Source organism: Phalacrocorax aristotelis, chromosome 1 (assembly GCF_949628215.1).
Source record: "Phalacrocorax aristotelis chromosome 1, bGulAri2.1, whole genome shotgun sequence".
NCBI classification, from domain to species: domain Eukaryota; kingdom Metazoa; phylum Chordata; class Aves; order Suliformes; family Phalacrocoracidae; genus Phalacrocorax; species Phalacrocorax aristotelis.
Window position 1 is genome coordinate 8,648,693 of NC_134276.1, and position 288,358 is coordinate 8,937,050.

Below are 288,358 nucleotides of genomic sequence, written 5' to 3' on the forward strand. Positions count from 1 at the left end.
GGTTTGATAGGAAGCAACTCAACACCTTGCTGTGTTTAATGCCTGTTGGGGTTTCTCCAGGCATCCCACAGACCCACTGCCTGCTTTTAGTTTCCTGGCTGAGGCAGGCTCTGGTGATGTGGAGCCCCATTCCTTTGGTCCAAGGGGAGAGCAGTCAGCCCCCCTCCATGAAAGGTGTATATATGTGTGAGCATGCATGGGGAAAAGTAGCATTCCTCCTCCAGAAAGAAAGGAATTACCTTCCCCTCCTGCTTGCAGCCTGCTGGGCTCTTCAGCTGCCCCTTAACATTTCACCATGTGCCAGAGAGGACGGGAGAGGAAGCGAACGATGTTATTTCCTTGCAAAGACCAGTCCCCCATTCTCAATCACCACGAAAGAGGCCACTAAAAAAGGCCAGGCCCTCCCAGGTCACGCAGAGGCTCCCACCTTTCCTCCTAACAGATGAAGTCAGTACTTGCTACGCAAACTAGACTAATAAATGTCAGGGCAGCGGGAGGTGAGTGCAATCAAGTGCGAGAGCCTGAGTTATAGCGGTAACCTGCTGAATTCCTGGGTCACAAAGTAATTTACAGAACAACCCTAATGTCATTCAATAATTATTCAGACAGCCCGGACGCCGGGGGGCACAGCCTCCTGCTGGGTGTATTATTAATACCATCAACAAGCAGCAGGATGTTGGTGTGAAGAAAAGAACCACAACACAAGCGTGTGAACCTAAGGAACAAATGGAAACTGGTATTAATAGGATATCATACTGCTCCCTAATGAGCAAAAGAAATCTATCTATCTTGTTCTAGCAAGTTGTTCAGCGAAATATGAGTGTGTCACCTTATGCTGACAGTGAAAACTGCTCGCAGCAGTTTGCAGCAGAAGGGGAGGAAGATCGGTGCGTCAGTGGCTGCCCATTGATATCTCCCAGCCTCTGTGATAGTCCCCATGGAGACTGAATGGGGCGGGAGGTGGTTTCCAAGCGCCCCAGAATAATTTAAATTAATATCCAGTGAACAATGTAAACCTTCTCTTTGACGTGGCGTGGGAATAAGCAGTCACAGCGCTCGAACTGGGTCAGCTGAAAAGGAAGGTAATGCCACAGCCCGGGATTTGATCAACAGAGTAAGCCAGGGGCTCGACCTCTGCTATCTCAGTCCCTCCCAACCTCCATCCTCCAAAACATCTAGAAATGGCAGAAAATTCCCTTTGGAAACTCCTTTTTGTGAATGGAGACTTCCTGGATGAAGAGGACATATATAAAACCTCAGAGCAGATATAGAGGACAAACACCTTCTGCGACGTGTACGGAGCCTGGCACATGGGTGCCAGGAGACACACGTGTCGCAGGGTAGTGTTGCCACAGCTGCAATTTTAAGCCATTTTACATCATCGCTTTGGGTTTTGTGGCCCTTCCTCACCCAACTGAAGCTCTGTGTGGGCTGAGGTTGCTGCAAAGGAGCAGTAAGGAATTCTGTGGGCAAAGCCTGAAGTGAATCAAGCCTGAAGTAACCTGTGAGTTGTTCCTCAGCTGGGAAGTGACAGCAGGGGGCTACTTACTGCGTTGCTTTGATCTGGTACACACCGCTAACAGACAGACAAGTAAAACCTCCCTGGTTTTGGCCCTTCCTCATGCAGAGGATCCCATTGTCTGTTTAAACATGGGGTTGAATGTTTCTCAAGGGCATTTAAAGGATCAGAGAAGGCTTCCCAGCCATTATCTCAGGGATAGATAGCAGATGTTGGTTTATAGCAGAAGAGGTTTTGCCTCGGAGCTGTTATGGTAATGTGGTAGTGGAGCCAGGCTCTTGCCTCAGGCATTAGCTGAGGCGATAGACCCATGTCCCCATTTGATCCACCATGTGCGTGGGAGACAGATCGCATCAGTGACTGGGAAGCGACTGTTGTGCCTGGGATCCCCTGCTCCGCATGGAGCCCTCCTGTAGCATCGCTCTGGCCACAGGCTGAGGTCGTTACAGGAGAAGCAGCATCAACACTTTGACTTGGGGCATGAGATGAACTCAGTGGCTCTCTTTGGTCCTTAAAAGTGTCCACACTTTTAAGTAAGTCTCCACAAAACTGTGCAGCAAAAAGAAGCTGGCCATGTGGAGCTGCCCAGTGGTAGGCACCGCCCTGGACCAGCGCACTGGTGGACCAGTTAATCCTCCACTGGGAGTGCCTGGCATGTGACGAGTGAACACGGGTGTACCTGCAGAGCTGTCTGGGTCCACGATCCAGCAAGGCACTTATGGCTGTAAGGAGACTCGCTGGCTCCAGTGTTGAACAAATTACAACTGTGTTACTGGATATGGGGCTGCCAGAGCACAGTCTGGAAGGCTGTGACCTCCCCAGTGGAGACGGAGCGGAGCAATGGCTGTGACCAGTTGTCACATTTCCTATAAGAAAACGAAGCGTGCAGGGTGGCTCCCCTTTCCCATCTGTCACAACTTTGGCCAATTCACTGCTTTTTCACAGCTCAGGTGGAATTTAGATGGCTGTTTAACTAAATTGGATTTAGAGCAGAGGTTCAGCAGCTGACAGATGTCCATCTGCCCGCGAGAGGTGCCCCTGAACCTGCAAAGCCACGGGAGCAGAGAGTCCCAGAAGTCCAGCAGGACTGTATTAATGTATTTAGGGGATACAGGGATAGACAGTCCTGAAACTGGATGGAAGTGCTCAAGGTCATGTTGGAGAGGGTTTTGAGCAACCTCATCTAGTTGAAGATGTCCCTGCTCACTGCAGGGGGTTGGGCTCGATGGCCTCTAAAGGTCCCTTCTACCCAAACCATTCCATGGTTCTGTGAAACACAGGCAGACGGGCTCTCCAGCTGCGGGATCTAGGATTGATAGGTGTGTCCTACACCCACACAGTGAGCCACCACAGCCTGAGGTTTGAGAAGAAGCTTGGCCATAGAAAATATTTCAATGGCCACAAAGGACTCCTCTTTACATGGCCCTTTTCAATGTTTGGCTAGTGCTCTTTTTCAATTTTGAGTTTTGCTTTACTTTTACACTCCCAGTGCCCAGCAGGCAGACAGGAGGGCCACAGAGCACCACAGGATCGGTGGCAGGAGGTACGGAGGACTCTGATGTTAGTTTTAGACTCCAGGCCCTTCCTCTTGTTCACAGTTTAGCAGTAAATTGCTAGTGACATCCACCCCCATCTAACCTCCCTTGTTGACTTCTCCCACACGTGCCACCACCAGAAATGATCGTAATTTTGTGCCTGTGCTTCTTTTCTTGGTGGGACCCATGAAGAAGGGGTGAGAGACGCGTTATTCTGATGTTATCACTGCCGATGCCTAAGAACAGGATCACCAAAATACTTCTGTTTTCCCTTTTGTGCTTATGCACGGATGTTGCTGCTGATATTCCCTGAATTCCCCTGAAGAATAAAGAGTGTTTTATCCGTATTCCCCAAGTGCCCAATACAAATGCAAATCAGCTCCGGGTGGTAAATGTTGGTTTGGTTTTTTTTCCTGGCTGCCCAGCATCACTTGGCCAGTCTTTTCTCGCTTGTTTCTTTTCCTCCCTTTCCTTTAGCTGGTGTGTCCGAAGCGAGGGCTCCAGAAGGGTCAGAGACCTGCTCAGTTCCCACACCTCTGTCCTCCTCCTCCTCCTCCTCCTCCTCTTGCCTGACTTTTTTAAAGCCTGTTTGTTTATTAACCCCTTGAGCAGAAAGAGCTGAAGGGCTAAAAATAAACCAGGACTCACTCAAAGTCCCTAAAATAATGGTTGAGTGGGCGACACCAGCCCCAGATGAGAACATCTGGGCACTTTATGTTCCTGCTTTGCTGCCACAGGGTTCATCTCTTGGATAACATCAAGTAGAGGATCATGGCTGCAGGGAGTCCAGCTCAGAGGGAGGAAGGTGACTCTGAACTTACTTTCCCATCACTTTAAATAGGTCAGTGCTTTTTAGGTAATGAAATACCTAAATGAGGAACTCCTAAATCCCCTGTGAGTGGGATTTGAATGAGTGGGATTTTAACCAGCCAGGCTGGTGAGAGTAACTGGCGCTCTAAACCCTTAGGCCAAAGCAGGGGTCTACTCGCTTAGAAAATTCATGCACTATTCTTTAAAAAGTACAGTCAGTAGACTAGGCTGCCAGGTTAAAGCTACGCCTGCCATTTCTTCTTCTGGAGTTGGCACATTTCCTTCCATGCCCAAATTTCAGACTGGCGCAGACTCTCTGTGCCCTCAGGGTCTTGACTTTTTTTTAAATAATTTATTTTTAATTGTATTTAAAGCTACAGTTGAACAGAGCTGCAGGTTATGTCAGTTGCACACAGTATTACTGCAAGAAGTTAAAAACAAGACATCAATATCAAAATTCAGCTCCAGTAATCCAGCAAAAGGCAGACTGCAGGTCCTGCAAGCCTGGGCTGAGCACCGCTGCCAGGCACAGCCGCCAGCTCGGTCAGGATCCATCCCTTCCTCCCATGGGTTTCAGATCAATGAAGCACTTAAATATACGCTTAACTTTGAGTGCATGAGCAGCTCCCGCTTACTGAAATGTCCTTGCAATGGCCTTAGTGGTTAGGATGTCCTTAAAGGCAAGCGAAGGCTGGCGAAGCCTGTGTGGGGCTGAGGGATGCCGCTTCCTTCCCCGCTTGGGTCCGCCAAGGTGCTCGAGGTCCCGTGAATCCGCTGAGCCCGTGGGCCTGGCTGCGCGTCGCGGTGTTTGGGCCCACGAGGTGCCCTGAGCTGTCTGCTGGGAGTGACCGAGTCTGGGTGGGAGTCATGTGGGGCCCGATCCGCCACCCGCGTTGCCTGGTTGCCATCTCCCATCTGCCCGGCGCTGACACTGGGCAGCTTGTGCTGCCCTGAATGCAGCAGCTGAGCTGGTTTCTAAAAAAAGACCTCAGAGTTTAAAAATTCATTTGTGTGTGTTTCCCTTTTTTTTTCCTCCCCCTTTTCATCTTCTTTCCTGCTGCTCTTCATTTAGCATGAAATAACCTTCCAGATCAATCCGGAAGAGATCATTTGAAACTGTTGCTGTTTTCCCATTGCTAATTGCTGGGTTGAAATCCCATTCGAATCGCCCTGAATATGCAGTCTGATGTTTCTAAGCTAAATGCCTACCAGGTATTTTACCCTGACAGGTTTTTATTTCCCTGAAAAAAAAAAAAAACCAGTCCTGGCTCGCTGGTTAGCTTTTAATGGGACAATAGCGTCTCCATAGTACGTCTTGTTTCCGAAGCTGAGCCATGTTTTGGCAGGAACCGCCCGCTGCCGAGTTTCACAGGGCCGGCGGGGTGGTTTGGTACTCGCAGACCCAGAAATGAAGCAGTTAATTGCCCTACTGGGAAGGAGGAAATTTCTTGTAAAAATCCAGAATCTGGCTGAACAATGTGGCCTTTTATTTTTCAGCCTTGGAATCAAGCCTGGCTGCCCTTGTAAACAAAGAAAGGAAAGAATCACTGAACCAACCCATCGCATAAAAACTGGCCATGTCTGTCTTTGAAGTTCCCTTTATGTTGTTTGGAAAACGTGGGATTATAGAGGGGTTTTTTTCTTTTTCTTTCTTTTTTTTTTTCTTTTTTTTTTAAGAAAAAGAGGGATGGGAGTTAAGGGAAACTTTTTCTTAAACAGAGCAGAAGTCATTAATTAAGTATCCCATTCATCCCCGAGGCACCGGCTCATCAATCAGATTTCTTATTAGCATTCTGATGACCTGCCTGACCCCCCGTCTCTGTACTGTCTGCATGACGACACGGAAACCCAGACCACACACCGAACGGAGGAGAATTATTCGACGCTTTTCCTTACTCGGGGGGGGGGACACTGAGCCGGGAGGAGGAATGATGACTGACGTCGTTGTTTTGGGTTGAGGCAAGTCAATAAGCGGCTCCTGGAGAAGCAGCCCTGAGAGCTTGGGAGGGTGTCGTAACCGATGACCAGGTGGGTTTGCTGATGCATGCACAGGCCTGCGCCGGGGCTGGGACCTACGGCTTGGTGCCATCCCAGGGTCTCCCTGTGCCCATTGTGGTCATGTTAGGCTCAAATCCAGAGTGAAGAACAGGATTTGAGCACAGTGACCATCATGCTCTTACCCTTGGGTAACCCCGCCTGGGAAACGATTGGCTCCTGAAAATGTGCCGGCAGCTTCAGGCCCCTAAGTAGCCTGTGTCCTCGAGGTGGGTAAGGGTCCCACGTTACCACTTCTCCCTCCGAGTTATTCCAGTTACAAGTAATTAGCTGATTGCATCTTTACACAACGGCTTTTGGCAAGTTTCTGCATTGGGGAAAAAAGAAAAAAGAGGATGGTGACAGCAGCAATTTATGAGCTGTGCACAACTTTTCTTGAAAGAAAGTCAAACTACAGCAGCCCCTTGCTTAGCATGGGAATTTGCACATGCACACACACATGCGCACGCACACACACGCTCATGCACAGCGCACGCAGCCAAGGATGACCCTGACCAACCCCGGGGAAGGCGGTGGCCAGCGGAGGGAGGCAGCAGTGGGAGATCACGAGCTGCTCTCCGCTGCGTTTGCAGCGGTGCTATGCAGAGCCACATGTCAGGGAGGAAGAAAGGCAGCGTGAATGATGTGCTTGTGCAACTGCCGTGGTGATAGGCCCAGGAATACGGTGCTGCTCTTAGGGCAGCTTGTTGCCAGGAGCTGGTTGAGATTTCCAAACCAGATTGCTTTTACCAAGTGTTATTCTCAAAATAAAATAATATGACTTTTTTTTTTTTTAAATGGGGAAGCTGTTTCCCTGGCAAGATAAATAATTATTTGTTTTACTATTTCCTACTTCTTAATTTTTCTCTCTTTTTCTCTTCCTTTTTCAAAAGCAAAAGTATAACACTGTGTGTGGTGAATAGAAAAAGAAAAACTGGAAGATGTGGATAAAACTGTACACATTTTCTGAAGTTTTGAGGGGGAGTGTGTGTAATTATTTTTTTAATGTGTTTCTTCTTTTTGATTTACTTTAGTTGGAAGGGGTTGTACCTGACCAAGCATGACCTATTCTCCTTTAAGTCCTACAGCCCTGCATAGTTACCGTCACAGCTCATCTCTGAATTTAGGCAATATTCCCTGAGTCACACCAGAAACTGGTAGGGATTAGGCACCTTTAGGGGTCTGAGCCTCAAGGTTTGGCCCAACAAGAAATGTCCCTGTGGGCAGGGAATTATATCTGATCTCCAGCTAAAATCCCAATGGAGAAAACGTCCTTGTCTTTAGGGCTCACCCTGAAGGCAGAGGGTTGCTGTCACAACTGAAGGGAACATCCTGGGCCCACAGGGACACCCATCAGTCATTGCTGATGGAGGAGGAGGTGGGAGGATGGAAGTGAGAGGGGGCAGCAGTTTGGTCTTTCATGTTAAATACCAAAGGCAGCTCGGGAGCAGACACCAGAACACAGGGCTTCCCTTCCCACGCAGGTGCCTTTGGCATGAAGCTGCAGGAACACTTCTGCTCTCAGTCCCAATGGATGCTGAATTATTGGACACAGTGCGAGGGGTGCAAGTCAACTTCTTCTACAGTGTGTCTTTAAATTAGCAATTTATTTTTCTTCTGCTGCATAGTGAAGCTAGGGGCACTTCATAGCATCATCTGAGATTTTACTCCATGAATTCTCTGCTATTGTAAAAGCCCAGACACCGATGTTGCAGGTCTCCCCTCCTCTCTTCCTGAGGCACGTTGCAGTTGTTGATCTGGTCTTTTGCTGGAGTTTATTTCCTATGGTCCAGCACGTGTAGTGGCATGAGACATGGATACTCTACAGACCTTCTGAACTGCATGTCTTCTACAGCAACTCCATGAGAGAGGCCAGAGGAGACCCTTGGGAAGAGCTGCAGGAATGGGGTGAGCACAGAGCACTGCTCCCCCTAGACTGTCCCCATCCGCCTCCAAATCATGGCTGGGGGACCCCTTACTGCATAGCTGGCTGGCCTCCATGACCCAGGTGGTGTCTTCTGGTCCTGTATAAGCCTGAACACACACCACCCAGGCAGCCCCGGTGGCCCCAAGTGCCCAGTTTTGGCTAATGTCATAGGGGAATAACCGACCCCTCCTTGGCCAGTGACTACGGACCGGGGCCAGCAGGATCAACCAGGGCAAGGATTAGGGCAAGCCAGAAATCAGACTGTTAGTCGAGGTGGCTGGAAACCAGCTCCCTGGCTACCAGCACAGACACGTCCTCCAGGTACTCACAAAGGGATCTGTGTATCCCAGGCACTTAAAAAAGGTCATATTTTTGCTTGGTGACGGGAAGAGCTGGGGTGCTTAGATGTGCAGCCCTTCCAGGTGTGCTGATGGTGCCTGACCCAGGGAGTCCTCACAAAGTCACCTCTGGTCTCAGCTCCCTTCCTCCCATAATCCAGAGGAGTCCTAAGGAAGTGTTTCCCCCTTGGGTTATTGCTGGACCTTTCTACATGGCCCTGCATGTCACGGGGCAGATCACAGACCGGGGGTATCAGACTGCGAGGCTCATCTCCACACCTCCATCACAGCAGATTATTGTGTATGTTGCGTCTGGGAAACACAGAAAGGAACTAAACCTATTACATATTGAAATGATAAAGGTGTAGTTTAGATATTGACTATTAAGTCTAGTTTTCAGGGCTCTTGTTAACCAAAGTAGCGCTTGCTCTAGTTCCTCCCTGAGGTATCTGCTATGGCTTGTGACTGTCAGTGGTCTTTGTGTGCTGTGCCATGCTATTCAATAGTCAGTGTATTTTGAATATAGCTCAGCTGAAATGTCAGATATTTCTCTGATGATGTAATTTCTTCCAACAGAGTGGCCTGGGAAGCAGCAAGTTAAAAAAAAAAAGGAGGGAAGAATGTGTCTCGGGTAGATACTGTCACAAGAGATCGGATGGGGAGAAAGTGGCTATATGTGGAAGACCTAGAAAACGCACAGAGTTTTGAGGAAAAAGGCTCAAATCCCTTCCGTTTCTCTCCAGTGCAGCAAATGAGGAGGTGAGTTTGACTGAGTGCAAGTTTGGCGGCTGCTGATCTGCTGCCGCACCATCTGACACTGCGATCAGATGTTGTTTGCAAAGCCTGAATAAATTAAATTCCATGTACACGGAATAAATTTAAACAGGATCTCTGGTGCCAGCAGCTCCTCTTATCGCTTTGTAGCCTGTTCGCATTCCCTGGCAGATAATCACCATGACTAACATTTATCTGACACAGCCAATTTTGCTACCAAAATCTGTTTTCTGACCTTAACTGACTATTCACAGAAATGACAGCCCCCCCCCCCCCAGTTGTTAGTATAAATGCTAACAAAGCTCTCCTAGGAAATCAATGAGTTTTTGGGAGACTTTATAAAGTCAAAATAAGATGCAATGAGTGCTCCAGAGAGCTGGATGGAGGGCTGAGTTCTTACTATTTCTTCATCTTAATATTTATGGTACTTTCCTTCACTTGATTTATTTCTTTTGCTGATGTGAGTTGCATCTTCAAATATAGAAAGACTTTGTGCAGTTGGATGGCCATGCTGGAGAAAGAGCTACCTGCCACACTCTTCATGCCAACTTGACTTCTCCTTTCTCTGCTCTATTTTCAAGAGGTCTGTTAGGTAGGAAAAGCTGGTAGAGCTTTTGGTAAAGCAGCTGGCAAAGCAGTTTGGTGATGAGGTGAAGGGCACTGGGGAATCGATCAGGGTTCAGATGAACCTGGCAATGTTGAAAAAGGAGAGGTTTAGCTTTGAGCAGCTCCTCAGGCTGTTCACCATGGGGCTGCACATGATGCTGGCTCCAGAGAGTGGCGGGAGCTGGGACTGAGACAGAAGAAAGAAGGACCAGGGCAGATGCACACACGTCTGCCTGTGGCTTGTTAGCAGATTTCTAATCCAACAGGGCTCCGCTGCCCAGACCAATACCCTTTACTGACCTGTGCTTCCACAGATCTCCACTCTTGGATGGGCACTATGAATCCCCAGTTTATTCTCTTAGGACACAGACTAGGCAGGAGGGCAAGAGCACTTGCTGGCTAGATAGAGGAACCTTTATCCACAACAAATTTTTCAAGCACTTGAGAGTTAACATATCTTTCTCAAGAAGTGAATTCTTAAAATGGATCTGCCCATCCCTTCCAGAAGTCTGTTGTTTGTTTTTTTCTTTGAGTTTTTCTGCCCTCTTTCTCCTTGTGATTCTTCCTCTATGAAGCCCATACCATCCCATGAACCCGTACCACACTTCTAAGGAAAAGCCACCTTTAAATAGTGCATCTGGGCTGTGTGTTCACTCTGCAGCAGTCCAGACCTAGTGGTCCTCACCTGAAGATCAGAGCTGAAGGCCCCAGACTGCAGAAGGATGGCTTAAAGATGGTCCCTTGCAAAAAAAAAAATTCACCAGACTTCCTCCAACCAGGTCTAAATAAACGGCCTCTGGGCAGAATGGAACGCACAATGTTTGTATTTCCATATCTTGCATGTCTGGCTGCTTATGAGGGGTTCCAGGCTCAGAACTGGCTCAAGCCACTGGCAAAAGTGCCCACCTTGTCTGTGTCTGAGGATGTAGCCTGAATTCTGTCACCCCTCAGGGTATCCCAGTGGTTTCTCTTCTTCCTCCTTGTGCTGCCACCAAAAGACTGAATTTTGCCTATATTGATGACTCTTCCCCACCCAAATTGAATGAGTTCTCCATATTACCATTCAGATCCTTCTTAACAATCCCTTCCACAGGCCCAAAAGAAATAGTTCAAACCCTACCCCAGAGAACTATTGCCCTTCCTCACCTTCATTTTCCTAGAGCATCCAGCCATATGAACAAGGCTTACCACGTCTGGCAACTATTTGTTGTAGCATCTGCACATTCTTGACACGAAGCCAATTAAAGATATTTTCAGATATTATTAAGCTTTTTAAGCCTAACAGGTGGGATTAGATGACTTGGAGAATTTGTAGAGAGATGCTCTGCATTTTGTCTTTCCAGTTTTGGTTCCAGTCTGGTCTAAACTTGTAATGAAGAGAAAAAGTTACTGGCTGGGAGTTTTCCCCCTCAAAAAGGAGTGTGGTGATCTCTGAGGGGCTAAAAAAGATTTTCAGGACATTTTGGGCAACTGTCCTGCACTGGTTTGAGACCTGTAGCTCCAAAGAAAGTTGGGCTGAATTGGCAGATGCCCTGAGCTTTTGAGGTGGGATTACTTTGATTAGGTTGATCATGGGAGGTCCCTTCAAGGTCAGTGGGAAAACAGGCAATCCCCAGGCAGGATCACTAAAATAAGGCTGAAAAGTTACACTGGAGCTGCCTGTTTCCCTCTGCCAACAAGAATCATAGAATCATTTAGGTTGGAAAAGACTGTTAAGATCATCAAGTCCAACCATTAACGTAGCACTGCCAAGTCCACCACTAAACCATGGCCCTAAGCACCACGTCTACACGTCTTTGACACACCTCCAGGGATGGTCACTTCCCTGGGCAGCCTCTTTCAATGCTTGACAACCCTTTTGGGGAAGAAAATTTGCCCAATATTCAATCTAAACCTCCCCTGGCACAATGTGAGGCCATTTCCTCTCGTTCTATCTCTTATTACCTGGGAGAAGAGACCAACACCCACCTTGCTACAACCTCCTTTCAGGTAGTTTTAGCTCAGCGATTGTGATGATAAGGTCAAGTGCTTATGGGTAGGGATGAGGGGGAAGGCCAACACGGCAGGTATCCTTCTGGGGGTCTGTGCCATGTCCACAGAAGAGGAGCTGTGGGTGAGATGCTCATGTGGGGTCCTCTTTGACGGCCAAGATCAGTGGCTTTTGGGTCTTTTTTAATTGCTTGTCAGTGTCTGTATTTGTCAGTCTGGTGGGCAGCATCTCATGGCCCTTTCTGAGGTCCTTACTGAGGTGAATTATGGCTGTGGGGATGGCTGTGCCCGGGTTCAGGCTGCAATAGCCAGGCTTCTCCTGCAGCTCCCCACGGAGGGAGCGCTGAGATGCACCACATGGGTCACCCAAGGGAGGGTGGGCAGCGTACAAACCCTTCATCCTCCAGCTGGGAACCCTTGGGGAGCACCAAAAAGAAGGCGAGAGTGTTAACACTGGTCGTGATCAAAATCCAAGCCCCCAAGAAGGACAGTACCAAAATCCACCTCGCACGAACCCAGCAGCCCCCAACACGCGTGGCGGGTCGGACATGCTAAGCAGGAGCGGCCGCATTCCCACCGCCGGGCGTGCAGCGATATGACGGCGTGCCAAAGGATCTTTAGGGGCTGGGGGGGGAATCCTGGCATAGAATTTAAAATGCGCTCTAACCTTTTCTGCAAACTGAAAGCAAGAAAAATGCTCATAAAACTACTCTTTGTGCACAGAAAAAAGTCCGTTTTTATACTGTTGCTAAGTTCCTTATTGTTTTCTGGCTGTTTTTTGTGTTTCTGTGGCAGCCTTTTCTGTGGGCCTCTTTCAGTGACTTAGCTATATTGGCCTGCAGATAATTAGATCAGTGCTATCATTTTCACTGTCCTTTTTCCTCTGGGGCTATTTGCATGATAATGGCAGTTTGTGCGACACTCTCTCCCTCGTCTCCCTCTCTTTTAACAAGACACCATTTCTAAACATGAAATAATTCAGGGAACAATCTGTGAGTGGCTCGGTTAAGAAAAGACTGAAAACATCTGGTTAAGAAAACATTTCTGGTAGCCAAAAATCCAACATTTTTGTTAGCTATAGCTTTTTTTTAAAAAAAAAAAGTCTTTTTACAAGACTTACAAATTTACAGTATTTTTAGTCTACACATAATTGCTGTATGCAAAGCTCCTAATCACAGTATGCTCCCACTCTGGGCATATATGTGTATATAATGATTTATTATGTGTTCATCCAGATAATTTATAGATAAGTAAGGTATTAGGATTTAAACTCTTAATGAATCCTATGAACATTTAAAAGGTAGCTGTGTGCCACAAAAATGGTTTTGAACCCTTCTTTCTGTGAACAAAGTCTTCCGTTCAGCAAGGTATGCCCAAATCTAAGCACGAGAGTAAACCCATTGAAATCCAGAGGCTGACTTGGGTGGCTGATGCTTGTGTTGTGCTGATTTAGGGCCTGGGGCTTTCCATGTGAGAGCGTATCGGGGCCAAGGGTGGGCTGAAGAGCGCTTGGTGCAGGAGCAGGGACTCCTGCCGTCCCCAGGCCCTGCAGGCTGGCGGCCGTCTCAGCCTGCAGACTGTGCTGCACAAACAAGAATGTTATTTTTGCTCTGTGAAAGGGGTCTTGGGACCAATTCCTGCTCCTGGTGAGATTAAACTCCCTGCAGACACCCCTCGGCAGGGGAGAAAATAAATCTAGGAGGGAATTAATGCGGAGCCCGGATTTCCCCATGGCAGCCTAGCAAGGGGCATTGGATGTCCCGCTCACAACATTTTTTTGACATGGATCTGTCAGATCTTCATGTCACCCTGTCAAAAGCATATTCCTGGTCCAGATCTTGGAGGCCTCCTCGGAGCAGCCCAGGCCTGCAGTGGATGCAGGTGAGACTGGGAACAGAAAATCCTATTTGTCTGTTCAGTTAAGCCCTTAAAAGGTGCTTGGATGAGGGTGTTTTGCTGAAGGAAATGCTCTTTCTAATGGGCCATTTTCAGCAGGCAAAACTGGTTGCACTTTTGATAGCATTTTCAACTAAAAATTCCACAATTGTCCTTTTTTTATGGAAAAAAAAAAAAGAAAAATCGTGGAAAGAAACAGAGTTTAACCATTTAAATACTGGGACACAGTTTTGACCGTATAAAGATAGTCTTGTGATGCATCTCATCGTTAATGGACCTCCCAACAATTTTAACACACCAGAAAAAAAGTTTCCTTTAGGTAAATACCCGGGCTCTGTTGTTGTCTGCCATGGGGCCACACAGCTCCCACCATTTCAGCATCTGAGCCCCAGCTCTGTCCCTGGGCTGACACAGACGAGGCAGTGCCAGAGCAGCTCCTCAGCCAGAGGCCACCTTTTCGCCAGTGTCATCACTGGCTGCACCAGGTTTATTTAAGAGACATAAAGGTTATGACAGTGTTGCTGTAGCTGTAGGTAGCTGAAGTCACCTCCATGCCAGGGGCTCTATGGCATGGATGAAGCATCAATTGAGAGCTACAAGGAGTGAGAGAGGGGGCTGAGCCCAGGCTGTGGGAGGGCTGGAAGGAAAAGCTGAGTTTAGCTCATAGCTACGTTGAGGGAAGATGCCACATGTCATATGAAGATTTTGGCATAGGGTTTCCTGGATCAGGAAAATTGGTTATTCGCAAATGGAGGGCAAAGAGACAGGGACTGGCTCACCAAAGTCATGGGAGTCACTGAGGCTCAGCAGTTCTGAACCTTAGGTCCATTAATTTGGGTTATTCATCACTCAGTGAAAGTCAGTGGAAATGGCTTTGCTGGAGGCTGGACACGGTCCTTATTTCAGAGGATAAATAATGAATGGGAAGACTCCTTTCTGACACACTGGTGCCAGGCTGAGTATGACCACGGACCGCACACCAAGCAGCACCCAGCTCTCCTATGCTCTCCCCCACGATGTGGGTGGCCGGACCTCTGAGAAACACCTCAGCGCCTTAGGTTTCAGTGACTGGTTTGAGATACATGAAGGCTACTTGGCAGCGGTAAGTAAATCCTCACTATTTGCATCAGGTAAGATTTGAGGAGCTCCTGACCTCCCCAAAACCATGCAGCACCTCATGTCAAAGCCTGTAGGAGCCATGAGATCAAATAAACTGGTTCCTGCCGAGCAAACAGAGATTAGTGGAAAGAGAGTGTGCAGCAAACAAGATGGTGCTCGACATTACTTGCTATTTATTTGCATTTCACATTTTATTTCCACACATCAGAGCATTTCCAAGCAGCACCCTGCATGACTAGTGAAAATAAAGGAATAAGTTTGATGTAAAAACCCACAAGTTTACCTGTAGAAACACCTGAGTGAAGATAAAACCCTGCAAATTTCAAGGAATACACAAGGAGAAAAAAAATATGAAAAATATTTCTCAATAAGATGAAAAGTAATTTCCTTTCTTATTCAAGTATCTGTAAATGCTTCCTCAAAGCATATTTCCACCCATAGCCAAGTGCCGGACTATGTGCAGAATTTAATGAAATGAAATTACAATTTCAGTGCCCAAAACTCTTTCCTGAGGAGGCAAGTGGTGGTTTTGCACAGCTCTTGTAGCAGTGACAGCCAGCCACCAGCAATACACCCAAGTTCTGCATTCAAGAAAGCAGCCCACAAAAGTTATCAAATGCATTATTTCTGCAGCCAAGTTCATGCTTTTGCAACTTCTGTGAGATTTTTCATCTACACCAGGACATTTTTAATCAAGTCATAAATAATTATGGAAAATTTAGGTGGAACACTGATACTGATTACAGCTAATACTTTTCCTGAATGCTCACGTTTTCAGAAAGCGTGAAAAAATACTAAACCTACTAAAGGCAATTTCAGTGAAGATCCGAGAACCTGCTGCCATCACCTTCAAAATTATATAGAAGATTAAAACAGAAGTTATAATACTATAAGGAAGATGAGTGTTTCTCTATCCAGGAAGTTTATATAATGAAAAACCATCTACCGTATCAAACAGTGAAAGCAACACAAAGTTTTTTAAGCTGGTTCTGAGGTTTGTTTTCGGATGATCTGCCCCAGGAATTAGACTTGGACATAGTCCCCACTGCATGCTACTTCTGATGTTGTTGTCCTTAAGCTTCCAGTCTACCTCCCCATAGATAGATTTCCTTCACAATATAACCTATGCAAAGTGCATAACACAGCTGTGGAACAATATTTATGACTGCTCAGATGAAGAACAAGATGGCTATGATGGAAGAGCTGATTTACCACTAAGCAACTCCAGTTTTATGCTGAAGTAACCCCACTGAAATAAGGAATTCCACTCTTATAAAACCATGGGGTGGGTCAGGCTCAGCTGAATGATGGACTTTCCTATTCACCCAGAAGATTGAATATAGTCCCGCTACGTGAGGCCATGTTTCAGCTGAGTCCTGCGCTCCTCACGCGGGTGAAAGAACCACTGCCTTATGAGCCACATGATCCCAGACCAGGGTGCTGAGGACTGGGCTGCGTAAATACCCGAGATTTCACAAAATACTGGCAAACGGGAAATAAAGTCCCTCCCTGATGAAGTTTCCAATGGAAACTTTGGATGTATGAAGCTGATTGGATGAGGGCCTGAAGTGACCCACTGTTTCTTTTCCAGTCTAAACCATATCTGGGGTTTGGGATTTTTTTGCTTTCTTAAAATAAGCATATAAAAAATCTCAAGTTAAATGTTTAAAGTGCACCTTGGAGAGGCTCAGCAATACTTTGCTGAAAGCCAGTAGTCTCCAGTGGCATCTCAGGGCTCAGCCCAGCCTGGGCAAGGACCAGGAGAGCCTTTACGGCATCTCCTGATGCAGTGATGATCCCCTAAACACAAACACTACAGCTTTGTGCTTTGTCCGTGCACAGCTCTTGCCAGTGTGATGCAGTGCTTCCAAGCACACGTCACCCACTCACCGGTGCCAGCAGAGCCACCAAAACCTGCTTTGCCCTTGCTTCTGGGGGGAGTATATCCCTGGGGAACATGAAATGCACCCGAGATTGAAAGAGGGGAAGGGAAACTGAGACAGCGGATCCAGAGGCTGCAAGAGGAAACAGCTTCATTTGCAGGGTGCCAACACTGCAGTCCTGAGCCCACTAATAATTTCATTTGAATAAAATAGCATGTCCAAGAAGCGAAGACTGTAATTGAAGGAACCGTGTATATGCACATGTAAGAACATGCATCATCTGTAGTGATTTAGGCAGGTGAGACCTGGGTCTATGTAAGCCACACAATCTTACATCTACACACACATACTAAATTTAGGTTAAGTGGCTTAAATTTGGCTTAAGTGGAATATGCCTCTCATCCCTCCTTCCGATTTTACTGACTATTTTATCATCAATTTTTCTTTCTGTATTAGTGGGGAAGCAAACTGGTATGTTTTAAAAATTTTCCTGCTGTGGTGACTATAAACTTCCTGAAGATTTTAGCCTGTTTGCAAGAGATTCAGTAAAATGAAGATTTTTTTTTTTTTAGGTCAACATTTTCTTCTGGCAGACTGAGCCTGAAGTGCACTTTATTTCCCTTTAATTTAACAGCTCCAGCAGCTTTTCCAGTTAAATCGACTGTTCATTATTGAGCCCATTTATGAAGGGCTGTGCAGTGCAGTTTAATGAATCCCTGGCACAAAGCTCCCTTTCAGCGTGGGGAAAGAATAGCAGCCTATTTAGGTCCTGTAGGGCTGTATGTCAAAGGCTGCCTATAATACTTGTCAGGGAAGGGCAGAAATTCCCACTGATATAAGAATGTGCAAGAAATCAACTTTCACAACCAACTCGCCGATTAAGACGCGATCAGGAAATGAGACTGTAGGTTCCGAGCGGTGACACCTGTTTGGGCAGCCAGATTTTCCCATAACTCGATAGCCATATGGGCCATACAACTGGCCAGGGAAAAAAAAACCAGTCCTCCCTCCTCTGTTGTAGAGTTTTTCTTACTTTCACGCTGCCTTCCCGATGCTGCGGTGAAAGGAAAACGGGTGGTGTGAATTGTGAGGGCTGGGCTCGGTGCGGGATTTTGTTTGCCTTCCCCAAGGGAAGGTTTTGCTAGTGATCATACAACAGTTTGGGTTGGAAGGGACCTTTAGAGGCCACCTACCTCAACCCCCTGCAGTGAGCAGGGACACCCACAGCTAGATCATGTTGCTCAGAGCCCCGGCCAGCCTCACCTGGAATGTTTCCAGGGATGGGGCATCTGCCACCTCTCTGGGCAACCTGGGCCAGCGTTTCACCACCATCATCATAAAAAATTTCTTCTTTATATCCAGTCTGAATCTACCTTCTTTTAGTGATGGGGCACAGCATGAGATGTTTCCTTTGGGCTGGATCCCGCTACCCGTCCCTGCCTTGCAGAGGATTTAACCCGGTGTTGGACACTGAGACAGGCAGCCCCGCAAGCCTCAAGAGGCTTTCTGCAGCCACCTCTGGTGAGGAGCTGCTCCACAAAAATGCCGGCACCGTAACGCGGTCCTCAGCGTGCAAGGCTTTCAGGTTCGTGAAAGGCGCTCTCTCCTTTTTGGCCCGCTCAGTCTGTAAGGATAACACATTGATCTTGTGAAGGGCTTGATCGTGCGGCTGCGAGCTCAGTCTGTGGCCGGTGTAAAGCATTAGTGAGCACGGTGTGCTCCTGCTCCCTTTGATTCACAGGGTGACCTTGCTGCGGTTCCCTCTAAAAATGCCAAATTTGACACCAAGGGCATGGTCTGAAGAGCCTTGGCTTAATCCCCAGAGCTGGTCAAGGTGCTGCTGCCTATAATAAGCAAGAAAATAAGCAAACCCAGATAGATTTCCTACACATAAGCGGGCAAGGAAATTGCAGTAAAGCCCCTGGAGCCCCTTAGTGAGCATGAAGACAGTCCTGCAGGATGGAGTTTGGGGTGCGGGAAGCGCTTCTGCAGCCACTTCACTCACCTCGGTCTGATGAGGGGAGAGAGTGGAGGGACCAGGTACCTGGTCCAAGCATTTGCCTGGGGCTGGGGTTACTTTGTGGATCTAATCCCAGCATTTCCTGGACATTAGACCTTGCCAGCGAGGTGAGCTGGATCGCTGGCGGGGCGTGAGAGCCACCCTGTGCGGGCTGAGCAGCATCACCCTGAGAGAGCACAGGCAGAAGACAAGCGTTGCCTCGTAGAGCTGCTGGGAAAGAGACTTTTTGTAGGAATAACCAAACCGCTATTTCCTTGAAAAAAAATTTTCTTTGCAAGTTGTTGACATCATGTGGCTTAGCAAATTTCCCTCCAGTCATTGCCCAACTTGGGGTAATCAGCTCTGCTTGAGAGAACACAGAGAATAAGCATGTTTAATGCAATTATGAAGGCTTTCTAAATCTCCAGATCTGGTTGAGAATATGTAAATTTGGCTGCTTAGCACATCTGAATGCAAACTTTCCTTTGCATGCCTGACAATTGTTTTAATACTCTCCAATTTTAGGAGGTAATAAAGTCTCCCGCTAAACCGTAGCTGAGCTCTCAAAGCTGTTTAATTGAATGAATTTGAATTCAGCCTTACAGAAGAGAAGCCAGGGCTTTCAGCTTTTTTTTTCTCTAGGCCACCAGATACTTAGCCGTTCTGCATATAATACCATCCAGACTCATTAACAACCCCCTTTAGCCAGACTACGAATCATAGAATCACAGAATCACTAAGGTTGGAAAAGACTTCTAGGATCATCAAGTCCAACCATCAACCCAACACCCCCAGGTCTCCTAAACCATGTCCCAAAGTGCCACACCTACATGTTTTTTGAACACCCCAAGGGACGGTGACTCCCCCACCTCTCTGGGCAGCCTGTTCCAATGCTTGACAACCCTTTTGGGGAAGAAACCTTGCCTAATATCCAATTTAAACCTCCCCTGACACAACTTGAGGCCATTTCATATTGTCCTATCACTAGTAACTTGGGAGAAGAGACCAACCCCCACCTCACTACAGCCTCCTTTCAGGTAGTTGTAGGGAGCGATAAGGTCTCCCCTCAGCCTCCTCTTCTCCAGGCTAAACAACCCCACTTCCCTCAGACACTCCTCATAAGACTTGTCCTCCAGACCCTTCACCAGCTTCGTTGCCCTTCTCTGGACACGCTCCAGCAACTCAATGTCCTTCTTGTCCTGAGGGGCCCAAAACTGAACACAGCACTCGAGGTGGGGCCTCACCAGTGCCGAGCACAGGGGCACCATCCCTGCCCGGCTCCTGCTGGCCACACCATTCCTGATACAAATATTCCTGATATATTCCTGATGAAATATTGCTGCCACAATGCTGAAGCAGATACTAACTTGAGGACAACTTAGTTGCTGCCCTGTTACAGAGTCATTTCATGTTGCCAGATAACAAATGGTCCCAAACTGGCTGCACATCCAGTCCAGCGACAGATCATGATCCCCATTTTCTAGACCTGTGTGCGGTTTGTAGTGGCGTCAAAGTGGATGCAAAACTATCCAGTGGAGTACACAGGGGTTATATACATTGGTCTTTACACTTTCCCATCAGCAAGGGAGCTTGGAGCAGGCTGCAAAGCTTGATGGGGTGTGACAGGACCTCAGGGTAAGAGCTCCAGTCAGTCAGTTGTCAGTTGTATTTAGGCAAAAAGGTTTCAGTCCACCTATATGTATGTGCTCATTCTGATACGCCGAGAGATACAGATTTCCCGTAGCCCTCTGCTTACCAGTGTCTTCTGCTTCAGTTACACAGTTGTGCTCAGGGCAACTCCCCAGGTAAGAGACTCTGGAGGCTCCAGCAGAGGCAGTTTTGCAAGGAGACCCAGTCCAGGTGTGCCGGCACCAGAGCCAAGGCTGTGCCTGGGGCCGCGAGGCTCTGCCTGCCGATGGGACCCTGCTCAGGCCGGCTCAGGTGCAGGTGAGAGACCAAGAAAATCAGCGTTTTTGTTTTGTAGAGGATTTTCAGCCTTTTTTTTCCTCTCATGAAACATGCCTCTTTCCTCCTCGCAATACTTGCTTTGCATTCAACAAGTGTTTGAAACCAGAGTGAGGTGGATTTGGCTGATTTTTCCTTTTTTTTTACCACTAAGGACAGCCTTAGGAGCCCGTTTCCCTTTTCTTCTGCAGAGTTTTGCTTTCTGTTTTTTCCTTCCCATACAAAACTGCTGCATTTCCAATGAATTGATGCAGACCAAGAAAACTCACTTTACTTCAGTCAAAATCAGATGCCTCTTTTTTTTTCATGTTTGGATGTAGAAAATCACTGAAAATAAATCGGGAGCTCAAAGGGTTGAGGTCGTTCTGCATCAGTGTATAAGTTTTCTAAAGGAAAAGCAACCAAATGCCTCTTTACTCCCAGAAGAGACAGGACAGTTCCTTCAGGAGCTGTCACCAGTACTTTTGGTAGCCGCTTCACCCATTTTTCTACCGCCCGTATGGGAGATTTGTACCACTGCTTCACTAAACCCGCACAAGTAAAACTCTTCCGTTTTAACTGAATGCAACCCAGTCATTTAAAATCTCTACTGGATCACAGCGCTGGATTTTCTCAGGACTTGACTGACCAGGAGAATACCAGATGCTGGGTAGCGTGCATAGCAATGAGCGTGGGAAAAAAAAAAACCTTCTGCAAATTAATTTAGGCTTTTGCATCCCGGTGGTGTCAGAGCAAGGGCGTGTCTCCGTGCCCTTGCACCTGGAGCCGTGCAGGTGACCCAGCCCCACCGGCTCCGACCACGAGTGGGGGAACACGCTTTGTGCCCGCCGCAGGAGCGGGACACAGTGCTGGGGGGGAGGGGGGGGGGGGCTGCACCCCAGAGATGGGAATCACACTGACAGGGCCCGGGGGGGGTGTGGACCCTGTCCAGAGCGGGTGTGGGCATCTGGTATGGGGATGTCGGTGTAGCTGGCTCTGGGTGTGGGTCCCTGTCCGGGGGTGTGTGACCCTCTCCCAGGGAGGGTGTCGGTCCCTGTCCCGGGGGGCTGTGGGTCCCTCTCCCGGGGGGTGTGACCCCGTGCCGGGGGGTGTGACCCTGTCCCGGGAGGTGTGGGTCCCCGTGCCGGGGGGTGTGACCCTGTCCCCGAGGGGGGTGGGTCCCTGTCCCGGCGGCGCTGCCCGTCCCGCCCCCCGCCCTGCCGGTGTCCCCGGCCGAGGGGTGGGTGCAGCCGGCCCGGCCCGGCCCCCGGGCGCCCGGCGGGGAGGCGGGGAGGGTCGGGGCCAGCCCCGCTCCTGAGCCCTCCTCCTACCCCGCTCGCCGCCTTTTCCCCGCCGCCGCCGCCCGCCCGGCGCAGCCCTGCGGAGCTCGGGGCGGCGGCGCCCCGCCGCCGGCCATGGCCGTGCCCGCCGCCCTGCTCAGCCCCCACCACCTCCTCTCCTTCTGCTTTCCCGCCGCCGGCGGCCTCCTGGGCTACGCGGACCTGGAGAAGGGCTACGAGGGGGGCGGCGGCGGCGGGGGCGACGCGGGGGACTTTAAAGAAGCCACCAGGGACCTGCTGAGCTTCATCGACTCGGCCTCCAGCAACATCAAGCTGGCGCTGGACAAGCCGGTGAAGTCCAAGCGGAAGGTGAACCATCGGAAGTACCTGCAGAAGCAGATCAAGCGCTGCACCGGCATCATCGCCGCCGCCGCCCCGCCGCCCGTCCCGCCGCCCCCTGCCGCCGCCCCGCCGCCCGCCGCCTGCCCCGCCAAGCCCCCGCCGCGCCGGGAGGCATCGCAGGCGGCCAGCAGCCTCCAGAGCAAGAGCCTGGCGGCCCTCTTCGGCTCCCTGCAGCCGGGCCGGGGGGCGGCGGGCGGCGGCGAGGCGGCGGCCGGGGGCGGCGGGGCGGCGGCGGGGGGCGGCGGCGGCGGCGGCGGCGCGGGGGGGAGCGGCCCGCGGAAGGTGCCGCTGCGCGACCGCAACCTGCCGCCCTCCTTCTTCACGGAGCCGGCGCTGCCCGCCGCCGCCCGCGGGCCGCCGCCGGGCGCCAAGGAGCCGGAGAAGGGCGGAGGGGGCGGCGCGGAGGCGGCCGAGTTCTTCGAGCTGCTGGGCCCCGAGTACGGCGCGCTGCTGCCCGAGCCCGCCGCCCCGCCGGACGCCTTCCCCGCCGCCCGCCTGCCCGCCGAGCTGGGCCTGGAGCACGGCCTGTACGAGGCGCCGCTGCCCGCCGCCCACCACCCGCTGCTGGGCGGGCTGCTCTACCCCGAGCCGCCCTGGGGCCCGGCCGGGCCCTGCAGCCCGCCTAAGAAGGCGCCGTCCGAGGCGCTGCGGCCGCTGTACGCCGGCGGCGGGGAGCCGGCCCCGGGCGGCGGCGGCGGCGGCGGCGAGGAGCCCGGCGGGGGGCAGCTGCCGGCGGGGTTCGCCCCCTTCTTCCCCGAGTGCCCGCTGCCCCCGCCGCAGCTGCCCTACGAGTACGGCGGCGGCTTCCACCGCGCCGCCTTCTCCGGGCTGTAGGGCAGCGCCGCCGGGCTCGGCGCCCGCCCGGCACGGCCGCCCGGCGGGGGGGACGCGGGGGAGCCCCTCGCGGGGCCGCCGCCGCTCGCGCGTGGGGCTGGGGCCCGCCTGCGCCCCCCACGCACCCACCCGAGACCGCGGCTCCCGCAGCGCTCGGCCCGGCGCTCTGCCACTCGCCTCCTCCTGCGGTTTGGGAGGCGCTGCAAATAAAATGTGAAATACTGGGTTCCTTCAGGTGTTTTTCTAGCGGCCGTGACCTCCCTCCCTTAGCCTTCCTTAGGGGTCAGGCTTTGCCTCGCTGTAGGCGGCTGCAGCTCGGTGGGCCTGACTCAGGCGATGCCGCGACGGGGGCCGCCCTCCTCGAAGGCAGCCGTGACCAACCTGTGAGCGATGGCAGTCGAGAAGTAAAACTTGGTCAGCTCTTGCACTGCTGTTAAAATTTCCCCCGCGCTTGCCTGCATCGCGAGCGCTGGCGGATGTTCGGCTGAGGACACAAAGGCGAGAAGGAGAAAAAGGAAAAAAAAAAAAAAAAAAAAAGCAAAATTAAAAATGCTGCTACCAAAACTTAGTGCCCTGAAATTTAACAATGTCTTGCAGGATCTTGCAAACAGCGATTTACACCGATATGTAAGTTAATTGACGGCATAAGTTCGGGACAAAAATGTACTGTAGCTGCTGCGGCGATGTGATTCCTACAGACGGTTGGATCTCTTCCAGGAATGTGTCAAAGCTCGGGAAGCAACGCGGCTCGGTCTCATTGTGTACAGGAGATTATTTGATAATCATTTAAGTTATGTAAAAGAGTCTATGATAGGTCTTATAAAAATAAAGCTACACAATAGATCCAAGACCTATGGTTGTTCCTGCTGTGGAAATGCGGCGTTCAAGGGGCTTTCACCGCGCCTCCACCCTCCGTAATGGTTTCTTGGCAGGAGTTAAGACGGGCAGTATTTTTTTGTCTTTTCTAAACCTTTTGAAATGCCGTATTTTATCCACAACGACCCGTGCTTGTTTTGCCTTCATTTGTACCGGCTGGTTCTTTAACTTACTAGAAAGAAGGAAATGATAATAAGCCACGGAGCCAAGGGATGAAAATTGTTACAGTTATGAAAACAGATCAAAATACTCGGGGGTTTCCTATTGAGATGGGAGTCTTAAACGGCAACCCCGCGGCCTGGCTCCCCGCCAGCCCCGAGTGGATTGTTTGTTTTTGAAACGGGATCCACATACGGATCAGCCTGAGGCTTTACCCGCCGTGGTGGGGAAAAATCCTTGTGCCTTCTGCCTTTTAAAAGCTAGCGTGAAAGGTAAAAGGGTTTTTTTTTCATTCATCAGCCGAGATGTAACTTCCCAGAGACTTGGGGTCAGGTTGTCGCGAGGGGTGAAGCGAGATCTTCTGGAAATAAACCACAAGATACCTTGTTTCAGAAACCAGCTTCATTTCGCTTTTAAACAGCAAGAGCTGTAAGTTACGCTGCCTCTTCCCTCCCCCAAAGCTGCCCAAGGTCTCCACAAGCTGCGCGGAAGGGAACCGCCATGGATGAATGTCCGCAGGGCTCCAGTGTGTCATAGCTGAGCGCCGTTGAGGGAACGCACTTCTCAAGTGTAATTTTGCGGTAGTTTGTTTAACTAAGCTTCACAAGAGTGTGTGCGGGGAACAGTGGGTGGCCGGGCCAGCCAAGATAGCTACAAATTAAGGTAATCTTGCCCCGCTGCTGGTTTCGATGACAGGACAGTGTCCTGCTCTTGTGAGCTCAACCCTGCCGCCTTCTCCTTGCCAAACCTCCCGGTGAAGAGAGCGTGAGTTTGCATTCGCAAGCAGCGCGCTGCCAGCTCCGAGCAGAGCTTGCGTAAACCTACATTTGAGATTATCTAGGCAAGACCGGCTGGGGGGTTATTTCGGTTGGGGAGGTGCTTTTTCTCTTTAGCAACTGCTTCAAACTTGAATTTGTGGCGCGTATTGACAGCTGCTTGGAGTATTTCAGCTTGATGGTGCAGCGCTAATATATATCTTATTGCCCAGGTTTCTCACCCGAGCCCTGTGCTTTCAGCAGGCTGAGCTAATGAAGGGGAGGCTGATAATGCAATGGTCTCTGCTAAGGAAAAATAACACCTTTTTTCACTTAAGTTTTCACTGAGCAATTTATTTATTTCACAAGCTCCATATGCAAATCTGTATTAACCAGGCACCTAATCCTGAAGACTTTACAGCCATCCTGTTTATCAGCTGTCTCGCAGACTTCGGTGAGATCTTGCTTGAAAAAAGCCTAAAAGAGGTCAGGAATAGGCTCTGGGGTGTGCTACGCAGACATTGCAAACCTGAGTCGTTTGGTTGCCCACAGGCCTCACCCTTCTATTCCAAGTAGCAGTGAAGTGCCACAAATCTGACCTCCCGGTGGTTTTCACTCGTTGGTTGCTCTGCTCCCTTGTGGGCGGTGAGCTGCGGTGCCCAGCAGTGTCATCAGCCTTCTTGGGTTAGATGTTGTCTCAAACCAGTGGGGGAAGTGGCTCTGTGGGTGTCAGCAGGGCTGGGCCGGTATAAAGATGTCACGGCAGCCCGCTCCAGGTGCTGCCAGGGTAGGAGGCTTCTTTGTGGGCTTGCGAGAGTTGGGGGCAGGCTCCAGGAGTCAGCCTGACTGGGCAGCAGCTACGGTTGTTTTTTCAGCTTAGCTTCTATTCTGCAATAGTGCCTTAAAAGGGGATTTTCAGTTCATAGGAGCTTACACTGAAAAAAAAAAAAGAAAGAAAAATGTAGTATAGGTATTCTCTGAAGTACTGCTGCATTTCTGCCAGAGGATGTATTTGAGGAGTACCTGGTATGGGAAGTCTGATAGGGCTGGAAAGGAGCTAACAATGGCTGGGGCGATCCCGGCGGCTTTTCCCACAGCACAGGCCAGACAAAGGACTTCTGTGCAACTCCTGAGGAGCGCTGGAGCTCCTCTCTGCGCTGCAGAGGAGGCGAGGGCACCGCGACCAGACCAGGGGTTGCCATCTAGCGGAGCTGCATCTTTTATCTTCTTTGTGCATGTGTGGCCTCTTTTTGTTGCGGTTGTTTCCCCCAGTTTGAATAGTGCAGGCACTGAAAATGTCACAGAAGAGTCTCACTTAGAAACACCCTTGGGAAATTGCTTTCTCCACTGAAACACTGAAAAGCATCTTCTTAAGCATCAATAAGAATAAAACCTTTTGTAATTGAGCAAGATATTTTGGGTTATCTGGTGCACTTTTACAAGGAGTCTGTCCCTGAGAACTAAAGCTGATCCTTTCTAGCTTTTCTGTCTTAAAAGGCGTGTGTCCCTTTGAAAGGAAGCAGGTTCTCTTTGGTTGGATCAAGGTCAGACTATCAAACTATTTTGTTTTACACAGCCTGCTCTGAGTTCCTCAGATATACTAAATTCCATTTTGTTGCCGGTGCATTTTACACATATTACCTACTTTACTGGAGATTTTGGTGGAAAAGCATACACATCTTCATAATTTTTTATATGCAGTCAAAGGTGATAAAGGGGAATAACAAGAACCCTTTGTTCTCTTTTAAAGTGGGGGAGTCTTACCTTCCCTTAATGGTGATTTACTGAAGAATAACAAAGGGTTCACCATGAATGGCATTACTGCGTCTCAATATTTTGTGACTTAAACAGTCTGGGTCTTTTCCAAAGCAGAAAGATTCCTTTATTTTCCTGGATGGGCTTTTGAAACAGGCTCGCTAACTATTTAATCACCTGAGCTTGGGACTGCTCTAATACAGCCTGACCGTCGATGATGAGTCAGCTTCGATGAGCTTACAGAGTTGTTCAAACAATGTTAGTAAAAAAGATGCAGAAGTTTATTGTAAACTCTTTTTGTTTTCTGACTTTTTGAATAAACTGCTTTTGGCAACTGCAAAAACTGAAGGTTGTTCTGCAGCCACTGGCAACAGGAGGAAAAAGGTGGTGGAGCAACTCCGCGGTGATGTGCAAGCCATTAAGATGGAAAAGTGAGAGTTCAAGCCTACAAACCTGACTATATGGAAAGAGAGTTGGGAATGCGTTCAGGATAGCTCTACGTCAACCAAGGAGGCTGCAGCCTGCCTTCTCTGCAATAAACTCATCTCTCCTTTTTAAGATTGGTAAACACTTGTTTAAAGTCCGATGGTTTTTGTAACACACCTGCATAGAATAGTAAAAGAAGAGTGTATTATAGTGACTCCCTCTCCCATAATCTGTGCGGGTAAAGATTGACAGATGATTGCTGAAAGGTGATGTTACGACAGGTGAGGGGAGAACTTCTATTTTCTGTGTTTTATAATATTTTTCGATACCTCACTCTAACCTTGATTGTCTGTGGCAACTCCCCTCCTTTAATGGCACAGAACTGCTTCACTAGACTGGAGGTTTTTAGCCTTTTATGCTTTTTGGAACATATCAAATGTGAATGTACTGTCAAGGGCTCATTTTTTGTGGTTATTTTGGTTGTAGTCCACAGACCCACAGTTGTCCAGACAACACAGACTCAGCATCACTGCATTGCTGTCCATCGGAAATACTTTTAATTGCTTGAATTGGCCAGTGTAGGATTTGAGGAATACGCAGCATTTCTCACATGAACCTTCATGTCTCCTTCTCTGAGATGGGGGAATCATGTCTTATTTATGAAATCTCTGTGACCCTCCCAGAGGCAGCTAAAAACTGCATGCTTTACCGTGTGCTTCCTCCAGGTATTCCCCGGCAATGTTGGGCATGCAAGCAAATGTGGATCGGTCCGTAAAAAGGGAGGGAGGACAGGATGCAAGCTTTGTAGCCACAGGCTCTGGTGCTCCTGTTAGTGCATGTTTTGTCTCTTAGGATATCTCCTGGTGGGCATTTTAGACTGCCTCAGTCTTAGCAGCTAGTTGTTATTCACTCTGCAGCCTCTGCTGAACAAGTTCTGGCAAAGCCTGCTGTGCCAGGTGAAGAGGTGACTGTCCCCATTTGCTACCCTGCCTCTTTGCCATAGGTGCCATCCCTTAGCAGTGGGGACTGGAGGGGAGTGTACCTGTGCCTCCGTTACTCCAGCCTGCGCTCAGTGCCTAAGTCCATCATCAAGGATGGTTTGAAGTGAACTGGGTGTCATACCGATTAGCCTGGGCACGGCTGGAGTTCAGCTCAGCTGTTTGAGCCACAGCTCAGCTAAGCAAATCTGCTTGCAGGCTGGGAGTGAGGTAAACCTGAGATGCTGGGTAACAACCGTATTACTTTACTAATAGCTATAGATAGGGACTACAGACTGCTTACAACTTCTTGAGTAGGAGCTGGGCACGATCATTACCGGTTTTTTTGTGTTCAGCTTTATAGAAGATACAGGCCTACCGCTTAAACCTCTGTGTGCCTCAACAGTGGTGAAAACTCAGTGAATGATTTTTAATTTGATGTTGCCAAGACACTCTTCAAGTGTAAAGAATCCTGCCTGATACAGGCTGCTGGACCAGGGGTGGTGGCCCAGGAGAGGGGTGGCCCAGATTTTGCCTCTTCTCATCTTCTTAATTGCAGACTGTGATACAGACTTTGCTACACTGCAAAGTAAAGAATGAGTTTATAGGGAGTGATTCCAACAACGCGTTTCAATGACATGTATCAGATGTAGCAGACGTGGCTCTTTCTGTAGGGAGTCCTCCAAACCTTGTGGTGAAGAGCTCAAGCCTGTGCGCAGTGTACTCGGGTCATGACTGAGGGTTCAGGCTGAGTCGATGCTCCAGGGTGGCCTTGAGAGCTATCCTGGACCCTCCCTTAGTATGGCACACATAATATGTCCTTCTCCTCCTGTGTCTCTTTGATGTGTTGAGCTCCTAAGCTAGCTGGAGTGCTTCTTTGGGTATTGAGGCTGAGCACGTGGAATGGTACTCTTCCCTTCCAACAGTTAAAAAAAGGGTTCATCCTGAACTTGTGAGATCTCTGGAAATCTCAGCAATTTCCTGAACCAATCTGCAGGAGTTACAGGTTAAGATACCGTTCCTTGTTCTGACTGCCGACTACATGAACACAACCTGGGTAACTGTGAGCTGAGCTGGACCCTGACAGATCTCTTGTTTGAATAATACCAGCCAGTGTTACAGTTCTGTCAACAAATCCCCTCCCAGTTCCAGCGGTCTTTTCCCTGTCAGTGGTTTGTCAGCTAGATTCATTAGGTCTGGAGTAAACAGCCCTGTTGTTCTCAATACACAAAAAAGCAGAGATCAGATAAGTAAAATTGGGTGTGAATTCTAAATAAAAGGGAAATTCCATCCTCCTACCACCATTTTTCATCAGCGGTAACTAATAAGGAATCGTTTTTTGCATAGTAACGCTTCACAGTAGAACTGGGCTTTAAAGATGAGCTATAATTGCTTCTGTGCACTCAAATAATTGAATATAAATCAATTACCACCATTTTAGGTATCTGAACAGCCAAGCTTGTTCTATGAAGAAACCCCTTTCTTTCCCGTTTAATAGCCAGACCTTTAGCTTCTTTGTTTATCCACATATCTGGGACAAATGATTCTAACTCAGTCATTAATTAGTGATTTTATCAAGATTTTCCTTTCAGGACTGAAAGGTCAGCACACCCTTGAAGTGCTAGCGAAACACACGTCTTCGATTTGCACATGGAGTCAAGGCTTGTGAGGAAGAAGCCTCAGGAAATGACCTAAAGGGTAGATGTTTAATTTGGGGTGGCTGCTTTTAAGAGCACACCTGGTGTGCTAAGCACTAACGTGATGACCAGATAGCATGAATTTTATCCAAAAGTCTGTGATTAATAGTTTTAATAGATTAGATGACCCTTCAGGGCTAGAGCCAGCTGACAGAAACACCAGGCACAAGGGCTGAAGTAAAAGTCGGTGACACTGTTGTAGGCGTTTACTACAGGCCACCTGATAATTTTTTGATGCAGGTGGTGGAGGAGCCAATGAGGCGAGATGTGCTGCTCAACCTTTTACTAACGAACAAGGAATGGCTGGTTGAGGATGTGAGGGTTGGGAGTAGTCTTGACTGCAGTGACCATGAGGTGGTGGAGTTCAGGATCCTGCGAGGTAGAAGCAGGGCAACAAGTAGGGCTACAACCTTGGACTTCAAGCGAGCCAACTTTGGCCTCTTCAGAGACCTGCTAGGAGGAATCCCATGGGTTAGGGCTCTGGAAGGCAGGGGGGTCCCAGAGAGCTGGACAATATTCAAGGATGACTTCTTCCAAGCTGTGCTGGTTTTGGCTGAGAAGCGGTTAATTCTCCTCCCTGTGGGGGGTTGGCTACCTTTCCAGCTTTCCGCTGGGAGGGGCGGGGCCATGGTGGGGGCGGCTGACCCCGACTGGCCAATGGCAGGTGCATTCCACACCACGTGACACCATGGCCAGTACATTAAGGGGGGACAGTTGCGGCTCGGGAGCGGCGTTGGGTCGGCGAGCGGCGAGCGGCTGCGGCATGTGCGGTTTGTTTCGGCGGTTCGTTCCCCCTCTCCCCTCCCTTCCCCCCTCCCCCAGGGCTTTGCGCCTCTCGTTGTTCTCCTTTACATTGCATTTCTGTTGTTGTTTCTTTTAATTTTAATTATTAAACTGTTCTTATCCCAACCCGCGAGCATTACCCTTCTGATTCTCTCCCCCATCTGCCGGTGGGGGAGTGAGCGAGCGGCTGTGTGGGGCTGAGCTGCCGCTAAACCACGACAGAAGCTCAAGGTTGGTGCATTGGTAGGAGGAAGAAGTCAAGAAAAGGAGCCAGTAGACCTGCATGGATGAGCAAAGAGCTTCTAGAGAAACAAAAATGAAAGAGGGAGGCTCACAGTATGTGGAAAAAGGGACTGGCCGCTTGGGAGGAATATAGGAATGTTGTCAGGGTATGCAGAGATGCTATGAGGAAGGCCAAGGCCCACTTGGATATCAAGGATATCAGGAAGGGTGTCTTCAAATACATCAGCAGTAAAAGGAACACTGGGGAAACTGGGCCCACTGCTGAATGAGGTAGGGGCCCCGGTCATGCAGGGTGCAGAGAAGGCAGACATACTGAATGCCTTCTTTGCTTCAGTCGCACTGCTAAGGCTGGTCCTCAGGCTTCTCAGCCCCCAGAGGAGAGAGCAAAAATCTGGAGAAAGGAGGACTTTCCTTTGGCTAAGGAGGATTGCGTCAGAGATCACCTATGCAAACTGGATTCTCACAAATCCATGGGCCCCGATGGGATGCACCCATGAGTGCTGAGGGAGCTGGCGGATGCTCTTGCGGAACCACTCTCCATCATCTTTGAAAGGTCGTGGAGGACAGGACTGGAGGAAAGCAAATGTCACTTCAATCTTCAAAAAGGGCAAGAAGGAGGACCCAGGAAACTACAGGCCAGTCAGCCTCACCTCTGTCCCCAGAAAGGTGATGGAGCAGTTCATCCTGGAGGTCATCTCCAGGCATGTAAAGGACAAGAAGGTTATCGGAAGTAGTCAACATGGATTCACCAAGGGAAAATTGTGCTTGACCAACCTGATAGCCTTCTATGATGGCGTGACTGGCTGGGTCAATGAAGGGAGAGCAGTGGATGTTGTCTGCCTTGTTCTCAGTAAGGCATTTGATGCTGTCTCCCATGACATCCTCACAGGCAAGTTAGGGAAGTGTGGGTTGGATGAGTAGACAGAGAGGTGGACACAGAACTGGCTCAGCAACAGAACTCGGAGGGTCGTGATCAATGGAGCAGGGTCTGGCTGGAGGCCCGTCACTAGTGGTGCTCCCCAGGGCTCTGTGCTGGGTCCAGTCCTGTTCAACAGATTCATCAATGACCTGGACGAAGGGATAGAGCGTAACCTCAGCCAGTTTGCTGATGATACCCAGCTGGGAGGAGCGGCTGATACACCAGGAGGCTGTGCTGCCATCCAGCGAGACCTGGACAGGCTGGAGAGCTGGGCCAAGGGGAACCTCATGAAATTCAACAAGAGCAAGTGCAAGGTCCTGCCCCTGGGGAGGAACAACCCCAGGCACCAGCACAGGCTGGGGGCTGAACTACTGGAAAGCGGCTCTGTTGAGAAGGACCTGGGAGTGCTGGGGGACAGCAAGGTGACCCTGAGCCAGCACTGGGCCCTTGTGGCCAAGAAGGCCAACAGTGTCCTGGGGTGCATTAAAAGGAGTGTGGCCAGCAGGTCGAGGGAGGTTATCCTCCCCCTCTACTCTGCCCTAGTGAGACCACATTTGGAGTGCTGTGTCCAGTTCCGGGCTCCCCTGGTCAAGAAAGACAGGGAACTACTGGAGAGATTCCAGCAGAGAGCTACGAAGATGATCAGGGGACTGGAGCATCTCCCTTATGAGGAAAGGCTGAGAGACCTGGGTTTGTTCAGCGTGGACAAGACAAGACTGAGGGGGGATTTCATCAGTACCTATAAATGTCTAAAGGGTGGGTGTCAGGACAATGGGACTAGGCTCTTTTCAGTGATGCCCAATGACAGGCCAAGGGACAATGGGCTTAAGCTGGAACACAGGAAGTTCCACCTCAATATGAGAAAAATCTTCTTCCCTGTGCGGGTGCCAGAGCAGTGGCACAGGCTGCCCAGGGAGGCTGTGGGGTCCCTTCCCTGGAGACATTCACACCCCGCCTGGACGCGTTCCTGTGCCCCCTGCTCTGGGTGTGCCTGCTCAAGCGGGGGGTGGGACGGGATGATCTCCAGAGGTCCCTTCCAACCCCTGCCATTCTGGGATTCTGGAATTTGGGAGAAGTCAGGCCAGAGGAATGTGGCCCTGGCCTTGATATAATTTATTTTTATTGTATTCAGTGTTCAGAGACCCTTTGGTTGTCAGGGCCACACACTGGCTTCTGCATGCTGGGGACTAGCCAGTACCATGGCCTGCGGCAGAGTGCCCTGAGCAATGTGCTGGCTTGGCTGATAGATGGGCCCTGCCAGGGAAGGAAGAGGGTATTTTACTATGGGACAAGTGCTACCTGAGCAATCCAGACCAGTTGGGATTATAAATAAGATCCAATTTTGTTAAACAAGAGGAGAGACGAGTGACTAAGCAAAGAAGTGAAGGGTTTTCTCTGGCAGAGGTAATGCAGGTATCAGTCAATCGCTGGTCTTAGCATCATGTTAGGATGCCGTGGTGATCCTTTCTGGGCTTGAAATAGATATTACTATTGCCATATTATTACTTGTATTGATATCTTTTTCTTGTATTTATGCTATTTTAATCACTGGATTCAAATAATCTCATTTTTCAAAGGAAGAGAAAAAGAACAACTTAGGAATAAAGGACTGTTCTGATGCTGAGAGAAAAAGGGGGAGCAAACAGAGGAATCCACAATGATAGGCTATAAATGTCCTTACTTTCAACTAGAAAACAAAACACAAGCAGACAACAGCTAATAGTCCCATAATATTCAGTTTGTGGTTTTCCTACACTGAGTAAATCTCTTTTACTAGTTAATATGTCTTGTAAGGAAGCAACACAGCAATTCATGCTTTCAGTAAGAAGTGCCTCTGCAGGAGGTTTTTCTTCTGCATGATCAGACAAGAAAAAAAATATACATTGGCACTGCCAAGTCCCCGGTAAAATGCGATGCACCACTGACAGGACTGTCTCAGCTAGGCGAAAGCTACGGACAGAAGTCCTCTACAGCCCTCAAGTGGTTCACTTTGAATCCTACACGTTGGGAATGCAAAGGAGGGCAAACGCTCCAAGACCTCTCTGGCCTTGGCCATGAGGACAGATGGGGAGCATTGCCAGGCTACGGGGGCAGGTCAGTGGGCAGCTTAGGAAGAAGAGAGCCTGGTGATCCTGGACAAAGAGCTGCTTGGGGCGGGATGGAGGGTCCGCCTCGCCTTCCTGGCAAACAGGAAAGGCCATTCAGGCAACTTTTTATGCCATGTTATTTCACACATTGGCTTCATCCTATACAACAACCTGTGGGATGGCGTGGGGGCTTGTTAAGCCATCTTCCTTTTGCAGTAATTCCAAATAAATACATTGCAAAAACCTTCTGTTTGAACTGTTCTCTTTATTGTTCCCTCAGCAGTGGGATTTCACCCTGGGCAGTGCTTTCCCCTCCTCTGCTCACAGCTTGACAGCTGCAAGAGGGCAGCGCTGACTCCCCCCGGCCTCTTCTCCCAGCTGCAGGACCTGGGGCACTGGCACCCTTCCGGCTGGTCCTACCGGGAGACCTTCTCAGAGGCGCTAGGGAGCGAAAAAGAATAGGTTCAAGGGTCAGGTACAGTGAGGGAGACCAAGAAACCCTGTCTGCCCCCTTCAGCCCCCACAGTCTTGGGTGTGTGCCTGGCCTGCGGGAGCCCTGACGGTCTCTGTGGAGACAGAACAGTCCATGTTCCTGTCCCAGCCCGTGGCGGGGAACCTACGCAGCACCGTGCTGGGGTGCTGTGCGAGGCCGGGGCAGAGACCTTTGGCTGAGCAGCTACAGAGACACAGAGCAAGGTCTCTGGCTGCAGGTGCTGGGTGGGAGGAAGCAGGGGCTATGGGTTTTGAGGAGCTGGAGCCCAGCACCTGATCCCCCTGGAGAATCCCTGAGTGTGGCGGTGCCAGCCAGAGATCTCACTGGAGTACCCACCACCCTCCCCCGCAGGGAGGGATGTCTGGTGGAGGGCTGCAGGAGCCAAAGCCTGCTGCTGCCGTGGAGTGGGGAGAGCCCAGGGCCCTGGTTGCCCAAGTGGCTGCTGGTAGTGGGAAGGAGCCCGCGGCAGGAGCACAGGAGCTCCTCTGCAGTCTCCCTTGGGATTTCCATAGCTCTGCTCTTGCTCCTGTCTTCCTACAGGGCTTCCTTTCTCTTATCCAGCAGCATCCTCACCAGGATGCCCTGCAAGGGAAGGGAGCTGCAGCAGCAGAGAACAATGCTCTCACTTGAGCTGCCAACCTGCCTGCCTCTGCCTGCTCCCAGCCCCCAGGTGCAGGGAGCACAGCCCCCTTCCACTTGGTATCCATGAGTTTTAGCCCATGGACTTCGGGCTGCAGGGGGACACCTGGCATCAGGTCTTCTTCCCCATCATTCCCTACCAGAAGCAGCTCTCTGGGGATAACTGGTCTGACTTCTAGAGACTGAGGCAAAGAAGGCATTTAGTACCTCAGCCATCTCCTTGTCCTTGGTGGCAATGTTCCCCACCACATCCAATAGAGGATGGAGATTCTCCTTGGCTCTCTTTTTGTTGTTAATGTAGTTGTAAAAACATTTTTTGTTATCCCTTACAGCAGTGGCCAGGTTGAGTTCTAGCTGGGCTTTTGCCTGTCTAATTTTGTCTCTGCATGACCTAGTAAGATCCCTGCACTCTTCCTGAGTTGCCTGCCCCTTCTTCCAAAAGTGGTAAACTCTCCCTTTTTTCCTGAGTCCCAGCAGAAGCTCCCTGTTCAGCCAGGCCAGTCGTTTTCCCCACTGGTTTCTCTTGCAGCACTTGGGGACAGCCCGATTCTGCGCCTGCAAGACTTTCTTCTTGAAGAAAGCCCAGCCTTCCTGGACCCCTTTGCCCTTCAGGACTGCCTCCAAGGGACTCTCCCAGCCAGTGCCCTGAACAGGCCAAAGCCTGCCCTGTGGAAGTCCATGGTAGTGGCTCTGCTGACCCCACTCCTTGCTTCACCAAGAATCTAGAACTCTGTCATTTCATGGTCGCTAAGCCCAAGATGGCCTCCGACTGCCACATCTCCCACCAGTCCTTCTCTGTTTGTGAACAGGAGGTCAAGTGAGGCACCTCCCCTGGTAGGCACATTTACCAGCTGTGGCAGGAAGTTATCTCCCACACACTACAGGAACCTCCTAGACTGTTTCTTCTCTGTTGAATTTCCAGCAGACAAGGGCTAGTGATTATGAGACTTCTGCCAGTCATTTGTAGAACACTTCATTTACCTCTTCATCCCGGTTGGGTGGTCTATAACAGACCCCCAGCAGGATATCTGCCATGTTGGCCTTCCCCCTCATCCCTACCCATAAGCACTTGACCTTATCATCACAATAGCTGAGCTAGAACTACCTGAAAGGAGGTTCTAGCAAGGTGGGTGTTGGTCTCTTCTCCCAAGGAATAAGCGATAGGACAAGAGCAAATGGCCTCAAGTTGCAGCAGGGGAGGTTTAGACTGAATATTTAGGCAAAATTTCTTCCCTGAAAGGGTTTCCAAGCACTGAAAGAGGCTGCCCAGGGAAGTGGTTGAGTCACCATCCCTGGATGTGTGTCAGGTGTGTAGCTGTGGAGCTTAGGGCAGTGGTTTAGTGGTGACTTGGCAGTGTTGGGTTAACAGTTGGACTTGATGGTCTTAAGGGTCTTCTCCAACCTCAATGATTCTATGATTCTGTGAAACTGGCTGGGAGCAGGAATGCCAGAGACAGAAGGACTCCCTGTAAGGGAATGAAGTTTCCCTTGTGATAAGATACAAAAGAGCCAAAGAGCGCCAGCATTGTCTTGCAGCAATCCCAGAATGCCAGTGCTCAGAGGCCACTTTTGATCAGCAGAGCTGGGCTGGGGGATGGACTCTAGGCGTCCCATGCAGACCTTCACAGGAGCGGTGCTGGTGCAAGTGTACATAAGGAATTGCCTCGTGATGCACCTTCCCAGACTCCGTGCAGAAATGCTTATGGCAGTAGGACCGAGCCCATTCCCCATGAGAAGCGGCAAGGGTAAACAGGACAGCAGGGGAGAAGACTATGACAAAAGGCTTGTGAGTTGAGATGAGGACAGGGAGATCACTCAGCAATTACCATCACAGGCAAAACAGACTCAGTTGGGGATATTGATTTAATTTATTGCCAATTAAAAAGAGAGTAGGGTAATAAGAAATAAGAACAAATCTAAAAGCACATTCTCCCCACCACTTCCTTCATCCTGGTCTCAGCTTCACTCCTGACTTTACCTTCTCCACTGTGAGTGGTGCAGGGACATGGGCAATGGGCATTACAATCCGTTCGCAACACTTCATCTCTCTTGCTCCTCCCTCCTCCCTCTTTTCCCTTGCTCCAGCATGGGGTCCCTCCCACAGGAGACAATCTTTCACAAACTTCTCCAATGTGGGTCCTTCCCACAGGCCACAGCTCTTCCTCCAGCGTGGGTCCTTTCCACAGGTGCAGTCCTTCAGAAATGGAATGCTCCAGCATGGGTCCCCTATGGGGCTCCAGGGGAATCTCTGCTCCAGTGCCTGGAGCACCTCCTCCTCCTTCTTCACTGACCTTGGTGTCTGCAGTGTTGTTCCTCTCACATATTCTCACTGTTCTCTCCAGCTGCTCTTGTACAGCAGTTTTTACCCCTTCTTAAATAATTTATCACAGAGGAGCCACCACCGTTGCTGGTGGGCCTGTGGCAGGTCCATGTTGGAGCTGGCTGGAACCGTCTCCACCTGACATGGGGGCAGCTTCTGGCCTCTTCCCATAGAAGCCACCCCTGCAGCCCCTCCACTACCAAAACCTTGTCACATAAACCATTACAGTGAGTACAGAGGTTTCTACCTCTTCCCCACTGTGTCCTGTGCCAAGCACCTCTTTGTCCAGGCTCGCCAGGCACTCTTCTTCCTGAACTATGTGTTGACCCCTCCCTGTAGCACGGCATTGCTCCCCCAGTTGCTTCTTTTGCCCAAGGCCAGAGAGATCTTGAAGCCTTAGGGAAAGGCTCTTTTTATTCAAGGAGAAGCCGTCTTTGTGGCAGGCACAGGAGAAGCACCAATGGCAGGACTTCTTCCCACACTAGATAGCTTTCTCTCTTGCCCTCTTCCCCAACAAGGACCCCCCCTTAGGAACCTATGCCAGCATTTTGGACCACCCAGCATTGTCTCATGGAAGTGGCAGGAGAGGAGGGATGGCCACCCCCGGGCGTCTGCCCTGAAGAGTGTCAGTGTTGGCCTCTGTCCCCAGAGGAAGGCCTGCATCTGAGCACCCTGGGCCTGAGGCCACAGCTGCGCAGCACAGCTCGGGGCTACCGCTCTGTGCCACGCACGGCTCTCCAGCAGCCGCGCCGGCTGCTGCACGCGTGGGTAACCTTGTGGTGAGCACAAGCTGAGGGGAAGACCACTCCTGTTGCGTGTCTGCAGACCGCTGCCAGCACGGGAGGGCAGCCTCTGCGGGATGTCAGGAGGACAGCAAGAGTCAGAGCCCAGATGGAGACCAATCTGAGATGGACAAAAGGGAGTCAGAAAGGCACCTTCTATGTGCCTGTGTCATTGGTGTTCATATTTCATGAACACTGAGGAGCAGCAGCAGAGAGCAGAAGAGGAGAGGTGTCTCTGGGCTGATTTCCAGGCTCACATGGAACAGTTTTAAAGGGAAAGGGCCCATGCATGGGAGGCACTTCTAGACATCTCCCACCCAAACCAGCCATTGCCTCCTCCAGGGGAGCTGGGGCTGAAGGTACCCAGGTCCCAGGAGTATCATTGCCCTCAGAGAGGCAGGCAGGGACTGCTGTCTCTCTGGCTGGCCTTGGCCCCACAAGGTATGACAGATATCAGACAAATCCGGAGGATAAAAAGAGGCCCCTCTGTGGCAAGGGCATGGCTTGACCCTCCCTCTCTTTGCTCCTCGCTTGTTTTTTCCCCAGGTGCTCTTCCAATTGTTCTGTTGAATTATGCCTCAGTGTCCTTTGACGTCTGTGCTCCCTTGGACATGGGAATGCAGTGATCCATTCAAGAGAACCTGCTTTTTCTGTCTTACAGCCTGGCAAAGAAGCAGGACGTAGACTTCATCTTCAAGGACATTGGCTGCCTGCGCTTCTGGAAGAACAAAATAAAAATGCGGCTTTCCACGGGCTTTGTTTGCATCCCGATGGCACGAGCCACCTGCTGAAATCTCCCCTCAGCGTGAGTGTCTGCCTCTGCCAGCGCTGCTATGGGTTCTTGGGAGGTGCCCTGAGAGGCCATTGGCACTGACTTCTCCTTGTGGGTCTGACTCATCTGCTGCTCAAGATGGCTGCCTCTTGCCCTTGCACAAAGCCAGACTGTCATTACCCGGGTGCAGGCGCTTGCTGTGCAGCTCCTGCTGCTAATAAAGAGGGGTTAACGCTGAGGGCAGGGAGCTCTGCCAGCGGGCAGCTTTCTGCCTTAACAGCCCAAAGGCTGGCTGCCTTGCTTGGCAACGGGATCCTCTCCTGGCAATGCTCTCACCTGCCTCTCCTGCAGGGGCCAGGGGCGATGGGTTCGGATGTATCAGGCTGAAAGAACGCCCTTTCCCAGACAGCCTCTGGCAATGTCATCATGTTTCTCAAGTGAGTATGTTTGCTTCCGCAGCCCCTGGCTGCTGATCACATCAGCAGCTTCTCTCAGCTCAGCTGGTAGCACCAGGCCTTGTCCACTGCTCGGAGGAGCTGGAGAAAGGCTTTGTCCACAGATCGGGTCCTGTTGTCTTCTGGTTTTCAGGGTTGGGCTCCATGTAGCACCTGGAAGAGCTGCTGGGGAAGGGCCTCCTCAGACATGCAAGGGGCAGGTGGAGGAAAAGAAGGGAGAAGCAAGGAGGAAGGAAGAGCCTAACAGAACACGTGGTGTGGGAGCTGGCTCCTAGGAGCGCCTCTTTGTCTGTAGGTTTTGCTTTATCTATTAATCTTTTACCTCAGCCCAGAGGTATTCCAACTTTACCCTTCTGGTTGTCTTCCCCATGCCACTGCCAAGGAGTGAGCAAGCTGATTTATGGTACTTAGCTGCCTACAGTCATTAACCAACAACAGACAGTAACAGCGATCAGTTCATGATATGGGGGGAGGGCCACGCGCTCTTGGGATCACTGCACGTGTGTCTGAGCCTGTTCAGCACCCTGGGCTGTTCCCGGAGTCCAATGAGAAATGGCTCAGACGCTTACAGGGAGAAGGGCCCAGCTATGGAAGGCATTTTCAGACTTCCCCCAAAGCAGCCGTTACCTCCAGGGGAGCTGGGGCTGAAGGTACCCAGGTCCCAGGAGTACCGTTGCCTCCAAAGAGCCAGGTAGGTGTGTCATGGTTTTGGCTGGGATAGAGTTAATTTTCTTCACCATAGCTGGCACAGTGCTGCGCTTTGGACTTAGTAGAATAATGTTGATTACACACCGATGTTTTAGTCGTTGCTGGGTAGTGTTTATATTAGTCAAGAACTTTTCCAGCTCCCCATGCTCTGCCAGGGGCACAAGAAGCCGGGAGGGGAGGGGGCACAGCCAGGACAGCTGATCCAAACTGGCCAAAGGGATATTCTGTATCATGTAACGTCATGCCCAGTATGTGAACTGGAGGGAGCTGGCCGGGGGACGCAGCAATTGCGGCTTAGGGACTGGGGGCATTGGCTGGTGGGTGGTGAGCGGTTGCATCACTTGTTGTTTGGGCTTTACCCCCCACCCCCCAGGTTTCACACCTCTCTTGCTCTTGTTATTTTCCTCTTCATTATGTTATTGTAGTTGTTATTATTGTTATTATTACTACTACTATTACTATTTTATTTTAATTATTAAACTGTTCTCATCTCAACCCATGAGTTCTCTTACTTTTGCTCTTCCAAATCTCTCCCCCATCCCACAGGGGTGGGGGCAGTGAGTGAGCGGCTGCGTGGTGCTCAGTTGCTGGCTGGGGTTAAACCACAACATTCCTTTTTGGTGCCCAATGTGGGGCACGAAGGGTTTGAGATAATAACAGATGCTGGTCATAGCATTGATTCATGTTCTCAATATTAGTTTATCCGATCTGTACCACACTCATGTTTTTGTAGTACATGTTAAAGATTGGTGTTGGTTTTTGTACTTTGCTGTGCTCTGCAGTGATTAGTGATGTTTTGCCTGGGAGATTTGTTATTCAAACACTGGCCTTGAGCTTCATCTTGTATTTGGGTTTTGTGTTGAGCACCATCATCCCACTGGGGTAGTATTTAGCAGGGCATGACAATTTTGCAGGGCTAGGGAAGGACTCCTTGGGTCTCTGTGACAGAGGGAGACCCCCCAGGAGAGCCTTTGGCTGCTGGCACAGCTTCCTTAGCAATGCCCAGCAGAAAATGCAGTGATGCAGTGGGCAGCTGTGTAGGTTTGGGGGTGACCTGGTCTCCAGCTTGGCTCCTCCCCGTGCATCCCTTGGCTCCTGTGCCCTTGGAGAGCAGCCTGGACTGCAGAGGGGAGGGAGTCTGTTGTCCCTGTGGGGCTGAGGGAGGTTTTGGGGTTTGCTTCCAAGTGGTTGGGGCACAGGACAGTGCCAGGCCATGTGGCCCATGCACCAGCTTGGGCTGGATGAGACTCCCCAAACTTGACTTTCGAAGCAGGAGTGGGTAGCGCTGCCCAAGTGCGCACCTCTCCCAGGGCAATGTGCATGCTTCCCACCACATCCAGAGTGCCACTGGCAAACTGTGGCTGTCGCGTGTGAGGGATGATCACGCTGCCACCATGGAAGTAGGGCTCCGAGGTTCCCGCAGGCACTCCCACTAGGAATGGGACTCTGTGGCCCAGGTAGCTTCTCAGCTGAGCTGAGAGCCGGACAGTACGTTAAGCAAGCAGCAGTAGGCAGTGCTGATCAACTGGGACGGGCTGCAGCCGTAGTCTGCCTCTCTCGGAGTACTGACTGCCCAGCTTGGACTCTGTTTTATTCCCCACTGATATGCTCCCATGGAAAAAAAGCAGCAGCAAGTAAAAAACTACTTGGATTCATTTACTTTTATCATTCTGCAAGCCTGGAGGTGCATTTATATCAGCAACGATATGAACCATGGGAACTGATGGAAAAAATGAGAAAACAGTTCTCACAAAAACTTATACATCTTGTGTTTGCATGGCTGCGGGGGGCCACCTGTAATCATCAATAACAAACGAATCGTAATCAGGACTGTAAATGAGCCGTTTCACGAAGGCTTCCTTGTCTGCTGGCTCAGGGTACCAAGAAGCAAGACCATGCTTGTAGGCCCAGTCAACAATCTGTAAAAAGATAAGCAAAATGAGCTGATGAAATAAAGTTGGCACATTGTGAAGTTGAAACAAACTGCAGTTTGGCCCTGGCTGTATTTTCCCTCTTTCCCCCCTCTCTCCCCTTAAAATTGTGTTCTCTTTTTGCTTTTTTTCTCTTTGTGCAATGCCCTGAGTCAGCTGCACTTCATTCCTTGAGTGAGGGAATGCAAGCTGCCTGCAATTACTGGCTGCTTAGAAATGCACACCCCACTGCCCTGGCAAAATGCTTGGAGTGTGCAATTAAAGGAGGAGAGCAGCCCTTTGACCACCTCCGCTCACCCCCTTACGCTCCTCAGCTATGCTGTGCATCCATCAGTAACGCCTCGCAGGCCAGTGTGACTCTCAGTGGGTGTCCCCTGAACAGGAATTACTGATTTGGTGTACACAGGCACCAAGCCCACAATTAGACAACAACCCCAGATCTGGAATAGTTCAGGTACTTAGGCCCCTATCAAATACAGGAGGAGAGGTTCTCAAATAGCAATTTGGAACCTAAAATCTTTCAGCAACTTGTGTCATGTTTGAATTTGACCCTAAATCTTATTTTTTGAAATGCTGAGCACTCACAGCTCCAAGCAATAAAGCAGAGCTTTGTGAGCTGTGTGGCACCCAGAATCAGGAGGTATTTTTCACATTTGGGATTTAATGATGGTAGAAATCAAACCAGCAATTCTGGGTGGAAGGATTCCTGAGAATTGTTGCTTTAGGCTGTAGAAAAAGTTGAATTTAAAAAAACACAAAGCAAGAATGATGCCAAGACAATTCCTGCCCTCCCTACCATAGAAAGTGGAAATAAATGAGTACTCACTTTCACAGCGATTTTGAGAGACACCTCTCTGATGCTGTCCAAGGGGGGATAGAGTCTTCCTTCTGCAAGATTCTGCTCTGTCACCTCGGCAGCAATAGACTAGAAAGGAGAGAAAGGTCATTTACAGACTCAAGCACATACCGCAGCCATGAGCTTTACACGACCCGTGGCTGAAACCTCAGCAGTGGTGGAGTTGGGACTAGTTCTCAATGGGTACAGCTGAACTCTTCAAAGTACACATGTGTATATGTTTTCATTACAGACTTAAAACTGGAGCCAGAATGATGGAAGTGCTATGCCAGGGCATCATGTGTGGAGAATGAGGGGAACTCTGTCATGGCTCCTACACCTGTGTAGGTGCGATGGAAACGAGCTTTCCCTGAGACCAGGAAAGGCTTTTTGCTGAGGTTGTACAATTTCCACTCAAGGCACTGCCCCAGGCCAGGTTCTTGAAAATACTTGAAGTAGGTGCTTGTGCCTCTTACAATATTTTTAAAAACATTAGTTAAATGCCAGTTGGAAACCTCTGCTGTGAGGAGGAAGATATCGTCAGAGATGTGCCGGACTCCGCAGGCGATGACTCCCAGTGCCACTCCTGGGAAGACGTAGGCATTGTTTCCTTGGCCAGGGAAGAAGGTCTGTCCATTGGGCAGGGTTACCTTTGAGAATGGACTTCCACTTGCAAATATTCCCCGTCCCTGATAAGAAAGAGGAAGAGGCATCCAAAATCAGAAGAGACACCTTACATCTCCACAGCTTGCCATGATCTGCGCTCAGGGGACTCTGTGACCAAGTGGGCAAATCTCCAGCCAGCCAGTGAGGTGTGTCTCCACCAGAGCCATCTCCAGCTGGTACTTCTGGAGAGCCTGATCCCCAGGGCCATGAGCAGGGCCACTGAGCACTGAGTAGGTGTTTGCCCTGCCCAACTGCAAGTGCCCTGAACTTGCTGAGAAGGAGCCTATCAACCATCTGTTGAGTGTGAGGAGGGACTCGTGTGGGATAAAGGTCTGGGTGCTGTGTGATTGCCCTAGCCAGCAGCAGGTGTCGGGGAGGCAAAGGGTAGAGTGAGACAAAGCCTCTTCTCTCACCCCAAGTCAATCCACATGACAACAACTCTTCAGTAACATTAGGCCCGAGTTGGTGATGAAACTGTTACACAGTTAGGGTGGGAAAACACAGGGGACAGTAACTTGGGAGGATGGGACACCTCAAACAGCTGCGCTTGAAGGAGGCAAGTGCTTTCTTTAGAGGATCACGAATTCAGGCTGGTAGGGACTGCCACTTGTCCGCCCACCATGCACCACTGTGGTTTCCTGGGCACAGTCATGGCCACAGCGTACCCGGAGCACCCAGCTTCCCTACGCTGAGCTCCAGTACCTCGGTGAGGCGGTAGCACTGCTCTGCCGTGCACTCTGCTTTACTTGTGGGGTTGCTCAGGGCAAACACGATGGGCCTCTCATTGAAGGCTGCCATGTCCTTCAAAATCTTCTCAGTGAAAGCTCCTGCAATGGCTGCGACACCTAAAACAACAACAGCAGAGTGAGACAGTGCTTTCCGACTGTCTGACTTCAGTGCATTGTGCTGATCCCTCTTGAATGGCTTTACCGGTAGATTAACTGTGAGAGGGAACAGGCTCCATGTCTGGAGATGCAGGTGGGAATGTTTCTCGTATTACAGTGGGATTAAAAACCTATCTCAGAATAAAGCCCTCTGCTGCTCTGGGCAGGGTGGGAGCTGGTGTTTGGGCTGGTCTAGCTGTGGCGCTCAGCATTTTGCCTCCCAGAGGCCTGCCCAAGGTGCCTGTTGTCATCCTCATCCTGCTCAGCCTGCCCGACCCATGCTCACTGCCGAGAGCCTGAAGGCAAATCCTGCCTCCTGCAGCACCTCCCTCTGCATCCCTGTCTTGCAGGGCTCCTACAGCTCCAAAAGAGATGAAGCCTGTGCCTCACAGTTGAAGGGGGAAGGGATGTGGAAAACTCAGCTGACAAAATTGGGGTAGAAAAAGCTCATTTCATTTTGACTGGGAGAACAGAAGGAGGCTCTGGAAGAAAGAGAGAAACTCTCCCAAGAACTGAATTGATGTGAAAAGGTCACGCTAATGGAGCTCCACCTATAATTGCCGTAGGCTTCACTTTCTGCACAACCTCTTCCAGCGTGTTCACACTGGGGTGGTCCTGGGCAAACATTTCTTTCTCATGGTTCAGGTGGCTCCTGCCCTGTGAGGAAAAAGAAGGAGTGAAACTTTGGTCTGTGGGCAAAAAGTAGAAGGATACCGTATTAACTTATCCGTTCATATCACCTCTTGGCCCTCTGCTGAAACCAGATTCCTCAGAGCGGGTCCTCAGCATCAGCCAGTCAGGCATTGAGCTGTTGGTGTAATGTCACATGGGGCTAGGCTCTGCTCCTCTCACCCTCCAAACACATTGGTTGTGTGGAGGATCTGGCTGCCAGGGCAGAGAAGTTGTACTCATAGCACAAGTCTCCTCAAGTCTAAGAAGGGACAAGGGCAGAGGCCCTAAGGATCCATGGAGCGAGAGCAGTGCTGGGCCAGGCTGGATCACCAAGCAGTGCGTGACGTTGCTGTTGTAATACCCCGTATGACCGATGTGCAAGACTTCCAGCAGCGCTTGACACAATGGCCGTGTGGAGATACAGTGCCACTGAGACATCAGTGTACCCTACCACTTTAGAGACCCAGTCTAAAGCATTGCCTTTAAGGTAGACAGTGCTGCTGGCACACTGTTGTCACCATGAGATCCAGCCCTCTGAGAGCAGGACCAGCTCTGCTGACACCAGTAAAACGCCAGGGCTGAGCAGGGTCCAAGGTATCTGCCTGCTTTGGTCTCTCTCTAGCTTTCAGGATGTGGTGGGGGAGTAGACCTCATCTCTGGAGACAAATTTACCTTCACAATCAGTCCCTTGGAGTCCACCATCCAAATTTTTTTGATGGCATCCTCTCGTGAAATTCCTTCCTTTTCCATGGCCATAAGGATGAGATGAGCTATGCCCATTGCAGCCTGGAACACATTATATGAACGTTTCATTGGGGTATCAACATCTTTTGGGGGGAAAGGTTTTAAATGAGAGATGTGTTAAGTCATCTGCCAGCACTGCACAAAACCATGAGGCTTTCTGCTCCACGATTTTAGCATTATCGGTGCTGCCATGAATAAAAAACCCCAATCATCCAGCAGAGCAGGCTGCCATGAGGCTGGAGCAGTGGAAGTGGTACCATGACAGGCAGAGGCTGTCTCCATCATTTAAACCAGCTGCTGCAGGGGAGGAAAAGGGGCAGACACTCAGCAAACATTGCTGACAATGCCAGTAGAGGAACTCAAAGCAGAGCAGGATTGCTGCATCGGAAGTACTGGCAAGGAAAGTCCTCTTCTCCCATTCCTGCCTGAGGAAGCAGCCCTGGACATGGTGTGTGTGTTAGTGGTCTGACAGCTGTGCCCAGCCCTCCTACCCAGGCAGGGACTAACAAGGCAGGATGGTCTCTGTGCCACAGCTCAGACATGTCTGTCAGGAGGAGTGGAAAAAGAGAAGCAGCAATCTTTGCTTCACAGAGGGATAGAAAAACAGTGAGTAGCAGACCTTGCCCAAAGCCCTACAGGTGGGCGAGAGCTGAGCCAGGACCTGGACCAACGTCTTTAGTCTAGGCTTTAGAAATTTTTTCTTCCCCCTTCTCTTTGAGCAAGGGACTTTACAGACTACCTGACTTCTGCCATGGGGGCAATATGACTGACTGCAAAAAGTGAAATTATGTTCTTACAGTTATTTTAGTCTGAGCGCTTTTGACTCTATTGCTAAAAAGGCTCTGGTTTACCCTGAGGACTCAAACCAGCCTCCTTAATGTTCCTGCAGCACCTTGCCTTATAAGGGACTTCCCTCAAGGTACTTAAAGCCCCACTGACACATGAGCAGCCTTGTAGCATCCAGGAAGTGTGCCCAGGACTCATGGGCCAAGAGGTCACTGAAAGATTGTTGGCAACATCTACACAGCAGCAAGATCCACCTGTGGGGCCGACTTCTGCCCAGTGACAGGGAACCTGCTTCTGTGCTTTGTTTTCATGAAGCCAAACCTTGCAGGAAGTTTCATGGTTGACGTTTCTTTCTTTAATTTTGAATTTAGATCATAGTTAGGAACAAACTCGAGAACATTCTTACCTCTCCAGCTCCCTGGAAAACAAATTTATGGTCAGAGAGCTTGTTCTTCGTGATCCTTAAAGCTGCAAAGATGCCCGCAACTGCAACAGACGCCGTGCCTAAAAAGAGAGAAACACCATGAGATGGTCATCCTGGCAAATGGATTGTCTACCCTACTGATATTCTGTTAGAAACCTTGGGATAGGAACAATTCTCTTAGATCCTGTCACTAAGGATCATAAAGGATCAGAGTGCCTTCCCTACTTTGAAATATTATTCCTCAGAAGATCCCCGCAAGGCAGGAGACCACCAATTTCCCTCAAAGACTCAAAGGGACACTGAGTCCCTGAATGACAGAAGTTAAAACCTAACTCCCAAGGGTTTAAGATGCATGTGACTTGTCAAAGGTCACATAAGACATTTGTAGCAGAGTGGTGGTCTGAACTTGGGCACCCTTGCCAAAATCCTTTGTGATCATGTAATTACCATCCTCTTCTCATTTACCTTCACAGCCCAGCAACATCTTCTCTTTTTTAATGCCCTGATATGCTGATACCCTGACTCACAGAATGGCAGGGGTTGGAAGGGCCCTCTGGAGATCATCCCGTCCCACCCCCTGCTTGAGCAGGCACACCCAGAGCAGGGGGCGCAGGAACGCGTCCAGGCGGGGTGTGAATGTCTCCAGGGAAGGGACCCCACAGCCTCCCTGGGCAGCCTGTGCCCCTGCTCTGGCACCCGCACAGCAAAGGAATTTCTTCTCATATTCAGGTGGAACTTCCTGTGTTCCAACTTGTGCCCGTTGCCCCTTGGCCTGTCATGGGGCACTGCTGAAAAGAGCCTAGTCCCATCGTCCTGACACCCACCCTTTAGATATTTGTAGATATTGATGAAATCCCCCCTCAGTCTTCTCTTCTCCAGGCTGAACAAACCCAAGTCAAAGCCATCAAGCCTGACTGCCAAGAATTAAGGTGTCATTGAGAACATGTCTTAGTCCCAGATTAGTGAGAAATAATCCAGTATATGGAGAGCACAGTTCTGCTGTTGCAGCCCCCACGATATGTACAGTTCTCCATCCATCATGGGAGGCAGATACCTGGACTGAATAATCCTGCCTTCCCCTCACATCAGTCACACCTGGGCAAGCTGGATACAAGTGCTGAAGGTGAGCTAGGAATGAAGGAGGCAGTTTTGTTTCTCAACATTTTAAAGGATGCCAGTTCAGATGTGCCCCCACCTCTGATGCTGTCCCTAACTCTAATGCTGGTGTCTCCATTCGCATCTTCAGAAGCTTTGTGAGAAATCAGGGAGGCCACAAGTAACAAGTGTTGTGTGGGTGGTCATGGGTGGAGCAGACAATAAACCCTTTTAGGCTAATAAACCTGATTCCACAAAATTTCCAGCATTTTCTATTTTCCTGCTCATTTAATCAGCCAGTGCATCAGGATTTCAATCAGTCAGTGCTTCAGTGAGACCCCCCTTGCAGGGTCCTTAGGGCCTGGGGTGCTGCGTGCGTCAGCGAACAGCCCAGTTGGGAAACGAGAGCAGATCATGAGCAAGGTGTGACCATGAGCAGTGAAACCAGCAGATGGTGCTGCCTCATCTGTCAAGGGCCAAGAAAATAAATTCAGCTTTACCTGCTCCTCTTCTTTAGTCCAAAAGCCACAGCTAAACTAGAAATCTACAGGTATATCACAGCATCGGGGAATGATTTACTCTCCCATTATTTCCATGCAAGCAGAAAACTTAGTGGGAGCAGTTACCCTGGCGGAGAAGTGACTTTTATTGACATGGCTTATTTTGCTTAGGGAACCTATATAAGCTACTCTGACAAAGAAAATCTTTACTGGCCAGACCAGAAGTGTTTATCAGCACCATTAGATCACCAACTTTTTGCTTTTAAAACTCAGATGAGTTTAGTTCTCCAAAAATGAATAATCAGGGCCACTTGAGAGTGATTCTGGTTTAGCAGAGGTGGCAGCAACCACAGTCCTGCAGCAAACGTTAGTGCCATGCTGCCCTTGCACAGGCACGCTGGTGCAGAATGGCAGCAGCATAATTTCTTACTCATGAAGGCACTGCAAGCACCTGTGTCTTAAACACAAAGTGGACTAGGCTAATGGTTGGTGGCTTCTGAAGCTTCTTACTTGCAAAGAATCACTTGAGATGCTTCAGCACTAAGGGTGAATTCCCTTCATTAGCTCAGAAGACAGTTTGTGTCAGTTTATTTCCAGACCCAGACCATCTGAGTTCAGTCAGTTTAAAAAGCAGTTGATGGGGAGGGAACCAGCCACTAAATGCTCTGCTGCTTTAGTATTAACATGTCAACTCAGACAACTGAAGGAGGCATATGAAGGATTTCCTCTTGCTTCTCCTGCACGAAACCTCTGCCTTTTAAAGCTGTATTTAGACTAATGCACTTACCTGGTGAAATGCTGTGCCATCAGACTGGAAAAATTACAGAGGAAGATAATGAATGTCCAAGGAATTCAAAGGAACACCAGATAATTGCCTAGTTTTCAGATTTTGCTTTTTGTGGGTGTCACATAGCTAACCCATGCTCATTCTCCGTACTTTGGCAAGCCTCTAATCAGCAGGACTGCTTGGCTCGCTGCCATGCCAGCTGCTAAGGATGGGACTCCTCTGAACAAACGTGATGGTCCTGTGCATGCTAAAACAGACACCTGAACTGGGTTAAGTGAAATGCACCCTAAAAATGTTACTATCGCCACAGTTTTTTAAAAGGGACAAGATAACTGGAATACATGTAAACACTCCTGCAGACATCTAAAGTTTGGAGGAAGGGATCGCACCCTGGCAGTCTGAACTGCAAAGAAGTGGGGAGAGACCGGGGTCCCACAGTTGTCAGCGATGCCAAGCTTGTGACAGCCAGCAGAACATGAACACCTATGTGTATGCTCATGCATGCTCACATGCTATCTCCCAGGGCTAGTTTGCACAGAAATCCCCAAACCCCCATGTGGGTGGGAGTGGGGAACTCAATAGAGGAAAAATTCCTAAAGTGGAACAACTACAGTACGACAGTGTGTCAGGTCACAGCATTAGCAGCAATAAATGCCTGGAAAGTATTTAAAAGAAAGAAATGTAACTGGAGAAACATCTTGTTTCTCTTGGTCCTGACCCAGGCAAAATTGCTTTATACCCTGTGATTGTCAAGAAGTCTGATGGGACAATTGCTGGTAGTGGCAAACCCATTTAAATGGAAAATGCTCATGGGACATTCAACAGAGGGACTCGAGGTCTTTTTAAAGGCGTTACTAGAGGAATTTGGGAAGCGGGGCGTACCGAAAGAAAGGGTGCATGGATTTAGTCTGCAGAGCAGTGTGCATTTTGCAGAGCAGAGACCTGTGGGACTGGGTGTGCCGTTACTCATCCCCCTGCACTTGTACTGCAGCTCTGACTAACAGCAGGGCTCTGTTCAGCTCTGCCGTTCCTAATCCTCCTCCTCTCACTCCAATGTGTTTCTAATCACTCCACGTCTCCCAGACTGCATCTCACCCCCATTACAGAAGGTACTCAAGTACCTTGGCCTCAGCTCAATATTTTTCTTTGGTAATTACAATTTCTGAGCATGGAACAATAGAGCATCTCTATGGAAGGGAGTTCACAGCTGGTTCATGTAAGGAATTGGCTAATCGTTGTGCTTCGGTTCCGAAAAGACCACAAAATGAGATGGAGCAGGGAGCCCCTCACCATGAGTTGTGGCAAGAAAAAAACAACCACCTTTCAACATGTTGGTCTATCAGTTTCCCAAAGAGTTTGAATGCTGCTATTACAGATAACTACTTCTTTAAATAATTAGCAAGAGGCAGCTTGGCTGGTCTGTATCTGAGGTGAGATATGGAGGGGGACAGAGAGAAGAAAGGAAAATGCTTGCAAATCATCCTGTCTGTCCAAGACTCAAAGTGAACGCTTAACATGATATTACAAAATAGCAAACAGACCTCAGGAGCATCTCTGCGGAGTCCAGAGTAACAGGACCAGCAAAAAAAAGAGGCATTTAAAACTCAGGTACACTCAGGAAAATGGCCATCCTTGGAGGATTTAATCTCTGACACTCAGGCACATTCAGAATATTGTAAAACATTATGGAAAACCCCTCTGAGGTTGATGTTCCGCTTGCACTAATGTAAGTGAGAACAAGCCCCAGTAGAGGGAGGTGGAGCTACGCTGGAGCAAAACCCGGGGGAAAGGATCTGCTCCGAAGCTTCAAGACATTGCACAGATGGAAAAGGCTGCAGCCCAGAGGCACCCATGCCTGGGGGCACCTTATCCTTCCTTCTGAGCAGGGAGAGTGGACACAGGGGTGAAGAGCTTCGCACATGGGGTTACAGGCAGTGCTGGCACGAGTATGACAGGGAAAGTTCTGCCCAGCACCGATGGCAAGGCTGTACCGAGTGTGACAGCACCCACTGGCTGAGCAGGGGACATGGGGGGAAGCGGGGACCCTGCAGATGCTTGGGGGCAGGAGTACCCCCATGCTGAGGGCTGGCACTGCCCTGTCACCTGGCCCAGGTGCTGGCTGAGCGGAGCAGAGCATCGCCACCATGCTGAATCCTTCTGATAGCAGCAGTGATGGGAGCACACAGCCACAGCACGGCCCGTTTCTTCATACAACGCCCATGTGGGTGATTCCCCCTCTCCACAGCACACTGGTGGAAGAGATGGCCAAATTCAGCCTGATCTTTTATTTTTCACCCTTGCCCCGCCTGCTTACACTTCACCCCATCAAAACCATGCTAAGATGAGGGCCCAGGGAACAGCAAACACCAGTTTAAGAGCTCCAGCAAAGGGCAGCCAAGAAAATATATCTAAATTTATGGATGCAGAGGAAGCATAGGGATTTTCCAAATCCTGGCTCACATTAACTCCCTGCAGCAGTTCCGCCTGTTACTGGAAAGCAGAGTGGAGCTTTTCCAGAACTACTCCAAATAAATAATCAAAAGTCAAATACAACAAAGCTGAAGCAAAAAGCTGCTGAAGTATTTGCAGCTCAAGGTCTTCACCTCAATGGCTGCGGGCTAGCGTTAGCCTTCCCCCAAAGTGCCTCTGTAAGACATTAAGAAAATAAACCTAGAAATGGTGCGGGGCAAGTCAACAAGAACAGCAGTAAAATGCAAAGCGTCAGCGCTCAGGGAAGGAACTTGCTCTCTTCGCTAACAGGTTTAGGGGCACTGGTGACCCAGAAGAGGCGGTGGTATGGTGAAGAGTTATCTGATGATGGAGACGTGGAGCTCATCTTAAAGTATATGCTTAACGTGGGTCACCTCTAGGTGCCTGCTTTTAATCGTTCCACTGTAAAGTGCTTGGACTACACAGTGCAGCACCTTAAGAACACGTCGCAGTGCTGGTCTGCAGCATTGTGTTCCCTCCTGCCTGCGCAGAGCCAGCCAGCACACGGGCTGTGCCAATGGGCAGACCAAAAGATGGGAAGATGGGAGAAACCCTTGTCCACAAAGGCAGAGGCTACCAGGCAGCTGCCAGCACTTCACAAGAAAGTATCTCCGTATCCATTGCAGCAGTGGAGACCCTGTGGATGCTATTTTAGACCAAGGAGCTAAACCAGTTCAGAGCGCAGCCCTGTTCTTCTGTTCATTTTGCCTCCTTACCCTGGACTTCGCTTAAAGTCACAGACAGCTTAGTACTGAGGTGGTGTGTGCTGTTCTTCACTGCAAAGGAGGGGTTTGCAATGGCATCCAGTGGAGAAGAGAAACAGCGAGCAAGAAAAGCAGGAGAAGAAAAGGGACCAGATGTTACAGTCCCAACCATGGCAGAAGATACAGGCCCTTTAGGGCCCTGCACCACTAAGCCCGTTCACACCCAGGAGTCCATACTGTTCTGACCTGCCTTGTTAAGCAGTCAATGTGTGATTTAAACACAAGTCTAGGAGCTGGCTCTTAAACAGTTAGTGTAGTAGCATCAAAGGAAAATGCAGAAGCTTCTTCTGCTGCAGGGCACAGTATCTCCAAGAGGGCCTGGCAATGGTGAACCCCTACAGGACTGAGAACATCTCCACATCTATCTTCGGGCCGGGTAAATCCCCACAGGGAAAGCATACTGCTCAGGAGCTGCCTAGCAGGACATAGCCTGCTTTGTTCTGCAGCGGGGTATCGTCCAGCGCTCCCTTCCTATTGTGCTTGTCCCCCTCCTTAGTTTCCTGTGATAATTACTGATGCATTTTCCACACCAGCTGAAACAACAAAGTAAGATACTGTACCATTTCAATCTGCTGCAACTGGTTAATGCTGAGCCAAAAACTAGCTTTGCCTGCTTCACACTGCACATGGAAACGTGCCTGAAAATTAGGCCACATTTGCACATGACTGATCTCTAACTTGCCCGAATGTTTGAAGCCACTCAGATGTGCAGCACTGGAGTCAGCCTGTTCCCAACCTCAGCTGAGGCCTGGGAGCAGTGTTCCTCCAGGCTCAGACACCACTTCCCGAAGTGTCCTGGAAAGGTTATGGAAGGTTATCTGCTAGGATAACGAGAAAAGGTGGTTGGTGGGTGAAGAGATATTTTGAAGCTCATCAGCAGTCACACATCCAACAACAAAGGGGAATCATTGCTCTAACACGTGGGAAAAGACGCAGAGAGGTTCTGCAAAAGTGATGACTCCAGTGCATTGCCTGTGGACTTCTTCAGTTGTGGAGGGACTATGGAAATGCAAAAGGCTCAGTGTTTTTAATGTGGCTATTGATATGGGGTTTCCTGATTTGAAGTGCCTCGAAGAAGTCTCATTTGCACGGCGTAGATGTTCAGCCTATTTTAGAAAACCTCTCTGTTCACAGTGTCTCAAAATGGATATGGATATATCTGAAACACTTCTCAAAAGAAGCTATCGATGTTACATGTACATCAGGCCTAGTTTTAGAAGACTACTAAAGATGTCCAGAGCCAGGAGACATTAGGCTTTATGCTTCTGTGCACTATTTTCTCTGCCCTGCTCATATGTGTGAAAGGCATTGGAATGACATGATAATTAATTAAATAACATGTTAGAGATTTCTTCATTTTTCTGCAACTCTGACTAAACTTCCAAAACAACTTCCACTGTTCAGTACTGAGTAAGCAATCTAAGCCTCAAGAATTGATGTTTGATATGTGAATATGGAGGTAGAACCAGGAGAATGAATTTTTCATAGAAAAAATAAGGTTGGAAGAGATGCCTGGAGGTCACCTCGCCCAGCATCTGCTTAAGGCAGGGCTATCTTCCAAATTAGATTAGCTTGCTTAGGGCCTTCTTGAAGGATAGAAGTCCCAATGCTCAGCCACTGTCGTGGTGAATAATGTTTTTGTTATGCCTGATCAGATTACTGAATAATGACACTGAAGGATCTCTGTTGGAGCATAAAGATTTGAGTTCAGCAAGCCAAGTGGTCCAACTCAATTCACAGGGTGATGGGTCTGATCCCACTTCTGCTTAGCCCAGGCACAAACTCCTGCTGATTCTTGTGGGTATTCAGTGCACATCTTTGAAGGCTGTGTTCGAATTAGACAGGCTCTTTACCACAAAGACAGCGAGGCATGTGCGCACAGAGCCTTAGGCCCATGCCGAGAACCTTAGGTGTGCAAATTTACAGGTTTTCTATGGGCTCCTGCGTATTTAGCAGGGGCTATTCAACAAAGTCCATGAGACCTGATGAGACCATCTGAGGATGCTGAGTTATGTGGCCAACGGCATTACAGAGTCTTTCTTTGAAAGGTTTTGGTAATCAGGGAGATTCCCAGTGCCTGAAAAAAGACAAATGTCGCACCCATCTTCAAGAAGCGCCGTAAGAAGGATCCAGGGCATTTTAGCTCAACCTAATCTCAATACTGGGGGATTACAAAGCAAATCTTCCTGGAAGGTATGTCTATGAACATGAAGGTGATTGAGAACCAGCATGGATTTCCCAAGGCAAATCATGCCTGACCAACCTGGCTGCCCCTGTGATGAGACAACTGGCTATGTGGACAAGGAGAGGGCAGTGGGTGTTGCTTTCTTTGACCTGCATGAGGCCTTTGAAACAATCTTCCAAAGCATCCTTGTAGCCAAACTGGAGAGATACAGACTTAACAAGTGGACTACCAGGTGGGTGAAAAAGTGGCTGGGCTGCTGGGCCTAAAGGCTTGTGATCAGTGGTACGAAGAGGCCAGTACTATTTACGTTCTGTTAACCACCTGGATGGTAAGAGAGAGTGCACCCCCAGCAAGTTCATGGATGATATAGTGATGGATGACTGTCACTCACAGGGATCTCAGCAGGCTGGAGAAATGGGCTCAGGGAAACCTCATGAAGGTCAACAAAGGCAAATACAAAATTCTGCACCTGGGAAGAAGGAATAAGTTCCTGCAACAGCACATGGTAGGGGCTGATGGCTGAAAAGCAGCTTTGCAGAAGAAGACTTGGGGGTAATGGTGGACAACAAGTTGAAGATGAGCCATCAATACGCCCTTGTGGCACAGAAGGCCAACAGACTGCTGGGCTGCGTCAACAGGCAGCAGGTCAAGGAAAGCAATAATTTCTTTCTATTTCAGCACTTTTGAGGTAATCTCTAGACTACATCTCCAGTTCGGGGCTCTCAGAACAAGGTATATATTGACAAACTGGAGGGAGTCCAGAGGAAGGCCATCAACATGACCAGGGTGTACAAGGAGGACTGAGAGACCTGGGTTTCATTAGTCTGGAGAAGGCTAAGAGGGCATCTGACTTCTGTCTACAACTACTTACTGAGTGTTTGTAAAGAAGCCAGATTCTTCTCAGAGAGGTGCACAGCAAAACAATGAGGGGCAATGAACACAAGCTGCATGTAGGGAAATTCCAATTAGATATCGGGGGATAAAATGCCCAAGGTAGATGAGAAACTTTGGAATAGGTAGCATAAAAAGGTTGCAAATATCCATCCTTGTAGATATTGAAAATTATTTGGCTGGACAAGACACTGAGAAACTTGATCTAATGTCTAAGTTGGATCTAACTTTGAAATCACATTTTATTTGAGTGAGGGCTGGGTGATGTTCAGAAGTCCCTTCCAAACTAACCTCTTCAATGATTTTATATATTTTCTTGTATGAAGCAGGAAGCCGGGGATGCCTGTCTCAGGGATTCACAAGACTTGACACCTTCGTAAGCCTTTTCAAATGCCTACTTTTTGTTTATCACTGTGCAGAGTTAAATGGAGCAAAATTACCTTAGGAAGAGAAAGAGCAGGATCTAAAGCATTCTCTTGTCCCCCACATTTCATATGTGCTTCATCGCCTGCCCTGGTACTTTACTGGGAAAAAGGAAGAAGTGACAATCAGTTTTCTCCCATAGAGCTGAAATTGAAGCTGTTGCCCCTTGCATGAACCCAGACAGAGCTGGGAAAGGACTGATGTCATCACCCCCATAGAGGAAGGAGAAGCACTCCCTTAATGGGGAGCTCCCACGCGCGGGCACTGTGAGCCAGCTCCTGCTAGCTCCCAGGGTAATGGCTTTCAGAATAAGAGCAATCACCTCATCCCAGTTTGTGGTACCTGGCAGGCATCCCACTCGGCATCAGCAGGCTGGCTCGAACTGGAAGGGGTCTGAGTCATTTTAATTCAGTGGGGTTAGGATGGATTTGGCAATATGGTAATTTGTGTAACAAAAAAATGTAGGCATTAATATTTTAAACTGCTTTCTGTTTGGGTAGGCCCTGGGGCAGCAAGAGGGAGGCCTAAGGGAGATTAAGTGGAGCAATTTATGCTTTCTTCCCACACCTCATCTGTGTGTATGTGTGCGTGTAGGCATACTGCATTCAGAGACCCATTAAACAATGGGCAATAGTTTAAATTAGTATAGCTCAGGCCTGATCTAACTTGCACTGTTTGTGACTAAAATGTGTTTTTAAATCAATATACTTAAAACAAAGCTGGCTCAGAAGCTGGGATAATTCTGGCTTCAGGAGGTCTGCTCCTGCCTGACTTGAGTAAAATGAATCAGGCCTGCTTAAACAAGGCTTTGTAAAATTCTCATTAACTATCTAAAACACAATTTGCATTGAAAACTCACACTTTTTTTTTATGTAGGCGAGTCATGAAACACCAGCATGTTAGAAAAGTGAGAGCCTGAGGCAAAACCAAAGAACAGGAGGCTGTAAATGAGAAAATGGCACTTCCTACCTTTCTTATACCATCTGGGGGTACAGAGGGGTACATTAGGGAGTAAATCAGACTACTCATCCCATTAATCTCTGACACGACTCCAGGCAGATCCAAGTTACTTCAGCTTCCCAAAGTTCTGAAAACTCATTCCTGACTACAACCCTAGCTTGTAATCCCCTTTTCTTGCTGACAGCTATATATAAAAGCCTGAAACAGTGGCTTGCTTCCCTCAGCTGGTGGCTTGTCTGTGCAACAGATCAGCTAGATGCTTTATTTGAGAATATACGGGAGTTTTACTAGTAAGAGGTAAAATCCTTCTGTTTTAACAGGTGGGGACTCTGGAGAATTTTCAGGGGACATGACATCTCCCATGTACCGTGACAGACATCTAACTGGGAAGAAGCAGACAAGGTCCATTTTATGGCAATACTGTTTTACAGCATCCTCCTGGATGTGGTTTGCCCCTCTGGGGGAGTAGTTTCCAGGAACTGTCTGAGGCATTCATCTATGACCTATGGCCAAAAAAAACCTATAAAAAATTACAGTCTCCTGCTTCCCACTCAGAATCTTCAGTTTTGTTTAATATCCTCTTTTTCTTCTCTCTGTCAATCAAAGAAACCATTCCAATTCACCAAGAAACCTTTCCAATTCACTCTAGTTCCCCCAAGAAAACCTACATCCAGGCCCACAGATCTGCCACATCACTTGGCCTCTTCTCCTTTTGACTGCTGGGTCCCCTTCCACTTACAGAGAGAGCAAAAAATCCAAAATAAATCTTTAGAACATTGGTTTCTTATTAGGGGCTTCATCTGTCCACCCCAGATGGACATCTCTTTTCTTCATCCCATCCCTTTTGGGCCTCTCACTACAAGAAGGACACTGAGGTGCTGGAGCGTGTCCAGAGAAGGGCAGCGGAGCTGGGGAAGGGTCTGGAGCACAAGTCTTATGAGGAGCGGTTGAGGGAAGTGGGGTTGTTTAGCCTGGAGAAGAGGAGGCTGAGGGGAGACCTTATCGCTCTCTACAACTACCTGAAAGGAGGCTGTAGTGAGGTGGGGGTTTGACTCTTCTCCCAAGTTACTAGTGATAGGATGGGAGGAAATGGCGTCAAGCTGCATCAGGGGAGGTTTAGATTGGATATTAGGCAAAATGTCTTCACTGAAAGAGTGGTCAGGCATTGAAGAGCCTGCCCAGAGAAGTGGTTGAGTCACCATTCCTGGAGGTGGTCAAGAAATGTGTAGACGTGGCACTTGAGGGCATGGTTTAGGAGGCCTGGTGGTCCAATGACTTGATGATCCTAGAGTTCTTTTCCAACCTTAATGATTCTATGGCTCTATGATCTCCAGAAAAGTTTGAGTTCTTGGTTCCTCTATTCAAGACTTCAATTTAAAAAATGTATCTATCTCCTGTGTTCTCTTTTTCTGTGCTCCTCTCTCTACTGGAAGCTTTTGTGGGTGGCAAGAACACCTAATGAGTCTTCTTGTACAGGAGTATCGATCTTACCTTCTCTGAAATGCCTTAAGCTCCTGTGATTCTAGAACCACAGAATCATGTATTTCTAAACCCTTTTCATAAAAGTGTCTTTGAACAGGACTGTGCATCTGTTCACACCAACCATATTCCCACAAGCCAAGGTCTTACTCCCTCTTGTGCCATGACAGATATAAACAAGCTGTTACGCACGCTGTCAAATATTGCTAGGTGGGTAGCAGATGCAGAAATAGTGCTGGAAAGTCTGCTCACAAAAGAACCAGCACTGTGTGAAAAATGACACTGGGGTTTCTTTCAGTCTCTTTCAAGTACTAGTGAGGATAAGTCCAGTCGACTGTAAATAATTAGATCAACAAACCCTGAAAATTTCTGCATATTGCGAGCAGGACTAGACAAAAGAAGAAAAGATGAAGGGACTCACAGGAGAAGAACTGGTTATTTGTAATCGCTTGGGAAGATCCTGTCCCTGTTGGGTGGGCAAACAACCCTTCCAATGGTTTAAAGCAAAGTCAGCACCAGACCAGGATGCCACCAATATGCAGCTTGCACCCCTCTGCACATTTGAGCAATTCTGCTGACTGCTGAGCCTCACAGGGCCTGGGAGATGTACTGGTTATAACCACAGCTTTGCTGCTATCATTTCTCTTCGGTGCCAGAAGAGTTATTCTAACCACTCTAGGGGAGAACATATCTGTTCTCAGATCACCCTGGAGTTAGCATCCATGGAGAGGAAAGAAGCTGGTCTACCTTTTCGTTTGTGCGTGTAATAAGAGGATAACAATAGAGGGACAGTGCCAGGATCAGCTAATGACCACCTGGCTCATGGAAACCGAAAGCCTTGCATGACTGTTATAACGTCATCATTGTTTTAGTTAACTTACAGAAAATTAATGGAACTCTCTAAATTACCTTAATAATCTAAAGCACATGATCCATTTTCTCCCTTGAACATAATTTCTGCAGTGAACAGCTAAATTCCTCAAAACAATGGAGACTCACTTTTCAATTTAGACTGCTGTGCTTTGGTTTATATTTTTAAATGCTTATGTGTAAACTCTAAACGTTATCACACATCTGAGTACTGTGTAATAAACAGTCTTGTGATCTTAATCACCTTTCCTCATGACAAGGTGAAGGTTAAATTTGCATTTTCCTAACAGTACTTACCTTGAATATCATCATTGAATGTACAGTATCTATTGCGGTATTTATTGAGGAGACGGAAAGCGTTAGCATTGGCAAAGTCTTCAAACTGGATCAGACAATTCATGCCATACCTGCAAGGTAAAGGGTAGTTAAAAATGGATAAAAATACTTCCACAACATAGGACAATATATACATCTTTTACCAGGGCAAGGTAGATAAAGCCTCTAGTGCAGAGATAAAATTGAACCTCAGTTGTACAAGGTTCAATAAGGCTCAGTGCCAGGTCCTACACTTCAGTCACAACAACCCCATGCAAGGCTACAGGCTTGGGGAGGAGTGGCTGGAAAGCTGCCTGCAGCAAAAGGACCTTGTGGTTGTTGGTAGACAGCTGGCTGAGCATGAGCCAGCCGTGTGCTCAGGCAGCCAAGGTGGCTGATGGCATCCTGGCTTGTATCAGGAATGGTGTGGCCAGCAGGAGCAGGGCAGGGATGGTGCCCCTGTACGTGGCACTGGTGAGGCCACACCTTGACTGCACTGTGTGCAGTTTTGGGCCCCTCAGGACAAGAAGGACATTGAGGTGTTGGAGCGTGTCCAGAGAAGGGCAGCGGAGCTGGGGAAGGGTCTGGAGCACAAGTCTTATGAGGAGCGGTTGAGGGAAGTGGGGTTGTTTAGCCTGGAGAAGAGGAGGCTGAGGGGAGACCTTATCGCTCTCTACAACTACCTGAAAGGAGGCTGTAGTGAGGTGGGGGTTGGTCTCTTCTCCCAAGTCACTAGTGATAGGATGGGAGGAAATGGTGTCAAGCTGCATCAGGGGAGGTTTAGATTGGATATTAGGCAAAATTTTTTTCCCTGAAAGAGTGGTCAGGCATTGAAGAGCCTGCCCAGAGAAGTGGTTGAGTCACCATCCCTGGAGGTATTTCAAAGACGTGTAGATGTGGTGCTTAGGGACATGATTTAGTGGTGGACTTGGCAGTGTTGGGTTGACAGTTGGACTTGATGGTCTTAAAGGTCTTTTCTGACCTAAATGATTCAATGATTCTATGATAAAAGATCATAGTATCATAAGCGAAATGCATCACAGTAACAGCAAACAGCAACACACCCTTCCTGAGGTCCATACACTCAGAAAGGTGGAGTCACCAAGAATAAATTGTATTTGTAATTCAAAGGGCTTCTTAATATATATACCTATAGCGCTATATATATATATATATTGATCTTTGGACTATTGGTATGATGAATTTCCATTGGCATATTTACCGATGAGCTTCTCAAAGTGAAGGAGATGTTCCTTCGCAACGGGTATTGCATCTGCGACGTTGCAATACAGCAAATCTGGCTGCAAAGGGAACACCAATCAAAGGGACACCACTAAGTGCCCACTTCAACTGTAGGTGACCAAGAGATAAGAAAAACCTGCTTGCAGGATCCCATGGACAGAGTGCTTCACTGTGTGATTTCATAGCCAGATTTGGTAACATGTTTCTCTCCACTGAGCTGCTTTGCAAACCAGCATGCAATGACAGCTAGTGACGCATAGAGTCAAAAGGCAGGAAATAATTGCCAACTTTCCGTAATTATCCAGTAATATCAGGGCATGTGTGCAGTTTCTAAAAATCGGGTAATATTCAGACTGCTCCATATCTATACACTTTCAGGAATTTGTATGACTCCAGGCTGCATTAAAGCTTTGCTAATAAAATCTACAAGGGCCATAAGTACTCTTTTCTCACACATAAATGTGATGGGGCAGTGGGAGAAGCTCAGGGAATGACTAATGCAACTATTGGCAAGCTCTGGGCTGCAGGCAGGTGAGAGAGCTCTAAATAGCTGCACTGTGTTAGAGGCCTGAGCCTCTCTGGGACTGTAAGCAGTGCAGAGGCAGCATCACCTTACATACCTCCCATTCAGACTTTCCTCCTCTGCCGTGAAATCTGAGGTAGGGGACGCCCTGCTTTAAACTAGAAATTGATACTGGATAAAATGTGCTCCATTTGAGAACCGTGGCTCCTGTCATGAAAAGCTCTTTTCATGGCACTTGCAATGAAGGGACTCAGGCTGTCCTGGGAAGGTCTCAAATTTATTATTATTATTATTTTCCATTTCAAGTATGTCTCTCGGCAAGGACACAATGGTAAGCACATGCATTGAGCTCCTTTATTTGTCGGTCATGAGAAACTCTTGCTTCATAAACATTCTGGTCTCAAAAAGGGAAAAGGGTTGGCTCTTACACTTGCTTCACATTCTCTGTGCTTGCTTTTAGAAAAGGACCACAATGATTTGAGAGCTGTGTATGACTCTTTTTAGATAAAAGCAGCTCAGATTCAACTCAATGCCTCACTTCAGTTAAGTCTCCCACTACCCTACTAAGCTTAATATTTGCAATATAATATTAATATTTCCAAAAATGTCAATGAAAAATTAGGTGCTTGGAGTCTTTGTTGAATCAGGGACACAGAGGCTGTGGCAGCTTTTCTGTGGGGTTTGCAATGCAGTGTCATCCCCAGAGGGACATGTCGTTGCTCCTGTCACCAAAGAATGGGGCATGTCCACATCACAGAGCTGTGTGCAGAGATCCATGACTGAAGGTACCAGAGCAGTGGCACAGGCTGCCCAGGGAGGCTGTGGAGTCCCTTCCCTGGAGACATTCAAACCCCACCTGGACGTGTTCCTGTGCCCCCTGCTCTGGGTGCTCCTGCTCAAGCAGGGGGTTGGATGGGATGATCTCCAGAGGGCCCTTCCAACCCCTGCCATTCTGTGATTCTGTGAGTACAGCACAGCTCCATGCCAGAACGTGGTGCTGTTTCCTTTCTCCTGGACGCCTTTTGGCTCTCTTCAGCTTCTCAGCTTGTGATGTTGGGAATGGATGTGGCAAACCTGCAAGGGATGACAAGGCACGGCGGGTGGTTTTCTTCCTGGCTAATGTGGAATCCAATGACTGAGGGCATCTGCAATTTATCTCGTGTGCAGTCTGGGGACCTTTCTACTACCTGGGCACCATCAGAGATGGACTACCGTGCCCAGTCCCTACTGTATGTGTTCCCCATATCTCTCCTGAAAGACAATAGAGTGCAGTGGCGTTAAAAATTACTTTCAAAATTAGTCTATATTTATTGTGTGCCATCTGATACTTTATAAACTTTATAAAGTATACTTACTCCCCTCTCTGCAATGTCAGAGTCTGTTGAGCCCTCTCTAGGTAGGTAGATGCAAGCATGACCGGTCATACTGGCCAGAAAGGCAGCAACTCTAGTCTTGTTTACTGTGTTGTGAGGAGCAACAAAAGAGCCCTGTAAAATATCCCTGCCGTAGCTGCACCACAACTCTCACCCTGGGTTAGGAGGTTTAGACATGGATTTTCCAGGGGACCAACAGGCTTTGAAATTCAGCAGGATCTAGATGCTCAGGTGGGGAGATTCCAGCTCGCCATACTTGAAGGGGAAAAAAAGCCCTAGAAAAGGGACTGGAAAACTGCTCCCATTTGTTTTGTGACTTTGAACAGGACAAATTCCTTCCTGCACCCTGTATGACAGGCCACGTTACACAGCTCAACAGCAACTGGTATCTATAGAACTTTTTCATTTCTTCTTGTAAGATACTCTTAAATTGTCCCCAGTGTGCTGCTAACTACAAGTTACACCAAGTATTTGAGGGACAGACTGCTTATGCACTTTAAGCCTCCCCACTGCAGATTCTGGCAGCTATCAAGGAGACATCCATTACCAAAATTTCTTCTGAAAATCTGAGCAACACTCTGAAAAGCAATAGACGAAGATTCCAAAGTCTCTTTCTCTCTCTAAAGTCTTGGAAGTAAAAATGAACATTGTGGATATCCAAAGAATTTGTGCAAATAAATACAAAAAGTGCCTGTGAAAACCAGTTTTCTAACAGATGATTCTCTTATCCATTGTTTGAATGTCTAAGAAAAACAAGGCTAAGAGGGAGATGACACACCATCCACAACAGCTGCTAACATCTCACAGCAAAGAATTAGCAAATCTTTAAGGAACTTCAGTTGCTATAGAAACTATTTCTCTAACACCAGTCTTATTATTTATTTGTATCACTGAGGAAGTAACATTACTGACTTGTTTAATAAAATCAGTGGTCTCAGCCAGCATTAACATATGCGTGACCAGCTCTCCACAGAGCATAAGGGTAGGTGGGTGGGTTTCCCTGACTACAGAGTCAAATTTGCAAGAGTATCCACCTGCATATTTTTTTTCCTCTTTTGAGCACAGAATTCTTTCCACACTTCACATTCCTGGTCTGCAGCATGGGACAGTGCACAGTTACTTCTGTTTTTGTCTTTGATCATTTTTTATTAAGCAGAGCACAAGGAGGGTACGGTGGCCCATAAACACCATTTCTCTTCCTGCCCCTCAGTATGACAGGACAGTGCTGGAATGCAAACTCTTTTCACTGAGCTATTTTTTGGAAGGTTGTTTTGTTTTTCTCTACAATATGTCCACTGAGTTTTTTGAAGTATAAACCACATTTTTGAGCCTACATGAGCCTTTGCATAATGTGAGAACTAAAGTTTTCATTAATAAAGACCACAGATGGGTCATGGCAAGACCCTAAGACCACATGCTTTAAAAGAAAGAATCAAATGTTTCAGACTCACTGTTAAAAGATGGGAATCTTGGGATGATGACCCTAGTCCTCAAGGACTACCCACCTTACTGGGGTTTTGAGAGGACTTTAAAGAACTTGTGCTGCTCAAAGTCACTGAGATTAAACACAAATTAGGCAGCTGACTTACTGAGCCACCTTGGAAATCCACCAGTTAATGCTTATTGCTCTTTCCTGACAGTACTTTGGTGGCTGTGTGCAATGCTCCATCTCAGCCCAAGGATAAACTTAGCAAGGAGTATGACCAAAACTACTGCTGGGGCCATTTGCAGAAATAACCTTGTGAGTATCAATATGATGAGTCAGTTCTACTGTCCTTCCTCCACAGCACAGTAACTCAAGGTCTGTGTAACCTGTTTCATCCCAGAAGAATTCAGAGTGCTCTACAAAGTAGCTGGGTAGCATCCAAAAGTAAAACAGCCAGCATGGGACTAGAGCACAGAAGTGCTTTAATATGCAACAATGCTAAAAAAATATCCAGCTTAGGAGAGAAGCTGGACAATGTCTGTTATTGCAAAGGGAAAGGGTGGTCAAAGAGCTGCTACTTGTACTGGAATTCATCCAATGAAATGCAGTGCAGACTAGGATTTCTTCCACTACCTTTACACATCTAGAAGTTGGCTGTGTAATGCTGAACTAGACAACTCTGGCTGCTTTCTCAGACAACAGAGGGAAAGAGGTACACCCAATAGCAACTTCTTTGGACTAGTCTAAATGGAAAATGAAAGTAGATAACATCTCTGGAGATGCCTCTTTCCCCACAGTCTGTGTGAGGAGTCTAAGATGACCAACTTAAATTTAGATGCCTAACAGACACCTAAATTAGGAAAGATAAACTAATGTTATCTAATTATCACAGCTTGTTAGGAAGATCGTAAATATACGTCATACACTCTAGGCCACTGGCTTATCACCCTTTCAACTGCAATGCTCTGCTGTCCTTCAAAGCCTGTAATTTCTTTGTTGAACTTCTCTATAGAAATTGCCCTGCTCCATTTTGTGCATGATATCCAAGTGGTCTCCTATCAGTTATATGGAAATACTTAAGGATTGACCAAAATCTTCTGGCCAGTCTCCCCACATAATAATGTTTTTAAAATCAAAACTGCATTTTGACAAAACTGATTTTGCAAAACTGTTGTGCTTCATTGGAAACATTGTAGTTTCAATCAAGAAACGAAAATCAATGGTTTCTTCTTGGAGGAATCATTTTTAGTGAGGTACACTTTTGTTTAACCAGCTAAGAAATTTTCCTCTATTTAACTTGTTAGACTTGTTACTTAAGTACAAGTCTACTTAACTTGTACACACCAAAGCACTTAGAACATGCTTACAGGTGCAGGATCCCTCTTTATAGAATAAGTGATTGTAAAGTGACTATTTGAACAAGGATTTCTGAAAATCCCCTCCAAGATATTTAAATGTCCTTAAATTTGTTGCTAGAATTGAGGGTGGCCCTGCAGAGAGATCTTGCAAACTGCTGTGGTAGGAAGAGGCTCCTGAGGTCAGTCTGCCTGGCTTGTTGCCAGTTCTCATAGATTCTTCCACGCTTCTGCTGACACATGTGACTCTTCTCCTAACTTTCAGCTCAGAGCCTGAAGGAGACTTTGAAGCCAAGAGCAGCAGGTCACAGCAGGACTGAATGTGTTCCAGTTCAGGAAAGGCATGGCCAGTGAAGGTTGGCTCCCTCCAGTAATCTCTTCCTGACTGTCAGTGACTCATCTTCTCTAGAGCATTCTATCATCTTCTTGGCATCTGGGACACCAGTAGTTAGACACGCAGGATTTAAATGCCTTTATCTAAAAGGAAAGCTCAAATGTAGACTATCAGGGTTTCAGACTGACAAGGTACATTGAAACAAAGCAAGTGCCAATCTCCAGTTTGGTTTCTTCCATTCCCCAGTTCCTTCCCCCACTTCTTGTTTTTTGACCTTCTGATTTTGGATTCAAAGCTGTTCCCATTCCTCTTGGGCACACTGAAGCGTGCATGTCTTGGGATCTTTGCATTCCTACATCTCCTTGTGGAACTGGAGCTTTCCCCTTAGCATTGAGTAAATCTTACATTTGCTGGCTGTGGAGAAGGATGCTTGGACAGTTCATTTCTGTACCTCTCTGACAGAGGTGGTTTTGAAAGGATTCAGACATGCTGTATAGGAATGGAGAGAGACTGTAACAACAAAGTCTTTTATGGTCACTAAATATTATCCAGGTTGATGTCTTAACACCAATGTCCCCTCAACCACCACAACACATACAGAGTTTCCAGCAAAAATGAGACCTTTTGGAGTTGCAAGCTGAACTCTGCTGTACTGGCTTGTTGTAAAGAGGGTTAATGTCAGGTGCAAACTGGTATCCTTTGCTGAAGGCCCAGGATACAAACTCTGTGTGGTTTTTTTTTCAGATAAAACACTGAATTGAATTTTGTCTCTAAAACCAGTTCTTCACTTCTGTCTTGTAACTCGTGCCTCTACAAGAGTCATTATTTAATACCATCGTCATGTCTCCTAGTTCACTGTTGACTGCCAGACCACCATCGGAGGATCCTGTTCTCTACCATCTCTGGAATCAATTTATCCATTTCATAGAGTTAGAAACAAAAAGATGTGCTTTGTCAGTTCTTCCTCATAAAAAAAAAATCACTAGTCTTTCATGGCAAAGATTACCTTGCTGTTTCATTAGTTTGCATATTTGGGAGTTTTGTGCCATAATTATGACCCAAAGTCTGGCTTTTTCTCCCATACATTGCAAAAACCTTCCTGTAAAAATAGCCTCACCAAGAAAAACTTTACAGGATGGTCCCATACAATCATTTTAGTCTGATCTCCAGACCTTGCCTAGAAAATTTTGCACAAACAGGATTTTTAATGAAATAATATACTGTTGATCAAAATAATGGTATGAGACTGTTGCCCTAATGCAGGATGACTCTAAGAGCTAAACATATAAAATAGTGCAAGTCTGTTGTAAAAATTACCAACCAAAACCCTTCATTAAGAAATTATTCTGTCTCCTGGAAAACAAACAAGTGTAGGATTCATGCTTTCTTTATTGCTGTACTGTTGTTCGGGTGCTATTACTATCACCTAGTGCTACACTGAATCTCTGGCTATGTTGACAGGAAAGATGCTGTTAATAAATCTTGTATCCCCTGTAGAAGATGATGATCATCTCTCTTGGATGAGCACAAACTCTGGAACAAAAAAGTGTGAATCCCAGAAGAGGGAGGCAGATGTTTTCCTGATGACATTGCTTTTTGCTTCTTATTCAAGAGATTTCTCAATTGCCTGAACAATCTCATTATGCAACTTGGTTCTTTCATCCTCATTTGTATGTACCTCTGAGTTCATCCAGCCTCATTATAAGCCACAAGGTCAGAGAGGTAAAAATTCATGAGGCAGCGTTTACCATTTGAGAAACATCTGACCAAAACTGCACAAGTCAGAACTTCAAGGGTGGCTTCAGGACCTGTGCAGTGCCTTTGCTGACCGGTATCACAAGGGTATTTTTGTTCACCATGAGCAAGGAATATAAAACATTCCTATATGTATGGAAAAAAAATATTTGTAAGGAGGTCCAGTTCCTTTATGGAAAGAATCACAGGCAGGAGGTTCGAATCCCTGTCTGAATTTAGCATTTTATAGCACTGCTTTCAGTCATTCATGATGTAAGGAGTCTGCTTTGATGCACTGCAACTCCTACTCACAGTCTCAGGTAAAACCAGGCAAAGAGCCCAGTTGTCCTTGTCCTTGAGACTTCCTCACTGCTGCTGGATACACCAGCAGCCAAACTTCTGATTTACAAGAAAAATGAAATTTTCAGTAAATTTCAGAAATGTTCAGAGCCCGTCATTAGAAAAAAATCATACTTGGCAAGTGATCAGCATTCAGGATCAGAAAACCAAAGTCCCCTCTTGCAAGTTAAATACTAGCACCTGAGTCTGGGAGTGTCCTGAGGCCATTCTTACTGTTAGATTGTTAACATGATCCTTGGCAGCCTTTTGGTCAGACCAGCAGTACTCTGCCCCACAATTCCTGGCCACAGTTTAGGGGTCAGTTTGGTTAGGCACCACCACAAGAGATTGGTTGCCTGTGCCTTTATAGCAGTAAGAGAGCTAAGCGGTATGGGTAAGGCTAAGCGGTACGGGTAAGGTTAAGCGGTATGGGTAAGGCTAAGCGGTACGGGTAAGGTTAAGCGGTATGGGTAAGGCTAAGCGGTACGGGTAAGGTTAAGCGGTACGGGTAAGGCTAAGCGGTACGGGTAAGGTTAAGCGGTACGGGTAAGGCTAAGTAGTATGGATATGAGCAGCAACCACAATGCCGTTTGGCCTTACGACCAGAAAACGGGCTCTGGCCTTTCTTGTTTACTAGTACAGATGTAGCTAGCAGTAGCTTAGAAGTGGGCAAAGCACTTCCCTCATTCCTCTGCAGCCAGGATCTCACATTGCCCCTGGAGAGGGTGAGGGCAGTGACATAAGAATCTGCATTTCCCTTGTGTGTGAAGGGGAATAAGCCCTGTGCCTCTGCAGTGTTATGGGGTCCTGCTGGAGTGTGCCTCAGGCAGGCAGAAACGGGGCCCAGGGCCATCTGGGGCATTCAGAGAGGGAAAAGACAAATGATTCCCATAAGGTCTTTGCAAACTGAGTTTTCACAAGTAAGAATGGAAGAAAACTAGACTGTTGTCCCATCTGACACCAATGTTGACTCAAGGCACAGAACAAGATAACACTTTCATCTACATTAGAATTAGAGAAAGAACCAGCATCTTAAACAAGCAAAACCTGCTACGAAGCTAAGAAGAGGCTTAGAGGGGAAAAGTACCTTTGTTCATCCCACCTAAAAAGGGCGTGAGGCCCAGGCTCATTCTTGTTACTGGGGACCCAGCTCCTTCACACCTCTGAATCAGCCGATAGTCCCTTAAGGGCAGCTCTGGTGTGCTTGTTGGGCTCTTTGCGATAGGCAGGTTACACAAAAGCATAAGGATGTCTCAGACGCCTAAGGATTTTCTACCGTCATTCATGTCTGGGAAATCTCACGTCAGGATTGCACTGACCGCATATTTGTATGTGTTTCTGGCCAAGAAGAGGAAACCCAGATAGGTAAAGAGACAACAGAGAGATGGGTTTACTACTAGGAGGCATGGTGCCAGGCAAGTGCAGTGTTGTTTGCAGGGAAAGCTAGCAACATTTGTTTTCTTACAGGCTGCAGGCAGATGTTACGCTTAACATCAGAAAAAGCCTTTAAATACTTCCACATAGCTAAGAGGAAGGATAGTTTTCCCTTAAAAACTGACAATGAAAACTAAAATTCTGGTAAATTAAAATATGAGTTGACTTTCCAGTTCTGAAACCACTGAAAAAACCCTTCAAAGCTTCATTCAGTACCATGATGTGATTTAATAGCACTATGTATATCACTCATGAAATAGTTTTACTAGTGTTAAAGGGAGAGATGAAGAGATAAGTTAGAAAACATGACTGTATCTGTTACTTTGTTTTGAAATGGAAATGTCATGGGCAAGGTTCATTGATCGTCAGGATAATCATAGCACATTGAAAGCTGGATCCAAGGATCCGCAATAGAAGTCATGACTGTTATGGCAGATGTAGCCGTTAGGTGGTCATCATGAGTGAGACAAAAGTGCAATTGCTTTTATGCTACAACTTTTGGTTTTGAGCCAACAGATGGGAGTTTTGCAAAAACTTGCAGCCTTTTATATTATAGCCAGTAAAAAATGTAGATCTCTAGGTCCTGGGTTTAGAAATCCCATGCCAAGGAGGTGCATCGTGAACCCAACAGGAACTGCTGCCTGCCTCACCATCTTCTTGGACTGCCAACTAGTTCTGACGTTGAGTAGGAGTCTCAGTGGGTTTCTGCCAACATAAACACAGCCACGGTGCTCCCAGGCATGGAGCCTGCTGCGGATTCAGTAAGTGCTAAATGAGAGTGACTCTTGAAGCAAAAAGATAGCAGGAAATTCCTGAATCTCGGATTACTGGAAGCTGGGGGTAAGCAAAGGATTGTTTGCTGCTTGTTCCTAGTCATATGCTGAGGCATCTGCTATGAGCTACTGTTACAGACAGGATATGAGGCAAGATCAAGCCAAGATTGATCACAAAGCTCTTGGGAAAAAGATCTTGAAAAATCATAGTCAACCTTCATTATAGTCTTTACAGCAGCAAAACTTCCTCACTCTCCCCAACCAACCAACCCTTTTGTGCTCTTAGTGCTCAGAAGTCATGAGATGCTGCGCTACATCTGCTGCTATGGCCATTCTGTGGTTTTATGCAAACTGATGTTGGGTGTGAGGAACAACTGCAGCTGGAGACACAAGGCTTCTTGGGAGCAGGGCATAAGTAGGAGATGCAGCTGTGCTAGTGCTGACCCTCAGATGTAGACTTTAGCTACCCTCTGATGGACAACAAAGAATGGAGCCTCAACACGTGCCTTCTACCCAAACATCTCCAGCTACATCTTTCTAAACCAGCTGTGGTAAATCTGGCTTAGCTGGAAAGCACAGATGGAAAGTCTAGGGCAGAGGGCTTTTTGATATCTGTAAATGTGTTATCCCAAAGGACTTGAGGGCAAGGTAATGAAAGTCCATTACCACAGAGATCCTGTAGCAGCACATCTGGATCTCAATCATTCCTCAGTAGCAGAAAATCAAGCTAATAAAACCTAAATATTGTTCTTAGACTTTAAATATTATCCAGTGGCTAAAAGCAGATTGTAGGAGCTGGCTGGCAAGCTCATCCACATCAAGCCAGGATAATGGACAGCCGGGGTGGCTCTTCCCATTACCATCACTGCTCTGGTGATGTTATGGCGGTGTTAGCCATATTACATGAGGGCTTTATGGAGGCCAGTGGTGCCTAGAGACTTTAGTCTTTCAGGATCAATTTGCCAAGTTAACTAGAGCATCTGAAGAAATAACACGGGGGCACCTGTACTGGTGATTTTCTTTCTGAAGGGTGCTGGTGAATTTGTGATCCACGGCCCTGGAGAACTGCTGAAACAGAGATGGCTTGTTTTTGAGCAGGCTCTGCTTATTGGAGAGCACATGTGACCTGCCTTGGTATGTTTGTGGGTAAAAGTGCTGCGAAGGAATTAGCAAAGAGAAATCAGGTATAAAACAGGCACAGGGAAAACAAACTCAGCAGAGCTACTTTCCTTCTTCCATTTTGAGAAACTGAGCACTTGATCTGATGTCATGTGTGCTCTGCCATATGGCACAGGCTGATAGAAAGCTTCTGTTTCCCTGATCACCCTATTAATAAGCACTGATGGGAGAAGAAAAGGGAGTGAAGTTATGACAGCTTAATGAGGCTTCTGTGACATGATTTGCTGGCGTGTGGAACTGCATCTTGTAGAGTCTCAGGCTGCTTGCTCAGCACCTGCTGGTAAGCGACTGAGGCCAGCATTTGAAATGGAGGCTGGAGCTTAGGGATAGGCCATCCATCAACACCTCTGGCCACATGAAGCCACCAAGCTGCACTGTTACTGTATGATGAAACTACAGAAGGAGTGAATGGAATAGGACGGATACAGAACTGGTCTCCAGTTTCTATACCAGTTTTGGAGAAAAGGAGGAGGAGGAAAAAAATTTCCAGTGGTAGTTTGCTTTGAAAGAGTCTGAGGATTAATGCATATTGTTACCGTGGATGCTAGGCTGAAGCTCTTCAGAGCCCAGAGAACATGCCCCAGCACAACCCATCTCCCATGGTGTTTTGATTTCAGCCTTAGTTTGCTCATATAGGCAAGTCTCAGATATTTTGTAGGTTATTCAGATTATGATCCTTGACACTTTAGGTGAATACTTATTCCAGCCTACAAAAATGTACTACTTCAGGAATAAGACTGACTTGCCCTTCGCCATGGTAACTGCAGAGAGGGAAAACTGAAGCACTGTATTTTCCCATACAAAGCATATTAGTCACTGTGAGAAAAGAGCAATTTGTCAGGCTGCTTCATTCAGTCATAGGGTAGGCTCAATGGGCTAAATTTTGCACATAGTTGCTTCCCAAGATGAGCAAAACGCATGGTTTGGAGCTCTTGTTAGAGAGCTCAGTCATTTCATGTGTTTTGGGTGAGAGAGTAATGAATGTAGGTTTGGCAGCAGGGAAATGCAGAAATTTATCCAGGTGTTTCAGAAAGGGTTTTTCTTTCTAAAATTGCTCAGAAGTCCCACTTTATTTCAAAATACTGTAAGTACTAACTCTGAAGCCTCTGATGCACTCGTTTCATTACTAAGTGGTTATTATGAGACCAGGAGCCCTTTCTGCTGACCGTATGGGTCTCCAGCTATAGAAATTTGACATCTGTTTGATATTATTACTCCATTAGAAGAGTTAATGTGGCTTTCTTGTGGGCTCTGACACATTTCACTTCAGTGACAAATGTCCCTTGAGTCAGCAGTGATTTGACAGGGTGGGAGGTACTCCTGTAGAGGAACTGACAAATGGCTTCCATGAGAAGTTGAAGTACCCTCAGGAAGTAGACAGAATTTCTACACAAACATCGAACTGAAAAGGAACCCTCCAAATTGCAAGAGATTTGTGGCAACCCGAAAGGTTCCTCCCCAAATAACTGAATTTGCATGTGACATTATAGACTTACATAAGAAATCACGGCAGACCAAAGTTCACAGCAGTTCGTACTCACAGGTTTCCTTACACGTGCAAGCAGCATATTCTTGACCTTCTGAATATTAGGTAATAGCTCCTTTCACTCAAGGATCTCCAAATACTTTATGGATGTGAATGGAGAAGTGTAAGGTGGAATTTCCCAGCCCCACTTTGCAGAGAACTTTTTGGGGTCTTACCGTGTTCAAGCAATTCATCCTGGCTAAAAGAAATAGAAAAGCCAGGACAGAGGCCCCAGGAACTTGATTCCCTCAACTTGGATGAAAGCATTAGACATGACATCACATCCTCACAAGATAAGAACTTATTGTTTTGTGGCTAAGTGTCTTCTCCTTCAGCGTGGAGATTAGCTCATGTAAACTAAACACAGGAAAATAACAGCCAATCCTTCCTCGCCAGCAGCAAGCACAGAAAAGGGAAGTTGTTTTTCTGGCCCTGTCGCTGACATCGCAGGAGCAGTGGGTACGATGAGCTTTGCATTTAACATCACAAGCATAAATCTCAGAGCCAAATTTATGATGGCTGAGACCATCACCTGGGTTCTCATTCCATTGTTCCCATTCTATCATTGACACCAACGCTGCAATACCCCATGGTCTCCTGTCCAGAAGGAAGTGGGATAGTTTCCTTGAAGGATTAGTTAGTTACTACAATCAAAACAAACAAAAACCCCACAAATCATCCCTGACAACTCTTAAATCTTTTCTACTTTTAGAGCCTCTTACAATTCCTAGTTGTGTTTTACCAGTTTTCTAGCCTCCAGGAATTTCTTTCCCACGAGTTTCTAACATAATACTGCACTGCAATCAACAGACATTTCAATCAAGTTTCTAATCAAATATAAAGAAGGACAAACCAGAGCACAAACACAAAATTCTCTTCTCTGCAATCTTCCCTAGGTACTTTTAATCCAACAGGCAGGTCAGTGTTATTGCGTTCAGATTCACAGATATAGGAGCTATAGCACTGATTGATAGCAAGTATCTTTACACAGTAAGTGGGCAACTGCAGCTGGGTGGGTTGAGGTACTGGCTGACCATCATGTGGGACGTGCCTACACCATGCTGCTGAACAGCAAAGGAGAGACTCCTGTCCTAACAGCAGCATTGCACAAGGCTGCACAGAGCCACCACGTCGACAGATGCTGAAATTCTCCATGACGCGCTCACCCCTCTCAAAACTTGGTTCATCAGCTGTGACTGAATGGTCCTCGGCATTTCAGCCCCTATTTCCTACATCCCTCCGCCCACAGCCAGCTGGGCAGTCAGACCTTATGTAAAGATACGCTTCTCAGGAGACGGCTAGGTGTTGCCATTAGGCACTGGACATGATGCCTCCTACTTCAAGGGAGACAAGGTGAACTGAGAGCTGATGACAACACACATACCACCCACTCCGATTTAGGGAGGAACACACACACACAGAGCTGGCTGGAGACACAGGAAGAGGGAAGATCAAACCTAGCTCCTTCAGCTGTGAAGAAAAGACCCTACAACATACAGAGAGGCAGCAGCCTGTTAATCAGGCACAGACTGTAGCTCTCCGCTGCTCCTGATCGATATCATCTGCTGCTTTAGGAAAGGCAGAAAAACCTGCTTAGGAGCTTGGGTCTTTCCAGATATTTTTTTCCATAACAGTTGCTCTCACATATTGTAACCTTTCCAGATAGTCATGGAGATTTTAATATATTTTCTTTTTTTTCAGGAAGAGGAACTCAATGCAGTGCAGGAGGTGCACATACAGTGCTGAGGTTGTGGTTCTGCTCTTCCCATATCAAACTCCCTGGTATATCAGAGACCCTTTACCCCAGCTAGTCAGTAAGAATGGAAATACACACTTGGTCTGTCCCACCATTAAAAAGACAATGCTTATAATCCTAGCCTTCTCACTCCGTAGACTTAAATGCCAGCAGGGAAGCTCCTATATTTAACAAAGACATAGACGGGCAGTCTGCAGGCTCACACAGACATCACTGTGTGGAGTAACATGCCATTTCCAGTTAGATTATTTCCTTCACAATTGTGAAAGCTGGAAACTTCCTTTACAAAATGTAAACAAACCAAAGTTTAGATTCTGCCGATGCTGAATGAGGCTCATAAATGCATGATGGAGGCCAGATACAGCCCACAGGGCATATGTTTGACACCTCTGGCCTATATGGACAGGAAATGGTTATAAATGGTCGGTCCCATTTCAGTTCTCTGAAGACAAATATTTTTGACACAGAGTGCTCAAGCACAAAAAGTCATTTGTAGACCACCCAGGACACTTGCATTTAAATTACCTTTCTTTGCTTGGACGATTAATTATACTAATGTTTATTTCACGAGTTGCAACATTTGTTCTTAAATGGAAGCAGGCAAGAGGAGCCATGTACGTAATCCCACTTACTTGTTGGTAACTGCCTGCATAAACTCATCAATCAGTTCGTCGTACTGTTTCCCACGAACCCTCTTGTGTTTCAGTCCAATATAGAGTGGATCACTCAGGAGAGCCTAGGACACAAAGCAATTCTGTTGACATCTTCTCTTCCATGGGTGAATGGAGCTATATTTATGTCCCAGCCTACCCAAAAATTTGTCTGTTGTGGTCATATTAATTTTACTTACTATGCAGTGAAGGACAGCTTACACAGCTCTTCCTGAGCAGAAAGTGTTCCCATAAGAAGCTATGGACTGTCTTTTTGCGTAAATAAAGTCGGAGGGATGCAGTGCTTGATTGCTGTAGGAAATGGAGCTCTGCATCCCCAGAACAGCTCTACCACGGCTCCTTGCCAAGGTGCCTCACTCCTAATGAATAAAACTGACCTTGTGTGGGGAGTGCTTACTGTTCAAGCAGTACTTAAGTTTGCACTGAGGTTACCAGGAAAGCTGTTGACCATAAACAGCACTTTGAGCAATGAAGATTGCCTGAAGTAACCTGAAATGGCATATGCCATATAGGTCTTTCAGTGCCAGCCCTGAGCTAACCAGAACCAGTGACGAGATGCCAGAATATTCCCAAACCCTGCACCTACTCACATGCATCTCCGGTTATCTGTAGGTGTCAAGGCAAGGTATTTGCATACAACAGATTAATTTATTTTCTGGCTCCTTTGGGAACAAAAAACCAGGCCATTCCTCCAACCAGCACAGCAGGTGTTAAGTCAGGACCCCTAAGCCACCTAAAAGGGACTGGGTCAGCATGGAAACAGCACAAACACAGGACGAACAGTGGCAGGAGACAGGTGGGCCAACACCTCTGTGGGTCACTGCAAAGCAACTCTACTTCCCTTCCAACTTTAGGAACTGAATCATCCAGATGAGAAGGGGATGAGCCATCACAGGTCTATTGTCCTGCAGCCATATGGGCCCTAAATATTGGCAGGTATGCTAAAATTAGATCTGTTTTTAAAGCCACAGCTGTTTTCCCTTAGAAGGAAAGATGAAAGAGGTTTTCCTCTGAGTTTGATACATTAACTCTTCAGGGCCATGAAACAGAAAGCATTACTTCACTGATTGCTCCTATAGTGCCATGTGCTCTGGGGCCACTTCATGGAGTATAAAGTTCTCCCATAGGCAAGCTGAGAAATGCCAAGCCCTAAAAAAACCCCATTTGCTGAAAGAGTATACAAAATATTATGGACTGTCAGAAAGGCAAGCTGTGAATTGATGCTAAAAATATAACTGCTATATTTACTCCATTCTACCTGAGGTGCCTGTTAGCAACACAGTCACCCTAGGCTCAACATATATTAATAGGCAGAGATGACCAGGGTGAATGCCTACAGGAGGTGTCTTATTTCTGCACTGATAAGAGTTTAGTCTTGGGGCAGGATGCTCATAGGATGTGCTTAGGGTTGGGTTAAGCTGGATTTATGCACATGAGAAATCCATTAAATAAATAAATAAACAGATTATTTATATTGTGAGGAAATATATAATTTGTAATGCTGGAAAACAGCAAGTTCTATATCTTAATCCCAGCTGTGGATATTGGCTTCACAGAGTTGTTCCTGGACACATAAGCTACACTTGATCTTAGGCAGAAATAAACTCCCCAGGACTGACTCTGGGAGTCCCTTTCTCTGACACCATTTGACCCTGGGAGACACCTAAAAATCATTGGTGCCACTTTGGTTTTAGTGTCCCCCTGGATGCTAAGATGCATGGTCGGAAGCTTCTCATGGGAAAGGAAGCACTTACGCCCAGGTCCCTCTGGAGGGGAGCTCCAGCTGGGGGGCTCAGAGCATGCTGACACTCGCTAGTGTGCAGACCAGCATGGAGGAGAAGGAAGAGATGAAGGAGCCAAAGTCAAGTACAATGCTCTATTGACTGGAAACTCCAACATGTGAGAGACTGAGATTTAATTCCTGCTTTAGCTTCAGAGGGTCTGAACTCAGAGGTTCCACTTTTCAGGAAAGACCGTGGATCAGGCCGAGATGAGCACACCCTATATTCCACAATTCCATGACAGCCCACTATGCTAAAGCGATAAAATAATCCTGGGACCAGAGACCAAAGAGATGACTTGGGAATCTTATCCCAGATGTCATCTGTGGCTACTGATTTTGCTTTCTTTTGTTCAAGTGTCCAGTGTGAGACACTTGGGTCTGGAGCAAGAGAGGTGCAGAAAATCTAGCTTTCCAGTGAGCATGGGCATGTCTGAAAATGTCAGCACTCATTCGTCTTCATACACAAACTTAAAGTTCTTATACCCCAGATTTGTTTTCTCTCAGAAAACGTGTTTGGTTTCCTTGGGGTCAAGTGAGGCATGAGTACATTTTACAAAAATGGGAAAACCTAGGCCATCACAAATAACTATAGGATATTCTTTTTAAAAAAGACATCCTCACAGATGTCCATTCTGGCATTGCTAAAATGTTGCGCTTCAGCCTTTCTGAGCCAGAATCGTAAGGCAAAAATCTGCAAACAGATGGAGTCCTCTTGTTTGGTTATCATGTGTAGTAAAGTGTGCAATCTGACAAAACACTGAAATTAATCATTCCCAAACCACCCACCAGGGATTCTCTATTTTCTGGAATACAGTCACCTCCACAAAGACATGAGTATCTGCCTGTTTTCCCATAATTACCAGAGGAAGAATAAGTTTGGGACTTCCTGTACAAAATCTTTCAATTCACCTTGCCATGCTGAAAGGTGGGGCAGACCCTTCAGCTCCAACTGGCAACACTCTCAGTCTTCTCACCAGGGGACCATGAGCCTCTTTAGTGTTTATTTCAGTTCCCCATCAAAGCAAAAGTTTCTCGATCATCAAACAGGAATGAAACCTGCCCACTTCCCTGCAGTTCTGGTCTAGCCATCATCTCATCTTGGATGTCTCTGGCTTTGCCTTCACGTTAGGGAACTGGCCTCAGTTAAGCATTCATCTCAATTCTTTCTCCCCGTCACATTTATGAAAAACTGTCTTACCTCGTTGTCTGTGCCAACGTCCAGCAGGACAGGGAGACACTGTTGTGGGTGAACTCCACCACAAGCTGTGTACAAAGCAAGCTTCCCCACTGGGATACCCATGCCATAACTTCCTAGATCTCCTAAACCGAGAATCCTCTCTCCATCTGTCACCACGATAGCCTAGGAGGATCAAAAGAGACCATTGTATGGTGTTGCCAAGGCTCTAGAAGCAAAACCAGCCCCATTGTCTTCACACCGATGCCATTTTGCAGTTGCGTTGTGCAATGCATATTTGCTCCTTCTACATGACGCCATGTTAATTAGCTGTTAGTGATAAAGGGCTGTTCATTTTGGGGAGCAGAGGCAATGTGGTTGATGGGTAGCTGCTCTCAGTGTGGGAAAGCAGCAGCTCTGCTTGCCAGCACTTTGATTCACTTGTGTAGCAGAGCCCAGCCAGTGTGGCTTTTTGTGCATCCTCAGCTGCATAACAAGAAGCATCACAAAAGAGATCTGGCCTTGATTTTTCCTCTTTTTCTGGAAAAAAGAGCTCTGTACAAAAGTGTTTGTGCTTATGAACTGCATCTGTGGAATTAACAAGCTGATGTCTTCTCACTTTTATAGAGTAGCTGTGGAGTAGCCACAATCAAATAATCAGAACAAAACTTATTTTAACTGGGTCCCTTTGTATCTGGTCCCCTATTGCAAGGCAGGTAGACAGAAGCCATCAGCGTGGGCAGCAGCACAGACTGCAGAGGGGCTCCCACACTACGTATTTAATATTAGACTTTTTTTCCCACCCAGCTGGGAGTTAAACAATTGCCATTTAACTCTTTGTGCAATTGGCCGTTTGCATTTCAGCAATACTGTAATGTGCTACCTCACCAAAATCCCTAATCCATAATTTTAGGTTTTTCTTATTGTATCATTTCTTTGTGACAAGAGCAGAAATAAAAGCCTACTTAGTATTGTCCAAATTAGAAGCCTAAAGTTGAGCTGTTCAGCCCATGCTGTGCATCACTGAGACCTCAGGAGGCAAATGACCAAGCAGATCTGACTAAACTTCCCAACTTTTAGGTTAACTACTCTGTTTGTTGGTTTTGTCCCCAGGGTCAGGCACTCTTTGGGGCAGTTCTTAAATCCAGTAAAACCAGGAATATACTGGAATCCAGTCTCACTGGGGGAGAAAAGTTGTAAATACAATAATAAACTTCAATTTTCAGCACTCGCCCAGCACGTCAGAGAACAGAGCGCTCACATCAAATGGTTTATCAGACTGCGGGGGACTCAAGTGCACAGTCTAGCTTGGATTTCAAAGGAGAAGACTGCAGAGAAGGTCTTTATTTGCTAATCTGCAGAGTTAAGGCTAAACTTAGGACATAGGACATACACATCTGTGTGCTTTAGTGAGAAATAAGAGAATGGGAGATTAGAAGCTCTCTCAATAGATGTACTTCCTTGGCGAGGGGGGGATAATAAAGATGCATTAGTTTATTGCTGCGATGGAGAAGCATTTTGTTATTTAGGAATGGAATAAACTTCTTACCGCACTTTCCTATTTCAGGAAGAATCATACTAATCTGTTTCAGCATCCTTTCTTATTCCACATATACTATATACACATCCCAAGGCTATTTTCTCCCTCAACCTAAACCACTGTTTGTAACGGCAGAGCAGAACTACATTACATTGCATAGTTCAGGAATAAGCCTCAGGAGAAACCACAGATACAGAGGACACATGCATCTATTCTGCCTTTTACATCTATTTTGCCCTCTAGTGATAAAAAAAACCCTCTGGTAGTTTGAAGCATGATATATTCCAGGACTGAAATGCACATAATGATAGTGACAACCAATATGGAATAAGGATTATTTTGAAATGGCCCTCCTACGTGTAGAGTATTTGTTGTTCTGCTGTTACCACTTTATTTTCACTAGGAGTTAGAATCCCTAAAATTGGTCCTTCAATGAAAAATCTATTAAAACAGAAGGACTATACACCTATCCTTAGGCTAGAGGTTGCACAATCCCCGACACAGAAATTCAGTAATGGCAGTGATACGCTTATCCATCTCAATTTTTGAACACTTTCCTATTTGTATTTCCTTCTGAGTCAATATGAAGGTTTGGCAATGGGAAAGTCTCTTTTTGGGTAGACTCCATCTGTTTCTGGGTATGCGCTCACTTCTTTACCACACCCAGAGGATGCAATTGGGACTGGAAGGCAGCACTGGGAATAGGGAAAGCAGCAAGCACATGCACTGCTACAGGTTTATCCTGAAACTGATGGAAATTATATGAAAAGGAGTTAAAATCCTAACTGTGCAGAGAATATTTTTTTTAATAATTAAGTTCTAATGAGTCAAAATATTTCTCGGAGCACTGATCCCCTTTCATCCAAACAAATAAGTGTTCTCAGGCAAGCCTAAAACCTTCTTGATAGCACTTGGATATCCATCAGAGAGAAAAAAATTCTTCAGCCTTAGATGTGCTGCACTCTATAGGTACCAAAGCTCCTCAAGGTAACACTGAAAAATACAGGAGGACAAAAAATACATCATAGAGACATTCATTGCTGTCTGTATCAGAGGGGGAAACTGGATTTGCATTTATTTGTGGCTCTTCAGATTTGAAAAACACCGAAAAAAAGATTTCAGTGGCTACCTGATATACAGGCACATTAAAGTAATGTTTTTAAACACTCACATTCATGTGATCAGAACTCAGCAAACAGGACATTAATCTCTGGCTGAGCAGGGTAGAGCCTTCTGACTGAACCACTGGTTTAACAATTAGGAACCTGTTTTCTGCTTCCAGCTGTGCTACAATTTTTCTTGATGACTCTAGTCAAGTCTTTGGCTAAAGGTTAGGCGCGCAGTTCAAGCCAATCATCTAACAGGTTCCTAAACTTTGACAGCTGATGGGGTGAGAGAGAAACCTCCGGAGTGCATCTCCTCCCCCCAGCAGCTGTTTTGGGAAGGGATGAAAGGGGTATTTCTCTTTGAAGATGCTCATCTCCCTCCTCACTGATCACTGCAGAAGTACTCAAAAGCTGAGATTAGGCACAGAGTCTTCAGGCAGCTGATGTTAACTGAGATGATTCTGGACCATTGGCTGTATCCAGTCAGCTGCTGTAGGTGGCTAGCCCAGTTTTGCAACGCCTAAGTAGGAGACATCTGGCCCAGGAGAGTGATCCAGAGCACTATGCTGATCTCCAAGCTGCCAAGGCAACGCAGAGAGGCAAGTGCTGCTGTCGGCATTCCCACTTCTCTGTATTGACTGTACGAGGTCAGCCTTTCTAGGATGAACTGACACTCTGCCTTGAGTGTGCCAACAGAAAATGAACAGCCTGTACAGCAGTAATCCTGATGGGGATCCAAGCTGCTGAGTGCACGTCTCAGGTTCAGCATCCTACAGAAGGAGGGAAGGAACTAAGGTAGGAAGGCCGGTCCAGTAGCTTGCAGGGCAGCACACTTGTCTAGGCATAGGAGATACGGTTTCTACAATACCCTCACTTTCAAGTGGTTTGAACCTACAGGTGTCATTCCCCGGGACGACATCCTACCACAACACTATCCTGGATGATTCTCTGCATTCTGCCTAATCTAGTTGGGCCATCATGCAGAAGAGAGTACAAGATTAAGGAACCAGAGAGAAAATTAGCAAGGGGAGGCACTGATGAGGACTATCGACAGTTTATCCAATGTTTCTTCATGGCAGGATTCATTAGCAACCCTGGAAGAGGCACAAAAAAACCCACACTCCCACATAAGTATGCCCAGAAATGGCTTCTTCTCACTCATTCTGCTTCCAGCACTCTGATTCTTTCAGAACAGCCCAGCTTCAGCATGAGGGGTGGAGGTGGGGCACATCGGAGCTTGTCTGAGGCTTTGCTAAGCTAAGCAGAGCACCCTTCCAGCTCTTCCAGGCAGAGGATGCAGGCCTATGATCCAGATTTCCCCTTTCCACAGTACATGCTGTTGCCACGAAGCCCTAAGGAGCCACAAAGCAAAAGGTGGGGCAGCATCTCCAGGTGTTTCTTCACTGTCTTTAATGGGACTTACTCTTGTTGGTGTTCAGCGCGTTCCAGGCCTTTTCAAAGAAACAGGCCCCTCCAGGGACTTAGGTGCAGTCCAGGTGCCTCCCTGATTACTTCAACATCTCAGGTGTACCAGTGCCTACCAGTTCAGGCATGGAGAAGTCTGTGTACAAACACACAGGGAACCCTGCGGTCCAAAACAGCGATACTGATGAAGTTAGCTGCCTTTGCAGTTTGGCAGACCTGGAAAGTAGATAGTCTGAATCTCTTCCAGGGACCACTGCCCTTCCTATGGTCCGTTCTGGGTGCCAGCAGGGGCTGTTTCAACAACAGTCTCTAATCTTTCTGTGCCAGTTTCCCCATCTGCAAAAACATCTCCATTACCCACAATGAGGTCTGCTCAGAGTCCCGAGTCAGAAACAAATGGAAATACTGAGATCTTTGGACAGAGCAAGGACAAAATACCTAGTCTGCATCTGTTCTCCATGGTTCCAAAGACAAGGTTATAGGAATATGATTACTTTTTTCTGAAAACATGTTAAATGCCTTTTTTTTTTTTTTTTTCTTAGAAATGGAAAACACTTGCAAGATTTTCTCAGCTGCCAAACCTTTGTTCCTAGAAGAAACATCTAACTGATAGGGGACAGACCGCTCTGTCAATAGCCAGGGAAATTCCCAGGCACATCTACTTGCAGACAGATGGAAGGAGGTGACTGGCAAGACCTGTCTTAAATGTTGACTTTATTTCATGCCAGGGACTTGCCCAGCCCCGAGCTCTAGTGAAAAACACTTCACAAGATCACTTTTTGGGTGGAGTGTCAGTAATAATTTCAGCTGCTGGATATCAAACGTTATTTGCAGAGTTGCCAGTGTTCTGGATGCTGCATGACTCACTGGATCTGGGAAGGAGCCCTATGAGCAAGTCAGTTACAGAGGTATCTTAAAGAGCTTTGGTAGATCTAACAAGTTGCAAGTTAGCCACAGAATTCTTCAACACACATCCTTTTATTGCCCAAGGTCCTCCTACCTTTGATAAAGATGTTCTTGACCACAAACACACATGACAGTCTCTGAAGTCCAGCCACTAGCCTGGAAATTCTTTGAGGAAGGGAATATTTCTTAGCTTGTCATTTTAAATAGGCAATTCTGTAAATAATGCTAAGCAGTTCCATTTAGTATCCCATTTTCTACCTAACACCCAGTAATTTCCCAGTCTGCACATGACATGTCACATACCTTAATATTTTCTTCAGGCCAAGAGTTCAGCATTGTTGCAATATGGCCTTTGTCATGGATGGTGATAAACAACCCCCTAAGAACAGAAAAAGAAGAGAAAGAAGCCTTGTCATAAAATTAATAGCTCCAAGATAAAAAAAAAAACAGGTGAAACTTGAAAATGCATGGAAATGAGCTATTGAGCACAAAACCAGTCTATTCACTGCCATGGAAATGAGACCTCAGGGGACTGCTAATAACAAGTTTAGCTCTCTTTTCAAACCCCCAAGGCTCAGGATCTTTAATGGCAACTTCAGTCAACAGCCACTGGTGCTGCACATTTCACCCTTGTGAAACATCTTTGATTCGGGGAGCAAACTCTGCTTTAGTGCAGAAGAGCTTTCTAGTTAAAATAATTCTGATAAATGCAGGGGAGGCTGATGGTTTTACCTTAAGTCTTGTTACACATTCTTTCCCGGAGAGCTTATTGCTGGCAGTTCAAGCGTGATCCTTCTCACCCAGCCACCAGTGTCAATGATGTGGATGGCTATTGCAGAGCCAGACATTTTTGGTCCCCTCTCTAGTCAACAGACCTCCAACTGGGTGCAATTAAATCAATATTTGCCATGGAATTTGCTTTGTTTAAGCCAAATCTGCCCTTGTAACACTGTTTTCCCCCTGAATATCTGAACTCAGCCATTTGCCAAATAAAAAACACCAAAAATTATGAGAAGTGAAACAGAAAATTAAATGTTTGGATGAAACCTCAGTATGAAGTACTTGCATGGACAATAGCCTACCTGATTGTACAAAGGCTAATCACTTCTCAACACAAAGGTCTTTAAGGTTTAAACAAAAATGCTTTCTTTTTAATAAAATTAAACTGGAAGACAGTATTCTTGAAACATGTTTTAGACCTGTGTCTTATTTTTCTCCTCTTTGCTGTCGTTACCAAAAATAGCATTCCTAGCAGGGATTCTTCCAATACCCAGGATAGTATTTTTCCCATTGACTGATCTCTGCTCAGATTTTTTGGGATTTTTTGAAGATCCTTCTAGGCAGCACTAACCGCAAAAACCCAACCTCCTCCATATCTGTCTCGGGGAAACTGCTTATGTTCTCACAGTGCTCTCTAATGAGCACAAATCAAGGGCTCTAACTCAATGACTCCTCCTGGCAGATGGAGGCACCCGTTTTCCTTGCCTTGTTATCTGCCCACAAAAGCAGGAGTTGTACTGGTGATTAGTATCAGCTGGAGCAATGGAGAAACGCATTTTTGCTGCTTACATCTCTCTACTGTTGCTCAGCCCCAGTAAATACAGATCAGCTCATGGTTTGGGGTTCTAATGTGGAATATTAGATAGAAAAAGTCTCATTTTTAGAGCAGGCTGAAAACAACCTCCACTGTAAGTCCATATGAGTGAAGAATAATCAAACATAAATGGGCTACTCTCCACAGCAAGGACTTCTCCCACAAGACTCTTCTAGGGTGGCAGATATCTTCCCACAGTTAACTGTGGGAATCTTAATGAAAAAGCCCTTTACTTTGAAAAGAAAAATAAAAGTGCTGACTTCAGCACTGATCAAGTTGCAATCACACAGAAAGATCAGAAATGCAAAAAAAAAAAAAAGGAAAGGAATGGTTCCTTTATTCTGCATAATTCTTTAAAACTGTGCCCAGTAACCAACGAACTAATCACATACACATGGCCTAACACAAAGGCAATATTCACAGATGTTAATCTTCATAAAAAAGGGGTACTGTACTGCTGCCATCTATGTTTAGAAAACAGTTATTAACCAGGAATTAAAAGCACAAAATAGTAACGTCATTGCAGATAATTCAAGTTACGACATGCTTTTAAAAATAATGTTATTGCTTTAATGCAACATTCTCCATACGTAATAAAGACACCTATTATTTAAGTGTCTAGCTGCGTGTCTCATACATTCATATCTCTTCAGTGCTGAAGGGAGTCTACCAGCTATTTAACCTTTGAAAGGCATCCAGTGCTCACAGGAGAAGCTGAAACCCAACTGTCTACCCACCATTGGCCCTGTGGCTTGGTGAATTGCTAGTTGTTTCATACGAAGTGGAGAGGGCAGATACCCACTGCCTCTGAAGAGCCCCTGACTCTGACCATTGTCTCAGGAGAGCAATGGGCTGGTTTCCAATCCCTGCTCCAGATCTGGCAGTAGAGTTCAGCCTGGCTCTTCCAAAATCTGCTCTCACCATGTTAACTGGGAGAAGGGCTCTCATGGCTATCACCACGGCATGTTTTGCCTGAGGAAGGACTGGCTTGGCATAGATAGCCAGTAGGTGACTGAAGAACCAAGCACGGAGAGGCGCTCCTCTCAGAATTTGCATTCCCTTCCTTAATATTATGTTTATTTGATGTTAAGCAGGCCCTCCCATCGAGTACGCTGACTTTCATGGATCATTTTCTGAAAACAAAATGGCTACGACACACATTTATTATCCCTTCAGGCCATGCCATTGACCAGATCCCTAGTCCTAGCTGCTTATCTCTGCTGTCATGTGCATGGAGCAATTCAGGTGAAAAATTGCTCCTCACTTTACTCCAGGCAAAATCAAATGGCTTTATTTAGACTAACAATTAACACAGTAATGCCATTACCAGCTTTGGAAGGGAAACCTTCAGAAGCAGAAATGGTGATCCACCTGGGGAAAGTGACCTGACACACTGACATAACCACATCGGGAAGTGGGCACATTTCTAAGCAAGCTTCATATTCCCCTAACACTGAATCCAAGACCGAAGGGCCCAGTTTCAATAAAACACAAAAGTTTCCAATGCCTGCAGCACGTTTCTGAACCTGGTCCAGGCATTGTCGACTCCATCAGGTGTTCAAGCAATCAGAAGAGGATCCTGGTAGTGGTGAGCTGGAAGTCCCTTTGCAGACCGAGTATGAAACGACCAACTCTGACAGGCAGTTCAGTGGATTCGCTGTGTTTTTAAGATGTAAAGGGAAACAGACACACGTCAGGCTTTTGACTCGGGGGTCACAAGTAAGTCATCATTTTGAATGGTCCCCAGGAGTGTTGTGCTCTCTCCTGTGATGATAACGGTTACCCACAGAGGTGAGCTGGCCAACTCACTTGTTGAAATAAGAAGCCTAAAATTGGCAGAGGGTTAATTTTCCCTAAATTCCCCTCTGCAAGGCAGGCAGAAGGAACAGACAAGCTCCGCAAACTGAACTCAGCAAAAGGTTTGCTGATGACTCAACAAAGAAGAGTAGCAGCTGGGTTTCTCTCAAGGGTACACAGCTTATAGGAGCAGCAACAGGAGCAAAAGCGCACTTGTGCCTTTGAGGACAGCAAGGCAGACCTCTGAATACCGAGAGTGACGGGCTGGTCTAAGTGGACCAGTAGTAAATAAGAATCATCCAAGCAGCAATAAAACCAAATAACTTGAACTTTCTGAGGAAAAGATGCAGCCTAAGCATTCTGAAGAGGGAATGCAACAGACGCTGCCTTTATCATCGTGCCTTCTCCACCTCTCTTGGGATTACATTTGATAAATTTCTTCAGGGAAACAAAAACATCATCCCCCTGGGACTCAGTAAAAATAATTCAATTAAACGAAGATGCTAAAAACCTAAGTCATCTTGATCAAGTCACGTAACATGGGCACTGCGTGGGGCGACACACATCCTGGTTTTCCAGACCAGAAGACTGACCTGTGCCGAGGACCCTGCTATTCTACACAGGCTTAGTCACTGTCTCTCTTTATCCCCCACAGAGAAGCAGCTATGCACACAGTTAGCTGGAAGCCAAACACACATGCATGGGTGTAAAAATACAAGAAATAAAGCTTAGTAAAAATTAACTGCCCCAGCAATGTCAAGCCAGAATGTACACACTCTACCACTATTTCTGGCTAAACAGTAACCTTCAGAGAGCTGTTGTTACTTTTGTGGGGGTAATTCAGAGTGGGGAGTGCTCCAACCTGCATTCATTAGGGATTCAGAGCTTCAGTCTCCTGTTCAGCCCATTAACATCACAGGTTTCACTACAGCTGCCTTTAGTTAAGGTGGAAGTCAGACTAGATTTTATTGTTCCACTGAGCACATCTGTAAGGTTCCAGGAAACTTCGAGGAGTGTTGTAACTTCTTAATTTGTCACTGAGACAGCATTTCTATCTGGATTTCAGCAAGTCAACTCCAGCTGCCCGAACTGGACTGCAGGATCCAGCAGACTGCAGATCACCATTGCAGAATCTGCCAAAGGGGCTGGATATGTTCACCTACACCACACAGGACCTTTTCTCATCCCTAAGCCAGGGACATTTTCTTTTCCTTTCTGATTTTGTTCTGGCTGAGTTCATGGAAATGCTGCAGGAGTTATAAAGCTGCACAGCTTACCGTCTGAGCCATAGGAAGGATCCTGCTGCAGTGCTCAGTACTGGTTAGATCTTGGCCATCCTGACAGCATTTTGAAAGAACCATAATGAAGACAATCCCAGAACTGCAAGGCTCATTTTAGAAAGAGTTCAGGATCAAGGGAGATAGGACATATCTGATGCCCAGAGGAAGCAATGCCAGACACTGGTAATGGCTTTTTAGAATAACATTCATTTCCATTAGACATTTGGGAAGGAACAAGTTTTAGTCTCAGGTATTAGGAAACCAAAATATTCTTTAATTCTTTCATTCAAGGAGCAGTTACTTCTTCAAAAAGGCAAAGTAGTGCTCCCCTTTCTGATCTTTGTGTTAGCAATGCTGCCTTGTGAGCAGTGTATGACAGAGCCAGGAGTGCTGTCTCTAAAGCACTATTGTTTATTTACAGAGAATGTGCAAAGCTTCATTTCCCAAAACTCAGAGGGGAGTGAAAAAGATTATGCAACTTCTTTCCTCACACCACCAAATCTCTCGTTGCTTCCCTTCTACCCAAAAGCCTCCCTCCCTTTCCCGATAGCTTTTCCTTGGCAATTACCAATGCTTCTGTGGCTGCGCTTGCAACCCTCCTGATGTTGTCTTGCCCCACTTTTCTAGCCTACTGCTGCCTCTGACATGCAATCAAGCAGAAATCCAATGCAATCAATGCCTTTGCTTTATCAGGCTCCTTGTGAAACCTCTTTGGCCAGTGCTGTGCTCCTCTTACAGTCTTGTTCTGTGCTGTGGTTTTGGGTAGCACTGGTACAACTTCCAGTGCCTGTTTACATCTATACAATTAATGGCCTCTTTACGCTTATCATATATGAATAACAGTCAGCAGTTATATTCATCGACTTTACCATCCTGGTCAAAATCCACAGAAAAGCAGAATAGACGATGGCGCTGGATCGCTGACTTGTATACTAGTGCAATGCAAAAGGACCCTACTGGTTGCTTCATGTGAATATTCCTTCCTAGCTGAGATAGGACCAAACACTCAACTGCAAATTCCACATGCTTTCTGCACAGCAATCAGTCCATCAATCTTGTTTATTGGATGTCAGAAAAAAAAACATCAGAGATGTCTTCTTTAATGGGCTACCGGTCTTTGCCTTATATAATTACTTGTTCCTGAGGAGAGGGACTGATGAGGGGAAGCAGATAAAAACGGTAGCTAAGGTCCGTGATTCTCCAGCTACACTCTGCTTGCTGTCCAACATGAGAGGGGTGCTTGCAAGGAGTCTGGCTCCTTGTGGGTGTGCTGCCGTACCAGCGTGCCATGAATTGCAAGACTAAACCATGAGTATGGCAACAAAACTCAGGCTTTTGTTTCATTTTCTTTCCACTTATTAAATTCTAGCCTGGGTGCTATGAGGGGAACTTGCTCCACAAGCGAGGAGAGGCTAAAGGCTACCGGGTGGGTTAGCATTAAGTAAATTAACACACTCACAATACTTGTATCAGACGGGCAGGCATCATGATTAGATGTTTTCATCTGGATAGGAAAGGCTTATTCTCAGAACAAGAATGCTCAGGACAAAGATTAAGCATCTCCACTTACAACCTGATGGTGATGAAATCCTGCCCACATAAAAGTCCTTGATTGTTTTGACTTAGTAGGGCCTGGACTTCCCTCAGAAGGGGTAGGAAATCCATGGGAAGCCATTGCTTAAAAAAAGCAACAAACAAAAGAGATGAGCCAGATCTTTGCCAATATCTGAGTCTGCACGAGGCTGCTGTTGAACAGCGTGAAAAAGTTGTGAGACAACGGTCAGGAGAGCCTACACTGAGATGTGAGGTTGCATGGGAAGGGGCTCTGGCAGGCACGGCACAAGGTGACCTGCAGTGACCACAGACATTGCCTTACACAAAGGCACGATGCTCTCAGAAAGCCTTGAGCAAGACTGTATAGAGTAACATTGAGGTTCACCTGCAAAAATTATCTTCACACTCAGGAAAGAAAAAGACAAGTTTCCTTGTCACAGGTGCTGACTGCTGCTGCACACTGCTCTGTGCTCTTTGGAGTTCGGTTGAATTATGGCCCAAGCCCAGATGATTGGTAGGTTTTTTGGCTGTCCAAGGCTGCAAAGGGGACACACGCAAGGGAGGGATCAGCTGGTGGCCTTGGCTTTTGTTGCATGCCAACCACAGAAAACTCACTGCTGTGCCAGAAGAACAGGCTGGAGGACACGCTCTGGATTAAAGGCCAGTCTGTGCTAGAGATGCAGTAAAATGTGGTTACAGTAGAGCCCTACATTTGGTTTTATTTATTTACACTTTCAAGACTCATACACAAAATTGATAGGTTGAGCAATATGAGCCTCTAGAGACATTTCCACCAGCTGCACCCCTATTGTTGACTTTTTTTCGTTCAAGTCTCTGCCAGAACAGGATAAGAGGCTTCAGAATAACAAAATAAACTTTGAATTTGCTTGGCTTTTTGAAGGAGTTTGAGATTATAAATGCCTGTGGGTTACAGGCTTTGGAGAGAAAGTATGTGCCAGCATGCACTGATTCGTCTAAATACAGTGCAATTAATCATCAAATTGGACAAAATCTCTGTGGTGATTCATCAGCTATCTTTGCAGATTTTTTTAATAATAAAAGACAAGGACTTTTTGTTGTTTTAGATAATTTCCTTTGTAAATTGTAGGATGCTGAACAGTACCCTGAGGTACTGATGAAAAAATAATAGAAACTAAGCACAATCAACTATTAATGAAATCTATACAGATTATAAATCTATACAGAGATTTATAAGGCAATATCCTATAATTTAAGTATGCTAAGAGATTTAATGTCAAATAGGGTGAATGACTGCATTAATGTTATAAATGTCCTTAAGGTTGTCATAATATATTTTAGGCAGGAAAACCAAAATTCATTGTGGGAGCCAGAAGACGCAGACTCCAAGGTACAATAACGAAAGATTCACTCTCCATGCCAACCGCCCAAACCCACACAGGGAGATCTCCATGACCCTAAGGGATGGCAAACAGCTAAGATGTAGGAAACTGCCAAAGATCAGGAACAGAGAGAATTCAATGAGCACATGCAAGTGATTGCTCCTAAATGCAGACAGCAATGCATACAGGCTTCAGTGGAAGCTGCCGCCCTCCCAGTTCTTTGGCATAGTCCAAATCCTGCCACAGCAGGAAGATTCAGACCAGAGCCCAGAGCAAAGCTTTCAGATCCATCTCCTTCTCTGCCAAGTTATTAACACCCAGCAGCATTTTTAGCAGGTTTTTTTTTTCCAGGAAAAGGGAGTTTATAAAATCACTCTGTGTCCTCTCATACATGCTAGTTCATTTCAAGCAAATTTATCAGAAAGGCAAAGGTCTCAAAGATGTTTGTTCCTACACCCTTTTATGGAAATCACTGTCGAGATAAAGGGAAAAGATAATGGGGTTCATGTCCCCACCACCCTGGGGAGGGGAACATAGACCTTCCTCTGGCAATTATTCTGACAGTTGGCCAAAAAGATAGTTTGCAGCTAGACATAATATGTGCTGCTTCACACCTAGTTCCTACTAAGCCCTCACTAGCCCAGGCCTAGCAAAACATTAGGGCCTTCCTGGGCTGCAGGACTAAGCAGAAGGCACAGAAAAGGAGGAAAAGGTTGACTATAGAGGAAACCAAATGAAAAAACGGGAATGGTTATGGGGTAGGATCAAAAATGCACAGGTAGGAAACCAGAGGAGACAGGAGCAGAGCAGCGAAAGCTGTGCCTGAAGCTCCCTAAAGAATCACAGAATCACAGAATGGCAGGGGTTGGAAGGGACCTCTGGAGATCATCCCGTCCCACCCCCTGCTTGAGCAGGCACACCCAGAGCAGGGGGCACAGGAGCGCGTCCAGGCGGGGTGTGAATGTCTCCAGGGAAGGGACCCCACAGCCTCCCTGGGCAGCCTGTGCCACTGCTCTGGCACCCGCACAGGAAAGAAGATTTTTCTTATATTGAGGTGGAACTTCCTGTGTTCCAGCTTAAGCCCATTGTCCCTTGGCCTGTCATTGGGCATTGCTGAAAAGAGCCTAGTCCCATTGTCCTGACACCCACCATGCAGATATTTATAAGCACTGATGAGATCCCCCCTCAGTCTTCTCTTGTCCGGGCTGAACGAACCCAGGTCTCTCAGCCTTTCCTCATAAGGGAGATGCTCCAGCCCCCTGATCATCTTGGTAGCTCCCTGCTGGACTTGCTCGAGCAGTTCCCTGTCCTTCTGAAACTGGGGAGCCCAGAACTGGACATAGCACTCCAAATGTGGTCTCACTAGGGCAGAGTAGAGGGGGAGGATAACCTCCCTCGACCTGCTGGCCACACTCCTTTTAATGCACCCCAGGACACTGTTGGCCTTCTTGGCCACAAGGGCCCAGTGCTGGCTCAGGGTCACCTTGCTGTCCCCCAGCACTCCCAGGTCCTTCTCAACAGAGCTGCTTTCCAGTAGTTCAGCCCCCAGCCTGTACTGGTGCCTGGGGTTGTTCCTCCCCAGGTGCAGGACCTTGCACTTGCTCTTGTTGAATTTCATGAGGTTCCCCTCGGCCCAGCTCTCCAGCCTGTCCAGGTCTCGCTGGATGGCAGCACAGCCTTGTGGTGTATCAGCCGCTCCTCCCAGCTGGGTATCATCAGCAAACTGGCTGAGGTTACGCTCTATCCCTTCGTCCAGGTCACTGATGAATATGTTGAACAGGACTGGACCCAGCACAGAGCCCTGGGGAGCACCACTAGTGACAGGCCTCTATCCAGGCTCTGTGCTGTTGATCACGACCCTCTGAGCTCTGCTGTTCAGCCAGTTCTCTGTTCTCCTCACTGTCCTCTCATCTAACCCCCCTTCATCTAACCTAAGAATAGGTGATGTAAGGGGAGGAGCACTAGCTGGTGTGGGTGGCTATAGTGGAGCTCAGGTGGATATGGAGAGGGGGTGAAAGGGATGTGGAAGGGTAGAGAAGTTATTACGAAGTGGATACGTTAGGGGAGAGTGAACAGAAATCAGGAGAAATCCTGGATTCGTTCGTTCTGCTAGTCAGGAAACAGCCTAAAGAATAAATAGTCCTTTCTTCCTCTCCAGGGGAGAGTCAATGGAGAAAAAGCAGCTGAGTAACTACCGCTATTGGTCATTATGCAGCAATGTGAAAATGCAGAGGGTTGGCATCAGCTCCCCAGTGAATCTCTGTACCCACAGTCTAGGATTAAGTGAGGAGGCAAACAGCCCCAGGTTGCTCTTGGCTTGTCATGAGCTGCTTGTCCCTACTGGATTCTCCAGGCTGTATTCTCTGGTTTAACCAGAGGACTGTCATGTCATATCATAATTCAGTGGTTAAATCCTGCTTGTATTCGAAAACCTCAGAAAGGAATTTTTCCAGTGTCCTTTTCAGCAGTGGTGTTTCACTAGTGGTGTTTAAGAGGACCTCTGAGAAGGTCTATGTAAGGATTGAGCCCCTGGAGCCAAGGGCTGGGTAAGAGCCAAGCAGGTCTGCAGCACGAGGTCTGACTCTTGCTTACCTTCAGCACCCAGAGCTCCCTTCTTGCTGATATTTAGGAAGGAGACGATGAAACCAGGCTGTTCATAACTACTCTGCCACCCATGTGTAAATTTACAGATGCACATGGGTAAAGATTCGGCTTTGAGGTGAGACATAAGGTCTCACTACCCAGGGGTTCTACCAACCAGCAAGTGTGGGCATATCCCAAATCCAGTATCCTTTGCTGCACTTAATCTTATCATGCTGAAGGGGATTGAAGCCCTCTGTTCAAAAACAACTTTAAGCGTAGGAAAATCTGACTCAGCCCTGATTTTTTTCTGCCTTTTTGGAGGCTCAGTCTTAAACCTGCCTATATGTTGGATCCTGGCAGTATCTCAATAATTGGAAGATTACAGGGTTGCAAAGTGAAACATGTTGAGATGGGCAATCAGTGCTGTTGCTCAGTGATGTTGACCAAGGAGCCCTTATCTGTTTTCACTGCTAAGCACATAATGTATTCTGTTTTACTTGATAGCCCAGAGGTTAAGGTGGGATCAAAAATCCCTGGGAAGTTAAATTACATCCTACCCTGATTGTATTTCCTTCCTGTGTGGTGCAAATTCTTCCAAGACCCATACCTTCACTTTTAAAGTGCACTGCAGGGAGCCTCAGGAATGAACGCAGAATTAGGATGAAGTTTAACAAAGAAAAGAGATATTATTTTGACAATACCAGAGCAATTACCTTTTAGATTAATTAAATCTAACCCGGCATACTCTGTCTTAGTGAATCCACCTAATAAGAAATTTTAACTTTTGTCATAAATTGCAGCAAATACAGAAAATACCAGCAGCTTTTACAGCAGGTCTTCCATAAACATGTACTGAATATGAGTGTGGCTTGCCTTGTCAAAATGTTTCAACAGTGTACCTGCACACAGACTTCTCCAAAAACAAAACCCGAAACACAGCAAAACGTAAGGAAGGTAAGAATTACAGTATGGAATTCCTCGCTCTGTGCTGACCCGTTGAGGAAGTCTTTGGCAAATGCAAAACAGCTCTTTATGCTGCTTATTAACTTCTCCTCCCTTTCAGAAATGGATGCCCTGTTATTAGAAGATAGGGTGCTAGCTTGCTAGCTCTGACACCGCTGTTATACAGCAACATGAGACAGCATCTCACAGTTCCCTCACAGTAACATATAAAAGTCAATATAAATTATATAGTGAAAATGTATCATTTATTAATATAAATATTCCAAAAACTAAACAGATAAAAAGGATGATTGTTCCTCATAAAAAATGTCCCCAGGTCACGATGAATAGTCCATGGGAGGCTGTCCCACAGCCCAATGGATATTGCTGTCCGAGGTTTTCATGATGGCCAGTGTTATTTCCCCTCCAATTTACATCCTGGTATTCAGTATTCAAAATAATTCTCCTCCCTCCTCCCTGTCTTTGGCATTTTTTGTTTAAGGTGGGGTTGTTCCGTGTGGCAGCAGCATAGATTTATGCCCGATTAAAGGAAAACATATCCTCTTGAATTTCCTTCACCAGGTCAACCTCTTTCTTTTGGTCAACTCCACCTCTTCCTTTGAGCTTCTCCTGGTAAACCAGGGAATTTCAACAGACTTAGATTTAAGTCACCTCTGCCAGCAGGGGAAAGCCTGACCTTCATAAATTAATATGAGACTTTATTGTTAGCTTCAGTGTGCCTGAGATTTTACCTCAAGCCAATGGAAGTTTCTCTTGGTTTTTAGAGCCACAGCACATACATTTTGCTCAGGAAAACTAAGGGTGAGAGAGAGAGAGAAGACTGGATATCTGGAGGGAGGAGCATTGGCTGTTTTGCTAATGAAAAAATTGATCTAAGTCCTTCTTCACTCCCATCACAATGTAGTAACTGTGGTACAGCCTCACACCACCAACAGTGCCCATCCGATTCCCCCAGTCTTCATGGTACCTCAGACAGTCTTCATGGTACCTCAGATAATGGCTGATACACCAGCTCTTCTCTCCATACACCCAGGAGCCAATCTGTGCTCCTCTCCTCATTTCCAGAACCACTTAACTGAAGGGGGAACAGAGAAGGGACAAGGATGGGGGTACAACATGCTGAAGAGACTTGTCTGAAAAAAGTGGGGTCAGCATGGAGGGAGTAGTGGGAACTCTTGAACCACTCTGTCACCTCTTGGCAGCAGTTTCCAGACAGGCTGAGCTGTTCTCAGCAGCCCTGGGCTCCCTCTGTGCTAATAGCTTCCTTCTCACCTACTCTTGCTATGGTCTTCTCCTCCTCATTCCATAACATGGCCCCACAACTGGGGCTAGATATAAGGAAGAAATTTTTTACAATGAGGGTGGTGAAACACTGCAACAGGTTGCCCAGAGAGGTGGTTGATGCCTCAGCCCTGGAAACATTCAAGGTCAGTTGAAGATGTCCCTGCTCATTGCAGAGGGATTGAACTGGGTGACCATTAAGGGTCCCTTCCAACCCAAATTATTCTATGACTATCTCCCACCTAAATTCCCTACCAACATCTTCAGGGCTTCCTGACTACACACTGTCCCCATGATGCTTTCCACATGATGCTTTCCACAGATCCCCCCCTTCAGTATGTTACAAGACCAGTCTGCTCGTGGTGATGTTATCTAAATGCCGATAATGAAACACATTCATCTTCTTTTACACTGCCTTCAGCTACTTCTGGAAGAAGGATGAACCAGGGTGGTGGCAGCAACAGAAGTTATGACAATCAGTGTTTTTGCAAGACGTAGAGATTGCCTAAAGGGGTTTCAAAGTATAATTTTTAGGAGAATGATCCAAAACCCAGTCTTCCCACTTGCTTTTGGTCTCCACCATTTTATAGAAGAGGGTTTGCAGACAATTCTGTGGTTAGGGAGAAGTCTGTGGGATTTAGACCTTTGTTCCAATTTCCATTTGGATTGGGCTTAAAGTGCCTAGAAATGGCAGGTGACTTTCTCTCCTGCTGCTCAGACTGCAAAACACCATTAAAAAAAAAGCCTCAGTAGAGCCAGATTTGTTGACAAGACAATTCTGTAGATTGACTGATGTTTCACTTTCTCATTTTTCATCAGAGACACGATAATTATTCTGTCAGACTCAATTTTCGCACCATCTGCATCCTGTTAGCTTTCATTCTCCAGGTTCAGTTTCACCCCAACATGTTCTGCATTGTTCTGCAATCAGTCCTCAAGGATATTTATGTCTCCAGAAAAGGAGAGTGAAGCAAGTTTTTCCTGTCCCCATAGCTTTCCCCCAATGGTGATGCACTAACCTGTTCTAGCCCTGCTCTCAGGGGATGCCAAAAGCTTTTGCAGAGCAGCTGACAACTTTACACTTTCTAATACCAGTGTGCTCATGAATTACCCAGTGCCTCGAGAGACTGTGGTCTTATGCCACTGTAATAAACTACCCCTCACTATCACAGAAGACAGAAAACCCCGATACCATGCTCTGAGATAAGTTCCCTTTCTGCTTTCTCTTTGTGAAAAAGTATAAAGTCTCTTTCCAAAGATACTGTCACAATGAAGAGATCCTCCAGCTTAAAAAATACCTTTTAAATAGCATTGCACATATTCTGTCCTGTGCTGCATAAAGGCCCCCATGACATTCATTAAGTACATTTTACATTGAAAAAAAAAAAGAAAAAGGAAAAAAGATCACGATACTACTATGCACTTGTCTTCATAGAGGACTTTGTATCTTCACTCTAATGCAAAAAGAACCCTCAATCACAGTTTCAAAGCTTTTAGGGCTGGTGGAAGCATTTCCTAAGATAACAGTGACTCTTTCTATTAACGAGATAAAAGAATGAAAATTCCTTCTTCCCTCTTTTAGTGCCTCAGAAAGTTGCAAGCCCTGCTCTGTTACAATTCATTCCTTCCCCCTACCAATTCCTGATGAGGATGAAGGATCCCCAGGCTTTGAAAAGCAAATGCTTCCAAGGCCCATGTTCCTTAGTACCTGTCCTTTGCCTGAAGCTACAAGTATGTAATCACTGGAAAATAAGCAAACCTGTCCTCCCCGTGCCTTCAGCAGCTTGCTCCTGCTTCTCACATCCCTTTCACCATGTCAGGACGACTCCTTTTGCAGTTAGCAGTGAACTGGCTATCTGGATTACCGCTAGCCTGGCCAAAAAAGGCTTGAATCTACCCACATTTATTCCTGAACCAGGTGCGTGGACATCTGTGCAGGCACAAGGGTGGTGGAAAGGAAGAGTGAATAACCAGGGATGGATCACAGGACACAGGCTGCAAAGCTGTGCATTTCAGCCATAGGATCTGAAGCTGTACAATTCTAAAAGAAATCTCCCTTAAGTCTGGGCCACCCTTGAGCATCAGGAATTACATCTATACATGGCCTTGTCACCTTAGGACACTATTTCCATCAATATACATTGGCCTTGACAATGCAAATATATCCAGGTCCCCTCACAATCGTTCCAGAACTTGTGAAGACAAATGTGGCAGCAGATTTTTTGTAACAAAAGTACAACAGCAAGGCCCTGAGCCACAAACTGTGGAGGAGCACAACCTGAGCAGCCCCTGAGAAGTGAACACATTTGCCTACCCTAGTCTTATTCTTGAATGTTTCCAGGGATGGGACCTCCATAACCTCTCTGCACAACCTGTTCCAGTGTTTCACCACCCACATTGTAAAAATTCTTTTCCTTATATCCAGTCTAAATCTACCCTGCTTTAGTTTAAAACCACCACCCCTTGTCCTGTCACAACAGGCCTTACTAGAAAGATTGTCCCCATCTTTCTTATAGTCCCCCTTTAAGCACTGGAAGGCCGCAATAAGGCTTCCCTGCAGCCTTCTCTTCTCCAGGCTGAACAGCCCCAGCTCTCCCAGCCTGGCCTCATAGGAGAGGTGCTCCAGCCCTCAGATTGTTTTTGTGGCCCTAATTCTCCTCCTGAGGTGCCTGCTACTGGCCACTGCTGCAGACAGGATCCGTGGCTAGGAAGACTCCTCTTTGGATAGTTGCTCTTCTCTTGTGCTTATTTAATGTTGTCTGATCATAAAAGAGAAGAGGTTTTGACAGGGTCCTTATCGTAAGTGTCACAGAGGTGAAACTGCTCGGTACTTCAACTTGTACTTCCAGATTATACAATAATTTCTATTTTTTTATCTTACAATACACAATATAAAATGACACTGTACTTTGGCTTCAAGATTTGAATGCTTATTGCATGACTTTTAATAAACGAATATTGGTAACTCAGCAGGGAGCTGTCTGGAAAACAAGATAGGAAAAATGTTATTCAACATAGATATCTTCCAGCAAAAAAAAACTTCAGAACTCTTAGGAGACAGTGCCACAATACCATTTTCAATAATTTGATGGTTCCACCTCTCTTGCAGCTGTTTTAAAAGCCTGAGTTTTCAGCACATAGGAAAAAGTCTGAGACCACAGGAAAAGAAAAGCCTGCTTGGAGAATTTAAAGTGACCCCTGAAGAGAAAGGCAGTAGGAGTTTGGGGAAGAGGCAGGAGCCTGCTGGGGCACAGGAGCTCTGCCTGGCCCACCAGCAGGAGGAGGGAGACTGTGGGCATCATAGATGAGCATGCCAAGAGTTGCATGTTTGCAAGCCTTTTTTTTCTCAGTAGCTCTTTTCTACTGGTAAACAGAGAAAACCTGTGTTGTAAGACTGCTGGTTGTGTAGCTTTTTTAAAGGAAAGAACAGCAGATGTCTGGCCCCATTTGGAGCCGATAAATCTGCTGGCAGAGAGGATGCTGGAGCCCTGACCTGGGAGGAGAGCTCTGGACGCCAGCCCCAAAGAAGTGCAGATAAAAAGCCCACCCTTAAGAATTTGTACATAGAGACCACGAAAGGTAAGAGAGGCATTGAGCCCTGCAATTATGACAACAGTATCTGGCAAACAAAACCTGCAGCCATGCGAACACTGATAAATGCATTCTGATGACAGAAGCCCTCCTGGACCTCGTAGGACTATTTTCAGATGCTCTTGTACAAGAGTTGCTTTGTAAGCAAGTTAATGGTGATTGAATCTTTCCAGGCTCAATCTTCAAATATAAAGCCAAGCACTAATGGGGCTGAGAAAGACCTCAGCACAGGGAAGAAGTTTATTGTGTCCGCAGGTCACTAGTTGCTGGTGCTGTGGCTGCAGAAAGACTACATAGTATTCTGTAGACTTCCCTCCTCGCCATAAGCTGTGCTATATGTGCACGTCCATCCATGCTGGAGGACAATGTGGTGTTTTAAAACCAAGATATCTCATCTCCCATGCCTGATCAACAGCGTTAAACGTGACAGTTTGTATGAAAAGTTAATTGGTGCAGCAAACATTCAAACCATGAATGAGAGCGAGGCGAGAGACTGTTGCCCAAAGAGTCAGGCTGGGAGGCGTGGCACTCCAGAGGACAGGTTTAGAAACACTTTGATCCACTGGAGAGATGACCCAAAGCCAACAGGGCAGAGTTCACAACAGGACACATAGCGAGGACAAATGCTAAGCACAATTATGGAGTGGCACATATCTGGTGGGGTAATTGTGTTAAAGAAAAGATTCAGAGGGAGAAGATGACAAAGGGAATCACAGCAGCCAGACCACTCAGATAATGCCACAAAAGGTGAGGGCACACTGGGACCTGCTAGCAAACGCAAAGAGTTAACTGCTCCAGGCCCCTCGGCGCTGTCAGTCCTCCACAGCAAAGCGGTGCTCACTCTTCTGTGGTTCATTTCAGAAGAAATGTAGCCAAACAGGAGACTCCAGAGTGGGACAGTCTGGACAGAACAGCAAGGACTACAGGCAAGAAAACCACCAGGCTGAAATGATCCCAGTTTTCTACCCTGAAAAGCCTACTGTAGAGAGGATGACATTGGCGAAGAATATTTAGGTTATATACTACGGAAAACCCACTTTCTACTTATATGAGAGTTAAGTACTGGAATGGGCCATGTAGGGCACCTTTATTGCAGGTTTAAAATAAAACATAATCAGTTAATGAACAGGATTATATGATAAGGCTTGTTGTTACAGCAGAGCAAAACTGAACGGCTTGGACATCCTCTCTAGTTCTAGGTGCTACTTTCTCACTAAAACAAATATATTTACATGGGCATCATTTTGTTTGAAAAACCTTCTGATACAAATACAATTAGGTTAGAGGAACCACCTTTCAGACTCAGTGTAGTTTAGGATAACAAACATGGGAAGAGCTAGAAATACAAACTTAGATCTTAACTCCTGAACTCCCCAAATCTGCAGGTCCCAATGATTTTAGCAGAAAATGCTAGCATCCGACCCTGAATTAAGTGTCTTTCAGGCCAGCTCCTGATGTACATAAAATCATTTAGGTTGGAAAAGACCCTTAAGATCCTCTAGTCTAACCGTTAACCCAACACTGCCAAGTCCACCACTAAACCATGTCCCTAAGTGCCACGTCTACACGTCTTTGAAATCCCTCCAAGGATGGTGACTCAACCACTTCCCTGGGCAGCCTCTTCCAATCCTTGACAACCCTTATATAGATAATATGCTCCAGGAGAGAGAATATATACTGCAAGCCAATACGAGTCAGATCTACAAAAAAATCCTTCTTATTTTAGTCTCATCACTTTACATGATATAATAGCTATTTTCTTTATGGAACAAAATGATTCTTCTGCTAAAACAACCTTGATTAAAACCAAATCTGAGGTAGGCTGAAATTCACTCTACGTCTTCAGAGAAACAAACTCCCCATCATAGGAAATTCAGTGCACTAAGGGCATGATAGTTTGCCCTTTCCTGCGGAAGCCACGGGCTGGAATCCAGAACCAAGCTCCAAGCCCAAGTTCAACAGCAAAACTGTCAGACTACGAGAGCAGATGTTTCTACCACACTGGTAAAATACTGTGTGTTTAGAAAACGAGAAGGGAGCGAGTTACAGGAAGGGAAATACTCCAACAGCAACAACTGCAGAGAGTCCATGATAGAGAAAGACACTCCTGCATTCCCGAGGATAACAACAGGGATGGAAAATAAAAGAGGCAAAGCTCCCAAATATTTTTTGAACTTCTTGCAAGGTAAAGGCAGACTGAAGGCAGAGATAGAGTGGCTGTGCAGCAGGAATTGCCTGCTGTGAGTCTTGATTAGCTGAGAACCAGCAATGTGCCCTTCCCTGCTGGACAGTGCTCGCAGCTCGACACCCAGGGACAGAGTCTGGGCTCTCTTATCTCGGCTACCTTTTCCCCTGCCTAGAAGAAGTGTCCTCTTCCTGTACAAAAAGCAATTCCTCCTCTGGTTTCTTCATACACAGTGAGGAGAAGGAGGGGATATGATCAAGGCTTGACTAGATGAATGACTTCGCCATAGCCCAGCAGATCCAGAAGCTGGGTATTAGGGAACAGGACACAATTACCTGGGATAAACACACCCCAAAAAGTAATCCTGAGGAGTAGCTCATGTGAAAGAATACAGTGGCTTTACTAGAAATTTTGATGACAAGCAGGATGCAAGCATATGCAAGATAACCTTATCCATAATATTCTTTATCTGTCTACACAGCCCTTACATCTTCGAGGTCTGCCTCAGGGTCCCCCCGTGACCTTGAGTTGGTCAGTATAACTTGCCTCAGTTTCCCCACCTATCACACTGCTCTCAGCTGAAACTGCAGTTAAACCTTATGCTTGTGAAATGCTCTTAAAATGGTTTATTCCATTCCTTTACTTTGCATATTCCTATAGCAAAAGCTAAAATATTTATCTGCCTACTGGTACATTTTGAGGACAAAAGAAAAAAAAAAAAGCTTGTAAAGAAAACAGAACCTTACCATTGAATTTTCAGGCTAGGACTAAAACGTATTTCAGAATGCTAATGAGTGCTTTATCTAAACATTATTCATTAAAAATTATGCAGAGCAGGGCCATCCAACATGGTACACAGTGTTTAATGTTGCATGAATTTACACAGTAACTGTTCTGAACAGCAAGGAGGGCACTGATGCAGAGCATCATCTCCTCAGAAAATGTTTCTTGTGGGGTCATGTGTGGACATGCATATAAAAGTTTGAAATCAGCACAATGTATCCAAAATCCAACAATTACTCAAACGCCAGGACTGCAGAAGGCACTCAGTGCTCCTGAGACAGCAGATGGGGAGGGGTGCAGCCATAAGTTCAGAGAACCGTTTGGAGCTGAGTTGCACAGACTGTACAGTACTGTTTGAGAACAAAACCACTCTGTTCACTGTTTATAGGAAGAAGGCAGAGCTGTTCTCGACTCCCCAGCTCATCATCAAATGTACACACACGAAGCTGCTTGCTGGTCCATCTTGCAATGAGGGATCCCATTTTAAATGTTTCGGGCCACCCACATAAAGATGGACTGTCGATACAAAAGAAACATTCACGTGAAATTTTAAAAAGGGGCAAGAACAGTCTTTTCACTCACCGTGGTCTCCTGAAAGCCAAACCATACTGCTGACAAGCGAGGCCAACCGTTGGGGTGTAAACGATGGGCATGAATCTCTCGATGTCGGAGGTCAGCACTCGATAAAAAAGCTTCTCGTTCCTGTCTTGTAATGTCATAAGAACAATATACCTTAAAAGTAAAATAAAATATAAATCGGTATTTATGGATATTGGCAGTTTCATAAAAAGCAGTAGCTGGCTCGCTCAGTACGTGCTCAGTTCTCCCAAGCCCTGACACTCCTCCGTGCTGCATCGCGAGCAGATACTTTGAGCAAAATTTCCCAGAGGACCTGAGCGGCTCCCCCATCCTCACCGACAGCTCATAAAGACTCGGTAGAGCTGGAAGTCAGACCCACGCGCGTACGCTGAGAATTTTGGAATTTGCATTAGAAGTAAATGCAATGGAAAGGGTCAAAAGTTGGCTTCAGGGCTACCTGGGACAGAGCAGGACATCATCTTTATTACCAAAGTCTGTAATGCAATCTATAAGATAAAATATGCATATATGCAAATACTGTTATGCATATTTCAAAGCATGGTCTTTCTTAAAATATTTCCACAAAACCTCTCTCTCCATTGTCCCACTTCCTCAATCATTTAATCACTAAACACAGGATAGTTAAATCCCATATTTGAAAAAAAAAAAATCCAAAAATATTAATTCAGAAAATTAAAATGTTAAATCAACTGAGTATTCTTAGTGTTGTCCAGACTTACACGTGCATCACTGGGTTTATATGACCACCTAGTGACTTCGAATATGTTACATTTGTCCTAAGATTTTTCTTTCTTGAAAATGCTTCATTGGCTAAGATTGAATTTGTCAGACTGAAGCCAGAAAAATGAAAAACTCAAAAAGTAAAGAGAGATTGCGCATGATTTTCTGTCTGAGAAACTTGTATGAACCTAATGATGAACTCCCTTTTGTGTTCAGCACCCAGCCTTGCAGCATGGCTTCAAAAAGGCATCACATGCTGCCCACAATATACAATTTGCAAGATTGACACGTGCATTTGTGACACAGAAAAAACAATGCAATGGAATTGCTCAGCAGGGGAAGGGTCCTGCTGCCTCAGTCCCCAGATCGATAACAGCTGAGGCAGACAGAGATGCAAACCCTACCGTCTGTTATGACAGGAGTCAAACACCATCTTCCATCCATAACCCTGATGAACAATACTGGACACAAAGCAAGCTCAGGAACAGAAAGATTAGTCATCACACGTCATTGCTTCTGCTTTTTATTTTTTTCTTACCAGTTGGCAGGTTCTTTCTGTTATTCCAGCCAGTATTTCAGTGAATGTATTAATGAGCATACAGACAGGTACATGGACTACACGTATTCACTCTACTCCAGTGCTCTGCAGCAGGGCCTGCCTTTTCATTGTGTACTTGTACCCAAAGTACAGTGAATTGCCAGGCTAATACCAGAGCTCTCCAGCAATGTGGAGGTAGAAAAAAGCAGTGCCACTGCTATTTTGGTACTGGGGCAGTATCTAACTGGGGCGACAGCACACTGGCCAGAATAAACACTCCTGGTGCTGGAGAGTACGGACAGGAGGAAAAAAATTACTCTGAAGGAAACCTGTGTGCCTTGAAGCAGGATCCTCAAGTCTTCCCAGGGGCTTTAAAGAACTGAAAATTAAAGGGAGAAGGAAATAAGATGGTGTTTACATACTTGTCTAGATCATTAGATTTGTTCTCGTAGTTTTTCATAACACGGAGGACTTGGACGTCTTGGCTCAAGAAGCAAGGAGGAAGGAGGCCATGAATTCCCAGCTGCAGCCTCTCTTCAAGTGTAAAAGCCATTCCCTGGGAAGAAAAGAGGAAGGCATGTTCAAATGGCATGATACACACTACTAGATAGGATATCTTCCTATATAGGAAGTCCTCCCTTAAAGGGGGACTATAGTAAAGATGGGGGCAATCTCTTTAGCAATGCCTATTGCAACAGGACAAGGGGTGATGGTTTTAAACTAGAGGAGGGTGGATTTAGACTGGATATAAGGAAAAATCTTTTTACTATGAGGGTGGTGAATCACTGGAATGGGTTGCCCAGAGATGTGTTGGGGGCCACATCCCTCGAAACACTCAAGGTCAGGTTGGACGGGGCTCTGAGCAACCTGATCTAGTTGAAGATCACAGGATCACAGAATCCCAGGTTGGAAGGGACCTCAGGGATCATCTAGTCCAACCTTTCTAGGAAGAGCATAGTCTAGACGAGATGGCCCAGCACCCTGTCCAGATGACTCTTGAAGGTGTCCAACGTGGCTGAATCAACCACTTCCCTGGGGAGATTATTCCAATGGGTGACTGTCCTCACTCTGAAAAATTTCCCTCTCGTGTCCAATTGGAATCTTCCCAAGAGCAATTTGTGTCCATCCCCCCATGTCCTCTCCATGGGACTCCTTGTAAAAAGGGAGTCTCCATCTTCTTTGTAGCTGCCCCTTAAGTACTGGTACACGGTGATGAGATCCCCTCTGAGCCTCCTTTTCTCAAGGCTGAACAAACCCAGCTCTCCTAGCCTATCCTTGCATGGCAGCTTCCCAGTCCTTTGGTCATCTTGGTGGCCCTTCTCTGGACCCCTTCCACCAGCCTGTCCACATCCTTTTTGTATAGCGGGGACCAGAACTGTACACAGTACTCCAGGTGTGGCCTGACAAGCGCTGAGTAGAGCGGGAAAATGACTTCTTTATCTCTGCTGGTGATGGCCTTTTTGATGCAACCCAGCATCCTGTTGGCCTTCTTGGCCACAGCAGGACACTGTTCGCTCATGTTGAGCTTCCTGTCCACCAGTGAGTGGAGTGGTCTTCCCTAACACTTCCAAAGATGTCCCTGCAGGGGGGTTGGACTAGATAGCCTCTAATTGTCCCTTCCAGCCTAAACCATTCTATGATTCTATGATTCTAAATCCAAGAGGAAAGCAAGGAAGAGCATGCAGCCCCCAAGGCCCTGAAGGCAGTCCTCAGCTGCAGGGAACGTGGGGCTCAGACCACCCAGACCCGACAGCTTCTGGATCAGCAGTGCCTCGTGCCAGCCAGGCTTTGATGATTCACACTCTTCTGCCATTTGAATTTGGTTGGTCTCTACAGTGTATAAAACCTTATAGTGCATACATCCTTAAGGGTTATTTACTTTATGCTCTTACATTACTTAATTAGCTCAGGCCTAGAAGTTTCAATGGCCTTCCTGATAGCCCAGCTCTCACAATCCTTTACGAACCATGTATCAGGTTTAGATGTGGATACCCGATAGTACACCCAACTCATCAAGTCATCACAGCATCAACTCATCAACTTCAGTTATCTTCTAGTTTTCCACCAGACACAATGTGTATTAATGGCATATTAGCAGCGCAGAAGACAGACTTGACATGTAGGATGCTTTCTCAGTGTCAAACCTTTTTTTTTATTCAAGGAGCACACAGAGTGGCACAAGTATTATTAAGCAGCTGACACTGGCCCACAGCTGAAGCTCAAATGCTAGCTTGGGTGTGATATCCCTGCCCTTACGGGGCAAATTTCATCCTTCCTAGGCAGAAGCCTGAGCATGTCCCGCTCCCATGCATGCAGGGGCTGATGCTCCAGACAGCCAGCAGCACCCTGCACTGGACTCAGCCCGATGAACAGCAACGGTAAATGCATTCTGCAGTCTGGGAAGAAGATTATAAAAGGTTTTAGTCCTTAATTAATGGGATTTCTGCTATGCTGATAGCAGATTAGACAGCAGGATGGAAGAAAACATTTTCAGAAGCGTGTAAGGAGCTTAAATCCTAATGAAAACTTCACCCATAACTAACCAACTGATTCATATCTTGATGAACAGCTGGCAGTAAAATATTCAAAATCAGTAATTATTGGACTACATCTATTCAAGCACACAGACAAATGCTTGAAAAAATCTTAATGAGCAGCTTTATGACTACATACCTGTTAAACTGCTATTTTCATCCACGGATTTAGTGTTTTTCTATGACAAATAACTGTTATTAATGTTGCACAAGAAAAAACTGAGGACATATCTTGATGTTTTGGCAGCCTTCCCTCACCTCCTGTTGCTTGTTCCTGTCCCCGTGCCATCCCAACGGTTGTGCCAGGACAAGCATGTGTGCAGTCACATGGTTAATCAGCGAGAGGAAGTACCTGGATTAAAAATAACCAGGTCATTTGAGCTCAGAGCAGCTCCCCTGGCTGAGGATACACCGTAGATGGCTCTGCAGACGCTGGCAAACCTGGGCACAGCCCCTGAGGACATACAGCCACGGGATCGGACCGCTGGAAGAGCCGCTCACTTGTAAGTGGCGCGGCTGCTGGTGAAAGTTTGTCAAACTGGCAGCGATACCAAGTAACCTGTGATGGGATAGAGGAAAGGACTGAAACTGATTCTCCTGTTTGCCAGATCCATGCTTCGTACCTAGCGTGACACCTCTTTTATTACTAAATTGTGCACTAGTGAAAATTTTTTTTAAAAAGTCTTCATATATTTCAGAAAAGTTATCCAGGACAACTGAGAAGAAAACAATCTTTATCCCACAAGCATTTTCATAGATTTTTTTCTGTTCTGTATCAGGATAGAGCCAAGTATTTCCCAAATCTTTGATACAAGAACACATCTAAGAGAAATCATTCCTCTTCCAGCCAGCAGACGAGGAGTCAGCAGTTGCCCGGGAGGCAGGAGGTCAAGATTTTGCTGTCAAACCCAGAAACACCACCAAGGTCTCTGCGGCTGTTGGTGAAGGTTGTACCAAGGACTTGGCTGGTTCTCCTGAAGTGCCTGACATTTCTGACCCAGATTTCCTTCCTGGACCCGAGAAGCCTTCCCCCAAATGAGTTTCACAGCAGAACTGCTATGTTTGTGCAAGATAAAGTTTGAGTTTTTGTGAGTTATCATTTCTGAATTTAAAAAAAAACCTGACACATTTTCATCAGAAAAATTGCAACCATCTGTATTCTCCGGACTGGAGACTTCTGAAATACTAGACCAAGATCAACACTGGACATCAGCTTGGGTCAGCATTTGGCTTACATGCTGACAATATTGTATCATGGCAGGGGAAATACAGCTACTGCAAATGTGAAAGTTTATCTGCAATGAATGAAAAAAAAGATACAATTTCAAATCATTTACTTCCTTCGACCTTTGAACATGGAGAATAGAAAAATGGAAGATGGAAGTATCTGGCACTAAATACTCCACTTGCTTGTCTAGAGAGAGTCACATCATGGGTTGGCTGATCAGGGTCCAAGACCTGAGCCCTGGAACAGAAATGAAGCTCAGCAAAAGAAAAGTAAACCACTGGTGGTTACTCTTCTAAAAGAGAAAGGGATAGAACAGGCAGAAATGCAGTATCCAAGGCATCACTGCCTCCAACCACTAAAAAACTTCTTGAGGAAAAAAGGCCTTTCAGTTATTTTCCACCCACTAAAATAGTGAAAAGTTGCAATATTTCATCAAATGATCACACACCCAACACAAGAAAAAATGTCTGTATTTCAGCTGATTTCTATTCAAAATAATACCACGATGTTTTACAGAAACATCAGTCTGCATGCCCACTAGTAAATCCCCTTTTTTTCCAGTGGGTTGGGCTCTGCCTGAATGACATCTCCTATGACCCAGCATGGCCAGGAGCATCTGGCTTCCCTTTAGCCAGGGCAGCGTGAGAGCTGTGATGGAATTTCAGCTGCCACAACGGTGAAGCACTTCTATTCGGGCACTTGCCCTTCAGTCCTGCTGGGCTTTTTTTCTCCCTTTGTGGGAGGAATTCACCAGGCTGAAAAGTGTTCAGCAGTGTGCTGGGAAATCTCTTGAAGTGGTATTGGGAATTAATGTAATAATTAATAAGATTGAATAGGGTCAATAGGGAGCGTGGGGTTGTAGAGCAGTTTGTCTGCATAACTTGGGCTGGGGGGAACATTCGTGCACACCTTGGGCACAACTCTGCTCGGTGCTTAACTTCTGTCTAGTTTTTATATCTGCACAGTGCCAGCAGTCTGGTCCCCGCCAGTGCCGACCTACTATTTCAAGACAGGACAAACTCAAAACTTTGAACTTGAATCTGAAGCATTTCGGAGATCTATGCACACGGATGCATGTTTTTTGGACTGTGAGAGCAAACTAAACTGTTTATTTCAACACAACCACAGTTGCGCTGTTAATGGTCCAAGGTAAGCATGGTCATACTAACATATGGCATCTCTAGCTCACCGCACTTTTGCACCCAAATGATCTATACCAGCATAAGCATCTTCACACTGGAGTGACTGCAACCACATGTGATGAGGAAGTCGCAGCCTTCACGAGTTAAATCTTAAAAATACTTCGAAGTACGGAGCTGGTCCATCATACAGCGGCTCTGTGGTAGGGTCGGGAGTGGAGCAGAAATTGCCTGCCCTAACTTTGAAGGCTGCTCTCTGAAGTTTCTCAGAAGGTCTAGGAGTAGGACCCCTGGGTGAAGTGGTTATATTCACTGAAACAGCACAGCGTGAAATGAATTTGGAAACACATTCTGCCCCAGATCAAAAGCTGGAATTCACTGAGGTATTGCTATGTTTAAGATTAAAGCTTTTAGGGTTGGATTTTTTTTTTTTTAAGACTGCCTGAAAGCCATATTGTACCACTCTTTTTCTGGTCTTGAAAGGTCTAATGATTAGATGGTGAGCCACAGCGCTGCAGAGCTAAAGCCAGGTGCTCCGATTCATTTTTAAATGTGTGGGAAATTAGTTGTCATGGAGAGGGCAAATGCTATGTCACTACTCAAAAACAAAGGCAAAAATATCAGCTGCCCACAAGGCTTCATGCTACGTAGGGGCCAAGCGATGGGTTTTGTGCTGAAAAAGGCTTGCTGCAAACAACCCCAAATGCTTCTGTTTTCTTATCACTGACAGCACCAAGGCTGCTATGTGGCAGCTCCCTCTTTGCAGCTCAAGCCCATAAAAGCCACTTACTTCAGAAACTGAAGGGCGAAGCCAATTCACAGATAACGAATAGTTTTATCACTGCCTGCACTCTCCAGCAGTGAGGAGGGGGGTGTTTCACTCAGGGATGAATACAAGCAGGAGGGATGCTAGCATGGCTTAGCCTTATAATTTGCTCATTATAGATCATACTTCTGTAGATGGGAACAAAGACACAAAATGGTAGCTCCTAGGGTACCAGAAAACTTTTGTTAAGGCAGTGGGGGTTTAATCAAGGGCTGAATGAGGCTTTACCTAGTGCAGAGCATGCAGAGTCCACTGCAGCTCAGACCATCTCTGGCTTCTCAGTATCTTTTTGGAGCAAAGTCTTCGCTTACTGCATCTTTCAATATCTCTGTGCTCTAGACAGTAGCTAGCAGCCACAGCACAGGGAGGGCTGTGGGCTGGCTTGGATGGCCAGACTGAGGGGGTTATGCAGTTTGTACGGTCCCAGACTGTTGTCCTCAGGGACTCAAACTGCGGTTCTCAAGCAGCCTTTGGGACCACAGTCCCTAACCCACGCAACTGAAAGCTGGCCTGGCAGTCTCTGAGCTGAGTAAACCAGGATCAGTGAACATCTCCCAACCCTTTGGAAACAGTCCCTGGAACAGGGAACTTCCTAGTCTGATAAAAGCAGAGTGCTCAAAGGGGACACAGGGGAAATACAGACACACAGGGATCATCACTGCAGGCTGCAAGAGCAGGCACAGCTAATCGGCTTCTCCTTTATGATTAGCATGTTAACAGCCATGCTAGGAAGTCCTAACAGTCAGGGAACTTCATAAGCTTATTCCGTACAGATTTTTCCTGTAATGTGTTTTCCATAGATATTTGCACCTGTCCAATTTTATAGCCAGGATGTACTTTGACTATCTGCTAGCAACAGTACCTCCCATAAGAGGTCAGTGCCAGAAGCTAAACTAATCCCTACTGAGACTGCATGCAGGGGCTGGGGAGCAGAGAGCAACAGTAGAAAACATCAATTTTCTACACTGTGAAAGATTTTTCTACAAAGGTCAGATCCTACTGTGGCCTCCTTGGCTCCGGCTGACTTGATAACCCTCTTCACAGTGCTCCTTCTCAGCTACTCATGCTTCTGTTGCCGGCATGGAAGAACTGCCACAGACGCTGTCCTGCACTGCATCCCACCCTGGGAAAGCTGTACTGAAAATATTATTTGCATAAAAAGAGGCACACTGGAGGGGTAATTCTTTATTTCTCATTTTACATATCTTGTAGCTTCTTATTACCTTTAATTTGTATGTGTGTATGCTTTTGAGCTTGGGAAAAACCCAAACCCAGGATGCTTTGGGTATGTGGAAGACATCGTTCAGCATGTCTTCTGTGAAACCTGGAAAGACTCCCCACTGTGCCTTCTCAGCAGTTATTGCTGGGCAAACCACTTTTTGACTGTGATTTACAAACTCTTCTCATAGTGCCTTTGCCTCTTTCTGGGTTCAAAGTCACTAGTTGAAAAAATTGCACACTCTTGGCCATCCCCTTTGTTACAAAGTGATATAATAAAGGATTTCTAATCCTTTCATATCATTGTTCCTTCCTCTCCCACAGAGCCTGGGAATGACGAAAATCCTCCAAGACAAAGATAATTAAGCAACTCAACTTCACATTTGTTTCAGTTCCTGGGGAACCATCTTTAATGAGGTCCACTAATTCAATTACAACATAAGTTGTCCCTACTATTAATGAGGTTTTACCAGTAACTGTTTTGTTTTGTGCAAGTAACTTCCTTTCACTGGATTAGAGGGACATATTTCCATTATTCTTCTCATTTTCACCTTGTCTTACACAGTGACTTTTGATTTACACCAACATAAGAGTAAGCAGAACTGGAATGTTACAAAGGCCCTGTGCCAGAATACTTACTGACCAGGGACCCGATCCTGCATAGTTTATGTCACAGAAGTAAATGCTTTCATGATGACGACATCCCTGATGGGCATGTGGTGGGCAAGATGTGACAGGGCAAGAAGGCAAGGCCAGAAGAAGCAAAACCATGCTGTTCCCACATGTTACACGAGGTTTACCTCAATAAATAAAACTCATAAGACAAATGTCTTCAGGGTTTTATTCATTAATCCTCAGGAAGAACCTCAGTGCTAAGCTCCTCAAGCCCTGTACTGTGATTTCAGACTGCAGGGGTACAGTTCTATACCAAATTCAGCAAAGAACTCATTACTATTTCTCACAGTTTGCCAGCCTCCAGGGCAGCAATTTTTCCTCCATATATATATATATATATATATATATATATATATATATATATATATATAAAAAGAAATCCATATGCTAGAAATTATATGTGTTTTGTGTGCAAACAAGATTCTGGTGCATTGAGAAAAACAGATTTTTAAAACTGAGCTAGACAAACTTCCCCAAAGAGCAGCTGGTTTGGCAGGCTGGTTTTGTGAAGGATCTATGAACTTTGTGGATGGTTAAAAATAGCATCATTGCTCTATTGATAGGAAAGGTGGAGATAGGCAGTTAACGCCAAGTAAGAGGAGACAAGATACAGCTGTTCTTTTAAGAAATTGAAATTTTGGGACAAATTCAATGCCTTGTTCCCACAAAAGTGATATTAAGATCCTCACAGAGTTCTAGCCAAGCTTAATGGGGATACTTCTTTGGCTTTAGTGAGAAATAGATTAGGCTGACACTTCTTTTGATTTTGACTAGATTCACAAGTGTCTTTACGTGCATGAAGTGTCTAAATACAAGCTTCAGGGTCTTTCAGTAAAGGAGAAGAGTCAAATCACTGCATGGGGAATAGGACTGCCATGTAAAGACTTGGTGTAATGGAGAAAAAAACCTGAGAAATCCTGAGAAATTATTAGGAGCAATAGAGCAGCACAGAGTCCCAAACAGGGTGGAACACATGGTGCATGCATACACACATACAGCAGAGCAAACGACTGTTCCTGCCCAGATGAGTTTAAAAACACAAAGCACTCACTGGTTGTCTCTTCATGTGTAGCAAAATACTTGGTAGAGAAGGGAGGCCTGATGAAGTAAGCAGTAATGAGGGCATTGGGTTTTGTGCTACAACCAAGTGCACGAGCAGATTCCTGAGGCAAACCCCAAATTCTCAGCCCTCTATCAAAACTATCCCACGAGATCTTGGCACACAGATCCCGGTGGATTAGCCCTCCTGACTCCCAAGAACATGAAGACACCCTGGTGTCTCCTCCTCTACATGATTCCCAGCCTCCCTGTGTAATCCCACATCTGTTTTTCACCTACCACTGTCACACCTTTTCATGACAATTAGTGAGTGAAATGAGGTAGTCCAGGACAGAAATGAGAAGGTCGTAGTCCACCTGGCTACCCAACTCAGCTGTGGGCGATGCTATTCTTTTGCCTCATGGGGAGAAGGAGCAAGGTAAAATCAGCTTCTGCAGAAGGCTTGCCAAGCACAAAACCCAGTATTTCTGTCAGAGTATGGCAGCTTCCGTGATGCTGCAGACACACATTTCTCCCAGTGTGATGTTTCTCCTAGGCAGGAAGAATTCAGCATAAATTACAACGCTTGCATTCCTAAGCCTATGAAAACCAGCCCTCATCTTCAATTCCGACAAGCAAATATGTCTGAGAAGAAAGATCAAGGCAATTTTAAGGTTTAAATGTGATCCAAAATGTTAAGAGAATACAGTTTTAAAAGCCAATTTTACAATGTCTGGAAACTTTTCCCATTGTACAGGCAGCTGCTCACAGGAATCATGGTTGCATATAATTTGGGTTTGGTGCTATAGAGAGCACTAAATTCCATTTGAGGTTCCAACAAATTACATAAAATGAGGCTCGTGTACTTAATTACTTGCACGCAAACTGTATCGTGCTGTAGGTTTGGAGGATGGGAGTCTCTCCGCAATTTGTATCTCATTTGCTCTTGCCGCTCCAGCAAATGAGGCTGCTCCAAATGTAGGTTGGAGCTGGATGGCTGCTGATGGCTATATTTGGTTGAACACCACTGAAAAGCACTGCCTAAGCCATAGAACTAGCTGTTTCACATGAAGATTGCTTGGATGGAAGCGTCATCTGAATGAAACCAAGAGTAGTTTTCTACTGACTTCACCAGAAGTGATTTCTCCACTGTATCATTCATATGTCCTTGCATGCTTCTTCTGCCAAAGCTCTGTAGAAAGGAACCATCAGAAGCAGCTTCTTGAGCAGTACCAGATACTGTCTGCTCATTCCCATCTAATCCAGGACAAGCAGGCTTGGCTTCTGAACCATAAATTTGGTAGCTGTTTAATGAGATGCAACATATGCATGCTTCAGAACACCACGGGCCATTTCAGATGCTTACAAAACATTCAGATACCCCCTCAGATAAAAGATTCTAGAGAAAGGCAATGCTTTCCTTTAAAAATTAGGAATATGAGAAATAAAGAAGGCTTTAAATAAGAAATCTGTCATCTCAGTAAAACAAATGCACTAGAAAAAACACCACTAAATTCTTCTCTGATTATACAACCACCACTGAAGAGAACCAACCATGCAGGTGAACACAGAGCATCCTGCAGGAAATCTGTGTGAGCCTCCATTTCCCGTTTGAGGAATTCACACTGCTTTTGTTTTTCTCTCACTGCTTCTCCAGTCCATCCGCACTGCAAGGTTGTTGATGGACTTCAACCCAGGCAGCTTATGCTGTGGCTCAGCAGAGAAGCTGTAGCTATTGTGATGTGTACGGGGCCATGGTACAGTCACCCACTGCTGTGCGCATCCGCATTGCAACACACCAGCTGAGAGACGTACAGCACTCTCAAGGGTGTTGGGCTTCCCTTTGGAAGGCAAAAGGAGATCTTCGTGCTGTCCTCATCTGGCAGCTCACCTGAGAGTTGAGCTGTGCTTTGCACCGTGATGATATTTTTCTTTCTGCTTCTCAGCCTTCCACAGACTCAGCCCTCCGATGGTCTTTTATTTTGCCTCTCAAGGCATTAAGCATCTTGCTTCCCTCTCTTGACTCCAGCATTTCTACAACTGTGTTTCACAAAACCCCTTTTAACACTGACAGGTACCTAAAGCTTCATGTATGCACACACACACACATATACACATATACATCTGTAGCACAAGTGCATGTCCTTTTCCAACCCAGCCTCCAGCCAGCCCTAAGACAACCTCTGTGCTGACCTCAGATGCTGCTGTTTCGCCAAGCACATGTTTTGCTTAAATGTTGAGATCAGTCATCCAACTGTCCAAACTACTTTTGGAATCACCGGGAGAATAGCTAGCCTACCACGACTACCCTCTGACCCGGCCCCTTGTCCTCCTCCTCGTCTAAATATTTTACTTCAAACTTTTTCTTCCTTTTTAACGCGGAGAGGAAAAAGGAAGATGCATGAAGTGTTCACATACGTGTGATCTGACCTTTCGTGTCTACAGCTCTCATCACCTTTGCGTGCGTTCTCCCTGCTATCTTGGTCTACTGTCAACTTGATTTGAGCTGCCTCTAAATTATACGCTGTTGAATGCACAGCTCTCAGCACGCTTGGCCCCGATACCGGAGCATCTGGACTGCAATTTGCACAATAACACAAATACAAAATGATACATCCTTTCTATCAAACTTCCCCCCCAGGACCTCTAAATATTCTTCCAATGATATAGTCCTTTTATTTTCCACTTTCTTTGCTCCTCAAACCTTCAGCTCTATTTTTTCCATATGGTGCGAGTAGAACTACATCCAAATATCCCAGGTGACAAAATACCACTAATTTCATACAAGTGCTTTAATTTTTATCACTTTCTCAAGACTGAGTTTAACTACTTCCAGTTTCAAAAGCACCCGCCGCACTAGAAAGATATTTACACTGGACTATAAATCAAATATCTAATAAAGTTCCTGAGATTTTTTCAAAAAAAGTTCAAAAATGAAAACTCCCATCCTCCTCTTCCAACTGTTTTTAATCAAGGACAGTATGAAACAAATTATCCAAGTTCAGAATGGAAAAAAAAAAAAAAGTACAATTACTCTGAGATTAAATTTAAAGATTAAAACTCTTTTGATTCCCTGAGCTGTTTGACAAACATTTCTATGGAACAGGAACTGCAGCAAGAGGTTATAAAATATTTATGTCAGTTTGCTGCAAGTGTGACCACATGTTGGTCAAGACAGCTGAACTGTTCATTATTAGTAGGAAGCTGTAAATCCTGCTTCTGGCAAACCTTGAAGTAAGTTTAGAAAAAAACCAGCTCTGTTCTTGATTCAATTAGATGCTATAACTTAAAATGCAAATAATATTGTTTTTGGCATGGCTGCTGCCTGTCCACCTCGGCACAATTACTCCAGCCTCTCCTAGCTTAGATGAGTATTGTCCGAGGCCAACGCAGCAGCTTCCTTCCTCCAACAGAACATCTATTCTTCTGTAACCAAAACAATTTGGCTTAATGATGCAAAGATGAAGCATGACTGCAGTAAGGGTAACAAACACAGTCCAGACTCCTTGGAAACACAAGCATTATCCCAAAATAATTTGCTACATGGATGATCAAGAGAAGGCAATGGCTAAAGCATTGATTTCACTCCTGCACCTCTGTTTGTTAAGAGACACCAGCTGGTGCATCAAACCTTCAAATCCACCATTCAAAGTTGAGTTTCAACTTGATTATACCTTTCAACCTAATAATAGAAGAGCATGGTGTAGTGTGGGAGCACTGGAGGCAGAGCCAGGCAATGTCATAGAATCATAGAACCATTAGGGTTGGAAAAGACCTCTAGGATCATCCAGTCCAACCATGTGTCCTAAAGTCTGCAAAGACTGGGGAGGTTAAAGTGATTTTCACTTATGACCTGCATGCAGGACAACAGGATAGCCACTGATTTTGTTTGCATCAAAACCAGCAGATGACGCTGGGCACATCTTTAGGAACAGACCCCTCAAACTGAGGTTTCAGTCCAGGGTTTTGATCCTCCTCTGCCTGGCACCACAGTCATGCAGCAACACCAGAGTAAAGGAAATGTAAAATGATTTTGAACTTGCTCAGTGTTTGAAATAACTGAAGCCCTGGCTATTCAGAGCTGAAAAGCTAGACGGAGACCTTATTGTGACCCTTCAAAATATAAAGGGTGCTTCTAAGAAAGATGGGAACAATCTTTTTAGTAAGGCCTGTTGTAATAGGACAAGGATTAACAGTTTTAAATTGAAAGAAGGTAGGTTTAGATTGAATATACAGAAGCCATTTTTCAGGTTGAGGGTGGTGAGACACTGGAAGAGATTGCCAGAGAATCTGTGGATGCCCTGTCATTGTTTGGTTTATTAAAGTAAGAAAACTCATGGGTTGAGATAAGAACAGTCTAATAATTAAAATAAAACATAAAATACTACTACTACTACTAATAATAATAACAACAACAACAATAATATAATGAAAAGGATAATAACGAGAGAGAGGGAGAGAGGTGAAACCTCGGTGGGGGGAAAAACAAAACAACAAGTGATACAACCACTCACCACCCACCGACCAACGCTGCTGATCCCCGAGCCCCAATCGTTGCGTCCCCCGGCCAACTCCCTCCAAGATAATATACTGGGCATGGCGTCACATGGTATGGAATATCCCTTTGGCCAGTTTGGGTCAGCTGTCCTGGCTGCGCCCCCTCCCCTCCCGGCCTCTTGTGCACTCAGCAGAGCATGGGAGGCTGGAAAAGTCCTTGACTAGTATAGGCACTGCTTAGGAACAAATAAAACATCAGTTCGTTATCAACACTATTCTCATACTAAGTCCAAAACACAGCACTGTACCAGCTACGGTGAAGAAAATTAACTCTGTCCCAGCTAAAACCATGACAGAAGTGTTCAAGGTCAGGTTGGATGAGGCTCTGAGCAACCTGATCTAGTGGAAGATGGCCCTGCCCATGGCTGGGGTTTAGACTAGAAGATCCTTTGGGTCCTTTCCAACCCAAACCATTCCATGAGTCTATATTCTGGGGAAAACAAGGCTACACTTTGGCATCAGTATGATTTTGTCAGTTCTTAATGGCTATATGATGTTTTATCAGACATAACTGCTTTCCTCCTGGGGCTGAAACTCGGATATAATAAGTTAGCACAACATCCATAAAATCTGAGTGAGGGAGCACTCACTCCTGAAGTAGTTGGGCCACCATTATGTTTGGTATTGAACTAAACCTAAAAAGTCACATTCTGCTTTATTATCCTTTACAATGAAAGCATAGTTGTCAGACTGCATGTCCATATGGCATGTCTTCTGTGTGTTTAAAAATGCTTTGTCTTCTCTTCCATCAGTACATAGAAGTGCTGACTTTGCCAGGCCAGTTGTTAACCAACATCATCTACTTTCTGGCTGTGTCTCTGCCTTGCTGCCCCACGACAGCATCCTTTCCCAACCCAGCAGAAGAGGTCAGCAGTTTTGACTGAGAGATCTATTACTGATGTTGATGAACTAAAGGATGCTCTCATGGGGAAGGCGTGAAGCTGAATGGCACCCCAGGGAGTTATTCAACAGTTATTTAAGGATGCGCATACAACTGCATCAACAGCCCCTTCAATAAAAACCATGCTCTGGACAAAGGTCCGGGATCCTGAAGATGGGATCCCAGTCACCATACCTGTCTAAACAAACTGACAGCTTTTTATGTTGGTCAAAAGAACCTAACAGCAATTTAAGAGCAGAGTGTTTTGCTATGGCCAGTTGCACCGGAGGCGAGTTGTACCAGAGCATAGGGTCTCCTGAAGTTGTTAATGCCACCATGTTTTACAACTTGAGTTACTCTATGATTCTATGATATTATAGACTTATGATTTTTTAAATAAATATAACTTCTGTAACAAAATAAATGTTGCATTATTAAGCTACATTTCTTGGAAGGAAAACTGATGCTTTTTAATTTACATAGAATCAACAGAGCCGAAGTCCAGTATCAGGTACCGTATGCAACAGATGCCAACGAAGTACACTCTTCCAAATATAAATCCTTTAATTTCTGCTACTCTGAAATATCTCATCTTAACATCTATGGATTTGAGTTTAGCTAGCAGGCACAGTATTTTTTCTCCATTTAGGCTAGCCACAAAGTTGGAAAACCAACTCATATTTGATAAAGGAGAACTTGTTTTCCTTCTCCATTCTTTTACCAAAGCAGAACCAAGAATCAAACCTACTTAATCAAAATTAAAATGAGATTTTCATTTACTTAATGAAAGCAGAGCCATGATTTCCAGGGGTATTTAGGTACTTGTAGATGCAGAAAGATATCTACTGGGACTATCAAAGATATATTAACAGGATAGGTCTCTAATGTGCATTGTGTTCAGATCCCAGAGTTTTAATGTATCATTGCCTAAATGCCTCCACAACTCTGATCAGAAAAATGACAAGAAACTACATATTTTTAGTGGATGTTAGTATTTTATTTATTTTAGAAATTTGATTTTGTAAATAAAATAAAATTATCCTAAGGGGACATGGCTACACACAAAAAAAGAAAAGCAAATATTTAAAATTGCTTTCAGAGGGAGATCCAATTTCTAGCCAAACAGTTCTAACATAAAATCAGAGTAAAAGCAACTGGAAAAGGAAAAAAGAGGAACACATGCGAATGGGTCTAGGCAAGCTACCTGACTGCTTGAGTAAAAACAAAGCTGTGGGGCTGCCTTCTGATAACAAGAACTTGCTTACAGACAAACACATGCATAAAGATTGTCAGCCAAGGAGAAAGAACCTTTAGGAAAACAAAGGAAAAATACAAAATCAGGTTCCCTGCTTGTTATAGGTCAGCCCGTCTCACCTCTGTGAGCCAGTGCTTCCCTCCAGATCATTTACTCCAGCTGGAAGCTGTTTCTGTACCACAGTGTTGTAACCAGTGAGTTGCTTCCACTACAGGGTTTTGCTTCGTTCAGAGGGCTACGTGAGTTTTCTAGATGTACAGTTTGTTGGACAACCAAGTTCCTCACCTTCTAATTTTGAGACCTCCTCTGCAATTTCCAAGGCTCAAAGCATCCCAGCATATGAAGAGGAAATGCATGGACTTGCCATTTATTGTTTTGTTAATAAGAGAGTCCAGAATCACTGATTAGGAGGTTAGTATCCCTAGCAGAAGTGCTTAAGATATAATGGCATTTTGGAAAATCCTCTACCAGCTGATTTCTTCTATTTAACCATGAACCAAAAAAAAAAGAAAAAACCCCCAAAATTTAAAAATAAATATGTAACACACCTTTCACACGGAGCCATGTAAATGTATTTTTTCTGCTGATTTTTTCTTTTTTTTTTGGTTTAGAGGAAGAGGAAATAATGAAGCGTGGGTATTAAACTGTACCATGGAGACAGACACACTCTGTTAGCGTGTTTTGTCAGTGACCATTTGATTACTTGGAGCTTTCTTTAGCGCCTGGAGCAGAGCCAGGTGGTGCCTACTGATGGCACCGAAAGCAGAGAAATGCAGTGGAGGTCAGTCACCAGAAGCGACCTTTCTGCTTCCGCTTTGCCAAGTTGCTTGATGAGGTGACTGATGGAAACAGCTTCTTTTCATGAGTTACAATGTGATTCTTTCAGGCTCTGTCTCTTCTCAGACACACTGCCAGTACCGTATACAAGCCAGTGCTGAGCTCTGCACTGAAGTCACCACAGAAATGACATGGCGAGCATTTCGTTGTCCTGAAATAAATTTTAGCTCAGTTATTATGGTGCCTCTGATTTAATAATTGGCTTTTGGGAGACACTCAAATGCTTCACATGGAATCTTTTCTTAGGGTCAAATCCTGTCCTTATTGTAGCCTATGGGAATTTTGCCATCGGACTTTAATGAGACAACAATTTGGCCATTAATCCATGAAAATTTGCTACTGTAGTTCACATTGCACTCCCATTTAGGACCCTGTTGTTCATTTCACTCTGAACTGGCTTGTTTTCACTTTCAAGAGACTTGCACAGACTAGAGGGTAATTCAGACGACAAATTCAGCAACAGCAGGCTTTAGCTGCATTAACTGTATGTCTGCTGGGTGGACACTGCCAAACCCAGCTGCAGAATCCTCCCCAACCTGCTAACAGTCACTATGCCAATGAAACCACTGAAGAAGTGTCTCCCCCCTCATTTCAACAAGAAGACAACAAAAGCCCAATAAACAAGGAGTTTCTATGGTGCACAGCCTGGGACTGTTAATGCCTTTCACTTCCAAGAGCAGGAGATGATTCTTTAGGTCAGGGAACACCAAGGGTCAAACTCTGCACAAGACGTACCTCGGGGCTGACATTAACGGGAGCGTAACTTAGGGCAGGCCTTCCAAATTGCCACTTGCACATCCTGGCTGACTTCTATAGGCTTCTATCTGTCATAGCATATTGCATTTTTGTAGTCTCGTTTGAGCTGTAGGTCACTGAAAATCTTCCAGTGAGATGCAAATTTAGAGACGTCCGTACATTGGTTGCTGTTACTTGCGTTCCTAACCACCCTTCACTGACATGCTTAGAAACAATTCACAGACTCCTGGGTTTCACAGGGTAAACGTCAGTGGTACAGAAAATACAGCAGATTTCAGAGGCGACCAAGGTCAGAGTAACTCCCACTAATCTTAAGAGTCTGTTAGCTGACTTTTCCTACCTTGGCAATTGCTCGTCGCTCTCTTTCACAGCTAATTCTAAGTTATACTCCTGGATTTCATTCCTACAACATTTTGCAGCACCTGGAGAAATACATTTATAAATACAATGACAGATTTCTCTGTGTGGAAGAGGGTTAAATAAGATAATATCCAGGTTTCTCTGTCTCTGGTTAATAAAACATGAACTTTCTCTCTTGTTGCTTCTTATCGACCCTGTTTAAGTGATCTGGCACGCTCTGAAAATGCACAACAAGGGCTCTATTATGTACACGCACTAGGTACAGCAGGTTTCACTGGACTGTAACTGATTTGTTTCAGATGAAGGGATGCTGTTAACCACCACTGTGAATATAATTGCTTAGTTGATTTCCACATTCTTGTCATTGTTGGCCTGGCTACTGCAAGAACAAGCTGGTGAGGAATTCCCTAATGCTGGTTAGAAAAAGAAAAAAAAAAAGGAAGCCTTCAGGTCAAACTAGGAGTTCATCGAGACATGCCCACACCAGAAGCAATACCAATACCCCTTTTCACCACTTCACTCCTTGTCTTTTTCTCCTTCTTTAGTCCAGAACCAACTCCAGGAGAAGAAACCCTCCCGGAGAAGAGGCAAAGGGACCTTCACAGATGGTCAAAATACCGAGGTGCCACCTCCGAGCAAGCTCTGGGGTGCACAATATCTGATTCCTTTTGTCACGCGTGGGGGGGGGGGCTCAGAGGCTTTAGCAGACTTTCAGTACAGGCTGTCACTCGCAGCCCATCTGTGCACAAAGCACAGCTCTGCTCCTGATGCTTTGCCTCTGCAGCATGTCCTGTGCTATTAAGTTTGCGGGAAAGCCCCCAAATTCCAGCTGAGATCAGAGCTGGCTGCTCCCACCACAGTGGAAAGAAAAGCCACAGTTAATTCACCACACGGGGGCTTGCCAGTTCTGGATTCAGTTTCCTCCCCTCACAGGCTCAGAGCAGAGTGTTCCCACCTTGGAGTCTGGTGGCACCTGCAGCCTCCAACAAAGATTGATGCCCACCCGTGACAGACACTATATATACACGGGGTATGAATATTCTGTTGAGGTTCTTGAGCAGCATAGCACTAAGAATGGAAATGCCACTGGAGAAGTCTGGTAGTCCATGGGAACGGGGTATCCAGGTGACCTCGGTGTGTCTCTACTGCCATTTCACACATGTTTCTAATCCAGATTCTTTGGGATTTTTTACTTGAGTGAGGGAAAAGGTTTTCCTTATTGTGTTCATCACTGCAGGTTTGGGTCTTCTTTCTGGTAATTTTTTCTCTCTTATGGAAAATTGCCCTGCACATCCTTCCTCCTCTGACTTCAGTTTTTTCCAGACAGAAATGAAGGCCTCCTGATTTTACAAAGGCTTTTGGACATGATTTTTTTCTTTATTTGACATGTAATGCCAAGTGTACACATAAGTCTTTAGATGCTGGTAGTCCTAGGCTTTCCTTCTTAGCTTTTAAATCATCTCCTTTGTCTTTATTACCTAAATCTAGGGTACACTGTGTTATTAACTTCTCAGAAGAACTCTCCTTTGAAAACAAGGAGGAAACACCATCACTTGTAACATTTGCACTTTTTACTTGTTTTAAGTAATTAATCAACATAAATTCTCCTTCTGAAAAAAAATCAGTGGTGAGACATAGCCCTTTATAGAAACAGCCTGGCAGCATTTAGTATAGACAACTACACTTAAGAGAATCACTTAACAGCAACGCAGACAAATAAGCTCGAGGCACTCCAGGTACTAGGAGAGGACTGTGAGTTGCAGACAGGCTGAAAGAATGGGAGCATATTTCTTTTCAATAAATGCTAAAGTTTTGCTCTGGGCTATGAACAAACCCTCAAAAAGAATCATATTAGAATAGCTCTTGTCACACACCACAGCCTTAGGGACCAAAGCACACTGTAAAAAAAAGAAAAAGGAGATCAAAACAAAGCAATGGAAAAAAGATAGGCTCTATCCCAGAGAGACAACTGGTGAAGAGAGGCAGGAGACAACAGAAAAGCAGTACTGATTAGCACGACAAGCTTCATCCCCAGCGCAAGCCTCACAGCACTCTCAGCATGCCCGTAGCCAAGTCGGTAAGTCAGCCCAAAAATATTTGTTATGTTAAAGTAATCCTTCCATGCAAGTCATTTTGCTCTAGGATGACATTCGTCTCAGAGGTAAAACACAGAGGATCTTTGGCTGAATTCGTATTGTGAGTGACACAGAGGAAAACCCCCTCACCATAGGACACCGGTTTATTGCCTATGGCTCCATTGAAATGTCTGCATAGAAAATCAGGCTGCTCCCAACGAGCTGCGTGACACCCAGCTGAGCACGCCATGCAAATCAGGAGCTCACAGTGCCAGCATTGGCAATAACCGGGCCTGGTGGGGAAAGATCCGGCTACGCAGGAAAATCATGCTATAGCACAACAGACAGCCAAGGAATGCTTCCTCAGAGGGACTATATATCTATTGAACAGTCACTATGGATCTATAAAGTAGAGCAGAAAAGAGAGCACGTTGTTCTTTGTGAGAGTGAGAAACACCAAGCAAGAGATGCTCCAAATTTCTGCCTTGCTTCACGTTATTGGGACGCATTACCAGCCATAGGAGGTATGTAATCAGCATAAATTACTTGATCATTAGCTACCTAATATGCAACAGTTGCCCTCAGAATTAATTGGGGGAACCAGGAACGGCAGAATGAAAGTAGACAATGACACCACATGAGATTTTTTCCTATGCCACTCAGTAGCAGCAGTAGACCGGCCTCAACTGCTTCTCCCAAAATTTTAACCAAAATTTTCCTGGGAACATGCGAAAGGAAAAAGGCTAGGAAAGCATAACGGTGTGATACCGTAATGGCGTGATGCCAATGATTCTCCCTACTAAGAACCCCAAAAGTAGCATTACACAGTTGGTGTAAACTGAGGAAAACCCTAAGGGGGAAGCTGCGGGGCTAAAGAGCTTGTGTTTCTTTGGTGGAGACGTGAGCATGTGCCCGGAAAGTAATTCATATTTACCTGGAACAGGCATATTTCCACAGAATGTTGCTATATATGGTTTTGCTGACCAGACTTAGCTAGTTATAGTGCTACATATGTTATAGATCATGTATAGTAGCGAGCAACAAAAATAAAGACAAATACGAAAAAACAACATTCTAAACAAATGTTAAAAGGTAGTTAATGTTCCAAGTAGCATATATTTGAATGCTCAGAAATCTGATATTTGAGCCCCTAAAGACTTTATTTTTAGCACTCATTCATTTCTAGAGTAAAGAAAAAAAAATTAAAAATAGCAACATGTGGATTGTTATGTGATGACGCTTCTTAGGAGATCTCAAAGAAACCTGAATTCCTCCCATCCTGCATAATTTGTGTAAAGTTTTATGTATAAAAAAGATACTTTCCATAACAGAGAGAGAGTCCTTCCCTGTGTTCTCTTGCCCGGTGGCTCTGGCTTAGCCTAGGTTAATGTCACCCACGCCTCACACCAGGAATGCCCCATCAGTGTCAATGCTAGTAGTCTCCTTTCTCACCAGGGAGCTCCTATCAGGGCACAGGTATCTAAGCAAAGCTAAAATTTGGGTAAAGCAACACATTTCTCAAGCTGAAAAAAAGCACCTAACAGAGGCAATACTGCTGTGTCATCTGCAGGCAGATTTCTCAGCTCGGATGATAGTAGCCTATGGGTGCTTATTTCTTTCCTCTGGTCATAAGGGAAGACCGGGGAATGACCTCTGGTGTAGATGTCTAATGTCTACACCCTGTGCGTGTCAAAGGCAGACCGAGGAGAACGTGAGTCAGCAGGCTGTAAGGAGGTGTTTGGGCACAGCACCATACCAAAGGGTATAGACGGCTCCTGGTAATATTCCATTTCCAGGGAGGTTGTACTTCAGTCCTGACACATTCATACACAAATTTTGTGAATACATCACTGATACTATGAATCTGACATGTAGTAAATAACAAGTTAAATATGATCTCAATTCCCCCAATAGCTCACTTTCCATACACGTTTTACTGCAAACACAAAGACTTTTTATCCTTCCAGCACCACTGCCATGCAAAGTTCTCGAGCTGAGTTTCGTGGTCTGTGGCTGAAGCATGCAAAATGAGTTTCCAGTTTTACTGCACCGAAGGAAAGTTTTTCCAGACTGCAGAACTGCAGCCAAACATGGATGTTCAGTTTCAGCCTTGCAGGAAGGGCTGAGAAGCACACGCAAAGCACACTCCTGCCAGCACAGCTCTTCAGGGAGGTCACAGGCTAAAGGTTTATAGCACTTTCCCTAAAATGAAAGAGGAATTAATTCATTGTTTTTGTACTGGACAAAAGGTTAAAGAAAGACTCTCAAAGGCCAGGGCTCAGAGATAAGCAGCTGGAGCCTACCAAATATTCTGCAAACTTCCTTCTCTTCTTGAACTACCATGGCACCTTAGGGGGGTCTCGGCTAGTGAGCCCCAGAGTGGTTGTCTGGAGGTGGTATTAACAGAGCAAAAACCTCTCCCAAACAGATTATAAAGCATAAGAAGGTCCAGCTGGTACAGGCGGCACACAGCACAGCACAAATATGTACCTGCAAGATAAGCAATGGTTTTGATAGATCAGTAACCTAACTTGGTAAGGTGGTTGTTTTCTGAAAAGTTGATAGTGTAGCAGCTTTGGTCGTCCTCAGAGGAAGTTCTTTCTAATGGGGGGAAATGAGAGAAGACAGAGAATATAACACGGCAACGATAGAGGCCCATGTTGCAGGCTGCTTTGAATTGAGAGTCAACATCTTGACAATAAATAAAAGCAGCCACGCAATGAGGATCACCTGTGAACTGCTCTTACCGCAAAAACCAGCTTGATTCACTACAGAAAAGTGGAGAAAGAATAGCAGCACACAGAAAGGCCAGGAACAAAGCAAAAATGCTTCAGGTTAATTCAGATACAGAATTCTAAAGGCCTGGATGAAATTATAGCTGTGTGCCATTTTAGCACAAGAAAGACCATACATTAAAGGTGTTATGCAAAAAGCAACCAATAACACGCAGACATACAGAGTACAACCTTTAGAGAGACCCCAGGGGACGGCTTAAGCGTAAGGATGGAGGTTGCTGCTGCTTATACTGGTCGAGAAAGAAGGTAGGGAATGAAATACCAAGTTCTCCATCCTAGGTTCAGAGGCGAGCTAACAGTTAGATAGCCCTCAGGAGAGGTCAGATAAGACTGTATCTGAATTAGGCTAGAATTGTAGCTCAGAGAGAAAGGACTGTAGTTTGGAAAGGGGTTTGCATGTGGAGAAATATAACTGTAAGATATACACATAGCGATAGCAGTTGCATTTGTAGTTATGATCTTTCAAAGATCAAGGACAGAGAAAGAGAAGGGAACAAATCACAGAAGATCCTCCACCAGGAAGTCCACCAGTGAAAAGAAAAATGTGAGACAAGTATGAGTAGAGGCAAAAAGGCACAGCTGGCCAAGGATGGCAGGACTTCAAGAAGAGAGATGTCATAGACTTCATTGAAAGTGGCTGACAGTGGGAAAGAAGAGAGGGTATGAAATACTGACTTCGAGCTTTTCCTAAGATGAGGTCACTAGAAATATTGCTCCCATCAGGAGGATACAGCAAGTATCACACAGTTACTTAGAGCGCACAGAAATGCTGCATTTGAACTTTTAATAAAAGAGAAACTCCCACATGACCACAACCTGGTCCACTAACTTCCAATTCCTGGTGTCACGGCTGTTCCCTCTGCGAAACAAAAATTGCGATGCAAAGGATGTGTGATTTTCTGAAGACACAGCTCAGCTGCAAAGAGAAGAAAGGGAGAAACGTGGATAAAAAACAGCAAAACCTCAGAAAGGGTGAAATAGAGCCAATGGAATGACAATAATCTGGGAATGCACAACTCCTGTCCTATGGAAACAGGTTGAACAATTTGATGTGAAAAGCTTGTATCAGCCTTAAAGTGTGAAGTCTTGCACTCCTTAAAAATAAATTCCCAGCCATTGCAAACCCCGTTGGGGAATCTGCCCTGCCCAAAAGCTCCAGGTCTCTGCATCAACCTCTACACGGAGCCTACAAATGAGGCAACACCACTATCGGCAGCAGTACTGGGCTACCCCACTAGGATCTGGAGCAAGGTCTTAAGCTGAGCCAGCAACCTCTGGCAGCTAATGCTGCGGCAGAAGGCAGCCGTCAAGAGAGGAGATTCCTCGCAGTTCAGGGTCCCTCGCTCTTTCTTTTTTTCTCTTTTGATTCCTTCTGAATCCTGAACAGCTCATCAGTGCGAGTCTTAGATCCAGAGCCAAACCAATCTGAACACTCATAATGCGCAAGTTATTGAACACTTCTCCCAATAGCTGCATCTTTGTTTATGGCCCCCTTGGCTAATGTAGGCCCCTCCCAATTCAGAACATACAGGACTGCATATTGTAACAGGGTGTTCATCCTGTATTAAAAAAGCTTTCCTTAACTGTAGCCAGATGTCCACTGAACTCTGCAAAAAACTTTTTTCTACCAGTGTCACTTGGTTTACCCTTACATCTGTTGCGTAGCTCAGGAATTAGTAGAATGTAAAACGTTTTATGAATTCCCTCCGCTCTCTTTCAGTGTTAATACATTCAACATGTTTTTCTAAAACCACATGCAGGCACACACAAGCACACTTTTCCCCATTTCTTTTAATTTATTTGCATAACTTAACTCCCCAAAGCTGACCTGGAAAATTTACAGAAATTGGAGACAAACCCCATCCACCTATATAAAAGCTTAGCCTATTTCTAGTTCTAGGGAGGATCATTTCCAAAGGGTGAAATCTGACCTTACTGAAGCCAGTGGCAAAACTTCGAGGGGCTTCATTAAAAGCAAGTTTGGCGCAAAACTACGCCCAGGACTGTTTCTTCATCCCTTTTATTTATGGTTAAGGCATGCTATCCACTTTATATGAAGATGTTTGAATTAGTATGCAGAAGTTTAAAGCTCCTTTGGCTGTGCTTAAGCCTATACACACCATAATGGCATCACGTTGGAATTCTTAGCATTGCAGTTGGTTTTTTTTCTAGACATTTATTTTTTTGTCTGAGACTGAACTTTCCAACTTGCCTTCTCCCCTTCAGTCCCAGGAAGTAAGCACAATTGTCAAATCTGCCATATAAATCCCAAATCATCTCAGTTTTTTATTTTTTGGAAATGAGGGAGGGAAAAATGACAAACTGTAATTACCATCTTATTCCCTACTGTGCGAAGCCCAAATTGCTTCCTATTGTGCATAAATAGTAATTTCGTTCGCTGAAGTAAACTCTGACTTGATCCCAATTTTCTCCTTCGTTAAAAAGTGTTTCATGGAAGGAGGGAGAAAGCAAGTGCTCAGAGCTGCTTATGCGGTACAGACTTAACAAGAAGGGTTATAAAAATCACTGAACAGGAATTTGCTGTTCTGGGTGCTGCTTTTCCATCATTCTGATCTCAGACTGTGCTTGTAGTGCCAACATAAATCCACAGGTAGCAGCAGGCTCTGCAAACCTTGTGCTTCCAGCTGAACTCGCTCCTTTCATGAAAGTGAATTCATTTTGCACGTTGTTAGCCCAGCTGAATCCTTCAAGGGGATAATCCCACTCCTCTCTCCTTGCCACTGCCCTGCTAGCATAGCCCACACAGTGTCACTGCATGTTGGCACAGGGTAGGAAACACATCTGGAGGGAGATCTCTGCACAATTTTACAGCCATGAGCCAAATTTTTTTGCCTAAAGCTGCTTGCCCCTATTAGTTCTCCTGGGGTGGAGGGAAACACACAATTAATGATCTACCTGGAGAGACTACGTTCGCCGTCAAGTGGCCATGGGAAAGGATTAATTCCCTTCCCACTCCATGGAAATATCCCACTGCCAATATACCCTTTGGGTCTAAAGGTCCACTCAGCTGTAATGTTACTGTCCTTTGGGCCCAGAATCAAAGAAAAAAAGGGGTTGGAGGAGACACGAGAGGGCCATCTAGCTTGTTCTTCCACCGTAAGGAAAGGTGTGCTACACCTACATCTCTCTGGACAGACCTCTGCTTTGGTCCTAACAATCTCCCATGTTACAAAGTCCACACTGGCCATTCAGCTCTCTACAGAAATGACCTTCTGTCCCACCCTCAGCACAGTGAAGCTCACTACTTCCCATCATAACTCCCACAGTTACAAAAGACAATTTATCCCTCTGGGTTACTGCCCCACTTTACCTATTTGAAGACCACTATCATGTCACCCTCACTCCTTTACTGAGTGGCCACCCTCTGGCCAGGTGGGCCACATCTTTTTGGAAGCACAGTGCCCCAGATGGGGCACAGCACCCAGCTCAGCTACACAGGCCAAAGAGAGGAGGTTTACTAAACACATTGTGCAAAGGACACTCCAGTGTATATACCCTAGTGCAAAGACTGGGGTTTTTTCACAGCAGTATGACACTGTTGCCTGTCTTTGGTTTGAGATCCATCACAACCCCCCTGATCCTCCCCTGCAAAACTGCTCTCTGGCTGGGTCTCCCCCCTCATCCTGTGTTTGCGCTGTTGATTATTGCAAATCAACATCACTTGTGTGCCTTTTTACATAATTTCTGCAGCTTGTGCAAATCAGTTTGAATTCTAGTTCTGCCTTCGGATGTGCTCATAGGCCCTCCATAGCTCATTGTCATAAGCAAATATAATGAGCATATACAATAATCACATCGCGTGGCTTAAATTACCTTCAAAATCACTGATAACTCAGAGTCTACAATATTCAGAAAGCAACAAAAAGTACAGAAAAAGAGAGACCTATTTTATATCACTACCGGCATTTGAATTTTTAACATCCAGCTTAGAGGAGTGATTTCTCAGTTTCTGTCTCCTGTCATGGCAAAGCACATGGGAGCACGATGGGAGGTTCTTCTGGTCTCAGTAAACTCAGGAGGAGGGAACCATTGCTCTTGGTGCCAACAGCATTCACATGATCTCAAGCAGAGGCAACCATCAGCATCTGATAAAAGCAGATTGCTTAAGCCTCCCCAGTCCATCAGGACTTAGAGGGAGCTGTGACTGGAGTGAACAGGGAGGCAACACACCAATGGAGTCATTTTTCCATATCATTTCCTCGTATTGCATCCAAAACACGCAAAGCACAAGCTGTTCCGGTGAACAAAAAGTAAGTACTGCAGCTGCCACTACCAGAAATGTTGGCTACACCTCACATTTCAGGAAAAACATGCTAGACGGGATGTTTCAAAGAGCAGCAGGCTCCCGTCAGAACGAGTTACTCAACGGCTGTTGCGGAGGACCTCTGTCTGCACTGCGCTTCTCGGGGGAACAGTGCAGGACTGGAACAGGCAAAATGGAACAAGTGATTTGTTTTACTCTGTGGGCCATGGTCGTTATAAAAGCATAAAAATTAGGTGGAAAAATGCCTCTGAAATCATGAAACAAAGCAAAAATGAAATAAGGGAACACTGTCAATGTACATCTTTCTCTATTTGGTACACCTTCTCTGGCTCCTGACACTTCTGCTCTCCCTCCCATTCTTTTAAGCTTAGGCATAGCTCTTACTATGCTGTAGTAAAGAGCACTCTTGAATTATCATTTCTTCACACTACCATGGTCTACATCACAGCCTTGTGTACAGCATCGAGGCAGTTCACTGCTGCCAGGCATGACCTTCCACCTCTAGACGTCCCTTTCAGCTGTGGCTGCAATCAGCCAGGAGAGCTCAGGGCTGCAGGCAGAAGTGGCTGCCAGCTCACATTTGGAGCAAGCTGGTGGCTGCTTCAGTCAGCTGAAGGACTTGTTTCTCATTGCAAAGTCCCAGCAATGCCACCCATAGTACATGACTTTTACAGTTCCCCTGCAAACCCCCTGCATGGAATTGGAAAGGGAAATTGATGCCCAGGGCCTGGGTACCAGCTCCTCTCCCCACTAAGAAAAACCTTTTATATCAGCTTTACCTGTCTGGTTCACAGGCATTTTACAACCCTGCATCAGCCAACCTACAAACCAAATCTCAAGCACAGTTTCACTGCATTCATAACTTGCTCTGGGGGAGTGAAAACATAAATTTGCCCATTCTCTAACCTACAGCCAGGGAGGATAAACACCATAATTCATGCACCAGAGGGTCTCTTCTTCTGGACTTGGATAATAACCTAGAGGCAGACAAGGAAAAATAGCAATAACCAAGAAGGCATCTCCTGTCCCCCTGTGAGACCTGAATAAGCATCAATGTTACACTATGTTTTCCTATTTATCCTAGCTTCTCTAAAGGCCAAATCAAAAAGGGAATGAGAAGCAGGCAACTTGGAGAAGTGATCCTGCTGCATTACATCTGTCCATGCCACAGGCTACTCTTCACAAGCTTCAGTCCGCAAGCTAGGGAGGTTGGAGCATGCTGGCTTGAAAGGACTTTACCCCCAGGGAAGGGCTCAGGAGCAGCAGTGGAGAGCCTCGGCGAGCTCCCCTCTGCCCCAGCACCTTCAAGAGCCTCGAGCATGCTGCGGTAGCAAAGCTGGGTGTCTATGTTTCTGAAAAGCTGGGAATTGCAGCATGGGAGCAGATGGGATGTCTCCTACTAGAGCTGGAGGAAAGGCAGGAGGTGCTGGCAGGATGCAGAGCAGCCGGGAGCCAGGTAGGTGCAGAGGCACAGCCAGAACCGCAGTGTGTGTCAGGCCAATGACCTGAGCAACGTGCTCTCCTGGCTCGGACAATGGCCAGCACCAGCTTCTTGGAAAAATGGGAAACCATTTGCAAGGATGGCAAATGGGCATTTGCTTTGCATCCAGAGGGTTTCCGTTTGAAGGTCTGGGGTTTATGCCCGAACAGTCTATCTGCACGTACTTAGGTACCAGCTGAGGCGTTCATGCACTCAGCTTAAGAGCCTTTGGAAGCAGATAATAAGGACCTATATTTTTCTTGTGATTCAGCAATGCTCCGAACCTTCAGGTTCATTTAGTAAATAACAGGAAAATGCAGGGAACTACCCCAGGTCTCTTAAATCCCAACCTGTCTGTAACCGAATCTCACTTGAGAAAACAGGTGATGTTCCTCACTTCACCACCTCTTTCCACCACTCCCACTCCCTCAGGGCTGCTATGCTGCCTCTACAGCACCTGGCTCGGGCACAGCACAGACCCCTCAGCACTGCTCTGACTCCCCCAGCTCCATCCCTCCAAAGTGCAAGCAAAGCTCTGCACTAGGCTATGGCTCAAGCAGAGTATTGTACTTCTTAATGAAGGCAAGGTTTGCAACCCATTACCCTTCCAGTCTCATCTCAGGTAACTGTAAATACTGGCTTTAATCAATGTATTAAATGTTAGCTTCAACAATGTCCAGAGTTTCATGGGTTTTATAAGCAAATTGTTTTTTGTAGCTATACTTCTGAAACTGGGGCATGCTGGAGAAAATAAAAAAGGGTAGCAACAAAAAATTTTAAAAATCTTATATTATGATGAAGCACATAATGATTTTTATTTCAGCAAAGCAAGAGGTATGGGCTAAAACATTTGAATACTTCAGATTTCTGTACAGAGTAGAGTAGGAAGAAATCTGCAAACAGCTCAGGTACCTTACTGCACAAAGCACAGAAATGGGTCAGGGCAGGTCAAATAGCTAAACCCAGCTTTTCAGGCTAAACTGATCTGAATTCAAACCAATGATGTCCAATTCTGTAATTTACAGCATAGTAGCATCTCCCTCTGGAATGTCAAAATAGCAACTCAATGCATAGTCCAGTGCTTTCACATTTCCCTAATGGAGCTATTCACGTGCTGAACAAAGCCTGAAAGGAGGCAGGCTAGGGGAAAAAAAAAAAGTATGAATCTCACTAAATATTCTGCATTTAAAATGCAGGTCAGAGAACACAATTGAGTTTAATTAGAAAACTAAAATGGGATCCTGCATGTTAATGCACTTGCTCACTGCTTGGGTTCGTTTCAAAGTGTTCCCATTTGATTGTCCTTGGAGACATTTGTGTTTGCATCTAACAAAGGAGATAAAAAATGACAGGAAATGTTTGTTCAGGGTGTATCTGTGTAAATCTGCTTGCAGCAAAGATGTTATTGCAGCCCTCCACTACAGCACTGAGTTCATGAGACAGGAATGGCTGGGCAACCAGTGCTGCGCAAACCCTCACCCCTGGAAAAGCCCTTATTAACCTACATCTATAGCAAAATGTAGTTTCAAGTGCACTGGCTTTTGACTTTTACAACTTTGGAAAATTGTGGCAAGAATTAGAGCAGTGACATAGACCTGTGTCACAACCTGCCTGGAAATGATCAGGTTTTCGGTGCCTAAGGGCCAATTCCCAGATGTAGTGCGCAGGGATGCTACTAAAATGCACAGATGCAATGGTGGTGGATCTTAAAAATAAAACTTTACATGCTTTTTTATGGTTATACATAATATTGCTTCTTGAAATCACTCAGTGTAACACTAAAGGTAGAAATCTCCAAGTGTGTGAAGCACAGTCCCCACTGAAGCTCATCAGCTGCTCTTGGTGATGCTACTCAAATATGATTATAGTGAAACAAATTGGATAGCATTCTTACAAATACATTTTTCAAAGAGCTCTCTAGAGCTCTTCACTATCTGTTTTTCAAAAGTTATAATATAAACCAACAATTTTTTACAGCTGCATTTAATAAATTTTATGTAATCAAAAATAAGGAAGTGTTTTGCTTATATTTCCTTTAATTTATAGCTTTTGTGGAAAAAAACATGGGGCAGAAATCACAGCAGATTTAAACACTACAAGATCATAGAATCACAGAATGCCCTGGGTTGGAAGGGACCCACAAGGATTGAGTCCAACTCCTGTCCTTGCACAGGACAACCCCAGATTCACACCGTGTGTCTGAGGGCATTGTCCAGGTGCTTCTTGAATAGCATCAGGCTTGGTGCAGTGATGCCTCCCCGTTCAAGAAACAGTTTAGGCAATTTCAGGCCAGGACTGACCTGAAGGGAACATACTAGGAGGTTATTCCCAGTATCCATATAAAAGACTGTCTTCCTTCCTTGACCACAAAGACATTATATAAAAGCACATATATGAGTACAAGGGAAAAAAACCCAGCTATTGACTGGAGGCACACATTTGCAACTGACGTAAAAAACAGACCAACAGGAATGGTCTGAAAAGTGTTTTCAGGCTCCTATTTTCCTGTTGCATGTGCAGTTCCAAAGTTTCAATGCTAAACAAGTGCACCGGTTCTCAGATTTTCCACACAGAGGTCTCCTTTCCTTCACAGAAACCGCTCCTGGCTAGAAGATACTTCTTGTATTTGCATTGGGCAGGAAGGGATGGAGGGCTGGAGTCCCAGCGCTGGGGCATGCAAGGAATTGAACTGGAATCAAAACAGATTATGAACAGAAGATTGATATGTGTAGGTGCTTTTTACTTCAGCTGAGTGAAATGCAACTATAGCAAGTGGCAGCAAACGCACACACATAAAAATTAGGCTCATTAGCACCAAATGTAACATGTAAATCATAGTTCTGAAGAAACAAACATTCAAACCCATTTTAAATTATTATCCACAAAATACATATACAGATACAAAAAATAAACCACAGTAACATAATAGGGTAAAGATCAGGATGAAGATCCTCTTCTGTTCTTCATGACTATCTCAGCCTCAAGAGCAAATGCAAGACTGGGACATGGACGTAGGATTGCCCTGTTCTGGGGAACAGCCACTTGTAAGATGGCCAGTCAATGGACCATGAAAGCCTTATTTTGTGTTGCTTCAGCCTGGAAAATGCTAGACTGAAGTGGTTGCTTATTGAAATAACTGAGTCTCCAGTTCAACACAGATGGTCAACAGTGGTGGGTGGGTGGCTCATTCCCCTCCGTGTGACCCAGATCCATGGGACAGTCCCAAGGAGTCCATCCATGGTCCATTGCTCACCAGCGCCCTTCCCATGACTGGTACATTGTGGAACCAGCCACAGGGACCTTTCTGAGTTTTAACCTCGGAGAACAACTTGTCCTAGACAAGGTCTGCTGCAGCTAAAGGCTTTCCCATGAGGGACATTATTTTCCTACACAGACTGAGGGTACTCAAGACCAGTCTCAATATAACACCCATCTCCCACAGCTGGAGGTGGGACTTGATGAAGGCACAACTCTCCAGCCCATCATCTTCCCCTCATTCTCCCTTGTGGTCACCACAAATCCCATGCCCATTTGAGGAGCCGGCTGGGACACTACAAGGGTAATCCCAAGCCTAGCTATTTCCAAGGAGGGACTAGTAGAGCTGGGGCATCTCTCCAGGCACCCTCATCTGAAGAGCTCACACTGCTCCTCAGAGAAGCAGACCGAAACCTGGGAGAAATGTTAACAACCTCATTTGAGTCAAACCTTATCCCAAGTTACTAGCCCATACAAAACAGAATCTGCTTTTAAACCCCTCTCTTCCTAAATGAGGAAGGCTTTTATTTGGCTTGCAGATGTCTGTCTGCATGCTTATACTCTGTCTAGATGAGAGCCGTTCCCCTGCCTGCCCTTAGTGATGTACAGCTGCAGTTCAGGACAGATTTCACTCACCAGCAGCGCAGCAGGAATTTGAGGGCTGCATTTTTCTTTCCCAAAGGGGAGACAAAAGCTACCAAGCATTTCTGCTCCTTTGAACCTTGCAGACAAACTGACAAAAAAAAAATCTCATTACTTGGGACATATTTTACCTCCTGCAAAGGGTGAAACAGGCCAAGTGCAGAGATAGTTAAAAAAACCAAACCCAGCCACTGCCCCCATCCCTGCACACTTGCTCAAGCCTAAAGCATTACCAGACATCTCCCACTGTGGGGAGCTACAGACCACAGTGCCCTCCACTCACCCAGACAGAAGTAAAACCAAGGGGCTTTAATACAGCAGATAGGAACTGGATGTCAGGGTTTCACTCCCGGAGGATGTGTAACAAATGCTGCAGTGATCAGAGAGTCAAGGAGATGGGTACCCACATGCCAGAACCAGCTGGTCCCCTGAGCAGAGGGAGGTCCGCTGTTGCATGTCCCCCTCGAAGCCGCAGGTAGCTGATGCTCTGGAGGAATGTCAGCTTTTCCCTCCTTCAGAAATGCTCCTGGCTTTTTGTGTGCTGCTCCTGATAGTGGAATTCCCTTCCCGACCCCCAGCAGGAGATCGGTTTAGGCACGTGCACAGACGGACAGCCTGCTATGCCAGCCAAAACAGGCTTTCTTAAATCCTTCACACCGACATCAGGCCATGAGCTGATGTCTAAGAAAAAAATATGTTTGTTTTAAACTGCTGCCTTAGCAGAAAATCTCATAGCTGTAAACAGATGACCCTGTTTCACCCACTAGAAAGCAATGGGAAAAATTAAATAACTATTAGATGAACACTTGAATGAAGTGAGGGAAAGTTGCACAAATATTTCAACATGAGCTGAATGCTTAACAGAGAGCTGAAATCAGATATGAGCTTCTGGATCCCAACAAAAAGCCTTCACAGAAACGAGTGCCAGTGCAACACAGAAGGCCACGGAGGAGTGGCAGCAAATCAGCCATAAGCAGAAAAGAAGATGTTGCTCCTTAAGATAGCTCTGGGACTGACTTCTATGTCAAGACTTAGCTCGAATCCCCACTCACCTACACAACTCTAGAGTGCACCAAGACACTGACCTCTCAAAAGGTCAAATTCTTAATAAGCAGCAGAGTGAAGAAAGCACAAGAAAAAGCCTGTTTCTCAAATTCCAGGCGGGACAAATCCAGCCCCATCAGCAGTGGAGCAGTGTCTGATGGTGCCAAATTCAGCCCTGCTTGGGACTTCTGCTGCTGCACTGAATCTGATCTAAGCAGCTCAAAGACAGTTGTTTCGGTTCTTCCCCCCAACACGCCCAAACTGCTACTATTTTCCACCTTTTAGGCTATTCATAAAAAAATAAAGACCTGATGCAAAGAACGTAGGCCAGACAAACAAAAGTTGCTCCATCTGAAATTGCTAATGAGAGAGGCCTCGCTTTCTGGCAGGGAGGTTGAATCGAGTTCACTCACAGGGCTGTTGAAGTTCAAGTTGGTTTGTTTAGATTCAGAGCAGAGGCCATGAAGTACACAAAAAGCGATCACAGATACAACAGCAAAGGCATTATGATCCCCATCCCTTACCGGGTTGAATAAGCAAGTACTTTTCAGCAGGAGGTTATATAAAATCCTTCTTTCCTGCATTTTTCACTCTATCTGCTATATTTTCATACTCATAACCAGTGGGTAATTTGTTAAAAACACAAGCAGAAGCACGGATGATATGCAACACACGTGAAGTGATGCTAAATTTATACCTGTTCCTTCCTTCCATCTGCTCTACAGCCCAGTGTCTATCACCTACTCCCTCTGCTTCAAGTCCTCTCTCTCCCTGCATCTGATTTTGGTAGATTATCTGGAAGCATCGACTTTTTGTACCCCTTTTGCACCTTAGAGCAAAGAGGCTTATGTTAAAAACCTGCAGAGTTTGGTGGACCACAGCACTGCAGCATCACACCAGCTGAAAGCTTCTCTCAACCGCTGTGGGAATGGCTTAGAGCTTTATTGAGTACATCTAGCCTGAAATAGGATAACTGCATTCCTGGCAATAGCTGAGGAGCTCTTAAGTAAACAGTCTTAGGGAAAAGTTGATGAAAGGAGACAACAAACACCCATTTTAAACCTCTGGGCAGGACCATCTGTGTTTATGACAGGCTGCAGCAATTCCTTTTTTGCTCCTATCCTATTGCTCCTTCTACAGCGCTGTGTTCAGCTTCCCTGTCTATATTAGGATCAGAGAAGATGCAATAGGTATTTATCTGTAGCGTAGCCCCAAAGTTAGAAAACACTTGTATAGAAGCCTGCACTAACTTCCCATGAATTTCAGCAGAACTGAAATCATGCTGACACGAGGCCACAGTTTACATGCCGCTCTGGTTCTAAGGAGCACAAGTAGTTTTTCATCCGTAATTGTATACAGGCACACACACACCCGCTGAAGTGGATGTAGCCAGGAAATACATTAACTGTGAAACTCTTAGAGACTTAGAAAAAACAGTTGGCTAATAGTAATTTTTCTCTTAACAGCAATAGACATTTTAGCAGGATACATAGCTAGGCTTTAAATGAAAACCAGAATTAAAAGACATTAAAGATACACCACCTTTAGGTCTTTTATTGTTAAAAGAGTTAAACATTCTATGTCCTACACATTAGAACCCCCCTATATTTTCATATCACATGTGCATGGCCAGAGTGGATGAAAAGTAAAGTGACAACAAATCACAGGTAAAATCTACAGACAGCAGAGGGACACTGAGAATCTTCCAGATTCAGATCCAGAAGGTCCCTGCAGGAACTGCCTTTGTGGAGATCTTGAATGCAGCTCTGATATAAATATCATTCGCAGTGCATGTCAAGCATCTGTATTTTCATCTTCAAAAGGAAACTGTGGAACTGACAACATACTCTTCTTGTGCCTTAAGGAGTGCACACACAGATGCAACAAAGCAATCCATGGCTGCTGTAATAGCAAAATCCCCTAGAATGATATTTATATCATTCCCCTATATATAATATTATAGGGGAATATATATAATATATATATATTATATATATATAAAATATATAATATTCCCCTAGAAGCAGCATGGGGAATCCATGTCTTCCCAGAGCCCAGATAAAGAGGGACATTTTCAACATACATTTAATATAAGTCCTAAAGCAGAATTCCTATTGAAAAAGCCTGAAACAAGAAGCTTAAAAGGTCAGAGAAAAGAGGAAACATCATCCTATTACAGAAGACCAAGTCTCAGCCTGAGCAACCCAAGGGTACCACAAAGAAGAGAGCCAGCTCTTTGGCAAACCAGCCTCCGGTGGCTGGAAGAGAAGTCAGCTGCAGTGAGCCAAGACACTGCCACTGAAAGGGAAGGATAGCTGCCTAATACTCTCTAGAAATGCATTTTCTTATGATTTTCTTTTGTAGATGTTCAAAGTAGTAAATTAATAACTTATGATTATCTTTATTCTGTGAAGATAATGGCCAAACCTAGTTCTTACCTTTAAATTTTGCCTGGTAATAAAACAATTTCCCAGCTATCTGGCAGTTGTGGGGAACCTTTGGGAGCAGCAATTCGTTAAACAGAGTGAAGTGACAAATACTCTCAGTCATAAGCTAACTCCAAAGCTGGAGATATGCTTTACACCCTCCTGAAAGTAGCTGATTTAGATACTGGTGGGACAACAGACAAACTTCTTCAGGTCTCTCTAGTGGGTGAGAAACCATTGCCCAAAGGCAAGAGCAGAAGTGTCAAATCAGCTACTGACCCTGAAAACACTGTCTCATTCCATCATTCAAAATTTAATATGGTTAAACTAAATGTCCTGGGAAGACATGTCACTTGAAGAACAGAGTACAAAAAGGATAGTTTGGGCATTTGGGACTTTGGGTTGGTTTTTGAATATATTTGCTGGGCATCTTGCAAAACCATCCATTTCTGGGACTGCATATACAACAGAGGTAGTGCATTACTGAGTCTAAAAGTTGGCATGTGGTTCAGAGGCGTAAGTCTTTTCAAGAGTCTTTATTTCCATCTTAATTACTAACTCATTGCCCTGGGACAAGACAAATATTTCTTTGCCAAATATGACCAATCTTCACATTCTGACGATTGCAAAATTTCATTTTTTTGTAGTCTTCATGGTCTTCAAACACAAGCATTTGTAATTATTGCATTACCTAGATCAACACTTTAATACATAAATTAAAATTAATTAGTTAAGCTCAGGATCTTGCCTAGCAGCATTTCCTGTTCAGTGATTCAGATCAGCGTGGGCTGATCCTTATTGGAATGCCTGAAACCTTTAATTGCATCGCACGTGAACAGAACAGGATTTTATGTTCATGACGGTGATTTAATGTCCATTCCCCTTTAATGAAGTAACCCTTTTAAGTGATCCACAGAGAAAAAGTTAACAGCTTTAATACTTTGGCCCATACGGCTTACGGGAGTCCCTTTATTGATCAGCATAAACACCAACACTTCTGCAACAACTCTCATAGCAAATAAATGTCAGCAACAGTTGAGCTGGTTTGGAAATGAGCACTGCTCTCCTTCTGGCAACAGTTAAGGGAACCATTTTACCTTGAAGTCGTGAGCCTAGCTCTCATTAAAAGTGTGATTTTGATATCACTTATCAGCAATACCTGTAGCAACTCCACTGACAGTAATAACATAACAGGGTAAAATCAGACGAAGTGAAAATAAGGGTTCGGGACCACAGGCAATAAAACTTTTGTGTGTGTTTATATCAGACCGAAGCTTGGCCTGGCTGATCTAACTCTCATGTGTGCTCATGAAAAACAAGTATGTACAATGCAGAAGGGGTACAAAATAAACTTGAAAGAGTCTGCACTGAAGTATTTTTGGCTGCTTCTAATCTCGTCATCCCTTATTTACCCAGTGAATGCAAATTGCTTTAAATACTATTTTTCCCCCCGAGACAGATAAACTTGAAGTGCCTCTCCTCACCTTCCTTCTATTCTGGCAGGCCTGTAACATCCTTCAGAAGGCTATGAACGGTCTGGGAGCTGTACTGTACACCTACATGAAAAGGCACAAATTCACTGTTCTTACATTCCAGTCTAAACAAACCCAATCCCGCTCCACTCTGGAAGCTAAGCAGCAGGCCACTTCACCAGTCACTAACGTGGCCACGGGCTTCTGAAGTGGAGCTACATTATTTCTGGCCAGTTTTCTAGCACAAGCAGATAAACTCAAGTCTCTCTAGACCCATTTGCTTAGACACAATGTGTGTCTTAACAGAAAAACTCCAAGCAGTACTCAGAGTCACTTAGGACAATTTGAAAATCATGGCTAATTTTGAGTGCTTGTTTTGAAGCACTTTGTGTACAATTTTTAGACACCTGAGAAAAGATGATTTCAGGAAGGGCTGGAGATGGCCAGGACTTCAAAAACAAAATGAAAACAAAAAGACTGAAACCAAACAAATAAACTCACATCTCAATTTTGGGTCTGGAAAGTTAAGGAAAGCAGTGAGAAATTCAGAGGGGACTTGAGACATTTTCACCTTCCTGTTTTAATTCCTGGGATTTTCTTCCAAGAGATAACCTGTGAAAACAGTGCTCTACATTTCATACATACGGGGAAAAATAAAGTCATCTTTGTCTATCCTTTCTGTCCCACTCACAATTTTGGAAATCAAACAGTCCCAATCTAGACAACTCTTCCTTATATGGAAGCCTTTCTACATCTGTGATCAGCCTTGCTGCCCTTCTCCAGACCTTTGCCAGGGCACCCTTTTTTGCAGGGCATTTATGAATAAGCTGAGTAAGATGAGGCTCAGCACAGGTTCCTCTGGGACTTCACTGTTACCCTCTCTCTACTCACCTCAAGCCTTTGTTTCTTATCTTTTAGTTACTGAATATAACCATGACAGGATCTTCCCTCCTCTACCACAGCTGGTTTGTCTCCTAAAAAGACTTTGGCAAGGGTTGCATCAAAATCCATAGAGACAATATCAGCCAAACCATGCTACCCACATACTTGCTGGTCCCTTCGCAGATTTACAGACCAAGAGGTTTATGGAAGCCTTTAGAGAAGCCATATGGATTCTTCCTTAACAGATTCTATTTGTCCAAGTATCTGCTCATTCTGTCCTTTATTAGAGAGTCTCTGCTAATTTGCTGATGTCACAAGCCTGTAGCTCCCCACATTCCCTTAGAATCTTTTTAAGGTGGACATCCATAGTCCACCTTGTGGTCTTCAGATACTGAGAAAGTTTTAAGCCACAATACATTTTACTGTAAGCAATGCAACTACTTAATATTTGAGTTTTCCTAGAGCTCCTAGGTCAGCGCCACCATGTTTGTAGGATCTACTGTATTGTAACTTCTTCCACAGTAGCCTCAATGTTGGACATAATCTCTCCTGTTTACCCCAAAATGCTGTATGGCCATCTCACCTGTTTCTTCCACAGTGGATACCTATGCAGATAACTAATTTGGCTTCTCTGCAATAGTGTGTCCATCACCTCCAACCGCTCCTTTTTAAACTGTGATTGTAAAGTAACCCTACGGACTCTCTGGTCAGTTTTTTGCTCTTGATATGTTTGAAGAATTTAGTACTAGTTTTGAATCCTTTAGCTAGTTGTTCCTTGATCTTGCTTTATATTGTTTTATCTCATCTGTCAGAGATTAGGATCCTCTCCATCCTTCGGAGATCCTTAGGATCATTTTCATCCTTTGGCTGTGCTTTCAGCTTTTCAAAGACTGCCTTGCCATGTCTTCATAACCTGATTTACTTTGCTGTTTAGCCCATACCTGCTCCCTTTGACCATTTTCTAAGCCCTTATTAAAAGGTGATACATATTAGTGATTCTGGTGTGGTAGTGTTCAGCATCTCCATACGTCCTATAAGTGTTTAATTCTCTTAAAGGCCCTTTTTAACATCCTTTTATCAATCTTCCTCATACAACCATACTTACTCTTATAGAAGCTGAGCAAAACTGGTGGATGTTCAAACTTTGTCTCTGTAGGGACACAGAATCTAAAATACCTTGTAGTCACTGGTATAAGCAGCACTTAAAACTGCAAAATTTTCAGCCATATCTGGCACCTTAATGCCAAGACACAGGTTGTATTTTCTTTTGTGTCATGCCTTGATCAGCTGCTGCAGAAAACAATCACTGACAGCGTCTCCCCACTTTACCTCTAGGCAAATATTAGACAAGATGTGAAACAACAGATATGGTGGTAACAGGATTTTCCACATACAGGTTTATGAGCTGCCATGCAGTTCGAGTCACAGTCCTGGTAAAAGAGCCAATAATACGGATCCAATGTTGTATTCTTCCTATTTAGACATGAAATTCCAATCCAAGTTGTATAGAATCCCTGACAACTCCTGCTGCCTAACCTGACCTTTAAACTATTGTGTGCGATTTTTGAGTGAGACCAAACACTACAAATTCATGTCCAGACTTGCACCTTACTGGGAATTAAGCCTTTCCAGATGGCAGGCGATATCTAAATGTTGGAAGTACAGTTGTTTTGCTCTTTCATATTTCTAAAATAAGCCACTGACAGGTCTTCCTGATGGCCTTTAAAGAAACAAAGAAATCACTTAGGTACTAATCTTTTTAAAATAATAATGAAAAAGAGTCTGAAAGACTGCTGAAAAATATGGATTCTTCTTTGTGTGGAACTGCTGTTTGCAAGAATTTTAACTCAGTGCCTGTGAGAGATGAAGTGGCAGCAGCTCTCTGTCTGCCTGACTTTCACATAAACAAAGCACTGTCAGGAGATGTTATTCTCAGAATTAATTTTTCACATCCCTATAGTGCTATACCAAGTGCACAGCTCTCATTTGAGCCATGGCCCAAATATTTCTGGTAGAAAACAGGCCAAGCCCTGGCTTCAAGTTATAAGTGAACCAGACGCTTTTGTGCATGAAAACAAGTTGTCGTAAGTACTTGTTGCCATCCAAGAGCAGGTTTAAGTTATCTGTGAAGACCCAGCCAGCAAGAGCAATGTTTTTGCCCCTCACTGCGATTCAGTGATGCAGTATGGATGTGCAGGATTTTTAATTTTGAGAGCTCTGTGCTAAGGAATAGGGAAGGAGAAATGAAACAACAGTTAGTTCTTCTTGGCACAGATTAAAAAAAAAAATACACCTTCTGCCAAAAGTTGTAGTTTAATTTTGGTCTCCCTTTAAAAATAAGCATTACACAACATGAAAATCCTACATTTTATATCCCTTAAGCAGCAACAAAGTATCAATTAATTTCAAGCTAAATAAAAAGAAACAAACCAAATTTGTTTTTAATAGATAGAAATTAACAGCTAGAAATGAGAGTCTTCGACCCCTTAAACTCCTGGCTTCAACCACAAGGAAAGAGCTGCTCTTCTAGCTGTCCGGGGCAGCAGTGGAAGCGAAATACCAAACACTGTAATACAATTCACTGAAGCAGAATCTCCCTCAGTTTCTTGAGTACATCACACAGTCACAGATTAATATAGGTAGAAAGGGACCTCCAAAGGTCATCTAGTCCTACCCCTACAGTGAGCAGGTCAGTTTGCTCAGGATCACGCCTCCTCAGTAGTTTTGCAAGAACGAGGTGGGTTTGACAGAGCAAAGACAATAATGTGACTAGAGCACAACCACTTATCATTTAGACTCACTTTTTACGATAAAAGGGATTTAAAAAGTAGAAAAATGAACATGTTTTTTGATTCCCATAGTAAAACAAGTTTTTTTTCTCTTTTTTTTTTTTTAAATAAAATTATCAGAACAGAGGCAAGGACAATATTTATTCTTGCTGAGACCTGGCACGCTTTGCAAGGTGACTCAAACCAGGCATGCCAGATTTCTCATCCTGCTGAAGTTGTGTACTGACACTAACTGACCATGGGTCTGCATCTTCGTTCATCTGACTGAAGGAGCTAAAGCCAAGTCCTCTGGATCTTGAATCTCTCCCTCCTCCATGCCCTGTTTCTCTCATGTGGCAGAGGACAGCAGAACAGTGTCTCTCACTATTTGAATTAACCATAATCAGCACAATGAGACCCCAGGTCACTATGCTGTACAGCTCTAGACAATATAATTACAGGAATACTTTTATTTTAAGAATTTTTCCATTTGCATATTCTCTTTTTGCCTCATTTTTCCTCAGATGGATTACTAAAAAACTCTTCTGGTTGTGTTCAGTGGGTTTATCTCTGCCTGTAAGACCCTTGAAGGAGGTTGGATTTTCTTATTTAAACCTTATTTTCTCCTCTCCTGTTCTGTCTTTCTAAAAGAAAAAAATGTATATCAGTTCTCTCCTTCCACATTATAAACTGCCTTTGCATTATTAAAGCTTCTTAAGTTTGAGCTATTACAAAAAAAAAAAGCGCCAAAATCAAAAACAAACCCTGCAACATGGTAATGGGAAGAAGAGCAAAAAACAGCAGGTAGTCTTTTACTGTACTTAATGACAAAAAGCAAAACTTTCTTTAAAAAGAGTAAATTCAGAAACAGAGTTTTGATATTTCATTTTAATCAAAAGGTGGAAAACTTTTTTATTCAAAGGCTTTCCAGTGAAAAATTATGAAAGATACTTTTTTGTAAAGGAAAAAGTTTTAAACAGCAACTAAATGAGACCCTAAAGTAATTTCTCACCTTAGAACCTCAGGGACAGACGTTTTAGTAGGGCCTGTTGTGACAGGACAACGGGTAATGGTTTTAAACTAAAAAGAGAATAGATTCAGACTAGATATAAGAAAAAATATTCTTCCCAATGAGGGTGGTGAAACGCTGGCCCAGGTTGCCCAGAGAGGTGGTCGATGCCCCATCCCTGGAAACACTCCAGGTCAGGCTGGCCGGGGCTCTGAGCAACCTGATCTAGCTGAGGGTGTCCCTGCTCACTGCAGGGGGTGGGACTAGATGGCCTCTAAAGGTCCCTTCCAACCCAAACCATTCCATGATTCTATGAACTGATGAGTGTTTCTAGCTGCTCCTGTTCACAAAGACATTGGGGTAACCACTTGTCCAGCACTACCAGCCCTCCTGGAAAAGCTGACTAATAATTTTCAGCTGATTTCCAACTGCTAAATAGGCTTCAGGACAAACCAGCTCACTTCCACAAACCGACAGAGACACACAAAAAGAATTCCAGGTCAAATTCCCTGGATACAAGTGAGGTGAATTATGACAACCATAACACAGGCCCCAGTTACAGTCTGAAAGAAAAAACCCAAACACCCAAACCAGAAAACCCAACCACAGTGATGACAAACAGCCAAGAGAGATGAAACTGCACAGACCCACAGGGCTTCCTGCAGAAGCAGCTTGGAAGCACTTGCCAGGCAGGCTGCTTATGCACCTGGGATGCAAAAGCTGACAATTTAAAGTTACAAATGATGCAGTCAGGAAAGACATTTGTTTTAAAGCCAAAGCTTAAGAATGTTTTAGCAGAGCTGCAGCTCTCCAGGCAGCAAATGAGCACTACTGGTCCTCACTGGCACCTTTATGGGCTCACTTTCACTCTGAGGACAACATTGAAGGCTAAGTCCACAGTTGCCCTGACTCCCCTCCTGTCCCCAGGTCATCCTCATGTGTCAACTCCAGCATTGTAGTAACAGAAACCTCCCCAAAATTTTGATTGAAGTCTCCGTACTTTGCCAATCAGCAAAATTTTTTCCATGGTTCTAGGTTAAAGTTTTATTTTCTTTCACATTCTCTGCAGAACCGAAGCCCAGTGTAAGATACTCAGCCCGGCTCAGAGATACTCCTCAGTGAAGCAGATGAGTTGCTCAGTAAGATAAAGCAGATGGATTGGGAGCAAAAATGAGCTTTAGGGTCTGCTCCTGCAGCTCCACAGAACATCCTAGGGAGTTTCTGCTGAGGCTGCAAGGATGAACCTGCTGGTTTTGCATTCATTCCCATCCCAGCTCATAATGAATCCTCAGAGCCCGCTGTGCAGCGGTTGACTTCAAAATATGTGGAAAGTTGAAGCCCAGCCTGTGGCATTGCAGCTATTTATTTATTTTAAATTAAAGCCAGGCTCAAAGTAGATTATTACATAAAATAGACAAGGGCTGTCTCCTTAAGAAAAATGTATTTTACACAGTTGGGTTGTTTTTTTTTTTTTCTAAATCCAAGATATAAAAACTGCCGTAAAGACCCTTAAGGCTTATCTCTACAGCTTTACCACCACAGTGTTGTTTACTCTTTCACAGAGCTATTTGTATTGAAATTCTATCGTATCAATTTATTAAATATGTTCTGAGGTTGTGGAATATATGCTTATGTGATGCACCTGAAGTTACAGCTTCAGTTTATGGAATTAATTTCCATTGCAGGACTGTATTCTAGACATCGCTTTAGAGTTTTTATTTTCCTATGAAAGGAGAAAACTGACTTCATATAACTGCACATTTCAAATTAATTTTCTAGCTCTACTCCATCACACTAGGGCTTTTCATTATCAAGTCTCTTTTATATTTTCAAATTTTTCCCTCATTTCCCATGAGATTTTAAGCAACTGGCTGACAACCAATTACTTTTTTAAAAATTCATTGATTTTAGATGTGCTAATTTTTTGGTGTTGTTCTTCTCTGGGGTTGGGGTATTTTTTGTTTGTTGGTTGGTTGGTTTTTAACCTTGGTGTGACTCAAGACTAATCTGCTTCAAAGGGAATCCACATTTCCTGACTCTTGGTGTTATTCTCCCTCACACACACACTGGAAAAAATAGTGTTGAGTTTCAGGAGGTCACAAACCTCTGGGCATGACTAATATATTACATAAAGCAGAAAACTTGATCATAAAGAAGAGATATCCCCTGTATCTAGTCAGCCCTAGTAATTCATCCCTAAATCTGAGAAATTGAATTAGCCTGGTACATGTTGTCCTACTGCAGAGCCTTCATCCCACCACCACAGGGCCTTCATCAATAACACCTACATCCCATCACCACCTCAGGTGCAGAGATTCTCTAGAAGTTGCTCTTAAGAAATTACTGGAAATCATATTTCTCCTGGAGGAACAGAGTAATCTGTAGTTATTCATAGCCTTTTCTAATAGAAGAGCAAGAAAGCTTCAAACAATACCACCAAACTCCAGTTTCAAAATAAAATGAGATATTTCTTTACGCAACATTTGGTCATCTTAAAGAACTCCTTGCCTTGTATGTTACTTCTTTGAATATGGAATTTAAAAGCATTTAACAAACAGGGGGATTAAAAAAATATTTTAAAGGCTATTAAGTGCAATGATTTAAGCTAGTAGGTCCCTGAGCCGCAAACTGTTGGCAGCAGGAAGCGCTGTCGCTGCTTGCTTGGCTATCCCCATTTTTCTCTAAGCATCTGTTGTTGGCCACTATGAGAACAGGATACTAGAATAAGTGGTCTGGTCTAATCAAAGCCATGTAGACATATCCAAGCAGTAAAATTGTTAAGCTACCTGAGATCCAAGAGAAGGTAGGATACGAAGAGCCATTTGGTCGGCAGACTACAAAGAAACGCCAAATTATTTCAAGTTTCTCATGTTTTTTCATTCTGTTTGTTGCTGTGAGGTTCTCCACAGGCATCTTTAGCATCGATGCTCCAAGGCCAACTCATCACAGAGCTGAGGCGTGTGCCAGGGGATCTTACCACATAGTTTGTGCAGAAACCAAAATTCTGCAACTACCAAGTAGTGGCTTGTAATAAGATCCCCTGAAAAGACAAAAGTATGTTCTAATAGTTTATCAAGCACTGAAACATCATCAGAAATGACTCACGTAGTTGCATATCATGGAATTGATTCTTAACAGCGACGCAAGATTGCACTTTCTCTACAGTAAGCTTTGCACTGAGGTGGTTATTACCCATGGGGGAACTGGATTTCTTAACGGCAGAGGACTGGGAATGAAGTAGTGGAATCTCTGAGATTTCTTCTCTTTCAGATTTTTCCTTTCCAAGCTGTGGAACATGGGAAAACAAATCAGAGGGTGGGTGGAAGGAAGACAGAATAGAGTCAGCTTGACCAGCCAAACCCTGCTGACAGAGCCAAGTAACATCTAGCATCAGTTATTGGCCAAAAAGCCCTACACTGACTCAAGTGTGTTCTGTAACTGAGATACATGCAGTCCTAGCCACAGCAGCTAGGCAAAAATGCTGAAATAAGCTCAAACATGATATAGATAGTGCTATAGAAATAGCACCCCTGACACAGTGAAACACGCATGAATGGCTTTAGAAGAACAGGCTGTAAATTAATAGATGAAAGAGTGCTTCTGTGATTTGAAACTGTTTGGATGTAACACCACTGTTAATGCAAGGCTATGCGGGAGGAAATTTAAAGCAAGATTAAAAAGCAGCTACATCTTCCAGAGCTTTTTTCCCTATATATCCACACACAGAGAACTCCTAAATATACCAGGACACCTCTCAAACTTCTGCTTGTGGGGGAACTCTCTAGCCATGAAAGGTCTTTACAGAAGACAGGCTGACTACATGAACTCTGACTGAAAAGACTAGCAAGGCACAAATCTCCTTTGGAACAGCAGCATAAAACCCATCACATGCTCACTACTACTAACATGTTTACACGTAGCCAGCTAACAGCACTTACAGCAATTATGTGTGTTTCCCTCAGATAAAGACAAGACAAAACTGATGTCTCACAAGCTTGTGAAGGTAGAAACCACAGTGCAGTGCTTCTTGAAAGATACTTAATACATTTAAGAACTGAATGCTTTTCTGAAGTGCTGAAGCATCGCGCAGAAGAAGTGTGCGTCATTCAGTTAGATCCCCATCCCCGTGCCAGATCTGTCTGAAACCCTACGATACACCTGGCAACGCTTCCGAACTGAGCCTTGCTAAGCATAAAGACAGCAGGCTTTTCTTGGTGTTTAATGAGTGTGAGACCTGTCTGCAAAAAATACCCCAAAAAAGTCTTTTCCCTTTTTATACAGAAACACATCCTGTATTTGTAGAAAGGAGACTTCACAGCACTCTACAAATGAGCAGAACCCCTTCAGGGCTCACAAATGCAGCAAACCCTTTCAAAACCCAAACACCCACATGGAAGGAGTTGCGCCACAACACAGATGAGGGGCCTTTAAGGGTCTGCTAACCACTATGGTGGTAAAGCTTCATGTTCAAGCATGAACATTTGCTTTAAGGTAGAACGTGTGTCACAAGGCCCTGAAGAAAATTGCTGCAGCAGTTTAAGACCTTATAGTCTCTGATGGTCCAATCTGGTTGTCCAGCCTTGCTGAAGTTGATTGTCTCTGCAGTAAGGTGAGGAAGAGTCTACCATGTCCACGTAAAGCATGAAGCAACAAAACTTAAACCACAGTATAAAGGGACAATTGTGAAGCAAGATAGACCTACGTTTCCAAACTCCCTCTGAATTTGGCTCATTAACTCCAGAACACCAATTACCTGATTACTGACCACCATCCAAGATACTTCCCTTGACAAGCATGTTTTTCGAAAGGATGCTAAACTGCTATTGAAACACAAGTCCTTACTTATTCTGGGTTGATGAAGTACTACTTTTTAGAGGTCCATCAGTCTACTTGCCTCCTATTTGGGACCTCTTCTACCCAGATAGTTCTATGGAAACCTTTTGTATGTACCTTCCAATCACACAAACCTTATACGTGCTGCAGATAGGAGGGCGTTTCCATCATCTGGCCAAGAAAAGCCAGGAGTACTGGCAATCATCAGAAGCCATGGAGTTCTAAGCAACCCTGTTCCAGAAAACAGAGCTCATAAGCAGGCTCTAGTTCATCATTCTTCCCTGCCCACTTCAGAGGAGAAGCAGCAAGCAACATATGATAAATTAAAATTAGACAGTGCAAATCAATTAAGAACCCAAGATTTAAAAGACATTATTATGGAATTAAATATTTTGAATAATAAAGTTTGAAAACTAAGATCAATGTAATTGTATAAAGTTACCTGCAATTACTTTCTCAGCTTTCATACTAATAATCATTATGAAAGACTAGTCGATGAGAAAAGTACCGTCCCGGGGCAATGAACAACTTTCCACTTGGAGCTGCTCAGCAAATGCATTAACCATTTCTGGATTAACCATATGTGTGACCGTTCTCAGCATCAGAATTATGAGCTCCTGGCATGTGACAATCATTCCCATTGAGTTTGGCTATGCCAAGCAATGCAGTTGGGGGTGGGGGACAGTGGGGGAAATGGACAGGCTTTCAGGGTCACAAATTCATTTTCAAATACTGGAAATTTTTGTTTATTCTAGGCCTCTTAACCGAGCTGTAATTTGTGGGTTTAGTGCCGCATGATTCACCAATGTTGAGGTAGCCCACAGATATATAATTTTCAAAGAATTCCTTAAAAACATGGGTGGGAAATCCCTGTTTGTTGCACAGTAGGTCTTCAGCTCTTTGACTCTGCTGTGGACTAGTGTTAAAAAAAAAATAATCAGAAAGCAGCTGTCATACAGACCACACAGGAGTTATGCTGAAAAGGTATGGGCATAGAGGTCTGGGGAAGCGGAGATGTACTGACACTCAAAGGGGTCACTGTATTTTTCCATATTCTAAGCTTTAGTAAGACTTACAAACTGGTGACTAAAAGTAAGATGCTGTCACCAAAAAAGAAAAAAGGAAAAGGAGTAGTTCATAATTTGCACATCCTATTCCAAAGGAACAGAAACAGACATAACAGCACAACTGAGGTACAGCATCAAGAACAGGAAGGCAATGTGAAATGCATTTGCATCTTTTGTATTTTAAGAACAGAATTAGATATAGATTCTGCTCTAAAAAGAAACTCTACTTCTATCCAGAAGTGTTTCATAAAGGGATTCATATACCAGCCTCTAAGCAGAAAGCATGTTACAAAAGAAATTAAACCCTAGAGTCATCACTGATGTTAAAAACAAACAAAAAAACAAAACCCAAACAAAACCCACAAACAAAACCAAACCAACTACATCTTTCCCCACCCCTCCCCACCCCCCAAAAAAAACAAGCGCAGTATGAAAGAAATGTTTCTCCAGCTTAAAAAATGGAAATAGTAAGGTGAAAAGAAAAACTACAGGGAAGCTGTAAATCAGTTGTGGAACTAAAACCCTAGTCTTTAATTTGAGGTGTAAAGAAAACTTTTCTAACAAAAACTTAAATTGTACTTTTGTTAATGTTGAAAGCAGAATTACAGTTTCATACAGAATGATATTAAAAACAACTGTAGGGGAATAATTAAATAAGCAAGCAACAGCTGCTGATTATCAAAAGCCGTAATTACCAATACTATATTTTAAATGAAAACCTATGAAGTCTCCCAGTAACAGTTAGAAACCAAACTTCTGGAGCAGTCAGTCCTATTTACAGGATTGGTGACTCCTGGATTGGCCATCTGGGAGTCGTGGTCATAACGATGGGTCACAGACCAGACCCAGTAAGCAGACCCACTGTTTTGAAGGACAGGAGTTTAGCAGTGTGCCTGCAGACCTTGCAGCTGGCCTCAGTGACAAAGAGTGGTCTTGGGTATGTTTAATTTGTAAGTACAGATACTGCCTACATCTGATGTAAAAACTCAAGAAACCCTAAATGACATACATCAGCAGGAATCCAGTACCATGCAATGTTTGAAGTAGCTCCATTCACACAAAGTGTTGACTGAAGTGTTCCCATGAGACAGAGATGAACTCGAGCAATAAAGCCTGTATTAAGAGACACTAACCAGATTATGAATGCAAACATTTAATCATGTCATTGAGACTAGCTCACATGGCAAAGCAGCTCAGCAGCTGTAGTTTTAAATGAGCGTTAGGATGTACACGTCAATTAACAGTCCAAGGAAGGTTACTAGTGATCACAAAACAGTTGAGATCCGGCAGATTACCTGGATGTCAAGATGAGTAATACATCATATTTGATTTTGATTGCAGAGATCAAGCTACAGCCTTCCTATATATCACACACACAGACCTCCAACAACTTCAAAAACCTTATAGGCACCATTTCCTCAAGAGCTTATACGTTATCTACAATACCTACCCCCTAAAATAGAGGGTTACAAGCATCTCTTAACACCATCATCCTACCTAAAGCTGATGTCTCATGAAGCATAGAGAAGACAAACAGGTATTTCTAATGGAAAATCCTCAGTTCAAATTCAAATCAGATGTTCTCCTGAAGTCTTTCTAGATGCATCAGAAAACTCTGTTAAGTGTGGGCAATTAAAGTAGCTATATGCTCACAATACAGAATTTCAGAAACAGAAATACCACCTACTTCTACAATGTCTTCTAAGCACTGCTATAAAGCCAGGCTCAAAGCCTGTTTCACCACCTGCCTATCCTGTTCACCCTCAGAAGGCCTCTAGGGAGCATTTCCAAGGTGATCAGGCTGCTACGACCAGGGAAAGATCTGAAGTAAGTACAGAGTTGTGCTTTACAATACACTCCAGCACACATCCGTTTGCTGTGGAGTAGCAGATCACTGTGAGGTTCAGATGCCTCTCTCTCATCCTTTTCTGCAGAGACCTGATGCCAACAGAGAAGACCACATGTTTATTCTTGAAAGAGTCTGCACAAGGGTCTTTTAATTTCACGAACAAGCTGAGGTTTGGGTGCTTACAAGGATAAACAGACAGAACCAGGACCTGTGTTCCTCCAAGCCAGCCTGAGTACAGTATAGACACAGGCAACACACCAAATCTTCCTTCTATTACAGGACAGAGATTTTGCTTCTCATCTCCTTACCTTGTACTCCTGATGGTAAAAAATCCCTCCCACTGTTATATTAAAATCTCTTTTTGACATGTATGTCATATTCAAAATAAGGTTAATAGCAGCATAGGATGTTTCACACTTTTCTCAGAGGTGTTAGAGATCATCCACTAAAAGCAGCTTCAGGCTTGAAGCTATGAATGCATTTCCCAATAATTTCCATTCATGATCTACATCTAATATCCATAAAAGGAGAGCTCTAAAAGAGATGGCTTGTGCAAATACATCCAGAATGTCCTCTTGAAAGCTCAGCACTTAAAAGCTGTTATCGATTCACAGAAATGTTAGTTGTAAAATACAGAAGTCCACAAAATAATGGGTTAACACAAAGTAGATAAACACGGCCTTTTTCTATCACCAGAATACGGGAACAGAAGCATAGATTAATGGTTGACAAGAAACACTGTAAATTAACTGATATCCACCTTAAACTGGCTACATGACAAGATATATCCAGTCTCTTTACTTCAGTGTTTAACAGAAGATAAGGATACGCCTTTGAACATTCTTTAAAAGTCATCATATTCTGAGAGGTCAGAGAAGTTTTAGGATGATGTAGATGTTGTTGATATTTTGTAGACGGCAGTAGCAATGCCTCTTCCTGCAGGAGAATGAGAAGGTTTTAATTTCAGAGAACAGCAGGGGCAAATTAGAACTCAGAATAAAGAGGCCATATTCTGCCAAAAATCATGGTCTAGGCACATGCATGTGGCTTGCTTACGGGGGGCGAGGGGGGGCGGGGGGAAGGGGAGGATGGAGAAGTCGTTTCAGACAAATTTCATGTAAAGTTCTACCTTGATGTGTATCCAAATGACACTAAAGTTGCTCAAATCCTGTGCTGTTGGGGATGTATATTTTGTACCTGTCAAGATCTTCCTTCAGATTAAAACGCTGTGGCAAGTGCAGAAGGGTGCCCCTGCAGTTGCACATTTTAAATTAGCTTCCTATTACATATAAGTTTATAGAATCAGGTACCTCCCCACTCAATTACACTGCCCTCAGTCAAAACTTCTGCATAAAGGTTGCCCTGATGTTTCTCCAAGCCTTTTTATCCTCAGACAAAACAATGCAGTTCTGCAAATCTTGAGGTTACCTGAATAACTTAAAGACATTTTAAAAATTAGATTTTTTTTTCAAAAGCTCCCAACTTCTAAACTACATTTATCTTGGAACAGCATTGCCAAGTCTCAGCATGAAGCAAACATTCTGGGTTTATTTTTGTCTTCCCTGAAAATCCATACCTTGAAGTATTTTTTACACAGAACTTGTCATCCACATTCATACTATTCACAAATCTTTCTACCACTGAATTTTCCCACCAGATCTCAGAATTTGTGCATCATCCTGAACCTGCTACCAGGTTTAAGTCTTTCTGTACAGATCAGGGAGATAGGATTCCACTTCCTGACTATAAGCACTGCACCTAAGGACCTAGAAGATTAAACCCCAAACATTTACACAATGTTGCTGATCTCAGTTTTCTTTTCAAGAAATAGAAAGGAATTTTTGCTTGTAAAGGGGCCGGTATGTAGAAGAGAGACCACGTTTGCCACAGCTGTGAGGTTTTATTCCTTTTGCCAAACCTTAGGAGTAGTTCACACTATGTTCTTTGTTACTGCTACACTTTGTTTTCCTTAATGTCCCAAACCTAGGAACAGGGGAGTTGAGACAAGGGAATTGTCAACCAGAACAGCAAATATATCAGAATATGTATTTTTGCACCAAGACGAAGTGAACCAAAATTTAAGATCTAGCTATGTGGGGAGAAGAACAGGTTTTTGTTCCATGGCTTGGGGGCAGACCCTGGCTCCAAACACCCTTACTGTGTCTATTTAATCCATCACACTGTAATCAAACTGCTCGTTACTGCATAGTACCTGGAAAGGACAGGCCAAACTCCTACACTAGCATTAAAGAATGTAGGATCTAAGACCACTACTAATATATGGGTCTGTCATACTGCTTCAGGACTTTCTTCTTTGCTTTCATCCACTACTCTTCTGGTCCTCCTCTCTTAAATCAAAAGAAGAAAGTGAATCAATGAAAAAGTTTCATGTTACCAAAACAGTGTGAGGCTGAGAGCAAATTTATAGCACTCAGAAGTTTTAACACCTGAAGTGACTGTGTCACTTCGTAGGCCATTTGTGACCTGTTTTTCTTCTTATTTATTTAATAAAGCAAACTCCAACTGGAGGCATTATAGGCTGTCTGAACCTCATTCTGCAAGTTGATTTAGACTTTGCAGTTGATTTTCTTCTGTCTGGTACACACCAATACAGATATACTATTAGTTTTTATTTTTGCTTCTTTTCCCTCTGAATGCTGAGCAGAAGCATATCACCATTTGTTCACAACCCAGCTGTGCTCCTGTAAAGCCGCTCCTCAGAGAGCCTTTAGGCCAGAAGACACTCACAGTCTTGCAGCAGTGGGATACTAAATAAAAAAACCCTATGCCCCAGTTCAGCAAAGCACTTTCTTAAACAATATGAAGCCAATAAGGCTATAACTCTGAATACTTTGCTGCAAAGGGATTAACTTACTCGTTTCCTTCCATCAAATTCAATCTGCTCTGGATCTAGTCCTAGGCGTTTGCTGGAAGGTGTCATTAACTGCTTAAGCAAGTCCAGCAGGGAGCTACCAAGATGATCAGGGGACCGGAGCATCTCCCTTATGAGAAAAGGCTGAGACACCTGGTTTTTTTCAGCCTGGAGAAGAGAAGACTGAGGGGGGATTTCATCAATACCTATAAATATCTAAAGGGTGGGTATCAGGACAATGGGACTGGACTCTTTTCAATAGTGCCCAATGATAGACCAAGGGGCAATGGACACAAGTTGGAACAAGAGGAAGTTCCACCTCAATATGAGAAAAAACCCCTTCCCTGTGCGGGTGCCAGAGCAGGGGCACAGGCTGCCCGGGGAGGCTGTGGAGTCCCTTCCCTGGAGACATTCAAACCCCGCCTGGACGCGTTCCTGTGCCCCCTGCTCTGGGTGTGCCTGCTCAAGCAGGGGGGTTGGATGAGATGATCTCCAGAGGTCCCTTCCAACCCCTGCCATTCTGTGATTAAACAAAATGAGAGGAAAGTCAAGCCAATAATCTCTCAGTTTTGATTAAATCACTGTAGCATCTGCCCAATCAGATGCTTAAGCAACAGCCACAGGAGGACCACACACCACACCCAGATCTCTGGCCCACTAGCTTTAAGCATATGTACTTACTCTATTTTGGTTCTCTCTTTGAATTATTACTTTAGTAACATAGACAAGGTATTTACCTCAAGTTACAGATGCCAATACCTGTAAACTTATAAACAGTGAGACTGGAGGTTCTGAACAGTTACATAATAAAGACAGAAATTTTAAGTGATTAACTAAGCTTATTAATGGAAAAAGTGAAGTGAGTTCTAGTAAACAAAATTAAAAAACCTTCCTAGAACAGCTGCTTATTAGTGCTTGCTTCCTTTGCACATGACTTCTGGAAAATATTTCACAAAATGCTTTTCATTTTATAAAACTATGCATATTTGAAGGCATGTATGAGATATAGCTGTTGATATATCATGTTTCTAACGGGCTGTATTTGAGACCATTGCTGGTATAGATAAAAGACACTGTGATAAGACAGCTGAGCAGACAGGTATGCTGGTTGAATTGGTAAGAAGTTAATTTGGAGAGACTCACGCTCGCTTGCTCAGTCTGCCACAAACATCCCACATTACCTTGGGCAAGCTAAATTCAGTTCTCCACTGAAGTGAGAATAGCTCCATTTCACCCTCTCAGAAGAGCACTGCGAGACTAAGCACAAAACATACTACACTAATGATGCCCACGACTGCTTGATCCTTTCTTAAATGCACACCAAAATGATTCAGAAACCACTGTCCATAATCATTTGATAAGAAGCACAATGAAGCTCAAAAGCACTAGATGTAATGCAGCAAGCGCGTTAAGACTCCAGCAGCTTGAACTTCAATGCCCTGAATGAATCTCATTAAAGGAAAGCAGAAGCTGAATGATACATGCCTTGAAAGACATAATATGCGCTGAATACCTCCAAGAATGAGGAATAAGAAATTACAAACCACAAATAATTTCCCCATTCTCATTGTTTTCTTTTTTTTTCCCCTTCTCTCCCTATATCTTGATGTTCGAACTCAATAGTTCCTATATTTGCCACAATCTGGCAACCACAGCCAGGGATGATGTGTCTAACTATGGTCTCACTGGAGTGAGAGAGTCATCTGTCTCTCCACTTCAGGCTCAAGTTGGAGAAAATTCTAAACTTCAGTAATGCATTCTAGATAATGAAGATATTTATTGCTCCACAAACTAAGAAACAAGTATCTTTACAACTTCTAGTATCTTTTTTCTTTATCTCATATTTGTCACGTGAATTACCAAACATGTATATAGATCTCCTCTCTAAAGAACTAACTTTGAGATCTGCTCTCTCAAGTACCAGCATCTCAAGACATGTTCTCTTTTTCCACCTAGATATTTTACTGGGGAAATGCATCAGGATTTTGGCCATTGCCCCAGGATTTCTGACAGTCCAGAAGCCAGCTCAGAGCTAGTCTTACATGCAGAGTTATTCTGTAAATGGTCAGTAAGTACAGTGCATCCACAGGATGATGAGACCCCTGCATATGTACTATATGCAGACGCAGGATGCCCAGCAATCACAGATGTACAGCCATAGCATGCACTTGAATCAACCCCCTAGTTCCCAGATGCAAGTTGGTCTCATCATCTGGACATGTCAGAGCTCTGCAAATGCCCTACCCAGAAGCAGCATGAGTGTGCTATGGAAACAGGCAGAGAAAAATCCAGCACACCCTTGGCACATCAGTCTCACTGTGAGGTACTTGATGTTTCTTCTCAGGGAAATCCTGGCTACAAACACAAGAACCCTGGAAATAAACACCAACCCTTGACAGAAGAATATAAGTCCTTGGTATACAAAATTTTACCTATTGCTTTCCAGGTGATATTTTTAAACCTTAAATTATGCATATAACAGCAACGTTAAAAGTATCCCAGGAAGGTGCCTGGTGTCTCCCTTTTGTGCTCACACAGTATCCATTACCAGGATGCACACGTGGCACTCAAAGATTAATGCCATGCAAAAAGAAGACATTTTCAATCTGTGATATTTAATGAATGCCAGTGAGAGGGGCTTTTGTGGTAACCTTGGACAATAGACAGTTTAGTCTTACAAACAGCTTAGATGAAATATTCACCACTGCTGGACCAAACCTCAGGGGACACTGACTGGTAAGGGGAAGTGTGAAAACTCGGTATCTGAACTAGAGGCAGGATCTCCCACACCAAGTTACAAACTGCCAGAGCATTCTGCACACTCAGGCTCTGCACAGGAGCAGCAACCCTAATGCCTCTGCCTGCTTCATACAAGACACTGGGCAGAAAACAGTCCTCAGCCTCAGAGATAACTTAATTATCTTTAATACTAAAGTATGTGCTGAAGCAACAGAATTCAGGTTGGATAAAGCCTCCTCCTCATCTCATGGGAGAGAGCTTCTGCACTTGCCCCTCTATTACCCATTTTCATCTTTCTTCTCTGCCCCCCTTTCCATCTCTTCTGAGCAAAGGGAGGATCTCCAGCCACATCGAGGAAAATAGCAGTAAGCAAAAACAGGGAGTACAAAGAAACTGGTCCAGAAGAACTGGTTGCTGCTGCTGTTGCACTGTTTGTCCTTTGGTAAAATCATAGTATGATTAAGGTCAAAAAAGACCTCTAGGATCATCAAGTCCCACTGTCAACCCAACACCCCCAGGTCTCCTAAACCATGCCCTCAAGTGCCACATCTACACATTTTTCGAACACCTCCAGGGATGGTGACTCCACCACCTCTCTGGGCAGCCTCTTCCAATGCCTGACCACTCTTTCAGTGAAGGCATTTTTCCTAATATCCAGTCTAAGCCTCCCCTATCCTTTTGCCTATAAGGTTCTACAAACAGGTGGACAAAGTCAGTCTTCAAAGACCACTGTGTAAAGGACGTCTGTGTAGCAATGCTCTGGGCCAAAGATGGGCACACTGAAGCACAGAAGGAAAATTATTTGCTAGAGTACCTGAAGCACCAGTGACAAATAGTAGCAACTCCAGCACAAGCCATCCAGTACGTGCCCATTCACAGCATGAACATATCTCAGCTGCTTTAGACATTTACAGTGCAGGTGTCTGTCGGTGAACGAGTCACCCTGGGATCTCCTTACACTCAAGGTTCAGGAGTGCCTCATCTCATCCAGAATGGAGATGGGGAATATTTGCAATGCCCAGAATAACATATGTCCACAGGGTCCCACCACCATGGACACATGCATATGTGCGCACTGCAGATCTGGAAACTCTCACATACCAGAAGCTCCTCAGCCCAAGTACCTCACCTCTCCTGCAACGCTCTTCTGCCTGAATAGAAAAAAGCAATGTTGTCTCAAAATTAAGTTTTAAGCCTCTTGAAAAGACATAAAGCATGTCCCATGGTATGAAATTACTATAGACCTGGAAGGGAAGAGGCTCCCAAGACTTCAAGGAAATTTGGGTTGGGCCCCAAGTCAGGGTTCATTGCAAGCAGCTCAGACTTTGAGAACAATTTTGTAACACTAGGAAAATTAAAACCAGCAGTAAAGTGACCAAGCGACTATTTTATCAAGACGACTGAGGTTTATGCCTCTCATGAGCACACTTGATACATTACTACAGTTCAGAGATTAACTATGATGATGCCAGGCAAAGACTTTGAGAAAGACACGAGAATGGTTTCAGCTGTTCATTGCTCCCTTGTAGATCTGTAACCTCCTTCACTGTTCTTTCCTACTCCAACACTGTGGAACATTTAAGGTCCTGTGAGCTGCTTTATTTATTCTCTGACAAAAAGTAAAAAGTTAAAAGCAGCCACTTTACTGAATTTGCTATTCCTCAGGAAATACTAATTGAAAACTTCTTGCTCTGTATTACAAATTGCAGTGCAAATATTATGATTCTGTAAGTCAAACAAGATTAATAGCCCTTTTTCCCTGCAGGAAATCCTGATAAATGCAACAAGAGCTTCCAGCTTTGCAGGAAGTGAAACTGCTGGACTGTCACAGGCTTTTATATTTGGCTTCAGTGGGAAACTTATTTTGCAACTCCACCAAATACCAGTTACATTCTTACAAGGAAAGCATTCTAGCTGCCAGTCAATAGCACATTTGACCTTGCAGAGAAACCTGAAAGGCACTTGTACAAAACAACAAGATCTGGTTACAGTTGCACTCTCACAGCCACAGACATTAAAGCTGATCTTTAACATGCAATTAATTAAAACACCAAACCTATTTTTCAGCAGCAGCCAGTCTTGCTGCTGCCTTCCAGCACCTTTGCATCACTTCTTTTCTATTTCTATGATAAATGACTATGTTATCTCATAACTTCAGATACAGTTAAGATGTTAAATCCAAAACAATTACTTGCCTTTAGGGAGAGTGGCCCAGTTTCAGCAAGCATCAATTACGCATTTATTCTGGTTTCATAATCCCAGTTACCCTTGACCAATAGACGTTTGAAATGTCACAAGTCAAAGGCACTTTCTGTAAATTTTATTAAGCTGCAAGAACTCTGCAGGAGAGCTTCAAGCTCTCCAACGTATCGCATTTAGTGCCCTTGTTTTCCCTCCAGCAGCTCTTGTGAAGAAGTACGACTCTTCCTGCCTGCATGCCAGAGGACAGCTTTTGGCTTTGGAAAGGCATCACTGGATGGGTTGCTCCAAAGCTCATAAGGAAGATGAATGAGCTTGGACAGATAATGCTAAAATAAAGAGTACTAAAAAACAGTTTCAATTTTTGGGACACAAAACTACGGAAGCAGCTAGAGCCTTCATGTGAATCTGTATCAGTTGAAAGTGATGATATTGGCAACTTCCATTTTTGCTTTGAGATTTTGGTTTAAACAAGTAGTAAGCATGATCTTTCACATATGCTTCCATTTTAATTACGATCTATTCCCAGAGCAAGAGTGCAGAAATTTCACACTACGATATCTTTAAGATTATCCTTTTATGATCAAATAATCTCACATCTTGAATAAAACAGTTGCTTATTCCTAAATCCAAAAAAGGCTCAATGCAAAATTTATTGAAATCAGCAGAAAACCTCCCAATGGCTTAAGCCTATGCTGCCTCTTAGAAACCAAAGAGCGATGCCCAGCGAAACCTCTGTGCTGTTGCGAGCAATTCCTCCCCCCTCAAGACATAAGCCAATAAAAGCTGCTGGCATCAGCACATGGAGCGAAAGGCATGTCACACGTCTCCTTCTAATAAACACTGCTGCACATCACAACCTGGGCAATGCACCAAACCTAAGAGGAATCTGTTGCGTGTGTGCAGTGAGAAACAAGTTCCAACGCTACGTACACTGAAAGTCCTCCAAACTTGGGAGGGGAAAAAAATCATTTTATTACCTTTGAGCAACTGAGTTTGTGTTTGAATGCAATTTACTTGACAAGCTTATAACACACCAACGTAAGCAAATTCACTTGCGAGTATAAAGTAGCAGGCACTGCAGAACACAGCCACTCTGCATTAGGATTGGCATTAACTCACGCTTGGAAAGTTTCTCTAGCTGTACCTGCCTGGGGCACATGGCCATATTTGTCATTGCTTTCCAACACTTTCACCCCGCAAGCCAAGCCACCTGCTAGGCACTGCGGGAAGAGACGACTTTTCAACTCTTCTTCCCAACATCCTCAGGACTTCAAACACTTTCAGACCCTCTTGCTCAAACTGTGTCTCTCACCCACTACCTACCTAAACTACTAAGCTATGCCAGTACAATGGCGAGTGTCTTTCATGCTCCTGCAACCATTGTACAACCTTTTCTCTTCCCTACAACAGTGTTGACTGGCATTCAGACTCAGTGCGTATCGCATGAGCGCAAATAGTTTGCTCTCCCAGCATTTTTTTGTTTTTAAAGAGGGTCTGGTCAAATAAAAATAATCGGAATCGATGGGAGATACAGTATATTTTTAAATTATATTTAGGTTTTTTCCACAGTATTCAGACTTAGCACTTCAGCAAGTAATTTTTGTTATTTGCCTCATTTTATGGCTAGATTTAGAAACCTTTACACAGTATTAGGGGAGAGAAGGGCCTTATCCCTCCAATAATTGTGATCAAGGGACCTGGTTTACAGGTGCAGTTGTTTTACCCCAGCAATTAGCTACAGACGCAAATGGCAACATGAAGACATCTAACTCCCTGCGAGGCAGAAAACAGCTAACAGGGAGGGGTTTGGGGTTGGGTTTTTTTTGATGTTTTTTGTTTATTGGACCAATTGATCTAGTTGGAGCTAAAAAAAAATTGAGTTGCTAGAAGAAGGGCTATGAACACGGTTTTAATTCTGTCTCCCCGCCCCCACCCAATCAGCTGGCCTAATAAAACACATTATCTCTCCCTCCAGCCCCTGTCCTGCTTACATGCTTAGACCATCCTGACAACAGAAATTCTTAATAATCTGAACAGTTCCAAAAATGACAGGATTTGGCACATATAAGCCATTCTCTCATTTGCAAAGCATCACAGCTAAAATTACCTGCAGGTTTAACATCAAACGCTTCAAATGAAGATTAATCAGAGTTTAATAATGAAATACTGAATTATTCCATAATGAATTTAACCACTAGGCAAAGTGACAAATCCATTAGCCAAGCCAAGAGTTAAAGTTCAAGACGTCTTATGCAGGAGAACATAGCACTGCTATATTTGAAATAGCTAATTCCTTCCTATGTTGAGAAACACAGTAAAGCCTTGACTACACATTTTATGAGGCTGAACAAAGCTAATCCCCATATGGCATACTACAAAACAGACTTATCACTTTATAAGCTAGACACACAGAAAAAAATTGCTGAGATGTGGAGCTAATTTTTTTTATGTACACAATTCTGAAATTTACTGAAAATCTGTTTTGGTTCCATGGTTCCACATGTTGAAAAAGGACACATGCACGACAGAGCTGCAAAGTGAAGTGAAGCAGAAAATGTTGATATGCAGAGAACTTTTTCGTTCTTGTTATTTTCTGTCAGAACCATAGTCTGCTCAGTTTATGTCTGAGTTTTGTGTTTGGCAGCTGCAGAACTATAAAAAGCTTTGCCATATAAAACATTTTTTAAAGAAAGATATTGTATTAGGCTGACAATACATAAGTCATTTATCAAAATGTCATACTGTTTGGGGAGACAGACAGCAAGTGTCTCCCCTGGGCCTCAAAGAGGAGGTTGAAAAATATGCTTATCTCTACTAGAGCACATTATAAGCTGAAAGTAGGCAAGTTTGCTGTTGCGCTAAGCCTTTTATTGAAAGAGGGGGAATTACAGCACAGTGTTTGTTCCTCCCCAAGCATCAAGGCCTGTCTGACCCGCTCACAACAGCTCTAAGGCTAAGTCTGTCCCAAAAGAATTTATTTGGGTGAAAGCTACAATAGGCTGTTCAAGGTTGGATAGCAGGTCTGATAAGTTCGTGAGAAAAAGACAGAAAAATAAGTCAGAGGAAATGCAAGAGACAAAGTAAAAACTTTGTTTTTTCAGCCTGACTTTTCTCCTAGGTTTTGCCAGTGTAAGAATATTTCTGGATCCAGAACCCCAAGGATAATTAAAATGGCCATTTGTGTCTTAGCTTCTTTGGAAAAAAAAATCCAAAACAAAAAAACAACCCAAATCAAAAACAAAACCACAATAACCTTACAACAAACCACCAAAACAGGAAATCTGTACTCCTGCATGGCATTCAGTCAGAGACGGGTACAGGCAAGGCTTCTCCTGGGCCGGGCAGCATCCAGCTTTCAGCTACAGCAGGCACATGCATTGGCAGCACCCATATCGAACTCCAGGCCCTAACACCGTGAGGGGGTCAGTGCTAGAAACACTTGGGTGCTGCCTGCACAGGGGCACGCGCTGGCAGTGGTACTCTTTGAAGCAAAGAACAAGTAAAACACTGAAACCACAGGAGAGCTGCCAAAAGCAGATGCCTGCACAGTACCTCACATCAGCCAGGCAAGTTGGGGCGGGGGGGGGGGGCAGGAAGGTAAATCCACATCACTTATAGCAAGTCAGAGAAAGAAAACTATCCTAAAGCCCTGGAGGAGCCTAAATATTACAAACACTCATTACTTCCCCCTTGATCAAGGGGTATCAATAGAACACAGTTGTCTGCTAAAAGTTCATGAATTAAATCCTGGTTCTCCCCAGCTCACAGGAACCAGCCATCACTTATGGTAGATCCAACTGGGCTCTCAGATAAACAAATCTGCAAGCCCAATTCTTTCTGAGCAGAGGGCACATCTCTGCCCACTGTATTCACAAGTGTGGCATGGAGCTGGAGCACAAGCCCCTCAGCAAAACATGTCTAGTAAATAGAAAGATGACTATGTGCGCTTTGTTCCAGTATGCTTTCTTATTAAAGAGAAAAAAATTGATTAAATTATGCCATGAAAACTAAGAGTTATTTGTGGGGGTGGGAAAGGGAACATGAAGGGACAAGCGGGGTACAGCCAAAAGATTACTACCATGTATTAAACTGAAAAACTGCATCTTATTGTGTTCAATCCCATTTATTGTGCTCTAAATTAAAAAAAAATATACAGTACCATTTGTAATTATTATGTTCTGTTCCCACAGCATATGCAAGCTATGGAGTTTGTGCTGATTTTAAGAAATTGCATACTGCACTTGATTGTGTCAGCAGATGAAAAGAGAACAGAAACTAGATATATGGTGGTTAGAGATACAAGATTAAGGGTCAAACTAGACAACTGAGGTAATCCTGTAAGTTTACAAGATGATCTTGCATATCTATTTCTGCTGTAAGCCTAAAAAAAAAAAATTTTGCCACTCACCAATTTCAATGTGTTGCACTGGTAAAACAACATATTTTTTGTTATATAAGACACTCGGTGTTTACATAAAACATTCTCACCTTGTAACAGGAATTAAAATCCACATGCTGCTCCTACTAAAGTAAAACCCTATTAGAGAGCCAGTGTTAGTTTATGGGTCTTTCGGGTATAGAGGTCACACAGCCCGATCAGCTGCGGGGCTCTCCCCCCAGAAGGAGGGACATTGTGCATTGAGACGCAAACCTCAGGATCCTGAGCAGTCAGTTTCTCTTACCATCAGGCTTCAAATCAGAACAGTGGAGTCACTAAATAGCTTCCATCTCTTGCTTCTTTCCTTTCTCAGCTCTAAACGAATGCCAGTAACAGCAGCTAGAGTGTTCCCCTGGACATGGCTGCTACAGAAGCTAAAGAGGAATTCAGTTTACATTCTCTTTTTCCAAAAATCAAACAGAATTTGCTCTAGTTCCAGTTTTGTTCAGCAAGAGCCAGATCTACGACACACCAAAAGCAAAAATTCAGGGGTCAAACTCTGCCACACAGCACTACAAAGCTGCCAGACCCATCTCTAGTAGGTACCTTACTGCACAGCAAATCCATCTGAAATCAAAATCAAGCCACAAAATATTGCTCTTCCCTTCGTCTTGTGAATTAGCACTGCCCTTGAGCGGCTCCAGTTAAATCCTCACTAATTCTGATGAGCACCAATGACTCATCTCGACATACAGCAGCACGCAGTATCTAACATCAATCAAGTTATATGTCATGCTACTTACATGGGGCAAGGCTTGAAGCCTGCCGAGGTCAGCGGAGTGAAGACTGTTTACAGGACCAGCCCCACATCCAGTACGCTCAGTCTTCCCGCCAACATCCACAATGCTTCTAAAGTAATGAACTGGTGGTTTGCCACACGTTTCACTAGACACAACGAATAGGAATGCTGAACGAGCTGTAACATTCAGCCCTAGATCTATTCTAACTGCAACAATATCAATGTTCATGCTATTTATCAAACAGTTTGTGTTACCGAAGTGCAATTTTTATTCCAGCACCAAAAAGCTTAGTCCATCCTATAAAACAAGAGCTACATTCAGTCTTGGCTCTACTCTATCAAAACATGCCTGGTGTAAGGATTAAGGCTTCCCTAAGAGAAAGGTCACAGTAAAAAGAAAGAGACTTAGGCAGCTGACAAGCTGATGAATTTCCACAACTTAAAGGCAATTTTAAAAGTATTTTTATAAGATACACTTCTCAGAAAACAGAAACAAGCATTTTGGTCCAAACCCAATTTATTTTTATTAATAACTTATTGTGACTGCAAGCACAAACTCAAAACTTATGAATGCTGCCTAATCTATACTTCCAGACCTCTCAGTTCATTTACAAGGTTTAAAGGCAAAGCAAGGACCAACGTGTTACAGAGTTAGTACAACACAGACCAAGGCAGGGTCTGCATCAGCACTCATCTCACCTTGGAAGCAACAGACTTGCTCTGCACCTCCAAGCTTTTCCACAAGACCTCTACCCCCAAAGCATTAATGGCGTCCCAGAGTGACAGTGTTGGCAAGACATTGTGCAGAGGGACAGGAAGGCAGGTGGCCTCCTGGTTTGACTATGGTAAGGGAGAGCAACCAGAATCCAAGCTGGGGAAGCAAAGGGACTTTTGCAAGCTGCTGCCAATACCAGAAGCATGGGCAGATTTAGTTTGGGCTTAGTTTGCTGATCACACCAGTGACAAGTTCTTTGGTATGAAAACATTAGGAAATGCCATTGCCAAAAGATACTTTGGACTAAAAAAAAAAAAAAAAAAAGCTTGACATTAACACCAAACAAAGAAAAAATGAAACTCCACATGCCAGGATGAAGGCCAAAACAAATCTAACTGAGCAATCATATTTTCAGAACACTACCACGTTTGCCAAAATACTGGGCCAAAGCTCATGTCCTCAGACTTTGCTTCCAGCAAAGTCAGTGGTGATACACCTAGGCTTGGCTGATGAAATAAAGAACGAGTAAAAACATTAAAACAACCTCTCTGCCCTGGACGCCACTGATGGCCCATCTCACTGCGTAGTGCTCCAGCTCACTCATGTTTCAACTCTAGAAGAGTTGGAGCATGATTTGATAAAGAGCTCTCTCAGCTGTGGTTGGGCTTGGGTCAGAAGTGGCCCATGTGCTGCAGGGCTTGGCCATGAAAATGCCTGATATCCCTACAAACTTGAGAGTCCTATCAGATCACTTCATCTACACGAGCATCCTGTCTCCAGCAGCAGCCATAAACCTTAAGAATAGTAAATGGCACAGGTAAATAGGATACTCTTCTCCCCTGCATGCTCCCATCCTTTCATCATTTTCAGTTTGGGGACTTTCTAAGCCAGGTGTGGTTTCAGCATATTTAGTAACTGAGTGGATTTTTTTATTTTTTTTTTTTAAGTGAACTTGTCCCCTAAAAAAACTTGCTGGAATAGCTAGGGGCTCCTGAAAAATAAGAGGGGAACTCCCAAACTCTGCCCACCTCATACTCTTTGCAAAACATGAACACATGGTAAATTAACAAATGCTGGGGGTCACACAGCTGCTCAGAGCCCTGTGCCCACCTCAACAGTTGGAAGCATATCCAGACCTAAAGCTAGACAACCAGAAACTCCAGTTGCACAAATAAAACTTTGTGGATTTAGAGAGGAGATTTACTAATTTGAAAACAGAATCCTGCCTCGATTTGACCTTGCCAACTGCCATTTCACATGCACTATTCTTGTGCTCTTTACTAATTTTGTTTAAATGCAATCATTTTACAAATCGCTACTATTAGGCCCGTTTCACCACAGTTGCAGAGTACAGCCAGGTGCAAGACTGTGTCATCTCTTCCCAGCTGCAGAGGCAAATTACTGACACTGTGTTCAAAGAACCCTCAAGTCAGCTCAATTCTCATTCTCTCAAAGCTGAAGGACAAACAAACTTTCTGCATTTTAATGACATGTGCACCAGCACATTCTTTGAAACTTTAAAGTTTCATTCTTACAAATCCAGACTGGTAATTTTGTTTTGTTGGGTTGTTTGGGTTTTTTTTTTTTTTTTTGATACTTCATTATAACACATTCGATGAAGAGAAATGGAGAGCATGCATGCACATCAGAAGAGTGCAGGGTGTTACCCAGATGTATGCAGAAGACCCCAAATACTGATCTCTACATTGCACCTTGCAGAAAAGTTCAGCATATTATCTGTTACACATCTCAGCCCTTCAAATACAGCAATATCCTGCCACTCTGGAAACAAACTGTGACCTCCAGCTCTGCGCCTTTTTGCTGTGGCAATTCTCCAAAGAGGCACGCTTTATCTCAAAATTAGGACTTCCAGCAAAACGCATGCAGTGCCATCAACCTTCCAACTGAGCAGTGCAGAACTAGAGGCAATCTGAAGTCATGAACAAAATTACAGTTGATTATGGACAAGATGTTTGGGTCCCTACATGTGTGTGGTCAAACTGGGAATTGTCCAGCTCAGTCTGTGTTAAAACACAGAGAAAGCATGTGAATTTCATGGAGTCCCTGGAAGAACTGAGGAATCATGACCATCATGTCTGAGACAAGAACTGCACAAATCATAAGAACTGACAGCAGCGTCACAGAGAGGAGACAACATAGCCTTGACCACACCAGACACAAGGCAACTTTGATAAATAAAGTAGTGTGTAGGAGGTGCCCCATCTTTCCTCTCAGGATCTGAGTGTTGATTTAGCTTTTCCCAAGGCTGAGGCCCCACAGTAGAACAGTCTTCTCAGTAAGTCCAGCACTGCTGCTGCCCTGTCAGCAAGTCACTTAATGACACATAGCCCAATCGTCTAACAAATCCTCCTGGAACCCACCTTGAGCTTGGATCGCCACAGAATGCTCTTACTGGTTCTCTGTGGTTATCTGACATTTTTAGGTTTTCCAATTTTGCAGCATACAAAGGCAGGAAAAGAAGAACTACTACACAAGGCACTTCACAAAAACACGTGACAAGCTGTTTCTCATCCTCCTATTATTTCTGAGGCTGTTCTGTCAACTGAGAACAACTACTATTGCCTTTTAAGACTGCAAATAGCCCTCAGAAGAATGCTGACATTTCCCCAAGTCCCTGCCCTTAGATCAGACAGGGCTGTGATACTTGCCAACAGAAGGAAGAACCGTACCTGAATGGTATGAAAAAAAAAAATACAGTGCACTTAGTCTCGTCAGCATAGATGAAGCATAACCAGTTCTGTCCTCAAAGTTCCTCCTACGGTCCAGCGATTTAAGCTACAAGATTTCCTTGTACATGACTTCCCCAAGGTCACACAGAAAGTCTGAGACATAACCAAACCCAGTCTCAGAGATGGAACCCGGTCTTGCCTTAACTGCAAGGCAGTTTTTTCCTCTAAATTTTCCCCAAAATGGCTAGTCAAGCAAGCTCTTATACAAATGCATTGAGTGGTCAAATAATTTAAGAACTGGAGATAACTCATTTACAATCTGTGCTTAATACAGCGTTGACACCCTTGATCAATATTTAGACATTTAATTCCTTTACTCCAGAAAAACAAGCCAACTTCACATAGTAATGATGAAAGGGAAGAAATAACTGCAAAATTGTTGCCTCCATCACTTGCTTTTGCTGATATTTAGGGTATTACAGAGGACCTGGCACCAGTGACTTCTAAGTCTGAAAGGCTTCCACAAAGCAGCTTTGACCTAGTAAGCAAGCAAAGACTTGGATCGATAGCCTCAGACTGTAAATCTGTCCATGGTTCTGCTGGTTCTTTGTTCAGTAAATACCACACACTCCACAGCTTTAGACTGACACTTTAAACATCACCCAAAACCAGCCAGGGCTTTGAATAAAGCAGCAAAACACTTGCTACCCAAACCCTCATTTTAAAAGACTCTTTGAAAGGTTCTTGGAGAGATAAAAGGACTGTACCCTGCAAATCAGCCTTCGATCAGTTGAAAGCTTAAAATAAGATCCGCTGTAGAAAATCAGCAATGGCCCCTTGCCCACATTTACCTACCAAACAGGTAAATGGTAATTGCTTTGCGATGAGAGTATGACAGCTGAAAAACTTCTCAAGATCCCTAATTTTGACCTACACCACTGCAGCACAGCAGACCAAAGGGCCATCTCTCATACTCTGACAACATGGGAATTGTCTGAAATACCCCATTTCAGCTGAGGACAGTCAATTTTTTAGATACTACAACAAACTCTTAAGAGCAACAGAGAAATAGAAACCTGTTTAGAAAAGTTTGGAAAGAGGGCCTGAGCATTTACTAATGACTAGTTACTAGTCACCGAGGTGCATAAACAGGTGGTCCTTATCTCTTACAACACTTATCAGCCATTTCTGTCCTCAGTTGGATGTTCTGTAGGTGACTATATCAATAAGTGTAGGGTCTGTACTGGAAGAGGAACATAACAACGTAAACAGCAAACACCCAGGCTGGAGACGAGCTGGCAGACTTCTCATAGCCAATTAAACATGGCACATGGAAATATATTTTACCTCTAAAGGAAGCAGTTTTCTTCCCTTCTACCCACATGGGCTAAAATGTCATTCAGACTTAGAGAAATACTTTCTTTCACTGAAAGGGGAGAAAACAATTTAGAAAAGCTCAAGTTCTGAAAATCACCAAATGGAACATTCAAAACTCTGCTCCTGTGGTAGTCAGAAAACATGAGATAGGTTCAACCATTTGTGTGTTATTATCGTATTACACTGAGCAAAGGGCAAAGGATTAATTTTTCAGTTTGAACTGATTTTATGTAAGACTGCTAGAAACATTAGCTGTGTCACTCTTTATCATCAAACACCAAAGCGGATAAGCCAGATGCTAAAGAAAAACCCATCAAAACCACTTAACACTGGTGAATTACTGTTGCTTATGAGATAGTTGGCAATTCCTCTTCTCTCCAGTCTTACAGACATTCACTGTGTAAGGATTCAAACCAGACGGCCTACAAAGTTGTTGCCTATTGAGTAATATCCTGTGTCATCGTGTGCCTTGGTCCTTAGGGGTGCACCTCTATGGGTGCTGAAAGGGTACCAGGAGACACAAGCCAAGCGCACCACATACTGCACGAAGAGCTGTGATCCAAAGAGTCTCCAGTCCAGAAGGTGACACAGGAGGCTCGTACGCTGGGTAACTACAAAACAACCAGCTGACAAGCAGTCACAGCCCCATCAGCTATTAGTATCATGTTTAATACCTCCTTATTTTTAACGTAATTAATTTATTTGCAGTTACTTCTAGCAATATTAATACAAGAAGCTGAAACCCAACGTTCTAGAGTCTGACATATTTGATCCCAAAATTTGCACCCAGATTTAGTTCTTTTTTTCCCCTTCAAATTATGGAAAGGGATGGAAAAGTAGGGTGGGGATATATGGGGTCTCATTTTACACACCTTACAGACTTTGTTGAAAACCTTTCTCCTAAAGCTTTTCTCTTCATTTTTTCAGATGTTGAGTTTTGCTCAATATTTAGAGCAAAGACATCTTCATCTGGTCAAAACATGATGTTTAGGTACCAGAACGCATGTTGCTATGGATATACTACAGAAGGAAGCTTTGCAACAAGAACAACCACACATGCTTGTTTTAACATGAAGGCATAAATGATCAATTCCAATTTACACGTGTAATACAAGGTATATCAAAATACCCCAGGTTTTGGTATTGGATTTTTGGGGGAGGCTATGATTTCTCCTGCCGCTTTAGTTTGAGATTATGGGCAAACGGCTTCAGGTTCTTGCCAAAGGCACTCCTGCCCTACGCGGGCTCTTCCAGTGGACGGCAGGGAGCCAGGCTCCGAAGGACGCCGCCGATGCCCAGCCAGCAGCCGGACACTCATAAAACTCACCCTGTGCTCTGTCAGGCCAAGGCGCGACCACTCGCCCTGGCGCTTCGCCCCGCTTCGGGAGGTTTGGGGGGCTTTGCTTTGGCTGCACGCTGGGCACAGACATGGGCAAGGCTGCTGAAATACAGAGCGGGACACCTGCGACCCCCGCCGAGCGCCTTCCCCCGCCTCGGCGAGGCCGCCGCCGAGCCCCTCTCCCCTCCCTCTCACCCAGGCCGCCCACGGCCCTGGAAAACAGGCCCCCAGCGGCACCGACCTTGTTGAGGTGGGGGTTCCTGGTGATGTCGTAGCCTCGCTTTTTGACGGCCAGGGCCCCAGCGCGGGCGGCCGGGCTCCCCCCGGCCTGACAGCTGCAGCCCCGCCTGAGGCTGAGGAGAAGCGGCCTCCGGCCGGCCCCTGCCATCCGCAGCAGGCGGCCTCCCGCCCCGCCACACACCGGCACCATCATCATCATCACCATCGCCCCGCCGCGGCTGCTCGGGCGGAGGCGGCCGTAGCGGCGAGGGGCGGCGGGCGGGGCGGGAAGGGCGCGGCGAGAGGGCGGGCCCGCCCCGGCCAGGTGCGCCCGCCCCGGCCCCTCACGGCGCGACTGTCCCCGCCGAAGCGAAAGGAAACCCGGGAAGCGGATCCCGCCTCCGCCCCGCGGCGGTCGCGCCTCCTCCGCTACCTGTTAAGGCTCAGCCGGCGGCTGAGGGAAGGGGGCGCCGGCTGTGGCCCCGCCTCCGTCGGGGAGAGCGAGCGGGCCCGCACCGCCCCGCAGCGCGGCCGGCCGGAGGGGACGTGAGGGGGCTTGCTCGGCTGGGGGGGAGCCCTCCCGCCATCGCGGGGCCTGAGGCAGCCCCTCGCCCCGCCGCCGCCTCGCGTCTCCCCTCTCGACCTTGTATTTTCCCCCTAACCAAGGGCACCCTGAGAGGAAAGGCCGGCCCCGGACCGAGGGGAGCGCGGTCCGCCCCGGTGGCAGCGCCCGGCTGCGGGGTCCTGGGCAAGGGGCCGGCGGGGGGCGAGGGGCGAGCTGCTCGGGAAGGGCTCGGCAGACACCCCTCCTTCTGGGGCGAGAGAGGCTGCCCGCAGTTAGGCGCTTCAGCCGCCCACCAAAATCTATATATATGCTATACTGCATATATAGTGTATATACTATGTATATTACATGTATTTTAATATATTGTAATCTCTATATCCTATTCACTGAAGAACATAGGTCCCTGCATCGATTTTTTCAAATAAATGAGCCCTTTTGTCCTTTAAAATGCTGATGTTACCATTACTACTATCACTTCTCATATAAAAACCCCGTGGCCGGATTACTCCCCCAAAAAGTAGAAGATTCACATTCAAGTCCATCTTCAGATCAACACCGCTCCCGGACCTGCGCCCCCATCGCGAAGCTCCGGCCTGCTCTGGGTGAGGGATGGTCTCCGGCTTCTCCTTCCGTTTGTCCTGCTGTCAGCAGATGCGTTTTTGAATATGCTTTCACATTTTGGAGGATAAATGACAGAGGCTGTGCGGAAAAGAATGGACCGCAGAGTGCAAGTTGTTAATTAGAAGGGGTCTGCTGTGCACTCATCATGTCCCTCAGCTGTGCTGCCGTGGCATTTTATAAGTACTCCACAGAATAGAATAGACTATTTCAGTTCAATTCCATAACCTTATGATTTCTCCCTAAAGGGTATAAGGCTTCATGCATTGCCCTCAGCATGCCCAGGATATTCACGCCTCTGCTCTAAGACAATGATTATATTCAAACCTGATACTTGCGGACTGTGGCCACTAAATAACTACTAGAACCATTGGGAAGAAAACTCCCCCCCCATCAGATACTTTCTGAGAGTGAGGTGGGTTGTCTGGTCTTTGTTTTTTTCTCCCTTTCCTTTCAAATATCAGAAATTGGCCATAAATGGAGATGCACAGCTGGGGAGACCCAGACAGCGGGGGTAAGGAATATGTTCATCACTGAGACCAGATTATGATCAGGGAGGTTCTTAGTGCATGGAAGACACAAGAAGGAATGTGCCATTATTATTGCTTTTATGCATAGCTATAAATTGGAAAAATCTTGAGACTTTACATCACCTTGAGAATTTAGAATTGTGAGGGTCACTTTGAACAAAAACAAAGTCAACATCTCACCAGCTCTTCAAAGCTTTCCTACCCTCACCAGCCATGTTGGTCTTAGCCAGCCTAAATTTGAGTTATTCTCCACCCCTCCACAGGCTTGCTGTAAATTTTGCTGCGTCGTGGCAGTCGTGGCCATTTGACAGGACGTTTGACACTGCTGTTTGTAGGAGAGTCCATAACACTAAACCTCTGGTTTCTTGAGCCACTCCTGGTGAGCAAAGATAAAAAAAGAGGAGAAACTTCCCTGACTGCTTTGCAAAAGAGTACCATTAAGTTGTTTGAGGAGATTTACCTGATAGACTAAAAAGTGCCTAGCTGAGAGCCTGCACAATGAGGCTGCTTTGCACAGCTGAGAAGTGTCTCATGCAGTAGCATCAGCTCTCCTAGCAATAGGTGTCCTTCTTCAGGCTCAGAGCAAATGCAATTACTGCTCCTTGGAGATTCTAGACAAGCCCTTCGTACTTGCAGGACCTAATTCCACCATCTAGTGCTTTTCTTACAAAACTCAGAATAAATCTCAAAGTAAAGTTCACTTTGCCCAATTTGTAAGCGTGCCTCTCCTTGGAAAAAGCAGCCTGCAATTTTGTTTTGAAAATGCCCTAGAGAAGGACAGAACTGCAGCATAATTTGACTGTGTATGTCTAAGAGGGAACTTAAAACTCTTTTAGACTACATGCAGAAGTTCTCTTTGGGGACCACATGCTTGTCACCTCTGCTATGAACAGCAGAAAGAGAGACAGTTAGTTTTGTTTGAAGTAGTTCGCTAACTAGTAGCTTTAGCATCTTGAATTGTCTGGAGCCAAAACCATCATGCATTATGGCGTTATGAAAATACCTGGGAGGTGAGGCATGGGCTTCATCGCTGCCTCCTTCATAAAGGAAAAGCTCTACTCTGAACAACACAGAGACAGTATTTAAAAAAATACTACACTGCAACCTGAAACTTAGCCAAAGCAAATTTTTCACAAAGTATTTTGATATTTTTAACCCAGTATCTGTAGGCAGAAAAGATTTCCTTGCACATTGAATATTATTTCTTCTGTGTATAGTGACAGCTGGACACATACACAAGCCCCACGAGAATGGAGAAAGAGGGAAAGAGAATTTCAGGGCTGGATATGTTGTTATGTCACTGTAAGTAGGTGGAACAAATAATTTGGGAGGATTTCAGACATGCAATGGAGTAAATTTCCAACTTTTTGGAAATACAGAAAGGCCCATAAAAGTGTAAAACATTAAGTATGATCTAGTGAAAACAACTGGTTTTTTTACAGTAATAATGTTTTACTGATGAAAATGGGTGTTAGCACAGGGTGTTTTCATTTCTACAGAAGTGTTCCAGTTTCTCCATGATGCTGAAACCCTAACTAGTCTCCATTTTGATTTAAAAAAATCCATTATAAGAAAATAATTTACAGAGGACAGATTTTCTAATAATTTGTCACTGTGTGAATTTACTTTTGGGTCTGATTTACTAAGTATAATACATTTAACAACAGAAGGTCCAAAATTTTGTCTGAAATAGATTTGAATCTTTAGATCAATCCAAGCAAGAATAACTTTTATTGAGTCTTTTGCAGAACTGATTGCTTAAATTTACTCATCTGTAGCAAATACTGAGGATACACGTCGCTGTCTGAGAGAAGGGCAGGACATTTCTGGCTTCTGTATCTACAAACCATGGAGGCTGCACCTCTTAACCCTCTAAACCTTCTGGTCAACCTTACTTAATTTTGTGTCAGAGGACAAGTAAATGACTAACTACTATTAAAGACAAGATGCAAAAGCGCAGATATCGGCACAGCTACCATGGCAGGCAGACACCAATAATGAACAACAAATTTATGGTCCGTGTTTGCTTGATAAAAGGCAGGGAAGCTGTAGGAGGAGGAAATAAGACATTAAAAGGCCTTTCCCACAGCACGTGACTGCTGGCCAGGCTGAGGGCTTTGGTCTGTTCCTGAACGGTGCAGGGAACTGTTATTTCTTGACATTGGACCTGAGCGAGTGAAGGTAACTGTGACACCTCTGTCGGCTGGGCTCCAATTTACTAAACAGTACGGGAATTTTATTCTGCCTCTTAACGTTCTTTGAGAACTCGTGAATCACGGCCTCTTTTTGTATGAACTTGAGCAGAACACCTTTTTTTTTTTTACTGGGAATGGCCATAAACTAGAACACAGTGAGCTAACAAAATTAACTCATTATTGTCAAAGGATTTCACACAGTTTTCTCAAGAGTAAATCAGCTTTTCCTGCCTAATACTGTTCCAAAGCACAACAAAATAAAAGGGGTTTGGAGCTTGCTTTGGAGCTTGTCAGGCAATGATGTCCCAAAGCAGCGATCGAAATCGAGAAAGCTCCCTGAGTTTTTGGTTCAGCCTCTGGCTGGGGGCACAACTTCCACCGTATCCCTGGGAGGGAGTTATCATATAAATCTCAACTTTGCATGTCTATCTACCCATCAGCACTGGATGGAGGGTCATGACAAGACCATAGAGCTGAGTGTGAACTGTCAGAAGAGAAGTCTGTTTTCTTTTCCTGGCCCTGAATTGATAGAATCGTTATCTCAATTTCAAGAGCGCCTGGAGATACATCAGTGGCCTTGCACAGTAACCCCTCAGAAGTTTATGGTCTATATGTGCAAGAGGGACAAATCCAGGAAGGGGAAGAGAGACATCGCTAGCCTGGGGCTACAGGACAGGTCAAACAGCAAAGGTGGGAATTCCAGCACACCCCTTCCACAATGGACTGGCAAACAGCAAGAGGTGGGGAGGGAGGGAACTGCTGTATCTGTAGTATCTAATTTCTAAATGGGCTCCAGAAATGGCTGCATACAGGATGTCCCACTATTGGCCGCTGAGGATGTAGGACAAGGCTTTCAGAAGGGTTATTTTTAAAAAGCTCACAGCTTTTTGAACATTTTTGGTTTATACCCACACTGCCACAGGAAGATATATATAGAGAGAGATATACACACATATATATGCTTTTGACTTTTAGAGTGAAGGGACCTCTAGGGATCATTGAGTCCAACCCCCTGCAGTGAGCAGGGACACCCTCAGCTAGATCAGGTTGCTCAGAGCCCCGCCAGTCTGACCTGGAATGTTTCCAGGGATGGGGCATCTGCCACCTCTGGGCAACCTGGGCCAGTGCTTCACCACTCACATTATAAAAAATCTTTTCCTTATATCCAGTCTAAGTCTACCCTCCTGTAGTTTAAAACCATCACCCCTTGCCCTGTCACAACAGGCCTTGCTAAAGAGGTTGCCCCCATCCTTCCTATAGTCCCCCTTTAAGTACCAGCAGGTGGCATTAAGGTCTCCCCGCAGCCTTCTCTTCTCCAGGCTGAACAACCCCAACTCTCTCAGCCTGTCTTATTGTTACTGTATGGACTCTTTCACATATTTTATTTTCTTCATTTTCAAATTCTAGCTTATATTCTTCTCAGAGGAGGGATGTACATTTATAAAAGTAAAAATAAGGTTTTCTCTGCAGCCATGAATTGTCTCCGTGCTGTTGTGCAGACACTGAGTAGCGCCTTGCCAGGGGACTTCTCGTCTTTTACCTCCTATTGGCTGACAATAGCCATCAAACTGATTTTTTGCAGCTTAGTGAGAAACAAATTACAAATGCTGGGTTTCTAAAATTTACCTGGCACTGCAAAATAAAGCTTGAATTTGGTTTAGATTCTTTATCTCCAAGACGCAGTGTGCTTGCTGTCAGATGCACATGAATGCGCTTTGCCTAACCTGCAAGTTGAAGGCAAATTTGATTGAAGCAACGATTAAATTCTGATTAAAAAACTAGAAAGACTGTTACAAAAGAAAGCTATAAAAGCAATGAAATGCATGCTTATATTCAGCACTGAACTCTTACAATTTTATTTAAGCTATTTTTCAGCAGCAGGAAGGAAACAATGGTTTGTGGAGTGGGATTCTATATACACTTGGGGATTTGCGGGTTGCTACAGAATGCAATTGAAGTTTCAAAGCGTGTCATAAGAGCTAATTTATACCTCCAGTAATTTAAGAAACTTCTTTGTGCTGTGGCCTTGCATTTGACAGTTTGGCATCTAAGAGAATGCCAAAGAAATCCCCTTTAAACTTACCAGAGAATGAATCTCTAACATAGAAAGAGGGACCTTATACTGCCTATTCTTCTGTGGCATTATCTTTTCTCTCAGGAAATGAATTGAGCTTCAGTTATAAATGTACATTGTAGTGGTTTTCAAACCACATACCTTGAGAATTCTTGGCATTGTGCAGCCGTGTGTCTCCTGGTTTATTAGATTTTGCAGAGACTATATACTATCTGTTCACGCAGACTGTTAATTTAAGTCCATCGTGACACAAGAAGCACAACAGGGGCCGTGAGTTCCGTGAGTTTTGATCTGGACCCCTCTGTTCAACAAACAGTGGCAAGAAAAACAATAAGTGCTACCGAGGAGTCTGGAGCCAACAGGATCACAGATAGCTGTGGTGAGCTCCCCATGCAGGAGGTGATACAACATTTCCATCTGCTGTAACATTTAGACTGCTCTTCTGATCAGGTGCTGATCTCTTCTCTCTGGTGACCGATGACAGGACCCGAGGGAATGGCAGGGAGATGTGCCAGGGGAGGGTTAGGCTGGGTGTTAGGAAAAGGTTCTTCCCCCAGAGGGTGGTGGAGCCCTGGAACAGGCTCCCCAGGGAGGCATCACGGCACCAAGTCTGGTGAAAATCAAGGAGCACTTGGACAAGGCCCTCAGAGACACGGTGTGAATTTGGGGTGTCCTGTGCAGGGACAGGAGTTGGACTTGATGATCTTTGTGGGTCCCTTCCAGCTCAGGGCATTCTATGATTCTATGATTCTTGGTCATATTGCTGTCCATAATGTATGTATATATATGCATACATATATGGAAAGAGAACTTTTGTAGGGTAATGTATCTATAGTAAAATATATACATTATAAAGGTATGCTTTAGCTCAGTTAGAAGTTATGGGCTCAATTTATATGACATATACAGGGTATCAAACTGGGTCAGACCATGGGATTTGAAGGCACCACAGGGATCATCACGCCAGCCTTTCGCAACTGCAAGCAATTATATACTTGATGTTTAATCCACAAGGATTCACAGAAGTCTGCTCCAGATGCAGCAGCTCCAGAACTCTTCTGTTGACCTCTAACAAATACAAGATGTAAGGTTACAGTCAAAACATCACAGATGATCGCACGCCATGCTAAAATAGCAGAACCCTGCAATGGGATCCTCTCTGGTCTTAAAAATCTTTATTACTGCAGCCTGTCCCATGCAGCAAAGCTCAAAGTCCTTTTTGTTTTTTCATATAAGCTAACTCTGTATTTTCTCACACACGTTACAGATGGAGGGACATGGAGGGGATTCTTGTTCATGGTCACATACTCAGACAGTGACGGAGCTGGGAGCAGGATCCATACATCCTGGCTGTCAGTTCCTTGCTTACATTGTCATCTATCACTAGGCTCCCTTTGTCACAGTTTACTTCCTTGACATACATTTTCATGATGTTATTCTTCAGCAGGGAGAGACTACACTGTCATCCAGACAAAAACCATCTGCAGTTGTGCAATTAAGGCCTTAATCAGACCTTTGGACCTCTTTCCTGGCTTTGGCTAGTTTTAAGTGATAATGATGGCAGTTTATACTTACACCTCTTAAAATGAAAAATGAGCATTGAGATGAATATGCTTCAGTCAGTAAATTCTCCTGTCCTCTCTAAAATAAATGTTGGCTTTTTTGTTGTTGTTTTCCTGCCATCTTACTGATGTCCAAAGCAGTACGTTAACCCTGTAGTGCACTCCTCAGGATCCAAATTCATGAGGAGAAATAGGCAGAAGAGCAAAGACAATGCACTATTTAATATCTGAATTTCTACTAGACAGAATCAGTTTATAGTGATACACAGTATTATAATTCTGATTTATTTTAAAACTGATTTTTTTCATAGGCATAGCCTTTGATCTTCCTCCCATAGAAGGTGTCATGGGTTTTACAGTAGGTTTCAACAGGACTAGAATACTGCTATAAATTTTAGTCATTTGTTTAATAGAAAAATAATTTTCTGTACAGTGCAAGAGCACATTTTTACATCTGGCATGACGATACTATTTTTAAGTAACATCACATGTGTCTAAACAAAGGTATCAATGACAAAAAGGAGGTGGGTATTCTTTTTCCTCAGAAGTCAGTTTGTTATTTAAAGGAGCACAAGTAGTAATGTGCCCTAAGTATGACCTGCACCCTTATTTTTGCTAGAAAACTTTGTGCTACTAAGAGATTGCATTAACAATACAGAGTCATTAAAATGATGCTGAGTGAGACTTTGCATCTCACAAAAAAAGATAAGATATCCTGATAATGCCTTGTGATATAAAAGAAGTCAAGGAGGTGATCAAAGACTCAGGCTTACGAACAAAAGCTTTTATACAAGTTACTGAGGGGTAAAATTACTGTTTCAGCTGATCCACCCACGCGCATCCTCCCTCGCTGCTGCTGTGAAGGCAGTTTGAGGAACCCTAATTACAAGTGAAAGTACACTACAGTGATCCGGACTACCTTCAGCCTGACTGCACTAAGCACACAGACGTTGGGTTAACCTGCTTCTCAGTAGCTCACATTTGGCATGGCATGGGAACACATACATGTAGAGCTGATATGCAGCAAGTTTAACAAATCACAGTAACCAAAGTTTTAACAGTCCTCTCTGGCTTTAAAGCGAGAAAATATTTATCATCGTACCAGAGTTCGGTCAAAGGAGGTTTTAATAACGATTTATGGCCACAAAAGTGAGTATAACACATCTCTGAAAAATCTTTTTCAATTGTGCAAAATTGCAAGTAGCACTTGACCTTAGTAGTTCAATAGTTTCAGACTGGATATAAGGAAGAAAATTTTTACAACGAGGGTGGTGAAGTGCTGGCCCAGGTTGCCCAGAGGTGGCAGATGCCCCATCCCTGGAAACATGCCAGGTCAGGCTGGCCGGGGCTCTGAGCAACCTGATCTAGCTGTAGGTGTCCCTGATCACTGCAGGGGGTGGGACTAGATGATCCCTAAATGTCCCTTCCAACCAAAACCAGTCTATCATTCTAATTATTTTAGGTCATGTTCTGACTTTCCTAAGGCTTCTAGGGCAGTATGAGTCTGTATGATGAAAGGACAAGACAGTGTGAGAAGCTTTTAATAAGAAACGATAATTTATACTCGATAAATGTATTCATTGGCTTCTCTGCCTATGTGATTTTTAAATGTTTTACTTATGTGTGTGAAAAGGTGGGTTTTAAAAAAAGCTATTTTTGAATACTGCAAAATGAGAAAATAAGACAGGTTGCAAATAAAGGAACATTATGAAAATACCTGCAGAGCCAAGTAAATCTGGATACCATGAAAGAGAAAATATCATGAAGAAACCTCCATGCCTGCATGCAAAGCATTTCTTCACCCTTCTCTCTACAACCAGGCAGTTCATTTTTTGAACCTTATTCCTAGAAGACAAGCCTTTTTAATGTTAGATGGAGCATTTTCCAAGTGCTATATTTATGTATTACTCTTTATACTCACCCCTATCCCAAAGGATATCTTCCTCAGCGGGCAGGTCTCCAACATGAACTGTAGGAAGAGTAAGCACTGGAAGAATTCATCTTCCAGCCTGGAAGGTTTCTCAGCCTCTTGGAGAAACTGGTGCCAGTATGGTACAAGGCCCTTTTAGAAATCCACTTTAACTCAACTGGCCTCTGTATAATTATATTAGTTCTGCAATGAACAATCAGTAGCTATCAAGTGAAGTTGCAACCACTGCCACCTAGTAAAGTCATCTTGTTAGCACTGTATCTGAAAATGTACTTTCTTTAAGCTCTTTGGCAAGGGGAAAACGCCCACATGAAATTTCCAAGCAGTAACCAGTTCGCAGAGGGCAACAGCCTCCTGCTGAACTTTGCTGTGCACCCAGTTGCACATGACAGAGCTTTTCAGAGGTATACAGATGAGATACAGCACTGTTAAGAGAAGTAAACAGTTGAAAGTGAGAAGTAGTTTGAAAGGTCGGCTGCGCATTGAATAGGTGCAGATGTACTCAGCCGCTGGCACGCTCTCGTACCTGGAGCAGAGCTCTCAATCTTGCTGCCATTTAAAAAAAACCTGTATGTAATGTCAGCATAAATGTTTTGCAGTGTCCTACGCAATGATAAACGGAAAAAAAAATAATTGTCAGGCTTCTTAAATCATGTAGCGTAAAAGCAGACTATTTACATAAGCAAAGCAAAACTGTTTGCTGGTTTTCTCATTAAGCACTATTTTTTGGCAATACAAAGGTTTACAAAAAATTTTATCTGTTCATCAAGTCTTCAATCAGTTCTATAACCTCCAAGACAATCTTCCAAAAAGCCTCTGGGTCTGACTTTAGGACACTTTGAGCCTCTTATGTCTCTTAAAACAAATCAGGACAAACATTTTTAAGTCAATGAGCTGATAGTTTTGACTGATATAAATCATTGTAGCTTTTCTTGACATCAGCATTTTTCTTATTTACACTAGCAGAAGTTTAGGAGACTTGCATCACTGACTTGATCACTTCATTCCAAACACGTAGCATTTTTCCTGAATGCTTGTAGCTATAAATACGTATTTATTACAGAGACAAGAAAACCAGAAAATAGGAAATTAGTACTTTAAAAGGCTGTTGAATAGACGTGCAGGAAAGCTTGCAGTTCTAGAAGTCAATTAATGTAGATAGTCACCTGCGAAATCCCTTTCAGATATTCTGCTGAGGGGACATAACACAGTTTAAGTAATATACTTCATGTCACAGAGTCTGCATGCCTGAGCCAACTGTGGGAAGGAATCTTCATGTGTTCATTTTCTAATCAGAACTGCTGCCTATCATTAAAAATCGTGGTCTGCCAAACTCCAGCTGAAGGTAGACTTTGCGCTGAAGCTGCTGGCAACTGGGCGGATCTTCACTACTGCTGGCTCTTTGAGGAATTCACTTCTGGCACAGGGATGGACAGCTGGCTCTGCTGATGTTGTAAACTTCTGCAGCACAAGTTGCCAGACCTAGTGTGTCAGGTTTTTTTTAAGGGAAGGAGAGGAAACAGCAGTCATAACGCTGTACCAGGCAGACATGGGGTTGGGGTTTTTTGGTTGGTTTTTTTTTTTGGCAAATAGACTTTCTTTACATCACAATGGGGAATTCTGACATTGTGCAGGGGATGAATGAATAAGTAGGCAAAGTAAGAAGACTCATTACTTGTAGCTGTAATGTGTGTGCAAAGGCTGCCAGTGCATCCATACGGGCTACTGGGGCCAGGCAGATGCCTCGGAGGCTTCCAAAAGCATTTTCAATGCATGGAAAATGCCACAAGTGAAAGTTAATGCTTTATGAATTGCCATCTGCTATGTGGGGAAAACATAGACCATTGTCATGGTGAACAGGGCAAAAGGGCTAACTTATGCCTTAGTGAATCTTAAATGATGAACTAATTTGTGTTACTTATGGAATAGGAGGGGACGATACAGCAAGCCGAAGGTCCACCCCCAGGGAGCTCAGGCTACCACCATTGACAACTGTTGGCATGTGCAATGCTGATGAATAAGCTGATTCTCCGGGGCTGAGTGGAGGCAACTTGTCACCAATACAGAGGGGTCTGCGATCAGCAGAGATTGGTTCTTAAATGAGGAAACACTCCTGTAGAATCCTAAAAAGCAATTTGATGTCAAAATATCGTCATGTCCAAAACTCCTATCGAAACTGATGTGAAACTATTTGTCTGTATCCCAACATCACTACAGCCAGCAATGGAAGGAGTAGCGGGGGAGAAAGGTAGAGAGACATGCCAAGTTCAAAGCGTACAAATTATAGATCGTCTCTAAAATCTGAAGACTTGCTAAGATCAAAATATTTCCACAGGATAAATCATGCATCTAGCAGCAGCATGTGGGTGGAGTATTTGTTCGAATTATGCACTAGCAGATATTTCACTGAAACAGTTGTGAATGTCAACATGGCCATGGGCAACTACGCACCCTCCTCACCTTTGACATTTGATTAGCAGAATGTATAAGAGTTCAGAGCAGTGAGCAATGGAGTGTTATTGGAACAAATTTTCAAAACCAAACCACTAGAACGAAGAAGAGGAAAGTGTTACCATCTTGTTATCATAAGACAAATTATCACCTGCTCAAGTGTCAAATTGCCAATGTGCTGTAGGTAAACTTTGTGTAACAAGAAAATGAACGAAGGATCTTTTGAAGCCCAAAACCATATAAAATGCTCCGAAGACATTAGATGTTGCTAAACCACTGAAAAGAGGATGGCTGGTCTAAGCTAGGTAAACAGAGTCTAATCTTGAGCGAAGAGAGAAAGATGTCTCCAGAGGGCACTTTCTCCCATCCTAAGCTAAGGCTTTAAGAGATGGTGAATCACCAGCTGGGCAGTGCCTTCCTCCTCTCATCCTAAAGCATGGGGGCGTATTTTCGAGCTGCTGTCTAGTATTTAAACAGACAAAATTGATTAGGATTAATCATTAGACACCAGTTGTGACAGGCCTGGTTTACGTGCCTTGTTCACTACAGTTTAGAAACTGAGTTACAGCAAAGTTTATTCTCCTCTTGCTGAAGCCAGCTGCCTCCTCCACTGTGTATTCACACCAGTATTCATTGGGAAAAGCTAAGCTTTCCCTGTAGTGAGAGAAGCGTTTCAGCTGACAGCTAACTCCTGGTTAGATGTTGTATCTCTAGAAATGAGATCTTGGTAATGCAAGGATTAAATCTGAAAAAGAGTGAGGTCTACATGTGTGCCGTAAGGAGGGTGGAAGAAAAGAGAAAATACAGAAGAAAAATTCCTTTGGAGTGCTGAATGTGCTGGGAACCTCTGGTATGACACTCTGCGTACCAACAGCTGTAACCAAAGTGCACAACGACCCTCACAGCGTGCCAGGCATCTCCCCCGTTCACATACAGGCAGATACCAGAAATCATCCCCTTCCCACTCACATTTTCTAAAACCTGGATGTTTACTGCCAGATGCTCAGCTGCATTTCAGAGCCTGTGTGAGTCACTTAAGTGAGGGCTTATTACTCACTGCTGAGCAATAGCTAAGGAATTAGGAGCTCTGGGGCTCCTGTGTTGTGGTCACTATATACACGATGTTAAATACGGCAGGTTTGCCTGGGAACCCTCCGAGTCATCCCTCTTTTTCTTTTATTTATTTATTTAGTTTTCAGCAGGGTTCAGGGACAGGGTGTTCCTGCTTTCTGGTTATTTTGTTACCCTTGGGTGAACAAGCAGACAAACTGTGCAAGAAAACGGATTTTATTCATTGTGGGAAAGTGAGCGTATATGGGGGAAAAAATGTGTTCCACATTCTCTCCACATGATGAATTTAAGATTCATGTGGAGATAAACCAAAAATACCCATGAAAGGGTTTTGGTTTTTGTATTTCATTTCAACAGGAGATTCCCAGAGTTGTTTGTTTGAAATAAACAACATAAAAGGAGACCCTCTGCCCACTCTCTGATGTGAAGTAATTAATGGCTGGATAAGCATTTCCACTCTTAATTCTGCTTTTCATCTGGTTTGTTTTAAAAACTTTACTCCAGACATGAACTTAACATGTAATAATACTTTGCATTTAGAAAAGCCTTTCATCTGAGTAGCACAAAGTGCTTTGAAAATATTAGTCAATTAAGATTCACAATATCATAAGAGGTGCAACCTTTTTTTTCAGAGAAACTGAGGTATTCAGGGTCAAACACCCTGGTGACATATGTGTCAGAGATATGACAAAGTATCGGAAACCCGGATTTCTGTTCATTAGTTCAGATAACCATTTGAACCCATCACTGGTTCCATGTCCTACTTACAGATGGCTTTTTTATTTTTCATACTGTGAAGAAATTTCAAACAATTATTTAACTAAATATGTTCTATGTAGCTAGATGCAGCTTTAGGTTATGAGGTAATAATAAATAATAGATAATAATAAAGATCTTGTGGTGTGTATAATCATCCTGAATCATTGTAACAGACCTCATTAATGAAACGGTGGGAGTCACCCACTGCTGATCTGCAGCCACCTTACGGGTGTCAAGCATCAAATATTAACAGTGTGCTACATCTACACTGCAGCAGAGTTTAAAACAGATAATGCAGATGGGAGGCAGAGCGGTAAATTGTACCTACCTGGGGCAAATTGGCCCTTGGTCTCATGGTTACTGAGAGTCTAGATGGGGTTAGTCTGGGTAATTTAGGCAACTGACCTACACCCGAAATTTCCAAAACTTAGTACAACAATTCTTGACCATTATAGGCCGGGTTTCCCTGGCGAGTCACTGGAGTCACTGGAGAGCTAGGTGCTGTTGTAGGTCTCCAATGGGAAAGCCTGTCTAAGTTTAGGTACCCAATTTAGGTGCCTCTGGAGGTTTTCAAAGGCACTTACCTCTGTCCATTGGCTGCACAGACCGTATGGGTTCTGAGTTTTAAAAGATTGCTTTGTAGATGGATAAAATTCAGGGTACAGCGTAGGTGCTTCCATTAGACGGGTTGGATGCATGTCTCCTGCTGATGTTCTGCAAATATTGCAGTGGAGTCTACATTGCCCAAGTGTCGCCCCACCTTGCTGCAGCATTCAGGGCTTGCTCAAGGACCTCTCAGCCCACTGTTCAGAGCCGGCCACCTCCATGAGAGCATGCAGGTTCATGACATGATACAGCCAAACTGCAGGTGAAAATCTTATTTGTATGGGACAAAGAAATGAGTGCAAAAGTCTCAGTATTTTTTGTTCTTGCTCATTCTACTCGGGTAGGACAGCTGCTAAGATGCTTTGTACTGAGGCAGGGAAGATTGCCCTACATGGAGCGACATTTGGCCAAAGCCTGTGGGTGCTCTGTGTATTATAGGAACAACCTATAAAGGACCGAGTCAGAAATGATCCTTGCCCCCTTCCGACCTTGCCACCTAGTCTATGGAAGACTGCAGAAGGTGGTTGTAAGAAGCAGTCAGAAGGAACTGAAGGAGGAAAAGAGATTTTATGGGAAACCGCAGGATTACAACGGTCTAATGAATGCACAATCAAGCAGTTTCAAGTCAAGTAATAGCAAAAGAGTAAATTATATGAAGCAGCCATAAAATCAATAAAAGCGAGATGAGATGCCTCTCCTGACCATCTGCCCAGCTGCAAAGCAGTCAGTGTTTCCCTGTAAGCATTGTGGAACAGTGTGACACAAAAAGTAGTGGCAGGTGTGGGAAAAGCTAACAGGCAAGCTGGAGGAGCTGAAGCTGGGTTTTTTAAGGTCCTAATCATGTCCTGAGTCCCAGAATTCACAAAATTAAGCCAACGTGGACAGCAGTACCCTGATATCCTACTTAATTTGTGACATTCAGTTTGCTACCAATATCCCATTTTAGAACAAGACAATCCAATACCTTAGTTGAGAAACAAGAGCTCTGGAGAGAAGATCACGGTAGGGTCCATTTGTGGTACTGCGGAGAGAAAAATGCAGGGAGGGGATAAGTCCTCATTAGTCCTGGTCATTTCTATTTCCCTTTCTGAATGTGTTTTTTTACACTAATTACAATGATCAATCAAATTTCAGTACTCAAGGACCACCATATCTGCTCCTCTCATGGTCTGATATCCAATGGAGAGATTAATTACCAGTGTTTTACACTTAATGGCATAAACAAGACAAAAAAGTGTTAGTATTTCAGTGAGTTTGCCTCCAAACAAATAAATTTAAACTTCAGATTGCATGCTGTTCAAATCCCACAAAGACCTCAATGTCAAAGTTTGCATATAAGCCTGTTCCCTGACCTTTATCAGAAGAAAATGTTTTTCAGCTTTAGCTCTGGAGATGCAAGAGCAAGGAACGCAGTGATTGCTAATAAGCTACACAGCACACAATGTGCTGGGAAGATTGCAGAGTCATGCATTACTCTAGTGACTTTGAGGGGGAGTGACAGTCCTGCTCTACAGAATATTGATCACCAAAGCAGCTGCCAAAAAAAAAAAACCCCAGCAGTGAAATACTAAATATACATTGAACTCGGCCATTTTTCACAGTATCTCTTTCCAGGATTTGTAACTGAACAACTTGAGGCATGAAATGGTCCTGTTTGCATTGGCTATGTATTCCTTCTGAGGAGCCCTCTGTAACTATGGTGTCAAAACACTTCCCATCTTCAACTTGCTAATTCTTGCTCCAGTCTCCTGTGATTCCCGTTTTTCAGTAGGGGACATGCACCATAACTAACAGTGACATTTTTAGGATCACATAGGAGTTCAGTGTTAAAACAGAGGAGTTTCACCTGTCCAGCCTAGTGCCCTAAGACCGAGGCCATCTTTCCCATTCAGATTTTCAATAGGTTCTTTGGTGTAATCATCTTTTCCATTGAATTGTTACAATGCCGAGTGCCCTAGGTCTTCTGATTGCAACTGCAGTAGATATGAATACAAATAATCCTCACGGCACTGTACAAGAAGTTGGGGAAGCTGCACACAGTAACAGGAGGCGTATAGCACAGAAAGCAATGGCAGCAAAGGGACTGCTGCGTACAGAGTTTAGACTTCGGTTTGTGTCAAAGTTTGTGATGTTGCATCTTCTTTTTTTCATTTGGATTAATCTAGGGCCATTGTTGTTGATATAAAATCCTTCTGACAGATCACTTAGGGCATGGCCCACTGTGATCAGGGCAGCACATTCAATCTCTGTCATTAAATAGCGCTGCCTTTAATGCCCAGAGGTGAACGACGTTCTGTATTTTACAATGTGGCAAATGCATCTGGCAATGTTCAGATATGGGTTATGAGAAAGCATTTCTTTACAGGCATGCATGCAAACATATAAAGCTGTTCTGAGCAAGGTCAGAATAATTCACAATACATATTTTGGCTCGGCTTGAAGATCATCTGCAAAACCTACATACAGAAAATTGCAGGCAAGACTAATAAAAAATTTAATGAGCCTTGACCAGAAGGAATAGTTTATTATGCTTTGGTTTAATAGTCCTTTCAGCTACTCTTTCCTCATGCCAATAAATATTGGCCATTACCTGCACATGAACCTTTTTTTAGCTCACCATGAATCACATCTCAGAAAAGACACTAATGGGAAGTGTGTTTGTGTAGACAGTCAATGGGTTGGGAGGACCAAAACCCGACCTGGTATTTTACATCCACAGCCAGAACAATTACATCAGAGTCACTTCTCTGTCTCAGAAGTTAGTTTCAAAATCCAGTCTTGTTTATAATGAACTATTCCTTTTTAAGGCCGATGCCAGAAGATTGTTTTACCTATATTGGAAGTTATGTTCTTTGTCTGATAAAAGTCCTGCTTGAATATTTGAGATTTATGCTGTGGAGCACAATAACAGGATACGGTCACATCAACAACTGGCTGGAAGTTTTGCTGGTGGTGAACTTCTAACACTTCAGCTGTTTTGTGGTAACAGCCCTTTGCATGCTTCATCCCCAGCCGCTGGGGAACAAGCTCCCCGCAGTCAGGGCACGTTTCCCATGGAGTGCGCTCTGGCAGTTACCAGGATGTGACTGATGCTCTGCGTACCCGCGTCCCAACTAGCCCCTCAACAACGTGTTCACGGGCCTAAGCCCAAGACATTTACAGCTGCCACAGACAATAACAGGGACTCTTTAGCGCCAGATAAAGAATGCTTTTGTCATGGAAAGGGTTTTGGAAGTTGACAGAGGGTGGGAGCAACAGCTTTGGCAGTGAGTGGGTTTTGAGATGAACTTTGAAGGAAGAGGAAGGAGGATTCTTGGGGTGCAGAAAGTCTGAAGTGCTAGGGGCTTTTTTTTCCGTCTAAATAACAAACAAAGCTGTGACCACAGTGTCTGCCCATCCTGAGTCCCTGGGATACTGGAGGGAGGTGATGAGTTATTAGAAACAGCTGAAATATTGCTTTAAAACTCTGGTAATTAATCCTGTAGCAATTCAACTGTCTCCATAACTTCCTTTAATAGGAAATTTTCCTTCCGCTGTCTGAACAATGAAGACATCTTTTTTTCATATTATTTTATGTCAAAAACTTGTTTTGAAATGAGTTTGTCAGATCTCCCTGAGTGAGGCTGCACCTACCAACTTAACCTGCAAATGTGAAGAGCCACCACAAAGCATAAAACAAATCACTTCACTGAAAAGTAAACAGTTTGTAGTGCGTAACCATCCCCCTGGGCACGATCATATCTGCGTTCCCAGTGCTAGGTATCCAACTTGGCAGGGCACCACCGTTCAGCTTCTGAAAACAAACCTGCGACTGCAGCAGGAGAGTGTCACGGGCTCCCTCCCACAACCAGCTTTAGCTGCCTTCCAAAGCTGGAGCTGGGACGCAGCCTGTGAAGAGGTGCCAGTAAGGAGAATTGTCCTAAAGATAGTAAAGGGCAAGTCTGCACCTCTGGATGTGTGAGTGTGTATCCCATCAGTACTAGTGCACAGGTAAGACAGTGTATAGGACACCTAGGAATCTGCGTGCTGAAAACCCCAACAATCTAAAACCCTCATCTGCAAGATTAGGAGGCAGGAACACACACGAAATAGGTGTTAATCATGTTGTTCTTGCTCTGCCCAACACTGACTCATTCCTTCCATTTTGACAGGCTATATCTGGAAAAACAATGCTGGATGGTGGCTGTGTGTTGCCTACAATCCTGGCAGGGACACAGCAAGATAGATCACACCTCTTTTTATAGATGTAAAAAAGCCAATGGTGAGAAGCAATCAAGATGGAAGAAGGCATTTCTGTTTACTCCACAAAGCTGTTTGAGAAGCAGGTATGTACTCTCCTGTCCCCTCCACCCTTTTGTCCAGGTTACTTTGTCACTAGGACAGGTTCTCATCTCGCCTACCTCGAGGTAAAAATGTGCGGTCAGTGAAGGTAACCTGGCCTCGCACCTGTGAGCTCAGCTTGTACTCACCTCACTTTGCTCCCGGGTATGTTAGATGAGTACGTGTTATCTAGAAGAGCTGGAGGATTTCTTTGAGGCTCTGACACAAAATTCACATGGGAATAATTCCTTAAAGCAGAGCCACATCCTCCTAATGGAGCTCTACACAGAGTTGGAAAGAGTGCTGGGAAGGTTTAGAAGAAGGATCAGCAGCAGTAACTGAAGGATGCTGACAGAAGGGAGGAAAGGGTCTCAGGCAGCTTTGAAAGAGTTAACCTCAGCTACCAAAAGGTCTTGCTGCTGTCCTGTTTTGTGGATAACCTGCCTCAAATGCCTTGGTTTAGACTGGCACTTAAGCTTGATGCTGTAAAAATATGCTGCAATGTTGTCTGAGAGCTTATGGGGTATAAAGTAAGACAGGCAGTGTGTGATTTGCCCATGACCATGTAGGGAGCTGTGGCAGAGCTGCGCTTTTTACATGGGTCTCTGGAGCCCCAGCACCTCTCTAAACCCCAACCTTGTTTGCTGATTGCAGGCAGTACAATTTTCTTATTAACTGCACAAAGCCTGAATGCAACAAATGTCTGAAAGGCAGGTATACTAAACCGGTATTGTCTCATGTAATGAAATAAAAAGAAGCACAAATGTTTCTCACAAAAATCCACAGGATTATGAACATTTATAAGAAAATAAAACTAACCGCAAAACCGAACACCTTCAGTCCCCACTCCCCCTAGAGTATGCTGCAGTGTGTTCACCTCTGCCAGCAGGGAAAGGATGGGAGAATCAAAGAATCATTAAGGTTGGAAAAAACCTCTAGGATCATCAAGTCCAACCATCAACCCAACACTACCATGTCTCCTAAACCATGCCCTCAAGTGCTATGTCTTCATGTTTTTAAATACCCCCAGGAATGGTGACACCACCACCTCTCTGGGCAGCCTCCTCCAATGCCTGACCACTCTTTCAGTGAAGAAAGTTTTCCCTAATATCCCATCTAAGCCTCCCCTAGCACAGCATGAAGCTGTTTCCTCTCATCCTATCACTAGTGATTTGGGAGAAGAGACCTACCCCCACCTCACTACAGCCTCCTTTCAGGTAGTTGTAGAGAGCGATAAGGTCTCCCCTCAGCCTCCTTTCTCCAGACTAAACAACCCCAGGTCCCTCATGTGCCCCTCATAAGACTTGTTCTCCAGACCCTTCACCAGCTTCGTTGCCCTTCTCTGGACACACTCCAGCAACTCAATGTCCTTCCTGTCCTGAGGGGCCCAAAACTGCACACAGCACTCGAGGTGCGGCCTCACCAGTGCCGAGCACAGGGGCACCATCACTGCCCGGCTCCTGCTGGCCACACTATTGCTGGCACAAGCCAGGATCCTGTTGGCCTTCTTGCCCACCTGGGCACTGCTGGCTCTTGCTCAGCCAGCTGTCAGCCAGCACCCCCAGGCCCTTCTCCGCCAGGCAGCTCTCCAGCCACTCCTCCCCAAGCCTGTAGCGTTGCATGGGGTTGTTGTGACCCAGGTGCAGGACCCGGCACTTGGTCTTGTTAAACCTCATGCAATTGGCCTCGGCCCATTGATCCAGCCTGTCCAGGTGCCTCTGCAGAGCCTTCCTACCCTTGAGCAGATCAACACTCCCGCCCAACTTGGTGTCATCTGCCAGCTTACTGAGGGAGCACTCGATCCCTTTGTCCAAATCATTGACAAAGATTTTAAACAAGAATGGACCCAAAGCTGAGCCCGGGGGAACCCTGCTCATGACTGGCTACCAACTGGATTTAGCTCCCTTCACCACAACTCTCTGGGCTTGGCCATCCAGCCAGTTTTTACCCAGCAAAGGGTACACATGTCCAAGCCATGAGGTGACAGCTTCTCTAGGAGGATGCTGTGGGAGACAACGTCAAAAGACACATTTGTGGGACAACAAATACCAAATGCTAGATGTTTTATACATTTCATAACATATTGCTGGAAAATAGTGTAGAATCATAGATTCACAGAATGGTTTGGGTTGGAAAGGAGCTTTAAAGATCATCTAGTTCCAACCCCAATGCCGTGGGCAGGGACATCTTCCATTAGATCAGGTTGCTCAAAGCTCCGTCCAACCTGGCCTTGAACACTTCTAGAGAGATGGCATCCACAACTTCTCTGAGCAACCTGTTCTGGTGTCTCACCAACCTCACAGTATAGAATTTCTTCCTAATATCTAATCTAAATCTACCTTCTTGCAGTTTAAAACTGTTACCCTTCATATTATCACTAAAGGCCCTGATAGAGTCCCTCACCATCTTTCCTGTAGGCCCCCTTTAAGAACTGGAAGGCTGCTGTAGGGTGTCCCCAGAGCCTTCTTTTCTCTAGGCTAAGCAACCCCAACTCTCTCAGCCCAGGACAGAGTGCTCCAGCCTCCTGGTCACCTTCGTGGCCCTCCTCTGGACCTGCTCCAAGAGGTCCATATCTTTCTTATGTTGGGGGCCCTAGAGCTGAACACGTTACTCCAGGTGGGGTCTCACCACAGCAGAGGGGCAGAATCCCCTCCTTCGCCCCTGCTGCCCACGCTGCTTTTGATGCAGCCCAGGACACAGTTGGTCTTCTGGGCTGCGAGCGCACATTGCTGGCTCACGTCCAGCTTTTCATCCCCCAGCACCTCTGAGTCCTTCTCTGCAGGGCAGCTCTCAATCTATTCATTGCCCAACCTGATCCATGTTTGGGATTGCCCTGACCCAGGTGCAGGGCCTTCCACTTTGCCTTGTTGAACCTCACGAGATTTGCATAGGGCCACCTCTCAGCCTGTCAGGGTCCCTCTGGATGGCATCCCTTTCCTGTAGAGTATTAACCACACCACTCACAGCTTGATGTCATCTGCAGACTTCTGAGGGTACACTCAGTGCCACTGTCCATGCCCCCAACAAAGATGTTAAATTATACTGGTTCCAGTATGCGCCCCTGAGGTACACCACTCATCACTGGATGAGTATAGGGATAAATGAATAGATTAATGGTGGATAATACCAAATAAATAATAATAAAATGCACAGATACAAAACAGAACAAACAGCTCTCATGCAAGAATCACTACTAGGCTGAGAAACTGTTAGCAATAGGAACCAGGGGAAACTCCATCCCTTGTCAGAGTTTCAGCTAGCCTGGACAGAGTACTCATATACACCCATCAGGAATACTCCTAGGAGACTGATAAATCATATTATCTGGATCACTTTCCCATCTATAGAAAAGTCTGTTATAATACATTCAATTCACATACAAATGGTCTGGTTTTTGACTTGGTAAGCTAACTTGTCAGAAGCAGACTTCCTTATTTATTCCCTTGAAGATTTTCCTAATGTTAGATAAGAATTATGGACAGACTTTTTAATCTCATTGAAGAAAAAAATCTTTAATAGTGTTGCTCCACTGCTTCCAAACACTGGAACTCATTGTAAATTAGGCCTATGATTAATCTCTTGGTGTGTATCTACACACATTTTCCTGGGCTACCAACTCCTACCAGATGGAATCTGAACTCTGAGTCACGCGGTCCCATAATACCAACAGCTATCTGCGATTCTGCTTTAGCTCAGTGTCTGCTTTCTCTGGGGTAGAGCTCTGATCCACATGCTGGTTCATGCAGTGAAATTTTAAGTAACTGTAGCTTGAAGGCAACATCTGTTTTAAGAGGTGAACTTCTAAGAAACTTCAGGATAAAGGAACTAGCAGATACTGAGATGGCATTTTAACAGATGGTTTCCCAGGTTGGTATGCCACTTACGTGTAAGGAGCAAGGTCCGTTGCATGCTTTAAACCCTAAGATGTGATTTACACAGAGGCAAACATCTTGGTACAGCATAGACTATCTTTTGGCTGAACTGCTGAAAGTCATTGGGCATTTTCCTCACCTCTACTGTTCTCCATGTCCTGCTCCTTCCCACTGCTTCCTGGCTCCAAAAAGACTATCTAAATACCCCATGAAACAAGCAGCACACAAGTCTGAGCCTATTTCCTAGAGAAACGCTTGTGATACGTATCAAGAAAGGGTGCAACAGCAAGAGGAAGGTGACAGATGGCGGTAAGAAGGCAGGGAGAGGGAAGGGAGAAACGTAAAGGTACAGCAGGTAAGTTTCTATACATTGCCCTGATGAATTCAATAGAAGCACCTATAAGAGGAGTAGGGCATGGAAAATGCTGATACAGAAAGCCAGTGTAAGCGAGGGTACAAAGACTAATGAATTGAGGTACATCAAATACCTTCATCCTAATGCTAGGGAAAGAGCAGGGGAGGATAGATGCAGATAATGGTATCACTACAGCCTCTGTCATATGGGCATCTGTGCACAGAGGCCAAAGTATGTGGTTTCATGTTGTAGAACAGAACTGAGGCTTTGAACTTTGGGGTTCGGGGGTGAACACGGGGGGCTGCCATTTCAGGCATCTGTCTGAGAGTGCAGGAATGCACCAAATGGGCTGCGTTCCTACAGCTTAATGAATTGTTGCCCATCAGCTGAGCTGCTGTACATACCAACATGAAACAACTTCATCTGTCATGTCTGCAAAACAAAATATGTTAGCTGACCCTAACATGAAGGTGGATCCTTTCCAAGGCGCTGTGAGAGGAGTTTCAGCAAATGCATGTTGTTTAGCTATTCAGACAGGCTTAGAACAGACCTGAGATGCATCTTAGCTGACAGATGACAAAGTCGCAGAACCTTACTGCTTTTATTCAGATAGTCATGTAAACAACCATGGTTTTGGTTTTGCCACTGATAGTCTATGGTCAGTTATTTCCCCATATATTCCATGGGCTTTCCTTATAACACACACTGAGCAACTTCCCAAAGTCACTTTGCCTTCCTCCTTCTTTGGACTCTGTATGAATATTATAAAACTGCCTTGGGAACAAGAGAGAGGACTGAGTTTCTTACCTATAGCTATACTTTTTTTTTGTCTATTCCAAGCCCACATCACAAGGTAACCCTTGTGCATTATAAAACATGCCATGTAAATAAATCATAAGCCCCTTAAATGGAGGAGGAGTTAGGGTTTGTAAACCTTTCCCTTTATGGTCTGCGCTCTAAGCAGTTTAGAAACCTCCCCCTTTTTTGCAGATATTTGAGTTCAGCTAAGCCATTCCAGCCGACACTTCCTGGCATTCACGTACGCTGCGTAGCTCCCTCCATGCCAGCATAACCAAGCAAGCCGTCATCGGTATTGCTGGCGTACTGCAAGATCGCTCACCTGCTCTGTTCAGCAGGGACTGGTAAAAGCATGTGGGACCCTACTGAGCCAGGAACATCCTTTATGAGATTATCTTTATATTATTTGTGACTGTATGAGGTTGTCCAAAACTCACCCCTTGGTTTTTTTAGCTAATGAGGGAGATTTTGACCACGAGAACAGAAGGTTTCAAGCCTCTGCAACACTCTTTTGGAAAAAACTACGAGACCCACCCTGGTTTAAGCAAACTACCTTCTATTTCCTGTGATAGTTTCCTGCCATATTCCCCCATTGCTCTACCATTAGAGTATCACAAAGTCTGTTTTCAACACCAGCTGAAATTGTCCAGAGGTTACAGCTTTTTTATAAAAGTTCATTTAAACAACAAGTTTTTTGCCATAAAAAGCAGTTAAGTGTCACATGGCTTTTTTTAAGATGTTCATTCAGATTATGATGCAGAGGTGGTTTTAAAAATAATCATTGCATTGTGCCTGAATTTAGGGAGGCACCAAAGGTGCAGGATACCCAGCTGCCTAGTACTCATCCTTCTTATGGCTGGATCGAGCCATATGATGGGTTTACACAGCATCATGTGGTGTGAAAAGGCTCTGTCATTCTGTTCGCTGTTTTTAAGAAGTTTAATCCTAACCTATTGAAAAACCAGTGGGTCCCAGTTCAAACCGGGCTGTTGGATACGAAAGTAAACGCGGCAAAATCCAATAGAAGACATGTAAACTTTACACACACAAACACACACCCGATGTTTGGCACACGTGCATGTAAAATAGTGCATCTGAGGCATATGTATGCTTAAATAGTGGTGTTGTGTGCCCTGAATACCGTACCCTTGAATGAACTTTCCCTCAGAGCAAAAGTGTAGGATTTTTTATTTGTACTCATAATTTTTTTTCCCATAAAACTATTTTAATGATTTAAGTCCCATAAGCCCGAGAGCTCCAGATGCATATTTTAGTTGTTTGTCATAAAAACTATCCAACGTAAAAAATGACCACCCTTTTCAGCCAGAATGAGTTTGCACAATGCCTAAAGTTGAAGTGAAGAAGTTTTTCATTATAGAGAAATAAGTGCTTATAAAAGTGTCATTTGTGAATCTTTAAAACCAGCAGTGGCAAATTAAGATTTTTGCCACCTGAAATGCTTTTAAAGCTGTCTAGAACGTGAACTCCAGTTTCTATCAAAGGCAGCAATAATTGTTCGATTTATTTCAGTGGTGTTTAGGTTTTACACAGAGATACAACTTTTAGATTTTTCACCTTTTGACTTTCTGTAGTCTTATATTACTGAGTTGAGGGAACTGGGGTTGTTTAGCCTGGAGAAGAGGAGGCTGAGGGGAGACCTTATCGCTCTCTATAACTACCTGAAAGGAGGCTGTAGTGAGGTGGGGGTCGGCCTCTTCTCCCAGGTCACTAGTGATAGGGCGAGAGGAAATGGCCTCAAGCTGTACCAGGGGAGGTTTAGATTGGGTATTAGGAAAACTTTCTTCACTGAATGAGAGGTCAGGAATTGGAAGAGGCTGCCCAGAGAGGTGGTGGAGTTGCCATCCCTGGAAGTGTTCAAAAACGTGTAGATATGGCACTTTGGGACATGGTTTAGGAGGCCTGGGGTGTTGCATTTATGGTTGGACTTGATGATTCTGGATTTCTTTTCCAACCTTCATGATTCTATGATTTTATGATTCTATGATTATTACCATCCTACCGGTAACTCTTTTGGGAAGAACTATGTACCTACCATACATTAACATATGCCTAACATAACCAGCACACTCTCCTGCAAGAGTAAGTTAATAAAACAGTCAGACGTGTTTTTCCTAAGTCATCATAATAGATTAATGAAACTAAGCACTGATTGTTCCAGAGGGCCACACAACACATTGCTCACCTGCCTGTGACTGTCGCTAGATCAAGATGAGGCATGGATTTACATGTCTGACTTTGTATTTCTTCTCCTGGGAGCATCCAATTACTTTGTCAGGACTTGGACGTGGATGCAACAGAGGAACCCAATGGAATTGCATGTATATGTGGATGTATATGCGTATACTTCAGAACTAATGGGAATTACGCTGATTTCAGGAGGTAAAATTCAGTGTAATCTCTCTAGGAGTAGGATTCAGATGCATCTCCTATGGCCCTTTCTTCCAAACATACCTATCACTACCTCTTTGTGGAGAGTGCCTGCAGAGTGATCTGCCAGAGGGAGCAGACTGGTTCAAGTCAGACGTGGTTAACAGAACATCTACTTCTCACCTCTGTATAAGACAGGGTCATCAATTATCCAATTCTTTTTCAAACTGCTTATCTTTCACTCTTTCTTAATGATTTTCCCATAAGCAACACTGTTTGCTTCTGGAATTACTCGGGTGATGCCCACTTAATAGCTGTTTATCTTTTTCACCTTGGGATGAACTCAGATACGAAGAAAATTTACTTAAAAGAGAAAGTTCTTGCAATCTTCAGTTAAATATTTATTTTTGCCTTTTTTGGTTTGCCTTGTCCTTGGTATTCCCAAGTCCTTGGAGACATCAACATCCATTCCCACTGACTCTATAGACGTTTTTCTCCTCAAGCAGTGTTACTCAATACTGCTTATACTGCTTTGGACGCGTTTTCTACTACTTAACTTGACTGCAAATATTTTCATATTTGTGTTATGAAGGCCAACAGAGACCCTGTGGAAAATTTTGCTCCTGTTCTTAGAAAAGTATGAGCAAGAGTGGTTTGGATGCAGACATTTCAAACTGGGTTCAGACTGGACTGTAGGACCAGGCTGGAGTACTAACCTATATAACTCAGAGTGAGTGAGAAATTAGTGAACGAAGGACCTAGGTCACCCTTCTCTCATGAAAGCATATTTACTGAATATCAGTAAAATGCCCACCAGCACTGAAGTACCTTGAAACCTCTTGGCTTTTCATAAGAGGAATCAACAGAGAAGGAAGGTAAACTAGGGGAACACTACGGGCCCAAAATAGGAGGAAAGGGAGATTAGATTCAAGATAATATATCAATGTAGCTCAGCATTGAAGCTACCCCTCATACTCCTAGTAGCAGCACTTCTTTACTTAGACTGCCCATTTTCTGAACATTTTGAGGCTGTAAAAAGGAAGAAGGTAGTGTGTTGAATGGGAAATGTCCACAGCCTTGTGGGTAGGGGACTCCCTTGACACCCATGATGGCTCTACTCAAAGGCCTTCTGACAGCAGGGACTTGCTCTCCAGCTGCTGTTGCCTTTGGTGACTGCTCCAAGTATCATCTTCTTTTTTATTACAAAACTGGTCTTTCTTCAGCTCTCTTACTTCCCACATTATATTAAATAAATAAGTATTTTTAAGGTCAGACAATCGTGTGAGCCAGCTTTGAGTATAATAGGTTGTACAAAGAGGGAGTAGTTACAAAAGGCTGGAGTGACCGGAAGCAGTCCCTAGTGAGGACACCACTCACCTGGAGTGTGGATGAATTCAGACAGAGAAAGAGTTTAAACAGGAGCTTCCCTCCTGCCCCAGCTGACTGATGCTAAGTGGTGGGAGGATGCAGGAGGCTTTATTCTTACACCAAAATATTTCTTCTTAAGCATTAATGCGGACTTTTCCTGTAGTGTTAGGCAGCAGCTGACATGGCTCCAAGGCACTCCAGTGCTGGACTTCTGTACCTAAATAATTATTTTGGTATTTGAAGTCCCACATGAACCTAGACTTTAATGTCTGCAGTCAAGAAAACCATCTGCTTTATACTCCTAGCCTGTACACGTAGCTGAACAGAGAAGATTTTCTATGTTTCCCACTCCTTCCCAACAAGGATCCCTGCCTCTCCATTCCCTTGTAGCTAGACACTCAGGATCTCTGCACAGTCTGGAATGCAGTAGGAACTGATGGCTCAGTCAACTTTCTGCCAGAGTCTTCACCTCCTCAAATGATTTAGCATTACCAGAATTGCTCATTGGGAAAGGTAACACCCATGCTTTCTGAAATGTGATGTGTATAATTTCTGCTTGTCCCTTGTCTAGAACTGAAATCTATATGGCAAATATACAACACTGAAACAAAACAGAAATATTACAGAATTGTCTCTCAGATATTTATGTACTTCCTCCTGTGTATTAAGTATGACATTCCTACCAAACTCAGCCATGCATGTTTTTATCTCAATATTTGATTTTACAAACTGCAGTGATGCTGGTTTGTCCTTTTGCCTTTTACTGACTGACCAATCAATCCAGTGGCCCCTAGGTATCCTTCTGCCCAGTCTGTACCCACAGATTTCCAGGTTCAGTGGCCTTCAACGGCTAAAACAAGAGCCAATAAAGAGCGGCGGCAAGAAGCAGAGTCCTCAAGTCGATCTTTTCCAGCATCCAAATTCTCTACACAAGTGGCTCACAGGATCAAAGAGGTGTGCCTCTCTGCAAATATCTGTGTACTGTCAGTCTGAAGACCTATTTAGGGTGGTGGCTGGCCTAGGGAATCCAAACCCTCCCATTTGGTTACTCATGTAAAAGCACCTCAGGTTAGAAGATACTTGTGTTTACCTTGAAGATAACTGATCAGATTCAAGCCAAGCTGTCTTGAACAAGCCTTGAACATGCCCACAGGCATGGAAAGGTATTTGGGAGGGACAGTGCTAATTCTTCTTTGTGCACATTTAATCTTAGGTTGCTGATAAAGTTTGGGAAGTGTGGTGAAATCCTCATGACACAGTCTGTGCTTTGACAGAGCACCAAGCCCTTTGTGGAAATGTTGTGTTCTTCCCCTGAAGGAGATCAGCCTGCTATCTACATATTCCGGGCTTTCTTCAAAAGGCACCCAGTGATGCTTTTCACAGTTTGCTTAATTGGTCCTTGGAGCTTGTCGTTAAAATTTCCACTGGCTACATCTGTACTACTAAATGCAGCAGACCAGTGACTGTTGCCTGGCATGAAGCCAAAGGGCATGTTATGATTCATATCCACATGACTAAACTCCTTTCCCCCTAAAAACAGGGTGGCCACACCCAGGCTGCCTATTGGGAATGGTCCCAAGAACGTGCTGTTCTCTACACTGTGCTCAGGTATTGTCTGTTAGCTGATGCTAATCCATGTCAAGGGACCATGAAACAATATAGACAAGCATGCACCAGAGTTAGAGCTAATGTCATGGCCCTGTTTAACTTACTAGTCTAGACATAGCCATTAATATCAAGAGTTTAGTTGGATTCTTGAAAGGGGCAATGCATTTACATGGCTAATAATATCCAGAGGAACAGGAAAAAATACTTTGAAAGCAAAAACCAGAGCCAGATCAGGTGTTTTGGCAGTGATAAAGTGCTAAGTTCCTCCAGGAACAGAATACACAGAACTGCTTATTACAGGGTTTCTGGTATCCTCCCCAGCAACAGCTGGTGCCTCAGGTTCTTTGGAAGAGGGTGCTGGACACGATGGCCCTCTGCCCACTCTGCTGTGGCAGCACTGGTGCTAACTGCCACGCAAGCTACATTTTTGGTAAAAGGTATGTGAAGATTGTGAAAATACCTCTCAGGGCCTCTGATTTCCTTGACTTGTTCCTTGATTGCAATAGGGCAAAGCTTGTAGTTGGAAGCTGACAGCTGGCTTTTGCCCAGTGCTGCAGGTCTGAGTGCATTAGACTCTGAGCTGCTGAATGAAGCTGTACTGCTTCACACCTGGGCTGGTACTTTGACACAAACGTGGAATTGGTTTGTAAGGGAGTTTTACTGCCTGGTGTCTATATACTTGTGGGAAGTATACTGCTAAGTTTTGTCTGTCATGATTTTTGAACTGAATTCTTCAGCTGACCCCCAGCTTAAGATTTGTCCTATGTTTTCTTATTTAAATCTAGATGAACAATGATATTTAGTCTCTCCCATGCACACATACCATGGCTTGCCTCATGTGTCCCTTCTCTTACCTCCAGGATGCAACTCAGGATCTTGTTCCAAACATGCTTGTGGTGTGATGAGTTGGAGTTTTAACAACTTCCACTTGAGCTTCCTTTTGTGAAAGTCCATGTGAAGGAGCAGCTGAAGAAGCTGTGTAGAAATGGCACCATTGGCAAACCAGCCAGCAGAGGCACTGAATCTCCATAGCAGCCAAACCACATGATTGCCCTGGCTGGAAATATCAATAGATTATGGGAATTTCAGAATAGACACAAACAACATCTGCACCCTCTTTCCTGAGGACAGAATCTGGCATATAAATGTAGCCATTATATGAAAAAATACAGTAATGCCTGAGCAAAGAACCAGTCTTAGCAATCTGTGTGGAGTCCCACATGGAACCTGTAGCAAGATCCCAGGGGACCTCACACATCGGTCTGTTTGCATGGTTAGGGAGGGAATGAAGACACAGATGTGAAATCCCTATGGGAGACCCTGAGCCAAAATTACTCACATCACACTGTTTCAGAATATCGGTGGTAATTGGTCTGCAGATATTTTATATGTTGTGTCCATTTACATCAAAGAAATATTATCATAGAATCATTAAGGTTGGAAAAGACCTCTAGGATCATCAAGTCCAACCATCAACCCAACACCACCGTGTCTCCTAAACCATGTCCCAAAGTACTATGTCTACACATCCTTTAAATACCTCCAGGGATGGTGACTCCACCACCTCTCTGGGCAGCCTCTTCCAATGCCTGACCACTCTTCCAGTGAAGACGTTTTTCCTAATATCCAATCTAAACCTCCCCTGATGCAACTTGACACCATTTCCTCTTGTCTTATCGCTAGTGACCTGGGAGAAGAGACCGACCCCCACCTCACTACAGCCTCCTATCAGGTAGTTGTAGAGAGCGATAAGGTCTCCCCTCAGCCTCCTCTTCTCCAGACTAAACACTTCCAGGTCCATTCTCTGGACATGCTCCAGCACCTCAATGTCCTTCTCGTATGGAGGCGCCCAAAACTGCACACAGTACTCGAGGTGCGGCCTCACCAGTGCCGAGCACAGGGGCACCATCACTGCCCGGCTCCTGCTGGCCACACTGTTGCTGGCACAAGCCCGGGTGCTGGTGGCCTCCTTGCCCACCTGAGCACACTCCTGGCTCATGTTCAGCCAGCTGTCAGCCAGCACCCCCAGGCCCTTCTCCTCCAGACAGATTTCCAGCCACTCCTCCCCAAGCCTGTAGCGTTGCCTGGGGTTGTTGTGACCCAGGTGCAGGACCCGGCACTTGGTCTTGTTAAACCTCATGCAATTGGCCTCGGCCCATTGATCCAGCCTGTCCAGGTACCTCTGCAGAGCCTTCCTACCCTTGAGCAGATCAACACTCCCGCCCAACTTGGTGTCATCTGCCAGCTTACTGAGGGAGCACTCGATCCCCTCGTCCAGGTTATCATGCATAATGTATCTGTATGCCCCTTTTGTTACAAAGCTGGGTTTCAGGTATGAAGTGAGACATGAAGCCACGTCCTATATCTCATGCTGACTCCAAATTCACACCAGAAAAGAGCTGTGGAAATACAGAATCAGACTCAGGGAAACGCTAACTTCAGTTTGTCCCTGTTCTTTCTTGTGGGTGATACGCAGTCGTTTACTGAGGCACAAAGCCTAGCCAACACTTAAGCCCCTTAGCATGATGCTTAAGTGGCATCTTGGCTTTGTGCTGGGTCTCTGCACTAGCGTGAATTTTTACCAGCAGGGAGAGGGTTTGCTTTGTCCATATTGAAAAGTACATAGCCAGCTTTCTCTGTAGTATGTCTCTTAATTTAGTTTTGAGTTAATCCTCTGCATTGAGGGGATGCTGGTTGCCCTAAAGGGATAAAAGCCGCCACTATGAGGCATGTGCCTTTTACTATCCATGCAATCCAAACAGTTACATACAAATCAAAGCACTTCAAGATCCAAATGTAGAGCAGTTTTTCCTAACTGGCATGTAAAGTTTTAGTTTCTTTTGTTACTATTTTAAGGCAAGGCAAAAGCAGTATTTTAAATGCTGAGGATTAAGCACAGTAGGCTCAGATGTGCAAGAACTCCCTCACCTTTTACTTCATATGATCTACCTGAGCTCTGACTAATTGTAACCACAAGCCTTTGAAGACAGCACCTAATCTTTACAAGCTGCAATAACTGTGTTAGGTATGGTTCATCATAGAAATATTAAAATATTTAAATAGATGTCCACTTATGATGCTAAATGTATCTTCCCTTTGGAGTTTCCCTTCATTTCTATTCTGTTGCCCCTGGCAGCTCCTTTTTGGATGCTAGGACATCAGATGCTGGTCATGTAGCCTTTGCATAGTGGGTTTCTGGTGATAGACTCAAGGATTTGGGCTGTAAGATAGCTGTCATGTAAGAAGTGGAGCTGAAAAGCTCTGAAAAACTGTCAACTAGAATATAAAACCAAAGTTTTGGTTCAGGGGCTTGGTAAATATTCCAGGAACTACCCTTCTCTCTGTGACATTAGGGGAACAATCCTCCCTCAGTTTCCGCCTCCCTGTGGAGGTTGATGTATCTGGTACTCATTAGGGGGTGGTTACAGCAGTGGGATCCGAAGAACTCCAATTATAGTTGTGAGGCACTGTGGTCTCCTGGTTCAGGCAGGGGGCTGTGACTCAGACATCCTGACCTGCATTCCCGGGTTTGACACGCTGACTCACAGGCAGGCGAAGGGCAAGTCCTGGGTGCCCAGATTCTTCTACCTGTATATCGGGTATACGCAGCACTCTCCAGCTGTCTGCAGAGGCTGGGAGGTGCTTCAGTGAGAAGCACTATAAATGCAAAGATTCTGGCATATGGGTGATGAGGGAGAAGTATTTAATGATCAGGAAGGGGACAGTGGAAACAACAGTCAGTAATTGGCAACACTGGGGAGAAGAGCGTGATGACCGGTGACCCAGGAGGCCAGTAGCAGCTGAGAACATGATCCCTTGCTTGGCTCTGGAACGGCCCAAGTACAGGGCTGTGAGCACAGCATGGGCTTAATCACTGAGCTTAAATCCATAAACAAACAGCTGCTTTCCAAGAGCACTGAGCACCAAGAGGAGGTTCTCTGGAGTTCCTTTGAAGTATTTAGCTTATATAGACCTACCTTGTCAACACAGATGTTGAGGTGTCCCTCCTTTCTGGTGAGCAGGATCGTCACATGGCTACAGGATGGAAAGAGTTAACCCTGTCCCTCACATAGCTGTGTTATCCTAGCACATCTCAGCTAACTTCAGACACTTATCTCATACATTTAAGGCTACGCCTCCACTAATAAATTAAATGGGCCAAGGAATGTTACAGGTCACAGGGACTTGAACTGCTGCTGTACTGTCAGAAAGGCCTCTGGCACTGGTGTAGCGGAGGGTACTAGCCCTGTCCCAACAGTCTCTGGTCATGACTTGGGAGCCCACCAGGCTGGGACCACTCACAGCTGGGGGTCCCTGCAGAGACACCCGGATGGCGGCTGTGTGGTGCCAGCTGGCCTCAGGGCTACAACCTGGACATATTTAATTTAGTAATACAGACCCAGCCTAAGATCTGGAAAGATAAAGACACTTCCAGAGTCTGAGTCAGCCCACCCAGGATGTGAGCTACTCCTGGAGATGTCTGTCTCTCTCTCTGCACTGGGAGACTTAGGTGTTACCTTCCTAGGCAGCTGCCTCAGCTGCATGCGTACAGTCAGGGCAGAGGAATCTACACAAACAAGGGTAGTGAAGGTGTATGAGATTAGACCGGAGGAATGTATTTTCCCTTGTACTCTGCTAGATGATAAATTAATTAAATTATTGATATTGTTTTTAATACTCCTATCCTGGTTCTCCAATCACTGTAATAATAATACTTAGTGCTTTGACAGCTAATCTGGATGTTTCTGGAATAAGAAATTAATACTTTGCGTCCACCCAGGGTCACAGTATACTTTATAAATTGTAATTAATTTCCATAATGTTCTCAAAAGAACTCTGACTAGTAGTGTCCCTGCTTGATGAATGTGTAAACTGAGGTACAGAAAGCTGAAAGGACTTTTTGTCCTTTTTTCCCCATATAACTAGTCAGAGAGGAAGCTGGAAGTGCAACCTCTGGGGCTCGGTTCCTACTCTTCCAAACCTGCCAGCCGAGAAAGTGTCTCACTTTGTTTTAATGATGTCCTGTTTGCCATTTCATTTTACAGACTGTTAGCTTGGAATAATGGGAAGTGGGTACCCTGACGGACGACAGGAGGCCTTTATAATTTGTCAAAGTACAATTAATAGCTGGCAAGGTCAGCTGTCAGTATGTCCCTGTCAGTAGATACAGTTTGGGCTAGAGTCACTCAGAGGTTTCAGTTCTTGTGTCTTCTGTTCGCAAAGTCAGCTGCAGCTCAGTCTGGAAGCTGAATCCCCAGGTACAGAAGCAATCCTGATCCTGCAGAGCCTTCTTAGAAAAGATATCTCAGCCCTCCAAGACCATGAGTCTTTTACATCTGGTCAGAATAAAGGCAGAGGGGCAGTCAGCAAAGGGCGAGGTCTGATTTGTGTTTTTTAAAGGAGTTTTGTTGTCCTCAAGCTCTTCTCTGAGGTGAATTTTCTTGCCAGACATTATCAACTTCAGTGGTTTGGCTCAGATTTTTGCTGCAGATTCTTTTGTCCTGTTGACTTCTGGATCAACTCTGCACTGGCACTGTTTCGAAAGTTCCCTTATCCATATTAATGTTTAACTCAAGTATTAAATCATAAGTCTAACATAGAAATGTTTTAGTCTCTGGACAGTTCCTTTCCTTGCTGCTTTCTAGCTGTACATGAGTACAGCTTCACTTGGCAGGATTTCTTCTGTTTGGTGCTGGTCTCATGACACTCTGTTATTATGGCTGCTTTAATGCAGCAGAAAGCAAAAAGCCCCCATTATGGTATGTAGGCAATACTGTGGGCTCCTGTGAGTCAGAGTGGCCCCAGGTAGGGGGACAGAAGCTTGAAACTCATTTACTTCACATTATCTCCATCCAGTCTCCACAGAGAACGTACTGGGGCTGGGGACTTTGTGGTAGATCTGGAGGCTCTGTGAGAAAGCAAAATGTCTCTTACTGTTGTTTCGTACCTCTTTGTGTTCAGTTTTGGGCCCCTCCCTACAAGAAGGACATTGAATTGCTGGAGCGTGTCCAGAGAAGGGCAACAGAGCTGGTGAAGGGTCTGGAGAACAAGTCTTATGAGGAGCGGCTGAGGGAGCTGGGGGTGTTTAGCCTGGAGAAGAGGAGGCTGAGGGGAGACCTTCTCGGTCTCTACAACTACCTGAAAGGAGGCTGTAGCGAGGTGGGTGTTCGTCTCTTCTCCCTAGTAACAAGCGATAGGATGAGAGGAAATGGCCTCAAGCTGCGCCAGGGGAAGTTTAGGTTGGATATTAGAAAAAATTTTTTCACTGAAAGGGTTGTCAGACATTGGAACAGGCTTCCCAGGGAGGTGGTTGAGCCCCCATCCCTGGAGGTACTTAAAAGAAGGGTAGACGTGGTGCTTGAGGATATGGTTTAGTGGTGGACTTGGCAGTGATAGGTTAGCGGTGGGACTCGATGATCTTAAGGGTCTTTTCCAACATTAATGAATCTATGATTCTATGATTCTTTACAACTCATCAGTTGTGGTCTGGATGTTAGATGCCATAGCAATAGGAATGGGAGAGAAAAACAAGTACTAGGTGTATCAGGACAGTTATCCAGACTCAGAGGACAGTGGCAGGACAGTGGAAATAGGAGCTAAGGCCTCTCCAAATGGCTACAGACCTAATTTCATCCATATTTGCCTGTGGAAAAGTCTTTTAGATAAATAACTTATTTAACTTTTATTTCCAGCATACCTGTCAACAAATAACTCTGGTTTAGGGCAAATGACATCTAATCATGATGGTCGTCTTCTGCGTGGTAGTTTTAGGTCCCATGTTAGAACTGTCCTACTCACACCAAGTGTAAAGTCCTTGCAGAAGACGACTAAGAACATGGTCAGTTGTTGAGCCTGACTGTCCTCTGCCTTTGCTCCTGCAGGTGAGGGTGCTATCAACTTAGAATCATAGAATCATAGAATCATTAAGGCTGGAAAAGAACTCCAGGATCATCAAGTCCAACCGTCAACACAACACTACCATGTCTCCTAAATCATGTCCCTAAGCTCCACATCTACACATCTTTTAAATACCCCGAGGGATGGTGACTCTACCACCTCTCTGGGCAGCCTGTTCAAATGCCTGACTACTCTTGCAGTAAAGACATTTTTCCTAATATACAATCTAAACCTCCCCTGATGCAGTGTAAAGCCGTTTCCTCTCATTCTATCGCTAGTGATTTGGGAGAAGAGACTGACCCCCACCTTGCTACAACCTCCTTTCAGGTAGTTGTAGAGACCGAGAAGGTCTCCCCTCAGCCTCCACTTCTCCAGGCTAAACAACCTCAGCTCCCTCAGCTGCTCCTCATAAGACTTGTTCTCCAGACCCTTCACCAGCTCTGTTGCCCTTCTCTGGACACGCTCCAGCAATTCAATGTCCTTCTTGTAGGGAGGGGCCCAAAACTGAACACAATATTCAAGGTGCGGCCTCACCAGTGCCGAGTACAGGGGCACCATCACCTCCCTGCTCCTGCTGGCCGCACTATTCCTCATGCATTGCTTCAACTTGCTCTCATGCTGTGTCTCTACTGGGACATATTTTGAAGGAAATGCTGTCATTGTGCTCAGCGAGGGAAAGGTGAAGCAGCCTGGGAGTGAGGAGAGGAGCTCCACACATTAGTCTCAGGCTATCATTGTGCTTTTCTGTCTCCCTCCGCAGCCCCAGCAGAAAGCTCTGCCATTGCAGAAAGCCATCCTTCCCAGCGTCTGAGTGAGCTCTCTAGGCTTTTCCACTCGGCCCTGTACAGCCTTCCCTACCTGCCCATTCAAATCCATGGCAGAGTCTTAGATACTGCATATAAAGCACATCAAGCCCTTTAAGGCATAGGTAACTAAAGCTGCTGACCACCTTCTCGGGCAGAAACACAGGGCAGATGCCTAATGTCTGCCTTGTTCTGATGTATTGGGGGGATGACCAAAGGGCTCAGAGCTGTGCTTCCCCTCTTAGCACTCTCCAGAGCAGTGAGGATGCTCCTTGTGGCCTGACGATGCTGGGGCTACCTGGGTGCACCAAGCCCTCTTCCTCATCGTTCAGGGTCTGGGTGGATACGCTTATGGTTTTCAATAAGCTTGCAATTTATAGTGTGACATTCTCAAGGCATTTCATAAAACTAATGCTTAAAGGACACTCTGCTTAGCACTGATATACTCTCATCGAGGTTGGTGCACAGCAGAGAAATTATTTGAACTGCACCAGTAGAGCTATTAAGGTCAGAGACTGACGGGTGAGTATCCAACAGCTACCACCAAAGCAGTGCAGATAAGTGCATTGTACTTAGATTGGAATTCGTCTGAGACTCAGAACTGAACAGCTTTGTCTTACAAAAAGGTTTCAGGGTCTTCAGGGAGCACGGGCGGTTTCGTCTTCAGATTCATATCCCCTGCTTTACTGGCAGTACATGTGCCGTAATGTACCATGGGATGTTTGCCTGCTGTTTAGTCAAAAGTCCTTTTCTATGGTGACTGGGAGGGTCTTTTGGGGCCTGTCTACTCCCTCCTGACTTCTGCTGCTGCTGCTTACAGGAAAGATGTCAGCCTGAGGGTAACTCTGGCATCTCTGCCCAGTTTCATAAAACGGAGCCAGAAGCCAGCACTATGACTAAGGCAGGATCCCATGTGACTGTGTAACCACTGCTTTCCATGGGAAGATATTTCTCACATTAGGAAGTCCAGCGACTAGGAGGGGGGAAATCTATAGCAGTGGTTTGGCCTGGGACTGTGGAAAAGATATGTGATGCAAGCTAACTTGCTGACCCCTCTCACCTTTCCTTGGCATGGAAAAACTGTTGCCTCTTTCTAGCTCACAACTGGCAAAGATTGTGCAAATAGATATCTACTAAAAGGTGCTGTAGTTCTGGGTTCCTCGCTGTGATTTGTATCTTAATAGATGTAAAAACTCAAACACTTTGGCTTTGCCATGGCTATAAATGAAAAGACTGGGTAGAATCATTCCTCCAACTCAATCCCCCAGAACATGAGGAGGAAGTTCACTCAGTGAAGTAAAAGGGTGTAAGTGGAGCTGAGCACATCATTCCTGGCTCCATCCAGCCTGCTGAGATAGCTTGCCAATCTCGCTCATCAATGGTAATGTATTCCATTTTCCTCCCCATGGCACGTGAAGTTTAAATTTATCAGAGCAGTGAAGAGAGACAGAATCTCTATTGACTGGTTTTGGCTGGAAGGACATTTTCTGATCTCCAACCAAATTTTTCATTGAGGATAATATTGTTCTATGACACAACCATGTCTCCCTGTTTTTACGAGAATACAGCTGCATTCTACAAAACACGTGTGAGTCGCTGCTTTTAAAGTTTTAGTCTATATTAAAATAATAAAGGGAATAGATACAAAGGAAACTTTTCTTCCTTTCCATGAAACAGATGCTATTAGATCTAGCTGAAACCTCAAGTTTCCATCCCACAAGAAATGCCAACATTTTAATTTCAGCTCAATTATGGTAAGAACAAAGAATGCTATTCTGACTTCAGCTTTTTGGAGTATTAATATAATGTAATATAGAACAACATATGTTTGGAGACAAATAGTTGTTGTGAAATGAAAAACTAGTCAAAGGACTGAGACCAAAATATCATCAAAGTCAGCACTGTTATAGAGGAAGTTTTCAATGCAGAAGAAACAGGAAAAATATGCTGTCAGAATATCTTCAGGCAGTCATACATGCTTTAATTATAGTTGCATTATCATATAGGTAGACAAAGATGAAATAAATGTATGGCTTTTTTTTTCTGGTGAAATCCAGATACTGAGACAAAACATCCTTTGGTTTGCTCCTATAGAGTGTCAACACAGTTTAGCGAGAGATGCAGCTAACTTACACATATATATGTGTGTCCTTGGTACAATCCAGCAAACGGGTGGATAAGAACTTTCCACAGTGATAACGTTTCCAGGAACAGTGTGAGAACACTTCCAGAAAGTCTCCAGCTTTGAGGATAAGGTGATGGCAGAATAAGCTGTCTTTTGGCAGTGAGGATTTACCTATTGGTGACTGTAGAGGCAGCTGCTCTCCTCATTAGCACTGGCCACAGCTCCTCATCTCTGGGTGAGAGAAGCTGTGTACCTGCTTCCCCACTTGCTATTAGCCCTGCAGACACCTCCCCCCTTGCCTTGTGCTGTAGCGGGTTCTCAGGGGTGAATACACAGCGCATGGAACCAGCTGAGCTGCCAGGTTTTGAATCACCTGTTCTCACCAGAGGGATATTTTCAGGCTGCCTGACCCAGAAAAGCTAATGTATCCCTGAGCCACAGAGCAAGAGAAATGCTGACATTTTAGAATGGTTGGCACGAACCCCTGCCTGGCCACCAGCTCCTCGTCCTTGAGACATTCAGGTTCACCTGTGATTTTGGTTCAATTGCTGTATCCCTGCAGCTCCTTTTTGCCTCCCAGAGTGCTGGCTGCTCCCTGCACTGCACCCCTACAGGCTCGGTCTTGCATCTCTCAGCTGAGGTAACTTGGTCCTCCTTCCCTTATGGCAAGGTTGTGCATTCTTCCTGGTTTGCCTGGCATCTTTTCTCCATACAGAAGTCTGGATCTATGGTGGGAAGTCCAGAAATGGCAGAAATAAAGGACCAGCACAGTTACCTACACATTCGATCATTTGCTTGTTGCCATTCCCTTTCTTCTGCTGGAGACAGGAGCAGTGCCCGATTCCACTGAGTGTTTGAAGTTCTCTGCATTCAACTTTTTGGAAAAATCTCTTTTTTTGGACAAAACTATTATCCTCTTGGCCACTGGGGGACCTCTAACTGAAAAAGACTTTGCCAATCTGCAGTCATTCCCACTTAAGGGCCAAAGGTCCTCTTCCTTGGAAATCACTGGAAACATGACTGCAGTGTTAAAGTCACAACTATTTCCCACCTCAGCCTTTTGCTTCAAACTCCAGAAGGCTATTTCTGACAAGGACTGGCAGGACTGGCATGCAAATAATGGGGAGGCTGTAGTGTAGGAACTACCCAAAGCAGTTAAACATGGAACTATGTACTTCCTATCCATTGCATTTGAACCACAGTCTAATAAAAAAATTAGCTGCTTCTATCACTGGCCATTAGTTTTCACCCACTGTAAATTAATACAATTGAATAGGGAAAGTGATTGGTCAGAATAATTTCTGAGAGATCTTAAGAAAAAGACTAAATATAAGCTTTAAAAATTTGACTTGCTGTTTCTTTATGTTATGGCTCTGATGGTACTATCCCTTCAAATAATGGATTGCAAAGCAGCTTTCAGAGTGAATCTTTATTCCAGATTAGTATTTGCTGTAAGGATGGAGAATGATACTGCCTGCAGCTGGGCATGGAAATGATGAAGGGCTTCTGGGCAGCACAGGCAAAAGGTCCCTCTTCTGGCTGCTCCAGGGGGAAGGGCCAGAGGGAGACATGGAGGGGTGGGGAAAACAAAATGTCATCAGGCATTCCAGGGAAAGTCCAGTTAAGGGTAAAGTGACTTGGAGACATCAGTGCAGGTTTAACTCTCTGCATTTAGCCTACCCCTCTGTCCTAGGATCCTCTATCCCAGCCCATCTCTTCATGAGACCCACAGCTTTAGTTTTTTGCTGTGACTGCTCCTTAACAGGCTTCTGGACTTCTACCACTTCACAGTAGTAAAATGCCTACTTCTAGTGCAGAAAACCTGCCCTGCTTCTACTCTTATCATTTAACCAATCGCAGTTTCTTAGGTTGCCCTGTTTTCCTCTATAAATGCAATGCTTGCAAGAAGCAACTGAATGTGAGTTTACCGAAACAAGAACTAAATATGGACTGACATTCCCGGGTACAAGTGATTTTTCAGCAGAGGATGTCAGGAACTTGTCTCCTTGGCAGTGTCTTTGGAATTCCAGTTTTATCACTAATTATGGCAAATGACCAGGAGGAAAAAAAAAAGAGTTATCTAGCAGAATGCAGGGGGAATAAACTGTGAAAAGGGAAAATGGCAATGTAGGCTGGCCACCTGATGAGAGATCTGTGAGGCAGAAGAACAGTCCTCTGTGGCAAACATCTCATGGAGAATTATTGAGAAATTTAGTTTGTAAGAGAATTCTGGAGATACCTAGTCCCTCATCCTGCACGCTGGAGCTCTCCTCTGCACTGAGCACAGCCATCTTCCCACCTTCTCTATATCTCCTAAGATTTGAATACGCATGTATCATGGCTCCACCTGAGTGCCTCTGTGCACTCCAGCCATGCAAACATCCCACCACATCTCTAATTGCAGCGATGGCATATCTTTGCAGCTGCACAGACTTCCAGTTCCTCCTGTTTGTTTCCTGGAGGATGTATCAGTGTGCAGGCACTCCCCAGGATGTCCTCTACCTCCACAGAGCATAAGGGCCTCCCCCAGTGCCCTGTGTCCTGTGTGATTTCACCTCCATCCACAGCAGAACATGCTTTAAAGTCTTCCTCAGTGGGTTAGAAAAGACAGCTGGAGGAGCATTCTGCCAGGGCCAGACAATGACACGTGGAGCTTTTCCTTTTTGTCAGGCATTCAAATCAGGCCCAAGGCAGCAGCAACCAGAGGCACTGTCAGCTGGAAGTTTGGCGCCATGGGCTTCTAATCTAAATGCAGTCTTACAACAGCACCACTTTTTGATGTATTTCTCAGTTGTCTCAGCAGAAAGGCCAGAGGCTGAGCAAGTGTGGAAGAGCAGAGGGTCTCCTCACCCCAGCACAGAGACTGCTGCCACGTGCTGAGGGAGCAGGCTGCTGGGGCACCAGAGAGAGCGCTGATGCTGCAGCACACCACCGATCCCAGAGGGAAACCACAGAGGCTGTTACCTAAACTGAGGGTCTCCTCTTAATTTCCACACTGGGTGATCTCTGTCAAACTATGAAGTTAATTAACCACCCTGAGTAAACAAACAGCTCCTCAGATAACTTTTGGAAAGAGAATCAGTTTAACCTCAAAAACTGCTGGTTTCCAGCTCCGCATTTCTTTTGCTTTCTGTCCCTCAAACATTTCCTGGAAGAAAGACAATCAGTTCCACAAATTTATTTCTGTCTCCTCAAACATACTAGAAACAAATTAAAAGTTCTGTTCTTCACCAAATATCACATGGGGTTGTAGTATAGGGTCTCTGTCAGTCTCCTGAAACTGCTATAGGGATACAAAAGACGATGAAATTCAAAGGTGAGTTAAGTACTAAGGTTAGGGATGTAGCTGAGAAACCTAATTAAATTAGAGTAACATTGCCTACTGGACGAGGGTTCAGGGGACCTTGGCTTTATTCCAGGTTGTGTCACTAACATGGTATGCAAACACAGGCAGACAGAATGATTTTTCTATCTTGATTGCACAACAGGGTGAGAAAGTAAAATTTATTTTTCATTTTTATAATGTATAGCACAGTGCAGTTCCAACTGAGTTAGGACTTGTGGATTCTGGAGGAATACAAATAATATATGTAACAATATAATACAATAATGTTCTTAATCAGACAGAGCTCCCATTTATTTCCATGAGAATGTTGCCTGCAGGATCAGGCTGTCAGGTCCTGATTAAGGCTCAGTCAGCTCTCAGCTTTCCCTGCTGAGTTCAGTACAGGGGACTCAACTTCATATCCCCCTCCTTCTGCTACTCGCCTGCCCTCACCACAGAAACTCCATATTCGCATCAGAACAAGATGACACACTGATTTAATTCTGACCAGGCCTGGCATTCCCCTAGCTTTGTTAACGTCTGCTCTTGCTTCGGTGCCATCCTTTATTGTAAGCCTAATAAGTACATAAAGGCTGAGGAATGGGGATCCGGGCAGGCTCACAGCAATGAGCTTCGAGGAGCTTGTTTGACTGGGCAGACAGAGTGGGTAAACAAATAGCTCCAGCTCAAATGTTCGAGTCCTGTAGAAGAATGGGATGCTTGGCACTGGCCACTCTCCATGACATTCAAAATTTGGCTTTTTACCAATCAAATATTTAAACATTCATGATCATTTGTCCAGCCCCACAGGCTCAGTTAGGAATTTCAGCTCCATTCTATTTTTGTAAATGGAGATACGGCAATTATTTGCTAAGAACTTTGAAAAAATGTGCTTAGCTTTACAGCAAGGGCAAAAGAGAGTTTGTTTGAAAATCATACAATAGACCAGGTCAGCAGCTACCAGCATACTACTATATGTAATGTATACTTAGACAAAATATAACTTGGAGCATTGCTGTCACAGGCCCTTCTGTGTGCATTGTTGGTAGCAAATGGCCGCCTTCTAATGTAACATAATAGAGAATTTGTTATTTTAAAACTGCCTTTCCATTTATAATCATGCCTGTTGCAGTACAATGGACAATTGTATCCTTATGCTGGCAATGCAGGAACAAAATCAAGCCACTCTTGCACATAACCACTTATCTTGCTATTAATTGTTTTCTTTAGCCGTATATGCACAAGAGGTTTAGAAAAGAACAGAGGATACAGGGTAGATCATTGTGGAAGCCTCAAACTGTGAAGCAGTACACGTTCCTGTAGAGAACTTGCAACCAGTTCAAAGGCAGCAGATGGTCCTTGATGGCTATTCTGCAAGAGATGGGCTTTATTGGACTCAAGAGGTGAATCTAAGGCTCAGCTTTGGACTTGGTCTTTCTTTGAGCAGGAGGTTGGACTAGAAGACTGCCAGAGGAACCTAAATTATTCTATGGTTCTCTAAATAGATTTAAAGACTACTGATGGTCTAAATGAATACTAATGCCAGGCCATCCCAGGCACTACTGAGAGCAGAGAATTCAGCAGGGAGCTGCTAAGAAGAATGTTCAAGTGATCTGGAAGAACTGGTAAATGCTAGGCAGAAGCTAGGTGGGAGCGAGGTAAATAGTTCAAGTCAAAGCTTTGAGAAATGTTGGCCTACTTTTCCTAGGGAAATGGAACAGTTTAGATGGCCTCCAAATCATCAGAAAGCATGTAGACTTCTCTGGAATCAGGCTGGGGCATTAAGCTGATAGAAAAAGAGCAGAGTGAAAAGGTAGAACAAAAGCACACTGATTAGCACAGATTTAAAACATCATTAAAGAAATCAACAAGGCACCAACAGACTTGCAAAGAAGAAAATATCTATTATTAGTATTATTAGTATTATCTTAAGCTAATACTGGAAAATAAGCAAGAGGAATTTGCCTGCTCATTGATAAACATCAATTTGACCTAACATTTTACTGACTTTAGTAGCAGGATTTCTGTGACCAGGCAGTTAAATCATTTGTTATAACTAAGCCAGCAAGGAGTGATCTCAAAATAGCAGAAATTGTATGTCAAAAATTGCATCGCCTCTTTCTGTCACTGATAAGGGAAAAAACTGGTCTCAAATGTTTTTGAACCACAGGATACATATCTACTTAAAATACCTCTCTGCAATGTATAGAGAAAGTGCCTTAGTCTGAATGATGTATTCTGGATTTCCCACTGTGAGAGTAGGACTTTCTAAAAATTACATACAACAGTTTCCTAGCCCCAAAATCAACACAGAAAATACACATTAGCCTTGCCAGCTAACAGAGGTATCAGTCCAAGAGTTAAATATTATTCCTTACAGCTGGTACTAAAATTAGACATGTTAAAATTAGGAGCTTTAAAAACTGGTCAAGAGCTCTCTTGACCATTGCTGTCAACTGCTGGACATACATACAGGCTGGGGAACGAGAGGCTGGAGAGCAGCTCTGCAGAGAGGGACCTGGGGGCTCTGGTCGATGGCAAGTGGAACATGAGCCAACAGTGTGCCCTGGCAGCCAAGAGGGCCAGCCGTGCCCTGGGGGGCATCGAGCCCTGCATCGCAGCCAGGCATTTGATGAAATTGGAAGTTTTAGAATAACAGTAATTGTACTGACACAGAATACTTAGACTTTTAAAACCTTTAACCATAACATATTTTGATAAACAGCTGAAGTATAAATAGAAATAACTAGACAATGATGAACCAAAGGCTGTAATGTATACCTCCACTGTGATAATTTTTAGCTCAAGACTGAGTGTTCTTTAAAATGTCTTTCTAGCTCAAACAAGTCTAGTGACCTGGGATGGAGAAGTCTACCGGGTAGTGCAGGATGTTGTGCTAGATCACAGTGCTTCCTTCCAGCTATAAAACCCTATTCGTGTGGGTAACTTGACTGCAAAGCTAAGACAGACCAAAGTGTTTTGCAGCACCTAAGGTACAGCAAAAGCTGGTACTTTTGGCTGGGGTCTTTCCTCACGGCCCTGGTCCACTACTCCAATTAGTAGTTATATGGGATCCTCCTTCTAATACACTAGGATAAGGGCAGTGCCAGGACCTTTACTGTCTTAGATCATATTTTCAATGAAGATGAGGATGAGAAAGTTATGTTAAATTCTAAATGATATTTACAGGTTTGATGTATCACTCAGCTCCTGGTGCAGACCTGGTCCTAGACTTGGCTCTGTAGTATCTCTATCTTTATCTGATTTGGCTTATGTGAGGCTATATACATGTCATTAAAAATTGAATTCTTTCACTTAAATATTTCTCCTTGGTACAGAGGGGAAACCAGCTTAATTGAAAGAGTGTAGGCCAAGTGCATAGATTTGACATTTCGGAAACAGGCTTTTTCGCTGAGTACATTTGAGAGAGGAAATATTTACAGACCACCAGTAAGTACTTGGTACGTAGTATGGAGCAGCACAGGGCTATTTTCAGGCATTCCTCTCTGAGTTTTGAAATGCACTCAAAGGCACACTGTGTCGAAAATAAGTTATAAGACATCCAGACTTCCTATAAATATTCCTTATGGGATGTGTCTCTGCAAGACGTATCATCAAATGGTTTTCTTATCTTCTAGGCTTTGAATTGTAGATTGTAGCAATTAGTGCTGGGAAAGACCTATCGGATTACCTAAACTGCTACGTGATATTCAGGATTGTTCCCTTTCCTAATGTTTTGCCTCACACAGTTTATATAACCTTGGCAGGGGGGAAATCCCCCGGAATACTATTTCACAACCAGTTCACAAAGTTAGAAATTTTTCTGGTGACATTTAGCCCAAATATGTCTTTTCTTATCACATTATACTCTTATCATTATACTCTGTAATGTGATGTGAAATATTTCCTCCTTAGGGTCCTACATACTCTACACTGCAAGAGTAGACTGTTAGATTCATCTTATGGTGAGCTACACAAGTTGTCTTTATTTACCTTTAATTATTTTTTGTTTATTTTTTTTTCTTAGTCACCTCCAATTTGTCTGCGTCTCACATGGAACTAGGTAGCCAGAACAAAATAAATATTGCAGCTGCAGTTACAGCTGAGAAGCATAAAATCTCAATTATTACCTTGCAAATGAAAGAAGTCATCTGCCGCAAGGGAAGGAAAAGGATCATAGGTTAGTGAAACAGGTTGCCTATTTGGGAGAAAAATCATCACTGTTTTCATAGCTGGATACACTAGATCTGGAAAACAAGCCAATCTCATCTTGACAAGATGTAAACAAGAGCTGCCCAAGAGCAATTCTCTGATGAGGAGCACTTAACTCTGAATGGTGTATTGCCATCTAACTTTAAAAGCCAAATGTCCTCTCCACAAGAGCTGTCTAGACTGCCTCTACTGACGCCCAAGAGAAAATAATGCTAGACTGCAGTTCATTCCGTAATAACTGCGTAATAACATGGGTGGGATGGATTGCCCTCTGGAGATGCCTCCTCTCCTCTGACTTAACGATGGCCTTCCTTAGGCTACTGGCATAATTTTTAGGTGGTTAAAATTAGCTGAGATTAATCTTTTTTACTTGTTTACTTGTTTACTTGTTAATCATAACTGACCTCTCCTGGTTCTAATATGACTCCTCTTCACGTTTCAGACCAGAGGCGGCTATGAGACAGTCCCATGTGCGGGCTGCGATGTCTAAACAGCCCTCCTGTATGCGCCGGAAGCCTACGTTCATTCCTTTTAGGAGCACTGATTCACTGGTGCTATATGGACTCAGAAATTCTACTGGCAAATTTTTGTTTGACTGAGAAATTAAGGCAGAACAACTCATTAAAATAGTCCCATCCCTGGCTGATTTTCCTTTTACTTTGTCTCCCTAAGCTGGGGAGATACACCTGCTTTAGGTGTCCCCACAAGGCCTACATCCATTGCAGGATGATCTTGCCAAGAACACCGTGTTCAACCTTTCCTCTCCCTGAGGGAAGTTTTAACTGTATAGGCTCTGTCTGTGCTGCCAGATGGACCATAGCTAGAACATAGGCTGAAATATGATGTTCCTCACTTATGAGTCACATTGCTAACTTCAGGGTGCCGCCATGCTGGGTGCAACATGACCAGGCATCAAACTAATTCTGAGCTCAAGCATCTTATCAAAAATCCTACCAATTCTTGCTGAACAACAGGACTAGGAAAGGCCATTCCCAGCATTAGCCAAGCAACATCATTGCAAAGGCTGATGAGCAGATGGTGAAAAGGTTGATCAAAAACTGTGCCCAGCTCATCTGCTCTGCGTGTGTGGGCTTTCACTGTGGATAGAACCTTCTCCTTTGTTGCGAGCATTGAACACGGCTTCCCTTTAAACAAGCTGGCCACGAGGTGAGTATGATCTCCAACGGGAGCTGAAAAGCAGTCTATTAATACCCTCAATGACCTTCTAACTATATAGTAACTTCATGGTCACATACAGCACTTATAAAATGTTACAGCTCACTATTCTTAGATGAGTACATGGTGAGTTCAAAATCACCAGACAGAGCAGTGAAACCTACAGCAGAATCTAAACCCAGGAGACAGACACAGGCTAGCACGAAACCAAAACCAGTGGTGATGAATGTGATCCAGTTTTGCACAACTCTGAAGATTCCCTTCTTCAGGAAACTCCTGAAGTTCTCCGGGAGGGCAGTTGCAGTGGATGTTTTATTTTTAAGGTGTTATTTTGGGATTACTTCACTGTATTGATATGCTGTTTATCCAAATGGTGAAGACGCAGTGTCTTACAAGAATCTGGAGCAAATCCAGATGCCTGTTTTATTTCAACAAGTTTTCACTATCAGGAAATTAAAGGGGCACTGTTAGTTCAAATATAATTTGTCAGAAATGTTTTCAGTAATATGAATAACATGAATTCCCAAGTTCTCTGTAGTTAAGAGCATATATAATATATATATAGCTGTGAATTTTGAACCAAGCTGAAGTCAAAATGTTCTGTTCTTCTTCATTTTCTTCTTTCTATGCATCCCATAGTTTGGTCAAAACTTTCTACATAATATATTCTATTTCAGGCAGATATTTAGAGAAACCGATGCCCTGTCTGACAGGTGTAGATAATCACAATAAGCATTTCAACTGAGAATTCAGGGCAGGGGGAACACCTACAAAATTATTCCTAAACATACTTTATTTTCAGCCCAATGTTACCTCTTGTGCTTCCCATAAAGTAGATTACTTTTCTAATAATTTTAGAAACATTCTGTAAAGCTTGAGTTGTCTCAGGCAAAGTCTTTATTCGCACAGTTATGTCTGCAGGTGGAACTGTGCAATGGAGACCTTCCCCTGTCAGGAAGAATTGCAACTATGTGTTTAAATATCCCTATTCACCAAGACGATGGACACAGCGAGTGGGACTCACTTAATGTAACTGTAGGCATCAAAAAGTTAGATTTAACCTCTCCTAACAGACAGTGGAAGGAAATGGGTGCTTTTAAGGAATGACTGTCTGGCCTATTTTATATCCCATTTTAGGATGTAATAAATTGCCCTCTGAGGTAGCCCCTAAAGGCCTGCAAAAGTAACCTAGAGTGGTTGTGCCTAGCTTTTAGTTGTCTTTATTTGAGCAGAAGGATCCTCTCCAAGGCTAGAGTCCTCCAGCCGGCTCCACTGTGTCAGACTCGCTGATGACAAGAGTTTTACCAACACAGGATGGACATTGTACACATTCAGCTGTCAGTTTTCCCACTTGGCAATCTTTCTCATAAACCAAACAACTCAGATTCTCAGTCCTCACATACTTCCTTTAAGAGCTGACAGTAAAGCATTTTGCTTCTGGGAACCCTTGCATCCACAGTCTTGGAAAATCTGGGAAAAAGAGTTCATTCTCTCTGGGTGGTATCACCTTCTGGTGCACCATATCTGGGGCAAACATCATCACAGCACCCAGCCATGGGGCAGTCACTGCTGTATTTGTCATCATAACACTGCATGGAGACAGAACACGTTCTCACACTCGTGCACAGATTGGGAACCAAGGCAGCAGGGCCTTCCTGAAGTGCTGTAATGAATTAGGGGCAGAGATGGGGATAGGACCTGCTTCTCCAGAGTCCCAGTCTGCACCATCCTTGCCCTCAGAATAGACTGTTTACAAACAGATAGAGTGCCTTCACCTTTAACTTTCTCCCACAGCTGGAAAGAGCTTTTGGAAACGGCATCTGTGAGCAGGGGTCTCTGTCCCAGGGAAGGTAGAGGGAGCCCGCTGGATAGCTGCCCTTGCAGTGGGGAACTCCAAGGCCTTTTCTGCTGCATTACATCAGCAGTGAGCAATGGGAGGACTCATCTGAGCCAATTGTGGGTTGTCATTCTTCCTTCCAGGCTCAGTGGCCTCTGAAATCACTCCATTGTCTGCTGCGGAATCTGGCGCAGGCCCATAACGCCAGGTTACTTCAGTTCCCTGCAGAATAAAAGATTTCTTCAACCATGAGAAATTGTCTCCTGACAGTGCCATTCATCAGGGCTCCCACCTGTAGACTGTTTCATTTGCAGCTTACTCTCAAGGTGCTGAAAAGTCAGCGTGTGTGTTATCACTTGACAATATAGTACAGCTAATACCTCTTCACCCTTACGTATGTTGTCACTTACTGCTCTTTGCCTCAACAATGGATCACAGTAACACTGAGATCTTGGACTTCACTCTTTTTAAAAATCTTGTGCAGCCTAGTTTCACCAGAGCTCTTGTGTCTTAAGAAGTATACGCATAGGGAAAAAAAACTGTAATGGGTATTTTTTTCCTCTTTCGAATGAGAAAGTTAAAATGTTAGATTTTGTTTATAGCTTCTAGAGAGAACTGGGCAGTGGTCCATTTTTTCTTAAGGCAGGCATTAAGACAGGCCAGGCAAACTGTCTTTTCTGAGCTTGCGGTTCAATGATTGCCCTAAAAATAATAAAAATCCAGAAGTTTTTATGGCAACCAAATGTCTTGTAACCAAATTTCAAACTAAACATTCTTGTCCACTCTCTTTGACATGAAAGAAGTTGTGCCCAATGCTTTCTTTAAGGTTTCATTCTCAGGAGGAGTCCTGTAGACACCAAGCCTTGTGGCTCCTATTCATCTGTCTGCGTTGTATGTAAAGGCACATAATGTCTTATGAACTGTATAACTGAGCTATGGACCAGCTCTCCATGGTGGCAGGTGCTGTACAAACGTCACACAAAAAGATGATCCTTTCCCCTAATCAGAGGTAGAGAGACAGCAGTCAGTCACAGGAAGGCGGAGTCACACTGGCAAACCATGAGAAGTGCATGGAGATGTATGGACATGTAGGATATCTCTAACTATGGACATTTACACAGACACTTTTTTTTGGATGGGGTACCTTCACCTCCTCCAGCACTGACTTTCAGCTGCTGTTCCAGACAGGGAAGGTCTGCAGTCCTGCAGTGTGTCATGGATAGCCCAGGGCAGCCCAGACCCCTGCAGTTAAATGAGGTGAATCCTGCCATGTGTATCGTAGCAGTGCCTTGCACCTCTGCCCCCCTGCCTGCTGGAAACGTTTCTACCAGTGTCATACCTTCTAGGATTGCGTCTATTTAAATTTGTGTCTGGAGATCAAACAGTCCTCCTTTAGTCAGTCAGAATTTATTTGCAGTCACTGTAAATACAAAAATTGGGGAAAGCATATAAAGAAGGAAACAATTATGCTAATATTTATTCCTTCTTCCCACTGAGACTTTTGAAAACAGCAATGTGATACAGGAAGACTGATACATTTGAGATAAAGCAGGAAAGGGACATATAGAGGGTTGTTCAGTGAAGGGTTTGCGGTCATCTGGAAGGGACTGCTGGGCAACCTGTACTTTGTCAGAAGAGTAGCAGCGATCAAGAGGCCTCATTTGGTATGGTGATCTACTACAGCCAGGAATGAACTGTGAGAGGAAAGCGGGGAAAGCCCTGCAGCACACCTGGCAGCGGTGACAGAAGGGGCTGTATGCCCATGGAAAGCAAGAGCCCACCTGGGCCACTGCTGCAGCCCTGACTCCCATGGCATAACAAAACCTCACAACGCTTTCACCCCCTACGAGACATGGGCCAACTCCTCCACCCATGCAGAATGGCAGAGGTGTCCAGGGCAAAGCCTCTTGAGCAGTGGGACTGCCCACCTCATTGGGAATAGACACAGAGTGTGGATGAGGAAGGGATCTGTGGCTAGTATGGTACTGCTGATGGAGTCTCACTTGTTAGCTGCCTGATGATACTCCAGATATCTCCCTCGCTGCTGCATGATCATTTCCCGGTGGCCCAAGAGCAGCTGAACTGGTGTCACCAGCCCCAGCTTCCCCCAACACCAGTTGTATTGTCTAGCTGTGTTTCTGCTGGAGATGTTTGCCCTCTACCCTGGGGAGCTCTCCTTCACTTTGTAGTTCTACTCTAATCATCTGCCGTTGAGAAAGACTTGTCTGAGTAGTTAGGATTTTTGTAGGACTTGCTCTTTCCAAATCTCTGTTAAAACCTTTCCACAGACCCAAATGGGGTTGGTGCTAGGCCTAAGTAAATGCAAATTAGAAAAACCACATCTAAGAACTAAGGTCGTGTAACATCTCAGCTCCTCACGTAGGGTCTGTGCTATCACTGTGCTTCAAGCTCTCCTGGTCCTTCGTAAGGGTAGCAGCGGGGTGAAGAAGTCAGCACAAGGCAGCAAATAAATTGATTCCTGTGAGATTTATATTTCCTTTCTGGAGTAATGGCCATCAGCTGGGAATGTTGGCAAAACCTTTTTGTGGATTTTTCTTGTGAAGTTAAAACATGTTGCAGGATTTTTGCTTTCCTGGCTCCCTCTTTTTTTGCCAGATACCATTACAAGGATTCAAGAAGGATGAGTAATTAAAACACATGCAAAGAATGTGTCTGTCAATTAAATTCAAATATCTGCCTGATGAGGCAACATAGGTGTCAGACTGCAGCTCCTGGAGCATCCGCTTATGCCCTGCGATGGCAGGAGGGACACAGGGCGTTCACCCCATGCCTGGGGACCCTCCAAGAAGGGACCTGCCACACCGGGGACCCAGGCGTTGGGACAAAGAGCCTGGTGCCCTCGAGGGCGCGGAGTTGCCACCAATGCATTCCCAAACCTCCTGCCCCAGCCCTGGGGTGGCCTGGGGAGAGGGGCTGGTGGCCCCTGAGGTGCCCGCAGTGCTGGGACATCGTGGATAAAAACAAGGATGAGGGAAAAAAAATATGGTTTTCCTCAGGAAATAGATGAAAACATCGGAATGAGAGGAAGAAAAGGGGGTGAGGCCCCATGGATGCCCTGGGGCGGCGGCCCGGGGAAGGGGGGAGGCCTGCGCGGAGGGACGACCCCGGCCTCGCCCGACGCGGCTCCCCGCGGACAGACGGAGGGACGGCGGGACGGGCGGAGGGCGCCTGCGCCGCCGGGAGCGCTGCGGCGCGGAGCGGGGCTCGGCTCGGCGGCGGCGGGAGCCACCTGCGGGAGGCGCCGCTCCGCCCCGCGCCGCTCCGCCCCGCTCGGAGCGCGCCTCTGAGGGAAGGCGCCCGGCGGGAGGGAGCGGGGAGGCGCCCCCAGCCCCGCGGAGGCGGCGGGAGGGATGGGACCGGCCCCGCCACCTGCCTGACGGCTCCCGGAGAAGCCACCGCCGCCGCCGCCGCGGGGAGCTGGTAGGTAGCGGGTCCCGGCCGTCGGGAGGGTGCCGCGGGGTGCGGGTCGCCTCGGGGGACAAAGGGGCGGCGGGGAGGATGGCGTTCTCTCACCTGCCGGCGGGCGCGGAGCCGCAGGAGCCCGGCGTTGCGGGGCACCGGCCGTCCCCGCAGCGGGACCCGCTGTCCCGGCTCCGGGCGAGCCCTCCGAGGGCTGGATCTTTAACCCCCGCTCGCACCGACGGGAGCGCAGGCGGCGCCGCCGCTGCGGCGGCGGGCAGACAAAAGGGATAACGCGGCTTCTCCCCGCCCGGCCCCGCGGCGGGTCCCCGGTGCCGCTCCTGCCGCTGACCGGCTCCGAAGGGGCGTCTTGTGAGGAAACAGCTGGTAATAAAATTCGCCTTTTCCGCCTTTCGCACTTGCGAGGAGTCCGAAGTAGCTCTCCGGTTGAGCCCCTGCGGTCCTGTCCCTTCATCGCCGGGACTGAGAACATCAGTATTTTGCGTTTGTAAGACAGACACTGCACCATCTCCTCAGCGAAGCGGCTGCTGGAGCCTGCGGCGGTCGCCGGCCTCCTGCCCCAAGCGGGCTCCGAGCGGCCGGTGAGGTCCCAGCACAGAGCCCGCTTGTGCGGCTGCCCCGGTGCCGAGCATCGCCCGGTGGTTCCAGAGCCCTGGGGTGCACGGCCTTGCTCACAGCTTGCCCTTTTACTCGAGTTGACCATCACTGTCTGCCTGTAACTCAGTTTGCTCTTTCTTGTACAGTGAAATCGAGGCTGCTTTACGTACAGGGAGAGAGAAGGAGGAAAGGAAAGAGGGTGAAAGGCAGTAAAACTGTTCCGTAGGAAATGGACTAAATGGTAAACACAGAATACAATCCCTTTCCTCTGTGTGTGTGTGTGCGCCACTGACACACGTGTCAAAATACCCGCTGTGCCTGCTGTGTATGTTAACAGACGCCCTTGGCCTGCCAGTGCTGAAGTTCGTTCCAGGTTTTCTGAGACATCTCTTCTTACAGCCCTCAGCGTAGCGGGTAAGGCAGCGTAACCCTCGCACCACCCTCAGCATCGCAGGATGGCTAATAGAGATGTGCGATTTTAATGGCAGTGAGGATTCTGTAAGCCTTAAAGTGCAACTCAGATATTTTTCTTGTGTTTTAACAACTTCTGTGACTAAGAAAAGCAGCCGAGGTGTTTTGGCATGGCAGTGACAGTGATTGAGCTCGCCTTTATAATTTGGTTTGACGCAGGTTTTCTTCTCTTACTCTCTTGATTTTCTTTCTTCTTTTTTTTTTTTTTGCCATGTTTTTTGCCATTCTGGCTTCCAGCACTGTGGAAAAACTTTCTTAATTTCAAAATGTAATGGAGACTTTTCACTTCACAAGCTTTTATACTGTATGTTCCAAGATTTACTGTTATTTAACCATCTATTACAAGAACCACCCCTGAAGTAGTGAACTGTTCCAGAAAAATTACTTGCTTATTAGAAAATGATTCATGTCCGTCCTGAACAAGGCAATTCTCTTTCACCAACATCTATCTCAAGGCATGAATGCCCATAGCAGGCAGGGAAATGTGTCTGTAAAGTGTTTTAGCAGCGTGGGGAGCCCCGGGGTAGCTGTCACTGTTTCCATTCTCTAAATTTTAATGCCATTAGCAAGTGTGATTATGTACAAACCGCTTTCTAGGGGGTTCCTAGGCTGGATATCAGAGCAGGGCTTTGTACTGAGTCAAAGGGTGGATTGAGTTTATGACACAGTTTAAATAGAAACAGAAGAGCAGTACTACAGTAGAGCAGCACATCGTAATTCATTCAGTATCGTTTTGTGATAGCCGTTCAGGGAAGTGCTCGCTTCTTACCAGTTTGTTCTGTTTGAGAATGCCTTTCAGGGTCGCCCACAAGTAAGTAGCTGAACGTAGAGAGTATTAACCCTGTTTTTTTCAGCTTTTTTTTTTTTTAAACAAAAAGTAAAAGAGAAAAGAAAAGGAAAGGAAAGGAGAGGGTAACTGGTAGGTCTCTTTAAATTTAGACTACTTTTTAAATTCCTTCATTTTTCTGCTTAACTGTTTTCCTTTTTAAAGAGGGAGGTTCTACACAGAAAGAGGTACTATGCGCTCATTTGGCATCTTGTTATAAATATTTATTCTATTTATTGCAGCCCAGAACTGATTTAGTACCAGTGATATCTCCAGATCAGACATAATTTCGAAGGCTTCAGTAAATGCCTTGGTTTGTAAGCAATGTTTAGCTTCTATGGTCAGGTATAAACTCACAGCTATATTTTGTTGTGAGGTTTTAATAACACCTTAAATATCAGAAAAGTTCTGTAACTGATGAAAAGACTTTTTTGTCCCATGTATCTGCAATGTAATCATAGCACAGAGGCAGCAGGAGAGGGGTGTGGGAAGGCTTGCTCAGAGATACAGAGTAAGTGCTGCTTTACAGAGCAGAGCACAGATGCAGATACAATCTTCTGAAGCCTTTTTTGGGGACCAACTCGAGTCCCAGCTCCTGTCTTGTTCTCTTCATTGGGCGGGTGCCCTCTACTGTCTAAAACTGCCTTGGAAAGTGTTGGCGTTGCTGCAGTGGTGATGGTAGGGAGACGAGGGAGGGCAGGTTGCAGGGAGGGGTAATTTCTCTTCTCAGCCCCGATGATGCTCTCGGAGGAAGCAGAGAAGCTGTTGGGCACGCAGTCCCTACATCAGGTTGCTGCACTGAGGGGCACGAGGGAATCTTGCTGCTTGTGCAAATAACAATTGACAGGACACTTCTGATTTTCCCCTGCAAGCTAAATAAACCAGGCAAGGGCCAGCATTGGCTCAGTCAGCATGAATGATTTTTAAATCCAAGAAGTGGCATGAGTGATACAATTTAGACGGAGATTCCATCTATCAGGAAAGCTTCAAATGTAATTTGTGGGAATAACTTTGGTGTGAAGCAGGTAAGAGCAGTCTTCTTATAATTACGTGCTCTTAATAATAGGATCTGCTACCTGATGCACAGCATCACTGTGATTTAGTCTCACCTTAGTTTCTTACTGGGGGACGAGGAACCTTTCTGCATACAGCCCTCGCTGTCACAAGTAGGGCAGTTAACAGCTGACTTATGCTAGTGATGGTTGTCTTTGTGGGGTTGGAATGGTATCATCTGTCCCTGTCTTTTTCTGTGGTTCCTAATCACTGTTATGTGACCGGTGTATTTGATATACGGCACGTGTTCCCTGGGCCATCCTTACACCAATGTGAGACTATCTCATTTGATACCTTGCAAAACCCAGCCACATCAAATACTAATTTCTGCCATGGAAGGAGCCAGAGGAGCTGATGGTTTTCCTTGAATACATAAGCAAGTATTTTCCAAGTTGAGACATCCAAAATTATGCAATTCTGCTTCGTGTTTAAAATGACCTGTATTTTCCAGCATGATTTGCCATTAGGTGTAAAACAACACATTCTATAGAGCTTACACCTTCTAGAAAAAAATACATCCCTTTAAAGATGTCCTGTTTGTTAATGAAAAAATTATCAACAGAATGTCTGGTCACTTCTGGAAGAGTCAGTACCTGCCTCTGTGGGCATCAGTAGCACCAGCTCTGCTCATCTACTTCTGTTTTTTTGGAATGGAAATGTTTTGATATCCTGCATGAGTCAATTGATATTTTGAACATTGTGTGCTTTAATTATAGCCCCCATTCCCGGAGAGGATGCTACCAACAATGGAAGAATCCAGGCCCAATATTTGAGTTGGACACTTTTGGACTTTAGCAGTCTGTAGCTTCCAAAGTCTTTTCTGGTGCAGCCTAGGGATGGAGTATTCCTACAAAAACCATTGGAGAGAAGGATTTTTCTTTTTTATTCTTAGGTAGCTGTGGTCATCTCCTGCATGATTTGCTTTGGTTTACTTGTTTGAAGTATTTCAGGAATGATCCTGCAGTTGTGATCAGTGTAACCTCAGCAGGGTTTTAAATATGTGTAAGCTCAACATAATTGTGAAGTTTTGTTTGAATATTCTTTGTATGAGGGAGATCCTGCCTGCCTTCCTGCCCAGGGCGCAACGCCTCCTGCAGCGATCCAGCTGTATGGCTAATTTTCAAATAAACTAAAGTTACACATTTTCTTGACACAGTACTAGTGCACGCTGTTTTCTGCAGTCTGAGGTGCTCTGCCTGTGGTTCATAAACACATTTACAGTCCCATTTGCCTCCCTCTGCTCAGAGGGGGTTGGTTTGCATTTCTAATTAACTGAGTTTATAAAGCCAGTATGTTAACTGAAAATTCCCTGAAGAATTGTAAACTTACTTCATTAGCTGCCCTCGTGTAATCGTATCACCCTTTCTCACATAAGCCTAGGGGACAGCGAATGCCACGTGGAGCAGAAACCTTCCTCTGGTACGAGTCGCCAGGGGAAGTGAGTCTCCCGTGCAGTCATGTTCTGCAGCCCAGCTCCTGTTCAGGTTACCTTCTTTGTCCACCTGCCTGTTCTACCGATGCTTGATGTCTCTGGCTAAGGCGGCAAACGGTGTGAGGTGATTTAAGGACCTCTGTCAACGGAGTCAGAGAGTAGGTGGGAGCTTTCAAAGAAAGCTTTAATCTAGCTGAAGTAAGACACATTTACTCTTTGCAGGAGCTATGGTTTCTGAATGCAGGAATTTACACAGAGGCTCAGTGTTCTTTACACCATGTGAAGACAAATACTTTATGCTGTGTGAAGACTTCCCACTGATGTCAACGGGGAGTTGGTGGGTCAGCACATCTAATGGTTAAATGCCCTGTGTTTCAGTGTTAACCTGGGACCCTTGTTTCAGGATACATGTTAAGGTATTAGTTTAATGCTGAGAAGCCTGAAGAGCTTAATGATAGTTGGCTCCATTCAAATCACTTGACCCTTCTTATTGTATTACGCTTATTGCATTATGTTAATGCAAGCTAATACTTAGCAAGGTAGATTAATCTTGCAACATATTTGGGTGAGTAACTGGACTTCCTTTTGCTTTCCACAGACCAGCATTCAGAATGGCAGGCTTGTCCACTTTAATCCTCCTTCTGTGTGCCGCTAAAGAGGTGATGCCCTCCAGTTCTCACTGGAAGCCAACTTGGCCATCTTACAGAGTTCCAGTTATCCTGCCACAGTCTACCCTTAACTTGGACAAACCGCAGTTTGATGCTGAAGCCAGACTGGAAGTAGTATCTCCCTGTGGCCCAGCATGCCACAAAAGTTCTCCGCTGCCAACTTATGAAGAAGTGAAGAACTACCTGTCCTATGAAACCTTATATGCTAATGGTAGCCTCACTGAAACTGAAGTGGGCATATATATTCTGAGCAACAGCGGTGATGGGTCTCAAGGCAAATCTCGAACTAAGAGGCAGATCTATGGCTATGACAGCAGGTTTAGCATTTTTGGGAAAGACTTCTTGTTGAATTACCCATTTTCCACATCGGTGAAGCTATCTACAGGTTGCACGGGGACACTAGTGGCTGAAAAGCACGTTCTTACTGCTGCTCATTGTATCCATGATGGCAAGAGTTACGTCAAAGGAGCTCAGAAACTGCGGGTGGGGTTCCTAAAGCCCAAGCTGAAAGATGGCAGCAAAGGGGCCAATATCACCAACTCAGCAATGCCTGAGAAAATGAAATTCCAGTGGATCCGAGTGAAACGGACGCATGTCCCCAAAGGATGGATCAAAGGCAACGCCAATGACATTGGCATGGATTATGACTATGCCCTGCTGGAGCTCAAGAAGCCTCATAAAAGAAAGTTTATGAAGATAGGTGTGAGCCCACCAGCCAGACACTTGCCTGGAGGGAGGATTCACTTCTCTGGTTATGACAACGATCGTCCGGGAAACCTGGTTTACCGTTTCTGTGATGTCAAAGATGAAACGTATGACCTGTTGTACCAGCAGTGCGATGCCCAGCCGGGTGCAAGTGGATCTGGGGTGTACGTGAGGATGTGGAAGAGGCAGAATCACAAATGGGAGCGTAAAATTATTGGAATATTTTCAGGCCATCAGTGGGTGGACATGAATGGCACCCCACAGGATTTCAATGTAGCTGTTCGCATCACACCCCTCAAATACGCACAGATCTGTTACTGGATCAAAGGCAACTACCTTGACTGCAGGGAAGGATAAAGACAATGAAACTCCTTGAAAGCACTTGATGACTGGTTTTAATTACTCGTCTGAGAAAGGCTAGACTTGTGCTGCAAATATGTGTGATAGGATCTTGTAACATTGGGAAGTCATATATAGCTTTTCAAGCAAGCCACCTTGTTCTCAGGACAGGGGCTGTGTGGTGCTGTCATTACAGCTTGAAACTGGGGAGAAAGGAACATCTGCTGGGTGGGGAAGGAGCAGGTGGCCTTGCTGAATTTGCAGCTGAGCAACTGAAGATTAATTAGGGGCAGATCAGTAAACAGTACAAAACCGGAACTGTCTCCAAAGAATCTTGTAAAAGGGACGCTGTTGACTATCTCATGCCTACAGTGTTTGTTTTAATAAATCCTAGGATTAGTAGAAATGCTTCGATCTGAACTTCTAAAAGAAAATATTTCTATGCTGTTGGGGGCTGAAGAGGGGCATTTAATGGTGTTTGCAACCCAAACATTACAGCTTTGTGTTCCTGCATGAGAAAGGGAGTGTGAAAAGGGCAAGGCGTGAGCTGTGGGAGATGAATGCCACACTAATAGCGTGAAGGGTAACTAACTGCATAACACTTCTAACCTCCTTTCAGCCTGAGTGATTTGAGACTTTATTAGTAACATAGTTAAGAAAAATGCTTTTTGAGCAGACAGACCTTGAAGTTTGCAACAGACTTGACTGTGAAGATGACGTTGGTCATATGAGCAGTGCCATTGCATCCTGCTTTAGGAAACACAAATCATACATGGGCTTAAATCTTTATAGTAGTTGGGGCATAGCCTTACACCTAGCAGGACCCCTATGGATACACTATTATAGAAGGCGTATGGGGACAGAGGCTTGTCTTCTGTTGTGACCTACTTAGATCTTTTTAGGAAAATCTGGTGTCAGCAACTCAGATTTTCAGAGGAGAAGCCTGTCTTGGGTCATGCCGGCCATCTGAATTGCTGCCTACAAAGCAGGCAAAGGGGAGAGCAGGACACGGGTTCTACTGAGTTCTCCCCCTGTTGTTGAAGATCCATGCTGTTCTACCTAAAAATACACCAGGTAGAGTGACCCTAGATTTGTAAGTGTCTCTCTGTCGAATCCCTTTGACAGCGTAATTTGTACAGCATCTTGATTTGTTTCTTGTGTTTTTTGGGGTAGGTATCCTCCTCCCCATCAAATTGTTGAGTTACAAATAATTCTCGTCACATGCACAGTTCAGTAATATTGCAGCTGGAATAGAGCCACGTTATACAGTGCAATCTGAGTTCGCTATGAAGTGATGCTCTGCTGTCTCTTACAGGTAACAGTGGCTTATATTTTTACTATAGCAGAACTGTAGTATGGAACAATAACTGTCTTTCATAGGTAAAATCAGTCCAGCCAAATACTTGTAGCTCAGCAAACAGGTCAATGAGGTCTGTACGGTGTTTCTTAGGTGGGTTGTGCCACTGTATTATAGTAATGTGGTTAAGTACATGCTGCCATGCCAATATTATTTTTTTAAATAGGAGGCTAGACGCTGGCTCCAGTTCCAGTTTCTCTTCCATCCATCTCTCACTGTCTCCTTAAGCTCACCAAGTTGCCTGTGGTGCTTGGTGTTTTGGGGCAAATGCAAGTCCCTGGTGTGAAACGGCAGAGCTGGGAAGGAATGAATCTAAGCAGAGCTTCCCTGTGCTATACAAGGAAAACGTTAATTCAGCTAAGCCTTTCTTACACTCTACTAATTACTATGGCATTTGTAAACATATGCCTGATGGTGCTTTATCTTTGTGATGGCTTTGGCTCTAGTTCTGAAAAACATTTTTTGCTAGAGCTGCCTGTGATTATTATTTTTATAGGTGCAGTGTACAAAAACATGGACCCTCATGTGGGCTTTTGGTGCACTCAGATACAAGCAGTTACTAATGCTTTGAAATATGAATAATCACCATATGTATCTGATGGTCTTTTTCCGCCTTTTTATTTTAATTTCCTTTACTTTATGGCTGTTATCTGGAGCACTTTGAATGTATCACAGTGAATAAAGAAAAGTTATGGAATTTCAATGCAGACAATCTTGTATTTGTACTGTACTTGGGTTGCACTTTCAGTCTCATTTCAGTTACTCATTTGGAAGGACATTCAGATACAGAACAGATATATTAATAGACTCAACGCTGTTTATTTTCCTTCACTTTTCTTTTGTCCCCACCTGTTATAGAAGTGATTTAATTTTTTTTTTCCAATAGGCTCTGTGTCTTTGGGCAGCAATAGTCAATCTTAGTGTTCATATAATTGTTGCAGTTCCAAAGCCAGTCATGAGCTCAGATTAGTTAAAACTGAAAATAACCTATTAGACTGAAGAGTCACATTTTTTTTATTAACTTTAGGGTCGATAAACTGTTGAGGAATTTGAACCAGTCAGTATAAGGTCATAAATCAGGTCCATCTTCTCTTTCTTTTAGTTGATGCATTAAGAAAAATGTTCCTCTGAAGCCAACAGTGAGACCCACAGGTTTCTGAGGAACACTGGAGTGCAAAACGTTTTACTTTTTGATTTGGGAATTGCTGTCCATACACCTTTCCTGATTTCTGGAGGTGCATGCAACGTCATGTGGGCTTGAGAACTTCAGTCCTGGCTTATGGGACGTATTTCCCATCCACTGGTCCTGTGCCCTCAACTGCTTCATTGGGCTGTAGGCTGAGATCTTTTATTCTCCTGGGATGACCGGCAGAGTGGAGTCGTGCGGAGGGCAAATGAGCTAGAGCAATGTGAGCAAGTTTTGGTTTTTGTTTTTTTTTTAAAGAAAAAGAAGTGTGCAGCAAGTTTAGTGTAATCAGGGGTGGGAGAGTCTCCTTCTACTGTACACCCTATGCAAACATTCCAGATTGCTTTTGGAAAGAAAAGGAAACCTCAGATAACATGGGCAGAATTGTGCTAAAGCTCAACGTTGTTTCACCTGCACCCACCTGACTTGGTGATGATTTTGCCAGCGTATTTATTCAGAGTGGGGTTGGGCCATTGCTAGGCAGGTTTGGAAACTGCATTCTGCATATATTTGCTTTCATGCTGCAAACAGGGCTTTTCTAAAATCAGACCTTTAAACTGTGAGAAAGGTAGCCATGCAGCCAACATAGTTCCTCAAAGAAACACAAGTAACTAAACTATATACAGGCACAACACAAGAAATTTCATTCCCCAGCTGACCATGACTGCTGATAATCTGCAGAACTGAAGCGAGTGCCTCATTATTCTCATACCTTAAGACAGAATAGCAGATGGGTGCAGGGGGGCTGTTTTGGTTGTGCATGGAAAGGATTACATTCTTCTGCTCCTGCAACTTTAAGAGGCTGACATAAGGAAAAAAAAACCTAATTAATATGATACAACTCCCTCAGAGAACAGTGCTGGAGATGGAAACGGAGGCCTTGAGAAAGCACAGACCATGCCAAGCTCTTCCAGAGCACACACTGGACTTAGCCTACTGAAGACTGCAGAATAACATCAAGTCTCTTTCTCAGAGGAAAGGTATTTTCCTTGCATCTGTAATTGTTTTGCCACTGAATTCCCAGGCCTGCCTGTTTAGAGGGCAGCCCTCGTCTTAAAGTTGCACGCTGAACTCCAAGCAAGTATAATACATGCTTGAAATTCTTTTCCGTGTTTTCACTTAATCTGCCATTTGTTAGCGGGTTTTGGTAGCGTGCCAACGCAATGTGCGCAGGCCTTGAGAAGGGAAGCTTTCAAGGAGTGGATAAAGTATGAGGATGGGCGGGTAAAAACTTCTTTGCTTTTCTGGAATAAAAAGGAAGCATGGATAGAGAAGAGCAGCAAAGAGTGAAAGGGCAATATGATTCGTATCACAGGAGCAAGATTCCTAGTGGATCGGTTGCTGTGTAGGTATGCACAGGTATGGATGTGCATGTGTGTAGAGTTTTTCTGAGTAATACTGTTTGTTTCCTTTCCCTGTTCTACTAGGTAGGGAAGAAAAACTAATGAGCTGGAGTAAATTAAGCCTCTTAAAACGAATGTGTAAATACCAAATCTGAAGCCAGTGTGCAGCACATACAAGAAGTTTAGACTGTGTCTTATCTATAGGTACACAGGAAAAGTGTAAATCAGTGACATTGGAGTTAGGAATTTGATCTTTTCCACCCAAAAGGTGTTTTTTCCTGTCTCACACAGTGACTATTAGGTTGCATGTGCATTGTGCCTGCTGTTAAAGGTAGCGTGGGCTTTTATAGGTAAATGATTATACAAGAGAAGAGAAACGTCTTAGCATGCCCCAAACACTATTAGCAACACTGATTATTCACAAGACAAAAATATCAGTGGTGCTTTGTGTGTGGATTGATTTTGAACTAAATGGAAATAGACTGAGTCATGAAGCAGGCTCATACTGTTTTTTATCTAAAGATCTCTAACAGTAATTAAGGGATTGTGGCTCAAGGGGAGACAAGGAATGTTCATCTGCAAACATTTTATGGACAATGTTTATTTTTTTTTACAATTAATTCCCTTTAAAAGATAAGTAGGCATCAGCAGAGATCTACAAGAAGTTAAACACTTCCATTTCTTTACCAAGCAAATGATCATGATATAAAATACTCCATTTAAATAGCACATTTAATGAAAATACCTGACACATGTTAACTGACATTTGCTCATTTGCACTTGTTTCAGTTTTGGAAATCACCGTTCATGCCGATTTGGTGAGGTGAGAGTATTTTTCTGGCAGGCCTGGCCAACTCCAATACAAAGAACGTGTTCATGAAACGTTGACATGTGATGGGAGTATGAAGGTTGTTGGCTCTTATTGGAGTGACAGCAGTAATAAGGTATAATAAATTTTTCCAGCTTATCATAAACAGTTTCCTATAACTATTTTATGCCACATTATCATAGATTTTGTGATTTTCCACAGGTTACATGCATGAAGAAGTTAATTTAATGGTGATTTAGATTATGGTTTTTTGCATCCCCTTACCTGTGAAGCCAGATGTATTTACTGCTATGGGCAGGTCAGAAGGCAACAAAAATGTTCCTATCTGAAGAAGTTCATTAAAGGGTTGTCTAACGTAAAGTCCCACTTCTGAACTGAAGTGGAACCATATGTGCCATCATACAGAAAGGGGTAGGTTTAGATGGTTAGATGGGGTAATTTAGATGAGTTTAAACGTAAGCTAGGTAGAAAACAGTTCCTTTTTGGTATTTTCCCACTGTCTGCATCCTTCTTTTTCTGTTTGTGCCCATCCTTGGAAAAGAAAAGTTCCCCTGATGAAAAAGAATGGAGATCCTTAAAAAAGGAGGGGATAAGGTGCACTTCAGAAGACCGATTCAACTGGTATGTTTGCACTTCCCTGCTGCAAAGAGGGTGCCTGCCCATTGGCTTGGCTGTTCTGATCATTTGTGCAAGTGGCGCTTGCTTTGGTTTTGAGCAAAAATTTCCACCTGGCTCAAAGAAACCTTTCTGATAAAAACTTGTTTGAAATCAGGATGCTCAACAAAGCTTCGATTTCTGTGAATTGCTATAAAAGTCTATTTTTCTAATGAATTTCCAGCCAAACCCTGCTTCAGTTAACTTCTCCTGTGGTGGAGTTCTGGTCCCCATGGGAAGGACGACGGTGTCCCTGCTTGGAAGATGATATCATGGCTTATCAACAGCATTCATCAAAAGTCTCGTGTCCAAAAGTTGTGTTTTACCTGAATTTATTGCAGTCTTGTTCATTCTGAATGGAGCACACAGGGGCTTGTTTTGTTGTTGGTAGGGAAAGGAGCACGTGAGGAGGTTTGTGTCACTGCACCGCAGGTTCAACCAACTGTGGGACCAGAGGCTACAGGAACAGGTGGAACGACAGGGGCTTTCTGACCTCGGCTGTCTCACAAAAGCTTCAGTCAGCAAAGAAGCGTGGGGTGGAAGAAAATGTCACACTGGGCTTCATCCTGCACCCACCAAAGTCTCCATTGTGTTGGGTGGGAGCAGGATCCGTGCGCAAAGGGATCTGCCACATGGCTTAAATGTCACCAGTCGTGTGGGAGCACTTCTCTCCAGCCAGCCCTTCTGAGAGACCATTGTGGGCAATGAAAGGGCAGGAAAGACTCTCCCAGAGTGTGTGGGTGGGGGAAAAGCGGCCCTTCACACTGGGACACATCAGATGTACGGATAACTCTGAAATGTGTTTTCCCTGAAATAAAGGGTTAGGCGGAGTGAGCTCTGCAGGTAGAAGGAGAGCAGCTTTGCTCTGCAGGACCCCTCCCCATGCTCAGAGATGTCTCTGGCTACAGCTGAGTGCGAGGGCGATTGCCACGTTCTCACCATTATGGATAAACTGCTCCATACCTGCCACCTGCAGGAAGTAATTATTTAACAAGAAGAATAGTGAGACGTATTCAGTTCACAGTACTAATGACATAACTGTTTACAAATGGGTACCCAGGAATACTCATATTTTTTCGAAGTACCTGTGGCCACTGCTGTTGTTGCCAGTGCTAAAAACCTTAACTGCCTGGGCTGGGTCCAAGCTTGTAGGTACTGTGGAGACATCTGCATTAGAAATTCACATTTCCCAGGCTTAACCATAAAAGCAGACTTTCTGTCTCCTTGTTTCCACCAGACCTCATTCAGGAAACACAATCCCCTTTTAAGTGCATCATCTTAAGCTTTGTGTAATGAAATATCTTTAGGGTATTTCTCAGTAACCAGCTCCCTGAGTTCTTCCTGTGAGATGTTCTGCTGCTCTTCCCAGCTTTGTGTCATCAGCAAATTTCATTAATGTGCTCCTTCTTGTGCAAAGGTTGCTGATGCGTATATTTAGTTAACACTGGCTAAGAGTGATGCTTGAGAAACTATGCTCCCTCTACCCTGATGGTTCCCCTTTCAGCACCTTTTGTCTCTGCTTCAGCCAGACCCTTTTGCTAATAATTCCCTACATGGCACCGTTTCAACTGCTTTGCTGAAATCCAGTTAGACGAGGTCCACCAAAACTGATTATTATAAATTAAATTGTTGCTTGAGCAATGCTAAGAATCTGCAATAAATTATGTGCGAAATAGATGGCCTATGTCATCACACTCACTTTGATCTTTAATGTTCACCAGAAAGAAATACTTCAATTAAGATTACAGTTTTGGGGCATAGCTTTTAGTGTAATATTATCAAAATTATTGGCGGTCTTAGGGGAAAAAATCTCAAAATTATTTAGGTTTCAAGCTTAGGAAAAGTTGTATACATTCATTTTTATTAAGCTTTAATCCAGAACATAAACACTGTATTGGTTCTCTTTCTTCATATAGCTGATTGTTTAGAAGCTGATAAAGCCTAAGGACACAACTGTGATTTTTTATTCTCTGTAGCTGCCGCATTTGCATTGTTGCTAATCTGAGCAGACGCAAGATCTTTAGCATCATCATGATTATAAAACAGCTCATTCTTCTGATGTCAGATAAAATGCAATTTTGATGTGATTCTGAAGCCAAGAATCAATCATAAAATCTGCTGTCATATATGTTCCTCTGCACTTGAAAGGGCTGTGAGGCATATGGAAATAGAAGAATCTTTTCTTTTGCCGCATGAAAAATAGTGTTGCCCTCTTTCTCCTAGTTTTGACTCTTTCAGTCCGGAAAGATTATAAAAACAGTCTGTGAAGTCGGTTTATGGAAGGCTTTAGTCGAAATCCTCTGTCTGGGGTATGAAATGTTTTGCATATTTGAACGCAAGAGTTAAATCAGGAATCAAAGTTATGAATATCATTGGCGCTAGGTCATGCAATCCCACTGTTTCGGAGCTGCCACTGGTGAAAGGGGCATGGTTTTCTGCATCACGACCTTGCCTCTGCCAAACCTCGGAGGGATCTACAACACTCGGGGTGGCCTGGCATGAGCTGGGAGCTGCCAGGACCCCTATTTCCCCAGCCTCAAGGCAGCAGGAGCAGCCTGGGTAGTCCTGGCTGCTTGGCTCTGAGCTGGGATTTGTGGTTCCCAGCACCATTGCAGTGCAACAGCCAGAGTCATGTACCCATCTGACCTGAGCAAATCCTGTTTGATCACTCTTAGGTTTGACTAAGGTACTTCTGTAGCTCCTTTTTGAGTTATTTGGGTTTGGATTTTGGTTTGTTTTGCTCTTCTCTGTTAGCTGCTCCCAGATTTCCATAATAATGTCTTCCCTGGTGATACAGGGAGGACTGTAGCCTCTGGACGGATGCGTAGGGAGACTTTTTGATATGTTTGTACCAAACACTGACGCCTTCACTTGCATTATTTTTCCAGAAATCCTGTTGCTGAAGGGACAAGCCATAGGAAACCGTAAGTCCAGCAATGAACACTTGCTTTTGTGAAGGAGCCGTAGGTTGAAGGTGAAATGGGAAGAGGCTGCAGGATTTAATGAATCCCTCTGAATTTAATACAAATGGTGGCTTCACATCTCACAAAGCTTCACAGGAGACTAAGTACCATTGCTACAGTATTCTTTAATAAACACGAAAATCAAAGTCTTCAATTTCTGAGTTCTGCACATGTTTTTGATGCTTAGTGCATGATATGTACCTGCTAAATGTTCTTACTAAGGCAGAACACGGTATATTAAAAGTCATGTAAAAGAGAAAGCATGGCTTGCTTTGATCTTAGGGGTTCTTACGCTACTTGCCACTGAAGTTTTAAATTTGTTCTTCATAAGCTATATGCAATTTGTTGGGCTTTCAATAAAAATGACAGACAGAGTTAATAACAGTCCTGATATCTCATCAGGAGACGCATTCCAAAAATATCTGTCTATCTACACAGCGAGTCTATGAAAGCCTGTATGGGATCCTTGTCAATAAAATTCTTTTGCTTCTCTCAAAGAGAGACTTTTCATTAGTTTGGAAAAATATTTTCCTCATTGTGCTGTCTCACTTTCATGCATCCAGAAAGATATTGAAGGTAACTGAACATTTCTAAAGAATAAACCCTTTGCACTAGTAGTGCCTAAGTTTGCCTTTTGTTTATCGAAAAAAAAGAGGAATGTTCTTTGTGGCAAAGGATGAGGCTGTATTGTAATGTTCTTGGACACACTGGAGAAGGCGCATGGTACTGTTCAATTTACAAGTTTTATCAATGTACATCAACCTTGAATTTAGACTTCATGGGCCAGGAGGATGCCCATGTTTCTGAACTTTGGAACAGTTTGGAGATTGCAAACTTAAACTGTTCTACAGGGATCCTTTAGCAAGGCCTGTAGTGACAGGACAAGGGGTGATGGTTTTAAACTAAAGGAGGGTAGATTTAGACTGGATATAAGGAAAATATTTTTTACAATGAGGGTGGCGAAGCACTGGCCCAGGTTACCCAGAGAGGTGGTCGATGCCCCATCCCTGGACACATTCCAGGTCAGGCTGGCCGGGGCTCTGAGCAACCTGACCTAGGTGAGGGTGTCCCTGCTCACTGCAGGGGGGTTGGGGTAGGTGGCCTCTAAAGGTCCCTTCCAACCCAGACCATTCTGTGATTCTATGATTCTGTGATCCACCTGGTACCCACACTGGTCAGCAGCATATGTGGACCATGGTCTTACACCACAGACCCTCCATCATTTGAGCCAAGTCAGAAACTCTATCACTACATAGTTGGGTTTTTTGAGGGTGGGCCAGCTATGAGGCCAGGGGTGGGAGTTATCTTCGTCCTTATGCTTCTCAGACACTTCCTGACAACAAAGGAATGGTTAAACTTAGGACTCTCAGATTCCAATCTCTGCCCTAACAAACAGAAATTCCTCTGTGTATTTTCCTGCCAAGTTTTATCTTGTCTGCTACACTCCTCTTTCTTCCTCATCACTACCATCTGGTGCTGGAGGCATTCCACTTTGTGTTGTCTAAACTGGTTATCAGAGAGTTAATGAGTACCTGGGTAATACAGGATGGAGACACGCTCCATCCTTCCCCGCATGTCCTGTTTAGTCAGTGGGATTTCCCCCTCTGCTCAGCTTTATTTGTGATGCAGTAAAAATAGATCAGCAGAGTTCCATGCAGTATTCTGAGCAGTTTACTTTTAATCCAACTATGTGGTCTCTTTACAAAATCAGTGATAAAGCTGCTGTTAAATACCTTTGAAGTTCTTCATAGCCTCCAACCTCAAATGCTCTAGCGGAACAGATCCATTAAAGCTTTTAGTTAAGAGATAAAGAAGGTGAGTAATAGGCGCTTGGAAACAAAGCTGGCTCTTCTTTTGGAGTGTTGAACAACTCCTCAAATACCAATGGGCATAAGCAAGCTCAGCCTAGGAAGGGAAGGAAGAAAAGAACATGTTTGGATGCAATCCATTCTCAAGAAGACAGAAATTATAAGGGAGCAACCTTCTCACAAGCAAAATCATAGTTTTGTGTAAAACACAGCGTCAAGCCCAAGGACGGTCTGTATGTCAAAAATTGAAATATCCAGTGGTTGCTGTGTGGTCTGGATACCAGCAAGTTGGAAGCAAGACCCTGGTCTCTAAAACTGCATTGGATTTATGTTGTGCAGGGTCCAGCTGCGAGACCATGTCTATCCACAAGGTGATAGGTGACTTTCAGCCCTTTCCCCTGACGGATGAACGTCCAAACACCAAGAAGTTTTTCTAGTAAGGTCAAAGTCAAGAGATGCCTATAAATGTGCTAGACCAGGAACCTGGTGAGAATGGGCCTCTGCCTGGAGACAGCCTGTCTGCTGTAGAGAGGAGCCGGTCTATAAATCAGTAAAAAACCCATCCAGCCAGAAAAAAGAAAGCATTAGAGATTAAAATCTTGAGGCCATGGTACACAGATTTGCTGTGGAAGTGCCAAACCAGAACCCGTCTCCACGCTTGCATTATTTCAGTGGGAGATACTCCTCCCTTACTCATATGAAACATTAAGGAAACCTGGAGAAGACAGTGAATGCAAAATCTTTTTTCTCCCAGGCTCACTCACAAGGCTTCTCAGTCCATCTCGTTCCACAGCTAGTTACCTCTTTCCTGGCTTTTCTTCCTCTTTTTAAGCTCACTTCTGCACCTGGGCTGGTTCCTGTCACCGGTGGGCTGAGCTGGCTCCCACGGAGATAGGAGATGAGGATAGCCTTGCCATGTGTTCCCTTCGTCAGCCCCTATGTCACATCTGCTTTGATTCCAAATATGTATCTTTTATTACCTGTCCTGAACCAGATGCCCCAGATCACAGTCTCATATAAAAATTTAGATCCTTCTCAGCTTCTCTGCCCATCTTCTGCTCCTTCCTAATCCCAGTTTTCCAGCTGCCTGCTGATCCTTTGCCTTTTCCTACTCCTATTTTAAACATTTCCATGTTGAATTCAAACGCTTCTTTGTTGATGATCCTGGGAGTCTGGGTCACCCAGAGGAGAGCAGATACCAAGTCCCAAACCTTGGTTCCAGTCAATGAAGAGCTGTGACTGGTGCTGGAACCAAAGTTTGCTGGAATCACCTGGTCTGCTAAAATATAAGCTCCTCTTCCAAATCCAGCAGCACTTGAACAGCCTCTTTTGACCCAAAATGTTGCTTTTTTATTTTTTTTAACCTGTGCAACAATACCTTTCATCTCCTTGTTTCAACCCAGGAATCAGTGAGGTTTCCAAGAATATATCAGCAGAAAGCTGAACATGAGGAACATCACCACCTTACAGCTTGAGTATGCCAAGATCTCAGGACCTTTAACCAGGATCTTGTAAAGGAAAGTAGTAGGGAACCTCAATAACAGGCAGAGTCAGAGAGCTCTGAGACTTGTAGTTGAGAGCTGCCAGGAGTTAAGGAGCAGAGGATCTGAGACAGGAGAGGTCAAGAGTTCTAGAGCTGTTCAGTGCCAGGAAGAGCTGCATATGGAGTTGGATGACTGAATAGGAAATGGTAGGGCAGCAAAAAGGGTGTGGAAGATGGACTGGACATTGGTTTCTTTGTTATGGGAATTGTGGTTCATTTACAGGTAGAAGTGGGTGGAAACCCCCTTTCCACCTCCCCAGTAAAGGAGAAAAGGTCTAGTAGAAATGGGCAGAGAAATTGGCACGGAAGAGAAGGGATATGAAGGGAAAAGAAAAGCAAGATGACTGTTTTCCCCGGGACATACAGTGTTTTAGTTGAGTTAGAAGAGAAGTTTACTGAAAACTTTAATAGCTGAATAATATCACTACAAAGAAATCCTATAAACCATTTTCACCCTATTGTACAACTTCATCTAACCTATGGCAGAGAACGACAACTCAAACAGCTCTAGAACTTTCTGACAAGATTCAAATGTAAATATATGAAGCAAAATAATCCGGACAGATGTGATTATAGACAGAGTTGGTGTGGTGTAAATTTGAGACAAATTAGAGTTAAGGTTAAGTTTAAAATTATCAGATAATTTAATTCTGAACTAGAATTCTAACATGGAGGAAACACTGAGATTTGACCTTCTGGGGATATTTATGCTCTGTTGAACAGAAGAACTCAAACCATATTATCATGTTTGGAGAATTCAGTTGTAACTGAAAGAGAAGCTAAAACCAAACCATTTCTTACTTTACACCAGATGCAAAAGGAAGATAATCCAGTGATCAGAGGTTAGATTGGAATTCAGACCTGGATTTACTTCCCCTGTGTGTGTAACCATGTGCAGATTTGGAAGACATTTAAATGTCAAACTCAAATGAAATAAAGAGAATTAGTCTGGGCTTTAGCTCTCTGGGTACAATTTGGGCTGAGTAAAAGCAGATGTCTATGATGTGATAAATACTTCTTCACAGTCAATGGAGAGGAGAAGCCATTTTGTAAGTCACGATTCAAGTTTCCCTGAAGTTGATGTTTAAAATAGGTCAGATGAATCACTGAATAATATTGTTTCTCTGTATTGTCTCTAAAAGGAGTTGAGGGCTCTTAGCTCAGTTACAGGAGACCAGAACTTTCCTGTTTTGGAAAGGTAGCTGACAGCTAAAACTGTTAAATTTGGAAGGTACTCAGATGCTCGTCTAGCAACATCAAAGTACTATAGATAGATTTGAAAGGTCAGCCTGGAATACACTTCATTTCCTCTTAAAATTCAAAGGGATTTGAGTCAGACATGAGCTCTGCAGCACATCTTTAGGGCTTCTGCCCATCTCTGAGAATTGCTCAGATTTTCTGGGATCCAGTGAAAGCCATTGATGGCTGATGACTGATGAGGGAGGATTGGGAACTCCTCAAAGGAAAGTACAAGCTGTAGTCACCAGGCAGACCTGGGATGAGCCCCAGCAGAGTCGCTCCTTTCCTTTTGCCGCTTGACTTACTGTGCCACAGCCAAGTGAATTGAGGAAACTATAACTAAATGTAGTACTGAAAAAAATTTAAAGTTGAAATTGTCCCTGATTGGCCATCCCATTTACAGGGCTTTGCATTTTTTCATAGTATTTTATAAGTTCAGTTTTCATCCCCACTTTCAATACCTTCTCCCCTTTGTCTCTTTGTAAGGAGTGTTTGTTTTATGCTGGCTATGTCACTCTGGACACAGAGCCGGGTATCACATCACCTGCTCTGGAAACCACCCTGAAGTCAGGAAACCTGTGCTTCATATCTCAGTCCACATTTGGTGTTGTTCTGATCCTCTGACCACATCAAATGCAAGCAGAAACCACCACATTCACCAAAAGGCATGTCTTCTTCCAGCAAATCCCTTCTGCATTGCTTCAGGAACAGGAAAATCATTTCGACCTTCAAAGAGGTTTTCCTGGTTTTGTGCCAGGTGCCATTTGTAGGTGCCTGCCTCTCTCCCAAATCCCTGGGACCTTTACAAGAAAGGCCTCCATCCCTTCCTGTCTACTTGTTTTCTCCCATGCACTTCCTGCAGTGTTTAGCTACTAACCAGTTTTCCCTCTATGTGTGACCTTTCCAAAGCCATGCAAGATATTATAGCACAAATCTCAAAGCCACAGTATGTCCTGCTTTGGCTGGGCAGCTCACAGCACTAACTTTTCCCTCTGTTGCCTCTTATTTTCTACTTCACATTACAAAGTTCATGTGCATGTTGTCATACAGACTTCTCCAGAGCTGATGCCATGTGCTGTTTTAATATGCTGTGAAGCCCCCACGTTAAAGATGTGTTTTAGGATGACAGTAATACACCGAGCAAGATTTGATGCTGTGCTTGTGGGTGGAGAAATTTCCCCACTACCACCTTCAAAAACCCCAAATCACATAAAAGGTTGTTCATGGTTGTTTTTCAGAGCATGGCAAGACTATTTAAGGGAAATACCATGCCAGGTTTTTTGCAACTGTCAATATGCTTGACGATCCTCATGTCCAGAAAACATATGACATCTGGGTGACTTTTATTCAAGGAATTCGGGCGATAGGATCCTATTCAATTCCACAGATACCACCTTCCTATCCAAGATTCTCAAAAGCCACTTATCTATTTTTCACAGCTTTCTATGGGTTTGTGCCTCATGAGCTCTGAGCATGGCTCCACTCCCTCTCTTCTGTTTTTTTCTCCACATGCTTTCTTGTATCCCTTTGCCATAACTTTCTTTCCTGAGATTTTCCTTCTCACTTATTGTACACTGTTGCCTGTAATTGACCTCTTCTTACCTCTGAAAAATCAAGATTTATCCCATCTTTTTGATTACTTTACCTATCATAAGGAAGGAAGGTGACACCAAGATGCCCTGGTGCATGCTGAATGGGGTTCCTAAAGGAGCCAGAGAGAGAGCATAGGCCTTCAGAGCAGCCTCAAACTGTTTTCCTATAACAAGCTCACCAAAATTACCCAAAAGGTCTCCTGAATGCAAGTTTAGTTAGACTATGAACACCAGGCAATTAAAAAAGGCTCTTACATCTCTGCTGCTTTGTGGCATGTCTGGAAGCAAGGTGTCAGCTCACTCAGGGACTTTCTGAGCTTCAGCAAACTACACAAAGTCCTTGGTCGTGCTTTCTATTTCCTTCCTGCTCCTGCCCCTCTCACCTCCCTCACAGTTTCCCTGTAGAGCTGCAGGACTTGAGCTCTGAGCTGGGACACTCTCCTTGCCCCTGCCTCCTCCCCTTGCCATCTGGAGACACTCAGTTCCCTCGAGGCAATGGGTAATTTTCCATCCACCTGCTCTGATCACTGAAAATATGACATGAACTGGAGCAAGCAGGCTCGGGGTGTCCTGTCCTTCACAAGCATGTTGGGTGATTTTGTCTTCTAGGCAGGAGATTTGTTTTCCACCACCTCAGTTGCTTCTGGTTCCTACCTTGAGAGGCACTCTGATGGCGGCTCCCAAGCCTTTTCCCTCTTTGCAGACTGTCACTTGGTTGTTCTGTCCTTCTTCCAGTGGTTTGGAGAAATTCTAGAAGTTCATAGAATTGCTATATTTCCTGAACTGCACTGTGTGCTGGCAAGCCTGGCAGTGCCTTTCACTTTTACAGCTGCTGGCTTTTTGCTGTTTTTTTTTTCTTGCAAGTCTTATGAGAGTTCCTGCTATCATGTCCTTAGTAGCACTCTAATAACTTTAGAATCACAGACAGTAATGGCAAAAAAGATTTATTTCAGCATCTACTTCATCCCTCTGCTGTTGCACAATTATTCCCCGGGGAACACTTCAGGCTCCTGTCCAAGAAGTTTTTACATTTAGCTTCAATCTCAAAAGCAGCTCTGCAGCATGATAGTGCAAGGCTCATTGTCTGCCTTTCAGCCATTTCAAAAATTAATTTGCCCAAAGTACAAATAAAAGGTTTTTCTTTTCCCCCTTCCAACAGTCAGGCCCATAAACTCTTTAAAACATCAAAGCCAAACTGCATTTCTTCTTCATTAGCCAGAAAGCATCTGCAACTAGAAATGAACCTGCAGCTGTGTTGATGGTTTGCAATCCAGACTTAAAAAGCACTTCACTTTCTCATAGCTCTGCTAGCACTTTAGAGCAAGCAGGAGAGGAAGAGAAAGAAATAATATTGTAATTAATATGGGTAATAACTTTAGAAGAGTGATCTTTATTGAGTAACATTTGTATGTATCAGTATTTCAAAGAACTCAATTTTTAAAAGGCTGCTTTATGCTGACAGTCCCTTTAGGTAAGATATGAATCATAATGAATTCATACCAAGTTTGATTAGATACCCTGACTTCATTAGTGGTAAGAAGAAGCAGGGACAGGTGACAAACACAGCTCTGTAAGGCAGGAGACAAGTTTTCTTCTCTTGAGCTTCTATGGGAGAAACTACATTTTCTCGTCTGTGCCCCTGTGACCCTTCTCTGAGGAAATACTATTTAGTGATTTGTGTCCTTTACCTTATAAATGGTGCAGGTGTTATGAGAGAGCCACAAGGGCATAGGTAGCCCCCAAATCCTCATTTTGTTGAATATGCAGAAATAGTTGTTGAATATGCAGAAAATGCACAATAGAGGCACCCACCATGTCCCTGGGGTATGAGCCATTTTATGGGATATTCTCCCACTCACTCACTGGGCTAGCGTGAGGATTAGTTCATGCTTACTGAATGTATTTTCAAGAGCTCCAGACATGTGTAGTGACAAAGCTCATATGGCCAGAAACAGTAAAAATTACTGCAGATGCAATGTGTTTTTCAGACCCTTGAAACAGATTAACTTAGAGATAAATAAATGCCTTGCAGAACTTTCCTGTTGCTTTGATCAAATAACAGGGATTTTTTTATTCTTTAATTAAAACTCACAAGCCTGTTATTCCCCTCATCCACCCATCATCACACACAGTTGAGCTGAAAAGGCACCAAGCCTGGAAGGTCACCAGATTTCCCCCTTTCTCTCTTTCCATCACTTGCACCCAGAGCTTGTCGCTACAGGGTCAGCTATACTCAGAGGGTTTTAAGCTGGGAAGGTCCCTTGTTAAGGTTCAGCTTTTGCAGCATAGCTGGTGTGATGAAAAATGGCAGGGCTCAACGTTTGTACCAAGGTTGGAAGCACTAGCTTGGTCACAGCCCTGTGGTGGGATTGCACAGGGAGGTTCACAATCCCATGGTCCTTTTTGCCATTAGAGGTGTGATGCAGCCAGTCTGGGAGGCCTGTCTGCATCCTTGGGATACCTGTGCTAAATTTGCTGGTGATGGCTCAGGTTTTGCAGGGTGTCAGGGGGAGAAGAGGACTCAGATGGGGTCTGTGACAGCTCCATCAAGGGCTATGCTTGAGCTGTGGGCTGCAGGCAGATCCTGCCTGTCTGAAGGCAGATCTCAGTGCTGCTCAGCTCCTCGTGATGCAGAAGATCAGAATCTGAGACTTAAAAACAATTTTCACAGAATCACAGAATCGCAGAATGGCAGGGGTTGGAAGGGACCTCTGGAGATCATCTCGTCCAACCCCCTGCTTGAGCAGGCACACCCAGAGCAGGGGGCACAGGAACGCATCCAGGCGGGGTTTGAATGTCTCCAGGGAAGGGACCCCACAGCCTCCCTGGGCAGCCTGTGCCCCTGCTCTGGCACCCGCACAGCAAAGGGTTTTTTTCTCATATTTAAGTGGTACTTCCCATGTTCCAACTTGTGCCCATTGTCCCTTGTCCTGTCATGGGGCACCACTGAAAAGAGCCCAGTCCCATCGTCCTGACACCCACCCTTTAGATATTTATAGGTATTGATGAAATCCCCCCTCAGTCTTGTCTTGTCCACGCTGAACAAACCCAGGTCTCTCAGCCTTTTCTCATAAGGGAGATGCTCCAGCCCCCTGATCATCTTGGTAGCTCTCTGCTGGACTTGGTCAAGCAGTTCCCTGTCCTTCTTAAACTGGGGAGCCCAAAACTGGACACAGTACCCTAAATGTGGTCTCACTAGGGCAGAGTAGAGGGGGAGGATAACCTCCCTTGACCTGCTGGCCACACTCCTTTTAATGCACCCCAGGATACCGTTGGCCGCCTTGGCCTCAAGGGCACAGTGCTGGCTCAGGGTCACCTTGCTGTCCCCCAGAACTCCCAGGTCCTTCTCAACAGAGCCGCTTTCCAGCAGTTCAGCCCCAGCCTGTACTGGTGCATGGGGTTGCACCTCCCCATGTGCAGGACCTTGCACTTGCTCTTGTTGAATTTCATGAGGTTCCCCTCGGCCCAGCTCTCCAGCCTGTCCAGGTCTTGCTGGATGGCAGCACGGCCTTCTGGTGTATCAGCCACTCCTCCCAGCTGGGTATCATCAGCGAACTGGATGAGGTTACACTCTGTCCCGTCGTCCAGGTCACTGATGAATATGTTGAACAGGACTGGACCCAGCACAGAGCCCTGGGGAGCACCACTAGTGGCAGGCCTCCAGCCAGACCCTGCTCCATTGATCACGACCCTCCGAGTTCTGTTGCTGAGCCAGTTCTGTGTCCACCTCTCTGTCTACTCATCCAACCCACACTTCCCTAGCTTGCCTGTGAGGATGTCATGGGAGACAGCTCTCCCTTCATTGACCCAGCCAGTCACGCCATCATAGAAGGCCAGCAGATTGGTCAAGCATGATCTTCCTTTGGTGAATCCATGTTGACTATTTCTGATAACCTTCTTGTCCTCTACATGCCTGGAGATGACCTCCAGGATGAACTGCTCCATAACGTACGGAATGCCTTCTTTGCTTCAGTCTTTACTGCTAAGGCTGGCCCTCAGGCCAGCCCCCAGAGGAGAGAGAGAAAATCTGGAGAAAGGGGGACTTCGCCTTGGTTGAGAAGGGTTGGGTTAGAGATCATTTAGGCAAACTGGATCCTCACAAATCCATGGGCCCTGATGGGACGCACCTGCAAGTGCCGAAGGAGCTGGTGGATGTTGAAAGGTCATGGAGGACAGGAGAGGTGACTGAGGACTGGAGGAAAGCAAATGTCACTCCAGTCTTCAAAAAGGGCAAGAAGGAGAACCCGGGACTGTTTTGCTTTAAAACAGTCTGTGCCCCTTAGAATGTACTTTCTACTTCTGGGCTGAGCATTTGCAAAATGTTACTTAATAGAGACATAATGTAAAATCCCAGCTCCAGACACATTCGGCTCTTGGTCCAAAAATAATCAAAATCTGAGTCTGGAACCACATGCCAGTTTTGCAACTGGCTCCTTGACAGCAGTTGAACTATAATCACAGAATCAATCAGCCCAGCTATTTGGGAGGTTGAAATCCAGGCCAGATTTTGAAATCTGGGGCCTCTCTTCAGTAATTTACAGCATACAAAAAAGAAATTCAATAATAAGCCTGGTTTAGCTTCCATAAAACCTTTGGGTTGACAAAGAAGCACTTCCACATGTTCGGATCTATTGGGTCCCTCTGCTTTTTTCAGTGAAACCTTTGCACAGCATGAAGTGAGACAAGTTAGTATTTTCCAGACTTTTTGCATGAATTTTAAGCTAATTCCCCTTCTCTCTAAGGAGGGATGGGTCCAAAGGAAGGGGAATTTAATGAGCAAGGAGGTAGCTCTAAACACAGACTGCATGTGACACAGTGGAGCAAATGACATTTCTTTGCTGATCTTGTCGATGAGCTGTTTAGCTCTGGGTTTGTTTTTGCAGCAGTGGATCTCTCCGCTTGCCTGGGACTTCTGGGACCTTTGTCCTGCAAATATTTCAGAACCATAAAAAGCTTGAAAAACAAGAGTGACTACAGGACATTGAACACTTGTTGCTTTTAAATGAGCTGATGGTACTTTTACCAAATGCTATCATTTTGACCATATTTTTCTTGTGTTGTCATTTTTGATAGCTTATTTTTACCGTAGAAAAGGTCTGTGAAGCAGCTGCCAGCAAAGTGAAGGTAACCAGATAGCATCTGTACATTTGAAAAATCTTCTTAAATTATATGTGAGGGAAGTCTATTAAAACATGTTTGTCTGGAATTCAGAAGGTATTTCATGCAGGGAATTTTTCCACTGCAGCCTACGCCTGCCTTTTTTATTAAAACACAAAATTAAATTATTGTTAAAAAGAGTACTCAAACTGTTATTGGAACAAATTATCACCAGTTATCCTGAGTGATGTGGTAGTTGTGCAGTTAGGCACAGGCCTGCCAGTGCTCCACATCTCAGCTTGTAAAGAACAGGCTGCTTTAAAGCTGTGGCTCAGCTCACCTACACATATACGTGAATGAAATGACGTGGCAATGAACATTTTTATGTGCATAAGATAAAAGCAATGAGAAGGGCTAGCTTGTAGAGGTCAAACCAAGCTCCATGTGGAAAAACAAAGGGTGCCATGTGGAATATTTAATTTCATCTGTTCTTAGGAACTACCACTTTTCAGCACAATGTGTTTCATTGTCTGGAGGTAAGAGCTAAAAAGTCCCTCTGCAGCTCTTGTGAGAGGTCATAAATCTTCCTGTTGCAAAGAACAGCTACTAAGAGTTTCTCACCCATCTTTTTATTGCCACTAGCCCTTTCTCTAATTTTTTCAGCCTTATCAAAATGCAAGTGATTATTAATAATGCATTGCTATTCGGATACGCTTTTCAGGTGATGATCTACCTGCATGTGAAACGAAGCAAGTATCAATCTGTGTTGTAAACACATAAAACAGTAATGTGCTAAGACTGAGAGCAATTCTGAGAAATGCTCTGTTACAACCTTAACTTACTGCTGGATAGATTAGGCTAGAAATGGCATATCCAAAGTACCCAAATCTGCATGTGAGACTGAATGATAAGAATGCCCATGTTCTTTTGTCTGAGCTAAGCTAGAAGAAACCATGAAAGTGTATGGATATGTGTATATGAAGCTGGTTTTGGGGGAGGGTTTAGTTTGTGTATAACAGGTGATTTACCATGGCATAACACTCTGTTTTCAAATTGATTATATCTACATGTAAACCCAAGCCTTCACTTAACCTCTTTCTTCAGAACTTAAAATTCAATGGAGTTTTGAGCTGGCTGGCTGGGAAACTGAATCCTTCTTCATCTGGAGAACATCCATATGTCTTCAAGGTGCTCTTGAAGGTCAGCTCTCTTGATCTGACTTGCAGTGAGGAGACTTGTGTCCAGCTGCCTTGCTCACAGGAAAGCTGCCCACTTGCCAAAGCTGGGAAGGTTGGTGAAGCAGAGTAAGGAAAGCACTTTGGGATGCCTGCAAGAGCCATCATTAGCTACTCATGGGGTCTCTGTGTGTGGGCTAGGTATATGATATTTATGTGCCTGCTCAGGAGCAGTGGGTCTGCTCCATGAGGGAGGAGGACAAGCTGGAATCTGAGGGTGGTTCCAGCATATCCAATGCCATCCCCAACAGCGCGCAGTAACAGGTAGGCCAAGACCAGCTCTGTTGACTATCCAGTGGCCATCAGACAACTCCAGGTCTCAGGCCCATCAAGGCATCCTGGTCAGGAGTAGGTGGACATGGGACAAGAGACAGGACTGAAGACAAGGCTACTTACAGCATGGGTGCAGGGAGGTCGAGTTGGTCAGATCAGTTAATTAAGGCCTATGATTTGTCTCAGGGCCCTGACACCGCTTAGCAAAAGCTCACTCATTACCCAGACAGTGTGGCAGTAGGCAGTCCCTGCTCTGCAGGACGACTGCAACAGTCACGGGTGCTATCATATAAATCTCTCCCTGGCCTTCACACCTGCTCTGCTTCTATGACTTCTAGCCCTGTCATCTTGGCCCAAAATCTCAAAAGCCCTGAGCCAGCACCCTCGAAAGTAATTTGGATTCTTTCCACTGGCTTCAGTTTTGTTTGAGCCAGCCAGTTACTGGGACAGGCTATTCCTGGTCTACCAGCACTGCTGCCGGGCGTGCTGCATTTTCCATCCATTAGAAAGGCAGCCATCAGCGGAGAGGTTCAGGTCGGGTGACAGCAAGGGAATTTTGCTTGCAGATGGATGTAGGGAGTTCAATTATTAGAAATTAAAACCCCACCATGGAGAGATGAGAACAATTCTTGCTGCAAGTGCAATTGGGTCTGTTAGCCAGAAGGGACTGCTCTGCTTTCGATTAATTCTTGCTCTTTAATTAATCCTTTCAGCTTATAATCCTTCTTGGAACTTTTCTGGAATGACAAAATGACAAATCTAGGCAATCAATTATGTTTTCACAGGGCTGAGCCTGGATCTGATTGGGTTTGGCTTTCCCTGGCTTCAGGGAGAGCAGGAGCAGCTGTGCGCCGAGGCGTCCGTGCGCTGCCTGCACGCCAGGGACGGCTCTGGGGTGCCTCTGCCCCGAGGGAAACGCCATGCCCTGTGGGAACAAGCCACATTATCCTCTGTGGGCTTCCCAGGGGGAGCTGGCTGACCTGCAGCTGGACCAGAGCTTCACCCCGCGTGTGTAGGGGAGAGGGTTTGGGTTTCAGTTCCCTTTTCCTGCTGGGGGGCTCTTTGTGGAGGTCCTTGCCTGAGGAAAGTCTCCTCTCTGTCCTTGAGATAGATAAGGAGAGGGGGCTTTTTTTTTTAACAGGAAAAAGCCACTTGGCTTTATTTGTCATTCTTCATTAACCTTATCTCAGTCCTTCTTTACCCCGTCTTTCTCTTGTGTTGCCTGGTCACTGTAGCTCTTAATACTTCCTCTCTTGATAAAGATGCCTTGTTCAAAGTGTATTTATATCATTAGTTTCAACTGCCTTACTTGGCAATGTGACCCTTTGTGATCGGCTTCGTTGTTGTTTTCTCAGTCTCAGTCCAAGGGACAGGGTTATAGAAATGTCCTATGTGTTTGGTGAGGCCCACCCCTTCCGAGGAAACATTCCCAGGCTTTAATCTGTGTCTTCGCAGATCATCCCTGCGGGATCACCTGAGGTCAGCACGGCTGGGCTGTGTAAGGGGGCACATATCGCAGAGCGCTCAACTCTTCAGCCTTGCCTCTTGAGGATGTTGGACCCCAGGAACAGCAGAGCTAAGCGCAGAGCCGAGGAGCCCTGAATGCCAGTTGTCCTCCCAGTCCCCTCATTTTCTTCCATTTTTCAACACTTTATATGGCTATGTTCTATTGAACCCACTCATTTTATATACTCTTTGATGTCCTTTACCGCAAGGGTGACACCAAGTGCTCTCAGTGTTTCTGATTATCAGGACAGCCTTGCTTAAGCACAGTTGCAGCATCGATGCAACCTCTCTCTGTGCTGCAGGCACGCACCTCCTCCTCCACCAGCATTCCTCACCCTATCAGACATTTTATTCTGAGGACTTTGGGGGTTATTTTTCCTCCATTCCTGTCCTTTGTTATATAGATTAGATATTGCAGGGAGCTTTATGGACATAAGAAGCCCTTGATTTCCAGTGTCTCCCTGCAGAGATTTAAAGGTCCACGTAACAAGAGCCAGTGATCAGGCTTCTGTTACAATTTTCCTATGGAAAAAACCTAAAGGTTTTGAAAACGGATTAAAAAAAAGAAAAAAAAAGAAAAAGAAAAAGAAACAAAACCTGAAAAGTTCTTAAAAATATTTGGAAGCTTTGGACAGTTCTGAGTTGTGCCAGGGGAGGCTGCAAGGACTGGTGGGACATTGTTTGTGTATGTTTGGTTTCCAAGACTGGCTTTCATGGAAACAGCGTGATAGAAAGTGGTTTTGGTCAGGAATTTCAATACCTTTCACTTCAGCACAGTGCAAAGTTGATAGCCTGGGTTGTCAGTGCTGGGTTCGTTTTCCCATGGTCAGAAGCCAAACTTCAAGCTCAGGTTTTAAGCCTGTTACCTGTAGATCCAAGGCATGGTAAGGTAATTCTTGCAGTTTGAGAGTGGGTTGTGTTGTCTGTGAGGACAGAGCTAGAAACTCTTCTGGCATTTTGCTTTGAGCGAGGGTGTTCTCCTCTGGGATTTGGTTCAGGGGTACTTTGAGGAGCTCAGTTTCTGTGCTGTGAAGAAACAGATGTGCAAGGGGAAGAGTGTGGTATGCTCAAAGGAGTAACCTCTGCATGGAGTGGGTGCACCTGGGACAAAACTGGCTTAGATGTAGCTTGAGATATCTTGAATACAGTTACACAGACGGTCCATACTTTAAAATCTGGTAAAGGATTTAGTTAGACACTGAAACACATATGTGCAGGTGTGTACATGAGGACCAAGTGCCTATGCTCCCATGTTTCACAGACCTTGAAGCCTTCAGCATAGTTTGGTTCACTCAGAAGGAGTCCCTGAGTCAGCTGAGTTGTTTCCAGACACAATTGACCATTACTTTATTGGAGGCACCATCCATACTTCCTATAATGAGAGGATAGTCCCTAGTTCACATGCAGACACCTAAAAGTATGTACTTGAATCCCAGCCCAGTTTCTTTTGCAGTGCACACCTCTGGTGCCTGTTAACTTCTTGGAAATTTTGTAGAAGTCAAAATTTCAAGCAATTACATTATCTTTTATCAAAGCCCTCCAGAAAGGAATTACCTCTTAGGCACCTGAGTTTGAAAATCTTGACCACTGTGTTATTCTGGGATTTCACCTTCTAGACAGTTCGGTTTGTCTGGTTCTGGATATGGAATAGAAACCTAACACCAAAATATTTCTCCAAGGTCTGCTGGCTTCTCCATGAATACCACCATGTGTGACTCATGCTCTTTGGCATGCATAAGTAGCTAGATTTAAAATATGGTTTTGTACTTCGTTTGATTTCCATATAAAGCCTAATGGAAAAAATATTATTTATCCCTGCACTTTACGCATTAAAAAATACACTGACTGTGTTGCAATAAAAAACTGTTTGTTTAATTCCATATATTAAAAAAACAACAATGTTTTTACCAAGACTGAAAAACCTAGGTAAGTTTCTCATTCGTGCAACCTTTTCTGATTAGCCCTGGCAGGGTAATACTCCCCTGATGTCCCAGTGTCCTAAGGCTAGGCTTGTGCTACCTAAGAGAGTTTAGGATGCATCTCAGTGGAGATTATCAGGAGCTATAAAGCTTTTGACCTTTTAAACACGAAAGCAAAATCTGAAAACTCTGCTCCTAGGTATTCACAACTTTAGATCACAGGCTGTGTCTTTAACCTTGTCTTTAATTAGACACCCGGGTAATATCACAGCAGAAATAACCCAGTGTGTCAACACCGACGTAGCCTTCAGCAGTAGAGGCAGATGCTATTTGGCAGCCTGACTTCCTCCAGCACTTGCATTCCTTCTGTGTGCACTCACCTTCCCCACTGGTATCTAACACTTCACCCTGGGCTCCCCTGCTGGAATAGGGAAAATCATAAAGAAATTCATGAAGAAAAATACAAGCTTGATAAAGTTGCAGCCAGCACAGTCAGAAAGAAAAGATGTATGCTTTTTCTGTACAACATGTTTTCCAAACCCAGGTCAGACAGTGTTGGCTTGCTCACCCTCTACAAAAGGAGGTTTGACTTGTTGCTCTTCACCCTGTGCCCTGTTGTCATCCCAGCCAGTGCCTCTGTGTGACCCTAGGCAAGCAGCTGAAACATTCTCTTCTTCAGGTCTTTCTGTCTACAGAATTATCCTTTCCCCCTGCTCTTCGCTTTCTCCCCTGGGTTACGCCAGCCAAGCAGAGGACCCAACCTCAGCCCCATGCTAATGAGGTCGTGCAGCCTTCGAGCCAAAGCTGGCTTACATCCCACCTGCTCTGAGCACTGGCAAGTGCGTTCACGTCTGCCTGAGGTCTCCCACGAAGATTTATCCAAAGTGACCTAGCCTGCATACTGGAAGTCATTAGTGTGGTACACAGTGCAGGTTAATTTATCCTCCTTCACTGAAGGCAAATGGTGTGTGAAAAGGGCTTATTATCCAACTTTACTGACAGGACATTCAGCTATGAAATACTTCAATCTCTTCAACATTAATCTCCTTGCCATTATGGGGATTGCCTTGTACTATAAGGACTTTGCACAATGCTTATCTCAGGGGGTTTCTTATCTGAACTGCTCTATATAGGTGCTATTGTAAGAATGACAATTATAATACAAAGCTTTGGAAAGAATAACTTAAATGCCTTTTTTTTTCCCATGTTTAATGGCATTTCCCTCATTTCCTAGTGTTTAGGAAAATCCAGTTTTTTCCCTAGTAGCTGGTTTTAGCTTTATTTAGGAAGTTCAGCTTTATGTAAGTGACATTGTCCCAGAGGAAGGACTGGTTAAATCTATGTAAATGATGAGTGCTTTGAAGGAAAATGAAATGCCTTCCTCATTTTCCTTCAGATGGTGAATATTTGTCAAAAGTGAACTGTAAATATTTTAATCCAGAGATGACCTGAGACAGAAACAGCAATTGCGTGCAGTGACAGAGACTGAGTCACATTTTGACAGAGCTGTTCCGGGCAGGAAGGGTTTATCTAATTTCCTAAAGGTGCTCAGGGACTGAATTTGTCTGATGTCCTCTAATAGTCAGGCTCCAGTGAGGAGCAAAAATGCTTCTTTATTTTGTCTTGAGCTTTATCTTAGCTTTTCACTCTTCCTGAGATAGCACCACTATCTCAGGAAACTAAGATGGTCTTGATCACTGGTACCAGAAGCTGCCTGGGAGCCAGTAGAAACACTTTCGTTCCTGGAAGCCCGAAGCATGGAGAAAGGAAGCCGAGTTGGGCTTGCCATCTCATTCAGATTCAAAGAGGGAATCACTGCAAGTCATATGGGAGGTCGTGAAGGCATGGGTCACCAAGGCCTCATCCAGGAGGAAATAAGGGAATTTCTTAGCTTGCCAAAGGTGAAATAAGGCGCTTTTCGAGAGTGTTGTCCTGTGAGTTCTGAGAAGGACTCCAAGTTTCTTCGACATGGGGATAGCAGGGAGATGTGTGCTATGGATCAACGTGAGGTCAGAGACCAATGTCTTGAAAGCATTTCACCCTTTTTGACCAGCATCACTTTGGTCTTGCTTGGGTTCATCTGAGCCATTGCTGTCTGTAAGGTGATTTGCAATGACGCTGAGAGGTGCGTAGCTAAGAGTCATCACTTGTTGGCTAAGGCTCTGGACTTATGGTCTCAGACACCAGTGTCACACTGATATGAAGGAGAGGTGCAACCAGTGTGAATATTTCCCTGACACCCTCCAGGCAGAAGCTCTGGTTTCAGCTGACACTGCACAGCCAGAGAAAAATGGTTGGAGCATCGCAGTGCTGGGGACCTGCTGTGGCAGTGCTACAGCACGGTGCCCTGGGGCACCCCAGACCAGCAGAGGAAGCCCCTCAGAAAGGGCATGCAACTCTTAGCAGAGGCCACAGCCATACAAAAGTTTGGGGTTTTTTACACCATTAGAGCAGTGCCTGTGCTCCTGGTGAAGTATTACATGTTTTCAGTTAGTTTTACTATTGTCATGCTCCGAGAAGCCAAAAAATTCCACACATAGCAAAAGAATTAATAAAACTAGAAACCAATCTACCTTTAAAGTTTCTGAAGATGTTTTAAGAGGGGTTTTTTGCTGGTTCTGGAAGAGAGACTGAATGCAGTCCCAGCTGCAGAAAGAAAAGAAGCATCCGCAAAAAGCCACACGGCAGCTCATAAACAGGCATTTGCCACACACTGACCAAGGCAAGGCAAAGAAGAACCCACCACTTTGAAAATGTGAATGGGCTATCTTAAAACATTTATAAAAATTAGATCTACATATAGAAACTGAGCCAGCCGAACAAACAGCCAGAACTGAGCAAAAGGTTTAGACTAATTAAGTAAAGCTATTATTCTGCTGACCCCAAGATGTCAGCTAAAGCTAGGGAAGTCTTAATGGGAGAATGATGAAGTTTAGGATCCAGGTGAAATTTTGTTCATCTGAAAGCACGCAAAACTTGGTGATTTTGTATGTGGTGGCTATTAAGTGACTACGGAAACACGTAAACGTGTCTGGCCCTTGCTTGAGCAGCAGGCTGAATTCCTGTGTATACACAAGACCTTACCAACTGACTTGATTGACTAAAATAAGCTTACACTGCTGTTTCTCCTCGTGAGCTCTGCAGGGACAACACAGTTCACAGCATTAAAATGGGTTTCTGGTTTATGGATCATAAACACAACTGTTTATGAAAGTCTGAACACAGATTAATGGTGATGGAAAAGGGACAGAAACACAAACTTGACTTTCAGATCCACATTCAGTTTATAGATTGCAAGAGGAATGTTTGGGGTGAAATTCTGAACCCACTGTAGCTAATCAAAGTTATACTATTGGGTTCAGTGGAGCCACCCTCGATTTTTCTCATAAACTTGGCTCTCTTCCTTCAGAGATAACCAAGACACAGATAACCCTGATTTCTATTCCTTGTCAGTAGCTGTGCACAGTACAGCTGACTTTTTAGATGGAAGTATGTGACTTATTCAGGTTTGAAACAACCAAAATTCATCAAGCAGAAAAAAGAGGTTCCCATGGGCTCACCTGGTGAAATGTATAGAGACCAGACTATAACAGAAATGTGGAGAAGGGAGGCAGGAAGCCCCTGTTCTTGGTTTGTTTTGTTTTTTTTTTTTAATTATTATTATTTTATTTTGTACGGAGCATGTATGTGAATAACCATCTCCATATCCAGAGAGGCTGTCTGATGCCAATACCTCATTCTGTAAGATAGGCCAGAAGGGGTGGTTATTTTCTTCAACATGTTGGCTTTGGTTTTTCTGAAACTTAGTGTTATGATGTCATCTGGAATTAATAAAATTTCCCTTTATTTACAGCAATCTGATTTTGGACTGTATTTTCACTTTGATTATATTAGAAATGACTCTTTGCAAGGACTCATCTCCATGTGACTCCTGGCTCCACTTCTATCACAGTCTTCAGCAACATCGTGGCTGTCCTGGGATGCTTTGACTTATCCCCAGTCTGTATGGCTTTAATTCAGCCAAGTGCTGTTTCACACTGGTTTCACTGCAAAAATTAAATATGCCTTGTGTCATTTATAGCTTTATCAGGATTTTTTTTCCTGTGCCAGAGAAAAAGGGGACAAGGGAGTGGTAGGGAATAAAGAGTGTTTACTGACAGCTGAATGCCTTCCTGGCCTCAACTTGGATTTTCCTCACACGCGCTTTGATTTTGTTAATATTGTTCCTCCAGAAACATGTTGCTTTTTGGAAGCCGATTTGCCTGTATGGAGCGAAAGAGATCTCTGTCAGAATGGCTGTGTAGCTGGGAGAAGTCTCCTTTTGGGGATGATTGTTTCACACTCTTGCACCATATATGATTTACTGAATGAGTGTCAGGGTATGTAGAGTAGAAGGAATTCCTATAAAAATATATTTGTTGTCAGAGTCCCACAGAATAGAATGAAAAATGCTCTAGACCAGGTTTATCATAATTTTTCCCAAGTCCTATTCATGTGGGCACAGGCCCAATCTTCATTTTTCACTTTGTTCTTTTCCACTGTTGCAGAGGGACTGAAAACTTGCCCTAAGAGTGAGTGCGCACATTGGGAAGCGAAGGGAAGGGCTATAAAGACAGCAGAGCTGAAGCACTGAGTCACTGCAAGGCAGCACAGTCCCTGCTTTCACCACCAGAGCTTAAGCATCCATTTAACTGCACTATTTTATGCAAAAGGGCAGGAATGTAGCAAGGTGACTTAGATCCATATTCTCTCCCCACCTCTTTGCGTCCCAGTCTCCTGGTGAACACAGCATGGCTGGCACCAGGGCTTAAACCTTCACAACTGCTAACAGAAAAGCTGGTGTCTTATGTGAGACTGATGGAGACATGAAGAGGCAGTGCAAATATTTAGATTTCTAATAATATCCATAGTGCTTCAAAAGACTTGCCTTTCCCCTAGACTACAAGTGACAGCAGACTAAAGGTGACTGGCAAACAGCATCGAGAACCCACTTGGCGTTTTCTTCTTCATTCTTAATGTTTGCCTTTCTGTCAAGAAAATATTTTAAAAATAAATGTTAGATTTGCAAAGGACATTCTTGATACAATCAAAACAAACCTCATACACCTGACCTGCTCGTCTCCTGTCACAGGACTGAGGTTACCTGCTGACATCCCAGATGTTTTCTCCAACCCAGCAGCAAAGGGCGAACTTGCCAGCAGCTCTCATCGCATGGAGCAGTGGAGCATGGTGCCTGACGGCTGGAGCTCAGCTAGCTAGTCCAGAACTGGGAGCACAGCAGGCAGAGGACATTGCGCACAAGCTCATCAGCCTCGCTTACGGCAGCGCTTGGCAGTTAAGAAATGCCACTGATGTGGGCACCCTGCTTTGCCAAGATGGTCTTCTGTGCTGCTCTGCACCCCATGGATGTACGGGCTCGGTGGGTACAGAATCACAGCCTTTCTGCGCTAATGCATCGTACGAAAACCTACACCCTTGGAGAGGATCAACAAGACCTCCACAGTGAAGGAACCACCACTGAAAATGGCCTAGACATGGATATGCTTGAAAGAAATGAAAAGGGGAAAGGGGTAGAAGAACATTAGCTTAAATCTGAACAGATTGATAGCACCTCATTAAACAGGCTGGGGATATTTACATTCAAATCATATAGGCTTAAACCAACACTAACAAGCTGGAAAATCAGGACTGGTGAAGCAAATGTGTGTTGAAAGTAGCTGTCCTCCGTTCAACCCTGCTAATGCTATGAACAGCCATCTCCTCCAGTAGCTGAAGTGATTTTCAGGGATAACCTAGGCAGGGCATTTCATGTTAATCTAATCTGCAAGCGAGGGCTATCAGACACCAGCAGCTCCGTTTGCCAAATTCAGACTGACTAATGCTTCCCTGACCTTGGCTTCTGTTACCGTATGAATCTGCGCAGCACAGGAGGATTGGCAGCGTGACAGAAATACAGGCACTCCATCTTCAAGGCATTTTCTTCAGCATTCCTGGGAAAAGAGGGGGTATTAAGATGCCTGGTTTACAGAGGAGGGGGAGGTGACAAAGGGCCGTGCCAGGGGCTGGGGGCGGCTGCTTTCAGGGCTGGAATTCAGGCTTAGGAATACCCTAAGGCAAAACCCTCTCTGCGTCTCCTTCTGCTCCCCTGACAGTTCTTGTGGTCACAGAAAAAACAGCCTAGTCCTTTCCTAATATCGTGATTCCTTATTAGAAAATAATCTCATCAAGTATGGAATCACCTTCATTTAACATCTCACAGCTTCTGCTAGCCTTGAGCCAGGCATTGTGTCAAAGCATATAACTGGGATTAACTCCTTGTGCTCCTTTATTCTAATATAAAGCAGAATTTGGACTGAGGTTTCCAGCAGAGTGGAACAAGAATGTTTGTGCTTTTTCTTAAATTTCTTTTAGGAACTGAAACAACTCTAAGATGGTATTTTTAATCTGGGATATTTCCACAATGGTTTGCTAGCACTGTGATCCTTTGCCTGATTTCTGGGGCAGAGCGAGGCAGGAATTTGACTGTTGTTTTGGTAAAGGCATAGTACGCAATGTACCTCTGCTGAAAATAGTATTAACATGAACAGGACAGCAAGGTCTCAGAGGTAGACTTCATGTTGAACCAGAGATTTATCCTATAGTTTTGATGGAGACGTGTCATTTTATTGTTTTTCTCTTTGGGAAAGGGACCCGGGGTCCGGCGAGAGCAGTGGTTCCTGCAGCTGCCGTCGCTGCGTATCAGAGGCAGCCGCATCAAAAACTCTCCCTGAGTGGAAGCAATCAGGTTTGCTTCCAAGGCTTCCTCCCCGGGCCTCCCAGAAATGGGGCTGGCCCTGGCTTAGCTTTCTTTCTAACAAGTGAATCAATGAGGGAAAACTAAAAGCTGAGATGTAAACAGAGTCTTTTATTTTCCTCATATGATCCTGCAAAGAGCCGAGTGTTTTGACCCCACTCTAATAAAACACTTGCTTAATGCAAGGCACAGAGCAATTCCTTAGAGTTCACTGAGCATTCACTTAAGATTATGCAGATTTGGGTCAGTACTTTGCTGAATTCGGCCCAGGCTCCCTACCAGCGGCAGTGGGGAGCAGCTTGCCTGTCCCGGGGAGAACACAGGCAGCTCTTCCCAGCCTGTTTATAACCATTTATATTTCAGCCAGGATTTGTTGCATTCATGTAACTCCCTCTGGTGGATACCTTCACAGGCTGGTTTTTGTTGTTGTAGCTCCTTTTCTGGGGCCTTTTTCCTAAGGACCGGGTGTGAGCGAAGGAGGAAGAGTCGCGTTTTTGCAAAGTGGGCTTCAAAATTGAGGATTAAGGTGTTAGATTTCCCTGCAAGCCACTGGTACTGAGGTCCTTCAGCTCTGATACCCAAGTCTTTTTTGCGAACTTAGAATCATAGAATGCTTTGGGTTGGAAGGGATCTTTAGAGGTCATCTAGTCCAACTTCCCCTGGTCTCCTTCCAACCTTTGTGATGCTCAGCACTGCTGTGACATGCTGTATAAAAATATTAAAAATTAATTAGGCCCATGTTTTTCTGGCTGAGCAGGCAGCTGACCTGGGAGAATAGCAGGTCCTGGTCTACTCCCAGTTATGCCTTCTTTTCTGAAGTTTAATGGCAAATGCAGATACAAATCTCAGGGAAAGGGAACAGTGCCCATGCTTCCTGTTGCCCAAGACAGTACCCTAAGCACTAAGTTGTTCCTGTTTCTTCTTTGGTTAATTAATGTTAAATTATTTGCCCAGTGAAGCAGGTCCCCATGGAAGAAAGGAAGGAAACTGCAGCCAGAGCTGTAGCCTGGTGTTGTGGGCTCTGTGGAAATTGTTGGTGTTGTTCCCCTCAAGCTGCACTGATGCTGGGCAGATATGCAGAGGTCCTTGGAGGTGTTAGACCTGCTCTGAGGTGCTCATATAGAAAATCTTTGGAAGAACAAGCAATCCGGGTCTCTCAAGTCCAGACCACACAGGGGGACATCCTTGTTCCCAGCCAGAAGAGCCCCAGCAGCAGACTGATCGTGGGTCAAAACAAATCTGAGCAGAGCAATTCCCTCATGTAAAACCAGTATACCACAGGTACCTGGAATGGAATTAACCAACCCAAGCACCTCAATAATCAAAAAGAATCAGATTTATACATTTGGTTACTTCAGTTAGGAGTATCAGCCAGAAATTGTTAAAATGTGAGAAAAGATTTTAATGGAAACAAAATACAAAATATTGTGCTGTCAATACAGCTGTCAAAATGTCAACAACTACCAGCATATATTGATAGCTACCAGTAGTGTTTTCCTTGGACTGCTGAGACTTGCAAGATGGTCTTCACAAACAACTATCTGGTATGAAATGAAGAGTCATGGAAACTTTTACAGATAAAAATACAACAGTCATTTTATACAAAGAAAGAGGAATCAAGATTTATTTAGTTTTCTTCAACAATATGCACAGCTGTAAAGTAGTTTTCTCAAGGTCAGTCTTTCATCTGATAGAAATCAACTCTTCAGTTAACTTACTAGTGACGTGTACCCAGAGCTACTGAAATACATGGTCTATTTAAGAGGCAATGCAAACCTTTGGCTTGGCACTGCTGATCAACTGCAGGTGAAATCTGAACATAAATAATGGAATTTAGCTACCCAGGTCTGAATGCAGAGCTGCACTGCTTTTTGTTGGCCCTCTCCCAGAATAACACTGGTCCTGGCTCTTGTATTTCATCTTCACTGTTGGATTAGGAGCATTGGATGCCCAAGGGACACAGATCAGGTCCAAAATCTGCCTGGCATACAGTGCTGGCAACCCAACTCTTCAAAAATATGTGAATTGGCTTATCCTACCTAGGGAGATTTGTAAAAATAAGAGTTTCTCTTTCAAGTTTTCCTCATGGGCATTTCAAATATCTCATCTTCAAGCTTTTTGCTGTAAAAACAAAGACCAGAGCTGTTTAGGTTTTGATTTTAAGAGGAAAAGCAGAGGCTGACATAAAAGCAATGTCTCCTAGAGGGGTATCTTCGTAAGTGGGCAAATATAGCTGCAGTTGGTTCAGTGGACATTTTAGTGATAAACAACACATTATTTCAAAGACTTGATGCAGTTAGGTCCCAAACAGGGTGTCTGGATGTTTTCTTCTGTACCTTTTTTGCGCTGGGAGCTGCACAGCAAACCCCACAATCAGATCTTCCAGAAAGCTTTTCAATATTTCTCTGTTCAGCTTAAACCAAAATGACCCAAGAAGAGCCGTTCCACTGATATTTTTTTCTGAAGTTCACTTTCCCAGCTGATCCCAGGAAAGAGTAAAAACGTCTGCTGTTAGAAAGCTTCAGATTCATTTTTTATTTCATCCAGATGTGTTTTTTCCCCCCCAGCTAACATGGTTTAAAGAGGTTCGCTCACTGGGTAGGACGTAACTGGGAGAATAGCACTGGCATGGCCAGAATGGTATCAGCTGAGAGTTTTAAAACATTCAGTAGAGCTGTGGTTCTGACAGACGCCCAACAGCAGCTTGGTTACGTGGCAAAAATGAAACGTTTCAACAGCAAAGAAAAAGCAACACATGAACTTTAAAGATCTGTTAGTAACAGAAATGTGAATATTTGTTGGCATAAAGTTTATAGTCAGAAGATCACTAGATCATCTATTTTGACCTGATATAATGCAAGCTATAGTGTATCATTCAGATATCAGTATATGGAGACCAAAGGCTTGGCTTCAGAGCTCCAAAAGTGTGTCTACTTTGTCTCTGCAATTTCAAAAGATGACTAATTCAGACAGTTCCTGAGGTATCCAGTCCTGTGCTCTTTCTCTCTCTCCAGGAGAGAACACTTGGTAGAAATGGCAGATCTCTGGAACCCCAGACCCATTATCGAATGTGAAAGCAGAGAATTGTTAAAAAAAAAAAAAAAAAAAAAAATAATTAATCATTAAAATAAATAAACCAGATATTATGAGAAAGGATTATAGACATTGTCAAAGGCAGCCAAATAATAACAGAAAGTGTGATCTATAATCAGAAAACTTCAGAAGAAGATTCTCTATACTGAGGAAAAATTAATTAAAGTTACACAGAGTACAGTACAGTAAATCCCTGATATTAAGCGGGGGTCTGTTAGTTGTTATTATTCGCTGAATAGCATGTCTCCTCTGCTTTCTGATATTTCTTCTTAGTTACAGATATTTCTTACCACAGCTCAGTAAATCACCTGATGAGGTGAGATTAGACTTGTTCTTCAGACCTGCTAGGATCAAGTCTTCTGGCTGGTGCTACTTGGGTAGCTTTGCAGCATCCAGAGCAGGCGTGTTTCAGGAAACACAAGTAAGCGCTCCCTGATACGGTAACGGTGATGATGGTAACGACTGTAGCACTAAGAGCTGGTGACACCATATCCTCCAGGACGGAGTGGTGTCCTCCTGTTGTGGATGAGGGAGGCAACTCTGTGTTCTCACCTAGTAATGACAGAGGAGTCACAAATTAGAAATTATGTCAGGAATTGAGGGAAAAAAAGGTAATATCGGTGGTATTTAAAAAGAAAAAGGAAAAAACAGCACAAAATAGAGTGCACTGGCATTCATCTCAGTTATGTTTAGACATTTTCATTGTACATGGGAACATCTAAGCTAGTATCTCTCAGCTTGCTTGCAAAGAAAAGCAAGAAATATAGTCTTTGAGGGCATAATTGATTTGCCTAATTTTAGCTGTCTTTAACATGAGACAAATCTCTCCCTCAAAGTGCTTTTTCTCTTCAGAGTCTAAAGGAAGTTGAAGGGTGACTATCTTGGAAACAGATGGCTGTATTTGGTCAAATGAATCCCACACATGATGTTTTTCATTCTTGGAAAAACAAAACATAAACCAGCTAGTGAACCGGGTTCTCTGGAAATATCCGCATGGGTGGCACAGGAATTTAAAAAAAAAATCAGTGCAGTGAATATGAGGATAGACTGCTATAATACCTGAGCCACGGGGCCCTGAAATTGGTTTTGGATTAGTTCTGTTCCTGACAGGTAAGACATTGTTTGACACACTTTGACCTTCATTTAGCTTAATCAATTCATTTGGACTGTCCTCGGCACTGCCCCTTACCCTGGGGTTAGATACTTGCTACATGCAAGGAAAAACCTCTAGAACTATGGACACCCAAGATCTGTCACTTGGCCAATCCACTGCTGACAAGTGATACGATTTAGGGTTTTTTTCCTTGATAATCAATATACAAGTTATTCCCCAAAATACTACTTGAAACCAATGCACTTGTCCAGCAGCACAGGCCATGTCACTCTTGTCCACTAAGTTGCTATTCAACATCCAAATCGATGCCAGGTACCCCCTGCTTCCGAGCTCTACAGTACTGTCCCCCATTATGGTCCTCAGTCAGGAGTGTTATAAGCATATTAAGCACATACGTGCTTACCTTAAAATCCTGTGCTTTGGTTAAGAACATGACCAGATTGCTTTAAAATCTATGTCTGAGCCTACTTTCTGTTTACCTTCCCAGTTCCTGGCTTATTGGCATTCCTGTGTAATTCACCCTTCTTTATAGACATCTCACATTGGTGTTATTTTTAAAAGTATTTGATCACAAAGAGAGCTCATGCTTGATGCAGCGTGTTTACCCCTCTGCATAGGCAGTGATACAGCTGATCTTTGCATGGACAGTCATATTCTCTCAGCAGAGGTAGGATGATTTTGCAGGACCTGACAGTGCAGAATCCTGCTCCAAAGCACGAGCAGCAAGAAGACATACACCCCATTTTTCCTGGTCGTCTTTAACCCTGAGCTTGTTTCTTTTCCTTTGGCACAGATGATTATTTTTGTGTGTGTATATATATATTGTGCATTCTGCATACCTATCTGTCTCTGCTGACTTTGTTAGCAAAAAGAATGCCAAGATGTTATATTTTCCATGTGGAATTTCATCTAAGTTCAAAGGACAGCACACTGTGTTTTCTAAAGGAGTTATCCTTATGTACAATTCCCAAGGGAATCTATCAAAATGAGGAAACGGGAGCTTTAAATAGGTTTTTCCTTTGAAAGCTGCACTAAAATCACCATTTTAATCAAGAGCTTTTCTTTAATAGGGGCCAGATTTTTCCATCCTTTGTCTTGCGGGCAGAACAGTGATTCTGATGAAAGTTTTTAGAAGTCTGAAATATGCTGTGGGTTTTATTGGTGTTTCTCATCTAAGACTGCTTTCTCCAGGTCTCAGGCTACTTTAAATGGGAGGTCTTGAAGTGCAGCCACTACTCCTACTGTGCTGATACCCCACTGATTTCAAGATCATACTAATTAAAAGCTCTCACCTTTGTTATGATGCCAGACAAAACACTCCCCAGCACAGCCAGGCTGTGGGAATGCCAACCTTGATTCTTCCTACATTTAGTATGGTTGTAACTAGCTAAATTTATGATAATTTCACTGTTACTTTGTCCTTTTCACATATTTTGGCTTTCCTTGCCCTTTGTCTTGCCTTGTATACGAACTGTAAGCTCTGTTGTACAAGGACTCATTAAATGGGGGTGCCCAGTTCCTCAGACCGGGGAAGGTGGGTCTGTGAATGGGGCTACTTCTTGCTCCTGCAATACAAACAAGCAATAGCATGAACACCAAGATCAGCCCTCGCATTCAACTAACTGAGGAAGCAATGTGAAACACTGCCAAAGAATTCAGGTGGCAACGCAAGGATGAGTGGCATCTGTGAATGCCACCGAGAAGTCTTCGTTTCCCTTTGTACCATTTTGAGTTTCTCCACGTACGAGTTCATTTTTCAGCTAACCCGTCTGTTTGCTTCTGCATCTCAGCAACTGTAGAAACGTATGCATGGCAACGCCTCAGAAAGAGAGTATGCAACTACCCTGCGATCATGTCCGTCTGAGCCGCTGCTGGCATACAAGTCCTCTCTTTCAGTGAATAAATGATATGCTAATAGCATGCTAACCTTCCCTACACAGATGGAAGCAGTGCCTGGGGCCAGTCCCTCTGCAAAGGGAGAACACAGAGGGCTGTTCAGGCTTGTTCTTTCTCTGCAGTATTGACTTTTCCTATTAAGTTACGCTGCCTTCAATTTTAATGGCAGGGAGATTGCCAGCTTGGATACCCACAGTGCTGGCCCCGCTGTTCCTTGTCAGCAAACTGACCCACCACGGAAGGGAAAAAGGCAAGTCTCATAGTCAGGGATGGGAAGCAAGACTGTGCAGAGAGGGAGAGAGACTTCATTTCACATCAAGCTCCAACTATGTGTCCTCACATCCAAAGACCCTCATAGCTCTGCTCTGTCTGGCCAGCTTTTGTCCCTCATCAAGTTGCTTCTGATAAAGCCAACTTTATCTTGTATTTTTTTGTGTTTCCCATGACCTTATTTACACTTTACGTCTCACTCAAACTTGCAATCTTTCTCTGTTCGAAATTCCTATTGAAGACCTAATTCTCTGCTCATTTGTAAGAAATCAGCCAGCTCATCCTGGATGGAGTGGCGGGTGGTCCTGCTTTGTTTCCAGTATTTAAAATTGAAGATTCCACAAACATCCTGACTTATCCATCTATTCCTATAGCTGAATAAAACCAACCAGCTCCCACATACTTGATAAAACAGGCTGTTCACATATGTTGAATTGCATGTGCTTTGACTGTCTCCTTCTCACCTACTCAAATTATGCTGTTTGCCTTCTCACGCTGTACAAATTTTCAGGATAAAACTGCCTTAGTGTGTTTGATGTGTTATTGAAGCATAGATAAAGCCTTAGGTCACGCAAGGGCACATGTATGCAGAATTGCTTATGGGATTTTTGCTATTTTTTTCTTTTATACAAACAAATGCCCTAAAACTAAAACTGACCTTCCCCATGAGTATGAGGAGCGATTTGTAAAGAAGCTGAGATCTGCATTTGAAGGCATTCTTATAACAAGTCACTGTGAGTACTGCCTGCAATGAGTGGGATCAAAATGTCATTTCCAAGTCTGAGTGCAGTGGAGTCTAGCCCAGATTGAGGCTAAGTGCTTGTCCTCTTAAAAGATGTCTCTTCTGTCAGGACAAATTTTCGTGAATGATCTGAGTCCAGAAATACTCAGTACTTGGCTCTTAGCAAAGCAGAAGGGACTGATACCCCACACAGGCATGCTGGTGCAGCAAAGCTGTAGAGTATGCGAACAATGGGGGCACCTAAGGATTTTTCTCTCCCCTCATGGATTTAAGTACCAGTCAGACCCGATATTTAGATCTTCTTGGCTACAAATCACCATGAAGTGAGAGCCTGCACGTTGGCTTTGTGAGAACTGGTGCCGGATCTTAGCGCTGGGACTTTGCTGAAATAGCCATGTCGTAACAAACACAGAGTTCATACCCCAGCACTAGGGAAAAGTTTCTGGGATGTTGTCTTGAAAATAAACTAGTGGTGAATCACTCCTTGAATTCTGAGTCACTCACTCTAGTAACATATGCTTTCTCTGGGGTATAGAAAATGCTGGTGTTCCCCATGAAATAACATTCAGTAATCATGAAGGGCAGAACACGTGGTCCAGAGCTCACCAGCCCAGCTACTTTTCTACCTGTAGGGGCCAGACAGTGGGAAGAGGAGGTGGAGGATTTCATTCTGCAGCATAAAATACAGTATCTGTCCTATACCATGGAAATGCCAGCTGCTCTTTATTTATTGCATAAAGTGAGATGTAGACCCTAACTTTGCAAGTTTCTACAAGTTTGTCAGAGAATTCAGTCGGTTTCATCAGTTCAGAATTGCATTTCTTCAACAGTTTTCATAGTTCTTTGAACTGTTACGATGGGAAGAGGTAAGACAAGGAGAAATGGGGCTTGAGACTAAGAATGCACAGAGCAGGAAAACCCACCAGACTCATTCTGGAGGTGTGTGACTGTCTTCTGGACAGGGATCATTTCACATATTGAGACTGCTTGGGAAGAATGGCAATTCATATATAACAGATCAGCTGAATATACAGACAAAGATAGCTCTGTATTTGTTTACATTTAATCTATGTTCTTAGCCCAGGACTGTAGATTTTTTAGCCTTTTCTGTCTGAGGACAAATGTACCATGCAAGCTGAAGAGTTTTGTCTGGAAACCTTTCTTTGCACAAAGATTATACACAAAGTCCTACTTCACTGTAGAAGCAGAAACAATCTATTGGCAATTGTTCAAATTAAAGTCAATTAAAAACATTAGTTCAATAAATCAAATACTGAGCCCACGAGAATCTGGCTTTCTGCTGCATGCTAAGGTCAGGTTCATTGCTGCTCCCTTTCTCTCTGCTTTCTTTTTCCTCTGGGACTGCAGCTCTCCAAAGCAGAACCAAAACACAAGTTGTGTTTATGCCAGCCCTTTCCTTGTGCTGATATTGATATGGTACTGGCAGAGATTGAAGCTCTGGAGTGGGATGAGTATCAAGTGATGTACAAGTAACACACATTACCCAACTGCATACTGTGCTAGACTCAGGGGTCATTCTTTGATGATAGGCAGATGTCTTTAGACCTGGACCGCCACCTTCTTGAGCCTTACCATAATCAATGTTCCAGTTTTTCTTCCTAATAGAGATTTAGTTTAGTAACAGGTGGGTTTTTCAGCTCTCCACTCTTTCTCAGACTAGGAGAGAAAGAAGGAAGGAAGCCATGGCAGTTGGTAAATATCTGCGAGGTCTTGCTGTGGTGCAGGACTGAACTAGCAGATTTGCATGCCCAAAGGAATGAGACGTGTGCCAAGTAAAGAGTGACAACCACATTTTACTACAAATAATGTAATTATTCATTACTGGTGTATGAGCTTCAGGAGATTTTTAAGGATACACAAATTCCTTTCAAAATTCCTCTGGTGTTAAGCAGAAACACACAGGCTACAGTATGCTCTTTACTCTGATGTGATGCTGTGAAGACCAGGAATGATCTCCCCGTTGAATGCACCAGAGGTGTATAGCCCTGGAGGGTACATACTGAGATCTTGTGAGTCCCTGCAAACAATCCTGTGTGCCTCCTACCCCTCTTCCCACACAGAGGGCCTACAATTCTCCCGTCTCCTTGCACAAGGTGGATTTGATGCTTAGGTATTTCTCGTCAGTAATCAGACCCTGTAATGCCTTCTGTCACAAAGCTATATGCCAAGAACCTCTCACTACATCAGGCGATTAGCAGTAAAGTCTCCAGCTGTTCTCGAAGGTCTCTGCCTGCAGTTTGCTCCCTCCAGCCCTGCAATTCACCCTGCAGCTTGTCAGAGGCAAACACAGCCACCTGTCATCAAATCCTGCAGAGCAGCATGAAACCACTGCTTGGCCTGTGGAGATGACTGCCCTCAGTCATTAATAATTACACAATGCCTGTGATCTGTAAGAATGTACTAGAGGAGCAAAACCCAGTAACTTCAGGTAGTAGATTGCCCAGAACTTCTTCATCCCATTGGGCTAGCAGAAAGCAGCTCTCTAGGTATCATCTCCATCGGGTGCGAGGTGTTCTGCAAACATAAAGACAGGAAAATAAAGGTTTCTGTCCCAGATGTGAATCAGCTGGATCTGGGAGAATGAACACAGCAGGCTGGAAAGCAGGAGATATCATCAAGTGAGAGTGGAAACAAAGAAGGGGAAGAAAAGTCTGGAGATACTTGAGGAAGAAGTACCAAGAATTGTTTGTGAGACAGAGGTGTATGCTTAGGCCCCATGTACCATCAGGCTGGTGGTGCCAATGCTAAGGAAATACGAAGGGATTTAGGTGCACTACGCTGCAGTCAGTGATTTCTATCTAAGCACATTACTGCAGAAGTAGGACATGGGTTTGTCACTCCGATTAGCATTGAAATGCAAATGTAGGCCCCTCACCCTGACCTGTCTACAAATCTTTTGCCCTTTACTCAGGAGAGTAAAATCTAAAGCTTTCATGAAAAACATTAAATATCTTATCCCAGCTGCTTATTTCTCTCAGTGCTTGTATGTGCTAAAAGATCTATGAGGCATTTTTATGCTGGAGCCTGATATCATGTTGGTTTGCAGATGCTATTGTATAAGACTGAGACTCCACAGCTGTTAAAGAAGTAACAGGAAAAATAGAAGCCCCTCCATGTATTTAGCTGAAGTGGAATTTAACCATAACTCCAAATAAGTTGCCACAGCTTTATACTGATGAAAAGCATTACTGCATTTTAATGGCTGTTAGGCAAACAGCAAAGATGCCAGGACAAACACTGGGTAGCAATAGTGATTTTCCTGCCCTTTCGCTGTGGCCGTCTGTGACACAAGAGCTCTCATTCCCACAGAGATAGTCCAGGATATTCAGAAACCCAGAAATACAGCTTAATACATTTTTTTTCAAATCTGAACCAAGGAGAATGTGAAAATCTCAGGAAGTGGCTCTGCTTTTGAATAAACCTCCACAGGTTTGAAGAAAATAACTTGACATGTCTTCAAAGCAACAATAACTTGCATGAAATATCTCTTTAAACTCCATATTACTGACTGGAGGAATGCATCTGCCTTCTCTGAAGCAAAAAAAAAACAACCAAAATCTCTTTCCAAAGGAGAACTGGATACAAAAGAAATGGACTGTCCAAATGTATCTTATTTACTTAAGATGTTAGTCTAAGAATTAAAAAAGAACATGGGTTTTTGTAAATTAAATGAGACTTTGATGTATGAGGTTGTTGGAACAGAGCAGTTGTCTTTGAAGAGTGTGATTTGGCTGCATTTTGCCTTTTGGCTTTGTCTTCAGGTTTAAGGCCAAATTTTATTTGTAATAGGATTATTTACATTCAAACAGGCTGCAATTGTAGAATAATCATTTAGAGACATAAGTACCAGGTATATTTGCCAGCTTCAAAAGACCAAGCAGCACCAGAAAAGCCTGAGCTCTGCAGGGTCATTCATGGGCCTGTGGATAAGCAGAAACCTGTGGCCACAGAAAGTCAGGACCAGTTTTCCAGCTTTCATGACCCCACACTCCAGTTAAGTGGACTGAAGAGAAACAGAGGAATTCTCAGCCGAGCCTCCAGCAGTAGCTTGCTTCATCCTGCAGTAAGAGCAAAAGGAGCTACATAGGTGAGAAGCAATAGTCAATCATTGGATCATTTTTGGGAGTCTGCTCCTGCTGCAGTTTAAACAGTGAATGTTATGCATTAGTGAGCTGTGCAGCCAACTGGATACAACCTTTATTAAAACACAGCTACTTGCAAATTTTCGAAATCCATGATATCAGTCCAAAATTTTATGGTTTTTTAAAGTAAAAAATACATTTCAAGGTTGGGTGGTTTTTTCTTTATGGGCTATTTTCCCTTGTCCATGAAACTGAAGATATAGCGTTTTCAAACTTTTCTTTTTAAACCCAAGGCCCCAGATATGAAACAGCAAAACTCAGATCGTGATGTAGTCGTACCACTCCAGCACTTGGAACTTCAAAAAGGCACCATATTTCACAAGGCACTTAGAGCAAATCTGACTGCCATCCTCCTCTGACTCTTGCCTTACATTTTTGTTTTGCCACCAAAGCAAACACAATGTGCCTGGAGAACCTTGTTTATGCAAATATTTATATGTTTGCATTTTATGAAATAAGGTTATTTAAACAGTTTAAATCCTGAAGTTAAAGCTGCTAAGCTATCTGGTGATAATGTTTTTGTTTATTTGGTCCTTCCTCAGTCCTTATTTGAAACTCTATAATTCCGCATGTCAATATCAATGCTGATTAATCAAATATATGCATTTTTCCAAAAGCAGCATAGTGAAGTAGTTTCAGTGTCTTACCCACGGGGCATTTTTCAGGAGAGTAAGCCACACTTACAGCAAAAGGCACACAGCATTCTCCTCTGGGCTACCTATTACGGGCCGATTTGGCTCGCTCCTTCACTCCGTGTGTCAAATGCTACAATCTGTAGTAGACGTACAGGTGTACAAGGCTGATGTCTTGCACTGTGTTGTAGGGCTCGCCGAATGCAGATGACAACCAGAAGGCACTCTATAGCTACTAGATTTGACATTATTTTCCTTCCAACACAAAGACCCATATCTCCAGGAAATAAGAATTGCCTCAGGAAGAAATTTTGCAGAGCACGACCCTCCCATAGCTGTTTTACAAGAATTCTCTCTTTTCCAGTGGTTTTTTTCCTGATGTTATAAACAAATCACTATTATTTTTACAAAACCACACACCATGTATTGAAACACGAGCAGATTCCAGAACATTAATTTCCATGTAAGTGTTCACACTGAGCAGAGAGCACAGAACTGGGTTCACGCTAAAGTCTAAAATCCCAGGACATGAACAACAACATTTTTCATCCTGTTCTTGAAAGTAATTATTTCTTCAGAGACCTACCCTTTTCACCCCGTAAGAAAATAAATAAATAAGCAAATAAAGTGACTCGGAAATTCAATTGTTGCTGTATTATTCTTCTGTTACAAGATGCGGAGTCACCATTCTTATTGGGAGTCAAAGCGAAAAGAACACGAGAAAAGTAAATGCTGGCTGCATGCCTGCCTACAGCCGGCTTTTGCATTCTTATGTCTTCTCTAAAAATTACCAGGACATCAAAATTAACACCTACAGGTGCACACTTCTGTCCTTAAACCTTAGTCACTACCATAGAAATAAAAAATTTCTTTTCAGAAACTCCTGTGTTAAGTGGTCCAGGACATATCTAACATAGGCGCGATGTCTGCGTGGTCCACAACTGAACAGTACACAGCCATTCTATCTTGTACCCAGGACTGCTTTCAGCTGTTCAGTCTAGTTTCAAATTGCCAAGCCTTTCCAGTTATCCCATCCATTTGATAATCATTCTGTTTAGCTTAGCACGCAAACTAATAAAGTTCCTTTTACTTTTTCTACCATTCTGAGCTTGTAAACCTATTCCCCCAAGCATCCAATACAAACAAGGAAGAAGCTCCCTTTGTGTTTCATTTTTGCGTGAGCAAACTGTGCTCCCCTAAATGTGAACCTGCTTCTAGACCAGAGCCACAGGAAATGGGTCCTCCAGCAGCTGGGTGGGACTGGCTCATCTCCCTCATTTTAGCAACTAAAAAGTGTGTTACTCAGCAACCTAGGCCAGCACACAGTGTTTAGGTTACTAGTTCAGGACAAATACCAGCTTTAGGACCATAGATTCACCTTGAAGCCTCTCCTAGGGAATCCTTTGTGAAACTAATGGAATAAAACTGCAGAATACTAACTAAAAAAAAAAAAGACCCTGGGATTACATGCGATTGTCCCCCACGTACAAGTTAGCAGTAGTAACCAATCTGCTGTTCCGTGTATAATAAGATTACATCTTATATTATAAGCATCTCATAGAGTCTGATATCCACCTTGTAAGTGTGGTATGTATGATAAGTCATACACTGCAGAGTATTTTCCATATATATATAAAAAAATATATATAATCCAAGTATTTATTTTATATATATGTATATTAAAATGGCACCTGTTCAGTGCCATTCCCATAGAGATCATCATCCATGTAATAGATTCAATACATTTTGTGCATTTTAGTTTGATTTTCTTGTTAGAGCAAGAATATTTAAATAGAAAGTAGAATAATAATTCATAGAGACTCACTTTTAAAAATCTGATCCTTCAATAGGCATTTGATTTTGCCTCCCTTTGATTTTTCTTTCAAATTTATGCTTTTATAACCTTTTGGACAGGTTTTCCCAAGGCCAGGTTTAGCCTAAGTGCTAAAAAGAGACTAAGAATAGTCTTAGCCATGGGAATCGTCTCCCCAGGAATGTGGTGGATTCCCCAACGTTGAACACACTTAACATCCAGCTGGACAGGGTGCTGGGCCATCTTGTCTAGACCGTGCTTTTGCCAAGAAGGTTGGACCAGATGATCCATGAGGTCCCTTCCAACCTGGTATTCTATGATTCTATGATACTTTAAAAGATAAATCAAAGGGTTACCTAGCAATGGCATTAAAAGTGCAGAGGCTTTTAGGAAATTTAAGCCCCCAAGTGAGTTATTCACTCCACATTTGTACGTGATTTATGTTTCTAGCTCCACAGGCTTACAGGCTCCCTCTGCCCCACAGCTCAGGCTTAGAGCCTCAGAGCTCACAGACAGATATTTCTTGTATCAGGAAGCCAGGACCACACATGGTGCATCGCCATGAGGACCCCTGCACCATGTGGCTTTACCAAAACAGTCTAGCTCTTTAAACAGAGTAAAAGGGAAACATATTTCTCCTTGCATCCTTTTCTGTCACAAACGCTCAAGATAAATAAAGCTTTTTAGACTAACTTAAAACTAAATCAGATCAGAAATATCTTAATGAAAACAACAGGGGGTACAAGCACTGGAGAGTCAGGGCCAACAGATTCACAGATTCTCAAGGCATATGAATGTTTCAACACCAAAAAATATTATTGAACCCCAGTAGAAGTATCCATCAGTGAAATGAGGGTTGTTTCTCTTCATCTTGTTTTTTAAATGCAATTATGATGAAAAAGGCAGGGTAGGGGCAGGCACTGTCACAGGCTCTGCTGTCTCTTGATATCAGAACAGAATAGTCATGATGGTGTCCAAGACTAAGCACAGCAAAGACCTCATGTGGAGCTCAGCCTTCCAAAGAGCTGAGGCAGGTGTCCTCTACCTCCAGCAGTGCATGGAATTCATTTAGCATTGGAACTTCTAATGGTCCAAATAGATACAATAATTCCCCTTGATTTATCTCCTCCATTATTATCCCTTCTTATAAAACAAGTAGCAATTCTCATTCCCCCAAGTCACTGGCAAAGAATTCATCCTGGATCCTGAGGTAACACAATAGTCAGAGGATTTAGAGTGGTCAGAACACTTCCCAGTGGTCAAAATGCCAAGAGCAGCCTTGGTGCCAACTGCACCAAGACACAGCTCTGCTTGTATTTACGTGGTCAGCTGTTGCAAAAGCTGCAGGAGCGAACAGCTAACAGTCTTTCAGAGGCCAGGAAAGAGGCTCTTGCTCCTTCTACGGCATAGGTAACAACATAAGTGGCTTAGTTAGTAAACACAGCCTTTGGCTCTTAACACAGGTTATATTCCTGAGGTTTATACTACCAAAACCTTCAGGTCACATTTCCTGGCTGCTTTGCTGAGCGGGGCTGTAGGGCTGTTCTTCTGCATGCTTCTGTTGGCCATTCTCAAACCTCACAGTCATTTTCACAGATTTAGCTGAAAGTTTGCTCTCATCCTGGCTCTGAAAAAGGGCTTGGAAATGCAAAGTGAAAGCAGAAAAAGGTGCAGAAACCGTCAGGCCAATATAAAGATGTAACAGTCTATCTTTTTAAAAAGTTCTCATGATTCTTTTAAACATTTGCCTGCACACTGCGAGTGTGAGGCAGGTAATGCGGTAACCTTGTCCTGCGGCACGTGGGGAAACACCTCTGTGCCCGCTCCTCCTACAGCACATACACTAGTAGCACACCGCAGTCCCACCCAGCCAGTGGCACAAGTTGTTGCATGCTGACTGCGATCCCTGCGGACAGTCTTGAAACCGACCAAAGGAAAAGATGCGGCAGCAGCTTCCCTCTCCTACCATTACAGAGGCGTCACCCGCTGGGCAAGATACTTGGCGTTGAGAAGGTGAGGAGGGAGAAGATGCTGTGCTCTACCTGTGGGAGTTTAATAGCTTTGAATTAGCCCTGCTATATGGTACCAAGAGTGCCAGCCACACACAAAATAAACTTGTAGAATTCTTCACGAGTCAAATGTAACTCTCCCTTTTTTCCACCTGTCCCGTCTGCAGAAGGATTCAGGGTACCTTTTTCCTGCTTTCTACCTCCTCTGCCCTCTTAACCGTAAAAGACGCTCTGTTCTCTGTGTGCCTCTCAACATCAAAATAGAGGGTTTTAAGCAGTGATAGATGTTTCCTGCTATTTTTCCATTTCCTTTTAAATGTAGAATTCTGCAGGGCCTATTCACTCATTTTCAATGAAGACTCTGCTTCTATTTCACATTTCATACTGTTGTGAAGGAAAGAAATGCCATGCAAAAGGAAAGATAATGACCCCACGCTAGAATACTCAGGCAGATGAGTCTAGGAAGGGGTATAGGCTGATTTGCCCCTTTTAAACACAATATATACCAACTATACGCTTGTTTGTTTAGAATGTTATGGGTTTATATTGCAGCTTTGTTGCAGCACTGACTCAGTGAGCAGTCCACGTTAATGCAATGTTCAGGTGGCTGGCAACTGAACAACACAGAGACATTAATGAACTGCCAGAAATTTCGAGTAAAGCAGCAATTAATTACATGTTAATGACACAACGATTGTGTTAAAAAAATATATTTTCAAAATGTAGTCAAGTATAACATAATCTAATGACCGTGCTAGGGGACATAGAAAGTAGCTATGCATGTATTACATACAAGCATACGTAATTTTAAATTTCAGAGAGGCCATGGGTCATGTGGTAAGGCTGTGAGTAATAGGATGAAGTTATGCAAAGGAAACTTTAGGATGAATTACAGGAAAAAATAATTAGCGCCAGTGAGGTAGTTTAGACTCATAGGTTCCCAAAGGAAGCAGGAAAAATCCCAATATATTTGTCACCTAAAAACAATGAATTGGATATTCTAGCTAGTAGAGGTTTAAGACCAGTCCCTTTCTGACCTCTGTGGATTACAGCAGATATCTAATAGCACATTTTAATCAACTCAGCTTTCCATGAGCTTGTTTGTCTAAAGGCTCAGAAGAGACTGCCTAACATATCTGCATCCTTAAAGAAACATGGAGTTGCCCGGGGGGAGTTTTTCAAAGCACCTTAGAAGAAAGATCCTATGTCCTACCTGCCTTTTTAACCTCCTAAATATCTTTGGAGTGTAATCTCTAGTGTGAAGACAAAGAGTGTATGTGACTGTCATTAAAGCAAACTTCCAATGAATAAAATTACTGTGGGGCAAAAGATTGTTAGGGAAAAGATGCACAAGGTACTATACTTGAAATATAACTTTGGAATTTCTGGTAATGTCTGGTGTAATAGATCATTACAATCACTTACAACAGTAAGTAGAACATTTCAAATTGAAAAGGCTGTTTTCCAGGTTTTCTTGTCAGGTATGTGAGATTAAGAAGTGGCCAGTTATTGCTGTGGAGGTATTTCTGGGGATCATCTTCTTCATCATCTGTCAATGATGGAACAGACAATATTTTCCACTGAATAGGATGAGAAAAACTGCTCTGTGTCAGAAATCAGAAAGTTATTTTTTTGCAGAATCTATAGAAAAACTATGTTGAGTCTAAAATTATCAGCAAAAAACACACCTCCAGCAACTGCCAGCAGATCAGAGAGGGCCTCATTTCTTCCCTAGGCTGCCTGCAGAAACCATCTCTAAATTACAGCGTTACCGTGAGGGCACTGATGGCATTTGTGTTTATAAATGCCCAACCAACTTCCAAACCAACTTCCCTTGGAAGTATGTCCATGGAAGTCAATGTACGGTCACACAGTTACTCTGCCTCTGGTGGTTTAAGTCACTGTGCTCAGGTGACTGGTCAAGTGCATGGGTGCCTTCTGAGCTCAGCTCAGATGTGGTAAATCACTGAACTCTACTAGTTTCAATCTAGTTTAAGTTCCTAGGTACTCAACCACTTTGTAGAATATAATTTGGAAGATGAAGTCATTTAAGGGCTTTGAAAAGCTTTCTTCATCTCTATGTATCTCATGGCTAGCTTTGAAAGTCTTGAGCACTTCTAAAACTACTCTTAAAATCCTTTGCAAGTCACATGAATTTACAAGATCACTAAGGTGTGTTACTAAATATCAAGGGGATTTAGAGACTTATAATTATTTATAAGCTATTTCTAAATATTTAATGGGTTTTTTCCCAAGACTGGAGAAGGTTTTGATCATGTTGACCCTATCAAACCTACTCCAAGCTAAAGCTTGGCTTATTTTGATTGGGAGCCATTTAGGCTGTTAAAATTGATTTTAATTCCCAGATGACTGAGAATAAAAATTACAAACCAAGACTGTCAAGAATGTGTCATCTGCCCACACAGCTGTGTACAGTTACATACCAGATTTCACTTTGGGATATGAGGGTCATGGTATTTCATACTACCAACAGCTAAAATAATGGAATGACTCCGAAGGTTTGCTGAACACTGCTTATGTTCTCATCTCAGCTCTAATCAGGAAAACAAATTAACTATAGGGGTAGGTATGATATGCTTGGCTGGTATAAATCAACAGAATTGCACTGAGTCCAGTGGAATTACATCATTTTACATCAGCTGAGGATCTGACCCAAGCTTGCAGGATGATTAATCTTCCTCACGCACTCCAAAGTTTATGGAAATTACATTTTTATGTATAAGTCTTCCCTTCAGCACCTGCCAGAAAGGTTAACAAATAGATTCACAGTGCTATGACCCCAGTGCTTCCTTTTCCTAACATATATAAAACATCTGGTGCAATGTGTCATTCTTAGCATCTGTCACCCATATTTACTAAATCCTAAACAAAGATACACTTTTACCAATAATCATTTTTTTCTAAATATTTCCTTTCACATGCTGCTAAACTATTTTTTCCAGGTCCAGTTCCAGATAGAAAAGTAGACTTTGCCAAACAGGATTAAAGCCGTGGCATATCATCTAGTATAACCCCAGAAGCATCCGTGCCAATGAAGGATGAAAAAATGAAGCAAAAGGTCCCTTTGCCCCTACAGGGAATCAGTGGAAGCAAAATATCTGAATAGCATGATTATCACAGCTTGCACTTCCAGGAACATCTACTGCTTTGTAGCTCACTATATGGTGGTTGTGGGTGTGATTCTCCACGGCCTGGAGTTTGTACAAGCCTGTGTGTCTATCTCACCTCTTCACATTTGGATGGAAGGGCTCATGGAAGGGTTTCTATGGCAGGAGAAACAGTATAGAATCCACACCATGGGAAATGCTTGCAACAAAGCTCACATTCATGGATGCAGGATAATCCAAACAGGAGATAAGAGGTCACGGGAAATCAGGCGCCATCACTTCTGCTGCTTGTGGAACTACTTGTTTATATCTGGTTTCCAGATGAGACAGGAAGTACTGAAATATCTCAAAACTAGTGCTTCCTTTGGCATTTTAAAGTAGAAGTGGGAAAAGAAGTAGCTGGAATCCTCTATCCCGATTTCCCAGATGCCACAGGGGTGTATGCAGCTTTAGCCAGACCTGGAAATGCAATGGGGAGAGATAGAACCACCACTGAGCACAGTGCAGAGGTTCTGGGGTGGCTCTAGTCCCTCCACCTTGCTCACATAACCTGGGACCTGTCTGATTGCCATGCCAGCTTAAGATCTAGATCTCAGTCTGCTCCAGTGCAGGGAAGTTGCCTCCTTTGTTCAGGCTGAGTGCAGCTACATTCCTTCTTGTACATGCTCTTGCATGTCTTGCATGCAGCTCAACAAAGGGGATTGAAAGTCCTGCACCTGGAGAGGAAGAACCTCAGGCACCAGTACATGCTGGGGACCAACCAGTCGGAAAGCAGCTTGGCAGAAAAGGATGCAATGATCCCTTGATGCAAAGGCAGCAGCAATGGTATCCTGGGCTGCATTAAGAGAAGTGTTGCCAGCAGGTCGAGCGAGGTGAGCCTTCCCCTCTACTCATCGTTGGTGAGGTCATGCCTGGAGGGTCCAGTGTTGGGCTCCCCAGTACAAGAGAGACATGGACATGGAGGGCCATGAAGATTATTAAGGTTCTGGAGCATCTGTCCTGTGAGGAAAGGCTGAGAGAACTGGTTCTGTTCAGCCTGGAGAAGAGAAGGCTCAGGGGGATCTTATCAATGGATATAAATACCTGCAGGGATGGTGCAAAGGAGATGGAGCCAGACTCTTCTCAGTGGTGCCCAGTGCCAGGACAAGAGGCAATGGGCAGTAACTGAAGACAGTGCCATCTGAACATCAAGAAACACTTTTTTTTTTACTCCAAGTGTGACCTACCCCTGGCACAGGTTGCCCATAGGTGCTGTGGAGTCCTCATCCTTAAAGATATTCAAAAGCTGTCTGGACATGGTCCTGGGCAGCCAGCCAGCTCTAGGTGGCTCTGCTTGAGCAGGGAGGTTGGATGAGATGATCTCCAAAGGTTCCTTCCAACCCCAACCATTTTGTAATTCTTTGATTCTGTGTCCCTGAGCTGGTTTTTACAGGAGGAAGGCAGATCCCTCCCTGGGCCTCAGATCCTGGAAAGCAGGAATTTATAAAAGACTAGTGCACACCTGCAAGGTTCTCATATGCAGAGATGTGGCTTATCTGATGATTCTGATGGAGCAGAGGTTACTTCTCAGAGGTTAGAAATGATGAATAAACAGTAAAACAGGCTGAGGATGATCAGAGGCTTTGCAGTTTTCTCACGTTAATCTGTATGAATTCAATCACTGCAAATTTGCTTGTTCAGCTGAAGTCTCTAAAGTTGTCTTAGATCTGCCTAGTTAGGTTTCTTCCCAGCCAATTAAGTCATCTGCTAGTACTTGGCTTCTTTTATTTACTCAGGGGTTTTTTTTTGCCTAGTGCAGTATTTAGTTTATTTGATAGCTTCTTTATCCAAAACAAGATTTTTCTTACCTCTCCTGAAAACAAACTGAAGAAGATCGTATGCATATGGCTGAGTCTGAATGACTTTTTTCTTAAAAGATATAAGGAACTTAACAGATAACTATACATAATTAAGCTTCTGTATTTTACAAAACTTTCAGCTGTGTTTTCTTTTTTAAAAAAAGTTTCACAGTTTTTAAAAATATTGACGTTACTTCTGCATGTACAGTGGTCATCAAAATAACCATCAAACATATCTCTGTGATGAAATCAAGATATCCTGCTGTAATTCTTTTTCATAGTAAGTGCCAGCTTAGAAGACATCCTTGACAAGCAAAGACGGAGCTACCAGCTAAGCAGCACAGCTGACCAATAGCCCAGTGCTTGAGCCTGGATCCTGGCCCTCTTTTATCTGGGAGTGTTGCTGTATCCTAACACTTTACATACTTCTAATATAACCTTGGACATATCACTGAGGAAATTGAGGTACCAAGACTCTCACATGACAGCGTTCCTTTCCTTGCAAGGGGTGTTGCAGGTTACAAATCGCACATAAAAAGTTGTGACAACTGAGATGGACTATTCAACTATTCCTATGCATAGGACTAGAAGATGGATACACTCCCAGCTTGCACATCTGAGAGCTCAGCTTATCACCACTGATTTGCATGAGTCAGACCAACTAAGGATTCATTCAAAGTACTGTATAAAATACCCTGGAAACGCAAAAATATGGTTAAAAACGAACAAGACATTTTTGCCTCCAAGATGCACTTCAGCAGATGACTATTGGACGTCAGAAACTCTGCGATTTTTTAAGATGTCAGCACACAGCCATGACACGTAAGAAACTCATTGTTTTTAGGGCTCACTGAGCAATACCTTCATCCAGAATAAACTAGGTCATTATATATATATTACATAATTCATAAATACATAAAGTTATTTCTGTGAGTCAGTGGTGTAAATAGGTGAGCAAAATGTTTGTACATTAAAAAGCTCTGATTAAGAAACTGAGCACACCAAACCTCCATGTCTCAAGGAGGGCGGGACAGACAAGCTGGCCCTGGCTCCAGGGTCAGCACAGCCCTTGTCACTCCAATGCTGTAACTGAGCTAAGAAGCCTTGCTGCAGGCAGCTAAGAGTTTTCTATGAACAGAATAGTGCCACTGCTGCTCAGTGCTTCCCTGGGTGGTGTAGAAATACCATTGAATTAAGCTTTGCATTTCCAGCTGTACCCACATGTCTGGAAAGAGTCATCCAGTTAATATAGCAGGGTGGACTCCTGACCCCAGTGAAATCACTGAACGTGTCACTGCAGGTTTAGAAGAGTACAAGAAATCAGCGTAGTCCTCTCTGCTCATATCTACTACCTTAGAACAAACTGCAGCATCCTGAACTCTTTAACTCTTTGCCAAAAGAAGAGAACTATGACAGAGTAGTTTATAATAAAATATGTATTGGGATTTTTTTTTAAGTAGTAAGAGCCTTTAACCTGCTGCCAAATCAGCATGTAATAACGAGGACTCCAGTTCCCTGCGTGAGTGGGGCCTGGACCACCTCCGGGACAAATTAGTTCAAAAACAATTTATTTCAGAGTAGCAGATCGTTTCTGTGAGTAGCACTGAATGGCCATGCTTTCACAAATAGATGCTCTCAGTTTCAGCCCTCTGATTATATGGTACTTGGAGCACCTTCAGCCACAGATGAAAACTCCTGGGTGCTGGAAGGGCTCACAGTGCACCAACAACTCTTCTGTACCTTTCCCTCAGGCAGTTTAATGATCCAAGCAGCGCCCATGGCATCAAGAAAGGACGTGTGTCCCTGACTGTCACAGGGTCCAAAGGTTTTTTCTCCAAAAGCACTTTCCAAAGCCTTTTACATATCAGCTGGTTTCTTCCTTCCAAAAGCACAATGCTCTGAGCAGCCCATTGATATAAAAAACACAAAGTACTTACAATAGGCAGCAGAGGGAATGATGAAGGGCTAAACCGATCTCCTCTTATACTGGATTTATTAGGTGAGTTGCACTGAGCTGTTATCATGTTCAGTGGACTTATGATAGGTTATAATATATCTTGACAGGCTGATAACTGCATATAACAAACTACTTACAGCTGTACTTTTCTTACAACCTCTGTTCACGGCACATTTGTCTCTTCCAACTTCTCGGCAGAGGAATGTTAATTTAGACTATAATCAACCAAGAAAATAAGTCCACAAGCATACACAAGGTTGGATTGTTACTGTAAAGCATGAGAGATCTCCACGGCAATGTGTTTCATGGGAATTTCTTTATCCTTTTTGCTGGTTTTTTTTCTGCTCTGTTTCTGCTATATTCTTGTATGTCACTGATGGTGGTCTTGTTCTCATTTCTCATGATATAACCCCAGCTATCTCATTCAGTAGCAATATTTCCGATGCTCAGCCATGACTCAACAGGTAGCAGAAGGAACAAAGTGGGTCGTTCTTTTTCCTTTTAGTTCTCTTCTTTCCATCAGCATTAACCCTTTTGGTAGGTTACTGAACATTTCTTGTAAGAGATGTATTGTATATAATTTTATGTTCTTTTCCAGCTCAAATGGTAGCTGTAATGTCCTGCACTAAGAGTCCATAATTCACTGTGCTAGGGAGAAGTTTTACTTTCAGGCCACCGAAATCATAGCCCTGGAAATAAGTATATGGCTCTTACCTTTCTATATGCTTCCTAAATCAGAAGTAAATATGTCTCCAATCCCCACAGCTATATTTCACAACAATCATGCTATTTTTTCCTGCCTTTTTCAGGCAATATAGATAAGGAACATAAAGACATTTCAGCTGTGCTTTTCTCATCAAAGGTCACATAACATACCCTGTTTCCATAGGTGAATAAACTTAAAGTAAAATGAGAGAGATATCTAACTCTAAACTAGACAGAAGCCTGTTTGGAAGATCTTAACAGTTTGAGGTATGTGCTTGCAGTTGTGGGGCATCAGAAGGATAATCGTTCTGTGGAGATCCATGACATTGCTCCCCTACCCTCACAGCAGAACATACAGGGTTGGGGGAGAAATGCATTGTTATGGCAATGCTCCCATCTTTCGCAAATGGCTTATAGGGATAGAAGATGAGAATGGAGAAGTTCATGCTGAACCTGTTGGCACCAACTTACCTGTATTTTCTTGCCCTACTTAGAATTTCCTTCTCCGTTTACAAAGGTTCAAACAGTGACAACAGAAGACAGAGAAGGAATGCCCAGGACATCCCTGGCTGCTGGCTTGGGTGTCAGGGCACGTTTGGGGGGTCAGGGCAGGTTCGGGGGGTAGGGGCAGGTTTGGGGGTGAGGGCAGGTTCACCTCATTTCCCCATCAGCTTTTCCCCAGCAGTTGCCCATGCTTACTGTGGGGACTTAACGAGCAGCAAAGGCAGCAGGGGCCACCTGAGAGCACCTGCTCTTACACTCCTGCATTAATGTGGCATTTAAGTGCCTAGTTTCAATATGTCAATGCCAACAAGTAAAAGGGGAAAAACGATGCGAAGCACCTAGCCCTTGCCAACGACACATGAACATTTGCAAATAAAAGAGTCAAGTCACAACTGATTCGCTCCCATCCAAGTTTCTCCTTCAGGCTACGCCAGCAGAAAAGGCTTCGATCTTTACAAGACAGAAAAGAAAGAAAAAAAACGAACCCAACACCCTGTATTCATTATTCATAGATTCACAGAATCATAGAATCATAGAATTGTTAAGGCTGGAAGAGACCCTTAAGATCATCCAATCCAACCGCTAACCTATCACTGCCAAGTCCACCACTAAACCATATCCTCAAGCACCACGTCTACCCTTCTTTTAAATACCTCCAGGGATGGAGACTCAAACACCTCCCTGGGCAGCCTTTTCCAATGTTTGACAACCCTTTTGGTGAAAAAGTTTTTCCTAATATCCAACCTAAACTTCCCCTCATGCAGCTTGAGGTCATTTCCTCTCGTCCTATCGCTTGTTACTAGGGAGAAGAGACGAACACCCACCTTGCTACAACCTCCTTTCAGGTAGTTGCAGAGAGCGATATGGTCTCCTCTCAGCCTCCTCTTCTCCAGGCTAAACAACCCCAGTTCCCTCAACAGACCTGCTCTCCAGACCCTTCACCAACTTCACTGCCCTTCTCTGGACACGCTCTAGCAACTCAATGTCCTTCCTGTCCTGAGGGGCCCAAAACTGAACACAGTACTCGAGGTGCAGCCTCACCAGTGCCAAGCACAGGGGCACGATCCCTGCCCGGCTCCTGCTGGCCACACTATTGCTGACACAAGCCAGGATGCTCTTGGCCTTCTTGCCCACCTGAGCACACTCCTGGCTCATGTTCAGCTGGCTGTCAACCAACACCCCCAGGTCCTTCTCCTCCAGGCAGCTTTCCAGCCACTCCTCCCCAAGCCTGTAGTGTTGCATGGGGTTGTTGTGACCCAGGTGCAGGACCCGACACTTGGCCTTGTGGAATCTCATACCGTTGGCTCCGGCCCAACGATCCAGCCTGTCCAGGTCCCTCTGTAGGGCCTTCCTGCCCTCCAGCAGATCGACACTTCCACCCAGCTTGGTGTCATCTGCAAACTTACTGAGGGTGCACTCGATCCCCTCATCCAGATCATCAATGAAGATGTTGAACAGGACTGACCCCAACACTGAGCCCCAGGGAACACCACTCATGGCTGGCCGCCAACTGGATTTGACTCCATTCACCACCACTCTCTGGGCTCGGCCGTCCAGACAGTTTTTCACCCAGCACAGAGTGCACTTGTCCAAGCTGTGAGCAGCCAGCTTCTCCAGGAGAATGCTGTGGGAGACAGTGTCAAAGGCCTTACTAAAGTCCAAGGAGACAACATCCACAGCCTTCCCTTCATCCACTAAGCGGGTCACCTTATCACAGAAGGAGCAGGACCTCCCTATCATAAACCCCTGCTGTCTGGGCCCGATCCCCTGGGTGTCCCACACATGCCATGTAATGGCATTC

At 44.6% G+C, this 288,358-nt stretch overlaps 3 protein-coding genes across 6 annotated transcripts; 2 read left to right on the top strand and 1 right to left on the bottom strand.

Annotated features, from left to right (window-relative positions):
- The first annotated feature begins 21,686 nt into the window (after positions 1 to 21,686).
- On the top strand, positions 21,687 to 23,737 carry FAM181B (family with sequence similarity 181 member B). Its single transcript, XM_075080794.1, has one exon. The coding sequence runs from the start codon at positions 21,789 to 21,791 to the stop codon at positions 22,887 to 22,889; it is 1,101 nt and encodes a 366-aa protein (XP_074936895.1). The 5' UTR covers positions 21,687 to 21,788; the 3' UTR covers positions 22,890 to 23,737.
- A 17,633-nt stretch (positions 23,738 to 41,370) lies between these two features.
- On the bottom strand, positions 41,371 to 172,802 carry ME3 (malic enzyme 3). 2 transcript variants are annotated; one of them, XM_075080814.1, is made up of 14 exons: positions 172,402 to 172,802; positions 104,287 to 104,420; positions 102,589 to 102,738; positions 83,338 to 83,413; positions 78,082 to 78,243; positions 75,062 to 75,165; positions 59,419 to 59,528; positions 46,660 to 46,757; positions 45,396 to 45,509; positions 44,603 to 44,708; positions 43,870 to 44,012; positions 43,017 to 43,190; positions 42,493 to 42,591; positions 41,371 to 41,654 (listed from the first exon to the last, which is right to left on the bottom strand). In XM_075080814.1, the coding sequence occupies exons 1-14, from the start codon at positions 172,603 to 172,605 to the stop codon at positions 41,493 to 41,495; spliced, it is 1,836 nt and encodes a 611-aa protein (XP_074936915.1). In that variant the 5' UTR covers positions 172,606 to 172,802; the 3' UTR covers positions 41,371 to 41,492. The 2 variants fall into 2 exon arrangements, with proteins under 2 accessions (XP_074936915.1, XP_074936907.1); XM_075080806.1 differs by lacking the exon at positions 78,082 to 78,243 and having other exon boundaries at positions 172,402 to 172,748.
- Positions 172,803 to 225,131: 52,329 nt separating this feature from the next.
- On the top strand, positions 225,132 to 233,416 carry PRSS23 (serine protease 23). Of its 3 annotated transcripts, none has more exons than XM_075080827.1 (2): positions 225,132 to 225,265; positions 230,243 to 233,416. In XM_075080827.1, the coding sequence occupies exon 2, from the start codon at positions 230,256 to 230,258 to the stop codon at positions 231,372 to 231,374; it is 1,119 nt and encodes a 372-aa protein (XP_074936928.1). In that variant the 5' UTR covers positions 225,132 to 225,265; positions 230,243 to 230,255; the 3' UTR covers positions 231,375 to 233,416. The 3 variants fall into 3 exon arrangements, with proteins under 3 accessions (XP_074936928.1, XP_074936947.1, XP_074936937.1); XM_075080846.1 differs by lacking the exon at positions 225,132 to 225,265 and adding an exon at positions 225,513 to 226,276; XM_075080836.1 differs by lacking the exon at positions 225,132 to 225,265 and adding an exon at positions 227,843 to 228,184.
- The last annotated feature ends 54,942 nt before the right edge of the window (positions 233,417 to 288,358 follow it).

Coding starts and splice junctions, on each gene's coding strand:
- ME3 (XM_075080814.1), bottom strand. CDS start 172,605: ATGGTGATGATGATGATGGTGCCGGTGTGTGGCGGGGCGGGAGGCCGC. Junction 75,166..78,081: donor ACGTTGGCACAGACAACGAG/GTAAGACAGTTT, acceptor TTTGTGTCCTAG/GCTCTCCTGAGTGATCCACT. Junction 43,191..43,869: donor AGTGCTACCGCCTCACCGAG/GTACTGGAGCTC, acceptor CTTTCTTATCAG/GGACGGGGAATATTTGCAAG.
- FAM181B (XM_075080794.1), top strand. CDS start 21,789: ATGGCCGTGCCCGCCGCCCTGCTCAGCCCCCACCACCTCCTCTCCTTC.
- PRSS23 (XM_075080827.1), top strand. CDS start 230,256: ATGGCAGGCTTGTCCACTTTAATCCTCCTTCTGTGTGCCGCTAAAGAG.